The sequence below is a fragment of the Anolis sagrei genome, chromosome X (genome assembly GCF_037176765.1).
Source record: "Anolis sagrei isolate rAnoSag1 chromosome X, rAnoSag1.mat, whole genome shotgun sequence".
NCBI classification, from domain to species: Eukaryota; Metazoa; Chordata; class Lepidosauria; order Squamata; family Dactyloidae; genus Anolis; species Anolis sagrei.
In genome coordinates this window covers 12,895,551-13,183,908 of record NC_090034.1, presented here as the reverse complement: position 1 = coordinate 13,183,908, position 288,358 = coordinate 12,895,551, and the positions used below count along the sequence as shown (strand labels likewise).

Sequence of the window (288,358 nt, the reverse complement as noted above, 5' to 3'; positions counted from 1 at the left end):
ACTAAGCATAGTAATATATGTTACTATGCCCTCTGTACACATGGATTTGGCATCCACAAATCACATCATTAATGTTTTCAAAATATTCCCCTCAAATTCCCATCCTTGATATTGCCATTTTATTTCAAGGATACCATTTTACTATGCATTGTAGTATATACATTCAGCCCTCTGAATCCATGGCTTCTGCATCCAGGGCTTCAATTATCCACAGCTTCAAATGATCCAAAAAGCAAAACCTTGATATTGTCATTTGATATAAGACGTCATTTTACTATGGTTGCATCTACACGAGGCATGGGCAAACTTTGGCCCTCCAGGTGTTTTGGACTTCAACTCTCACAATTCCTAACAGATGTTTCTGAATGTGCATTTGAGTCTGAAAAAGGGAATAAACAATAGAAAAATAGGCAGTGGATGGATGAGGCTAGAAGGCTTAATAGGTAGAGACCTTTGTAGGTCCAAATCCCAGCAGGTAGAAGGTGTATCCACACCAGGCATGAGCAAACTTCAGCCCTCCAGGTGTTTTGGACTCCAACTCCCATAATTCCTAACAGCCAATAAGTCCAATACACCTGGAGGGCCGAAGTTTGCCCATGTCTGATTTACACTGTAGAATGAATACAGTTTAGCACCACGTTGAGTGCCATGGCTCAGTGCTATGGAATCTTGGGAGTTCTAGTTTGGCACGGCACTTGTCAAACTACAATTCCCAGGACTCCATAGCATTGTATATAATGGGACTGGCATCACATTTGGGGATCCATTGCGGATTCTGGAACCAAACCCCAGCAGATACCAACGTGAAGAGCAAATAAATGCAATTGTCATTGTACCCGTGCTCTCAAAAATCCAAGGAGATTGATTAATGCTGAATCAGAGAATTGAGGCCTTGAATAAAAAGGGATTGTTTTTCTCCCCACAATGTTGCAGACATGCTATCGGTTAAATAACAAATGTGCACAGCGGGGGAGTTTTGTTCCTTTGTGACGCTGCCGATCATAGCAACAGACTCGGCGTCGTTGCAATGTAGGAATTGAATGAAGAGCATCACCATGTGTTTGAAAAAGAACATTTTTACTACAAGGTGGAACAGATGGAGCGCGGGTGCGGAAGCTGCTGCCACGAGGATGCCAAGTCGTTGAGAACTGGGACCTCAAAATTTGCTCCACTGACGTGCATCTACACTGTAGAATGAATGCAATTTTGGCACCATTTGAACCACCCTGGCTCAAGGCTATGGGATCCTGGGAGTTGTGGTTTTCACCCTTTGGTGGACTTATGAAACTACAACTCCCAGGACCCAATCGCACTGAGACATAGCAAGTAAAGGCAGTGCCAAAACTGCCTTAGTTCCACAATGTAGATGCACCCAGAAAAGGTTTAAGAACTTGGGAAACTACAACTCCCAGGGCCCCATCATACTGAACTATGGCTCCTGACGTGTTTCCAAATTGCATCTGCTCTACAGTATAGATCAGTGGTTCTCAACCTTCCGAATGCCGTGACCCCTTAATACAGCAGTTCCTCATGTGTTGGTGACCCCCAACCATCACATTATTTCCATTGGTACTTCGTAACTGTAATTTTGCTCCTGTTATGAATCGTAATATCAATATCTGATATGCAGGATGTATTCTCATTCACTGGACCAAATTTGAACCAAATAGCCAATATGCCCAAATTTGAAAACTGGTGGGGTTGGGGAGAATCATTTTGTCATTTGGGAATTGTAGTTGCTGGGATTTATAGTTAACCTATAATCAAAGAGCATTCTGAACTCCACCAACTATAGAACCAAGCCAAATTTGGCACACAAAACTCCCCAAGAGACCAAGAGAAAGAACTGGAAGGGTTTGTTGGGCATTGACCTTGAGTTTGGGAGTTGTAGCACTGTGGACTCAAACAGTGATGGTTCTGGACCAAACTTGGAACGAATGCTCAATATGCCCAAATGTGAACACTGGTGGAGTTTGGGGAAATAGACCTTGACATATGAGAGTTGTAACTGCTAGGATTTATAGTGCACCTATAATCAAATAGCACTCTGAACCCAGCCCAAAATGGATCTGCACCAAACTTGGCACACTACCAATATGGCCGACATTAACTACTGGTGGGCTTGTTCTGTTTTTGAATTCTGGGAGTTGTCATTCACCAACACCAACAAGGATGAAGACAGGCAGAGAGATCTTCAGCCTTCTTCTCTGCCAAAAGGGTTCCTAAGACCATCAGAAATAATGTGTTTCCTGATAGTCTTTGGTGACCCCTCTGAAACCCCCTCACGACCCCCCTAGGGGTCCCGACCCCCAGGTTGAGAAACACTGGTATAGATGCACCTTAAATGATGTTCATGCCCTCCTCTGCAGTCCAACTTTCAAGCCAGCTTTCCTCATTTAGTTCTGCAAACGCTCACAAACGCAAGGAAAATCCCACAATGTAATTACATCAAAAGTTAATCCTTTTTCCTTCAGGCAGAAAGAGCATTTTGATGTGAATCGGCGGGAGTTCATTTCCACCCAACTCTCCTCTGATGCATTCATTATGATTTTTCCCTTTTCTCCCAACAGAAGCAATGCTGAGGTTTACACATTCCTCCTCCTATAATAACATTGAGGAGGGCATTATTATTATTATTATTATTATTATTATTATTATTATCCTGCTTTTATCTCCCTTAAAAAGAGATTCAAAGCGGCTCACAATCATACCAATGCAATACCATTTAACCTAAAAATATACAAAAAATTAAATAGGGAAGACGTCAACTGAGCATGTGCAAAGTTCATATTTCAGAAAAAGGCACCCATGAGCAGCCAGCTTTTAAAGAATGGGCATAGTTTTAGTGTGTTTATGTATATGTATGTGTGTATCTATATACATATGCACATATATACATAACATATACCATATAAGGTAAAGGTAAAGGTTTCCCCTTGACATTAAGTCTAATCGCGTCTGACTCTGGGGGTTGGTGCTCATCTCCATTGCTAAGCCGAAGAGCTGGCGTTGTCCATAGACACCTCCAAGGTCATATGGCCAGCATGACTGCATGGAATGTCATTACCTTCCCCCTGGAGCGATACCTATTGATCTACGCACATTTGCATATTTTTGAACTGCTAAGTTGGCAGAAGCTGGGGCTAACAGTGGGAGCTCACCCTCCTCCCCAGATTTGAATCTCTGACCTTTTGGTCAACAAGTTCAGCAGCTCAACAGTTTAACCTGCTATGCCACTGGGGGCTCCATATACCATATACCAATAGGATAGAGAGAGAAAGAGATAGAGAGATAGAAACAATTGGAACTGAATGAAAAACATCGTTTTTTCATGAATAATATCATTTTTGCTTCCAAGTTTCAACCCAAAATGGTTGGATTTTGTAAGGGGGGGGGCTCTCCATATGCTTCTTTATTTGGTGCTTCGAGACCATTTTTGGATTTAAATATTGGCTGATTTTCTGAATCTGTAGGCCTTTAAGCGTTTCATGGAAAGTTTGAGGTCCACTAAATGGAACCCTTTGGATGGGTTTGAATGGAAACAATTCCTTCTGGTCTACCCAAAAGAAAAGAGAGTTTTGGCAGTGGTTTGAAGAGCATCTTTTCGGCTTCTCCAGAAACAAGAAGGTAAATAATAATAATAATAATAATAATAATAACTGTTATTACTATTATTATTGCTATTGTTGTTACTATTTCTACTATTATTATTGTTACTATTATTAATGTGGAGCCCCCGGTGGCGCAGTGGGTTAAACCCCTGTGCCGGCAGGACTGAAGACCGACAGGTTGCAGGTTCGATTCCGGGTAGAGGTGGATGAGCTCCCTCTATCAGTTCCAGCTCCTCATGTGGGGACATGAGAGAAGCCTCCCACAAGGATGATAAAAACATAGAATCATAGAATCAAAGAGTTGGAAGAGACCTCATGGGCCATCCAGTCCAACCCCCTGCCAAGAAGCAGGAATATTGCATTCAAATCACTCCTGACAGATGGCCATCCAGCCTCTGTTGAAAAGCTTCCAAAGAAGGAGCCTCCACCACACACAGGGGCAGAGAGTTCCACTGCTGAACGGCTCTCACAGTCAGGAAGTTCTTCCTCATGTTCAGATGGAATCTCCTCTCTTGTAGTTTGAAGCCATCAATTCATCCAGGTGTCCCCTGGGCAACGTCCTTGCAGACGGCCAATTCTCTCACACCAGAAGCAACTTACAGTTTCTCAAGTCACTTCTGACATGACAAAAAAAATAATTAATATTACTATGGACCAAGATAAGCTTGCAAATAAATTGACTTCCAAACTGAGCACTCTATAAGTCGTCCCAAAGAAACCATACAGATTACTCTGCACAAGTTTCATGGAAGTCCCATTAAGAATCATGGAGTCCATAGCACTGAGCCATGGAAGTCAAAGTGGTGCCAAACTGCGTTCATTCTACAGTGTAGATGCATCCAGATTCGTAAGTGTAAAGGATTTCATATTTATGGATAATGCAGTCAAATGTTTTGTCCCTTGAATTCAAATTCGATTGAGATAAACAAGAAAATCAATTTGTTTGCAAGCTTATCTCGGTACATAGTAATATTAATAATAGTAATAAGCATCTACAGTGCAGAATGGATTCAGTTTGGCACCTCTTCCATTGCTCAATCTCAGTGTGATAAGGTCCTGAAACTGTAGTTTCCCAAGGTCTTGGACCCTCTCTGTGAGCATCTATAATGTGTAATGAAGGCAATTTGGCACTGCCTCCATCTCCACATCCCTGCGCAATTGGGTCCTGGGAGTTGTAGTTTCCCAAGGCCTTCCCAGCCAAAGAGTACCAAAGAACCATGGCAATTCAAGTTGTGCTGAACTGTATTCATTCCACAGTTAAGATACTTCCAGAAAAGGCTCAAGATTTGGGGAAACTACAACTTCCAGGATTGTAAAGCATGGTGCCACCTGTGACCTGTCATTCTGTCCCATCATTTAACATTCATAGGGTTTCCATTTTCTCTCTCTCCTTTTCCAGGAAAAATACTTTTAAAAAAAGGCAGCTATTAAAATTAGTGAAATGACGACCTGCAAAACCAGGTTAAAAGCTTGCAAAGGCCATTTTTCGAAGGACAGTTTGTGCCAGGAAAGCTTTTGCGAGGTCCAAGGCCAACCCACTTGCAATTAGTGCCATGGCAAACAGAGGCTCATTTTAAATATGAATTTCTGCAAAAGTTTCTCTCTGCATCCCTTTCTGACACATTCAGATGCTTCAAGTTGCATCTACACTGCAGAATGAATGCGATTTTGACCCCGCTGCCAGGATAGGCGAAAAGAGAACTAACAAGAAGGCAATTTAGGACAGAATCGACTCTTGTGTTTTCCTACGAGGCACAAAGTCAATGCGGAGAATTAATTGCCACAAGTTGCAGCATTGATTCTTATTGGGGAGGGTTCCAAAATCAATGTAATCAATTGGATTTTTTTAAAAGGAAAAAGCCTATGCCAATTAGTGCTATGATCGGCCCAAAGTCCAGTTTGGAAGTTGTTTTGATGCATTGTAAACCGGCATTTTATTGGTAGGAAGGGTTTAAATGCATTTTAATGCTATGTCAATGTCTTCTAATGGTTCTAGATGTTTATTTATGCATTTTAACTATGTCGCATCCTGAAATAATAATAATAATATTTTAAAATTTTAAGTGTATTATTATTTTTATTTTATTTACAGTATTTGTATACCGCTTTTCTCACCCCGAGGGGGACTCAAAGCGGTTTATGTGATACCCTGAAATAATTTTATTTATTTGATACTAAGTAGGAATGCCTTAGATGAAGGGCTAGAAGGCATGATCATCAAGTTTGCAGATGACACCAAATTGGGAGGGATAGCCGATACTCCAGAGGACAGGAGCAGGATTCAAAACAATCTTGACAGATTAGAGAGATGGGCCAAAGCTAACAAAATGAAGTTCAACAGTGACAAATGCAAGATACTCCACTTTGGCAGGAAAAACAAAATGCAAGGATACAGAATGCGGGACAATGCCTAGCTCGAGAGCAGTACGTGTGAAAAAGATCTTGGAGTCCTCGTGGACAACAAGTTAAACTTGAGCCAACAATGTGATGTGGCAGCAAAAAAAGCCAATGGGATTTTGGCCTGCATCAATAGGAGCATAGTGTCTAGATCTAGAGAAGTAATGCTACTCTATTCCGCTTTGGTTAGACCACATCTGGAATATTGTGTCCAATTCTGGGCACCACAATTCAAGAGAGATATTGACAAGCTGGAATGTGTCCAGAGGAGGGCGACTAAAATGATCAAGGGTCTGGAGAACAAGCCCTATGAGGAGCGGCTTAAGGAGCTGGGCATGTTTAGCCTGAAGAAGAGAAGGCTGAGAGGAGATATGATAGCCATGTATAAATATGTGAGAGGAAGCCACAGGGAGGAGGGAGCAAGCTTGTTTTCTGCTTCCCTGGAGACTAGGACGCGGAACAATGGCTTCAAACTACAAGAGAGGAGATTCCATCTGAACATGAGGAAGAACTTCCTGACTGTGAGAGCCGTTCAGCAGTGGAACGCTCTGCTCCAGAGGGAGTGTGGTGGAGGCTCCTCCTTTGGAAGCTTTTAAACAGAGGCTGGATGGCCATCTGTCAGGGGTGATTTGAATGCAATATTCCTGCTTCTTGGCAGGGGGTTGGACTGGATGGCCCATGAGGTCTCTTCCAACTCTTTGATTCTATGATTCTATTATTATTTTATTTATGTGTTACCCTGAAATGACAACAACAACTAATATAAGAATTGTAATTCCTGGTTGTTGTTGTTGTTGTTGTTGTTGTTGTTGTTATTTTCATTATTATATATTTTAACTATGTTGTACCCTTAACATGATAATCACAATATAATTTTATTTCAGGTTGTTATTCTTTCTTTATTTACTGTGTTTATATTCCACCCTTCTCACCCCAAAGAGGACTCAGGACGGATCACAGAACATATATACAGCAAACTTTCAATGCTGATTATACAATGACAAGACAGACAACAGATAGAGGTATATTTAAGCTTTGTCTCATCATTTTTTCCTTTCCTGCTCTGCCTTGTGTTGTGTGTGAATGGTTTTAATGCATTTTAATGTTATGTCGATGTCATCCTGAAATAATATAATAATAATATATAATATTTTTAAAATGTAAGTGTATTATTATTATTATTATTTTATCTATGTCTTACCCTGAAATGACAACAACAACTAATATAATAATTTTAATTCCTGGTTGTTGTTGTTGTTATTATTATTATTATTATTGTCATTATTATGTATTTTAACTATGTTGTACCCTTAACATTATAATCATAATATAATTTTATTCCAGTTTGTATTTATGTATGTATGTATTTATTTACAGTACTTATATTCTGCCCTTCTCACCCCAAAGAGGACTCAGGGCAGATCACAGAACACATATACAGCAAACATTCAATGCTGATTATACAATGACAAGACAGACAACAGATAGAGGTATATTTAGGCTTTTTTTTCTCATCATTTGGTATCTTTGGAGGCTGTGCTCGGTTCCGGCCACAGGGAGTGCTGTCACTCCACCTCCTTGCCGAGGAGCTTTCCTTGTTCGTATACTTTCCTCCAAAACACTGTGTCTAAAATACCTCCCCACTTAATGTGGTTTCTATTCATCTACTCACATTGCTGCTTTCAATCCGCTAGGTGGGCGGGGGAGCTGGGCGAAGGCCAGGAGTTCACCCTGACCCGCCTTGCCTCACCCTGGCCTGCTCAGGTAGAGTTCTCACTCTCTGGCTGCCTCTGCTGTCCAGCCAATACAATACAATACATAAGCAGATAAAAGAATCACAATATAAATTGACACAATGATTTTACATAAAACGGCACATAAACACTTGTTAATAAGATTTCAAATTCCAGAAAATGCAGCAGTTCCTGCAGATATAAAATAGGCTGTCAGACCACATCTGAAATACTGTGTCCAATTCTGGGCACCACAATTGAAGAGAGATGTTGAGAAGCTGGAATGTGTCCAGAGGAAGGCGATTAAAATGATCAAGGGTCTGGAGAACAAGCCCTTTGAGGAGTGGCTTAAAGAGTCTTATTCAGGGAAGTCATACCACCCCTCCATTGTATTCTGCCTTGGTCAAATCACATCTGGAATCACACTGTGTCCCATTCTGGGCAATTGAAGGGAGATGTTGACTCTAAGCTGGAATGTGTCCAGAAGAGGGTGACACAAATGATCAAGGGTCTGGAGAACAAGCCCTATGAGTTGTGGCTCAAAGAGCTGGGCATGTTTAGCCTGCAGAAGAGAAGTCTGAGAAGAGACATGATGAGGGCTATGTATATGTGAGGGGAACTCATAGGGAGGAGGGAGGAAGCTTGTTTTCTGCTGCCCTGGAGACTAGGATGCAATTAAACAATGGCTTCACACTACAAGAAAGGAGATTCCACCTGAACATTAGGAAGAACTTCCTAACTGTGAGAGCTGTTCAGCAGTGGAATTCTCTGCCCCGTAATGTGGCGGAGGCCCCTTCTTTGGAGGAATTTAAGCATAGGCTGGATGGCAATCTGTCGGGGGTGCTTTGAATGCAATTTTCCTGCTTCTTGGCAGAATGGGGTTGGACTGGATGGCCCACAAGGTCCCTTCCAACTCTGGGATTCTATGATTCTATGATTCAAGTATCAGTCCAAAGTGCTGGAGTGAAGCATATCACTAAGTCCTCTAATCAAGGTCAAAGGCCTATTTAAAGAGCCAGGTTTTCAGATTTGACCAAAAAACTTGGCTAGCCTAATCTCACTAGGGAGGACATTCCAGAGCCAGGGGGCCACCACCAAGAAGGCCCTCTCTCTTGTATTGACCAGCTGTGCTTGAGACTGAGGTGGGACCGAGAGAAGGACCTCCCTGGCAGATCTCAGAGCCTGTGACAGTTCATAGAAGGAGGTGCAGTCTCGAAGATAGGTTGGACCCGAAGCATATAGGGCTTTATAGGTAATAACATGCAATTTGAATTGGGCCTGGACACGTATTGGTAGCCAGTGGAGCTGCTTTAATAGGGGGTAGTATGCTCCATATAACTAGCACCAGTTAGTAATCTGGCTATCAGTCTTTTCATGATTTGCAGTTTCCGAGCCGTCTTCAAAGGCAGCCCCAAGTAGAGTGCATTGCAGTAGTCCATTCTGGATGTAACTAAGGCATGGACCACCATGGCCAAGTCAGGCTTTTCTAAGTACAGTCACAGCTGGCGCATAAGTTTTAACTGTGCAAAGGCCCTTCCAGCCAATGTCGAAACCTGAGTTTCGAGTGTCAGTGCTGAGTCCAGGAGGACCCCCAGATGGGGGGGTGGGGGTGGGAGTGTAACCCCATCGAGCACAGGTTGCCACCCTATACCACGATCGGCTTCACGACTGACCAGAAGGACCTCTGTCTTGTCTTGATTAAGACTCAGTTTGTTGGCCTCGTCCAGTCCATCACAGCTTCCAGGCATCACTCCAGGATCTGGAGAGCTTCCTTGGAATGTGGTGGAAAGGAGTAGTAGAGTTGTGAGTCATCTGTGTAGAGATGGCACCCAACTTCAGAACTCCAGATGACCTTGCCCAGTGGCTTCATGTAGATGTTGAAAAGCATAGGGGAAAGAATAGAGCCTTGCTGGACCCCACAGGTCAATGGCCAGGAGTCCAAGTAAGTGTCCTCCAGCATCACCATCTGGGTACAATCCTCCAGGAAGGAGCAGAGTCACTGCAGAACAGGGCCCCCAAGACCCATTCTGGAGAGCCAACCCAGAAGGATACCATGACAGATGGTATCAAAAGCTACTGAGATAGCCAAGAGAACCAGCAGGAACACAAAGCCAAAGTTCCCCAGAATCCAAACAAGAATCTGCTCCTGGTTCTGGTCCAAACTTTAGATAAGTTCTCAAAATTGGAAGGCAAGGGGTCAATACCATGGATAGTGTTGAATAGCTGTGAGGCAGAGAACACAGCATTATAAATCTGGTTAAAAATGAGATTGGAGCTTTCCAGGGTGCTGAAATGTCCTATATTTATATAGAGGAACTGTCAGAAAATGAAATTCTGTATAGATCCAGGGCCCTTATGCACTCCTGCTTAGTTGGAGCACTATGGATCTGAGTGTATAGAAATCTAATTAATGCTAATACTAACAATGAAATACTGCCAGGATTTACAGGAGAGAAGGATTAAGAAACAGTGTAGACCAGGCATGGGCAAACTTGGGTCCTGCAGGTGTTTTAGACTTCCACTTTCACAATTCCTAAGCTTAAGCAGCTGAGGGGGAAAAGGAAAGGGCCAGAGGCTGTTAGGAATTGTGGGAGTTGAAGTCCAAAACACCTGGAGGGCCCAAGCTTACTCAGTCAACACTGTTTTAGGAGCTTATTTTGGGATTGTGTGATCTGAGTGTATAGAAAATTAATTAAAAATAATACTGTACAAATAATAATAATAATAATAATAATAATAATAATAATAATAATAATGCACCTTAAGGATGATGATGATGATGATGATGATGATGATGAAAATAATAATGATAATAATCACTGCAAGGATTTGCATATAAGAAATATTAGGAAACAGTTCCAAGTTGTTGTTCAGCACAGAAAATGAATTATTATTATTATTATTATTATTATTATTATTATTACATCCCATTGATGAAAAAGGAGCCCCCGGTGGCGTGGTGGGTTAAAGCCCTGTGCTGGCAGGACTGAAGACCGACAGATCCCAGGTTCGAATCCAGGGAGAGGTGGATGAGCTCCCTCTATCAGCTCTAGCTCCTCATGCAGGGACATGAGAGAAGCCTCCCACAAGGATGATAAAACATCAAAACATCCAGGCGTCCCCTGGGCAACATCCTTGCAGATGGCCAATTCTCTCACACCAGAAGCGACTTGCAGTTTCTCAAGTCGCTCCTGACACGACAAAAAAAAATCCCATTGATGATGAAGAAGAAGAAAATAATAGTGATGATTATAATAATCACTGCAAGGATTTGCATACAAGAAATATTAGGAAACAATCTCCAGTTGTTGTTCAGGAATCTCTTTTAGGATTTTTTTTCCCCATGTCAGGAACAACTTGAGAAACTGCAAGTCACTCCTGGTGTGAGAGAATTGACTGTCTGCAAGGACATTGCTCTGGGACTACCGGATGTTTTGATGCTTTACCATCCTGGTGGGAGGTTTCTCTCATGTCCCCACATGGGGAGCTGGAGCTGACAGAGGGAGCTCATCCATGCTCTCCCCCAATTCAAGCCTCCAACCTATCGATCTTCAGTCCTGTTGGCACAAGGGTTTTAACTCTTTGCGCCACCGGGGGCTCCTTGTGTGATCTGAATGTAATAATAATAATAATAATAATAATAATAATAATTCCCAAGAATTTGCAGAAAAGAAATACTACAAAACCATTCCCAATCTTTTCAAACCTTTGGGATTGTGCGGTATTTACATTGAAAATAGTTGTTCTACTCCAGAAACTTCATTTTTGTGGCAGTCACAAACTAGATTGAATTGGCTGAGACTTTAGGTCTGACATGGGCCAACTTGGGCCCTCTGGGTGTTTTGGACTCCAACTCCCACCATTCCTAACAGCCTCAGGCCCCTTTCTAAGGAAAGGGCTTGAGGCTGTTAGGAATGGTGGGAGTTGGAGTCCAAAACACCCAGAGGGCCCAAGTTGGCCCATGCCTGCTCTAGGAGATATTCATTGAGAAGCTATAGCAAAACTTGTAGAAAGATGTCCTGCAAAAACATGGTTTTTGCAGTTTGATGAACTTTACCCATGTTTTTATGATAGAACCAATTAGGAAATGACATTTATAACCCAGGAACAAAAATTGTGTTTCATGTAATCAGATCGCTCCTAAGAGTTTGCTGAAAAGGAAATATGATTGCCCCCCTTCCCCAAAATAAATAAAAGACCCCCATGTTTGGCGGATGAAGTCTCTGAGAGGCAGACAGAGGAGCACATGGGTCGGTCGGTCTGCTTTGCTCTCAGTGTGCTCTCTCTCTCTCTCTCTCTAATGAGAAATGCGTGGGAGAGAGTCTACAGCAAGCGCATGGGAAGAGGAAGAATGATGATGATGATGAATAAGAGAGCGCCGGCTTCCTTTCCGGGGTCTTTGCAAAGACACCAGAAGCCCCTGATGCCTTCTAGGAACCTGAGCCTAAAGGGAAGCCACCGCCAGCCGCATGCAGCGGATCTGAGCCAGGCCTCCGTGCCTTTTGCAGCCAGCAGAACTATATTCCAGAGATGCATCTGCAATGTAAGGCAAAGACAGCTTGGCATCACTGGAACTGCCCGATGCGATGGAAGGCCCGGGAGTCATAGTTTGACAAGGCTTTGGGCCTTCCCATCCCAGAAGGGCCTCAATACAACTCCCAGGATGCCATAGCAGTTCAAAAAGGAGGAGAAATAGAAAGAGAAATGGAAGAGAGGAGGAAAATAGGAGGAGGAGAAAGAGAGAGAGAGAGGAAGGAAGGAAGGAAGGAAGGAAGGAAGGAAGGAAGGAAGGAAGGAAGGGGAGAATAAGAAAAAAGGAGAGGGAGGAACAAAAAAGACAAGAAGAGGAGAAGAAAAAGAAAAAGGAAGGAAGGCACAGCAGGAGGAGGAGAGAGAGAAAGAGAGAAAGGAGGGAGGAAAAGGGAAGGAAGAGGAGAAAGAGGAGGGAGGGAGGAAAGAAGGGGAGGAGAGAAGGAGAGAAAGAAAAAGGAAGAAGTCAGAGGAGGAGGAGAGAGAGAGAAAGGGAGGAAGGGAGGGAGATGAAGGAGAAGAAAAGGAGGAAAAGAAGATGGAGAGCAAGACAGGAAGGAAAGTAAGAAAAAGAAGCAGAAGAAAAGAATGAGAGAAAGGAAGGAAAGCAGAGGAAAAAGAAAATGAGAAGGGGCAGGAAGGGAGGAAAGCATTGGAGAAGAGGAGATGGAAAAAGAGAAAAAGAAAGGAAAGGAAGGAAACAGAGGTGAAAGAAGAAGAGGGACAGGCAGGCAGGAAGACAGGCATCGGAGAGGAGATGGAAAAAGTGAAAGGAAGGAAAGCAGAGAAGAAGGAAGAGAAAGAGAAAAGAAGTAAGGCAGAGGGGAAGAGGTGGGCAAAGAAAGAAAAAGGAAGGGAAGGAGGGAGAAGGAGGAAATGAGAAAGACGGGGGGGGGGTGGAAGAAGAAGAACAAGAAAGAAAGAGAGGCAGGATGGAAGGAAAAGAAAGAGAAGGGGAAAGAGAGAGGGGGAAGGAAGACAGAGGAGGTGGAGAAGAAGGGGGAGTCAGAGAGAGGGAGGGAGGAAGGAGAAGAGGAGGAGGAAGAGAGAGTGAGAAAGGGATAGAGGGGGAGAAGGAAGAGGAGGAGAGGAGAGGAAGAGGATGAGAAAGAGAAGGCAAGAAAAAGAGGGAAGAGGGGATGAAGGCGAAGTAGAAGAGGAAGAGAAGGATGAAAAGGTGTGAAGGAAGGAAGGAAGGAAAATAAGACAATATGGATATGGTTGCAAGTTTAGTTTCCTTTTTAAATAAAGCAGGACCAAATCAAAAAAATATGTCATATCTATTCGGCTGGATCCTGAGAAGAGGTCCCTCTGATAGATATGAATGAAAAGTGATTTTGCATGCCGGATGCATCCAAACTGTGCAGTTTAGTTGATGGCTCAACTGAATGGAGCCGCAGGAGTAATCTCCGTGAACGCATCTCCTTCTATGAACTGGCACAAACTCTAAGATCTTCTGGGGAGGCCCTCCTTTTGCTCCCACCACCGTCACAAGTACGGTTGATGGGGATGTGAGAGAGGGCCTTCTCGGTGGTGGCCCCCTACCTCTGGACTGACCTTCCAAGGGAAATAAGACAGGCCCCATCCTATTTTTGTAAGAGCTTGAAGACCTGGTGGTTTCAACAAGCCTTTGAGAATGACTAGTTCTAGTCCAGCCCAAACATTGTTGAATATGGCCTTGCACTTCTTACCTATTACCCCGGTCATCCCTCTAATAGGCCCTGGGAATGAGCAGCCACAGACCATACGTGCTATTGCCGTTAGCCTGTTATAGCACTGTACTTAATTCCCGGCCCCCTCATATTTTGAGTTTGCACTAGCCTTGGCCTGGCTTTTTAATTGCTCTGAACAGGCAGGATTATTTTTAATATACATGTCCTTTTGTGATAATTCTATGCTTATGTTGTTTTGTTAATTTTATGTTATGTTGTTTACTCTGTATGTTTCGGCGATGTTACTTGGAAACCACCCTGAGTCCTCCTCAGGGAGATACAGCGGTATATAAATCAAGTTATTATTATTATTATAGTTTCCTAAGGTCATGAGCCTCTTCTGCCAGAGAGTGAGAACTAGAACTCCCAGGACCCCATAGTAGTGAGCCAGGGCAGTCAAATGGTATCAAAGTGCATCAATTCTACAGTGTAGATCAGTGTTTCTCAATCTGGGGGTCAGGATCCCTGAAGGGTGTCATGAGAGGGTGTCAGAGGGGTCACCAAAGAAAACACAGTATTTTCTGTTGGTCATGGGGGTTCTGTGTGGGAAGTTCGGCCCAATTCTGTTGTTGGTAGGGTTCAGAATGCTCTTTGATTGTACATGAACTATAAATCCCAGCAACTACAACTCCCAAATGTCAAGGTCTATTTTCCCCAAACTCAACCAGTGTTCACATTTGGGTATTTGTGCCAAGTTTGGTCAAGATCCATCATTGTTTGAGTCCACAGTACTCTCTGTATATGTAGGTGAACTACAACTCCAAAACTCAAGGTCAATGCCCACAAGATGCTTCCAGTATTTTCTGTTGGTCATGGGAGTTCTGTGTGCCAAGATTGATTCAATTCCATCGTTGATGGAATTCAGAATGCTCTTTGAGTGTAGGTGAATAATACATCCCTCAACTACAACTCCCAATGTCAAGGTCTATTTTCCCCAAACTTCACCAGTGTTCACATTTGGACATATTGAGTATTCGTGCCAAGTTTGGTCCATTGTTAGAGTCAAGGTCAAGTTTGTGTACCAAGTTTGGTTCAATTCCATTGTTGGTTGAGTTCAGAATTCTCTTTGATTGTAGGTTAACTATAAATCCCAGCAACTACAACTCCCAAATTACAGAATCAACCCCACCCCCAACAGTATTCACATTTGGGTGTATCGAGTATATGTGCTAAATTTGGTCCAGTTAATTGAAATATATCCTGCACATCAGATATTTACATTACAATTCATAACAGTAGCAAAATTACAGTTGTGAAGTAGCAACACAAATAATGTTATGGTTGGGGGTCACCACAACATGAGAAACTGTGTTAAGGGGTCGCGGCATTAGGAAGGTTGAGAAACACTGGACTAGATGCTCCCTAAGTAGCTGATTGAGAATTCTCTTCCAGCTTTTCTGGATTGCTTCCGACTGTATCTAACTATCTATCTGTCTATTCTGATGGAGGCCTTCTCCATTCTGGATATGGGGCTATCCAAAAAACAAAACCCCCAATCCTCCACTGTTTTCCTGAATTGAATAAAGAGCTGTTGTAAGTGGACCACCGTCCTTTGGCACTTGCATGACCTAAATCCGCACCATATAAGGCCATGTTTCAATAAGGCATTCCACTACGAACCTTAAAATAGACATATAAAGTAAGTAGTGAGAGGGAAAAACTCCACCGAGTTGACAGCTTCGGGGATATATATATATATATATATATATATATATATATATATGAAAGAAAACCTCTCTGTTTCAAAAACACATTTCTAATGGAATGAAATGCTTTCACAGTCATTATAAATGTCCTCTCCTCCGCCTTAAGGAGAAACTCAGAGTCTGAGCTTAGTCAAATAAACACATTGGAAGTCCTCTTTTTCTTCTTATTGTTTTAAAGATCAGGGCAAAAAACATTAATGCGAGACTCAGGACCTTTTGGCAGATAAATGGCTCACAAAGGCCATAAATCATGTGTCCTTTGGTACTTTAAAGGCCTGTTTATTCAGGTCCCTCTTTGCAGCTGTTCATAGTCAATGTCAACACGGAGTCCATCGACAATGCAGAATTAATCCACTTTGGTGCCACTTTGTGCTATCGGACGACGGGAGTTGCCATTTGCAATCTTGGACAGCTCAAGGCCTTGCAGAACTACAACTCCCACCGTTCTGTAGCATTGGCCCATGGCAGTTAAAATGGTCTCAAAGCTCATTAAATCCAGAATGTAGGTGCAGCTGTATTGTTTAGAATCATAGAATCACAGAGTTGGAAGAGACCTCATGGGCCATCCAGTCCAACCCCCTGCCAAGAAGCAGGAATATTGCATTCAAATCACCCCTGACAGATGGCCATCCAGCCTCTGCTTAAAAGCTTCCAAGGAAGGAATTCCAGGGCAGAGAGTTCCACTGCCGAATGGCTCTCACAGTCAGGAAGTTCTTCCTAATGTTCAGATGGAATCTCCTCTCTTGTAGTTTGAAGCCATTGCTCAACCATTGTCCCAAAATTGCTCTTAATCATGTCCATAGAGTTGCATTGTTGTTTAGTCATTCAATCGCATCCAACTCTTTGTGACCTCAAGGACCAGCCCATGGCCAACAGAGCTTCCTGTTGGCCATGGCTACCCCCAGCTCCCTCAAGGTCAAGCCAGTCACTTCAAGGATACCATCCATCCATCTTGCCCTTGGTCGTCCCCTCTTCCTTTTTCCTTCCATTTTCCCCAGCATCATTGTCTTCTCCAAGTTTTCCTGTCTTCTCATGATGTGGCCAAAGAACTTCATCTTTGCCTCTACTATTCTTCCCTCCAATGAGCAGTCGGGCTTTATTTCCTGGAGTATGGGCTGGTTGGATCTTCTCGCAGCCCAAGGCACTCTCAGAATTTTCCTCCAGCACCACAATTCAAAAGTGTCTCTCTTCCTTCATTCAACCTTCCTTATGGTCCAGCTCTCACATCCATAGGTTATTATGGGGAATACCATTGCTTTAACTATGTGGACCTTTGTTGCCAGTGTGATGTCTCTACTCTTCACTATTTGGTCATTGCTCTCCTCCGAAGAAGTAAACCTCTTCTGATTTCCTGGCTGCAGTCTGTGTCTGTAGTCACCTTCACTCCTACAAATACAAAGTCTGTCACTGCCTCGATATTTTCACCCTCTGTTTGCCAGTTAGAAATCAGTCTGGTTGCCACAATCTTTGGGTTTTTTTATGTTTAACTGCAGCCCAGCTTTTGTACTTTCTTCTTTCACCTTGGTTAGAAGGCTACTCAGCTCCTCCTCCTCGCTCTCAGCCATCAAAGTGGGATCATCTGCATATCTAAGGTTGTTAATGTTTCTTCCAGCAATATTAACTCCAGCCTTGGATTTGCATACAGTTGCATAGAATGAGTATTCCAAGAGGTGGGTTCGAATCCTGCTCAGCCATGGAAACCAGGCATGTAGCCGGGGGGGGGGGGGGGGGGCTTGAGGAGCTTCAGCCCCCCCTCCCCCCCCCAAAAAAAATTCTCATGGTGGTCCGTGAAAAGGCCTTACTGGTACATTATTTAAACTGTTATGTTTATTCATATCATGATCTGATCACCATGCTCAATATATCCCATATGCATGGGGATACGAAAGGTTTGCTAGGGTAGACCCTCTTTCACTCAGACTCAGCCCCCCCCGAACCAAACTCAGCCCCCCCCCCCCCTCCCCCGAATCGAAATCCTAGCTACGGGCCTGGGTCTGACCAAAGTAGAAGAGAGTAGAACGACAACTTTTCTTAATCTGAGCACTAGACTTCTAGAATCGCATTGGCCTTTTTAGCTGCCACATCACACTGTTGACTCATGGTATACATAACCTTGTTTCTGTTTCTTTAAATATGAGAACAAACCAAAGGAACTAGGCTCTTAAACTTTGCCCCAATGGGACTCGGTTCTTGCTCTGATGAAACTGGGATGCCTTGGAAGGTCTGTTTGTGAGTCACTCATTGAGTCCAAAATTGTATACTCCTTTTAGGGTAAGTATTAGGCCTGGGCAACCACGGAAAAAATTGTTTCTAAAATCGATTCGTTTTTTGGGGGTTTTTTGCGTTTTGATATTTAAAAGAATTCCAAAATTTTTCTTTTAAAAAGTTCGATATTTACGAAATTTTGTAAATGTTAAAAAAATTACGAAACATTAACGAAAGAAATACGAAACAATAACAAATCGATTCGTTAATGGCGGACGCGACCGCGCAATACGCTAAAAAACCTCCAAATGGGACAGGGGGAACTTCTGAAGCTTCCCTCTCCCTCTGTTGTTGACTGTTGGTGTGATATTTATAATTTTTTTTCACTGATTAAACAAACAACAACTATAAAACTTGCCCCAGACATGCGGAAATAATAGCGAAACGATTTCAAAATGATAACGAAACAAATACAAAACGAATTCAAAATAATTACAAACGAATTTAAAAATTCGTTTCGTTTTTTAGTTGCTCCTGAATGGTTCGTTATCGCTTCATTATAAAAAAAAAATAACAAATTTTTAACGAATTACAAAATTACGAAAGAAACCGCCCAGCCCTAATAGATAGATAGATAGATAGGTGATAGATAGATAGCGGTTTCCGCTTGACTTTAACTAGTTGTGTCTGACTCTGGGGGGTAGTGTTCACTCCATTTCTAAGCCGAGGAGCCGGCGTTGTCTGTAGACACCTCCAAGGTTATGTGGCCAGCATGACTGCATGGAACACTGTTACCATCCCGCAGAAGTGGTACCTATTGATCTACTCACACTTGCATGTTTTCAAACTGCTAGGTTGGCAGAAGCTGGAGCTATCAGTGGGAGCTCACACCGCTCCTTGGATTCGAACCATCAACCTTTCGGTCAGGAAGTTCAGCAGCTCAGCAGTTTAACCCACTGTGCCACCAGAGGGCATATATATATATATATATATATATCACACGCACACACCACAATATTGTCATCTGCATGTTAATTTAGGAATGCAAGATGCAAATCACACTGACCCCAAAGATGTATTGCTTCTTTCATTGTTGCAAAGAACTGACCCCCTACAAAGAGTAGGTTGAAGGGACAGCAAATACATTGTGAGGGTTCAGCATTTGTTTTGCATAGGGATGACTATTTTTATCCTGCCTGGAATACTTTGTCAAAGCTTCACGCTGCTGCCCCTTCTCAGCACCTGCGATGTAGGCCAACCTCTTGATGAACAGCTACAACTTGCATGGCATTTATCATGTTGCCGCATGAGACTTCGAAAAGGAGTGTCAGGAATCGTGGATTAGTATTTCAAGAAGTAGAGAGAAGAGCAAGTGGAATCATAGAAGAGTTGGAAGGGAATCCCAAAGGCCCCATTCTGCCAGGCAGGAAGACACTTGACAGATGGTCATCCAGCCTCTGTTTATAGACCTCCAGAGAAGGAGACTCCAAAGGACACCCAGACAGAAGCATATTCCACTAGATTGCTGTAAGTTTTTCGGGCTGTATGGCCATGATCCAGAAGCATTCTCTCCTGCCGTTTCGCCTACATCTATGGCATGCATCCTTAGAGATTGTGAGGTCCTCTGAGGATGCCTGCCATAGATGCAGGCAAAACGTCAAGAGAGAATTCTTCTGGATCATGGCCATACAGCCCGAAAAACTTACAGCAACCCGGTAATTCCAACCATGAAAGCCTTTGACAATACATAGAATCATAGAATCATAGAATCATAGAATCACAGAGTTGGAAGAGACCTCATGGGCCATCCGGTCCAACCCCCTGCCAAGAATCAGGAATATTGCATTCAAATCACCCCTGACAGATGGCCATCCAGCCTCTATTTAAAAGCTTCCAAAGAAGGAGCCTCCACCACACTCCGTAGCAGAGAGTTCCACTGCTGAACGGCTCTCACAGTCAGGAAGTTCTTCCTCATGTTCAGATGGAATCTCTACCACTAGAGTTGGTAGAGATCCCCAAAGTTCATCCAGTCCAATGCTGGAATACCCAACCCAAGCCCTACCGACAGATGGCGATCCATCCTTCTCTGTAGGTCTCCAAAGCCACACCACAAGGACAGAAAACATCCCTTGGAAAACTACAAACCCCAGGATTCCATAGCACAGAGCTATGGCTGTTTACGGGGTGTCAAACTGCGTTCATTCTCCAGTGCAGATGCACCAATGACATTTGCATGTGGGTTCTTTTTGTCCACATTTCATGTATTGATTCTATTGGCGTAAATGCACCAATGCCATTGGTTTGTGAGTTTCCTTGCAGTCTCTTCAATCTTAATTCTGGACAATGGAGCAAAAGAGGGAAGCAGATGTGCCAACTTGAAGATATCCATGTGTGCAAAATGAGAATATATATATATATGTACCCTTCCAGCTCAAGGCTGGATGGGAACCATCTGACAGAAGAGGTCGAGTGCAATCAGATAAAACCTTTAAAGGGAAAAGGGGGGAGAGATTAATTGCCCTCTACATCTTTGGCAGGTTCACTTTCATGAGCTTCATCTTGCGTAATGCTCTCCACGCGGAGCAGGAACATTGGGTACCAAGATGTTTCTGAATGTGCATCTGAGCCTGAAAAAGGGAATAAACAAAGGAGCCAATGCAAAAAAATAGGCAATGGGTGGATGAGGCTAGTAGGCTTCATAGCTAGAGACCCTCCTTTGTAGGTCCGAATCCCAACAGGTAGAAGGTGTATCCACACCGGTCATGGGCAAACTTGGGCCCTCCAGGTGTTTTGGACTCCAACTCCCACAATTCCTAACAGCCTACCAGCTGTTAGGAATTGTGGGAGTTGAAGTCCAAAACACCTGGAGGGTCGAAGTTTGCCCATGCCTGATCAACACTATATATTTGATGCAGTTTGATACTCTTTAACTGTCCTAGATCAATGCTATGGGATCCTGAGAGCTGCAGTTTGGCAAGAAAGGCTCAAGTCCTTGCAAAACTACAACTTCCAGGATTCCGTAGCAGTTCATGTAGTGTCAAACTGCATCCATTCTCCGGTGTATACAGCAGATTTTCCATCTATACACAGGGGGTGTATTTCAGAAATTCTTAAGGCAGAATAGGCTTGGACTAGATGGCCTTTGGGGTCTCTTTTAGTCCTATGATGTGACAGAGTCCCAATAGGAGATTCACATTGGCCATTGGACACCCAACATCTTATAGAGCCACAAACACAGGCACTTTTGCCTATAGGAGCCGATGGCTGAAAGTATATGGCAGCGGAGTTCAATAAAGGGTATACCTGTGCTGATGTATTAATCTCTTTTTAATTAAGCAAAGTGGGCATTGTCTTCCCAGCGTGGAATATGAAGTAGCTGAAGTGTATACTGTGGGCCATTTGCAGAGATTGCTCCCTGTTCTCTCTGGATTGGAGTAGGGGAAGAGAACTGGTTGAAATGAATGGCTCAGGGTTCCAAAGAATGTAATTGTCCATTGAAATAAATAGCACATCAGCATAATCATCTGTCCTAACTCAATGCTGTGCCATTATGGGAGTTGTAGTTTCACAAGGTCTTTAGGGTCTTCTCTGCCCCAAGGTGCCAAACTACAACTTCCAGGTTGTCATAGCAGTAAGCCGGAGCAATTAAAGAGAAGGAGAAGAAATAGAGAGAGAAATGGAAGAGAAGAGGAAGTGAGGAGAAGAGGAGGAGAGAAGAAAAAGAGAGAGAGGGAGGAAGGAACGAAGGAGTTGATTGGTTTTTAAATGCATCGTGTTATTGTTATTGTTTTTGCTTATTTTGCTATGAGTTTTTGGATTGTTTTTGTATTATTGCTGTTATTGTTATTGTTGTATTGTGGGCTCGGCCTCATGTAAGCTGCACCAAGTCCCTCGGGAGATGGTAGCAGGGTACAAATAAAGTATCATTATTATTATTATTATTATTATTATTATTATTATTATTATTAAGGGAGGGAGGGGAGGAAGAGAAGGAAGAGAGAAAAGAAAGTAAAGAATGAAGGCAGAGGAGAAGGAAAAAGAGAGGGAGGGAGGGGAGGAGGAGAAGGAAGAGAGAAAGAGAAAGAAAAGAAGGAAGGCAGAGGAGAAGGAAAAAGAAAGAAAAGAAGGAAGAAAGGGGAGGAGAGGAAAGAGAAAGATAAAAGAAGGAGGACAGGGGAGGAAAAAGAGAGGGAGGGGTGGAGAAGGAAGAGAGAGAGAAAGGAAGGAAGGAAAGAAGGAAGGAGAGGAGAGGAGGAGAAGGAAGAGAAAGAAAGAGAGAGAGAAAAGAAGGCAGGCAGAGAAGAAGGGAAAAGAAAGCAAGGAAGGAAGGGGAGAAGAGAGGAGGAGAAGGAAGAGAGAAAGAGAAAGAAAAGGAAGGAAGGAAGGGATGGAGGGGAGGAGAAAAGGGGAGAGGAGGAGGAGAAAGAGAGAGAATGAAAAGAAGGAAGGCAGATGAGAAGGAAAAGGGGAGAGGAAGGAAGGAAGGAAGGAGGGAAGGGGAGAAATGCAGCAAAATGATGATGATGATGATGATGATGATGATGATGATGATCCATCACACAGTCCTAGTTGCTTGGGAAGTGTTCGACTTGTGATTTTGTGATACGAAATCCAGCATTGAGATCTCGTTTGCTGTGACATACTGTGTTTTTGTGTCAATAATAATAACAGAAAGCCTAAAGGCCTTGGGAAACTACAACCCCAAGGATTCCATAGCACTGAGCCAGGGCAATCAAAGTGAAGCTAAACTGCATTCATTCTCCAGTGTAGATGCACCCCAGGATTTGCCAGTGAGATGGATAAAGTAGTGAATGGAAGGTTTTGTATCTTTCTCCCTCGCCTTCTCCCTTCTTTCCTTGGTGCCATTACCGCCTTGTGCCGTTAGGTGTTGCTCTGCGCTGTGCCAAAGCGCTCTGCCACAAAGAGAAGGTCGGAAAGGAGAAAGCGAGAAGGAAGAAAAGAAAAGAGGATGTTCTAGGTCACTCTGCTGTCAGGCCACTTTGTGCTGAACCAGCTCAAAAACACCATGGATGGCTTGGGATGCAAAGGACAGGTGAGGCGGCGTTCCCCAGCAACCCAGGCCCTACCTGTGCCCCACCTTGGCAACGCTGGAGAGGGAGATAAGTGCAGGAGATGGAAAGGTTGCCATGGGCAACCTCTGCTCTCCAAGATTGCAAGAGCTAATTGCACCTCTCCGTCAAAGCAGCCGGGGATTTCCTGGTTATTGACAAAGGGCAGGTGTATGGGCTCCAGGTTGGAGCACCAAAGCCCCAAGGTGTAGCAGCTGGTAATGCTTTGTTCTTTAGCAAGACAGAAAGAAGATGCATCTGCACTGCAGGATGAATGCTGGGTCTCACTGCTATAGAACTGTAATTTGGCGAGAAACAGATCTTGCAAAACTACAGCTCCCGGGATTCCATAGCATTGAGCCATGGCAGTTAAAGTGGTTTCCAACTACATTATAGTTTTGATAGAATTCCTGCCCCTCCACTAATTCTGCAGAGAGTTGTGTTGAGCGTGGCAACCTTCCACCACTGAATGTGACCCTTTCAAAGGCTTGCCTGGATTCATAGGGCATCTACACTATGGAATTAATGCAGTTTGATACTGCTTTAATGGCTCAATGGTATGCAGTCATGGGAGTTGTTATTTTACCAAGTCTTGATTGTTCCCTCCCAAGTGACCGGGCTGTGGCACAGCTAGTTAGAAGCCAGCTGCATTAAATCACTACTGACCGAGAGGTCATGAGTTTGAAGCCAGCCTGGGTCGGAGTGAGCTCCCGGCCATTAATAGTCTAGCTTGCTGTTGACCTATGCAGCCCGAAAGACTGTTGCATCTGTGAAGTAGGAAATTTAGGTACCACTTTATGCGGGGAGGCTTATTTAACTAATTTACGATGCCATAAAACCTTCCAGCAGAGTGCAGAAGAACGAGGAAGTACTCCATCAAAGGATTTGGTGTCACAAGTGGACAGTGAAGTGGCAGCTCCCCCTATGGCCAGAATGAAGCATACCCTCATGAAGCTAGAAAAGCTGGAGTGTTAAATCGCCTGTGTCTGTCTATATATGTTGTATGTCTAAATGGCATTGCGTGTTTGCCATGTATATGTGCATTGTAATCCACCCTGAGTCTTCGGGGTGAGAAGGGTGGAATATAAATACTGCAAATAAATAAATAAAAATGTGTGGTGCCACCTCGCCAAACTACAACTCCCAGGATAATTTTGTATTGAGCAATTCAAATGATTTCAAACCACATTCATATAGCGTACATGTAAAAATTATTGTAGGCATTCTATATCAGACATAAGCACCTATATTTTGGAGAAACCCCCCCCCCCCCAAGAATGGCCCTTGTTTTCTATATCATATGTTTGATCCTTGTTTTCCAGGGGTGCAAATGCCACCCTTTCCTTATTTCTGGCTTAGCTATAGGCATTTGGCTATGGCTATTAGAACAAGCGGAGCTTTCGACACTCCCCTTTTTCCTGGATTACCTGCCAAGCTCGGCTCACACGTTTCCCATTAATAAGTAATGACAACAAGCAAAACTTTATAAACTGTAGTTTAGAGATGCACCACCTCTGAATTATGCATGGCAGATGAAATCAGACTAATGGAGAATGTTTTCAACTTCAGCGTGAGGGATATTTGGGATCGCTTGCATTTTATTACGTGTTGCAGGCCAGTTTCCAAGCTCCCACAAGGGATGTGTTCGCTGCGGCATCATCGGGTTGGAAGGGAGCCCAAAGCTCAGCAAGAACCCACCATGAAGGCATTGCTGAGCAGTGGCTGTGAGGCTGCTGTTTACAAACCCCTGACAAAAGATGGCCCACTAGTCCTCTTTCAAGTCCATAATAAGTACATCGATGGTCCACAAGAACCAGTAAAGGAAACCCATGCCAGACTCAAGAGTGAAGTCCAAGTTTCAAAGAGAGGATGCAGTCCTGAGCAGAGCAGAGTCATCCAGAAGTAGGCACTGAAATCAGAAAGCTAAAAGTGTCAGTGGAACAAAGGTTTGGGAACTGCCCTTGGCCTGCCTACATAAAACCCAGACAGCAAAGCCTAGAGAAGACAATTATGCTGGGGAAAGTGGAAGGCAAAAGGAAGAGGGGCCGACCAAGGGCAAGATGGATGAATGGCATCCTTGAAGTGACTGGACTGACCTTGAAGGAGCTGGGGGTGGTGACGGCCGACAGGGAGCTCTGGCGTGGGCTGGTCCATGAGGTCACGAAGAGTCGGAGACGACTGAACGAATGAACAACAACAAACAGATACAACTGACCTCACAATCTCAGCATCCCATGTTTAAAGCGGAACAGGCTCTTGCCTGACATTTTGCTCCTGGTGCTTTACCTCACTTGAAAAGCTGAATGTCTGCTTTTGCCTCCTCTTGATCGCCAGTTATTTTCAGGGATGGACAAGGTTCTGCCTCACCTGGACTGTCACCATAGGCTGGCTCCATTGGGGGCCCATCAGCCTCATTAAATGATAAAGTTAGTTCAAATAGGGATCCATCATGGAATGATAGTGTTAGCTCCAATGGGGACCCATCACCTTCATAGAATCATAGATTTGGCTCCAGTGGGGACCCCTTATTTATTTATTTATTTATTTGTTTGTTTGTTTACTTCGCTTATATACTGCAATTCTCAGCCCAGGGGCGACTCACTGCGGTGTATCTGCATTGAATCATTGAATTATAAAGTTGGTTCCAATGGGGATTTATTGGGGCAGGGGGTTGAACTAGATGGCCCATGTAGTCTCTTCCAACTCTATTATTCTATGATCCTATGATTCTATCTTCCTAATGGAATCACAATGTTGGCTCCAATGGGGACCCATCATATTCATAGAATCACAGAGTTGCCTGCAATGGGGACCCATCATCGTCACTGAATCAGCATTAGCTCCAATGGGGACCCATCATCCTCATAAAATCACTGAATGATAAGGTTGGTTCCAATGGGAATCTATCATCCTCATGGAATCATAGTGTTAGCCACAATGGGACCCATCATCTTCATAGAATCATATATTTGTCTTCAGTGGGGACTCACGATCCTCATAGAATCGTCAAATGATAAAGTTGTTCCCAATAGGGATCCATCATTCTCATGGAATCATAGCGTTGGCTGCAATGGGGACCCATCATCCTCATGGAATCATTGAATGATAAAATTGGTTGCAATGGGAACCCATCATCCTCACAGAATCATAGTTTTCCCCCATCATCCACTTGAATTCTATCCATCTTCTCTAGACTAGGCTTATCCACCTTCCTCAACCAATCTTCTCAGAGCTTGGTTTCTTTACCATCTTGGAGGACATCTAGACTTGGACAAGTGATACACTTTGACTCCCCGTGAACTGCCATGGCTTGAGACGATGGAAATCCTGGAATTTTAGTGACAAGTGAATCAAGGCATGTTCACCATTCACAAGCTACGTTTCATGGCTTCTCTGCCACGTTGCCAGGGGTGCATGAAGTTACACAATGTAGACCCTAGTGTTGGTGCATCATCCTTCTCTGCCCAGATCCTTGTCAGGATCTATTGGCTGGACAGCTTCTATGTTATTTCAGCCATCACTCCTAGAAGGTCAGCTCCACCGGTTCCTTGCAGGTCTTGGACTCCAGTCTCATCAGCCTCCATGCAGATGGGAAGGAGGACTCATCCTGACATGGGTTACATCACTTTGCCTTCTCTGACTGGGTCTCGTGGAACAGGCTCCCTTCCTTCTCTGCCTAGAGCATGGTGTCACTTGATTGGACAACGTCCTTCAGGGAAAGAGTCCCCCTCTAGTCATTTTCCATCCTGCTCCTGTGATTGTATTGGACATGCTGCTTCCTCATTACGTGAGAAACCTCCAAGCCAAGCCGCAATCAGAAAAGCACATGCAGAGGAGCTTGAGCACAGAAGATCTCCGCCGTCATTGATACCGGATGTGCCACAACTGTCCACTGCAGTTTGCCATCCATTCGTGGTGTCCCTATGAAGGAGAGGCCTTCAAGAGCTTTCATCATCAACAGCCCTGCAATGGCTTCCTTCAGTGGCCCTATTTGCACAAAATGCCACTTCCCCTTTTCCTTCTGCCTTTCTGTTTGACTTCATGTGAGGACAAGACTATGGAGGAGAATCTTCATTGTCCGGTTGTCAGCTGCTCAGGTCTTCCAAAACTTCCTTGCCTTTCACTTTGTTGTTGTGATTTGCTGTCAAGTTGAGTTCAAGAAAGGCTTTCACATCTTGAAAACTCAGGGCAGAGAAGAAGAGAAGAGAGAAAGGAAGAAGATGGAGGAGTGGGGAAGGAGATGGAGAAGAAGACAAGAGGAAGAAAAGATGGAGAAGGAGAAGAAGACAAGAGGAAGAAAAGGGAATGGTGGATGAGAAAAAGGGAAGGGCAAGAGGTGAAGGAAGGAGGAGAAGGAGGATGAAATGAAGGGAGAGAGAGTGGTTGTTTGTAATTACTCCATTAGTGTTTACTTCCATGTATTTAGTCTATTTCCTTCAACGACAGCATTGCCAAACTGTTTTAAATCCCCTCTGGATCCAAAAGCCATGTTTGTTGTCTCAAGAGTCATTCTCAGTCATTCTCAAGAGTCCTCGTGAGGAGCTCTTTCTTCTTCTTCTCCCCTTACAAATAGAGATTGATTTTAATAGCTGGATCAAAAGAAAGCAAATGGGGCTTTTATAACACATTCCATTCACTTAGCAGGGACACACACACAAGCCACCCATGTTTTAATTATATTTCCGCACTCTCCAGGGGGATCTTGACATTGGATCGTTCATTCACTGGAAACTTTGATGTGGCCCAACAGTGAATGGAATTAAGAAACAGAGCTTCCAAAATCAATTTGAATTGAAAAAGGGCAGGATTCAGGATTTGTAGTTTGGTCGGAGGCCCAGCACTCTTTGGCAGAGAAGGCTCAAGACCTTGCGAACCTACAACTCTCAGGATTCCATAACATGGAGCCATAGTAGTTCAAGTGGTGTCGAAGTACATTCATTCTACAACATAAATACATCTTGAGTTTTCACCTGGAGCTATCCAAAGTTCTGAATCTTGTTTCAAAGGAGCTATCCAAAGTCCTGAATCCTGTGTTTCTTTCCAATCTGCTCAGCTTCTTGGATGAGAGCTCTAACATTTGAACTAAAATCCAAAGCAGATTAACATACTCACTTACTAGGCCAAATCTAATTGTAGATGTATCACTATAATGGTGTTGTGTGATCATGCCACAAACTGCGATCATTCCATAAATATAATTTAGAACCACAGAGAGGTTTTGGAAACTACAAAACTTCTAGAGGCCTTAGAAGTTCCTTCTCCAAGCATCTCCATCAAGCTAGAAATCCCAGGATTCAGCAAAATGGGTGCATGCTGCATTAGGTGCCGCCAAATTGCCGTAAAACCATGATATGTAGTCCCTGTTCCAGCGATTGAGAGGAATGAATCAATTGGGGAAGGTGCATTATTGGAAATGATCTTCCTTCTCCCGACAACACATTATGGCATTTAGTAATGTCAGTCCTCCGTGTGGGTTGCTAAGCAACCTTCTCATCCAGGTTCACCTCTTCTCTTCCCAAAGCAACCAACCCAAAATAGACCCTGTGGGAAAGACGGCAGTATCGGAGACCTTTGAGGCCCAGACTGGTGTGGGGCATTTGCTCCTTCAAAGGCCTGGAGAAGTAAGGGAGTTCAAAGTGGTCCCCTTTTGGGAGAATCCCAATGAGCTCCAGAAAGTGATGAGGCCCTCTTTACCTCCTATAGACTATGGAGTGCCATGATGCAACATGACAACACAACCAACATCTTGGTGGAGCATGTCTGTGGCTCTTTTCTGATGGACCAGTGAGGACTTTTGGATCCTGATTGGCCAAAAAAGGAGGTTTGGACTTGCTAACCCATGGGACACATAAGAAACATGGGCAGGGCATCACTAGGAGATGGTCTCCTTTGTCACACATCCCAGGACCTCAATGGATGGATGTATGAACATGCTTCCACCTCTCCTCGCTTTGAAATTCTTTCTTCTCTTTGTCCTCCAAGTTCTTTCAGTTGTCCCATTTTGCTTTTCCTCCTTTGTCCCACACTTTCCGTGGCTGGTCCCTTCCAGGCTTTTCCCTAGAATAGGCTTTATGCTTGGAAAGGTTACTCCCCTTGTTTCCTCCCTCTGCTTTTCTGAATGCCAAAGAGATCTGAAATTGTCAGTGGGAGGAGAGAGGCAATCCCGTCCCCCTCACCTGGCGTGAACCTACCTCCGACGGCTCCGCATTGCTTTCGGATGCCTTCCGACAGAACAGGATTAAAGAGATAAAAGGATTCTGTTTCAAAGCGGCTTCCCGCCATGTTCTCCTTTTCTTCGGCACATATGCACACCGCCGATTGAAACGGAGTCCTTTGACTCTCAAACACGCTGTTTACACGGAGAGCCGGATGACGCAAGGATGACTAATGGGTCTGGACGGGCTTATGAAATCGGCCATCCTTTGTCAGATAAATGGGATGCTTCTTCTTTGTTTTTAATCTTGTTTTAGACAGGATGAGCCCATCTCCAGGAGAGAGAATTCCATGAGGAACAGCTTCTCATTCATAGATTTATGGAGGCATCTAGTCCAACTTCCGGACCATGCAGGAAATCCTTAGGTGAAGCATCTCAGATAGATGGTCAACCATCGCTTGTTTGGAGACCTCCAGTGAAGGAGAATCCATCATTTTGGAGGCAATGTCCATGTATTTCCTCTTAATGCACATGGGATTATTTCTGCAGAATCCACAAGTGAAGCATCTCTGACCAAGCATAACCTGGTTTGACACCTCTAATGAAGGAGAGTCCACCACTTTTGAGCCATTGTCAATCAAATTCTCCATAACTCCATGGGCCTACTTTTGGACAATGCAGAAAATCTGCAGGTGAAGCATCTCTAGTGGACAGGTCCAGCAAAGGAGAGTCTGCCATTTTGGAGCTATTGTCAACTGATTTCTCCGTAATGCCATGGACCCACTTCTGGACAATGCGGGAAAACTTGGAGCATCTCTAATGGATGATCAACCATAACCTGCTTAGAAACCTCTGTTAAAGGAGAATCCACCATTTTGGAACCCTTGTCCACTGGTTTATCTTTAACTTGCATGGGCCTTTTTCTAGATCATGCAGGAAATCCTCAGTTGGGGCTTCTTTGATGGATGGTCAACCACAAGCTGGTTTTACAGCTCCTGTAAAAAAGAAACCACCATTTTAGAGCCATTGTCAACCAACGTCTCCATAACATCATGGACCTATTTCTGGACAATGCAGGAAAACCTCAGTTGGAACATTTCCAATGGATGGTCAACTATCATCAGACAAGTGCTCCATTCTAGAGCCATTGTCCACCAATTTCAATGTAAGGGCCTCCTCTCTCCAACCCATCAAAAAGAAAGGATATGTCTACTTACTTGTGGTCATCCAAGCCAGGCACAGTCTTTGACAGTCATTGCTTTCTCCAAAAAGGGGAAAGAACCTATTTGCCTTATTTTTAGCCGCCGAATTGATCGAGTGAAAGGTTGCTAGCCGTTTGCCCTACTTTGCCTGCAGACTCTTGGCAGGGATGCTTTTTTGGATTCCCCATCTTGAAACACTCCTGCTGACCGGGACAACAGCTGGCTTCATGAATAATGCAGGCCTTGTCTCAAGGTGCAAAAGCAAGTCTTTCGCACCAAGAGCAAGACTGAGATGATTTTAGGGGAAAACAGCAAGGAGCAGAGCTGATGGGAAAGCCTGGGATTTGTGGTACGTTCAAACCTGTCAACTTCAGACTTTTAAACACTTATCAAGGTTTCTTTTTCAATGGAGAGGCACATCCATACATCAAAATCCTTATTTTCTAAGCTTTCTCTTCTTGTGAGCCTTCGTTCTTTCCAATTTATGGAAACCATACGGTGAACCTATCATGGGAGAAGTCGATAGGAAGATCCCTCCTCTAAATATAGGCTCTTCTGCGTGATGAGTTCAAACCATACGTTTGAAATGAGACTCACTGCAAAATACAAAATCCACAAAGGAGAAATGCCTTTATTGGTCAAACAAAATGTACAAAACACATTTTGGTTGACCAATAAAGGCATTTCTCCTTTGTGGATTTTAAGAGTATTAAAAAAATTCTAAAGTCAAAACATTAAATAAAGAACAACACTCAAAAACAGAGATTTCTAAGCAGAGACAAGAAACAATCAGGGCCAGCTAATCACCTTCAACAATCAACAGTGACAAATGCAAGATACTCCACTTTGGCAGGAAAAACGAAATGCAAAGATACAGAATGGGGGACAATGCCTGGCTCGAGAGCAGTACGTGTGAAAAAGATCTTGGAGTCCTCGTGGACAACAAGTTCAACATGAGCCAACAATGTGATGTGGCGGCAAAAAAAGCCAATGGGATTTTGGCCTGCATCAATAGGAGCCTAGTGTCTAGATCTAGGGAAGTCATGCTACCCATACTCTATTCTGCTTTGGTTAGATCACACCTGGAATATTGTGTCCAATTCTGGGCACCACAATTCAAGAGAGATATTGACAAGCTGGAATGTGTCCAGAGGAGGGCAACTAAAATGATCAAGGGCCTGGAGAACAAGCCCTATGAGGAGCGGCTTAAGGAGCTCGGCATGTTAAGCCTTCAGAAGAGAAGGCTGAGAGGAGATATGATAGCCATGTATAAATATATGAGAGGAAGCCACAGGGAGGAGGGAGCAAGCTTGTTTTCTGCTTCCCTGGAGACTACGACACAAAACAATGGCTTCAAACTACAGGAGAGGAGATTCCATCTGAACATGAGGAAGAACTTCCTGACTGTGAGAGCCGTTCAGCAGTGGAACTCTCTGCCCCGGAGTGTGGTGGAAGCTTTTAAACAGAGGCTGGATGGTCATCTATCAGGGGTGATTTGAATGCAATATTCCTGCTTCTTGGCAGGGGGTTGGACTGGATGGCCCATGAGGTCTCTTCCAACTCTTTGAGTCTATGATTCTATGATTCCAACAAAGGATTCCCCCAACCAGAAAGCAACCAGACCTTGAAACTGAAAGGCCATTAGATGTTAATCAAGGTGGACAATTGCAACGTTCACACCTTATCCAAAGAGACAAGAGGCTGGAGGGCGGCTCGAAGCAATCATTCCCTTCTCGGTATGGGGGTTCTGTGTGGGTATTCTGGCCCAATTCCATTGTTGGTGGAGTTCAGAATGTTCTTTGATTGTAGGTGAACTATAAATCCCAGCAAACTACAACTCCCAAATGACAAAATGAATCCCCGCCCCTAACTCCTCCAGGATTCAGATTTGGTCTTATTGGGTATTTGTGCCAAATTTGGTCCAGTGAATGAAAATACATCCTGCATATCAGATATTGACATTACGATTCATAACAGTAGCAAAATTACAGTTACGAAGTAGCAACGGAAATAATTTTAAGGTTGAGAAACACTGCTCTACAACAAGGAACTTCAACCAAGTCGTCTTTGGAGAGGATTTCCACGACGGATCTCTTGCATTACCCCTGATACATTTCATAAACTTCAAAAGAGGAGTTTCCACTGTATCGAGAGCCGGGTGTTGGTTTCTCTCCATTTGATATTCTGCTCCCCATATTATATTAATATTAGGCATTCTTTGAAGTCTATTTGCAGCTGGGGAGAAGGCAGAAAGACACTTTCTCAGGGGAGGCAATTTGCTCAAGCTCTCGTACTAGTTCAAAAAAATATATATCCCTATAAGACAGAGAGGGATTAGACTTATTTTAACACTCTCCTCCGCTATTGAAAATCCCTCTAATGGGGGTATTAGCCCTTCGGATACAGCCATTTGGTCCTTTTAAAACAGATGAACTCTTTAATCAGCAGCAAGGCATTCATGGAATACGGAGGCAAAGGAAGCGTCATTCTCCAAGGTACCCAAAATTTGTGACAGAGAGGGATTTCCATTCCGGCGGAGCGGTGATTCCACAATCCAGGCTTTCGTATCCGCTTTGAAGGAGGTGTTCGTGATCCTAAATCCTGTTCCTCTAGAATATTTTCAACACCTTGAATATATAATCTCTGATCATATTCAGATACAAAGGATGCATCTGAACCAGTGTTTCTGAACCTTCCTAATGCCGCGGCCCCTTAATACAGTTCCTCATGTTGTGGGGACCCCCAACCATAACATTATTTTTGTTTCTACTTCATAACTGTAATTTTGCTACTGTTATGAATCGTAATGGAAATATCTGACATGCCGGATGTATTTTTATTCACTGGACCAAATTTGGCACAAATACCCAATACACCCACTTTGAATACTGGTGGAGTTGGGGGGAATTGATTTTGTCATTTGGGAATTGTAGTTGCTGGGATTTATAGTTCACCTACAACCAAAAGGCTTTCTGAACTCCACCAGTAATGGAATTGAACCAATCTTGGCACAAAGAACTCCCATGAGCAACAGAAAATACTGGGAGGGTTTGGTGGGCCTTGACCTTGTGTTTTGGAGTTGTAGTTCACCCACATCCAGAGAGCACTGTGGACTCAAACAATGATGGATCTGGACCAAACTTGGTATGAATACTCAATATGCCTAAATGTGAACATTGGTAGAGTTTGGGGGAAATAGACGTTGACATTGGGGAGTTCTAGTTGCTGGGATTTATAGGTCACCTACAATCAAAGAACTTTCTGAACCCCACCAATGATAGAATTGGGCTAAACTTCTTACACAGAATCCCCAAAACCAACAGAAAATACTGTCTTTCTGATGGCCTTTGGTGACCCTTCTGGCAACCCCTAGCAACCCCCCACTCGGGGGTCCCAACCCCCAGGTTGAGAAACACTGATCTAGACCAGTCCTGGGCAAACTTCAGCCTTCCAGGTGTTTTAGACTTCAACTCCCACAATTCCTCACAGCCTCAGGCCCCTTCCTTTTCCTCCTCAGCTGCTTAATTGGAAAAGGAAAGGGAAAAGGGAAAGAAAGGGCCTGAGGCTGTGAGGATTTATGGGAATTGAAGTCCAAAATATCTGGTGGGGCTAAGTTTGCCTATGCCTGGTCTAGAGTATTGAATGAATGCTGTTTGATATTGCTGGATTCTTGGGAGTTGCACTTTGGGTAGAGAATGCTCAAGACCTTGTAAAACTACAACCACTGAGCCAAGGCTGTGAATGTGGTATCAAACTGCATTAATTCAACAGTGTGGATGCATCCTTGTTCAACTTCTTGTAATATCATCGGATGGCCAACTCTTCCTTTTGTATGGACTGATGCTCAGAGAGCAACGTGACTTTCTTCCAATGCAACCTGTGCGTTTTTCGATTGCATTTCCGCTTCCCAGGGAGAACTAATTGAAACGGTAGGACTCAAGCGCTGACGGCTGCACTACCAGGAGTAGATTGAACTGTCTCCTTCGAACAGGAGATACGGTTCCCGGCGTTGGGCTACGTCATTTCATAGATGCATCAGATACAATAGAGAGACAGCAATGGAGATGGGACTGATGTGGCACACAATTGATTCGTCAACAGTGCAACCAGCGTCCTTATGAGCACAAAGTGAAGTCTCAACACACTTACACAAGGAGTAATCATTGATCCCATTCCTTGTAGTATAGAGAGATGATTCCATTGGTCCCATTCCTTTTGGTATATAGAGAAGATCCCATAGGCCCCATTCCCATTAGTATAGGGTAAAGGTCCCATTGATCCCATTCCTTTTGGTGTAGGGAGATGGTCCCAATGTTCCTATTCCTTTCAGTATAGGAAGAATTGCGGACCTCCCGGTGGCACAGCAGGTTAAACCTCTGAGCTGCTGAACTTGCTGACCAAAAGGTGGAAATAATCTATCGAACAGATGGCAAGCTGTTTAACCTCAGCAGACTGAAAGCCAAAACCAAGATTACAACAACATCTGTTATAGAACTCCAGTATGCTGATGACAATGTTGTCTGTGCACATTCAGAAGAAGATCTACAAGCAACTTTAAACACTTTCGCAGAAGCATACGAGAAGCTCGGCCTGTCATTGAACATTGAGAAAACCAAAGTGCAGTCGCCAGCCAACCCCTCTCCAATGCCAGAGATACAGCTTAATGGTGTAACATTAGAAACATTAGGTAGTTGACCATTTCCGCTACCTTGGCAGCCACCTCTCCATCAAAGTCAACATCGACACTGAAATACAACACCGCCTGAGCTCTGCGAGTGCAGCATTTTTTCAAATGAAGCGGAGAGTGTTTGAGGACCAGGTTATCCCTAGGGATACCAAGGTGCTTGTTTATAAAGCTATTGTCCTCCTAACCATGCTATATGCCTGCGAAACATGGACTGTCTACAGGTGTCACATGCAACTCCTGAAACGATTCCATCAGCGCTGCCTCTGGAAAATCCTGCAAATCTCCTGGGAAGACAGGTGGACAAATGTCAGTGTGCTGGAAGAAGCAAAGACCACCAGCATTGAAGTGATGGTCCTCCGCCATCAACTCCACTGGACCGGCCACGTTGTCCGGATGCCCGACTACCGTCTCCTAAAGCAGTTGCTCTACTCTGAACTCAAGAATAGAAAAGGAATGTTGGTGGACAGAAAAAGAGATTTAAAGATGGGCTAAAAGCCAACCTTAAAAACTCTGGCATAGACACTGAGAACTGGGAAGCCCTGGCCCTTGAGGGCTCCAGATGGAGGTCAGCTGTGACCAGCAGTGCTGCAGAATTTGAAGATGCACTAATAGAGGGTGAAAGGGAGAAACGTGCCAAGAAGAAGGCGTGTCAAGCCAACCCCAATCGAGACCGCCTTCCACCTGGAAATCAATGCCCTCGCTGCAGGAGAAGATGCAGATCAAGAATAGGGCTCCACAGTCACCTACGGAGCCACCAGAATACTGATCCTGGAAGACTATCCTACTTGGCCAACGAGGGATCACCTAAGTAAATAAGTAAGTAAGTAAGAAACTCCTCCTTCTCTTCCTTCTCCTTTTCCTCCTCTTCCTCCCGCTCCTTCTTTTGCTTCTCCTTCTCCTCCACCACCACCACCTCCTCCTCCTTCTCTTTCTTCTCCTCCTCCTCCTCTTCCTTCTCCTTCTTCTCTTCCTTCTCCTTCTCCTCCTTCTTCTCCTCTTCCTCCTCCTCCTCCTCCTCCTTCTCCTCCTTCTTTTCCTCCTCCTCCTCCACCTCCACCTCCTCCTCCTCTTCCTTCTCCTCCTCCTCTTCCCCTTCTCATCCTGCTTCTCTTCCTTCTCTTTCTCCTTCTCCTTCTCCTCCTCCTTCTCTTCCTTCTCCTCTTTCTCCTCCTCCTCCTCTTCCTTCTCCTTCTCTTCCTCCTCCTTCTTCTCTAGCTTCTCCTCCTCCTCCTCCTTCTTTACTATTAAATATTCATAAAGACAGAGTTGGGGGACAGCCTTGAAATTTGGGTTAAGTGGAAGAGATACGGTCTGATGCCATTATTATTATGACGCGACTAAATGGACACCAATTGTCACTCATTGCTCTTGCAGCAAGCGACTTGCACGGGGACTTGCTGTTGCGCTCTGCTTTTATTAAGTGTCACTTTCTCAATCCATGCAGCAAAGGGGCTTCTCGCCTCCCGTCCTGGCAGGAACCTTCGCCTGGCTTAATAATCACATCAAACCAAGGAGCCCTGCTTTTCATTGCGCCGATTATTATCCAGCATATGCTCCCATTTCCGTGCGATGGAAGATTTATGGAGAGAGGGAGCAAGGGGCAGCCATCCGTGAGCTGCCACCAACAACAGCTCGGGAGGAAGTCACCTGCTTCTTTGAAAGAGACGGTGAATATACAGAAATAGATAGAGTTGAAGATGTCCCACACCTTGTTTTGGTCATTCATCAGAATGGAGAGTACGGTCAAGACATCAGAAGAAGACTCGGGATGCATCTATACTGTAGAATGAATGCAGTTTGACACTAATCTAACTGCCTTGGCTCAAGGCTATAAGGCTATACGATCCTGGGAGTTATAGTTTGGTAAGGCACCAGAACTTTTGGGCAGAGAAGGATCAAGGCCTTGTAAAACTATATGTCCGTCTAGTTTCTGTTTGAAGTCCTCCGAAGATGGAGAGTTCATCACCTTCCATGGCAAATGTCTCCATAGTCAAACAACAGATCCCAGGATTCCACAGCATTGGCAGTTCAGGTGGCGCCGAACTGCATTTTGCCGTGACCCCTAAATATGGCTCCTCATGTTGTGGTGACCCTCAACAATAAAATTATTTTCGTTGCTCCTTTATAACTGTAACTTTGCTACTGTTACGAATCATAATGTAAATATCTGATATGCAGGATGTGTTTTCATTGTTACAGATTCAACATAATTAAAGCATTGTGATTAATCAGAAAAAGCAAGCAGGGAGAGCCAGGCAACAGAGGCTTTGCGCAAAGCCAGGCCTTGAATGGAGCCTCCCTCGCCTGGCTCACACCCCTGCCAGCCCAGAAAGCAGCAAGATCCAGGCGAGGGAGGCAGCCGTTTTTTGAGGGTGTGGGGCCAAAGGAGGTGGCCTCGCAACCCCTCCAAAATGGCCAAATGACCCGCCTGGGAGTCGCGACCCCCAGGTTGAGAATCGCTGATGTAGATGCACCTCACCTGAAACAATGCATCAGGCTATTTGATGTTCCTTTGTGTGTGTAAAAAGGTAAAGGTAAAGTTTGTCCCCTGACATTAAGTCCATTCGTGTCTGACTCTGGGGGTTGGTGCTCATCTCCATTTCTAAGCTGAAAAGCTGGCGTTGTCCGTAGACACCTCCAAGGTCATGTGGCTGACATGACTGCATGGAGTGCCGTTACCTTCCTGCCAGAGCGGTACCTATTGATCTACTCACATTTGCATTTTTTTTGAACTGCTAGATTGGCAGAAGCTTGGGCTGACAGGATTCGAATCTGTGACCTTTCGGTCAACAAGCTGAATGTCTTTGCAAAGGGCATTGAGTCTCTCCAAAAAAGAAACTCCATCACAGGGTAAATCTACACTGCAGGATGAATGCAGTTTGACACCGCTTTAACTGCCATGGCACAATGCTATGGAATCCTGGGAATTGTAGTTTTACAAGGTTTCGAGTCTTCTCTGGATGCATCTACACTGTGGAATGAATGCACTTTGATACTGCTTTAACTGCCTTGGTTCCATGCTATGGAATCCTGAAATTTGTATTTATAAGGTGGCACTGGACAGTGGAAGTTGGAGTCCTTGCACAACTACAGTTCCCAGGGCTGCATAGCATTGTCAAAGTGATGCCAAACTGCATTCATTCCACAGTGTAGATATACCAGTGGCTTCATTTCGGCCCTTGGATGTGCATTCAGCAACAGGCCTGAGAGCTGCAAAGGGGAGAGTAAATCTCCGCTCCTGGGCAGCCAGGCTTTTCCGAAAGAAAACCGTGCGGTCTAATCTAGCTGAAGAAATGCGCTGTAAATCTTTAATGGGTTTCTTAAAAGCCAAACAGAGAGAAAGAGCACGTCTGACACACCACTGCTGGGGTTTATCTGCCTGCAGTTCGACTGGATTCTCTTCCATTGAGCCGGGTTTCCAGTTGGGAAGTCTGGTTTCGCTCAATGCAAGCTGGCACGCCAATGTCTCCGAATGTGTAACCGCATTCCTTGGGAGAGATTTGGGGTCTCGTTCTGCTCTCTGGAGCAGCAGGAAACAAGCCGGATCCGTCTCTTACATGACATCCTTTCAGGCATTTAAAGATTGCTCTCTAGTTGTTTCTTGGTTTTCTCTTTTCAAGCTAAATGTTTCCGGCTCCCTAAGTTATTCCTTGCAAAGTTTCCAGGGCTTTGACCATCTTGCGCTGCAGAATGGATGCACTCAAAGTAGGAAAGGGGCATCACTCCTGGCAATGGAAAGGGGCATCTACATCTTGAACTGGCCTAGCACAATGCTAAGGAACCCCAGGAGTTGTAGTTTGGCACTCATTGCAGAGGAGGCCCCAGGACTTGTCAATCTACAGCTCCCAGAAAGCACCCCTCTTGTGCATAGGGCCTCCGAAACATTACCTCAGGAGCTTCACCTTGAAATGAATCACAAAGTGCAATCTTGTAGCAGCAACGTTTCAAACCAAACGACACCGAACTGTCTTCGAGAAACCCTTCAAACACACTTGCAAGGGCCCCGACATTTGTGCGATCAATAAATCACAATGCATCACATCCAAAGATGTCATAATAAATGAAAAGCATGACTCATGCTCTGAGCCGTCCGTGGCGTGTTTTCCGGTAATTTATAAATGCCCCGCTGTTCTTGACAACATGCATTTCCCCCTCCACGACTTCAGAGTGCTGTGGCTCAATGCTATGAGACCCTGGGAGTTGTAATTTCCCAAGGCCTTAGGCCAATGGTTCTCAACCTGGGGTCCCCAGATGTTTTTAGCCTTCAACTCAAAGAAATCCTAACAGCTGGTAAACTGGCTGGGATTTCTGGGAGATGTAGGCCAAAAATATCTGGGGACTCCAGGTTGAGAACCACTGCCTTAGGCCTTATCAGCCAAGGAGGGCTGCTGCCTCGCCAAAACACAACTCCCAGGATTCTATAGCTTTGTGCTAACACAGTTAAAGTGGAGTCAAGCTACATTCATTCTCCAGTGTTGATGCACATATGTTTAGGACAGTGATCCTCAACCTTCCTAATGCCGTGACCCCCTTAATACAGTTCCTCATATTGTAATGACCCCAATAACATTATTTTCATTGCTACTTCATAACTGTAATTTTGCTACTGTTGTGAATCAGAATATACATATCTGATATGTAGAATGTATTTTCATTAACTGGACCAAATTTGGTACAAATACCCGATACACCCACATTTGAATACTGGTGGGGTTGGGGGGGGGGGGGGTTGATTTTGTCATTTGGGAGTTGTAGTTGCTGGGATTTATAGTTCACCTACACTCAAAGAGCATTCTGAACTCCACCAATGATGGAATTGAACAAAACTTGGCACACAAAATTCCCATGACCAACAGAAAGTACTGGAAGGGTTTGGGGGGCATTGGCCTTGAATTCTGGAGTTGTAGTTCACCTACATCCAGAGAGCACTGTGGACTCTAACAATGGACCAAACTTGGCACGAATACTCGATATACCCAAATGTAAACACTGGTGGAGTTTGGGGAAAATAGACCTTGACATTGGGAGTTGTAGTTGCTGGGATGTATTGTTCACCTACACTCAAAGAGCATTCTGAATTCTATCAATGATGGAATTGAACCCAACTTGGCGCACAGAACTCTCATGACCAACAAAAAATACTGGGTGGGTCTGGTGGGCACTGACCTTGAGTTTTGGAGTTGTAGTTCACCTACATATTCAGAGAGCACTGTGGACTCAAACAATGATGGATCTTGACCAAACTTGGCATGAATACTCAATATGCCCAAATGTGAACAGTGGTGGGGTTTGGGAAAAATAGACCTTGACATTTGGGAGTTGTAGTTGCTGGGATTTATAGTTTGCCTGCAATCAAAGAGCATTCTGAACTCCACCAAGGATAGAATTGGGCCAAACTTCCCACACAGAACCCTCATGACCAAATGAAAATACTGTTTTCTGATGGTCTTTGACGACCCCTCTGACACTCCCTCGTGACCCCTCCAGGTTGAGAAACACTGCCTTAGGCCTTATCAGTCAAGGAGTGCTGCTGCCTCACCAAACAACAACTCTCAGGATTCTATAGCCTTGCGTCATGGCAGTTAAAGTGGGGTCAAATGACATTCATTCTATGGTGCTGATGTACATTTTAGGAATTTCCCCCAAATGAAGACTGTCCCAAACCCTAATCTTGAACCAGGCTTCATTTTGCCTCAGCTATAATCCAGATTTTTCATAATAGCCATTTGATCCTTGCACTGGGATTTTGCAAAGTCAACTCCTCCGTGGATGACTTCTCCCTTTGTTGAAAAGAACAGTCAATTTCGGGAATGGCAAATGTCACCGAACTCTGCATGCGTCCAATTATAATTCTGCATCTCAAGGAGCCTTTGAAAGAGCAAGCTTGGTTTAATTAAAACTGCATTTGAAGGGAGAGAGAAAAAGAACACCCAGCCATATCAAGCTGCCAATCTCGGCTGGAAGAACAAATTGGGAAGCTATTCGAAATGTATTGCTTCTAATGCTGTCTCTTCCTCCCTTCAGCCATCCTGAATCCAATTTCCCTCATTGCTGGCTTATTTGTGCCTCCTCTTCCTCCCTTGTTTTCAGTTCATCTTTCTAAATACAGTCACTTGAAAGTGGCCCTCCATCTATTAGTCTAAATGAACCCAGTCCAGAGATACTCATTAATTTTTAGCATGATTCATGCAAGGACTGTTAGCTAGATTGCACCCTGCTTGAAGGTTTCTTGGCATCTGGAAGGGGAACAAAATCCAGACTGGAGTCTGCGAGAATTAAGTAAATGGGAAGCCATTCCTCTTCCTTAAAAACATTCATCAGAAGCAGAAACATCCTCAGTGTTGCTTTGCAAGAAAGTTCAGATTCCATGGTTTGGGTCCAAAGGAACTGGACTCCATTAGGATATATGCTGTGTTGTTGTTGTTGTTGTTGTTGCTGCTGCTGCTGCTGCTGTTGTGGTTGTTGTGTGCCTTCAAATCATTTTACACTTATGGCAACCCTAAGACAAATCTATCATTTGAGACGGGCTTTTGCACAGAGCGTTAAACCACCAGCTGCAGAAGATCTTATTGATCGAAAAGTCAACGGTTGAGGCCTGGGTTGGGGTGAGCTCCTGCCATCAGCCCAGCTTCTGCTTACAAAGAAGTTTGAAAACAGCAATGTGAGTAGATAAATAGGTACCACTTTGGCGGGGAGAAACATCCTCAGTGATGCTTTGCAAGTAAGTTCAGACTCCGTGGTTTGGGTCCAAAGGAATTGGACTTCATTAGGATGCATACTGTGTTGTTGTTGTTGTTGTTGTTGTGTGCCTTGAAACCATGTTACACTTATGGCAACCCTAAGACAAATCTATCATTTAGACCAGGCTTTCTCATAGAGGGTTAAACCGCCAACTGCAGAAAATCTTGTTGATCGAAAAGTCAATGGTTGAAGCCTAGGTTGGGGTGAGCTCCTGCCATCAGCCCGGCTTCTGCTTACGTAGAAGTTTGAAAACAGCAATGTGAGTAGATAAATAGGTATCACTTTGGCGGGGAGAAATTTCCTCAGTGATGCTTTGCAAGAAAGTTCAGACTCCGTGGTTTGGGTCCAAAGGAATTGGACTTCATTAGGATGCATACTGTGTTGTTGTTGTTGTTGTTGTTGTGTGCCTTGAAACCATTTTGCACTTATGGCAATCCTAAGACAAATCTATCATGTTGTCCTTGGCCTTCCTTTGAGGCTGAGAGAGCATGACTCACCCAATAGATTTCCATGGCTAAGTCGGCATTGGAACCCAGGCCTCCAAAGTCATAGTCCAATGCTCAAATCACATCAGTTTATGATGCTTACCCTAAAAGGAGTACACCATTTCGGACTCAATGAACAACTCACAAACAGTTCTTCCAAGGCATCACAGTTTCATCAGAGCAAGAACCGAGTTTCTTGGCATCTGGAAGGGGAATGAAATCCAGACTGGAGTCAGCGAGAATTAAGAAAGTGGGAAGCCATTCCTCTTCCTTAAAAACATGCATCAGAAGCAGAAACGTCCTCAGTGATGCTTTGCAAGATAGTTCGGACTCCGTGGTTTGGGTCCAAAGGAATTGGACTTCATTAGGATGCATACTGCATTATTGTTGTTGTTGTTGTTGTTGTTGTTGTGTGCCTTGAAACCATTTTACACTTATGACAACCCTAAGACAAATCTATCATTTGAGCTGGGCTTTAGCACAGCAGGTTAAACCGCCAACTGCAGAAAATCTTTCCAACCGAAAGGTCAACAGTTCAAGCCTGGGTTGAGTGAGCTCCCGCTGTCAGCCCAGCTTCTGCTTACCTAGCAGTTGGAAAACAGCAATGTGAGTAGATAAATAGGTACCACTTTGGCGGGGTGAAACATCCTCAGTGATGCTTTGCAAGAAAGTTCAGACTATGCTTTGGGTTCAAAGGGATTGGACTTCATTAGAATGTATATGTACTGCATTGTTGTTTTTGTTGTTGCTGTTGTTGTTGATGATGATGATGTTGCTGCTGCTGCTGTAGCTGCCGCTGCTGCTGTGGTTGTTGTGTGCCTTGGAAATTTTATACTTATGGCAACGCTAAGACAAATGTATAAACTGCCAGCTGCAGAAACTCTTGCCAACTGAAAGGTCAACAGTTCAAGCTTGGGTTGGGTGAGCTCTCGCCATCAGCCCAGCTTCTGCTTACCTAGCAGCAGAGGCGGCCCTAGGTAATTTTCAATGGTAAGCAAACAGTATTTTGCCCCCCCCCCCCCCCAAGTAATCATTGATATATATTTTCTGTTTGTCATGGGAGTTCTGTGTGCCATATTTGCTTCAATTCCATCATTGGTGGAGTTCAGAATGCTCTTTGATTTTAGGTGAACTATACATCCCAGTAACTACAACTCACATATGTCAATGTCTATTTTCCCCCAACAGCGCCTCAAGAGTGCCCCCGGGCAAAATCAACTGTACTGTGAATGCTTACTTTGCGTAATGGGTTGAGCCACCCCTGCCTAGCAGTTGGAAAACTGCAATGTGAGTAGATAAATAGGTACTGCTTTGGTGGGGAGGTAATAAAAAATACCCATGCGGACATGTCGACGATCTGATTGGGAGAACATCTACAGACAACAAAGCTCCCCGGCATGGAAGATGGAGTGACAGCACCTCCCCATGGTCAGAGTCGAGCACAGTCTCCAGATACCAGAGATGGAAAAGAATGGGAAGCCTTTACCTTTGTTTATGTCTTTGTTTATTGCATAACAGCATTGAATGTTTGCCGTATATGTGTACTGTAATCCACCCTGAGTCCTCTAGGGGAGATAGGGTGGAATATAAATAAAGTATGTTGTTGTTGTTGCTATTATTATTATTATTATTATTATTATTATTATTATTATTTTCCATGGCTTATTTGAGGTCAGGAGAGTGTGACTCACCCAATGGGTTGAGGGAGCCCCCGGTGGCGCAATGGGCTAAACCCCTGTACTGGCAGCACTAAGACCGACAGGTCGCAGGTTCGAATCCAGGGAGAGGCAATGAGTTCCCTCTGTCAGCTCCAGCTCCGAATGCGGGAACATGAGAGAAGCCTCTCACAAGGATGATAAAAACATCAAATCATCCGGGACTCCCCTGGGCAACGTCTTTGCAGACGGCCAATTCTCTCACACCAGAAGTGACTTGCAGTTTCACAAGTCGCTCCTGACATGACAAAAAAAACCCCAATGGGTTTACATAGCTGACTTGGCACTGGAACCCAGGTCTCTGGAGTCATGGTCCAATGCTCAAATAACATTGGTTTATGATACTTACCCTAGAAGAAGTACACAATTTTGGACTCAATGAGTGACTCACAAACAGTCCTTCCAAGGCAACCTAGTTTCATCAGAGCGAGAACCGAATTCCATTGGGGCAAAGTTTAAGAGCCTAGTTCCTTTGGCTTGCTCTCATATTTGAAGATACAGAAACAAGGTTATGGATACCATGAGTCAACAGTGTGATAGCAGCTAGAAATGCCAATGCGATTCTAGGAGTCTAGTGCCCAGATTATGGAGCATCATCGTTCTACTTTCTTCTACTTTGGTCAGATCTTCTGATCTGGAATAATAACCCTGTGTCCAGTTCAAGAAGGAGATTGAGAAAATGGAAGAGGTCTAGAAAAGGGCCACTACAATGGTCAACGGTTTGGAAACTATGATTCTTTCTGCAGAGTTGGGCCTGGAAAAAATAAGGCTGAGAGGGAACATGAGAGCCATGTTTAAATATTGGAAAGGACATCCCACTGACGAGGGGGTCAAGCTTGTTTTCTGCTTCTCCAGAGACTGGTACACAATGGAGTAATGGATTCCAATTGCAGAGAAAGAGATTCCTGATTGTTGGAGCTGTTCAAGAGTGGAATATAGAAGTCTGGTGGGGATCTTGGAGGCTTTTAAACGGAGGGTGAATGGCCATCTGTTGGGAGGGCTCAGATTTTGTATCCCTGAGTAGCAGAATGGGGTTTGGCTGGAAGACCTTTGGGGTTCCCCTTCCAATTCTTGTGGAATATAGACTGCCTGAAGACTTTTAAACGGAGGCTGGATGGTCATCTGTTGGGAGGGCTCGTATTTTGTATCCCTGAGTAGCAGAATGGATGACCTTTGGAGTTCCCCTTCCAATTCTTGTGGAATATAGACTTCCTGGAAGTGTGTTAGGGTCTCCTTTCTTCTCTGGAGGATTTGAAACAGAGACTGGATCACTATCTGCTGGGTGGGCTTTGATTGTGTCTTTTTTCCTGGCAGAGGGGGGTTGGACTAGATGGCCTTTGGGGTTCTCTTCCAACTTGAATGCTTCTGGGGTGCTTTGTCTTCCAGTTACCGCTGACTGATCCCAAGGTGTGCTCTTGCTCTCCAACCTTCATTCCACGCTTGCAGTCACCGGCTGGGATCTGTGCCAAAATGTGACAAAATTCAGGAGCTGGCAAAGAGAACTCGGCAGCTCTCATTCGTCTGTCCTCCTTCCTGCAACCCGGACCGCCATTCACTCCTGTGACAGTATCGATTGTCCAGATCTTGAGGCTTCAGGGATGGAAGGATGGACCCCGGCCAACATGCCACTTCCCCTTTGCACCAGGATTTTAAGGGAAACACATTCGGACAGGTTGATTGAAAGGAGCAAAGCCGAGCTAAAGCTGCATTAAAACGATAAGTCACACTGCTTGGTTTGAGTTTGGAGGACATTTCTTTTGTCAAAACAAGGAAGAGAATCCTGAGGTGCATCTACACTGTAGACTTAACATAGTTTGGCCCCACTTGAATTGCATTTTGGCACTGCTTTAGCCACCATGGTTCAATGCTAGGGAATAATAGGATATGTCATTTGCTGAGATAATGGCTGTAGTGTGAATGCATTTGGCACTGCTTTAAAACTCCCACGGTTTAAGGCTATCAAATCCTGGGAGTTGTAGTTTTGCAAGGTCTTTAGCCTTCTCTGCTGCAAACAATATGTCTGAAAACTTGTTTATTAAGGATATTTTTATTGGTCAACTGAGGATGCGTTTACACTGTAGAGTTACATTTACACTGTAGAGTTAATACAGTTTGATGCCACTTTATCTGCCTTAGCTCAAGGCTATAGAATCCTGGGAGTTGTAGTTCTGCAAGGTCTTGGGACTTCTCTGCCTAAGAGCGCAAAACTACTACTCCCAGGATTTGATAGCCTTGCCTGGTTTAGATGCACCCTAAGATCTTCAACTTCTATCAAGTTTCAAGAGAGCAACACAAAACTTTCTGAATTCTCAGCTTAAAGTCTAATCAATTCATCGCAGGCGAAAGATTCACCGAAGCGAGGTCGCATCACTGCCTCCGTGAGGAACCATCTCCGACGTTATCCTTCATGCGCCTGATAAAGTCAAGGGGAAGCCAAGAAAGCTTCTGCCAAAATAAATGAGTTAGTCCTTAAATCTTAGGCTCTTGGCTCAGAATCAGATGGAAGATAAATGGACCTTGCCACCATCGCCACTGTGTTTGGAGAGAAATCCAGGTTTTCCAAGTCCAGTTTTTGGAGAGTTTGCTCCATAGGGAAACAAAGCATGGAGACTCGTAGAATCACCGAATCCTAGAGTTGGAAGAGACCTCTCAGGCCATCCAGTCCAACCCCATTCTGCCAAGAAGCAGGAAAATCGCATTCAGATCATGTTTGGAGGTTTCTATCCAGTTCTCTCGAAACACATCTAAAGGAATGTTCATCCAAAACAGAACCAAATATGTTCAACCCTGGAGGAAGTTGCTCTCCAAAAACACCCCCCCCCCCGGGTTTTATTGGGGTTCAGAGGAGGTTGCAACAAACAGGCAAGGCACACTGATGAGGCCCATTATTTTCTTAAAGACTAATAAACCCCAGAAAACCTTGCTTACTCGCAGAAGATAAAGGCATGAAGCGTTTTTTATGAGAACACAAGAGACAAAAGGCCTGGTCTTTAATGACCGTGAAAAAGAACACATTGAAAAACAGAGCCTTTTCCTCCTAATGTTTTCGGTCACAGGATAATTGGCTTTGAAACCGTCTTTTCATCTGGGTGCATCTCCACCAGAGAATTAACGCAACTCGATACTACTTTAGCTGCTATGGCTCAATGCAACTGAATCATGAAAGTTGTGGTTTTACAAGGTCTTCATCTGGGTGCATCTCTGCCGGAGAATTAATGCAATTCAATACCACTTTAGCTGCTATGGCTCAATGCAACTGAATCATGAAAGTTGTGGTTTTACAAGGTCTTCACCTAGGTGCATCTCCACCGGAGAATTAATGCAATTCGACACCACTTTAGCTACTATGGCTCAATGCAATGGAATCATGAAAGCTGTAGTTTTACAAGGTCTTCTCAGCCAAAAGGTATAAATACCCCACCAAACTACAACTCCCAGGATTTTTACTTTACTTAGAATTATAGTTGGAAGAGACCTTGTGGGCCATCCAGTCCAACCTCTGCCAAGAAACAGGAAAATCACCTTCAAAGCACTCCCGACAGACGGCCATCCAGCTTGGGTGATCCCTCGTAGTGCGAGGATGATGGTTCTCCAAATGTAGTGTCTTAGTGGTGGGTTCGTAGGTGGCTGTGGAGCCCTATTCTTGATCCGCATGTTCTCCTGTAGTGAGGACATCAGTTTCCAGGTGGAAGGCAGTCCCGGTCAGGGTTGGCTTGATGCGCCTTCCTCTTGGCACGTTTCTCCCTTTTGCCCTCCTTTCGTGCCTCTTTGTTTCTGCAGCACTGCTGGTCACAGCTGACCTCCAGTTAGGATAATAATAATCATCATCATCATCACCATCATCATCCTTAGGGACTTCCAGATTCAGACAGACAGAGTTTTGGAGCATAATACTCCTGACCTCAAAATTATGTTAAAAAACAAAGTATGGATCGTTGATTCGCAATCCCAGGTGACAGCACGATTGCAGAGAAACAACTGGAAAAGCTGACACGATATGAGGATTTAAGAATTGATCTGCAAAGACTCTGGCACAAACCAGTAAAGGTGGTCCCAGTGGTGATAAGCACACTGGGTACAGTGCCTAAAGACCTTAAACACAATCGGTGCTGGCAAAATTACCATCTGCCAGCTGCAGAATGCTACCTTACTGGGATCTGCACGCATTATTCGCCGATACATCACACAGTTCTAGACACTTGGGAAGTGTCCGATGTGTGATCCAATTCAACAGCCAGCAGAGTGTCTGCTGTGGACTCATCTTGTTGTGTTTCAAACAATAATAACCTTTATTTATACCCTGCCACCATCTTCCGAAGGGGACTCGGGGTGGCTCACATGAGGCCAAGCCCAAAAATACAATGCAGTAAAATAAAGTACAACACAGCAGAAAAAATACATCAGAACAAAATACATAGGATAAATAGTCACTCTCCAAAGGCACATTGGAAAAGCCAAGTTTTAAGATCTTTCTTAAAGACTGCTAGGGTGGGGACTTGCCTGATCTCACCAGGTAGCGAGTTCCAAAGCCAGGGGGTTACGGCGGAGAAAGCTATTTCCCTTGTTCCCACAAGTTGTGCCTGTGAGAGAGAAAGAGGCAAAAGAAGGGCCTCTCCAGAAGATCAAAGAATGCTCAAGGGCCAAGGCTTCCCAGTTCTTGGTGTCTATGCCACAGTTTTTAAGGTTGACTTAAAAACTTAAAACTCTTTTCCTGTCCACCAACATTACATTTCCCATTCTTGAGTTGGGAGTATAGTAACTGCTTTGGGAGACCGTGAACGGGCATTCGGACAATGTGGCCTGTCCAGAGGAGTTGATGGCGTTGGAGCATTGCTTCAATGCTGGTGGTCTTTGCTTCTTCCAGTACACTGGCAGTTGTCCGCCTGTCTTCCCAAGAGATCAAACTCAACTCCTGGAATGATTTCATCAGCATTGCCTCCAACACGCCCCCCCCCCCCCCACCCAAGGATTCAACAGCTTTAAAGTGATACCAAACTGCATTAATGCTACAGAATGGATGCACCCAAAGATACCCAAACTTGTTGCCCCAAACAATTTAGCTTTCGTACCTATGAGTTTTGCTTGCTTGCTTGCTTGCTGGTTGCTTCTGGATTGAGAGAATCAGCCGTCTACAAAGATGTTGCCCAGGGGACGTCCGGATGTCTTGCAATCCTGCGAGGAGGCTTCTCTCATGTCCATGTGGATGTGGCTCTTAATAAGACATGCCGCATTATCACGGGGTGTCTGCGCCCTACACCACTGGAGAAATTACACTGTCTAGCCGGTATCGCACCACCTGACATCCGCCAAGAAGTGGCAGCCAATAGTGAAAGGACCAAGGCAGAGACATCTCCAGCTCATCCCGTTTGGGTATCAGCCAGCACGTCAACGACTGAAATCCAGACATAGTTTTCTAAGATCTACAGAGACACCCGCTGGAACACCTCAGCAAGCGAGAGTCCAAAAGTGGCAGGCTCAAACCCAGAACCTCAACCAATGGCTGATACCAAATGAGAGACTCCCCCATGGGGACTTGGAAGGCGTTGAACAGACTGTGCTCTGGCGCCACGAGATGGAGAGCCAACCTTCAGAAATGGGGCTACAAAGTGGAATCCTCGACATGCGAGTGCGGAGAGGAGCAAACCACTGACCACCTGCTGCAATGCAACCTGAGCCCTGCCACATGCACAATGGAGGACCTTCTTGCAGCAACACCGGAAGCACTCCAAGTGGCCAGATACTGGTCAAAGGACATTTAATCAACTACTAAACTCACACATTTTGTATTTTCTCTGTTTGTTTGCTTTGTTCTGTTAGAAATGTAATATAATTGACTGGCTGCCCTGACACGAGAAATAAATAAATACCTATGAGTTTTAGTCTTCCTTTCCCAGAGATTCAGCACATTAGGGAATGCTTCTTTCCTTCTTTCCCCAAAGTAATAGTAACAGTAAATATGGAGGGAAAGACTCCTCGCAACCTCATAAAACTCCGTCGGTGTGCATTTCCTGAACAGCACTCTCCATTAGTTTCTGCTCGGCTCTGCAAGCCACCTTGACCTCCCTTTCCAATCAATTTTCAGTTATTAACCGGCAGTGAACGGCAGCCAGGCCTGCCTTTGGTAAATTGAATATCACGGCTTGTCATAAAGCTGTCTCGTTGCAAAGGTCCCAGGTGGGAAAGCATCCATCGTGGCTCCACAGGGAGCTCTCTATTAATATTCGGCCTCCCTTCTTTCCCAGCTGACTTCCTTGGAAAGAACCCAAAGCCAAGGGTCCAATGGATGTACACAATCTGCTCTGGGCCAAATATCCAGTTATTCCAAAACACTCAACCCTGGGAGGAGATTTAAATAGACAAAATATGAAGGAACTGTGTTATTCAAGCACACACTATGCTTATTCGTTGAATTGGGGTTGGGTTTCTACTCAAACAAACCACTCACACCAAGAGATGGGGAGACATAACTAAAGGCCAAGGTTGGAGTTCATCTGCACTGTTGAATTCGTGAAAATTTGGCATTGTTTGAACTGCCTTGGCTCAAAGTTATGGAATCCTGGGAGCTGTAATTTCCCAAGGTCTTGAGTCTTTTCTGGGTGCATCTACACTCTGAAATGAATCCAAGTTGATACCACTTTGACTCCTTTGGCTCAATGCTGTGGAATCCTGGGAGTTGAAGTTTCACAGGGTCTTAAGTCTTCTTTGGGCGCACCTACACTCTCAGATGAATGCAGATTGACACCACTTTGACTGCCTTGGCTCAATGCTATGGAATCTTGGGAGTTGTAGTTTCCCAAGGTCTTGAGTCTTCTCTGGTGCATCTACATTCTCGAATGAATGCAGGTTGACACTATTTTGATTCCCTTGGCTCAATGCTATGGAATCCTGGGAGTTGTAATTTCCCAAGGTCTTGATTCTTCTCTGAGGAGCGCATATACATTATCAAATGAATCCAGGTTGACACCACTTTGACTGTCTTGGCTTACTGCTATGGTATCCTGGAAGTTGTAGTTTCCCAAGGTCTTGAGTCTTCTCTGGTGCATCTACACTCTCAAATGAATCCAGTTTGACACTACTTTGACTGCCTTGGCTCAATGTTATGGAATCTTGGAAGTTGTAGTTTCCCAAGGTCTTGGGTCTTCCCTGGGGGCATCTACTCTGTTGAAAGAAAGCAGGTTGATACCACTTGAACTGTCTTGGCTCAATGCTAAGGTATCCTGGGAGTTGTAGTTTCCCAAGGTCTTGAGTCTTCTTTGGGCACACCTACACTATTGAACAAATGCAGATTGACACTACTTTGACTGCCTTGGTTCAATGCTGTGGAATCCTGGGAGTTGTAGTTTTCCAAGGTCTTGATTCTTCTCTGAGGAACGCATATACATTATCAAATGAATCCAGGTTGACACCACTTTGACTGTCTTGGCTTACTGCTATGGTATCCTGGAAGCTGTAGTTTCCCAAGGTCTTGAGTCTTCTCTGGTGCATCTACACTCTCAAATGAATCCAGTTTGACACTACTTTGACTGCCTTGGCTCAATGTTATGGAATCTTGGAAGTTGTAGTTTCCCAAGGTCTTGGGTCTTCCCTGGGTGCATCTACTCTGTTGAAAGAAAGCAGGTTGATACCACTTGAACTGTCTTGGCTCAATGCTAAGGTATCCTGGGAGTTGTAGTTTCCCAAGGTCTTGAGTCTTCTTTGGGCACACCTACACTATTGAACAAATGCAGATTGACACTACTTTGACTGCCTTGGTTCAATGCTGTGGAATCCTGGGAGTTGTAGTTTTCCAAGGTCTTGAGTCTTCTCTGGCGCATCTACACTCTCAAATGAATCCAGGTTGACAGCACTTTGGCTGCTTTGGCTCAATGCTATGGTATCCTGGAAGCTGTAGTTTCAAAAGGTCTTGGGTCTTCCCTGGGTGCAGCTACTTTGTTGAATGTATGTAGGTTGACACTACTTTGACTACCTTGGCTCAATGCTATAGTATCCTGGGAGCTGTAGTTTACCAAGGACTTGAGTCTTCTCTGGGCATACCTACACTACTGAACGAATGCAGATTGACACTACTTTGACTGCCTTGGTTCAATGCTATGGAATTCTGAGAGTTGTAATTTCTCAAGATCTGCCAAATAGTGCAAACTACAACTTCCAGGATTCCACAGCATCAAGTCATGGCAGTGAAAGTGGCATCGGACTGCATTTATTTGAGAGTGTAGATGCATCCAAAGAAGACTCAAGACCTTGGGAAACTACAACTCCCAGGATTCCATAGGCCACTACCAGTTTTTTTTGAATTAGTACTATTTTTTAAAAAAAATCTCATTATCTTTTAAAATAAGTCAAGTTGATTCTACATCAAGCAAAGCGACCTCCTATTTAGGCAGTTGTATTGCTCATATTCAAAATGCTGCTCCCTTTGAAAACAACTGCATTTTTATTAGCAGGTGATGCTTTATTGCATCAAATAGCCAAGTGTGTCAAATTAGCCCTGACGAAGAGCTTGTAAAAGGGCTTGTAAAGTCTCAGATAATATCTCAAGATCTTGTACATTTGTATTCCCAGTTAAGCCACTTCATTTTCATCTTGGTTCAAAGTGAGATCAAGTGTGGGGTTTCTTTAATGGTGGCACCCAAAAGCTTGGCTGGATAATCCAGAATAGATTTGATTTTAAAAGATTATTGGCATTGGAAACCTGTTTGTTTGTGTACAGCAGAAAATCCCTTCTTGTATGGAGAAAAAAAGGGCCAGGGCCCCTTCTTCACTGTCATATAAAATCCAGGTTATCTGCTTTGAACTGGATTGTATGGCAGTGTAGACTTATATAATCCAGTTCAAAGCAGATAATGTGGATTATATGCTCTGATAATCTAAATTATATGGCAGTGTAGACTCATATATTCCAGTTCAAAACAGATAATGTGGAGTATCTGCTTTGCGTTGCTGTGAGTTTTCCGGAATGTATGGTCATGTTCCAGAAGCATTCTCTCCTGACATTTCTCCCACGTCTATGGCAGGCATCCTCAGAGTTGTGAGGTCTGTTGGAAACTAGGCAAATGGGTTTATATATCTGTGGAATGTCCAGGATGGGGGAAAGAACTCTTGTCTGTTGGAGGCAAGTGTAAATGTTGCAATTGGCCACCTTGATTAGCATTGAATGGCCTTGCAGCTTCAAAGCTTGGCTGATTCCTGCCTGGGGGAATCATTTGTTCAGAGGTGTTAGCTGGCCCTGATTGTTTCCAGTCTGGAATTGCCTCCAACACTTTTGTTGCTCTTTATTTACTGTCCTGATTTTAGAATTTTGTTTAATACTGGTAGCCAAATTTTGTTCATCTTCATGGTTTCTTCCTTTCTGTTGAAACCTCCCAAAAAAGGATTCCCCCCAGGCAGGAAGCAGCCAGGTTTTGGAACTGCAAAGCTAATCAAGCTGGTCAATTGCAACAATAACACTTGCCTCAGGCAGACAAGAGTTCTTTCTCCCACCCTGAACCTTCCACAGATATATAAATCTCACTTGCCTAGTTTCCAACAGACCTCACAACCTCTGAGGATGCCGGCCATAGATGTGGGCAGAATGCCTGAAACATGGCCATACAGCCTGGAAAACACACAGCAACCCATTAGTTGGATTGCTATGGATCATACAGCCTGCAAAATTAACAACAATCCATTGATTTGATTGCTTTGCATCAGAGTAGAGCTGTGCTGCTCAACTTGGGGTCGGGACCCCTGGGGGATGGCGAGGGAGTGTCAGAGGGGTTGCCAAAGACCATCAGGAAACACAGTATTTTCAGTTGCTCATGGGGGTTCTGTGTGAAAAATTTGGCCCAATTCTATCGGTGGGGTTCAGAATGCTCTTTGATTGCAGGTGATGGTGAACTATAAAACCCGGCAACTACAACTCCCAAATGTCAAGGTCTATTTTCCCCAGACTCCACTAGTGTTCACATTTGGGCATATTGAGTATTCATGCCAAGTTTGGTCCAGATCCAATGTTGTTTGAGTCCACAGTGCTCTCTGGATATAGGTGAACTACATCTCCAAAAGTCAAGTTCGATGCCCACCAAAACCTTCCAGTATTTTCTGTTGGTCATGGGAATATTGTGTTCCAAGTTTGGTTCAATTCCATCGTTGGTGGAGTTCAGAATGCTCTTTGATTGTAGGTGAACTATAAATCCCAACAACTACAACTCCCAAATGTGAAGGTCTATTTTCCCCAGACTCCACTAGTGTTCACATTTGGGCAAATTGAGAATTGGTGCCAAGTTTGGTCCAGATCCATCTTGTTGGAATCCACAGTGCTCTCTGGGGGTAGGTGAACTACAACTCCAAAACTCAAGGTCAATGCCCACCAAACCCTTCCAGTATTTTCTGTTGGTCATGGGAGTTCTGTGTGCCAAGTTTGGTTCAATTCCATTGTTGGTGGAGTTCAGAATGCTCTTTTATTGTAGGTGAACTATAAATCCCAGCAACTACAACTCCCAAATGACAAAATCAATCCTAACCCCACCAGTATTCAAATTTGGACGTATTGGGTATTTGTGCCAAATTTGGTCCAGTGAATGAAAATACATCCTGCATATCAGATATTTACATCACGATTCATAACAGGAGCAAGTAATTTACAGCTATAAGGTAGTAACGAAAATAATTGTATGATTGGAGGGTCAGCACAACATGAGGAACTGTATTCAGGGGTCAGGTTGAGAACCACTGCCATACAGCCTGGAAAACTCACAGCAACCCATTGATTGGATTGCTATGGATCAGAGTAGAGAGTAGCCTCTCCCAGGAAAGGAGACCTATTGAATCCAGGCCGGGCACGTTTTGCCAAGCGCCCGGTTCATGATCCGTTTGCTCAGCCAGGCAGCCGACTCCAGGCGGGACTCCCCCGAAAGCACGCCAGGAACTTGACCCAGTCTTTCAAGTGACCTATTTTTAAAGGGCTGGGCTTCATTCCCGGCAAGCCGAGCTCGGAAGCGCCCCCTCCCCAAATGCCAAGGCTGAGAAGGGAGGGCTGAGAGAGCCAGCCCAAGCCATGGAAGACCACCGGCTGCCTCCACGTCCGCCCCTTCTCCTGGTTTTCCTTCAGCACCCGCCGCTGGAACCTCGCCCTCTTGGCGCCTCCTTCTGGGTCCAAAAGGACGCCGCCGGTTCCGAGCAAGGCGAGGGAAAGACCCCGGAGAGACCCATGCCTCGAGGATGCAGACGAGAGCACTAAAAGGTACCCCCTTCTTCCTTGGCTCCATCCCTCCCTGCCCGGTGAGAAAGGGCGAGGCTGCCTTCTCCATCCATCCATCCATCCATCCATCCATCCAAAAGACGCTTCCTTCCTCCCCATGTGTTCTCTCTTCCTCCTTTCCCAAAGCCCCGCTTTGAACCCAGATCCCTGGGGAAGAGAGGAACCCCTTCCCCAAATAGAGACCAAAACCCAACGCGTTCCTCTTTGGAGAGCAGCTGAACTTCTTTCTTCGGAACCTCTCCAAAGGCGACCTTGGCTTTTGCGAGACGAGAGAGAGAGAGAACAAAGGAAAGCGCGGAAAAGGAGGGGGAGAAAAGGGTGGGGATGGGAGTTTGGATGGAGGGAGGAACGAGGGAAGCCTGCCACTCCGTCCCCGAGCCCAGCCCTTGCTTGACCCTTCCAGCGCCTTTTTAATGGGCCCCCCAAAAGAGGGTCCCCCGACCTCCCTTTCCCGTGCGCCCTGGGGACTTTTACGCACAGAGTCCCTCCGGCTCTCTCCTTCTCCATGCCTTTCCTCGGCTGTTTCTCGCCTCGGTTGGGATTCCAGCCGCTTTTTCCCCATCCTCCCCACATCCCCCCCCCCTCCCGCTTTCACTCCGGCTTGGCTCACTCTCCACCCCCCTCTTCCCCCCTCCCTCCCTCCCTTCTAAGTCTGAAGTTTCCACAGTGTGCGCAAAAGCGAAGCGCTCTCCGAGGGTCGGGCGGTGCTGGCTGCTTCCATCGCGTTGGCTGGGATTGAGCTAGAGCTTTTCTCTCTCTTTTTTTTACCCTCCTCACCTTCTGCTCAGGATTTATTTTAGGTGGTGGTGGGGAGAAGGGGGTATTTAACCCCCTCCTTTTAAAAACATCCCCAGGCGATTATTTTGGAGGGGGAGCTTTTTGGAAGAAGAGAAGAGAAAGAGAGAGAGACCCCACTCGCTTTCCTTTGGTGGGGTGTAGCTGGGAAGAATCGCAGCAAAAAGACAGGAGAGGAGGAGGGGAGACAAGATGGGACCCCCACCTGCTTGAAACGACCGCCATTGGGATTGAGACATTGAGAAAACCCTCACGGGATTGTAAAGGGAGGCAGCAGGAACCCTCTTCCTTTTGGAGTCCTCCTTGAAAGTCGGGTTTGGTTTTTTCCCCCTTTCTTTTCGTCGTTGCTTTTTGCTGTCGACATTTTATTTTTGCTGCCTGAGCTCCTGTGGACAGCAAGGCACGGCTATGCGCGTGGGGAGCCCGAGCTTCGTGAAACTCAGGTAAGGAAAAGGAAGGTGCCCACTCCCCCATTGACTCTAACCTAACCACCACCAGCGCCTTATATCTCCCCCCAACTATTGAAGGCAACCTCTCTTCTTTGGTGTGTAAAACACGTTGGAGAATCCACTCAGTTCACGCGTGGGTGAATAGGAGACCCCAGAATGGGGTGAATAGGTCTCTTGGAGGTTTAGAGGCTCTGCTTGACTTTGGAGGAGTATAGCCTCCCCCAAAGCTGCAGAAAGCGGAGGTGAAGAGTGCCATAGGATATATCTAATCCAGTGGCTCCCAACCTTTTTTTGACCAGGGACCCCTTGACCAAGGGCCACTTTGACCAGGGACCATTTGATCAGGAACCACTTTGATCAGGGACCCTTTGACCAAGGACCACTTAAACCAGGGTCTACTTTGACCAGGGACCACTTTGATCAAGGACCACTGACCAGGGACCCCTTGACCAAGAGCCACTTTGACCAGGGACCATTTGATCAGGAATCACTTTGATCAGGGACCCTTTGACCAAGGACCACTTAAACCAGGGTCTACTTTGACCAGGGACCACTTTGACCAAGGACTACTTCACCAAGGACCACTTTAACCAGGGGCCCCTTGACCAAGGACCACTTAGACCAGGGACCACTTTGATCAAGGACTACTTGACCAGGGACCACTATCAAACATTAGTACCGAAATAGTTACAAATCGGTTTTTGGTCAACTTTAGATTCGGTTTGGTTATTTGGGGTGCTGATTCAGAACATTGCATTGGATAGACCACATCAGTTCTAGTTTCTGATACAGAACATATGCCATCCAATGTCACCATCTGCTTTCCCACAGAAAACCATATTTAATCATCTAGAGCCGTGGACCTTATTTTAGGTCTCGCGGCCCACTAGTGGGCCGCTGCCCAAGGGGTTGGGAACCACAGCTCTAATCTATCCAATCCATCTCTCTATCAAGGGGTTTGGGACCCTATTATATACATGGCCTGTTTGGGACTCCCTCCCTCATCCGCATGGCTGTCCAGGTTTTTGGGGGGTGTCTTTTAAAGCTAGGACCTTCCCCCCTCTTTTATTTCCATCACTCCAAATCCGCTGCCTTGCCTTTCTTTCATTCCTCTCTCTTGCACCTCTTTCACTTTTTTCACACACACAAAAAGGCAAGGGAAGGTGCTTCTTTCTCCCTTGACTCGCATGGGAAGGGGGGGGGGGGGCTCCGAAAGGGACCCGCCCCGGCGCCTGTTATTTCCAAGCCAAGGAATAAAGGAACTGACCAGGAAGAGGAAGGGAGAGAAAGCAAGCCAGCCTGGTTTGCAGTGACTGGAGGAGAGCGCAGAACAATGAAGCGCATGGAAGGAAGACCATTCCCCTTTCTGCCTCTTCTTGCTTTCCATCCATTCATCCATCTCTCCCTCTTCCAGGTGAATCCTCACCCCCACCTCCATCCATTTAACCTTTTCCTTCCCCTCTTCCAGCTTCTTGCCTTTAACTCTTTCCCTCCCTCTTTCTGCCTCCCTCTCCTTTTCTTCCTTCTCCTTCTCTCCTTTCCGCCTCCTTTTCTTTAGTCCTCCATCCTTTGTATCCATCTCTTACCTGCAAAGAGTGAGAATGTAGGCTGCAGTCTCCTTGGGGCAGGGACCTCCTGGAAATTGGATCTAGGAGTGGCCAGATCCTAGCCAGGAGTAAATCTACTTTAACCAGTGGCACGAAGGTAACTCAACAGCTGTGAAAATCCCATTAATTCAGTGGGTCTACTCTAAGAAGGTGTGGAAATACATTTAAGCCAATTTGGTTTGTTCTAAAGAGACTTGACCTAGTTTTCCTCTGAGGCTGAGAGAGTGTGACTTGCCCAAAGGCAACCAGTAGGCAAGCAGGAATTCGAACCCTGCTCTCCAGAGTTCTAGTCTAATGCTCAGATCATGACAGCACACTGATGCCACTTGGGCATCTAATAGATTCAGGACAGAGGGGGGAAGTCCTTCTTCCCATATTTCACAATGTTATGAACCATGAAGAATAATAGAATCCTAGAGTTGGAAGAAACCTCATGGACCATCCAGTCCAACCCCATTTTGCCAAGAAGCAGGAAAATCACATTCAAAGGATCCCAACAGATGGCCATCCATCCTCTGTTTAAAAGCCTCCAAAAGAGGAGCCTCCACCACACTCTGGGGCAGAGAGTTCCACTGCTGAACAGCTCTCAGAGTTAGGAAGTTCTTCCTCATGTTCAGGTGGAATCTTCTTTCCTGTCGTTTGAAGCCATTGTTCTGTGTCTTAGTCTTCAAGGCAGCAGAAAAGAAGCTTTTTCCCTCCTTCCTGTGAGTTCCCCTCACATCTTGATCCATGGCCCTCATCGTGTCTCCTCCCAGCCTTCTCTTCTGCAAGCAAAATATGCCCAGCTCTTTAAGCCGCTCCTCATATGGCTTGTTCTCCAGACCCTTGATCATTTGATCCTCCTCTGAACACATTCCAGATTGTCAACATTTCCCTTCAATTGTGGTTTCCAGAATTGGACACAGTGTGATTCCAGGTGTGATCTGACCAAGGCAGAATAGAGGAGTAGCATGACTTCCCTGGATGGAAGGTTAGCCTACGGAACTCACTGCTACATGATTCAGCTGGTTTGCAGCATTGAGATTCCGGAAGGAGAAGGTACTGAGGCATCTACATTGTAGAATGAATGATCCCACTTTCAGTGACATGGCTCAATGGTATAACAGCTTGGGAGTAGTAGTTTTCTAAAATCTTCAATTCCCTGCCAAAGTGTATTAGGTTTCACCAAAGGACATTTACTTTTTTTTACTTCCTCACTTTTTTTGCACTTTCTTTCACTGATCTGACCCTCACTCCACCTTCTGCACTGTATTTATTATCCCTTTTTGCCTTTCCTGTGAATCCAAACCTGTTCTTGTTTTTGAAACGGTCTCGCTCACCTTTTCTAAATACTATTAATCCAGGACAGTGGCCACAAAGTGGACGCTGAAAACATCCTTGATTACCAGGGCAGATTTATATATGCTCGGAATGTCCAACTAAACAAAAGTTGAGGGTTTGTGATGGATGGCAGGCACCCATGTTCCCTTCTTCCTCTTGTCACTGTTTTGCCAAGGCCTTTTACTCCAGGGATTTACAAAGTGCGTAGGACACGCTCTTGGCGCCCCCACCTTCTCTCACAAACACGCAAACATGCACGTGCTCTTGCAGAATTTGGCCTTCCTCTGGAAAGAGACCGAGACCAACTTTTGGAACCCCAAAGATGTCTCTTAAAAACAAGAGGGTGCTTCTTTTCCCTAGTGCTTTGGTGTGTTTACTTGGAACAAAAGGCACAAACGGAGAGACGATGCTGCGTCATGGCTCGAGTGCTAGACTACAGGAGACCTGGGTTCAAATCCTTCTCGGTCTTGGGAAACATCTTGGGCAAATTCCACTCTATTTTGCAGCCCAGATAAAACCTCCTTGGAATAAATCTCACTTCGACAAAAAGGGTTGCTGTATGTCGCTTTGAAGGCGTATAACACTTGAAAGGCAGTTGTTGTTTGAGTGCTGGATTGGGACTTTGAATCCCTGCTCAGCCCTAGTGCCCACTTTGCATAAGTTCTAGAATAATTTCGACCCATGGAAAACCTCCTTGGAATAAATCTATCCAAGAAAACCCCATTGAAAAGGGTTGATTTAAGTTGGACTCAACTTGAAGGCACAGAACTATTCAGAGTGTTCGATTGGGGCTCTGGTGCCATGTCTACGCTGCCATATCACCTAGTTTCTGAATCCAGATCATCTGCTTTGAACTGGATTATATGGCAATGTAGACTCATATAACCCAGTTCAAAGCAGATAATCTGGAACCAGGCAGTGCAGATCCAGCCTGTTAGACCAGATTTAGAATCCTTGCTCAGCCTGAGCTGGGACACATCTTTCTTTCCTTCTTTCCTTCTTTCCTTCTTTCCTTCTTTCCTTCTTTCCTCCCTCCCTCCCTCCTTCCTTCCTTCCTTCCTTCCTTCCTTCCTTCCTTTCTGGTAAAAGGGCCTTGATTTACAGCATGGCCAATGGGAATGTATGCACTTTTTTCCTTCTTCATCCCATTCCAGTTTAACTCTGGGACTCTGGGAGGCCCAGGTTCAAATCCCTGCTCAGTCCTGCTTTTCCACCTTGGACAAGTTCTACTCTTTTTCCAGACCACAGATGATGATATTATTATTATTATTATTATTATTATTATTATCTTTATTATCTTTATTGTCTTTATTTATACCCAGTCTTCCTCCCTGCGAAGACTCAAAGTGGCTAATAATCCACACTAGACAAGTTTAAAAAGTGCAATACAAAAGTTAAAAAAAAATAGTTGGGTTGCTGTGAGTTTTCCAGGCAGTATGTTCCAAAAGCCATGTTCCAAAAGCATTCTCTCCTGATGTTTCGCCCACATCTATGCCAGGCATCCTAAGAGGTTGTGAGTTCTGTTGGAAAGTAGGCAAGTAAGGTTTATATATCTGTGGAATGGAGAAAGAACTCTTGTCTGTTTGAGGCAAGTGTGAAAGTTGCAATTGGCCACCTTGATTAGCATTGAATAGCCTTGCAGCTTCAAAGCCTGGCTAGTTTCTGCCTGGGGGAATCCTTTGTTGGGAGGCGTTAGCTGGCCCTGATTGATTTTTGTCAGGAATTCCCCTGTTTTTTTAGTTATTTGTTTTTAACTAGATGTTATTCTCAACCTCAATGGAATAAATCCTGCCAGGAAAGCACTCCTAATAGGTTTGCTCAACATTGGAGTTGTTTTGAAAGTATATAACAATTGAGATTATTGGATTGGGACTCTGGGAGAGATGGGTTTGAATCCTTCCTTGGTCTTGGAAACCCACTGGGGAAGGTCACGGTCTTCCTTCCTTCCTTCCTTCCTTCCTTCCTTCCTTCCTTCCTTCCTTCCTTCCTTCCTTCCTCTTTCTTTCTTTCTTTCTTTCTTTCCTTCTTTCCTTCCTTCCTTCCTTCCTTCCTTCCTTCCTTCCTTCCTTCCTCCTTTCTTTCTTTCTTTCTTTCTTTCTTTTCTACCTTCCTTCTTTCCTTCTCTCCTTCCTTCCTTCTTTGTAAATGGTTCTTGATTTACAACATGGTCAATGGGTGATTATACTTCTTCCTCCTTTATACCGGGTGTCCCCTGGACAATGTCCTTGCAGATGGCCAATTCTCTCACACCAGAAGTGACTTGCAGTTTCTCAAGTCACTCCTGACACGCAAAAAAAAAAAGTTTAACCTTTCCTTGAAAACAGTGGGAAATGTCTGAATCTCAAATATTATATTTCCAAATTTCCCAACTTTCCCTTTCCTGATTGGGGCCATGCAATTTAGATTCCCAAATTCAGGCTTTGACTCTTTGATCCAGATTGGACTGTCTCTGATCATGACGTTGAACTTTGCATTCTGCTTTTTGAAAATGATGAAACTTAAGAAGTTGTCGTGTTTCATCCTGGGTGGTGGAACAGAATTGTGTGACGACGCACCCATTTATTTTAGCTCTGTTTTCATGGACTATAATCCATTTCTGTGGATTACAGGCCACAAAAGGCTGGTGCTAAAATAAGCCGGTTAGTCTCAAAGCTGCCATAAGATCCCCTCCCTTCCTTTCCCTTCCTTTTCACAGATAAAGAAAGTAACTGATCTTGGAAGTACTAAAGAATTGTTATGGAAATGGAAGTTTGTCTCTGCATTCTCCCAGCATTTTAGCAAAGTTCAGTTTAGAGCAAACCTCTGAAGGAGAGCATGGGAAGGGTTGCAAATGACCTTGCTCAGGTCTTTCTTGATGGAGTTGTTTTGGGTTTCGGACGTCATACCTTTTCAGAAAAGAGTCTTCAATTCCTCAGTTGCTTAGGAGGATCAATTATACTTCCAAGACACTTCTCTCCCTTTTCGAATATACCATAATTCTTGTTGTGGGCCTTCAAGTCATTTCCAACCTGTGGCGACGAAGATTGGAAATGATTTGAAGATCCTCAACAACTGCAAGAAACGGGGTTTTCTTGGCCAGATTTGTCCGGAAGAGGTTTGCCACGGCTTCCCTCTGAGGCTGAGAGTGTGTGACTTGCCCAGGAGCAAGGTTTTGGTGCTGGGCAGGGATCCGAATCCTGGTTTCTGGAGTCTTCCACCATACAAAACTGTCTGCAATCTAGGCATCCTATCTTAGGGATTTCCTGATGGGATTTGGCCAGAGGAGGGTTTTTTCCCCCTGTGGTTTTCATCTGAGGCTGAGAGATTGTGACTCACTCAAGGGTTTTGTGGTCAAGCAGGGGTCTAAACTTTGGTCTCTGGCATATAATCTATCTACCTCATCCTATTGAAAGAGTTTGTTCAGAGGTGTTTTTATGTGTGTTTGCTGGTGAGTGAAGATTTGAACCCTGGGGTCTAGCCCAACATTCAAACCATGCCTGGCTCTTAGGGTTTCAGTTATCACCACCATCATCATCATCAATAATAATAATAACAATAACAATAACAACAACAACAACCTGCCTCTCCTTACAGCTTGAAGCAGGGTACAACAAGGTACCATTGTCATAGGCCAGAAATGGCTTTTAGGCCAGTGATTCTATTGTTGTTTTGAACCTCAGTTCCCATAATCTTTAGCTGTTGAGCAAGCTGGTTGGGGCTTCTGGGAGGTGAAGTCCAAAACACCCAGAGGACCAAAGCTTGGGAACTTTACTTACTTAGGCAACCTCTTGTCTGGGTATGATGGCCTTCCAAGTGTAGTGTCTTAGTGGTGGATACATAGGTGACTGTGGAGCCCTGTTCTTGATCCTCATGTTCTTCCACAGTGAGGACATTAATTTCCAGGTGGAAGGTGGTCCCAGTCAGGGTTGGCTTGATGCACCTTCATTTTGGCACATTTCTCCCTTTTGCATTTATTTTTCTTGGAAGATGCAAGTTTTTTTTTAATGTGTGGAGGTTGGTGCACAGCCAATCAACACACAGTCTTCACACAGTGAGGGTCATGGTAAACATGACCACGGTAGCTTCTCAATCTGTTACAGCCTTCTTCCACTTCACAGTGGTTGTACCATGGTTGGAAACCATTGCTAGTCCTCCAACGAGATGGGCTTATGGATGGGTCAAGGCTGTGAATCTAAGAAGGGGGAGGCATGTCCAACTTCGTAGTGTCCAAAGTCTCCTTGTTCTGTTTTTGGTGAATTAACCAAATTAGGACAGATGCTTTGCAAATGCCACCTTTTACTGCTCTTTATAGTCTGCTGTGATTGTTTCCAAGTGTTGGTTTGGAGAGAGGGACACCTATAGACCACTAGTGATTTTCTGACTATTTAACAGGATGCTATGAACGTGCCTTCTTAAGTTACTTCTTCTTACCATCTGGATAAATCAGTTGTTTGCCTGAACCTTTAATTTCTTGGAGAACTCCTGAAAGTCCACCATGTTTCCTTCTCCCAAAACAATGCCTCAAGTTATCAAACTATTCTGGAAATGGAAATGTTTCTCTCCACAGATTTTGGCGTCTCCCTTTTCTCACCATGTCTTTTCTCCTCCTCCAGGTGTTGGCTGCTATCATGACTGATGGCGAGAGGAGAGAACACTTCCAGCCACTGGCCAGCGACGAGGTCCGGGTCCCCATAGCCTCCAGCTCAGCCCCTGGGCAGGTGCCCCAATCCGGGGTGGAGAATGATGAGGACGCCCTCAGTGCTTGCAAATCCTTCCAGGACAGTTTTGCCTCGTCGGTGGAGTCACCCACCCGGGATCCGACCCAAGATGGAGAAAGCCCTTACCCTGCACTGGCATCCACCGTCTTCTTCTGCCTGGATCAGACAACCCGGCCACGGAGCTGGTGCCTCAAACTGGTCTGTAACCCATATCCTTGGCATCTTAGGAAAAGCTTTGGGTTCTTTCTTCCCATCCTACTGAGTTTGGTCAACTTGGGCTTCTGGTTTTGGAAGATGGGTGAGATTAAGGATTGTCTTCTTGTAAAGTCTCCAAAGATGTTCATGATTGAGGTTCTCCTCGGTTTTGTGGATGGTTTGAGTTGTTCTTCTTCTTTGAATCTACCTTTGGATGATATCTAAGTATTGTCTTGCTTACAAAGCCTCCAAAGATGTTCATGGCTGAAGTTCTCCTAAACTGGATTCATTTTTGTTGATGGTTAGAGTTGTTCTTCTCTGAGCCCACCTTTGAATGAGATACAAATTTTGTCTTGTTTATAAAGTCTCCAAAGCTGTTCATGGTTGAAATTTTCCTAAACTAAATTCACTTTGTGAATGGTTTCAGTCATGGTTCTACTTTGAATCCACCTTTGGATGTGATAGAAGGATTGTCTTGCTTATAAAATTTCCAAAGATGTTGGTGGTTGAGGTTCTTCTTAAAGGAATTCATTTTATGGATGGATGGAGTTGTGATCCTTCTTTGGACCCGTCTTTGGATGAGACATAACCATTGTCTTGCTTACAATGTCTCCAAAGACGTTCATGGCTGATGTTCTCTTAAACCACATTCACTTTGTGGGTGGCTTTGGTTTTGTATTTAGTTGGTTGTTATTCATTCAATCATTCACTCCCCACTGCGGGGGGGGGGGGGGGGTTCAAAGCATCATACAATAATGGTTTCATGTTGCAACAGATGCATCATATTGTTTTGAGGGAATCTAGAGAAGACAGTGTTCTTGGCCAGGCAAAGCATGACTCCGTGAATATGCAACCTCATCTAGGCATTGGATTGAGTGTAACTGTGTTGTAGTGACAGAATACTAGCAGTTTCTGTGGGTTTCTGGCCAAGGTGTGTTTCCTTTCACAATGTTGCCATTGGAAAGGGTGACAAAATGCAAACAGTGAGGCATTGTGTTTGCTTCTTTCTAAGTTGTCCTGGGTTTTCTTCCAAGTTAGGCTAAGAAAGACATAAACATGTGTGGGTTGTATCTCCGCATTCCTAAAACACAATGCTTTTTAGATGGAGATCTCTAGGGGAGAAAAGTTGTATAAGTTACTTTTTCAGCTCTAGGTCCCAGAATCCTTTAACCACCTAGACTCACTGGAGGGCTCTGAATTGGATAATCGGAGGCCAACAGTGTCACTTCTTCAAGCTCACGGGACAAGAAAACTTATATGATGTCATATATCATTGGGGGTATCATTGGGGTTTTTTCTGACTAAGTATAGTTCCCCCTGTGTGTTTCCTTTCCCAGGATTGTACATCTTTTACTAGCTGGAAAAAAGTGGATATGAGTAACTTTTCCTCCATATTGTTTGGATTGCAATTTCCATCATCCCTTGTTAGTGGAGATTGTAGTCCATATGTTATGGGAGAAGGAACAGAGAGTTGTGGAAGAAAGTTGAACATGAGTGGCTTGGACGCTATGTGGCCTGGTAGCCCTCTTCATATGTACCCCAAATAGGACTGCATTCAACTGGAGCATAGCAATATGTATATATCCAAAAATAATGTATGTGTCTAAAGACTTGAGCCCCAACCTCCAAAATGCATGCCCAACTAGTAGAAAACCATAGACTCACCGTTTTGATCTACTCTAATGCCTTTTTCATTGTATAAGCCTACATTGCGACTCCACCATTATTACTAAGATCATTCATACTGGTTTCTAAAGTAGAAAAAAAAAGAAATCACTAAGCATTTGGTCTTTTCTGAAGGCCAGATCCTCAATACTTCAGTTGGTCCCATTGAATTGGGATCTTCACTAATCAGGTGGCCAAAAGGGGTATTATTATTATTATTATTATTATTATTATTATTATTATTATTATTAGAAACACAACAAGATTAATACACAGCAAACAAGATTTCTATGCTGCCTGTTGTATTGGATTAGACATCAGACACTTCCCAAGTATGGGTTGTATCTCCGCATTCCTAAAACACAATGTTTTTTAGATGGAGATCTCTAGGGGAGAAACTTTTTCAGCTCTAGGTCCCTGTGTGATGTATCGGTGAATAATGTGTGCAGACCCAAGTAGGGTGGCCTTTTGCAGCTGGGAGATGGTAATTTGGTCAGCGCTGATTGTATTTAAGTGCAGGCCAGGGTCTTTAGGCACTGCATCCAATGTGCCCATCACCACTGAGACCTCCTTGACTGGCTTGTGCCAGAGTCTTTGCAGTTCTGTCTTTAAATCCTCATATCGTGTCAGCTTTTCCAGTTGTTTCTCTTCAATCCGGCTGTCACCTGGGATTACAACATTGACAATCCATACTTGGTTTTTTAACATGATCGTGAGGACAAACTCTGTCTGAATTCAGAAGTCCCAGAGAAGTTTGATGTGTTCATTATCTGTAACTTTTTCAGGCTTGTGATCCCACTAGTTCTTTCTCACAGGCATATAGTATTTGTGGCACAAGTTCTAATGGATCATCTAAGTAATGGTGTTATGCCTCTGCTTGTAGTCTGTCTGCACGATCTTCTTGCAGCAGCTGAATATGTGATCCATTGTTTTGTCTGCTTCCTTGGAGTCTACACTTGAGATCCGTCGTTGACTTTTCAATTCTGGTGTTGATGGCATTGGTTCTAATTGCTTGTTCTTGGGTTGCAAGAATCAGGCCCTCCATCTCCTTTTTCAAAGCTCCATTTGTGAGCCACATCCATGCTCTCAATTTTTCCCAGGAACTGTCCAGGGAGAGTGGCCTTTTGCCAGTTTTCTCTTCTGCTCTGCATTGTATTTTTACGGTATTCCCTCTTTGTCTTTTGCACTTTAAGCAGTTTACTACTATTGACTTCCCTCAATGTTGGTTCTTGACTGCCTTTCCCATCATCTGCCCGGGCATGTTTCTCTTCTTCTACCATTTGTTTCACTTGCAGAAGCCCTCTCTCTGCCTCCTGATTTTCTGGGCAGGTCAAGTCTGTCAACATCACTATGCGGGTGTAATGACTAGTGGATTGTCATCAGTTTTCTTGTTTTTCCATCTATTATTGTTATTATTACTGTATACACCCCACTTTTTCTCCCTGCAAAGATTTTTGATCTGAAAATGGCTCCCCATCTAGAAAGCTTTGCTCCTTTTTCAGCCAATTTGCAATTTAGGCATTGTGTGTTTGTTCTTTCGAAGCCTCCCAAATGAGTATATGACACAGTGGAGTTTGGGATGTATTCCAGGGCTCCTTTTTTTGCAAGCTTACTCACAAGAAACGCTCTCCAAGCCTCATTCATTTTGCAGAGGAGAAGGCAACCTGCACCAGCAAACGCACCACACAAAATGTCCCCTGACTTCGGAAAGCTCCCTTCTGTCCCTGGCTTCAGAGGCCTCCAAAACCAAGAAAATAGGATGAAAACATGCCTTGGATCTAATCAAAAGGAAGCTGAAAGAGACCCCTTGGTTACAGGAAAGCAAGGCTAAACCTTCTACTCTCCAAAGGAGATGGACTTCAACTCCTATCAAGGGATCTTTAGTCCTAAACATCTGGGTAGTGGGAATCCCCACTGCACTTTGGAGCATATTCATGGATTTATTTATCGTGTCATCAGCAACCATACCATTGTATTACATTTCTAACCGAACAAAACAAACAAACCGATTAAAAAAGCACAAGTTTTGCAAACTTGGTAGTTGATTAAATGTCCTTTGACCAGTATCTGGCCACTTGGATTGCCTCTGGTGTTGCCGCAAGAAGGCCCTCCATTGTGCATGTAGCAGGGCTCAGGTTGCATTGAAGCAGGTGGTCTGTGGTTTGCTCTTCTCTGCACTCGCATGTCGTGGATTCAACTTTGTAGCCCCGTTTCTTGAGGTTGGCTCTGCATCTCGTGGTGCCAGAGCGCAGTCTGTTCAGTGCCTTCCAAGTCGTCCAGTCTTCTGTGTGCCCAGGGGGGAGTCTCTCATCTGGTATCACCCACGAATTGAGGTGCTGGGTTTGAGCCTGCCACTTTTGGACTCTCGCTTGCTGAGGTGTTCTAGCGAGTGTCTCTGTAGATCTAAAAAAAACTAATTTGTGATTTAAGTCGTTGACATGCTGGCTGATACCCAAACAAGGGATGAGCTGGAGATGTCGCTGCCTTGCTCCTTTCACTATTGGCTGCTACTTCATGGAAATTGATGGAGAATCCAAAAGAATGGCTTCTGAGTGAAGAAAGGTTCTCCATCTTTCCTGTAAAATCCATTGCATGGTTTGAAAGTCAGAAACTTTCAAAATCGAATTCTACAATCTGTTGTGGGATAGATTGGTACACTAGAATTTACTTTGTATAGATTCCAGTTGCCTTTTTTTAAAAGGAAGTTTGGACTGCTTTTGCTTTTAAGAGGTTCTGGATTGAAACAATCCAATTTGTGATGGCACTTTTGGGGACTTTTGGGCATGAAAAGTTACACGAAACATGACCATTGGAGGTGTTTAGGGATGGGTTGCTGTGAGTCTTTTGGGCTGCCAGGACTTGAATTGTGCTTCTTTTTTTGACTTGGGTGATGGTTGGAGTTGTTATGTAAGTCTCTATCCATGTGTGTAGGTATTCTGTAAACTATGTGGCCCAATTGTTGATCTGATTTGCGGATGACTAGGACATCTAGAAAAGGCAGTTTTTATTCATTTTCTTTTTCCATGATGAATTGGATGTTTGGGTCGATGCTGTTGAGATGGTCCAGGAACTTGTTTAGTTCTTCTCCATGGCTCCAAATGCTGAAGGTGTCATTCCAAATGAGAATATGAGGACTCCATGTGGTCTTTGGGCCACGTTTTCTTCATAGGATGAGTTTCCCTGATGTTGCACAAGGAGGTATTGAATTCCTCTCTTCGCAAGGGTTTGGGCAATAGTGCTGGGTGGCACATGGGCAAAGCTTGGCCTCTTCTGACCCAAAAATCCCCAAACTGGTCATTTGGATGAACCAAGAAAGCGTGCTTACAGCAACGGCAGAGCAGAGTCATTCTTCTTTCTGATTTATAGACCTCGGCATAAGTTCTTTGTTGAATCTTTATGCTTTGGATCTTGGTCGAAGTTCCCACTGGCTATCCATGTCCTTCGTGTCCATCTTCGATGCCTCCCTGACAGGGTTTGTCTGTAATGAAAGCTTTTGAAGCACTGATGGATAGCGAGAGTGCGTTCACCGTTTATGTAAGAAGGCTTACACAGACGATGCAGGTTGCCTTGTGGTTGGAAAATAATATATGGAGAGAGAGAGAAAGGTTTGCAGAAAGGATTAGCCTCTTGTCGAAAGCATACACAGCTATGCTCTGATGCTTTCCATTCAGAGACATTGGTTTGCAGAGGCCTTGGCACAAAGAGTAGAACATATTTCAATGACTTTCTCAATTGGGGCGAGAAAATGTCCTTCAAGTCATCACAATGCATTTGCCCAAGACTTTTGGAAAGTGTCAAGTTAGAGAGTGCCGTTTTCTTCAAATTTGTGAAGCTCTCTCATTCACTTGGTTATTGAGGACTGGCTTTGAATTCACCCAGTGTATGGGAAGCCATCATAGGGTTTTCTGGGGTTGAGAAGAATGAGTTTTCACAGCCAAGCAAAGCATCAAACCTTGGTCTCCTAGTCCAACACTCACACCACGATGCTTTGCTGGCTCACCCCAGAATAGCTTTAGAACTGGAATGAAACCAGTTACTGACGAATGTTTTCACCTGGTTCTGAAAACTAGAGAGATACTGAAGTATCTCCAGTGCATGAGCCCAAAGCATCCATTTTGTGGTTCACTCTGTCATTTAAAGGACATATCCAAAGGTACTCAATGTCCAAAGTTGTTTGTTTGTTTACTTCATTTATACCCTACCTTTCTCACCCTGCAGGGGACTCAAGGCAGCTTACAAACGCTGGCAAAAATTCAATGATGCATCATAGACATAACTAGAAAATCAATATAACAATAAACATACCCTATCAAAGTATAAAATCATCCAACAATTGAGCAAATGAAACACATAATACATTAAAACAGATTAAAACACACGACATATTAAAATCTAAAGTGCTGAGTCTTGATTTTATACTTATTAGTTAGTCCGTAGTCATTATCCAAACTGTTGAGGTCAAATGCCATATTAGCCTATTCTCTGAATGCCTGCATACAGAGCCAGGTCTTTAGGTTTTTTCCCCCTGAAGACCAGGAGGGATGGGGTCTGCATGATGTCACAAGAGAGGGAGTTCCACAACCAAGAGACCACCACTGAAAAGGCACTGTCTCTTGTCCCCACCAGTTGCTCTTGCAAAGGAGGTGGGACCGAGAGCAGGGCCTCCCCAGCTGATCTTAAAGCTGTAATTGGCTCATAAAGGGAGATACATTCAGACAAGTAAGTTGGACCAGAATCGTTCACCAAAACCAACACTTTGAAATGAGCCTGGTAGCAACTGGCAGCCAGTGCAGCTGACGTAACGGGGGGGGGGGGGGTGTATACTCCCTGGATGCCATTCCAGTGAGAAATCTGGTTGCCACCCATTGGACTATTTGAAGCTTCTGGGCAGTCTTCAAAGGAAGCCCCACGCAGAGCACACTGCAGTAGTCTATTCGAGATGTAACAAGAGCATGGACCACCATGGCCACGTCTGGCTTCCTAAGGTATGAGGGCAACTTGCACACAAGTTTTGTGCAAAACCTGGGGTTCCAGGCTCAGCGATGAATCCAGAGTCACTCCCAAGTTGCAAACTTTCATCTTCCGGGGGAATGTAATCCCGTCCAGCACAGGCTGTAACCTTACGACTGACCAGGAGTACCTCCGTCTTGTCTGGATTCAATTTCAATTTGTTTGCCCTCATCCAGACTGCCACAGCTGCCAAGCACTAGTTCAGGACCTGAACAGCCTCCTTAGCAGTAGGTGGAAAGGAGTAATAGAGTTGAACATCATCTATGTACAGATGGCATCAAACTCCCAAACATTGGTCCTCTAGATTAGGGCTTCATTTTTCACCATCCTTGAAGTCCAAAATATTTGAAGGACCAAAGCTGAAGGAGCCATGGTTTCAATGTTTGGACTCAAACCCAGAGTAGAATAATTGCTGTCTGCAATGTTGGCACTTCATCTGGTAGCAGAAGGTCGTTCTTGACCAGCAGTATTTGGACATCTTGAAAGTAAAACATTGGACAGTCTTGACTTGCAAGTCTTGGACAAGGTATTGTCGACGGTTTTCATGGCCGGAATCATTGGGTTGTTGTAGGTTTTTTCGGGCTGTATGGCCATGGTCTAGAGGCATTCTCTCCTGACGTTTCACCTCCATCTATGGCAAGCATCCTCAGAGGTAGTGAGGTCTGTTGGAACTAGGAAAAAGGGTTTATATATCTGTGGAATGACCAGGGTGAGACAAAGGACACCTAGCTCCAGTAGACAAGAGTCCTTTGTCTCACCCTGGTCATTCCACATATATATAAACCCTTTTTCCTAGTTCCAACAGACCTCACTACCTCTGAGGATGATTGCCATAGATGCAGCGAAACCTAGCTCCAGTAGACACCTAGCTCCAATAGACAAGAGTTCTTTGTCTCACCCTGGTCATTCCACAGATATATAAACCCTTTTTCCTAGTTCCAACAGACCTCACTACCTCTGAGGATGCTTGCCATAGATGCAGCGAAACGTCAGGAGAGAATGCCTCTAGACCATGGCCATACAGCCCGAAAAAACCGACAGCAACCCAGTTCTTGGACATCTTGAAAGTAGATCTTTGTGGCTATTTTCTCCCAAAAGAAGCAGATCTTGGTACAGTTGCATTGTTTCCATCAAGGAAGCCTCAGGTGAGCTTGAGTTTGCAAGATCTGAGCAGAGCTGTAGTTGACCAGAGTTCTTGGAGATCCAAATGGTCCCCAATTTGAAGGCAACGAAGAATGCTTTTCCAATATTTTGGGTTTTCCTCTGGAATGCATAGCTTAAGTGACTGTTAGAGTAACAAAGGATGCTCGGTGTTTGCAACTGTGGGTAGCTCTTCCCTGGTGGAAATTTTACAAAGCCAAGGAAGGCCTCCGGATTGAAGCAATAGCGGAGCGGAACGTGCGGCATCTGCCTGATCCCTGCCAGGGCCTTGCAGCGTTATGTCCTGCCAGCAGAATGAGGTGCATTATTTATTGAAATGATGAGTATCGATCTGTCCTTAGTTAAGCCATAGAACTGTTAGATGTATGTAAAATCAGCTCTTCCGGGCCTCCCTTGGCAACGGGGAGGGGATGCGGGGCGACTGATACAGGAAGCCGCCTGTAATATCCTTTGCGAGGAGGAATCAGACAAAGAGAGGACGCATGCCAGTTTTATGGTCTCGGTGGTTCTGTTGGCTTTGCAAATTGCTTCTGCTTGCATATCCATTTTTTTTAAAGTTTAATAGCATTTGGGAGGGGAAAGATCTGATGCAGTTGCAACAAAAAGGAGCCAAGGATGGTGGAAGGGCCAAGCTGGCCATTAAAGCCGCTGTGCCTTTTAGTCTGACTTTTCAGGTGTGTGTCCCAAAAAGTATTTGGAAAAGGGCATCGGGTTTGGCCCGTGTGCTATCGTGGCTTGAGTGTGGAACTAGAACTGTAAGAGACCTAGGTTCAAATCCCTGTTCAGCCTTGGAAACACACTGGTAAGTCACATTCTCTCAGCCTCAAACGTCACCCAGATCTCCTTTGACAGGATCATTTGGCTTCTTTTCCCACCGGACACCACCTATGCACTAACTGTGGCCACAACAGATGCCAAGTCTGAACTCATGGCTTTCCAATAGGTTGCATTCTCAGGAGCTCAGGTGCATAATACACAAATATAAGAGAAATGCATCCGGAAACCATTGGCATGGCAATTGATATGCACAAACCGACATCTCTCACTCACATCCTGATTACTCTGACTCTCCTCTATCGCTGGCTCCAGCTCTTGACTCTAACTCTCCCCATCTCTAAAGCACCATCTACACGGCCATATAAAATCCAGATTATCTTGTATTGTTGAAGGCTTTCATGGCCAGAATCACTGAGTTGTTGTGAGTTTTCCAGGCTGTATGGCGATGTTCCAGAAGCATTCTCTCCTGACGTTTCGCCTGCATCTATGGCAGGTGTCCTCAAAGGTTGGAGCCCCCGGTGGTGCAATAGTTGTGCAATAGGTTAAACCCTTGTGCCAGCAGGACTGCTGACTTGAAGGTTGGGTTGCTGACCTGAAGGTTGCTGGTTTGAATCCGGGAAGATGCAGATGAGCTCCCTTTGTCAGCTCCAGCTCCCCATGCGAGGATATGAGATAAGCCTCCCACAAGGATGGTAAAAACATCAAACATCCAGGCATCCCCTGGGCAACATCCTTGCAGAAGGCCAATTATCTCACACCAGTTTCTCAAGTCGGTCCCAACATGGAAAACAAATCCTCAAAGGTTGTGTGGTGTGTTGGAAATTAGGCAAGTGAGGTTTATATATCTGTGGAATAATGTCCAGCATGAGAGAAATAACTCTTGTCTGCTTGAAGCAAGTGTGAATGTTACAATTTTCCACCTTAATTAGCATTTAATGGCCTTGCAATTTCAAGATCTGTCTGCTTCCTGCCTGGGGGAATCCTTGTTTGGGAGGTGATTAGCTGGCCCTGATTATTTCTTGTCTGGAATTCCCCTGTTTTTGAGTGTTGTTCTTTATTTAATGTTTTGATTTTAGGGTTATTTTAAATACTGGTAGCCAGATTTTGTTCATGTTCATGCAGGAAGTAGTCAGACCTTGAAACTGCAAGGTCATTACATTCAAATCAAGGTGGGCAATTGAAACATTCACACCTGCCTCAAACAGACAAGAGTTCTTTCTCCCACCCTTGACATTATTCCACGGATATATAAACCTCACTTTCCTAGTTTTCAACATACCTCACAACCTCTGAGGATGCCTGCCATAGATGTAGGTGAAACGTTAGGAGAGAATGCTTCTGAAACATGGCCATACGGGCCGGAAAAGGCACAGTAATTCAGATTATTTTTATTTGAACTTGATTATATGGCAGTGTAGATGTGTATGGATTATCTGCTTTGATAATCTGGATTATTTGCCAGTATAGAAGGGGCCAGACTTTAACTTTTCTCTATCTCTGACTAACTCTCCTCTATCTCTGAATCTAATTCTCCTCTGTCTTTGACTCTGACTTTCCTCTATTTCTGATGCTCTTCCCTCTCTGACTCTAACCTTCCTTTAACTCCATCTCCAAATGCAAGAATATTTCCTACTTTCATCCAGGCCATCACATTATGCTTTCGCTATTCCGACTGGGAGATCTTTGGGTTTTGTCATCCAGAAGAAAGGGACTCCTCTCCAACTTTTGCTCCAGTTCTTCCTCTTTCCCCCAGGCTCCCGAATGTGAGGGAGATGCCTCAACCTCAGCTGGAGATACAATCCTGCTTTGGGGGGAAATTGGCCTGGGTTTCGGCTCCCAGCAGCTGTTCCCACAGCTCCTTCCTCCTTTCTCCTCCTCCTCCTGGTGCTCCTCTCCCCATCCTCTTCCTTGCCAGGCTGGTTTCCATCCCCGAGTAGCGACTGATGGAGGAGCCAAGAGGGCATGGCGTGTGGCTTGGCCTGGAATTTCAGGCGCCACATGCCGCAGATAGCGGAGAGATGCCTTCACGCTTGTGTCGGGCGAGCAGCTTCCAAGCTGGATGCACAGCAAAGCCCCTCTTCCCTTCGAAGGAAACAACATTTGGGAGGAGAGAGGACGTCTACAACACGGGACAAGCAACTCCCTTTTGAAATATCTGCAAAACCTCACTACCTCTGCACTATATCTGCAGACCTCACTACCTCTGAGGATGCTGGCCATAGATGCAGGCGAAATGTCAGGAGAGAATGCCTCTAGAACATGGCCATATAGCCCGAAAAACCTACAACAACCCATCTGCAAAACCTTCTTTCCATACACTTGCTGGGGTGCATCTCCACCGTGGAATGAATGCAGTTTGATACCACTTTAACTGCCATGGCTCATTATGATGGGCTCACGGATGTTACCGTTTTACAAGGGCTGCATCTCCCCTGTATAATGACACTTCTGTAAAAACCCCATAGCTTAGTCCTATGGTATCCTGGGAATTGTAGTTTGACTCTTCTCGTGCCAAAATGTGCTAGTGCTTTGCCAAACGTAGCACTGAGCCATGGCAGTTAAACTGATATCAAACTACACCCGTGCTACAGTGGAGATGCACCCTATGACTCCAAAGGCCAGGGATCAAATCCCCACTCATCCATAGCTACTCCAAGTCACATACTCTCAGCCTCAGAGGAAGGCCGCATTAACTTCTCCCTGTTTTATTATTGTTGTTGTTACTGTTGTTACTATAAATTCTATTAATATATGGTTTATGGCATATGGTGCCCCCATTGGCACAGGGGGTTAAACTGCCGAGCTTCTGAACTTGCTGATTGAAAGGTTGGTGGTCGAATCTGGGGAGTGGGTTGAGCGCCTGCTGTTAGCCCCAGCTTCTGCCAACCTACCAGTTCGAAAACATGCAAATGTGAGTAAATCAATAGGTACTGCTTTGGTGGGAAGGCATTCTATGTAGTCATGCTGGCTGCATGACCTTGGAGATGTCTATGGACAACGCCGGCTCTTCGGCTTAGAAATAGAGATGAGCCCCACCTCGCAGAGTCAGACACAACTAGACTTAATGTCAAGGGGAAACCTTTACATTGATTGTTGTTTTGGGTTGGGTGGAAATTGGTTTGGGATTGATTCTGTGCAAGATGTGCTCTGTTTTGCTCAGATGCTGCCATTTCCGAAGCCTATTTGCAACCCAGGACTTTCTGTGCACAAAATTCACACAGGACGGTTTTGCACAGAAAAGAGCATTCTCTTCCCAGATCCCTGTAAAGAAAGGCGAATATATTTTTTTCAGGGCAGAATGCGGCATTCTCCCTGCAGACAATAGTTTCTTTCTCTCCTCTCTTCCTTTCCTTTGTGCAGAGGAAGACCCTGGCTGTGAAGAGGCTTTGGAAACGGCTGGGTTTGTAAATGAAAGAAATCTGCAAAGATTCTGGGACGGCTTCTCTCAATAATGAAGTTGGCCAAGAATGATATTTGCCTGGATAGATCGGGGGCCTTGCATGGATTTCCAAGCTGCTGTTGGCTTAAAGGGCAAGCAGCTTTGGAAAGAATGCCACCAAAGCATTTCTAGGGCACTTTTTTTACAAGTGGCCAGACAGAAAGATGGATGGCTAGACAGGCAAAAAGGGGGTTTGGGAAAGGGTGGGTTGAAACAAGAGCCGGGGGATTCGAGGAACACCTGTCTTTGGGGATATTGGGTCCGACGGCTTCACGGGGAAAGACATGGTGGAGCAACAAAAGTTCCAAAGCTTTGAAGGATGTGGCCCTGATTAGCAAAGTCAGAGGTCTCAAATGGATGCCATGGGCTTTAGCAGTTCTTTGGGAAGAAGGAAAACAGAAGGAGAGGGGAAGGAGAAGAGAAGAAAAGATGTAGGAGAGGAGAGAAGGAAGAGAAAGAAGAATATGAAGAAGAAGAGGGCAGAGGAGATAGGGAAGAAAGTAATTTGATGGTGCTTTTCCTACATAGCAGAGAGTTGGACTAGATGTGTGTGGTCTCCTCTAACTGTAACGCTGTGGTTGCCAACCTTTTTTTGACCAGGCACTATTTTGACCAGAGATCATTCTCCAACATTCGTACCAAAAGGGTTACCAATCTGTTTTTGGTCAACTTTAGATCAATTTGGTTATTTGGGGTGCTGATTCAGAAAATTGCATTGGATAGACCACATCAGCTCTAGTTTCTGATACAGAAAATAAGCCATCTAGTAGTCGCCATCTGCTCGCCCACAGAAAACCATATTTCATAATCTAGAACTGTTGTGGTCTATCCAATGCAATTTTTTGAATCACCACCCCAAATAACCCCAGGAACAGGCCTAAAAGCAAAGACACAAACGTGTTTTTTTGGTCAGACTGTTATTACCCATAGATTTTGTTAACACTCAGCACTATAAGAGGGTTTCATGAGACCAGTTGCTCTCGTTGCAATAGTGTAGTAACAATGAGGCCGCGGACCATATTTTAGTCCTTGGGGACCACTGATGGTCCAGGGACTACAGATTGAGAACCACTGTTCTAAGGAAAGGAAAAGGGAGAAGAAGAGGAAATGAAGGAAGAAGGTGGAAGTGGAGAAGGATGAGGAAGACAAGAGAAGGGGTAAAGGAGAAGGAAGAAGACCAAGGCTGGTGGGAGATGGGGGAAAGTGGGGGAAGAAAGAAGGTGAAAAAGAGAGAAGAGGAAGAAAGTGGAAGAGAAAGGTGAATAATGGAGGAGGAAGGGGGAAAAGGTGGAGGAAGAAAATGAAGGAGAAAAGGAGGAAGCAGAGGGAGGTGGAGAAGGAGGAGAAAGAGGAGGAAAGAGGGGAGGATGGAGGAAGGAAAAGGAGGAGGAAAAGAAAAGATAGATGAGGTAGAGGAGGAAGATAGAGTAGGGGAAAACATGGAGGAGGAAGAGGATGGAAGCCAGTAGTTCTCAACCTGTGGGTCCCCAGATGTCTGGCCTTCAACTTCCAGAAATCCTAACAGCTGGTAAACTAGCTGGGACTTCTGGGAGTTTTAGGCCAAAACACCTGGGGACCCACAGGTTGAGAACCACTGGTGCAGGTGGAGAAAGAGGAAAGATGGTAGAAGAAAAAGAAAGAAGATGGAGGAAAAGGCAAAAGATGAAGCAGTAGGGGGAAAGATGGAGGTCTGTCAAGATACCATTGATGATAACATGGAAAAATGTTGCGGACCATATTTAGGCTTTCTTTTCTTTCTTTCAGAAAATAAATTTCCAACTTAGGTAGCAATTAGCAAACACTGATCTATTTGTCAGGAAGGAAATGTGTGCGCCTGTGTTCCCTCCTGACTTCTGGCTGGCATATATGGTGGACTTTAAATATTTATGAGCCAGGAAGAAAGAGATGCATCGATACCTCCAGATATCAATTAGGTTTTTTCTATGTGTTTTCAAAGGGGTCTTTTAATACTGCAAGGGGACAGTTGGCCTATGGGAGTTGTAAAATGTTCCGATTTCAGCACTGAGTCTAAATTGTGGGGATCCATGCTCTTGGATTGCAACTCCCAGCATCCTCTTATCCAGCACAGAATCTGGTGAGGAATGGTGGGAACTGGGGTCCAGCAAGTGCCAGCGCAAAGAGTCTCGCACATTACATGGCTTCCAATAAGTCTACTCAAAAGTAAAGCTCCGAGGGGATTTGTTGCCTGGAATGCCAGCAGGCCTCCGAACTCGAGTGTAAACACACTTCAGAGAATGGGGCGGTACGTTTTAATTTGCGAGTTAAGGATCACTTTGTGCAGAAATGACATTTGCCGTACGCTGAAAATGTTCCGTCTTGAAATGAATTGCAAATGAGCAACCAACAGCTGCTGGCATCTCTCAAGCCGGCGAAAGGCTTCGTGTTCAGCAAGAGAAGTTGGGGAGACAAATTTCCATGACTTTGTGTGTGCATCCCTTTGTTATTCCAATGCAATTTCAACTGAATGGTGTCAGGCTTCCACGAAACGCCAATGCAGTATTGCAGAAGTACTCCTATCCAACAGCAGCATGGTTCAATGGCTGGAGCACTGGGAAAGAATCGGAACAATCTGGATTTGCATTCTTGTTCCATCCTTTGCCATTGACCCCCAACATCGAGAGCCTAGCCTTCCTCATAGGATGGCTGTGAAGGTAACATTGGGGAAACCAGCAAGAAAGAAATGGAATGGGTCCTCCATAAGGGTTAGGCATGCAAAACTGCACCAAAATGAATAAAAAAGATTATTTTACTGGAGAGGACACATCTCAAGAAATCGCTAGATCCTTTAATGCAACCTTATGATCAATTTCTGCCATATGATGACCATCAGGAAGGAGATGCTTCAAATGCCATGGGAAGCATTCTCACAGAATCTTCCATTGCAACTGTGTGGTCAACTTCGACAAGAAGATGACCATAGGGAGGGAGGATCTAGGTCCTCCAACACAACTGTATGATCAGCCTCAAACTGAAGTTGGCCATAGAGTCAGTCTGGAAGACCCACTCGCCCATGGAGACCTATTGGTTAACCTTCAGTGAGTCACACACTCTCAACCTCAGAAAACACCATGATAGGTTTGTTTGACGGTCTCCAAACACTGGGTAGGTTTGGGTTTCCCTCTCCACAAGTTGGATAGTATGCTTTATGGTAACCATTCACCGGATTGGTTTGCTTTGTGGTCACTATGTATTGGATGAATTTGCTTTAGGGCCACCATAATCTATTTACAGTCATCATAGGTTGGATAACTTTACTTTGCAGTAACCATAAATTGGATAGGTCTGAGGATGCTTGCCATAGATGCAGGCGAAACGTCAGGAGAAATGCCTCTAGAACATGGCCCTATAGCCCGAAAAAACCCACAAGAACCTGGATAGGTTTGCTTTCTAGTCACCAGACTTGGATAGGTTTGCTTTAAGGCCACTGTACATTGGAAAGGTTTGCTTTATGGTCACCATATCTTGGATGGGTTTGCTTTATGATCACCGTATGTTGGATAGATTTGCTTGACAGCCATCATAAATTGGATAGGTTTGCTTGAAAGCCATCTTAATTTGGATATGTTTGCTTTACATCCATTATACGTTGGATAGGTTTGCTTAATGGCCACCACACATTGGATAGGTTTGTTTTATGGTCACCGTAAGTTGAATAGGTTTGGTTTACAGTCACCTTACCCTATAATAAGGTAAAGGTAACGCTAAAGCTTTCCCCCTGACATTAAGTCCAGTCATGTCTGACTCTGAGGGTTAGTGCTCATCTCCATTTCTAAGCTGAAGAGCCAGCATTGTCCGTAGACACCTCCAAGGTCATGTGGCCAGCATGATTGCATGGAGCGCCGTTACCTTCCTGCCGGATTACATTACATTGAATAGATTTCCTTTATGGTCGTCATAACTTAAATAGTTTTATTGTACGGTCGCTATACATTGGATAGGTATGCTTTATGGTCACCATAATTTTACAGCACACGACAATAATAGGACACTAGCCACTCATAAATCTCGCATTTTGACTGGAAATCTCAGACCTGGGGATGACCCAGGGTCGGTGAACACATTGTGCATAGATTTGGTCAATCCAAGGGGAAAGATTTGTTTGAGGATTTGTCATCTTGAAATGTTTATGGATCTCTCATCATCCACCATAGAAAGTGGGGGCCCTGGCTTGGTTTCTCCCCTAAATCAGATATCCCTGGACCTTTTTCTATGAGTTGAGAAAGGTTGGAAGAGAGGGAGGGAGAGTGATACGGGGCACCCGTCTTGCATTTATAGCTTGCTAAAAAAAGCCCTTGCACACTCTCCGAATGGGGAGATGTGGGACAGATGTCGGTCTGATCAGTTTACCATGGATGGGGATTAAGGGTCAGGTATTCGGAGTATGTATGCATTTGAGGAGGGGGAAAATGTGTCCCTTCCACTCTCCTTGGCTGCTCGTGTCTGGGAATCCCAACACGAAGTGCATCTACTCTGTAGAATTAATGCAGTTTGACTCCACTTTGACTGCCATAACTCAAGGCTATGGAATCCTGGGAGTTGTTGCAGCACTTTGGGCTCAAGATCGTGTCATGCTACAATTCACACAAGCTTTTCATCCAACCTTAACGAGAGATGGATGAGGCTTTCCTCCTTTTGGTTTCAGCTTTTAATTTCCGGGCTGATGTCTGGTCTGAGATTGGTATTGATGCCACGATGACGTTTCTCTCATTGCGTGGCCAAAGGGATGCTTCTCTTCGGGAGGGAAGACTATAACCACAAAGCAAGCTACGCCAGGTGCAAAGTCAACAGACAGAGGTGTTATATAAACCCAAAAAGGGGATGCATCAAAATGAGCCACAGAGGGGGCATCTACACTGCAAACGTAACGCAGTTTCAGCCCACTTTATAACTGCCATACCTCAATGCTGGTGGAAACCTGGGAGTTGGAGTGTCTACAACAGTGTTTCTCAATCTTCCTAATGCCGCGACCCCTTAATACAGCGCCTCATGTTGTGGTGACCCCCAACCATAAAATAATGATCGTTGCTACTTCCTAACGGTAATTGTGTTACTGTTATGAATCATAATGAAGATATCTGAAATGCAAGATGCGTTTTCATTCACTAGCCAAAATTTGGCACAAATACCCAATACCAGAGCTCCATGCAGTCATGTCGGCCTTGGAGGTGTCTATGGACAACACCAGCTCTTCGGCCTAGAAATTGAGCACCAACCCCCAGTCTTGGACATGGCTGGACTTAATGTCCAGGGAAAACTTTTACCTTACCTTACCTTACCCAATATGCCAAATTTCAATACTGGTGGGGTTGAAGGGAGAATTGGTTTTGTCATTTGGGACTTGTAGTTGCTGGGATTTATAGTTCACCTACAATCAAAGAGCATTCTGAACCCCACCAATGATGGAATTGAACAAAACTTGGCACACAGAACTCCCATGACCAAGAGAAAATACTGGAAGTGTGTGGTAGGCATTGACCTTGAGTTTTGGAGTTGTAGTTCATCTGCATCCAGAGAGCACTGTGGACTCAAACAATGATAGATCTGGATCGAACTTGGCACGAATACTCAATATGCCCAAATGTGAACACTGGTGGAATTTGGGGAAAATAGATCTTGACATTTGGGAGTTGTACTAGTTGCTGGGATTTATAGTTCACCTATAATCAAAGAGTGCTCTGAATCACACCACCAATAGAAATGGGCCAAACGTCCCACACAGAACCCCCATATCCAACAGAAAATACTGGAGGGATTTTGGATGAACTGACAGTGATTTAGGGGAGATGTAGTTCCCCTACATCTAGAGAGCACTGTGAACCCAAACGACTATGCCGAAGGGATTCTTAAGACCATTAATGTTTTTTCTAATGGTCTTTGGCAACCCCTCTGACACCCCCTTGCGACCCCCTCAGGGGTCCCGACCCCCAGGTTGAGAAACACTGGTCTACAAGGTCTTTGGGCTTCTGTGCCAAAGAGTGCTGAGTGCCTCACCAAAGTGCAACTCCCAGCACTCCAAATTATGGCAGTTACAGTGGACTGAAACTGTGTTATGTGTCCAGTGTGGATGCACCCCAAGTGCCCGATGGAGCTCTCCTTTGAAACAATCCCTGGGATCTGCTCTCTGAGTCTTTTCAAAGAAGGAAAAGGTTTGTTTCAACCAGAGCAGGTTCTCCTACACGGGGATTATTTATAGAGGCCTGTGGGTGGGATTTGTTGTGTGTTTGCTGGAACGCGCTGGAACTTTCTGCCACAGTAGGTTGCAAAATTTTGGGGGGCGATTTGCAGATGGGTTTTTCCCTTCTGTGCTCGCTGCTGTCGTCTTATTTTTTAAATTGCTGTCTCCGCCACCAAGTCCCCGCTAACCCTTTCCCTTCCCATTTCCTCCTCTGCTTTTAAAGCATCCCTCTTCTTCCCTCCGGCATTCTCCCTTTCTTCTATGGCTGCAAACGGAGCCCTGGACGAATCAAGGATCCTAGTTTCGGGTGCATCAGCACTATAGGATGAATGCTGTTTGATGCCACTTTAATGCTAAGGGGACCTGAGAGTTGTAATGTGGTGCAGCGGGGGAGTCAGACCCCAACCCCAAACTACAAATCCCAGAACTCCATAGGACTGATTCCAGCCTGTATCTGTGTGCTTTATAAGGTGTGTCTAGACGCAGTTCAAACCTCACTTTGATGGCCACGTCTCGGTGCTTGGAGTCCTGGGAGTTGTAGTTTGCTGAGACAACAGCACTATTGGGCAGAGGGGCTAGAGCCCTTGCAACACTAGCAACTTCTTTGTTCCTTATCTACGAAATATACATTTTATGTATGTGTAAACTAGTATCTATGCCTGGTATTGTCTGGATCTTGTAATGCGATGTGTTTGACCACACCCTTGGGATAATAGTCTCCATGGCAACCCTCTTGTGGCTTCTCACAGTTGCCGATGGCTCTTTCCCCATCATTGTTATGTCATCGATCCCATTGTTTGATGGTCTTGCAGGCTTGTCTCTCTCCAGCGGAAATTCCTTTCAGTCCTCCCCAAGATGTGTTTGGCCTGTAACTCCCATTATTCCCATGTTGGATGTGGCTGGGCTCCAATTCCCTCTATCCGTACCCTCCCAAAAATAGTTGTGCAGTTTTAAGTTGAATTTGGAAGTTTACGTAGTGAGTGTGGTTGGACTACAACTTCCATCATCCTCTATCAGCAAAACCACCCCCACCCCCAAATCGGTCCATATTTTAAATTGGATTATGAAGGATTTGTGGGTGGGATTCAAATGGCTCGCTGGTTGTAGTGAGACTACAACTCCCATCATATTCTATCAACAATCCCCCACCCACCCACACGCACGCAAATAGGATCCAGATTTTAAACTGGATTATGACAAATATGCAAATAGGATCCACATGGTTCTCTTGATGTAGTTGGACTACAACTCCCATCATTCTCGATTAGCAACAGATCCCCAAATTGATCCGTATTTTAAATTGGATTATGAAGGATATGTGGGTGGGATTCACATGGCTCTCTGGGTGTAGTTGGATTACAACTACCCCAAATCAGTCCTGATTTTAAATTGGATCATGATAAATATGATCCGTATAGCTCTCTCAATGTGTTTGACTACAACTCCCATCATCCTGTATCTGCAAACACCCCCCCCCCCACACACACACACACACACGCACGCACACACAAATACAGTCCAAATTTTAAATTGGATTATGACAAATATGTGGGTAGAATCCCCGTAGCTCTCTGGATGTGGCAGGACTACAACTCACATCATTCTCGATCAGCAACAGACCCTCCAAATGTGTCCGTATTTTAAATTGGATTATAGGGGTTCTCTTGATTTGATTGAACTACATTGCTCATCATCCTATATCAGTTCCCTTACCAGTATTTTAAATAGTGTAGTGTATGTTTCATCCTGATCCATTGTGGGTGGGCATCACAACATGGCTCTCCTGATGCAACTGGACTCCGACTCCCACCATCCTCTATCGATTCCCCATCCCCACCAGTAGTTTAAGTTGGATCTTGATGCACCAACTTTGGTCCAGATCCATCAATTCATGTGGGAGTCTTTGCAGATCAGACATACATATAAACATGCATACATGTTTTGACTTTTATACATAAAGATATAGTATATGAGGCGGAAGTAGACTCATTGATTCCGCCTTTGGTTTCCAAATTTGCCCCGATTTCAGGACAAGCGCTGCTCAGGCTTGCAAAGCTTGCCCCAGGAAGCTTAATTCTGGGTCACCTCCTTGCCTTTTGGGGCCTCTCCGGTGCCTTATAAATGGATGAGTGGCCATGCCGGGTTGAGCTGAGGATGGAACGTGGAGCGGGACGTAACATGCCTGGCGGGCACATTTTGATCGTAGGGTTTAGTGTGTTCTCCCACAGGAGTCCATGCTTCAGCTGAAAGGAATCACTCCAGAGCAGAATGCTGTTTCATATGTGATACATCCAGCTCTCCACATTTGCTGGGATTTGGGTCGCAGGACTATCTTGAAATGAGAAAGATGGGAATGGAAATGATATAGAATAGTAGAATCATAGAGTTGGAGGAAACCTTGTGGGCCATCCAGTCCAATCCCCTGCCAAGAAGCAGGAAAATTGCCTTCAAAGCACCTTCGACAAATAGCCACCCAATTATTATTATTATTATTATTATTATTATTATTATTATTATTATCCAGTCTCTGTTTAAAAGGCACCTCTTATACAACTTAGCAATCAAGTGGTCATCTCCAGAGTCCAAAACAGTTTCACGTTCAGGTTTATCAACAACAAATCCCAAAGAGTTTTGATCCATTTGAAATCGTTCTACTAATTGCCTTTAGGGAAACCATTTTATTGGGAAGTTTTCGGACAGTAGTTCCTCTCTTGTCTTTATTCTATGGTGAACATTATCAAACACCAGCAAATCTTTATAAGCCAACCCTTTCTCTTTCAAGACAATTTCCCTTCTAAACAGAGCGTTCTATGGAAGCTGACCATAGAATCACATTGGAGAATCTACAAATTACTAGAGAAGGGTCATTTTTAGGACCTTCTACATCACCGGTTCTCAACCAGTGGGTCGCGACCCCCTTGAGGGTCGAACAACTCTTTTACAGGGGTTGCCACAACTTGAGGAACTGTATCAAAGGGTTGTAACATTAGGAAGGTTGAGAACCACTGTTCTACATCATCCAACTTGTGTTATCGCTCAAAGGTGACCATAGGATTACACTTAAGGGCCTAGAGAAAGATTCTCTGTAGGAATCCCTAAGACTTGCAATGCAACTCTGTGGCCAACATCTACAGAAGGTTGACCACAGAATTACACTGGAGGACCTACAAATGATTGTATAGGTCCAACTCAATGATCAGATGGAAATGGGACAGCCAGAGACATCAGAATGGGAGTTGGGGTGGTAAATGAGGTTAACAAAATGGAGTAAGCCATTCTGGGAGTTGGAGGTCCAAACAGCTGGAGGGCCACAGTTTGAGGATTCCTAGTCTAGTTCTTCTGAAAATTGCTGCCTCCTCGCCTCCTGCTTCTATTGCAGTGGTTCTCAACCTGGGGTCCCCAGGTGTTTTTGGCCTTCAATTCCCATAAATCCCAGCTAGTTTACTGGCTGTTAGGATTTCTGGGAGTTGTAGGCCACAAACATCTGGGGACCCCAGGTTGAGAACCACTGCTCTATTGAGTTCCATGAGAGCCATTGATTTTGGCATTTTAAACTCAGGATTGCAGCAAGAGAAGCACGGCTAAAGGAGGAAAGCAAAACCAGGACATTTTCAGAGCAACTGAGAAAGCGGGAAGTCAGGGAGTTATTCAGGACTCTTCCTTCCAAATTGGGATAATTGGAGGGCATATTGTACTCAGTACAACCTATTGAGTACAATACAGGCATCAAGTTATGAATAAGAGAAGTTTTGGTTTGTTCTGAAATTGAATTTGTATGTAAGTCAGAACAGGTCAATTTTATTAGTGCAACTCCAGCCATATATATATATATATATATATATATATATATATATATATGCACTTTGGATAGCATAAGAAAGGGTTAACACCCATGTGGCATTTCCTTTGCTGTCTGTGCCTCTGTTCAGAAGATTTCACTTCATTTTCTGTCCCTGTGAAAATTGGATTTTGGAAAATGTGGCTTGTTGTGGAAACAAGGATTGGGGATGAAGCTTCAGTAGAGACCCCTTTTCCCCATGATAATAACTTGTTCAGGAGTAAATTGCCCTTCCAAGGGGTAGGTTTCTCTCACTTCTCATTGTCTAATCCCCATTCTTAACATTGAGTCGTATGTAAGTCTGATGTCTGTAACTCAGGGACAGCCTGTATAGTATATGATTTTATAGTTCTCGGCCGGTGTCTTTGGTGCCAATTTGGTTCCCTTCGCCAAGGTGGAGTTGCAGATGTCACTTTGCCTTCTTCTCTTGCTTTTTTCATCCAATCTGCTGTATCGCTCTGGAAACAATCAGGCCGGCTTTGGGCCACCGATTAAGCGCACTGCCTTTCCAGATCTCGCCCTCCTCCTCTCCAAATGACAGATTGCGAAATGGCACGCTCGCATTCCCAAAAGCTCCAGGATCATAAAAGGATGCTGCATAATTGTCTTTCTCTCTCTTTCTCTCATAGCAACAGAGGTGAATAGAAGTTGCATTTGCAAGACTGGGTCCATTATCGGCTCCCTTGCAAAAATAAAATGAAATCATAGAATCAAAGAGTTGGAAGAGACCTCATGGGCCATCCAGTCCAACCCCCTGCCAAGAAGCAGGAATATTGCATTCAAATCACCCCTGACAGATGGCCATCCAGCCTCTGTTTAAAAGCTTCCAAAGAAGGAACCTCCACCACACTCCATGGCAGAGAGTTCCACTGCTGAACGGCTCTCACAGTCAGGAAGTTCTTCCTCATGTTCAGATGGAATCTCCTCGCGTCTAGTTTGAAGCCATTGTTCCATGTCCTAGTCTCCAAGGAAGCAGAAAACAAGCTTGCTCCCTCCTCCCTATGGCTTCCTCTCACATATTTATACATGGCTATCATATCTCCTCTCAGCCTTCTCTTCTTCAGGCTAAACATGCCCAGCTCCTTAAGCCGCTCCTCATAGGGCTTGTTCTCCAGACCCTTTATCATTTTAGTTGCTCTCCTCTGGACACATTCCAGCTTGTCAATATCTCTCTTCAATTGTGGTGCCCAGAATTGGACACAATATTCCAGGTGTGATCTAACCAAAGCAGAATAGATGGGTAGCATTACTTCCCTAGATCTAGACACTATGCTCCTATTGATACAGGCCAAAATCGCATTGGCTTTTTTTGCCGTCACATCACATTGTTGATCGCAAAGCACTACTGAGTAGAATCCTTTCACAGCAGGAATTTGGATCCAGAGAAAAGGAATTTAACGAGCTAAGATGCAAAGATTAGTTAATGTTGATCTAAGACTCTGCTGGATCTGGGTTCGCATCTTTACTTAGTCATGGAAGCCCATGGGTTGCATTAAGCAATGTCACACACTCTCAGCCTCAGAGGAAAGCCATGAGGAAGAGTTTCCTTTGGAAAAAAACAACAAACCGATACATCTTACCATTTTCTAGAGTCAGTGTGTTGTCTGGAATCCAATGTTTGAATCTTTGCTTGGCCATGAGGGTGACCATTGGCAAAGTCACACTCTCTCAGCCTCAGAGGAAGGCAAATCCCCTCCGAATCAGCCAACAAACCAATGTATCTCTACAATTTTCTATATCCAATATGATAAAGCAGCTAGAATTTTAATGTTAAAATCTTTACTTGGTTATGGGACCATGGGCAATGTTATCCTCTCTCACCCTCAAAGAAGAGCAGTTGTCCTCCAAATGAAGCCTAGGAAATCCCCAAATAGGATCACTTCACAAGATGAATATGGTTAGAAAACACATAACAAATATTTGCCTAGTAAACAATCTTGGTTTTCAGCCAAAAGGGCCAAATGCTGTTGCAGAAGCTACTGCGTTTGCAATTTTTGACCAGACTTTTTGCAAGTTTGTACCGTTTCTGAGCTGAAAGAAATGGAGAGAAATTTTCTCCCTCTGATATTCCATCATCTCTTTCCCCTTCAGTACAGACTTTGAATTTCTCCTTGCAGCAATGGAAGGAAGCTGAGGACAAAGAGAGCAGGGAAACCAGGGCATTTTCGTTACTTGATAAGTTTTGCCATCTCTGATTTTACTTGTGCCCCAGTTTCCATCTCCAAAACGTTGGCGGATTTGCAGACGAAGCACTTTGGATTCAGGTGGGCTTCAGGCAGACAAAGCAACCTTTGATGGAGGAGAATGTGTTTTTTCTTCCTTAGTGTTTTGTGCCTCTTTGAATCCAAGCTTCAATTCAATTGCTCGCCAGGTTCCTATTTGCTGCATTTCAAAATCATATTAAAATCTTGCCTTGGGTCCAGAGGAAAACTGGATAGAAAAGCCTCATCTCTCTGATGGCTCGAGTCTTGGACTCATTTGATAGAAACCAGATCTCAATGCAGTTGAACCAAAGGAAGTTTCTCCACCCGTTTGGAGCCCATTTCCTCCCCTGTTTAGTCTTGCAGTGTTTAGGTCTGCGAATGGTCATAAATCATGAACGGTTTGCTGACACGTTCATGGCCAGGCCAATGGGAGAGTCCGCCATAAAATATCCCATATAAAAGGTGTCTTTCTTTGCCCGGCTCTTATCTATACACAACCCTGGCTTCTGTTTACTCTGGCTGTCATTTCACTACTGTGTCTCAAAACAGCCTGAAATTCCTCAATAGATTTGAAGGGAGAGATATGTATAGTTTGGCCAAACTTGACTTAAGTATCCAGAGTCCCATAAATAGTCTTGGTTTCTATCCAGTCGACATGGTCCTCTCTCCCTTCTTGTTTTTCTCTCCTTTTATTGTCTCTCAAGCCATTCTTGGGAAATGTCAGGTTGCTTTTGCTTTCTGTCCCCAAAACATTGTGCAAATGAGGACCTAAAGATCTGGGATTGCTTTTGGAGATGAGCGGGGGGAAAAACCCAGCATATTTTTCTCCACTTTGTGGTGTGCATCCATACATTCGAATTAAATAGGTAAAGGTTTCTCCTGACATTCAGCCTAACCATGTCCCACTCTGGGGGGTGGTGCTCATGTCCTTTTCTAAGTCGAAGAGCCGGCGTTGTCCGTAGACACCTCCAAACTCATGTGGCCGGCATGACTGCATGGAGCACCATTACCTTCCTGTCAAAGTGGTACCGATTGATCTACCCACATTTGCATGTTTTCGAACTGCTCAGTTGACAGAAGCTGAGCCTAACAGTGGGAGCTCACCCTGCTCCCTGGATTCGGACTGCCAACCTTTCAGTCATCAAGTTCAGCAGCTCAGCAGTTTAACCTGCTGCGCCGCTAGAGGACCCTAGAATTAAGTCCCCAGTAAATTTTAACTTGTGGATTTTCACCTGTGCTTTATTGGTGGTGAATTTTAACCTGCATTTTAACTGCGTGTATCTTATTATATGTGTTTTCATAGTCTTGTGTTTAATCTCTTAGTTTTAACCATGTTGTTCCCTGCCTTGAGCCACAAGGAGTGGTGGGTAAGAATAATAATAATAATAGTGCATTTTGATTCCCCTTTAATGCTATGGGGTTTTAGGAGCTGTAGTTTTACAAAGGCTACATCTCTACTGAAGAGCGATGCAGCTCAATGTTCCTTTAACCATCGTAACATAGTACTATGGGATCCTGGGAGATGTAGTTTTACAAGTACTTGTTCCTCCTCTTCTCAAATGTGCCAAATGACAACTCCTAGTATTCCGTAATGTTGAGCCATGGCTGGTAAAATGGTATCAAACTGCATTAATTCTGCAGAGTAGATGCCCTCCTTGGAGATCTGGAATTGCCTTTGGAGTGCGGAAATGACGTCCTTTTCTCATCTTCTGGGACGTGTCTGTTGTGTAAAATAATTGCAGTGGTGCAATAAGTTAAACCCTTGAGTCGGCAGGACTGCTGACTGGGGAGTGGAGTAAGCTCCCATCTGTCAGCTCCAGCTTTTCATGTAGAGACATGAGAGACATAAGAGAAGCCTCCTATAGGCAGAGGCGGCCCTAAGTAATTTTCAACGGTAAGCAAACAGTATTTTGCCCCCGCCCCCCAACCAATCACTGATATATATTTTCTGTTCGTCGTGGGAGTTCTGCGTGCCATATTTGGTTCAGTTCCATCATTGGTGGAGTTCAGAATGCTCTTTGATTGTAGGTGAACTATACATCCCAGTAACTACAACTTGCATATGTCAAGGTCTATTTTCCCCCAAGAGCGCCCCTGGGCAAAATCAACTATACTGCAAATGCTTATTTTGCGTAATGGTTGAGCGGCCCCTGCCTATACGATGGTAAAACATCCTGGCATCCCCTGGGCAATGTCCTTGCAGACGGCCAATTCTCTCACATCAGAAGCGACTTGCAGTTTCTCAAGTCACTCCTAACATGAAAAAAGTAGAGTGGCTGTGGTCTCTTCCAACTCTGTGATTCTGGGACTCTGAATCCATTTGAACCCTGTTCTCCTTGACTCCTGCCGTGCTCTTTGGATTCATTTGTCTTGGCAAATATTTCTCTTTTGGATCCTCGCCTGGATCTTTCCTCCTAGATAGTTCCCTTTTGTAAAACCAGCCCGAGATTCCTCCGTCCTTCTTTCCCAGATGTTTTTTGGCAAGGAGACTCCTGCAGATCTGTGCTACCTTTTCCCTGCTTCGAGGCCCTCTGCGTGCCATTGCCTCTCCTTCGTTGTGCCGGACCGTGTGCCTTGCTTTACACTCTGCAGCTGGCCCTCCCTGGAGTCAGGAGTCAAGCAGCTGCCTCCTCCATCCTATTAATATCGCTCTTTTTAGCATATTTTGGGGTGAGTAATGGGCCGGTTTGCCTTGGCCATTGACCTTTGGCTGTACACGAGGTTTCGGGAAGAAGACAGTGTTCCAAAGGCCAGATAAAGGAGAGAAGGGAGAGACGAGCAGAGAATGCAGACCACCATCCAACAAATTGGACCCATTCCCATCTATGTCACCAAAGACGACCCCAGATCTCCAGAGTAGTTTTTGGGGGTCTTCAGGAAGAGATATGAGAGAGAAAAGGGACTATATATCCTGGGACTATATATGCGGGACTATATATTCTGGGTTCCAGAAAAGTCCATATTTATAGGGGTTGCCTTCCTGGACCTACAGTTAACAGTGCTTCTGGAGGAAGGCATACCATAAATCTTACCGAAATAAGCAACTTCCAGCAGAAGTATGTCATAGAATTGCATTAGAGGACCTAGAAAATGCCCAGAGAGGACTCTCTCAAGCATCCTTAGGTCCTCCAGTACAACTACATCATTAGCACTTGGTGGAAACATACCATATAATGGGGGGCCTAGAAAATGTCCAGAGTGGACACCTTTTTAGAATGTTTTTAAATCCTCTATGATTAACTTCTGATGGAAACACATCTAGAATGATGAGCCTAGAAAATTCCTAGGAAGAAGACCTCTCTAACATGCTTACAACTCTGCCACTCTGTGGTCCCATTGGAAGCATGCCATGAAATTGCAATGGTGGATCTAGAAAATGCCCAGAGAGGACACCTCTCTAGCATGTTTAGGTCCTCAAGGTCAACTCCCAATGGAAACATATCCCAGAATGGAAGAGAGAGAAGATCTCTCTAACATATTGAGGTCATTCAGTGAAACCTATGGAAGAAGCATGGCATTAAATGGCAATGGAGGGCCTAGAAAATGCCGAGAGAGGTACTCCAGGTCTTCTCAATGATAAACTTCCAATCAAAACATATCACACCATGGAGGGCATAGAAGATGCCTGTAGAGCAGTGGTTCTCAACCTGTGGGTCCCCAGATGTTTTGGCCATCAACTCCCAGAAATCCTAACAGCTGGTAAACTGCTGGGATTTCTGGGAGTTGTAGGCCAAAACACCTGGGGACCCACAGGTTGAGAACCACTTCTATAGAAAATACCTTTCTACCACTTCTAAGTCATCCAATGTAACAGTGGCTTCAAACTACAAGAAAGGAGATTCCATCTGAACATGAGGAAGAACTTCCTGACTGTGAGAGCCATTCAGCAGTGGAACTCTCTGCCTCAGAGTGTGGTGGAGGCTCCCTCTTTGGAAGCTTTTAAACAGAGGCTGGATAGCCATCTGTCAGGGGTGCTTTGAATGCAATATTCCTGCTTCTTGGCAGGGGGTTGGAGTGGATGGCCCATGAGGTCTCTTCCAACTCTATGATTCTATGACTCTATGACTCTATGGCCAACTTACTGTAGAAATGGCAATGGAGGACCTAGAAGATGCTGAGAGCAAGAGAGGAGAGCTCTCTAGCATTTCTGGGCAAATCTGTGGTCAATTCCTGTTATGGAATTTATATTGTAATAAAATGAAAGGGTACTGCCTGATGAATGTGGCTAACTATAATTAATAACCAGAGTTCCAGATTAGAAACTCACCAGGAGGCGAAGACAAGGACAAAAACATTTTATTGCGTTTGTGCTGGCATGGCTGTACCAGGAGCTCCAACTTTATTTTCTTTCTGTTATCTGTTTGCAGTCATAGGGCAGGCCTCCTGTCCATCATAATTAAGCTTTGGTTCCACCCCTTGTTCAGGGCTCTGGGAGGGAAAGGAGCCATTTTTTGGGCAGACTCACATAAGGAAGCTAAACTATAGGACGTAGACCAGTTTGTCCTGTAGAAAAGCTTCTTTTCTCAAGAACATCCGGGGAAACAGAAACAGAAATTCCGGAGGAAAGGTCCCAAGGCTCTGGCTGAGAGCTCACAGCCTCTCAGACTAACAGCAATCAGAGGGAAAACAGCCCTGAAGTTTCAAAGAATTCTCTGAGGGAGGACAGACAGCATTACAGATCCACAGAACTCCAGCTGAAATATTTTCAAGCCTCGGCTGGTAGGTCTACGCGATACCCAGACGCATTTGGAATCTGTAGTAGGACCCACACCGATGAGGCATAGATAGTAAACAGCCTGGGAGAAGTTAAAAAGGGTTTTTCCTACAGAGAAAGTACAGTTAATTAAAGTTAGGTACCAGTCCATTGAGGACTAGACTAAGAAAGCCTTGAAGTGTTGTTTGAACCACTGAAGATTTGTTGTTTGTGTCATAATAAAGACTTTGTTGTATCATTAAAGACTCTAAAGACCATTACTTCAGAAAAATCCCCGAGAACCTCTCTTTGACGTGTCCCTGGCTTCCCGCTGGGCTTAAAGTATACGTCCTATAGAAAATACAGCTGTTACAGGCCCAGCGCGTGACAGAACAGCGTTCTTGGCCAAGAAGTTTTGCATGTGAGTACCTGTCCCAAAAATACAAGCATAAGAGAATGTGTGCTGTGCAAAATAATTTTATACAACCAGGCTACCATTTTTCCAGTTTGAATCGTCCCTCCCCTGTCTCTGGTTGGTCAGAAAAGAGGTTGACCAGGATCCACACCAGGATCGGTCTAGAGTGGAGGCTACAGAGCCGCCCCATGGGAGGGCACCGCTTGGAAATATAGTTTAATTCAGTTTTATATTAAACAAAGGCAGGGTTATAGATAACAACAAAAGAGGTACATTCCAGGACCCCTGTTTCTGGAAGTAAACAAACAAGAACAAACAGGCAGATAAAGGAGGGTCTTGAGGAAGTCTATTGTCCGAGGTTGAGAATGCATTCCTGGGTAATGGCCTTTGGCTTGAGTCAGGCAGTTTAGACATTTTCTTATATTTAGAATATTTAAGAATAAGGTTCTTATTGCCATGGTATTCCCTGTAGTCACCTACGGATGTGAGAGCTGGACCTTAGGAAAGGCTGAGCAAAGGAAGATCGATGCTTTTGAGCTGTGGTGTTGGAGGAAAGTTCTGAGAGTGCCTTGGACTGCGAGAAGGTCCAACCAATCGATCCTCCAGGAAATAAAGCCCGACTGCTCACTGGAGGGAAGGATACTAGAGACAAAGTTGAAGTCCTTTGGCCACATCATGAGGAGACAGCAAAGCCTGGAGAAGACAATTATGCTGGGGAAAGTAGAAGGAAAAAGGAAGAGGGGCCGACTAAGGGCAAGATGGATGGATGGCATCCTTGAAGTGACTGGAGTGACCTTGAAGGAGCTGGGGGTGGTGACGGCCGACAGGGAGCTCTGGCGTGGGCTGGTCCATGAGGTCACGAAGAGTCGGAGACGACTGAACAAATGAACAACAACAACAAGAATAAGGTAAAATAAAAGTAGCTTATACATTTCAGACTTGGGAAATAGATACATTATATAACAGGATAAAAGTTATACAGGAAGGAATAGATACAAATCTGGTAGCTGCTTGATCCTCGTTTTGTAGTTTTGTCTTTGGATGTCTAAGCATGAATTATGTAAATGTCTTTTCCCAGGCCAGCCAAATAAAGGATGTTGAAATGGCCCCATCCTCCTTTGTTTCTGAGTCACAACCGGGGCTGTTTCCCAGTGCGGCATCATTTGCCTCTTGACCTAAGCCAGGTAGAGGTCAATATTTCCTGTTTCAGAAATGAAATAGAACATATTTAATAGATTTATAGGAATAAAGTGGAATAAAATATAGTTTATGGTTAGGAGGAGAGAAGAGAGAGGCAAGGGTCTAAAGGTGGAGGGGCCTGGGAGACTCCATGCTAAAGGGAGGACACCACTTATCTCATTCTAGCTTGTTGTCAGGGGCGGCTCAACACATTACGCAAAGTAAGCATTGGCAGTATAGTTGATTTTGCCCAGGGGCGCTCTTGAGGTGCTTTTGTGGGAAAATAGAGATTGACATATGCGAGTTGTAGTTATTGGGATGTATAGTTCACCTACAATCAAAGAGCATTCTGAACTCCACCAATGATGGAATTGAACCAAATATGGCACACAGAACTCCCATGACGAACAGAAAATATATATCAGTGATTGGTTGGGGGGAGGGGGGCACCAAAATACTGTTTGCTTACCGTTGAAAATTACCTAGGGCCGCCTCTGCTTGTTGTCCTTGGAAAATTACAAATTCCTAACTATAAATCCCTTTTTATTAGGGGTGGGGGGGGGGTTCCGTGTCAGGAGCAGCTTGAGAAATTGCAAGTTGCTTCTGGTGTGAGAGATTTGGCTGTCTGCAGGGACATTGCCCGGGAACTCTATGACTATTGGTTGAGAGACTATGACACTGTTTCTCAACCTTCCTAATCCTGTGACCCTTTAATCCAGTTCCTCATGTTGTGATGACCCCCAACCATAAAATTATTTTTGTTGCTACTTCATAACTGTAATATTGCTACTGATTTTTTTTCATGTCAGGCGTGACTTGAGAAACTGCAAGTCGCTTCTGGTGTGAGATAATTGGCTGTCTGCAAGGACATTGCCCAGGGGTCGCCTGAATGTTTTGATGCTTTGCCATCCTTGTGGAAGGCTTCTCTCATGTCCCCACATGGGGAGCCAGAGCTGACAGAGGGAGCTCATCTGCACTCTCTCCGGATTTGATCCTGCAGCCTGTTGGTCTTCAATCCTGCCGGCACAAGGGTTTAACCCATTGCACCACTGGAGGCTCCGAAGAGTGGGAGTAGCAGTGTTTGATAACATTCCCAATGGACACATACCAATGGTGAGGAATGGTGGGTCCTGCAATCCTACTGTACGTAGATGACCTCATGATAGTCTTTTCAGGGAGTTTTAAAAAATAATCGACAAATGGCACAATGGCTCAATCCCTGGATTTTATCCCCAAAAGTGGCCAGAGGAACGATCAATTTGGCCCAAGCAGAACCTGCCCGATTCTCCTTTGCTATATCTATGTATATAAAAATGCTCTGTTCGTTTTGAGTGACATCATAACTCAAAATCTGCTGGACAAATTGCTGCCAAATTTGGCCACAAGACACCTACTAACCCAAGAAGTGATCATCACTCAAAAAATGATTTTGTCATTTGGGAGTTGTAGTTGCAGGGATTTATAGTTCACCTACAATCAAAGAGCATCCTGAACTCCACCAAAAATGGAGTTGAACCAAACTTGGCATACAGGACTCCCATGGCCAACAGAAAATACTGGAAGGGTTGGGTGAGTACTGACCTTGAGTTTTGGAGTTGTAGTTCACCTACATCCAGAGAGCACCGTAGACTCAAACAATGAAGGATCTAGGCCAAATTTGGCACAAATACTCCATATGCCCAAATGTGGACACTGGTGGAGTTTGGGGGAAATAGACCTTGACAATTGAAAGCTGTAGTTACTGGGATTTATAGTTCACTTACAATCAAAGAGCATTTTAAACCCCACCAGTGATAGAATTGGGATGTGGATTCAAACAATGATGGATCTGGACCAAACTTGGCATGAGTATTCAATATGCCCAAATATGAACACTGGTGGAGTTTGGGGAAAATAGACCTTGACATTTGGGAGTTGTGGTTGCTGGGATTTATAGTTCACCTGCAATCAAAGAGCATTCCGAACCCCAACAATGATTGAATTGGGCCCACACAGAACCCCCATGACCAACAGAAAATACTGTGTTTTCTGATGGTCTTTGGCGACCCTTCTGACATCCCTTGCAACCCCCTCAGGGGTCCCGACCCCCAGGTTGAGAAATGCTGCCTTAAGGCCATCCAGTCCAACTCCCTTCACCAAGGCAAGAAAACATAATCAAACCCTCCTGACAAAGAGCCATCCAGCCATAGAGATAGATAGATAGATAGATAGATAGATAGATAGATAGATAGATAGATAGGAGCGTTGAATAAAAGTAATGCCTCCACCTTCATTACTTGGGTTTGGATGGGAATATTTTAATAAATCAAACGCAGAAATAATCCTTAGAATGTGCTCTTTAACTACTAGTATTCACTTTTCCACATAATCACCAGACAATTGGATATATTTCTGCCAACGATGAACAAGTTTTCTGAAGCCGCCACAGAAGAAGTCGACATTTTGTTTCCGCAACCCATTGTGCACAGATCTTCCGATAGCTAAGCAAAGCAATAATGTGACCCACACGTTCTTGTGAAATGCCAATTATGCTCGAAATTTCTCTCTTAGTGATATGACGATCGTCCTGAATCAATCTGTCAACCTTTTGCTTGTGTAACTCAGTGGTTGCTGTCACAGGACGTCCAAATCTTTGTTGGTCACGCAAGTCAGATGTTCCCACCTCAACATCTTTAAACTTGTATTGTCGAAGGCTTTCATGGCTGGAATCACTAGGTTCTTGTGGGTTTTTTCGGGCTATAGAGCCATGTTCTAGAGGCATTTCTCCTGACGTTTCGCCTGCATCTATGGCAAGCATTCTCAGAGGTAGTGAGGTCTGTTGGAAATAGGAAAATGGGTTTATATATCTGTGGAATGGCTGGGGTGGGGCAAAGAGCTCTTCTCTGCTGCAGCTAGGTGTGAATGTTTCAACTGATCACCTTCATTAGCATTTGAAGGCCTGCCTGAGCCTGGAAAAATCTCTTGCTGGGAGGTGTTAATCTGTGCCTGGTTGTTTCCTCTCTGTTAGTTTTGCTGTTGTAATTTTAGAGTTTTTTAATACTGGTAGCCAGATTTTGTTCATTTTCATGGTCTCTTCCTTTCTGTTGAAATTGTCCACATGCTTGTGGATTTCAATGGCTTCTCTGTGTAGTCTGACATGGTGGTTGTTGGTGTGGTCCAGCATTTCTGTGTTCTCAAATAATATGCTGTGTCCAGGCTGGTTCATCAGGTGCTCTGCTATGGCTGACTTCTCTGGTTGAAGTAGTCTGCAGTGCCTTTCATGTTCCTTGATGTGTGTCTGGGCGCTGCGTTTGGTGGTCCCTATGTAGACTTGTCCACAGCTGCATGGTATACGGTAGACTCCTGCAGAAGTGAGAGGATCCCTCTTGTCCTTTGCTGAACGTAGCATTTGTTGGATTTTCTTGGTGGGTTTGTAGATTGTTTGTATGTTGTGTTTCCTCATCAGCTTCCCTATGCGGTCAGTGGTTCCCTTGATGTATGGCAGGAACACTTTTCCTCTGGGTGGATCTTCACCTTTACTCTCATGGTTTGTTCTTTAAACTTACTTGCCCAGTGACACACAGTACTCACATCAACACAATCACCATAAACAGCTTGCATTCTCTGACAAATCTCCTTTGGGGTGACACCTTCTGCTCTCAAGAATTCAATGACTGCACATTGCTTAAGTCGCACAGGGCTCCATACTTCGCACTTTAACAAACACAATTGTTCAGTGCTAAATGGAACTGTAGAGGAGAGTCTACTGAACAAGCCAGTACCTGCTACATACCAGTACTGCCATCTGTTGAGGAGTTATGAAGGTGGAGGCATTACTTTTCATTCAACCCTCATATGATTCACACACACACACATGTATATGACAGATAGAGTATCATAGATTTGAAAGGGACTCCTGAAGAAGGACAATGATATGTTGCATGTTCCAGAGTAGGCAAACCAGACACTCTCCACATCAACACTGACAAAGAAACAACAAGAAATACTGTTTACCCACAAGCATCAAGAAATTACATATATTAGAAACCATTACTTTATGTTCAAGATCACCAGACTGGGCCACAGCAACGCCTGGCAGGGGACGGCTAGTTACTTCTATAGATATAACTAATATAGTCTTCAGATGTCAGCGTCGGATTGTTGTTTTCCTCTTGTTTTCTGTGTGATCTTTGACGTCCGTCTTGTAGGTCTTGCATGCGCCGCTCGGGGGAACGAGATATCGGCTGACATTTCAACATTTTCATTCTGTTTTATTTTGTTTCCCTGGCTGACTTGCATCAAAGCTCACCTGGAAAGGTGACGAGGATCCATTGTGGCATTTTTGCGTGTCTTTGTGTATGTTTGGTGGTTTCTGGAAAGGCTTTTTTCTTTGGGCCACCCCCGCAAGGCCTAGGAGAAGCGGAGGAGGAGGAAGCGAGGGAGGGATGGATGGAGAAGAGAAGGCCTCGCTAATGACTCCGGGGAGGTTGCCATGGGAACCCGTTGCTAACGAACCTCTGGGGTTCCCCCCTTTTTTTTCTCTCGTCTCTCCCTGAAATGTGTTTCTTTCGTACCTTGACGCAGCTTTTTGGAAAGTTGCCACCTCGTCGCCATGGGAACCCTGATCGCCGGAATCCGGAGGCGGCATCTACACGGCAGGATTAACACAATTTGGCACCACTTACACTGATGAAGATACCTGAGAGTTGATATTTGTTAGAATGCATCTCCATTGCTGGGTGAATGCAATTTGGCAGCACTTTAACTGCCACCACTTCGTGCTATGTAATCTTGGGAGTTGTAGTTTGGGGAGAACTTGGGTGCATCTACACTGTTGGATCAATATAGTTCAATACCACTTTAACTGTTACGAAATCCTTTGAGTTTGTTGCGACATTAGCTGCATCTTGACTGTGGGATGCGTGCACTTTGATACAACTTTTGCTGTCTCTTCTTGATACAAGGGAATCCTGGGAGTTATAGTTTGGAGAGATTTTTGGTCCATACTGTCGGATTAATATAGTTTGATACCACCCACTATGGAATCCTTTGAGTTTGGTGAGATATTGGAAGCATCTAGATTGCAGGATGAATGCAGTTTGATACCACTTTAAGCGATATGGAGTCCTGGAATTTGTAATTTGGAGAACTATTGGGTACAATGCAGTTTGGTACCACTTTAGCTGCCTTGCCTCAAAGCAATGGGGTCCTGGGAGTTGTAGTTTGGAGAAATGTTGGTTGCATCTCCATTGTAGAAATAATTCAGTTTGGCTCCACTTGACTTGACAATGGCTAATGCTATGGGATCCTGGGAGTTGTAGTTTTCCAGGTCTTTAGCCTCCTCTGGCAAAGAGTTCAGGTGCTTTGCAAAACTACAACTCTCATGACTCCACAGCAGAGAAAGTGGCACCAGACTGTGTCCATTCTGCAGCGGAGATGAATGCAAATCAACACCATTTCTAATAGCAGTGAGTTCCGCAGTTTAACACAATGAAACGTTTCCCATTTCTGCATCCAAATCTCTCTGGCTTCGGTGACAAATAGCATTAAAAGCAGATGAATTGAGCAGTATTTTATTTTAGCAAAGAGTGACGGAGGAGCTTCCACACTGCTCCTCCGGTTGCCGTGGCAACAAAACCCACTTTGCGTTGAAACTTCCCGAGGTTCATCCTTGACTCAGATTGGTATTTCTGGGAGGGAGAACCTGGACCTCTGAAGATGAAAGTGCAGTTTTGAAAATGCAGCAGAGTCTAATTTTTCTTGCATTTGGGAAACGTGGCAAATTAAATACATTTTTGGAGTCTGGAGTTATGATGGAAGGGTTTGATTTGGGATTGGAGTCGTTTCCTTTCTCTGTATTTTTTTTTTTTGCACCTTTTTTTTTTTTGCCATTTTGCGCAGAGAATTCCTTGCATTTTCAATGCAAAAGGGAATGCTTCCCCCTCCAACTTTCCCATTCATTCTGCAAAAAAAGTGGAAAAATCTGGAGGTGAGTGGCCATTTCCCCAATGTGTGGAGAAAACGTATTGTCGAAGGCTTTCATGGCCGGAATCACTGGGTTGTTGTATGTTTTTCGGGCTATATGACCATGTTCTAGAAGCATTCTCTCCTGACATTTTGCCTGCATCTATGGCAAGCATCCTCAGAGGTTGTGAAGTCTGAGGTTGTGAGACCTCACAACCTCTGAGGATGCCGGCCATATATGCAGGCGAAACGTCAGGAGAGAATGCTTCTAGAACAAGGCCACATGGCCCCAAAAACCTACAATAACCCTGTGGAGAAGACCTTCCTTGTTAAAAAACAAAACAAAACAAAGATAAATAATATTTTACCCAGAAGTTGGTTATTCTAAAACAGGTAAATGTGCACTGCTGCCCCTTGTGGTCACACTGAAAACTAATAATAACAATAACAATAAATACAAATAATAATAATAATAATAATAATAATAATAATAATGGGTTGCTGTGTGTTTTCTGGGCTATATGGCCATGTTCCACTCTTTCCTGACGTTTTGCCCATATCTATGTCAAGCATCCTCAAAGGTTGTGAGGACTGTTGGAAACTAGACAAGTGAGGTTTATATATCTGTGGAATGTCCAGGGGACTTCCAGAGAAGAAACCATCAGGACCAGCTAACACCTCCCAACGAAGGAGGTGTTAGCTGGCAACCAGGCTTTGAAGCTGCAAGGCTATTCAGCACTAATCAAAGTGGCCAATTGCAACATTCACATTTGCCTCCAACAGACAAGAGTTCTTTCTCCCACCCTGGACATTATTCCACAGATATACAAACCCCAATAGACCTCACAACCTCTGAGGATGCCTGCCATAGATGTTGTGTAAAACGTCAGGAGAGAATGCTTCTGGAACATGGCCATAAAGCCCGGAAAACTCACAGTAACCCAGTGATTCTGGCCATGAAAGCATTTGATAACACAATAATAATAATAATAATAATAATAATAATAATATGAATGCTAATAATAATAATAATAATAATGATGATGATGCAATCCCAGGTGACAGCAGGATTAAAGAGAAACAACTGGAAAAGCTGACATGATATGAGGATTTAAAGGTCAAATTGCAAAGACTCTGGCACAAGCCAGTCAAGGTGGTCCCAGTGGTGATCGGCACACTGGGTGCAGTGCCTAAAGACCTTGGCCTGCACTTAAACACAATCAGCACTGACAAAATTACCATCTGCCATCTGCAGAAGGCCACCTTACTGGGATCTGCACACATTATTCGCCGATACATCACACAGTCCTAGACACTTGAGAAGTGCCTGACAACTGATCCAATACAACAGCCAGCAGAGTGTTTGCTGTGGACTCATCTTGTTGTGTTTCAAATAATAATAATAATAATAATAATAATAATAATTTGTTTTTCTCTCTAGATTGAGACCCAGAGTTGCTCACATTTTTTTCAAGACCATGCAATTTTTGGATATTATCACACAACAACATTAAAGCACTCCAATCCCACTTTATATTTTCCTATGGCAATGTCCTATGGAACCCTGGGATTTGTAGCATAGAGAGGCCTGGCACTTTTCTGGTTGCAAACTTTAAGGGCCCCTCCCTAAACTACAAATCCCAGGAACCACCAGATAGTAACTCTACACCCAGGACTATTTCCCAGCATTGCACAGTAGTCGGATAATTTGCCTCTTGACGTAGGCCAGGTAGAAGTCAATCTTTCCTGTCTCCGAAATGAAAGAGAACATATTTAAAGGAGGGTATCAGTGCTGTAACAACGTCGTGTGATAATAATGTGCTCTAACAAGGCAGCATTAAAACAGGCATGCCACCAGCCGCGGGCTGCCCACCGCAATCCATTGCATCCAGCCTTGCCTTTTGCAAAGATTTACAAAGATGTGAAGCTGCCAATGCCAAGGGGAGCCTTGCTGCAAGGTCCTTGCACTCATTGCTGGGACACTGCCTTTGCCTGGATCCATCCATCCCCTCTCTCTGCCTCCTCCCAGCCATCCTTGCAAGACCTTGAACTGTCGGCTCGAGTTAATTTGGTGGCGGGTGATTACATAAGCCTGCTGCAAAGAGGTTTCCGCTTCTCTGCCTCAAGCTGTTAGGACCGGTTGCCTGAAACCCAGACGAGAAAACGAGAAGGCGCTGCTGCGCTCATGGAGAACTCCACTTTGCTTTCTTTGGCCACTCCGCCGGAAGGGCAACGTTTCCCTTGGCATGCCGTTGCCCCCTTTGTTTTTTGGGCGGATCTCGGGTTTTCGAGGGTTTTCCTGTCTGCAAGGGATATCACATAAAAAGTCTTTATTGTGCAGCGAAGGGTGGTCCAACCTAAAACTTTAGCTGGTTCTCAAACTCTTGCTCGCAACTGCTGGGTGCCTTCGTATTCAAATACAAGTTGGAGTTAAATTGGAAATGGCAAATATATCAATAATGAGGGACCTTAAGACAAATCTAATACGGAGTTATGCTACAATCCTAGATTTGGAAGAGACCCCAAGGGCCATCCAGTCCAACCGCCTCCTGCCAGGAAAGAAGGCACAATCAAACCACTCCTGATAGATGGCCATCCAGCCATAGATATGAGAGATATGATTGAGAGATATATATGACAGGTATATCCTAAAATTCTAGTTTGAAGAGACCCAAGGACTACCTGGTCCAATCTTCTTCTGCCAGGCAGGAAGACACCATCAAAACCCTCCTAACAGATACATGTCCCGCCACGTCCAGAAATTATATTAGGTATATCCTAGAATCCCAGAGTTGCAAGAGACCCCAAAGGTCATCCAGTCAAACCTCCTTCTACCAGGTAGGACGATACCATTGAAACCCTCCAGATAAATGCCCATCAAGCCATATAAATGCTCTCTCTCTCTCTCTCTCTCTATATATATATATATATACATGGTATATCTTAAAATCATAGAGTTGGAAGAGACCCCAAGGACCATCCAGTCCAACTCCTTCTGCCAGGCAGGAAGATACCATTCAAACCCTCCAGATAAATGCCCATCGAGCCACAGAAACTCTCCGTCTCTCTCCCTCCCCCCCCCCCCTCTCTCTACATATATGATATATCTTAAATCATAGTTGGAAGAGACCTCAAGGACTGTCCAGTCCAACCTTCTTCTGCCAGAAAAGAAGGCACAATCAAACCACTCTTGACAGATGGCCATCCAGCCATAGATATGAGAGATATGATTGAGATCTATATATAATGATTGAGAGAGAGGTGTCATAGTTATATCCTAGAATTCTAGACTTGCAAGAGACCCCAAGGTCCACCTGGGGGTCTCTTGCAGGCAAAAAGACACCATCAAAACCCTCCAGACAGATGTCTGTTGCCAGGCAAAAAGACACCATCAAAACCCTCCAGACAGATGTCTGTTCAGCCACATATATTATATTAGGTAGATCCTAGAAACCTAGAGTTGCAAGAGACCCCAAGGGCCATCCAGTCCAACCTCCTTCTGCCAGGCAGTAAGATACCATTAAAACCCTCTAGATAAATGCCCATCAAGCCATAGAAGCTCTCTCTCTCACCCCCCCCCCCTCTCTCTATATATGGTATATCTTAAAATCGTAGAATTGGAAGAGACCCCAAGGACCGTCCAGTCCAACCTCCTTCTGCCAGAAAAGAAGGTACAATCAATCCAGTCCTGACAGATGGCCATCCAGCCATAGATGTGAGAGATATGAGATAGATAGAGATAGATAGATAATGATTGAGATATATGTCATAGTTATATCCTAGAATTCTAGACTTGCAAGAGACCCCAAGGGCAACCTGGTCCAACCTCCTTCTGCCAGGCAAAAAGGCACCATCAAAACCCTACTGACAGATGGCCATCCCACCTCTGGATGGAGAGTTTGCCACTGCCGTCATCTGGGGCAGTGGCAAACTGGTTTGCCATGGTTTGCCATGGCTAAAAAGTACTCAAATCTTTGCTGTTGTTGTGTGTGCCTTTACATCATTTCCAACATATGGTGACCCTATTACAAGGTTTTCTAGGCTGAGAATATGTGACTTGCCTAGGAAAGCCAACATGTCTGGTTGAGGATTCAAACTCTGATCTCCTCTCTTTGGTCCTTAGGGTGCATTGTCACTTTTCAATGGATGCAGTTTGACATCCCTTTAACTGCCTCGGTGTTATAGAAACATGGGACCTGTAGTTTTACAAGGCCTGTAGCCTTCTCTGGCAAAGAGTGCCTTGCCAAACTACAACTCCAAGGATGCCATAGCATTAGGCCATAATAACTGAAGTGGTGTTGAACTGCATTCATTTGATAATATAGATGTAACTTTAGATGTCCTCAAAGTAGTCGCCAAAGCCTGGTATGTTTCACTTTCCAAACTGGGAGGAATGGCTCCAAACTGAAAAAATATAATCCTGGAGTAATAGATCCTTGAAAACTATTCTTCCCAATCCTGCCAAAAATAATGAAAATGACCAGATATTGCTATTGGAAGTCCCATCATCCACAGCCATGCCAGCATTGTAGTTGACTATTGAAAGTTAGGAGAGCCAGGATCCAAATCCTTCCGAGGGACACCCTTCTTCTGACCTTCATTCCTCCTCGCTGATCTGGAGCAATAAATCATTCGGCACTGTTTATTTAATCTCCTACCATTGGCAAACGCTCCCTTAAGAAGCCATTAATCTCTCGGTTTAACCTGCGGGCCTGGTGGAGCTTGTTTGTTTGCTCGCCCGGCTTTATTGTCATCCTAATTATTATTTATGGGCTGTGGTTCCTCCCCGTCCCATTCCAGCGGATCCCCAAAGTGGAACCTCTCAGAGTTCAAGCTCGCAAAACACTCCAAGTCGATGTGTTGTCAAAGGCTTTCATGGCTGGAATCACCGGGTTGCTGTGAGTTTTCCGGGCTGTATGGCCATGTTCCAGAAGCATAAGGAACATGGCCATTCAGCCCAGCAAACTCACAGCAACACACACCAATTCTTTATTTACACCAAGGAAAATTTAATTGAGTTGTTGTGAGTTTTCCAGGCTGTATGGCCATGTTCCAGAAACGTATGGAACATGGCCATACAGCCCAGAAAACTCACAGCAACACACACCAAGTCCTTATTTACACCAAGGAGAATTTCATTGAGTTGTTGTGAGTTTTCCGGGCTGTATGGCCATATTCCAGAAGCATTCTCTCCTGATGTTTCGCCTGCATCTATGGCAAGCATCCCCAGAAGCTTATGGAACCTGGTCATTCAGCCCAGAAAACTCACAGCAACACATGCCAAGTGCTTATTTACACCAAGGAGAATTTCATTGAGTTGTTGTGAGTTTTCTGGGCTGTATGGCCATATTCCAGAAGCATTCTCTCCTGACGTTTTCCCCACATCTATGGCAGGCATCCTCAGAGGTTGTGAAGTTTGATGGAAACTAGACAAGTGGGGTTTATATACCTGTGGAATAATGTCCAGGGTGGGAGAAAGAATTCTTGTCTGTTTGACGCAAGTGTGAATGTTGCAATTAGCCACCTTGATTAGCACTGAATGGTCTTGCAGCTTCAAAACCTGGCCGCTACCTGCCTGGGGGAATCCTTTGTTGGGAGGTGTTAGCTGGCCCTGATTGTTTCCTGTCTGGAATTCTCCTTTTTTTCTGAATGTTGTTCTTTGTTTACCATCCTGATTTTAGATTTTTAAAAATAACATATCAGCCAAATCTGTGAATAGCGTGCAACTTTAGTATTTAGTGATAGATCTGTACATTTTACTATCTTGTCCTAATCTTGTCCTTCCAAGTTTTCCTTTTCTCCCAATTTCTCAACTCCAGACGGATTAATGACGGAGCCACAGCATCGGAAAACCTTTCACCATCATCCACTTTAACATTATGCAAAGCCTAAGTCCCATCATTAATTCGTCACCATTGTAACTTTAATGGTAATTAATTAGCGGCGGGGCTTGGAAGTCTAATCATAACTCATTATTTCCTAAATATGAATCCCAAGCTGGGCAGGTCTTATCCTCCAGCTCCAAACTGTATTTCCAACTTACAGTGACTCTAAGGCAAAGCTATCAAGGCAAGATCTATTTGGAGGAGGTTGCCTTCACCTTCCTCTGAGGCTGAGAGAATGTGACTTTAGGTCTGCCAATGGGTTTTGTTCTGTCACGCACTGGGCCTGTAATAATTGTCTTTTGAAATAGGACGTGCACCTTGTGCCCAGCGGGAAGCCAGGGCGCCACAAAAGAGGCCCTCAAGGATTTTCCTGAAGAAATGGTCTTTAGATGGCTTGAAAGGTTAAACAAAGTCCTTTATTATTGAACAAATTAAACAGATATTTCTCAAATCTTCAATGAGTAAAACAAATGCTTCAAGGCTTTAAATCAACTGGTGGCTTCCTTAGTCTTCTCCACAAGGGACAGGCAACTGACTTCATTAATTGTTCTTATACTTTGAGAGGAAAACCCTTCTTTAACCTCTCCCAGGCTGTCTGTTATCTAAGCTTTGTTGGTGTGGGATCTACTACTGATTCCAAACTGCGTCTTGGTACCGAGTAAACCTACCAGACAAAGCTTGTAGATTCTCCAGCTGGAGTTCTTTGGGTCTGTAAAGCTGTTTTCCCTCTGGAATTTCTTTAAGACTTTAGGGCTGTTTCCCTCAGATGCTGTAAGGCTGAGAGGCTGAGAGGCTGCAAGCTCCCAACCACAGCTTTGGGAATTTTCCCCTGGAATGTCTTGAGAAATGACGCTTTTCTGCAGGTGAAGCTTGTCCATGTCCTCTAACTTAGCTTTCCTCACTAAGACTAACTAAAAATGGCCCCCTCTTCCCTTCCCATCTCCCTGGGAGATGGGGCAGATCCAAACTTAGCAATGATAGACAGGTGGCTTGCCCTATGACTGCAAACCAAAGGAAGCCACCTTTTTGCAGAATCCCTGAAACTTTGGAATGCATGCAAACACTTAATAGAAAGAAAATAAAGTTGGAGCTCCTGGTATAGACGTACCAGCACAGGTTTCTATGACTGAGCAAAGGGGATTTAAACCCAGGCCTTCCAATACTCAAACCACTACTCTCCAAAAGAGTCGTTCCCATTTCCAAGCTTGTGACTTCACATTGCAGTTGCTTTTGGGATTTCGCCCTTGCCACAGTGGCGTTTTAATGTTCCCTTTGTGTTTTATGTCTGTTGTGGATTGCATTGTTCCTTCCGGCCTCCTACTGTATGCGTTCGGCGGTAATTGATGGGTGGAATTTCATTAAAACGTTGTTTTATTGTCTCGCCGTAAGCCCCGGGGATAAGACGGAGGGGGAAGAAAGCAAACTCCCATCTGGAAACATTCGAAAAGATGGAGGAAAAGAGGCTGGCTGGAGATGGATCCTACAGTTTCCTAGAAAATAGACTCCTTCTTGGTGGAGTTTTTTTCTCTGAAGGGCTTTCAGGCAGAGGCTGGATGGCCATCTGTCAGAAGGGCTTTAATGGTGTCTTCCTACCTGGCAGAAGATGGTTGGGCTGGGTGGCCCATGGGGTGTCTTCCAACTCTAGGATTCTATCACCATCATGATATCATCATCAGAGTTTGGATGGATATCTATTAGAAGGGCTTTGATGGTGTCTTCCTTTATGGCAGAAGGGGGTTGGGTGGAATAGCTCCTGGGGTGTCTTCCACCTATAGGCTTCTATTATTATTATTATTATTAGGATTCTATTATTGTTAATTTTATTATTATCATAGCTTGAATGGCCTTCTGTCTGGAGGGCTTTGATGGTGTCTTCCTGACTGGCAGAAGGGCGTTGGGCTGGATAGCCCCTGGGGTGTCCAGCCCCCTATAGGATTATATTGTTATTATCATCATCATCATAGCTTGAATGGCCATCTGTAGGGAGGGCTTTGATGGTATCTTCCTAACTGGCAGAAAGGATTGGGCTGGATGGCCCCTGGGGTGTCTTCCACCTATAGGATTCTATTATTATTATTATTATTATTATTATTAGAATATTATTGTTGTTACTATTATTTTTTTTATTGTTACTATTATCATAGCTTGAATAGCCATCTGTTGGGAAGGTTTTGATTGTGTCTTCCTGGCTGCAGAAAGGGGTGGGGCTGGATAGCCCCTGGGATGTCTTCCACCTATAGGATGCTATTATTAATATTGCTATTGTTATTATCATCATCATCATAGCTTGAATGGCCATCTGTCGGGAGGGCTTTGGTGGTGTTTTCCTGACTGGCAGAAAGGGGTTGGGCTGGATGGTCCCTGGGATGTCTTCCACCTATAGGATGCTATTATTATTAGAATATTATTGTTATTGTTAATTGTTATTATTATTATCATAGCTTAAATGGCCATCTGTCAGGAGGGCTTTGGTGGTGTCTTCCCGACTGGCAGAAAGTGGTTGGGCTGGATAACCTCTGGTGTGTCTTCAACTTATAGGATTCTATTATTATTATTATTATTATTATTATTATTATCATAGCTTGAATAGCCATCTTGATGGTTTCTTCCTACCTGGAAGAAGATGGTTGAGCTGGATGACCCCTGGGGTGTCTTCCAACTCTAGGATTCTATCATCATCATCAGAGTTTGGATGGCCGTCTATTGGGAGGGCTTTGATGGTGTCATCCTTTATGGCAGAAAGTGGTTGAGCGGGATTGCCCCTGGGATGTCTTCCACCTATTGGATTCCATTAGTAGTAGTAGTAGTAGTAGTAGTAGTAGTAGTTACTTACTTAGGCGATCCCTCGGCCGAGTAGGATAGTCTTCCGAGATCAGAATTCTTGTGAGTCTGTAGGTGGCTGTGGACCCCGATTCTTGATCTGCATCTTCTTCCGCAGTGAGGGCATTGGTTTCCAGGTGGAAGGCGGTCCCAGTCGAGGTTGGCTTGACGCGCCTTCCTCTTGGTACGTTTCTCTCTTTCACCCTCCATTCGTGCCTCTTCAAATTCTGCAGCACTGCTGGTCACAGCTGACCTCCAGCTGGAGCGCTCAAGGGCCAGGACTTCCCAGTTCTCAGTGTCTATGCCAGTAGTAGTAATAGCATTAGGATAGTGGATTGTTGTAGGTTTTTCCGGGCTATATGGCCATGTTCTGGAGGCAATTTTTCTCCTGACGTTTCGCCTGCATCTATGGCAAGCATCCTCAGAGGTGGTGAGGTCTGTTGGAAGTAGGAAAAATGGGTTTATATATCTGTGGAATGACCAGGGTGAGACAAAGGACTTTTGTCTGCTGGGGCTAGGTGTGAATGTTTCAGCTGATCACCTTGATTAGCATTCAGTGGCTTGGAAGTGCCTGGGGGGAATCTTTTGTTGAGAGTGATTTTGTGTGCCTGTTTGTTTCCCCTCTGTTGTTTTGCTGTTGTAATTTTAGAGTTTTTTTAATACTGGTAGCCAGATTTTGTTCATTTTCATGGTTTCTTCCTTTCTGTTGAAATTGTCCACATGCTTGTGGATTTCAATGGCTTCTCTGTGTAGTCTGACATGGTGGTTGTGAGAGTGGTCCAGCACTTCTGTGTTCTCAAATAATATGCTGTGTCCAGGTTGGTTCATCAGGTGCTCTGCTATGGCTGATTTCTCTGGTTGGAGTAGTTTGCAGTGCCTTTCATGTTCTTTGATGTGTGTCTGGGCAATGCTGCGTTTGGTGATCCCTATGTAGACTTGTCCACAGCTGCATGGTACACGGTATTAGGATATTATTATTGTTTATAATTGTTGTTGCTGATAATAATTGATATTATTATCATAGCTTGAATGGCCATCTGTTGGGATAGCTTTGATGGTGTCTTCCTAACTAGCAGAAGGGTTATGGGGTTTGGACTGGATCGTCTTCTAGGATTTTATGATTTGTGCTCTTGCCAGTTGACTCTGGCAGAATCAAACCGCTGCATTCTCCCCAAACTTGTGTATGTTTCGCCAAATTGATAACTTTTGCCACCTTGATGGCTTTCCAAGGTCGCTTGGCCACCTGCGTCCTGCTTTGTATTTCTGAAAATCCTGATATATATTTTTTTCTCCAGCAGACAAACTATCCCTGTCCCCCTTGAACAGCATCCAGCCTTCTCTGCCTCCCGGAATATATGAATCCTTAACCGCAGGCGCGTTTCCCCCCTGGGGACAACGCTTTGCAATGGCTTCACGCCCACGCCGTTTTATTTCATTTCATCTCTTTCGCCTCCTCCAATTTGGACAGAGCCATGTTTGCGGGACCTCGGCGGAGGGACGGCAAATGACAATTTTGCAAGGGCTGCGGCCAATTTTACTTTTAAACGGCTCTTTGTCTTCCCTCCTCCGAGATGTGCCTTCACATCCCCAAAAACATTACTGTAATTTGACAGAGAAAAAGAAGCCGAATCAGAGGTTTGTGTCGTATTACCGGTGAGAAAACGACATTAATGTATTTAAGTGTCATACTATGACTCTGGAGACCTAGGTTTGAATCCTTTCTCAACTATAGAAACACATTGAGTCACTTTGGATGAGTCTCATACTCTCAGCCCCAAAAAATCTGGTTTGCCATAAGTGAGCAATGGCTTGAAAGTATATAATTATGATGATGATACATTTTATTGATTACAAACATTGCAGTGCACCCAAATACCTGGGAGTCACTCTGGACCGTGCTCTGACCTACAAGAAGCACTGCCTGAACATCAAGCAAAAAGTGGGTGCTAGAAACAATATCATACGAAAGCTGACTGGCACAACCTGGGGATCACAACCAGATACAGTGAAGACATCTGCCCTTGCGCTGTGCTACTCTGCTGCTGAGTATGCATGCCCAGTGTGGAACACATCTCACCACACTAAAACAGTGGATGTGGCTCTTAATGAGACATGCCGCATTATCACGGGGTGTCTGCGCCCTACACCACTGGAGAAATTACACCGCTTAGCCGGTATTGCACCACCTGACATCCGCTGGGAAGTAGCAGCCAATAGTGAAAGGACCAAGGCAGAGACATCTCGGGCTCTTCCCTTGTTTGAGTATCAGCCAGCACGCCAACGACTTAAATCTAGACATAGTTTTCTAAGATCTACAGAGACACTCGCTGGAACACCTCAGCAAGCGAGAGTCCAAAAGTGGCAGGCCCAAACCCAGCACCTCAACCAATGGCTGATACCCAATGAGAGACTCCCCCCTGGGCACACAGAAGACTGGGCAACTTGGAAGGCGCTGAACAGACTGCGCTCTGGCACCACGAGATGCAGAGCCAACCTTCAGAAATGGGGCTACAAAGTGGAATCCTCGGCATGCGAGTGTGGAGAAAAGCAAACCACTGACCACCTGCTGCAATGCAACCTGAGCCCTGCCACATGCACCATGGAGGACCTTCTTGCAGCAACACCGGAAGCACTCCAAGTGGCCAGATATTGGTCAAAGGACATTTAACCAACTACCAAACTCACAAGATGTGTATTTTTCTGTCTGTTTGCTTTGTTCTGTTAGAAATGTAATATATAATGGACTGGTTGCTCTGACACGACAAATAAAATAAATATTGATTACCCACCTCTCCTAACTGTATTTCAATGGCAGCAATGTCAATGTTGTGCTTTTATGGAATGAATTTTCACTGTTATAATGTATTTTAAGTGTAAGGAGAGGCAGGTAGGAAATTATTATTATTATTATTATTATTATTATTATTATTATATTTAATTATATTACTAGCTTGGGTTATTGTAAAAATGCATAAGGTTGTGGGTAAACTACAACTCACATCAAGCCAGGGTAACCCCAAAAAACTCAATCAGTACTTACAGTTTCTTATGTTGGGTAAGTTTGCTCTAGATCAGTGGTTCTCAAGTACCGCGACCCCTTAATATGTGGTGGTGACCCCCAACCATAATATTATTTTCATTGCTACTTCATAACTGGAATTTTGCTATGAATCGTTATGTAAATATCTGACATGCAGGATATATATTCATTCACTAGACAAAATTTGGCAGAAATACCTGATTCGTCCAAATTTGTATACTGATGGGGTTGGGGGGATTAAATTTGTCATTTGGGAGTTGTAGTTCACTTATAACCAAAGAGCATTCTGAACTCGACCAATGATGGAATTGAACCAATCTTGGCGCACAGAACTTTGATGAGCAAGAGAAAATACTGGAATAGTTTGGTGGGCATTGGCCTTGAGTTTGGGAGTTGTAGTTCACCTACATCCAGAGAGCACTGTGGACTCAAGCAAGGATGGAACTGGACCAATCTTGGCACACATACTCAATATGCCCAAACGTGAACATTGGTGGAGTTTGGGGAAAATAGACCTTGACATTTGGGAGTTGTAGTTGCTGGGATTTATAGTTCACCTGAACTTCACCAATGATAGAATTAGGACCAACTTTCCACAAAGAACCTCCATGACCAACAGAATAAATAAAAATACTGTGCTTTTTAATGACCTTTGGTGACCCCTCTGAGACCCCTCATGACCCCCCCAGGGGTCCTGACCCCCAGGTTGAGAAACACTGCTCTAGATGCATTGTCACCGGAGTTCAGTGTGCTCTCTGGTTGTAGGGTAAACTACAACTCCCACTATGGCGAGTCAGTCCCCTCAAACCCCTCCAGTAGATTGAGTTAGTCATGGGGGTTTTGTGTGCCAGATTTGGCCCAGGTCCATCATCGGTGGAGGTCACAGTTTCTCTGATTGTGGGTGAACTACAACTTTCAGAAAGGAAGGTCAATCCCGTGCCGCCCCCCCCCCCCACCCCTATTTTGGCACATCGAGTATGTGTGCCAAGTTTGGTCCAGATCCACCAATGTTTGGGTTCACAGTACTCTCTGGATGTAGGTGAACTACAACTCGCCCAAATCAAGGTGAATTTCCCCCAAAGACCTCCAGCATTTATTTTTTTTGGTCATGGGAGTTCTGTGTGCCAAGTCTGGTCCAGGCCCATCATTGGTGGAGTTCATAGTGCTCTTAGATTGCAGGTGAACTATACATCCCAGGACCTACAACTCCTATAAATCATGGTGGATTCTCCCCAAATATCTCTTGTGTTTTCAGTTGCTGATCATTTCCTATGTTGGGTTGTTTAAATTTTGTTAGTATGGTTGTATTGTTGTTGTATTTGGGCATTGAATGTTTGCCTTTTATGTTTGGAGACCTCCCTGAGTCCCTCTGGGGAGATAGAGCGAAATATAAATAAAGTTTTATTATTATATATTATTATATATAAAGGGTTAAGGAAGAGGCAGTGGGCGGGGTCATGCAAATTCCACACCAAAGGAGAGAGTCAGAAACACTGGGATGCCTGTGGTGGAGGAAACACATCAAATCTAGGATGAAATTGTCCCTGTATGAAAGCCTTCACTTGGGTGGTGGACAGTGTGATGTTTGTGGAGAACATTGGCAGGGCTCTTGGACATGTTCATGGTGCTCATTGTAATCTGCAATGTCATTGGAGGGAGGGCCATTAGTATCTCCTGAGTAATGGGAGCTACAGCTGTTTGTGGAGGCAAGAACTTGTCTGTGTAAGTGGACAGCCCAGCACATACACACGTACATATTTTCATGCAGTCATGCCGGTCACATGACCTTGGAGGTGTCTACGGACAACGCTGGCTTTTCGGCTTAGAAATGGAGATGAGCACCACACCCCAGAGTCAGACATGACTGGACTTAATGTCAGGAGACTACCTTTACCTTTACCTTGTGGAAGATAGAATATCATTTATATTATATTATTATTATTATTATTATTATTAGCAGTGTTTCTCAATCTGGGGATCAGGACCCCTGGGGGTTCACGAGAAGGGGTGTCAGAAGGGAGGTCAGTCCCATCAGAAAACATAGTCTTTTCTGTTGGTCATGGGTTTCTGTGTGGGAAGTTTGGTTCAATTCCATTATTGGTGTTCAGAATACTCTTTGATTGTAGGTGAACTATAAATCCCAGCAACTACAACTCCCAAATGTCAAGGTCTATTTTCCCCAAACTCCACTAGTGTTCACATTTGGGCATATTGAATATTCATGCCAAGTTTGCTCCAGGTACATCATTGTTTGAGTCCACAGTGCTCTCTGGATGTAGGTGAACTACAACTCCAAAACTCAAGGCCAATGCCCACCAAACCCTTCCAGTATTTTCTGTTGGCCATGGGAGTTTGCCAAGTATGGTTCAATTCCATTGTTGGTGGAGTTCAGAATGCTTTTTGATTGTAGGTGAACTATAAATCCCAGCAACTACAACTCCCAAATGACAAACATCAATTATCCTCGGACCCAGAGACGGCCCTAGGTAATTTTCAACGGTAAGCAAACAGTATCTCCCCCCCCCCCCCAACCAATCACTGATATATATTTTCTGTTCGTCGTGGGAGTTCTGTGTGCCATATTTGGTTCAATTCCATCATTGGTGGAGTTCAGAATGCTCTTTGATTGTAGGTGAACTATACATCCCAGTAACTACAACTTGCATATATCGAGGTCTATTTTCTCCCAAGAGCACCTCAAGAGCGCCCCTGAGCAAAATCAACTATACTGCAAATGCTTACTTTGTGTAATGGGTTGAGCCGCCCCTGCCCAAACCCCACCAGTATTCAAATTTGGACTTATTGAGTATTTGTGCCAAATTTGGTCCAGTGAATGAAAGCCTGCATTTCAGATATTTACGTTACGATTTATAACAGTAGCAAAATTACAGTTATAGAATAGCAATGAAAATAATGTTATGGTTGAGGGTCACCACAACATGAGGAACTGTATTAAGGGGTCGTGGCATTAGGAAGGTTGAGAAACACTGATCTATAGGGTGTACCCACATGCCAAATGATAGAGAGATTTTGAGGTGTTTCCTGGGTCCTCCAGTACAATGTGATGGTATACTTCGATCAAAGATCCTTTGTTTAGTAGGGTTTTTCTATTATCCATATCCAGGAATCTGGGTTGAGGAATCGTAGCATATTCCCAAGATCTATCTGAGGTCTCCATATTATAGGTCAGCATACAGTTTCATGGGAACCCAATGGAGAACCTAGAAAATGCCTAGAGGGGACCCATGCCAACTTCATTGCCATTCTGATGCCACCAATGGAGGGGCAGAGCTCTCTTACTGGAAAGTAACGGAGCTTTTATTAAAAAGCTCAATCTTTGGGAACGGCAGCCAGATTGCATTGCTTTGCCAAAATGTTCTTCCTTGCATCCCTGGGCTTCCCTATCTTTGTTTTAAAATGGGTTTCTGGAGTGTATTTAACCTATTTGTCGAGCCGACACTCGGAAACGCTCTCATTCAAAGGGAGAACAGGCTGTGGTTTTAATTAAGGTTTCAGTCAGGGACATGGGAACCAGAAAAGGCTTCCCGTTTGGACACGTTTCCTGGCTCCGCAAGGTTTGGCACAGTCATTCACTGGGATATTTGGGAAACACGAGGCTCTGTTGTACTGCAACTCCCATCATCCCTATGCATGGTTATGCTTTGACATTGCTGTAGGTACACATATGTGTCTATATATATATTGTGTGTGTGTCTATGTAAAAAGATTGGAGATTGCTGCAAAGGTGCCCTGGAGAGAAAATTGCCTTGTTTATTGAACCGGGCAGCTTCACAAACATGAAACGCTTTGGAGCACAGCCTTGTAAGACTGTAAGAGAGGATCCGATACTGTTCCAGAATATATATATATATATATATATATATATATATATATATATATATATAATCTCCCAGGTGCTAAGTTGCTAAGCAACCCCTGGGAGAAAGCAAGATGGGACTTTTAATAGAGGGCTAGAGTTTTTTTGGCATTGGTTTATTTTGCAAACTCCAAAGTGCAGGAATATATATTTGTCTCAAAAGGCTTTCCATCTCCGAAGATCTTAGTTGTGTCTTCCTTCATGACAGAATGGGATTGGACTGGATGACCCTTAGGGTCCTTTCCATATCTAGTATAAGACTAAAAAGTAATGGGCTCTCCTTTCTTGGAGGTCTTTCAAAAGAGGTTGGATGGACATCTTTCAGGAGGGCTTTAGTTGTGTCTTCCTTCAATAACAGAATGGGATTGGACTGGATGACCCTTGGGGTCCTTTCCGTATGTAGCATAAGAGTAGAAAGTAATGGGCTCTCCTTTCTTGGAGGTCTTTCCAAAGAGGTTGGATGGCCATCTTTCAGGAGGGCTTTAGTTGTGTCTTCCAGAATGGGCAGATTAGGTTGGTCTAGATTACCATTGGGGGTTCCTTTCAACTCTAGTGTAAGTGCCTTGGAAGGTAGTGAGTTCTCCATCTTTAAACAGTTGGCTCTTCATATTTGAAACTCTTTAAATACAGGCTGGATGGGCATCTTTCAGGAGTGCTTTAGTTTGCGTTCCTGCAGTCAGAAACGGGTAGAAACGAGCCTTTGAGGTCCCTTTCAATTCTGTGATTAAGGAAAACTTCAATGGAAGAGTTTTTCGACCATGGAGTTGATTGTGGATGCGCCACATTTTGAGCTTTGGATGGACATCTTTCAAGAGTATTTTCTAAAATATTCATTAAAGATGTCCATGCAGAGCTCAAAAAATGGCACATCCACAATCAACTCCATGGTCGAAAAGCTCTTCCATGTCTTGCTGCATGGCTGAATGGAGTTGGACTAGATGACCCTTGGGATCCCTTCCAGCTCTAGAATACAATTATAATACAATAGACTGCCTTGGATGATGGTAGACTTTAGTTCTTTGGAAACCTTTCAACAGAAACTGGATGGCCATCTGTTGGGTGTGCTTTAGTTGTGTTTTCTTGCATTATAGAACAAAGTGGGACTACATGACCCTTAGGGTCCCTTGCAACTATTGAATACCATAATAATATAGTAAACTGCCTTGGAGGATGGGAAGTCTTCTTTGGAGACCTTTCAACAGAAACCAGATGGCCATCTGTTGGGAATCCTTTAGTTGTGTCCTTCTGCATTGCAGAATGAGGTTGGACTAGATGACCCTTAGGTATCCCTTCCAGTTGTATAATTTTCGAAGCCATCAGTACTGTTGTTTAGGAGATGGGAAGAGCCCTTCCCCAAGTCAATTTCTTTGAGGTATTGGATTCAGAAATAAATCATTTCAGAGAGACTGGAGCTGCAAAAACCCATTGCGTTTGCAAGGAGAGGTGTTGGAAATGTTGCCACCAGACGGGGAAAGCCCTGGAGAAATGTTTGATGCTGTGAAAATGGGTCTTGACAGCATCGTGAATGAAGAATTCGCAGCATAAACCGATTCCGTTCAGATTGAGCATCCTTTGCCCAGAAATCCAAAGTCCTCCAAAATGACCTTTGTGGTTGAGAGCCTTTGCTGTTTCTGATGATCCAAACTTTGCACACAAGTTTTGTTTCAGCACAACCTTATTATTATTATTATTATTATTATTATTATTATTATTATTTATTTATATACCACCATGAGTCTTTTTAAGAGAAAAAAGTGCTATGTAAATATAATGCTACTACTACTACTAATAAAAGTAATAAAAGTAATAATTTAGATTTATTTATATGCTACTGAGTCTCTTTAAACAAAAAAGTGTTATGTCACATTATTATTATTATTAATATTATTATTATAGATTTATTTGTATACCAGCTTGAGTCTCATTAAGAGAAAAAGTGCTATGTCAATATTATTATTATTATTATTATTATTATTATTATTGAGGATTTAAAAATTGAACTGCAAAGACTCTGGCACAAACCAGTAAATGTGGTCCCAGTGGTGATCAGCACACTGGGTGCAGTGCCTAAAGACCTTGGCCTGTACTTAAATACATCGGCGGTGGCAAAATCACCACCTGCCAGCTGCAGAAGTCCACCTTACTGGGATCTGCACGCATTATTTGCCGATACATCACACAGTCCTAGACACTTGGGAAGGGTCCGACGTGTGATCCAATTCAACAGCCAGCAGAGTGTCTGCTGTGGACTCATCTTCTTGTGTTTCAAATAATAATAATAATTTATCACAAATGGAACTTTGAAAAAGGAGACGGAGGACCTGATTCTTGCAACCCAAGAATAAGCCTTTAGAATAAATGCCATCAAGGCCAGAATTGAAAAGTCGATGACAGATCCCAAGTGTAGACTCTGCAAGTAAGTAGACGAAATGATGGATCACTTACTCAGCTGCTGTGAGAAGATCACGCAGATGACCTACAAACAGAGGCACAACACCGTTGCTCAGATGATCTATTGGAAATTGTGCCACAAATACCATCTGCCTGCGACAAAGAACTGGTGGGATCACAAGCCTGAAAAAGTTGGAAAATGAACACGTCAAACTACTCTGGGACTTCCGAATTCAGACAGACAGAGTTTTGGAGCACAATACTCCTGACCTCACGATCGTGTTAAAAAACATAGTATGGATCCTTGATGTTGCGATCCCAGGTGACAGCAGGATTGAAGAGAAACAACTAGAAAAGCTGACACAATACCAGGATTTAAAGATTGAACTTTAAAGACTCTGGAACAAGCCAGTCAAGAGGGTCCCAGTAGTGATCAGCACATTGGGTGCAGTGCCTAAAAACCTTGGCCTACACTTAAAAACAATTGTCGCTGACAAAATTACAATCTGCCAGCTGCAAAAGGCCACCTTACTGGGATCTGAACGCATTATTCGCCAATACATCATACAGTCCTAGACACTTGAGAAGGATCTAATGTGTGATGAAATACAAAAGCCAGCATAGTAATCTTGTTTGCTGTGTACCTGTTCTGTCACGCACTGGGCCTATAGCAGTTGGCTTTTGAACAGGATGTGCTCTTTGTGCCCAGCGGGAAGCCGGGGTGCCTCGACTGAGAGGCCCTAAGGATTTTCCTATATAGAGTCTTTAGAAGCTTGAAAGGTTTAACAAAGTCCTTTATTATTGCTTAAGTCTTCAACAAACAATCAAATACTTCTTAGATCTTCAACAAATTAAACAAATGCTTCAAGGCTTTGAATCAACTGGCAGGCACCTTACTTAGAGAACTATTTCTTTCTTTTACAAGGAAAACCCTTTTTGACCCCTCCCAGGCAATCTGTTTTCTAGGCTCTGCTGATGTGGGCCCTACTCCCGGCTCCAACTGCTTCTGGTTACCCCAGTAGACTTACCAGCCAAGACCTTGTAGATTTTCCAGCTGGAGTCCTTTTGGATTTTCTCCACGAATGATGTGGATCTGTATCTTTAACCCCAACAAGGGTTGTGCTGTAAAACTGTTTTCCTTAGAAGATTTAGGGCTGTTTTCCCCGGATGTTGCGAGTAACGAAGCTTCTCTACAGGTGGGGAAAGCTCACATCCTGTAACTGGGCTTCCAAAACTGAAAGACTGCCTGAAGTCTTTTCCCTCCCAGAGCCCTGGGGAAAGGGGCGGAACTAAAGAACATAATGATGATTGACGGGTCATTGGCCCTATAATTGCAGAGCAAGGGAAGCCACCTTATTGCAAAATGCATGGAACCTTGGAATACATGCAAACACTCAATAGAAAGAAAATGAAGTAGGAGCTCCTGGTACAGCCGTCCCAGCACAGTACCAATCTTTTTATCTATCAAAGAATAACAATATCGATTTATTTATATACCACTGTGAGTCTCTTTAAGCAAAGAAGTGCTATGTAAATATTGTGTAATAATAAACATGATCGTAATCATCATAATATATATTACAATAATTTAGACGTACCCGTGGGAGAAAAGCGTGAGAAAAATAAATAAATAAATATTATTATATTAAATTATATATAATAATAATTATAATAATAATAATGCAGGAGCCACGGTAGCATAATGGGTTAAACCCTTGTGCTGGCTGAACTGCTGGCCTGAAGGTCAGCGGTTCGAATCCAGGGAGTAGGGTGAGCTCCCATCTGTCAGCTCCAGCTCCCCATTTGGGGGCATGAGAGAAGCCTCCCACAGGATGGTAACACATCCGGGCGTCCCCTGGGCAACATCTCTGCAGACAGCCAATTCTCTCAAACCAGAAGCGACTTGCAGTTTCTCAAGTCACTTCTGACATGAAATAATAATAATTGATAATAATACTGTGAGCCTCTTTAAGAAAAAAAATTGCTATGTAGTAGTAATAATAATAATAATAATCCAGCATTTGCTGTGACATACTGTATTTTGTGTCAGAATAACAACAACAACAATAAACAACCCATTATGGGTGTGTCTTTTCAAGATGGTCCTTTCTGTTACAGTCTTTTAGTAATGACATTTTTAAAATTATGTTATTTTATTTGAAAAAGCTGCTTTAGTAAATGTTTCATTACAAAAGTGGGATCAATTTGCTTTCCAAATTAACGAAGCGCCTCTGGCTACGTGTAGTTTGGTGGTGTGGCTATAGCCCAAATGATACCAGCTGACCCTGATGGATAACACCATTAATGAATGTCCTTAATGAATGGGAACGTGAAGCTGTCTTGACATGCTCTGTCGCTTCGTCTCACCCCAAAGGAGTCATATTATACATCGCTGAATACGATGGAATCCTCAAACCTTTGCAAAACTACAACTCCCAATTCTGCATCGCATTGAGCCTTGGCGGTTAAAGCGGTGTCAAACTGTATTCATTCTATTGTCGAAGGCTTTCATGGCTGGAATCACTAGGTTCTTGTGGGTTTTTTCGGGCTATAGGGCCATGTTCTAGACTAGAGGCATTTCTCCTGACGTTTCGCCTGCATCTATGGCAAGCATCCTCAGAGGTAGCGAGGTCTGTTGGAACTAGGAAAATGGGTTTATATATCTGTGGAATGGCTGGGGTGGGGCAAAGAGCTCTTCTCTGCTAGAGCTAAGTGTGAATGTTTCAACTGACCACCTTCATTAGCATTTGAAGGCTTGCCTGAGCCTGGGAAAATCTTTTGTTGAGAGGTGTTAAGATGTGCCTGGTTGTTTCCTCTCTGCTGTTTTGCTGTTGTAATTTTAGAGCTTTTTAATACTGGTAGCCAGATTTTGTTCATTTTCATGGTCTCTTCCTTTCTGTTGAAATTGTCCAGGCAGGCCTTCAAATGCTAATGAAGGTGGTCAGTTGAAACATTCACACCTAGCTCCAGCAGAGAAGAGCTCCTTGCCCCACCCCAGCCATTCCACAGATATATAAACCCATTGTCCTATTTCCAACAGACCTCACTACTTCTGAGGATGCTTGCCATAGTTGCAGGCGAAACGTCAGGAGAGAATGCCTCTAGAACATGGCCCTATAGCCCGAAAAAACCCACAAGAACCTAGTGATTCCAGCCATGAAAGCCTTCGACAATAGAATGAATACAGTTTGACACCTTTTTAACCGCCGTGGCTCAAAGATGCAGGCGAAACGTCAGGAGAAATGCCTCTAGAACATGTCCCTATAGCCCGAAAAAAACCCACAAGAACCTAATGTATTCATTCTACAGTGAAGATACACTCCTGAGTCTCCTTCTCTGGGAAACCGCTTTCGGTTGGAGAAAACATGGATCCTCCCCATGGGATGCGTTTTCCCACCATGTTCTCCTTTCTTTCCCTTTTTGCAACCGTCCCCAGAGTCTCCCAGATATAGTTCCTCTCTTGGGACACGCAGTTCCAGCTCCGGCTATTTATTTCTTGCCTCAGTGAAATGCCTATATATAGCCAGCCCCAATAAATCCCTCTTTTGGGTGGATAATGAAAACTTTTTTGGCAACGAAGCAGTTCTTGCCCCTTTTTTATTTTCCTTTTCTGTGTATCTATGTTTCTAACTATCTAGTACTTCCATCTATCCGTCTAATAGGCCTATTGATTATCCCTTAACACTGAATAACTGTTAACTATCATCTATCTATCATATCAGTGTCTTTCTTTCTCTAGTACTATCTATCTATCATTCATCTCTCTATTTATGTTTCTATTTAGCTAGGAGGTCTATATATCTGTCTATATCTATCAATTTAGCTAATAGTGTTCAGTCTATCTAGCAATCTATCTAGCATCAATGTCTCTATTTATCTAATACTATCTATCATCCATCTATCTATTTACATTTCTACCTATCTAGCAGTTCTATCTGTCTCTATATCTATCTAAAACAGTACTTCTCAACCTTCTTAATGCCGCGACCCCTTAATACAGTTCCTCATGTTGTGGTGACCCCCAACCATGACATTATTTTTGTTGCTTCTTCATAACTGTCATTTTGCTACTGTTATGAATCGTAATGTAAATATCTGATATGCAGGATGTATTTACATTCACTGGACCAAATTTGGCACAAATACCTGATACGCCCAAATTTGAATACTGGTAGGGTTGGGGGGAAATAGACCTTGTCATTTGGGAGTTGTAGTTGCTGGGATTTATAGTTCACCTACAATCAAAGAGCATTTTGAACTTCACCAACAATGGAATTGAACCAAACTTGGCATACAGAACTCCCATGAACAACAGGAAGTATTGGGAGGGTTTGGTGAGCATTGACCTTGAGTTTGGGTGTTGTTGTTGACGTTGACCTACATCCCAAGAGCTCTGTGGGCTCAAAACAATGATGAATCTGGACCAAACTTGGCATGAATACTCAGTATGCCCAAATGTGAACTCTGGTGGAGTTTGAGGAAAATAGACTTGACATTTGGGAGTTGTAGTTGCTGGGATTTATAGTTCACCTACAATCAAAGAGTATTCTGAACTTCACCAACAATGGAACCAAACTTGGCACACAGAACTCCCCTAACCAACAGAAAGTACTGGGATTGTTTGGTGACCATTGACCTTGAGTTTTGGTTTATATATCTGTGGAATGGCTGGGGTGGGGCAAAGAGCTCTTCTCTGCTAGAGCTAGGTGTGAATTTTTCAACTGACCACCTTCATTAGCATTTGAAGGCCTGCCTGAGCCTGGGAAAATCTCTTGTTGAGAGGTGTTAAGATGTGCCTGGTTGTTTCCTCTCTGCTGTTTTCCTGTTGTAATTTTAGTTCATCTACATCCCGAGAGCGCTGTGGACACAAAACAATGATGGATCGGGACCAAACTTGGCATGAACACTCAGTATGCCCAAATGTGAACTCTGGTGGAGTTTGAGGAAAATAGACTTGACATTTGGGAGTTGTAGTTGCTGGGATTTATAGTTCACCTACAATCAAAGATCCTTCTGAACCCCGCCAACGATAGAATTGGGCCAAACTTCCTACACAGAACCCCCATGACCAATGGAAAATACTGTGTTTTCTGATGGTCTTTGGTGACTTCCCCCCCCCCCCCCGACACCCCCTCACAAGCCCTCCAGGGGTCCTGACCCCAGGCTGAGAAACACTGATCTAGAAGTTTTCAGTCTAACTGGCAAATATTAGACTGTCTGTCTATCTATCTGACATAGTCTGGCTTTAGACTGGGATATGGAAGTGAAACAATCTTGGCTTAGTGGATGATCTACTCAGGGAACTGGACAGGGGGAGTATGTCCCTGTTTAAATTATTTGTTTATTTCATTATCTGCATGTTTATGGCATCAAATTACTGCGTATGCGTAAGGCCACTCTGAGTCCCCTTCGAGTGAGAAGAGAGGAATATAAATGTAGTAAATAAATATCTATCATAATGTCTCCATTTATCTAGTACTATCTATCTCTCCATCTATATATCATCCATCTATCTATTTATGTTTCTATTTATCTAGGACTCTAGTACTTTATGTGTCTATCTGTCTATATCTATCTATTTGGTCTATCTAGCAATTTATCTATCTTGATATCAATGTCTCTATTTATCTAGTATTATCTATCTATCATCCATCTATCTATTTATGTTTCCATCTATTTAGTAGTTCTATCTGTCTATATCTATCTATCATCTATCTACCTAGCAGTTTTTGCTCTATCTAGCAATTATCTATCTATGTGTCGATCATCTATCTATATATATATTTCTGTCTAGTAATTCTATCTATATAGTTATCTATATCTAACTATCTATATCTATCATCTGTCTAATTCTGTTTCTATCTGCCAAGTAGTTCTTTCTGTCTTCTATCTATCTATCTATCTATCTATCTATCTATCTATCTATCCATATTTCATAATTCTTTCTGTCTAGTATCTTAAGTACCTATCAACCCACCTCTATATAGCTTCTATCTATTTATGTTTCTATTTAGTAATTCTATCTATCTATCTATCTATCTATCTATCTATCAATCAATCAGTCAATCAATCATCAATCTGGTTCTATCTAGTGTTTATAATCAGTTATTTTTCTACCAGTTATCTATTTATCTTATATATGGAGCTAGCGATCTATGATCTAATACTTTTTCTATCTATCTATCTATCTATCTATCTATCTATCTATCTAGTAGTTCTATTTTTCTGTTGCTCTGTGTGTCTATGCTTCTCCCTGTCCCGTAGTTCTTCTTTTGCTCTCTGCGCATGCTCTAGAAGAGAATCCGAGAGCAGCCTTGTGTTTTGGGACAGCTCTGTTGTGGAGGAGGATCGTGGAAGGGGTGCGTTTATTGTGTCAAGAGGGCTTTTTTTTTATTGTGGAGGACGTTGCACAGCGGCTCTTCTCGGGTGATGGATGGCTCCTGTCAAAGCAATGCAAACAGGGACCAAGTTTGGAGTGGAGATTTTTATTAAAGCAAAAATAAGGCACCGACCAGCAAAGTCACAGACCAGCTTTCCCTCTTTTTCTCTCTCTCAGTCCATTCCTTCGACAGTGTAAAAAGTGGTTGGCTTCATAGTTTTGAGCAACTCTAATTCTTTGACTAGTTTTTGGACATCTCCAAATAAGAGAAGTGAAGGAAGTCATTCCAGGTGGGTGGACTCCATCAAGAACAAGACCTGAACAGGGCTGTGGATGCTGGGATATCTTGTAGGTCCCTCATTCATTGGATCAATCATCAAGCAGAGGGTGCAACTAGGTAGCCTCTGGAGACCCCTTCAAACACTATCATTCTTTGAATTCTCTAAGTGAGATAAGAGGAGGAACCCATTCCAGGTGAATGGACTCCATCAAGGAAGCCATGGGTGTTGCCTTGAATTTGCAAGACCTTAGAGGGCTGTGGATGATAGGCTGTCCTAGATGTCTCCCATTCATAAGATCAACCATTGAGCAGAGGGTTAGATTAGATGGTCTGGAGAACTCTTCCAACTCTATAGTTCTTGGATTTCTCCAAGTAAGATAAGAGTAGGAGCCCATTCCAGGTGGATGGACTCCATCAAGTGCAAGACCCAAGCAGAACTGTCAAGGATGGGATGTCTTAGAGGTCTCCTATTCATGGGGTCCACTGTTGAACAGAGAGTTGGACTACATGGCCTTTGGGGACCCCTTCAAAAGAGAACCTTTTCTGATGGATGGACTTTATTAAGGAAGCCAGGAATGCTGCCTTGACTTTTCAAGGTTCAAAGAGGGCTATGGATAATGGGATGGCTTGAGATAATCTCATCTATGGGGTCAACCATTTGACTCGATGGGCTCTGGGAACACCTTCCAGCTCTATGATAAGAGGAGAACCCACCCTTGATGCATGGACACCATCATGGAGGCCATCCCAAGTGAAGGGCTATGGATGATGGGATTTCTTGGAGATCTCTCAGTCATGGGATCAACCATCGAGCAGAGGGTTGGATTAGATGGCCTCTGAAGACCCAATTTTGAAGTTCTTTGACTTCTCCAAGTAAGATAAAAGGAGAATCCTTTCTAAGTGCACAGACTCCAAGTGGATGGAATCCATCTAGAGCAGGTCTGTAGATGATGGGATTTCTTGGAGGTCTCCCATTCATGGCGTCCACAATTGAGCAAGGACTAGATGGCCTCTGGGGACTCTTCAAATACTATAATTCTTTGACTTCTCCAAATAAGATAAAAGGAGAACGCTGTCCAGGTGAACGGACTCTACTGAGAGAAGAACTGAGCAGGGCTGTGGGTGATGTAATGGCTTGGAGGTCTCCAATTCATGGGGTCCACCACTGAGCAAATAATTGAACTAGATGCCTTTGGAGACCCCTTCAAACTCTGTAATTCTTTGAAGTATCTAAGTAGGATAAGAGGAGGAACCCCTTCCAGGTAGATGGATTCCATCAAGGAACCCATGGATGCTGCCTCCACTTTTCAGGACCTGAACAGGGTTGTGGACAATGGGATGGCTTGGGATTCTCTCATTCATGGGGTCAACTGTTGAACTATATAGTTTCTGGGGACCCCTTCCAACTCTATAATAAGATAAGAGGAGAACCCCTTGCAGGTGCATGGAAGTGGATGGGCTTCATGAAGAGCAGGCCTGTGGATGATAGGATTTCTTGGAGCTCTCTCAGAGATCAACCATTGAACAGAGGGTTGGATTAGATGGCCTCTGAAGATCCAACTTTGAAGTTCTTTGACTTCTCCAAGTAAGATACAAGTAGAATCTTTTCCAGGTGCATGGCCTCCAAGTGAATGGACTCCATCAAGAGCAGGGCTGCGGGTGATGGGATTTCTTGCCAGTCTCCCATTTATGAGGTCCACCACTGAGCAGTAGATTGGATACATGACCTCTGGAGTTCCCTTCCAATTTTATAGTTCTCTCCAAGTGAGATAAGAGGAGGAACTCATTCCAGGCAAGTGGACTCCCTCAAGGAAGACATGGACACTGCCTTGACGTTGCAAGACCTGCACAGGGCTGGGGATGATGGGATTTCTTGGAGGCCTCCCATTCATGGGGTCCACCATTGAGCAGTGGGGTGGATAAATGGCCTCTGGAGTTCCTTTCCAGATTTATAATTCTTTGACTTCTCCAAGTGAGATAAGAGAGGGAACTCATTCCGGGTGGATAGACTCCCTCAAGGAAGACATGGATGCTGCCTTGACATTGCAAGACCGGTGCAGGGCTGGGGACGATGGGATTTCTTGGATAAATGGCCTCTGGAGACCCCTTCCAACTTTATAGTTCTTTGACTTCTCCAAGTGAGATAAGAGAGGGAACTCATTCCAGTCCAATGGACTCCCTCAAGGAAGACATGGACACTGCCTTGACGTTGCTAGACCTGCACAGGGCTGAGGACGATGGGATTTCTTGGAGGCCTCCCATTCATGGGGTCCACCATTGAGCAGTGGGGTGGATAAATGGCCTCTGGAGTTCCCTTCAAACTTTATAGTTCTTTGACTTCTCCAAGTGAGCTAAGAGGGAGAACTCATTCCAGGCAAATGGACTCCCTCATGGAAGACATGGACGTTGTGCAGGTCTTGCAACGTCATTGACGTTGCAAGACCTGCACAGGGCTGGGGACGATGGGATTTCTTGGAGGCCTCCCATTCATTGGTCTCTCTATGCCTCCCTCTGTCCAGTAAGCCTTGTCTCTGGCTTCCCGTCAACCGACCCTCCAAATCTCTCCCCCGAAGCCCAAATATTACCTTCCTCTGGAGATAAACGTCTTGGAAAAGAAGGACTTATAAGGCAAAATTCGGCTGGGAAACCCTCCTGACTTTAATGCCTAGGAGGCGTCGGGTCTATTTTTACAAAAAAAAAAAAGTCTTATGAAGGGTTTGCGGGGAGGAAGAGTGTATTTATCAAACGGACCTTGTTGATAAAACAGAGCTGGGAGGAATGTATGTGCGGATGACAAGCCTCACTCCATCTTTTTGGAAGCATGTGAGCTATTTGGAGACAAATACCCTATTTATTTTGATTTCTGGAAGGAAGGGAGGCCAGGGAACGAGAGTCCCTTTATAAATATCACAATGGATTAAGATCTAAGCTTTTGCATAATCTCCAAAAGGCACCTGATGCCATCTGATCTTGGAAGCTAAGCAGGGCCAGTGCTGGTTCGGATTTGGATGGGAGACCGACAATGAAAGTCTCACCGTTCCTCCTTTGCACTGAAAGCGATCTTTAATTAGCTTTTGAAGGAGGCACTGATTGCTGATTAACCGAGCCAAGTTTTAATTAACAGATGACATCTGCATACATTTGCATTTGTCACCTGGAGGAATCTCTTTGCATTCAAAGCTGTCAGAGGTGGGGGAGAAAAGCAACTTTCCCTCTTTATTTTCTGCTTTTTTAGATGGAAATCTTTGGCTCTTTAAAAGAAAGCAAGGAATGGGAATTCCATACCATTGGACGTTAAAATGGTGTCAAACCGGATTCATTTGACAGCTTCCCTTGGAGATCCCAAAGACGTTTCTCTCCTTCTTGCCCTGCTGTTTGCATTTAGTGTGTTTTGATGGCGTTGAAGTGTTAGCATGCCAGATCTAGCGCTGTTTGTTTTATGCAGAACTTTTATTGGGTGGCACTTTTATTAATTTTGGATGAGAATGGCCTATGGCCGGAGCATGAATAAACACCTACTCCTCTTTTGGACAGGCTTCCGAATTAGGTGGCCAAGAAAGACTCAACTCAGTTTTTGCTCCGATCTTGCAGCTTAGGACTTCCATTCACCCCTTTCCAGGGCTTTTTGGTGGTCTTTTACTGGGCACAACCCAAAGCAGAGGCTTGAATGGCATCTCCTTCTCTCCAAGAATCATAAATTCTCCAAAGATCATCCAGTCTGACCCCCTTCTGCCATTCAGAAAGACACAATCAAAGCTTTCCCCACAGATGGCCACCCAGCCTCTGTTTAGAAACCTTTAAATGAGACTCCAGCACACTCCCATATATATTTCACTAGACTTAGAAGGGGATCCTGAAAGGCCATCCAGCCTAACCTCATTCTGCCACTCAGGGATGCACAGTCAAAGCCCTCCCGGCAGATGGCCACCCAGCCTCTGTTTAGAAACCTTTAAATGAGACTCCAGCACACTCCCAGGCAGTCTATATTTCACTAGACTTAGAAGGGAACTCCCAAAGGCTATCCAGCCTAACCTCATTCTGCCACTTAGGAATACACAGTCAAAGCCCTCCTGACAGATGGCCACCCAGCCTCTGTTTAGAAACCTCTGAAGGAGACTCCAGCACACACCCAGGCAGTCTATATTTCACTAGACTTGGAAGGGGAACCCCAAAGGCCATCCAGCCTAACCTCATTCTGCCACTCAGGAATACACAGTCAAAGCCCTCCTGACAGATGGCCACCCAGCCTCTGTTTAGAGACCTCTGAAGGAGACTCCAGCACACACCCAGGCAGTCTATATTTCACTAGACTTGGAAGGGGAACCCCAAAGGCCATCCAGCCTGACCTCATTCTGCCACTCAGGGATACACAGTCAAAGCCCTCCCAACAGATGGCCACCCAGCCTCTGTTAAGAGACCTCTAGAGAAGAATGGAGACCCCAACACACTCACAGGCAGTAGATATCTCACTAGAGTTAGAAGGGGAACTCCAAAGGCCATCTATCCTAACCTCATTCTGCCACTCAGGGATACATAGTCAAAGCCATCCTGATAGATGGGGAACCCCAAAGGGCATCCAGTTGGACCCTATTCTGCCACAGAAGCATTCTCTCCTGACGTTTCACCCACATCTATGGCAGACATCCTCAGAAGTTGTGAGGTCTGTTGGAAACTAGGCAAGTGAGGTTTGTATATCTGTGGAATAAGGTCCAGGGTGGGAGAAACAACTCTCATCTGCTTGAGGCAAGTGTGAACGTTGCAAATGGCCACCTTGGTTAGCATTTAATAGCCTTGCAGCTTCAAAGCCTGGCTGGTTGCTGCCTGAGGGATTCTTCGTTGGCTTTGTTAGCTGGCCCTGATTGATTCTTGTCTGGAATTCCCTTGTTTTTTGAGTGTTGCCCTTTATTCCCAGTCCTGATTTTAGAGATTTTTAATACGAGTAGCCAGATTTTGTTTATTTTTATGGTTTCCTCCTTTCTGTTGAAATTGTCCACATGCTTGTGGATTTCAATTGCTTTTCTGTGTAGTCTGACATGGTAATTGTTAAGAGTGATCCAGCATTTCTGTGTTCTCAACACTGCCCAACAAAGGATTCCCCTATTCAGCAACCAGCCAGGCTTTCAAGTGCAAAGGCCATTCAATGCTGACCAAGATGGCCAATTGCAACATTCACACCTGCTTCAAGCAGACAAGAGTTCTTTGTCCCACCCTGGATGTTCCGCAGATATATAAACCCCATTTGCCTAGTTTCCAACAAACCTCACAACCTCTGAGGATGCCTGCCATAGATGTGGGTGAAACATCAGGAGAGAATGCTTCTGGAACATGGCCAAGACAGACCAGAAAACTCATAACTACCAGTGATTCCGGCCATGAAAGCTTTTGACAACGCGAGAGTTAGGGTTGTTGTTCCTCTCTTCCAACTTCGAGATGCGGAGAACTGGACCAAACCAATAATCGAAACCAAAATGGCCCAATGGACTCCGCAAGACCGATCGACCCCAAATGGGATCTGCAAGCTTTCTTCTCAGAGCTGGACATTACAGTCTACCAATGTATTTAGTTTGTACTTTTGGGTGGGTTTGTGCAGAGGGTCTTCTCCCCCGCCGCCTTCGCTTTGGCAAGGGCTTCAATGGCAAGGAAATGCACTTCTTCGCCTCTTCCTCCCTATAGATCTTGCTGAATCTCGACTCCGGGGCTGGATTTAAGACAAACATTGCCTTCTTTGGAGATCTCCCTCGCCAGCCCCCTTCGCAGATATTTTGCCGGAGGCTGACTCATCCAAAGGTTTTTCTGAAGAGCTTAAAACTGCAGACACAACGGAGATTAGAGTTGGGTGTTTTTTTTTTACTTTGTCTTTTTTTTTTTTTTTAGAAGGTGGGTGGGAGAAGGAAATAGGGTTTTCTTGGAATTATTGCCGCAAATGCATCACCGAAACCCATTCCTTCTCCTGAGCGGAATTTGAACCCTTGACCTAGGCGTCTGCACAATCGAATGAATGCAGTTTGACACCACTTTAACACCATATTTATTTATCACTAGCCGTCCCCTGCCACGCGTTGCTGTGGCCTAGTCTGGTGATCTGGAAAATAAAGTAATGAGAAAGTGTTGGTTTCTAATATATGTAATTTCTTTCTGCTTGTGGGTAAACAGTATTTGATTACATTTTCTTGCCCTGGTGAAGGGAGTTGGACTGGATGGCCTTAAGTATTTTCTATTGGTCATAGGGGTACTGTGTGGGAAGTTTGCCCTAATTCTATCATTCATGGGCTTCAGAATGCTCTTTGATTGTAGGTGAACTATGCCGTAGCGCCTGGGGGCTATAACTCTTAGTGAAAGAGACATGGACATGACATCTTTCCCCCAGGGGATTGCTTCTTGCCTTCCTTTAGAGAACTGGAACTCCCAAGGACCAAAACTCTGTAGATAACTCAAAATAGGTTTTATTGTTCACAAAGAGTTATCCCTTTAAGGCAATAAGATGGAAGTTTCAAAGGGGGTAAAGGAAATATACATTACAGTCTCTGGTTGTCTTGGGTCCAAGGAGATTTCGCAGCTGAGAAGCTTTCCCTGTTCCCTCTTTTCTCAATGGCTGTGAAGGTCAGAACAAACACAACCCCCAGTCCAATGGCCTATGTTGAAGGCACAGAGTCTTCCTTTTGATGCCAAAGGACCAGTTTGAAGTCTCCTCAACGTTGTCCAGGGCAATCTGGACATGAAGTATGAGTCCCAAGGGTAAAAACCTTAGAATTGGTGATGAGAGGTAACTTAATTAAGAGCTTTAGAGCCAAGTCTCTTTCTCACATCTATCTGATAGAAAGTTTGATGGTAGAATGGAAAAGGAAAAGCTCTGCCCTCCTCAAGGAAGAGGTGGAGCCAAGCAATTAGGTTGAGGAAGCAATATCACTGGTGCGAACAACATTGATTGACAGCTATAAATAACCAATCAATCAAATTATACATTTACAAACTAGGCAAGTTTGGGCATGTGATACAGTTTAAACCTTTGCACTTTAAAGTTCTACACACAAGAGGCACCACTCGCGCTGTCACATGAACTATAAATCCCAGTAACTACAACTCCCAAATGTCTAGGTCTATTTTCCCCAAGCTCCATCTGTGTTCCTAGTTATGGAATATTTGTGCCAAGTTTGAGTCCACACTGCTCTCTGGATGTAGGTGTACTACAACTCCCAAACTCAAGGTCAATGCCCACCAAACCCTTCTCGTGTTTTCCATTGGTCATGGGAGTCCTGTGTGTCACCTTTGGTTCAATTCCATCATTGGTGGAGTTCAGAATGCTCTTTGATTGTAGGTGAACTATAAATCCCAAGAACGACAACTCCCAAATGACAAAATCCAAAATTTTTGAGTGAAGGACATACATTGGGTTGTTAGGTGTATGCTGCCCAAATTTGGTGTCAATTCGCCCACTGGTTTTTGAGTTCTGTTAATCCCACAAACGAACATTACATTTTTATTTATATAGATATCAGAAGCGAACCAAGAATACAGTTGTAATGTATTTTTAAAACACAAAGTTTAAAAACTTGGCATTCTGTTAAATGTCTTTTGACCAATAGCTGGACACTTGGAGTACCTCGGTGTGGCTGTAAGAAGGACCTCTCCAAGAGTGTGACTTGCCCAAGGTCCCTCATTGGGTTTCCATGGCTGAGCAAAGGGGAATACTCACAACAATAATAATAATTACCATTGGTGTTGAGCTCTGTTTCAGTGTTTGTAGATTTGTAGATTTTACATTGTATTGAAATGCTTTTAATGTCAGCCACTGTGAGTCTCCTTTGTGGAAAGAAAATGCAGGGTGTAAACAAACATAATAATGATGATAATAATAATAGTAATAGTAATAATAGCTGATCAGAGACTCAAACCTAGGTTTCTTGCTTTGAATTGTGCCCGAAAAAGGCATTGAACTTTCCTGCTGCTGCTCTTTTGACCTGGCTAAGTCCCCAAACAGTCTCCAAGGGCCGCCCCACATTGAAAGCGAATGCAACCATTTAAACAGGGATGTCAAATTCATTTTCAGCTAGGGTTCATGAGCCTTACTACGGTTGCCTTCAAAGGTCCGTTGAATCAATGGATGGAGAATCTGTGGATGCAGAGACTTTCCAGGAAGTTCGGACTAAAACCCGTAACGGATTGCCTCCGTTTCCTGGGGCTTTGCTCCTCTGCAAGCCAAAGGAAGCCTTTCTGCTTATTTGAGCAGAGAGGGAATCCCTTCGCTGAGCAAATTTTCGCGAGTCGATGCGCCGCCCAGAGCGATGAGGAAGGAATTGGGTCCATCGCCATGGAAACACCATGGAAACATGCTCCTTTCCTCCTCCTCTTCCAGACGCTTGTCACCATGACAACACTTGGGAGGGGAACCTGGGATGTGGGGGGAAGAAGGGGGATTTTATTAAATCAATATCTTCAATACATACTGTCAAATTTGTTAAGGTAGGAGAATTCCAGGTGTAACCGGGGGGGAAGGGGGTTCAGTCTACATTGCACAGTTAATGCAGTTTGACATCACTTGAACTACTCTATGCTATGCAATCCTGGGATCTGTTGTTCTACAGTCCTCTCAGATGGAGAAGGCTCAAGACCTTGTCAGACTACAACTCCCAGCATCCCATAGCATTGAGCCAGAGCAGTTACAAGTGGTGCCAATCTGCATAGATACACTCTTAGCCTACCTACTTTCCTCCAAGGCTGAGAGAGTGTTACCCATCCAAGGCCAATGTTGTGAACTGCTTTACATTTCAATCTAGAATAATAATAATAATAATAATAATAATAATAATAAGAAGAAGAAGAAGAAGAAGAAGAAGAAGACAAAAATAATAGCCACCCAATGGGTTCTATGGCTGAGTGGGATAGTCTTGATGAGTTGTAGTTTGACAAGGACTTATCTGCCAAATAGTACTGGTGCATCCCCAAACTACAACTCCCAGTAATGAGCCATGGCAGTTCAAAGGGTGCCAAACTGCAAATCATTTTACAGTGTAGATACACCATGAGAAGGCTCAAGACTTTGGGAAACTACAACTCTCAGGATTCCATAGCATTGAGCCATGGCAGTCCAAGTGGCTCAAACTACATTCATTCAACATTGAAGTAGTGTTGAAAAAACTACAATTCCAATAATAATTGTAGTAGTAACCATGATGATGATGATGCCATAGACCACAGTATCCTTCTGGGGTGCCTGGTGAGAATGGGTCCTGGAGGTACTGTACTATAGTCGCTCCGGTCCTTCCTGGAGGGCTGTTGTTGGGAGACACCTGCTCGGCCCGGCAGCCTTTGTCCTGTGGGGTACCGCAGGGTTCAGTAATGCGGTACCCCACATCTATATGAAGCTGTTGGGAGAGAGCATCCAGAGTTTTGGAATGCAGATGACATCCAACTCCATCACTTCTTTCCATCTGCTGTTCAGGTCCTGAACCAGTGCTTGGCAGCTATGATGGTCTGGATGAGAGCAAACAAACTGAAACTGAATCTAGACAAGACAGAGGTACTTCTGGTCAGTCGCAAGGCCAAACAGAGTATAGGGTTACAACCTGTGCTGGATGTTACCCTTCCCCTGAAGACACAGGTTCGCAGCTTGGAAATCCTCCTGGACTCATCGCTGAGCCTGGAACCCCAGGTCTTGGCAGTGGCCAGGGGATGTTTTGCACAGCTAAAACTTGTGTGCCAGTTGTGCCCACACCTTGGTAAGCCAGACTTGGCCATGGTGGTCCAATGACCTTGGGGGGCCGTATCCGGCCCTCGGGCCTTAGTTTGAGGACCCCTGTTTTAAGGTATTGAATAATTGCCATATGTAAGCTGCCTTGAGTCCCCTTGGGGTAGAGAAAGTCGGGGTATAAATAGGGTAAATAAATAAATATTATTATCATATTATTATCATAATACTAAATATTATTATCATATCAAATAATAATAATAATAACTACAAAGACTCTGGAACAACCAGTCAAGGTCATCCCAGTGGTGATCAGCACACTGGGTGCAGTGCCTAAAGACCTTGGCCTGTACTTAAACACAATCGGCGCTGACAAAATTACCATCTGTCATTTGCAAAAGGCCACTTTACTGGGATCTGCACACATTATTCGCCAATACATCACACGGTCCTAGACACTTGGGAAGTGTCCAACATGTGATCCAATACAACAACCAGCATAGTGATCTTGTTTGCTGTGTACTAATCTTGTTGTGTTTCAAATAATAATAATAATAATATAATAATAATAATAATAATAATAAACAATGCAGGAGCCACAGTGGTGCAATGAATGCTGGCTGAACTTCTGACTTGAAGTTCGGAGCTTCAAATCCACGAGACAGGGTGAGCTCCTGTCTGTCATAGAATCATAGAATCATAGAACCAAAGAGTTGGAAGAGACTTCCTGGGCCATCCAGTCCAACCCCCTGCCAAGAAGCAGGAATGTTGCATTCAAATCACCCCTGACAGATGGCCATCCAGCCTCTGTTTAAAAGCTTCCAGAGAAGGAACCTCCACCACACTCTGGGGCAGAGAGTTCCACTGCTGAACGGCTCTCACAGTCAGGAAGTTCTTCCTCATGTTCAGATGGAATCTCCTCTCTTGAAGTTTGAAGCCATTGTTCCATTGCGTCCTAGTCTCCAGGGCAGCAGAAAACAAGCTTGCTCCCTCCTCCCTGTGGCTTCCTCTCACATATTTATACATGGCTATCATATCCCCTCTCAGCCTTCTCTTCTTCAGGCTAAACATGCCCAGCTCCTTAAGCCGCTCCTCATAGGGCTTGTTCTCCAGACCCTTGATCATTTTAGTCGCCCTCCTCTGGACACATTCCAGCTTGTCAATATCTCTCTTGAATTGTGGTGCCCAGAATTGGACACAATATTTCAGGTGTGGTCTAACCAAAACTCCAGCTTCGTATGCAGGGACATGAGGGAAGCCTCCCACAGGATGGTAAAACATCTGGGCATCCCCTGGGCAACGTCTCTGCAGACAGCCAATTCTCTCACACCAGAAACGACTTGCAGTTTTTCTAGTTTCTCTATTTGCTTCTGACACGAAATAATAATAATTACAGTATATTCTGGCATATAAGACTCCTTTTTAACCCAAGAAAATCTTCTCAAAAGTCAGGGGTCGTCTTATACGCAGGTGTAGTCTTCTGCATGGGAGTCGTCTTAAATCTATATTTTAACTGGAAAAGTTGGGGGTTGTCTTATACGCCCAGTTGTCTTATATGCCAGAATATACGGGTAATAATAATACTGTGTCCCCTGGGCAACGTCCCTGCAGACGGGCATTTCAGTTGATTTTAAGCTTAATGTTTGTATTTGTTTAAGGCATTGACAAATTGCCATATGTTGGCTGCCTTGAGTTCCCCTTGGGGTAGGGAAAGGCGGTGTAAATAAATAAATAAGGTAAATAAATGATGATGATGATGATGATGATGATGATGATGATGATGATGATAGGCACCCAGTGGTTTTCTGTGGCTGAGCAGGCCAGTCTTGATGCTGCTTCTTTGGCCAATTCCAAACCGCCGTGACCAATGGGCTCTAACCAACCGTGGCAAAGCAAATACAAAGAAATCATTTGTTCTGTGTCTCCACGCTCATAATTAAATTGAAAGGCGTTTATAGGAAACACCGGTGGGAGTTTCCGTGCACAGCTTCTTCTCTCTACTTCAGAAAAATCCTGGGTCGGTCCCTTGGACTCCGATCAATTTGTTTCCTATCTGGCCATATAAACAATCCCTCGGTCTCTTTGGCCGACAAAGACTTTATTGAAAACTGTTGATGAATGGGGCTCAAATTTTCTATCGTCAGAATTGAGAAACTTCAACAGCTGTGAAATTGTCCAGGACGATGGGCTTATTTATTCTCTTCTCCGCAGTGGATGTTGGATGATGGGAAAGAGGGTTGAAGTGGATCTACACAGTTGAAAGGATGCAGTTTGACCCCAGGATTCAATGTTATGGAATCCTGGGTGTTGTAGTTTGACATGGTCTTTAAGCCTTCTCTGCCAAAGGGTATCTTGCCAAACTACGACTCCCATTGCATGAAGCCATTGATGCTTCTTCAACTGCTATGGCTCAATGCTGTGGAATCCTGGGAGTTATAGTTTGATAAGGTCATTAGGCCTCTTGTTATAGAGACTATCTTTCCAAACTACGAGTCCCAGAATTTCATTGCATTGAGCCATTGACACTACTTTAATTGCCATGGTTCATTGCTGTGGAATCCTGGGAGTTATAGTTTGACAAGGCAATTAGGCCTCTTCTTACAATGAGTGTATTGCCAAACTATGACTCCCAGGATTTCATTGCATTGAGCCATTGACACCACTTTAATTGCCATGGTTCATTGCTGTGGAATCCTGGGAGTTATAGTTTGACAAGGCAATTAGGCCTCTTCATACAAAGAGTGTCTTGCCAAATTATGACTCCCAGGATTTCATTGCATTGAGCCATTGACACCACTTTAATTGCCATGGTTCAATGCTATGGAATCCGGGAGTTATAGTTTGACAAGGTCTTTAATCATTCTCTGGAAAAGAGTGTCTTTCCAAACTACGACCTCCAGGATTTCATTGCACTGAGCCATTGATATCACTTTAACTGCCACGGTTCAATACTAGGGAATCTTGGGAGTTGTAGTTTGTCAAGGACATTCATCCTCTTTTGCCCAAGAGTGTCTGGTGTCTTGCCAAACTGCAAATTCCATGGCATTTGAAGTGCATTCATTCCACAGTGTGGATACAGCCAGAGAAGTCTCAAGACCTTGGAAAACTAGAACTTCAACCATTGCGTTGCATGGAACCGTAGCTTTAGAAGTGGCGTCAAACTGCAATGCAAAAAGGTTTTAAAAGAGGAAATTACATTAGTTTCCCTTTCGGGCATCTCTTTCTCTTTCTTTCGATCGGTGGCTTGGCTACTATGCCAGACATCCGGATATCCTAGACTCCCAGCTGTTCCTCGAAGGCCCCTTTGGGAGATGTAGTCCACCGGTAAAGGAGAAAGAAGGGGAGTGGTAGAAACTGCTATGCTTGGCACATTTCAGTTGTCTCATGTGTCTCCAATGGCAGCCAGGGAAAGGAAACAGCTGATTTTGGGTAAGGCAGGGGGAGAGAACCAAGGTTCTATCAAGAAGGGGAAAGGAAAGAGTGGGTTTTTGGTTGTGGATCAGAGCTTGAATCTCCGTTTGTCCTTGCAAATCCACAAGTTAGTGTTGCAAGTCACTCTCTCTCAGCCTCGGAAGAAAAAAAAGCCCTGTAATGGTGCCTCTGAAAGTTGGGATTAACTTCAAGGAACCCAACAGCGGGACAAAATTAACTTAGATCAACGTTTCACAACCTGGGGGTTGAGACCCCTAAGGGGATGGTGAGGGGTGTCAAAGGGGTTTCCAGAGACCATCGGAAAACACAGTATTTTCTTTTGATCATGGGAGTTCTGTGTGGGAAGTTTGGCCCAATTCTATTGTCGGTGGGGTTCAGAATGATTGTAGGTGAACTATAAATCTCAGCAACTAATACTCCCAAATGTCAAGGTCTATTTTCCCCAAACTCAACCAGTGTTAGCATTTGGGCATATTGAGTATTTGTGCCAAGTTTGGTCCAGATCCATCATTGTTTGCGTCCACAGTGCTCTCTGGATGTAGGTGAACTACAACTCCCAAACTCAAGGTCAATGCCCATCAAACCCTTCCAGTATTTCTGTTGGTTGTGGGAGTTCTATGTGCCAAGTCTGGTCCAATTCCATCATTGGTGGAGTTCAGAATGCTGTTTGATTGTAGGTGAACTATAAATCCCAGCAACTACATCTCCCAAATGTCAAGGTCTATTTTTCCCAAACTCAACCAGTGTTAGCATTTGGGCATATTGAGTATTTGTGCCAAGTTTGGTCCAGATCCATCATTGTTTGAGTCCACAGTGCTCTCTGGATGTAGGTGAACTACAATTCCCAAATTCAAGGTCAATGCCCACCAAACCCTTCCAGTATTTCTGTTGGTCGTGGGAGTTCTATGTGCCAAGTCTGGTCCAATTCCATCATTGGTGGAGTTCAGAATGCTCTTTGATTGTAGGTGAACTATAAATCCCAGCCACTACAACTCCCAAATGTGAAGGTCTATTTTCCCCAAACTCTGCCAGTTTTCACATTTGGACATATTGAGTATTTGTGCCAAGTTTGGTCCAGTGAATGAAAACACAACCTGCATAACCGATATTTACATTACGACCCGCAACAATAGCAAAATTACAGTTATGAAGTAGCAACAAAAATAATATTGTGGTTGGGGGTCACCACAACATGAGGAACCGTAGGGGTTGTGGCAATTGAAACGTTGAGATCTACTGACTTAGAGCCATTGAGATGGAGCTTTTCGAGCAAATGCCTGGGAGGATGGGACTTGTAGTCCAACCCATTTGACCAGGGAAAGCCACAGTGGGGGAACTCTTCTTCTGGATAGGGGCACATGCCACACCCAACCCAATCCATCCAGCTGTCCCTTTGGCGGGTTTCCATTTACACTTTTCTAAAATAAGGATCTAAGACGGATCGGAGCAGCGGAGAGAGGAGATCCCCAACGCCGCTCTCTTGGATTGAATTTGTAGGGTTATTTCTGGCCCCACAAGTGCAAAGCCGGCTCCAAACCCTTTATTTTTAGAGCTGTCCATGGGGTCAAGGCTCCGTGTTGAGCAAGGGATTTCCCAAAGTCAGTGGAGACTTTGAGTGCCATCTTTGTACAAGGGTTATCCGGAGAGTAAGGTTACAAGATATTTTTTAAATGCAAAGAATGAATATATTTTCTGGATGAGGAGGAACAAGCTGAAGATCAATCCTGACAAGACAGAGGTGCTCCTGGTCGATCGCAAACCGGTTCGGGGTATAGGGTGGCAACCTGTGCTGGACGGGGTTACACTCCCCCTGAAACCACACGTCCGCAGTTTGGGAGTCCTCCTGGATTCATCGCTCACGCTTGAGGCTCAGGCATCGGCGGTGTCCAGGAGGGCTTTTGCACAATTGAGACTTGTGCGCCAGCTGCGACTGTACCTCGTGAAGGCTGATCTGGCTGGGGTGGTCCATGCCTTGGTCACCTCTAGATTGGATTACTGCAATGCGCTCTACGTAGGGCTGCCCTTGAAAATGGCTCGGAAATTCCAATTGGTCCAACGGGCAGCGGCCAGGATGTTAACCGGGGCTCATTACAAAGAAAGGTCAACCCTCCTGTTTTAGGAGCTCCACTGGCTGCCGTTTATTTTCCGAGCCCAATTTAAGGTGCAGGTGCTTACCTACAAAGCCCTGAACGGTTTGGGACCACCCTACCTGCGTGACCGCATCTCCATCTACGAACCCACGCATTCACTTCGGTCATCTGGAGAGGCCCTGCTCGTGATCCTGCCTGCGTCGCAAGCGTGCTTGGTGGGGACTCGAGACAGGGCCTTTTCTGTGGTGGCCCCCCAGCTCTGGAACGCCCTCCCAAAAGATCTTAGACAGGCCCCTACACTGGCAGTCTTCAGAAAGAACTTGAAGACCTGGCTGTTCTGATGTGCCTTCTCAGACTAGGAACCTCCAATACCAATGCCTAGAAGCACTTTAGTAGAACTAAGATTACTGCACACTGCACTCTGCACTTACTTATAATCCTACATACCTACCACATCAGCACTTTTAATCTTGTACCCATTACTCTGGCCCGGCCCAGTTTTATAGTGTCTTGATGTATTGTTTATTGTCTGTTGTTTATTCTGCTTAACTGTTTTTAATTTGCTTTAGGTATTGTATTGTTGTATTGTGTTTTGAGGCCTTGGCCGATGTAAGCCGCATCGAGTCCTTCGGGAGATGCTACCAGGGTACAAATAAAGTTATAATAATATTATAATAATATTTTAATAAGACTTACATGGATTGTAGCATAAGTATTACATTATTTTCCACATAATTACCATTCAGTTCAATACATTTTGTCATTCGTGGGATGGGTTTTTGTTGCTTGTGTCATAGAAGTTTCCTTTCGCCTTTTTCATCCAGTTTATCACATTCATTTTCGCCTCATCGTCGTTGGAAAAGTGTTTTCCACCCAGGTGTCCCTTCAATTTAGTGAACAGATGGCTGTGAGATTGGGGCTGTGAGAGGAATGGCTTAAAACATCCCAACCCAATGAAGTCAACAACTCTTGTGTTGCATGAGCAGTGTGTGGAGACCGACTCCCACTTTCAGCATCCCATGACATTAGATTTGGATGGCTCTGTGAAGTTTCTGCATGGTCTAACAGTATATTCCGTACCCATTTTGTCACATGCTGTCTTGACATTACGTCCTCTACATAAACTGGAATGATTTTGCGATGAATCACAGCCACGTTTATGCCCTTAGCATTTAGGTAGCTTATTAGAGTGTGAACTTTGTACTTGGAGGGAAATGGAATGAGGACGCTTATCTTGAACCTTCACCACAACACCAGTGGATGGGCAACTGACAACTGGCACTGCTTGTTCACTTCCATTGGCTTCCCGCTACACGACAGTGATGCCATCTTCACCCAAGAAAATTTGCCATTGCATAAGCAGTGTGCGGGTGCACATTGTCATGAAGGAGACAGACTCCCGCCATCAGCATCCTGCCATCTTTGTTTTGGGTGGCTCTGTGAAATTTCTTCGTGGTCTCAAAATATATTCCGTACCCATTCTGTCACATGCTGTCTTGACATTATGTCCTCTCCATAAAATGAAACGATGTTGTGATGAATCACAGTACCCTAAATGCCCTTAGCATTTAAGGAGAATATTACAGTGTGAACTTTGTACTTGGAGGGAAACGGAATGAGGACGCTTATCTTGAACCTTCATCACAACACCAGTAGATGAGCAACTGATGACTGGCACTGCTTGTTCACTTCCGTTGGCTTCCCGCTACATGACAGTGATACCAACTTCACCCAAGAAAATTTGCCATCGCATAAGCGGTGTGCGGGTGCACATTGTCATGAAGGAGACTGACTCCCGCCGTCAGCATCCCCCCATCTTTGTTTTGGGGGGCTCTGTGACATTTCTTCATGGTCTTACAATATTTTCCATACCCATTCTGTCACATGCTGTCTTGACATTATGTCCTCTCCATAAAATGAAACGATTTCATGATGAATCACAGTAATGTTTATGCTCTTAGTGTTTAGGGAGAATATTACAGTGTGAACTTCGTACTTGGAGGGAAACGGAATGAGGATGCTCATATCTAACCTTCATCGCAATGTCAGTTGATGAGCTACTGATGACTGGCACTGCTCGTTCACTTCCTCTGGCTTCCCGCTATACCACAGTGAGACCAACTTTGAGAAAATTCCCCATGAGAGCTATGTGCCTTGTAACCTTACTTTCCGGACAGCCCTCGTATGTCTGCACAATGTCGAACGAATGTGCTTTGGAACTACAGTAGAGTCTTGCTTATCCAACCTTCACCCATCCAACGTCCTGTATTATCCAACACAGTCTGCCTCCCACCTGGATCCACAGCTGTTTCAATACATTGCGATGTTTTGGTGCTAAATTCATAAATTACTACATAACGTTACCATGTATTGAACTGCTTTTCCTGTCAGTTCGTTGTAAAACATGATGTTTTGGTGCTTAATTTATAAAATCATAATCTAATTTGAGGTTTAATAGGCTTTTCCTTGATCCCGCCTTATTATCCAAAATTTTCACTTATCCAGCGTTCTGCCAGCCCGTTTATGTTGGATAAGCGAGACTCTACTGTATTTTGACTGCCACAACTCAATGATATGGGATCCTGGGAGTTGTAGTTTCTCAAGGTCTTGAGCAAACTACAATTTCCAGATCCCATAGCAGTCAACCAAGCCAGTTAAAGCGGTTTCAAGTTGCATCAATGCATTGTAGCCTTGAGGAGGGGCATGTGGTAAATTAAGTTGCTATTATTATTATTTGAAGCACAACAAGATGAGTCCACAGCAGACAAGATTACTCTGCTGGCTGTTGAATTGGATCACATGTCGGACACTTCCCAAGTGTCTAGGACTGTGTGATGTATTGGCAAATAACGCGTGCAGATCCCAGTAAGGTGGCCTTTTGCAGCTGGCAGATGGTAATTTTGTCAGTGCCAATTGTGTTTAAGTGCAGGCCAAGGTCTTGAGGCACTGCACCCAGTGTGTCGATCACCACTGGGACCACCTTTACTGGCTTGTGCCAGAGTCTTTGCAGTTCGATCTTTAAATCCTCATATCATGTCAGCTTTTCCAGTTGTTTCTCTTCAATCCTGCTGTCGCCTGGGATTATTATTATTATTATTATTATTATTATTATTATTATTTTACCTGCCTCTCCTTATGGCACAACATAGTTAAAATACATCATAATACTAAAAATACATCCCATAAAAGCACATCGTTGACAGCACTTCCCTTGAAATCCAGTTAGGAGAGCTGGGTAACTTGTTGTTGTTATCATCATCATCGTATGCCTTCAAGACATATTTTAAAATAATAATTTCGAAATAATTTTAAAATAAGTAGCATCTCTCCCCTCAGTCAATATCACCCAAGGACTTCCTCGGGAGAAACGAATTAAATAAAAGCAGTGTCAAACAAAGGAAGACTAAACATTTAATTTAATGTTATTTATTTTGGGGGGAGGCCGTCAACAGATTCAACCTTTTCTGGGAGAACATGACGTTCTCCTGTTGACTCAGAGGGGCAGAAAATGGCAAAGTGGGAACCGCTGGCAAAAGGAAGGCGGGGGGAGAAAGGAGACGATGGGCAGCACTGGATCAAAGAAGCATAAAAGGGACTCCGAAGACGTTGCAAAGTTGGAGTCCAAGTTGGGACCCAGGTTCAGGGTTTTTGAAGTTAATTCCCCCTTTACTGGGCTTGGCATTTGTTCATTTTTAGCAATCCAAAAATGCTAATTATTTTGATTTGTTCCCCAAGGTTTTTTGCATGGTAGTCCAAGCAACCGGCTTGTGCTGAAATGGAGAGATCTATTATTTATCGGTTTTCCAATATTTATGGGCAATGAGCCACAGATCTTGGCCAAGGTTCGCAAGACCAGAGCAAGCAGCTAAAAAAGCCAATGGGATTTGGTGCTGCATCGAAAGATCAGGCATGGGCAAACTTTCTAATTTGGGGGCCGCATGGCGGGCCGGAGTGGGGTGAGCGGGTCAGGAGGGAAGGTGTTCTCCCCAAGCCCCCGCCCTGCCCTTTCCTCCCCTTCCTCTTCTCTTTTGGAGGCAGAAAGTGAAGAGAAGGCAGGAAACGTTTGGATCCCAAAAGTATTAGCCTTGGTCAGGATGAGATGGTGGATGGAAGAGAAAAAGTCTATCTGTTAGATCCCACATTGCCTACTTCTGATATAGAATCCTAGAGGTGGAAGAGAACCCCAAGGGTCATCCAATCCAACCCTCCCGCCATGCAGGAAGGCACAATCAAAACACTCCCAATAGACAGCATCTGTGGAAAAGCCTCCAGAGAAGAAGACTCAACCACACTCCCAGGCAGTCTATGCCACTCTCCGACAGCTCTTTCTCCTCAGGAAGTTCTTCCAAATCTTTTCAGTTGAATCTCTTTCTCTGCCACTTGAACCCATTGTTCCCTTGTGCCCTGGTCTCTAGACCAGCAGAAAGTCAGTTTTCCTCTCTTCCTCCTCAATGGGACACCCTTTGAAATCTTGAAACATGGTTCTCATGTTCCCTCTCCAACTCTCTTCTCCCAGCTGAACATCTCCCAGGAGGAAAGGAGAAAGGAAAAAGAGAAGAATGGAAGGAAGGGTGGAAGAGAATGGAGGAAGGGAGAAAAAGGGAGGAAGGAAAGAGAAGGAAGGAAAGACGAAAGGGAAGGGAAGAAAGAGGGGGGGGGAAGGAGGGAGGAAAGATGGAAGAAAGGACAAAAGGGTGGAAGGGAAGGAAGGAGGGAGGGAGAAAGAGAGGTTAGGAAGGAAAGGGGGAAGGAAGGGTAGAAGGGGAGGAAGGAAAGAGAGAAGGAAGGAAAAATGAAATAAAGGAAGGAAGGAAGGAAGGAAGGAAGGAAGGAGGGAGGGAGGGAGGGAGGGAGGGAAGGAAGGAAGGAAGGAAGGAAGGAAGGAAGGAAGGAAGGAAGGAAGGAAGGAAGGAAGGAAGGACAAAAAGGTGGAAGAGAAGGAAGGAGGGAGGGAGAGGTTAGGAAGGCAAGAGAGAAGGGAGAGAGGGAGGAAGAGAAGGATGGATGGATGGATGGATGAATGGATGGATGGATAGATGGATGGATGGAAGGGAGGGTGGAAGGGGAGGGGGGATAGAGGAAAGAGAGAAGGAAGGAAAAACAAAAGGGAAGGAAGGAAGACAAGAAAGAGGGAAGGAAGGAAGGACAAAAGAGTGGAAGGGAAAGAGGGAGGGAGGGAGAGAATAAGAGGAAGCTAAGGAAGGAAGGGAAAGAGGAAGGAAAAAGAGAAGGAAGGATAGGATGGTGAGAGAGAGAAGGGCCTGAGAAAAGAGCCCAAGGGGCCGCATCCAGCCCCCGGTCCTGGGTTTGCCCATAGCTGGTCTCAATCAAGTGCAGTCATGGCTTGTTTTCTGCTGCCCTGGAGTCTAGCACTCAATGGAGCCATGGGTTCAAATGACAGGAAAGAAGACTCCAACTAAACATTAGAAAGAGTTTCTTGGGGTTGTCCAGCAGTGGAACTTTCTGCCTCAAAGTCCAATGGAAGCTCCTTCCTTGGAGGCTTTTGAACCAAGGCTGGATGGCTATCTGTTGGGCGTACTTTGATTGTGCTTTTCCTGCATGGCAGGGGATTGGACTGGATAGCCCATGTGGTCTCTTCCAACTCTATGATTCTATGATTGCATGATACTGTAATCCAAACCCATGAAGTTTCCACATTCTTTCCTTGTGGAGAGAAAAGCAGGGTATTATTATTATTATCATCATCATCATCATCATCATCATCATCATCATCATCATTAATAAAGAGTGCCTAAAGACCTTGGCCTTCACTTAAACACAATTGGCACTGACAAAATTACCATCTGCCAGCTGCAGAAGGCCACCTTACTGGGATCTTCATGCATTATTCGCCGATACATCACACAGTCCTAGACACTTGGGAAGTGTCCGACGTGTGATCCAATACAACAACCAGCATAGTGATCTTGTTTGCTGTGGACTCACCTTGTTGTGTTTCAAATAATAATAGTATTGTCTTGGACTAAGGCTTTGGGTTCAAATCCCTCTGGAAACGCATTGGAACAAGAGCTGGATCTACACTGTTGTATAAATACCATTATATGAGTCTACACTAACCATACGATGCAGTGTAGATCCAGCTTTTGACTTTAGAGAACAGCTCTTTCGAATGACCAAACGTTACCAAATCACAGTCTTTTAAGGACATCTCCATTGAGCCTAGAATTCAAGCAGTTTGGTGCCATTTTGAACTGCCATGGCTCAATGTTATTGGATCCTGGGAGTTGAAGTTTGCACTCTTTGGCAGGGAAGCCGTTGTAAAAATACAGTTCCCAGGATCCCGTAGCATGGAGTCATCCATGAACGTTAAAAGTGGTGCCAAACTGCATTAAATCTGCAGTGCAGATGGGAGCCTTAGAAGCTTCAAGAGTCGAGCACACGTTGGTTGGATGGCCCTTGCATTATTGTGCATTTCTGGAGTGAGACAAATGGGTTTTTCGCTATCTTCCCCAAGCAGGGAGTCAAAGATTATGAAGCGCCTCCTTGGAAGATATGCCTTTCCTTTATTTTACATCGGCTTAAAAGGGAAATAAAATGGGAAACTTCATCCCTTATCTCTTTTCTTTGCCTGTTGCCTAATCCAAAACCGTATCCTCTAATATTTCACAGAAGAAAAGCAAGAGCTATATATGGCTGTTCGACTCCACTTTGACGGCTATGGCTCAAGGCTACAGAATCCTGGGAGTTGTAGTTTTCCAAGACCTTCTTGTCCAAAGAGTGCCAAACCACAATCTCCAGGATCCCATAACATGCGAAAATAGCGGTTGAAGTAGTGTCAAACTGTATTAACTCTGGGTTGTTATAGGTTTTTTCGGGCTATATGGCCATGGTCTAGAGGCATTCTCTCCTGACATTTCGCCTGCATCTATGGAAAGCATCCTCAGAGGTAGTGAGGTCTGTTGGAACTAGGAAAAAGGGTTTATATATCTGTGGACTGACCAGGGTGGGACAAAGGACTCTTGTCTACTGGAGCTAGGTGTGAATGTTTCAAGTAGTTCTCAATGTTCCTAATGCTGTGACCCCTGAATACAGTTCCTCATGTTGTGGTGATCTACAACCATAAAATTATTTTCGTTGCAACTTCATAACTGTGATTTTGCTACTGTTATGAATCGTAATGTAAATATCTGATATGCAGGATGAATTTTCATTCACTGGACGCAATTTCGCACAAATACTTGATTTTATCATTTGGGAGTTGTAGTTGCTGGGATTTATAGTCCACCTACAATCAAAGAGCATTCTGACCTCCACAAATGATGGAATTGAACCAAACTTGGCACACAGAACCAACATAAAATACTGGAAGGGTTTGGTTGGCATTGACCTTAAGTTTTGGAATTGTAGTTCACCTACATCCAGAGAGCACTGTGGACTCAAACAATGTTGGATATGGACCAAACTTGGCACAAATACTCAATATGCCCAAATGTGATCGCTGGTGGCATTTGGGAAAAATGGGCCATCACATTTGGGACTTGTAGTTGCTGAGATTTATAGTTCACCTACAATCAAAGAGCATTCCGAACTCCACCAATGATGGAATTGAACTAGACTTGGCACACAGAACTCTCATGACCAATATAAAATACTGGAAGGGTTTGGTGGGCATTGACCTTGAGTTTTGGAGTTGTAGTTCACTTACATCCAGAGAGCACTGTGGACTCAAACAGTGTTGGATCTGGACCAAACTTAGCACGAATACTCAGTATGCCCAAATGTGTTCGCTGGTGGAGTTTGGGAAAAATAGACCTTCACATTTGGGACTTGTAGTTGCTGAGATTTATAGTTCACCTACAATCAAAGAGCATTCTGAACCACACCAATGACAGAATGGGGCCAAACTTCCTACACAGAACCCGCATGACCAACAGAAAATACTGTGTTTTCTGATGATCTTTGGCGACCATTCTGACACCCCCTCGCAACCCCCCCCCCCCCCCAGGGTCCTGATCCCAAGTTGAAAAATGCTGGTATAGATGCACCAAGCTTTAAGATGGGACTCCAAAGTTTCCTATCATCTTTGCAAATAGCTCTTTGCAAAGTCAATTTAAAGATTTAAAACGAAAGCCTGGGCATTTTTACAAATTCTATTGCCATTGTCTTTTTAAAGGCAAGGATCGATTGTCCGGCTCCAACAATCACTTTGTCCCATTGCAAATTTTGCAGGAGAAGAGATTTAGTCGTTTGCGTTGGGTCCGGCTTTGCTCCCTGGGTCTCTTCTCTTCCAGCTTTGCCTTTCAAGCCATATTCGTTTCTAATCCACCCTAATACTATCCCCTCTGCTTTTAACATGATTAAACCAAGTACGACTCAGGTTTCCCAAAGTGCATTGGATTAAAAATGACATTCGCAAACGCTTGGTCAACAATAAACAATTTTTAAAGAGAGGGGGATATCTATCATTTGCTCTGAGTTTTCTGAGCTGTCTGGTCATATCCCAGAAGCATTCTCTCCTGACATTTCGCCCACATCTATGGCAGGCATCCTCACAGGTTGTGAGGTCTATTGGAAACTAGGAAAGTGGGGTTTATGTATCTGTGGAAAGTCCTGGGTGGGAGAAATAACTCTTGCGTGCTTGAGACAAGTGTGAATGTTACAATTCGCCACTTTGATTAGCATTTAATGGTCTTGTTAGCTTCAAAGCATGGCTGCTTCCTGCCTGGGGGATCCTTTTTTGGGAGGTATGAGCTGGCCCTGATTGATTCATGCCTGGAATTCCCCTGTTTTTTGATGTTGCTCTTTATTTACTATCCTGATTTTAGAGAGGGATCCTCTCACCACTGCAGGAGTCTACCATATCCCATGCAGCTGTGGACAAGTCTCCATAGGGACCCCCAAATGCTGCAGCATTGCCCAAACACGAATTAAGGAAAATGAAAAGCACTGCAGACTAATCCAACATGAGAAGTCGGCCATAGCAGACCACCTGATGAACCATCCTGGACACAGCATATTATTTGACAACAAAGGAATGCTGGACCACTCATAACAACCACCATGTCAGACTACACAGAGAAGCCACTAAAATCCACAGGAAGCATGTGGACAAGTTCAACAGAAAGGAGGAAACCATGAAAACGAACAAAATCTGGCTATCAGTATTTGAAAAAAAAAACCCTCTAAAATCAGGACAGTAAATAAAGAGCAACACTCTGAAAACAGGGGAATTCCAGACACGAAACTATCAGGGTCAGCTAATACCTCCCAACAAAGAATTCCCCCCCAGGCAGGAAGCAGCCAGGCTTTGAAGCTGCAAAGCTATTAAAGCTAATCAAGGTTGCCAACTGCAGAATTCATACTTGCCCCAAGCAGACAAGAGTTCCTTCTTCCACCCTGGGCATTACACAGATATATAAACTTCACTTGCCTAGTTTCCAATACATCTCACACCCTCTGAGGGTGCCTGCCATAGATGTGGGTGAAACGTTAGGAGAGAGTGCTTCTGGAACATGGCCCTACAGCTCAGAAAACTCACAGCAACATAGTGATTCCAGCCTTGAAAGTCTTCGACAACACATTATCTACTCTTTCTTTGAATTTGAGCCAAGGGAGCATCTACACTGTCAAATTAATGTAGTCTGGCAATGCTTTCACTGCTATGGGATCCTGGGAGTTATAGTTTGGCAAAGAGCCCACACTCCTTGGTAGGAAAAGGCAAAGATCCCAGGATTCATAACATTGAGCCATCGAAGTTAAAGTGGTATCAAACTGCATAAATTCGACAGGATGGATCCATTTTGTACCTCTTTTTCTCTCCATCTTTCTTTCTGTCTGTCTTTCTTTCTATCTACGTATCGTTCTCTCTTTCAGGCCGCAGCCTTTTTAATATTCAATGAATGGGGAGATTACACCAATGAGGCCGTTTGCAAGCCATAGTGTTAAATGGCAGCTTGAATGTTTTACGATGTATGCGTTTCATTTTATTTGTGGGAGGAAAGAAAGAGCCGTTGCTTTCGATCTGACATTAAAAGCGCTCCTATTGATCGCCCGCTTGGTCTTTCCCAGTGACGAATGCGTTGGCATTTCTAGTATGTAAAAGTGGAATACTCTTTTCTAATGTCAGTTGGTTTTTTAAAAAATCTGCTTGTGTGCTTTCTAGCAGTTGAATGACAGACAGAAACCCAACCGGTGCCGTTTTTTATCCCATCGCAAGTTGGCAAACTTCACCAATGTAATAGCTGGGTGTCCTCCTCTGAGAACCCAAAAAGGCAACATTAAGGAAGCCCAACTACAATGGTCAGAGCATTGTCCTTGGGAGAATATAGGTCTGATTCCCATTGACCTCAAACATATAATGGTTAGAGAAGTGGTTCTCAACCTTCCTAATGCCATGACCCCTTCAAACAGTTCCTCATGTTGTGGTGACCCTCTACCATAACATTGTTTTCATTGCTACTTCATAACTGTAATTTTGCTTTTGTTATGCATCGTAATGTAAATATCTGATATGTAGGATGTATTTCATTCACTGGACCAAATTTGGCACAAATACCCAATAAACCCAAATATAATTGAATACTAATGGGGTTTGGGGGGGGGGGGTTGATATTGTCATTTGGGAGTTGTAGTTTGCTGGGATTTATAGTTCACCTACAATCAAAGAGCATTCTGAACTCCATCAACAATGGAATTGAATCGGACTTGGCACACAGAACTCCCATGACCAACAGAAAATACTGGAAGGGTTTGGTGGGCATTGACCTTGAGTTTTAGGGTTGTAGTGCACCTACTTCCAGAGAGCACTGTGGACTCAAAACGATAATGGATCTGGACCAAACTTGGCACAAATATTCAATATGCCCAAATTTGAACATTGGTGGAGTTTGGGGAAAATAAACCTTGACATTTGGAGTTGTAGTTTCTGGGATTTATAGTTCACCTACAATCAAAGAGCATTCCAAACCGCACCAACAATAGAATTGGGCCAAACTTCCCATACAGAACCCCAATGACCACCTAAAAATAGTGTTTTCTGATGGTCTTTGGTGACCGCTCTGATACCTCCTTGCCCCCCCCCCCCCCCGGGGTCCCAACTCCCAGGTTGAGAAACGTTGGGTTAGAGCATTGTGCTTGGGAGAATGTAGGTCTGTAGGTCTGTTTCCCGATGGCCTCAAACTGGGCATGTCATATAATAGTTAGAGCATTGGACTGTGGACTTGGGAGGTCTAGGTTGGCTTCACCCTCAAACTGGACATGGCATGCAGTGGTTAAAGCATTGGACAATGGGATGTATCATATAATGTTTAGTGTATTGCACCCTTAACTTGGGCAATCTAGTTTTGAGTCACTGATTTCAAACTGGGCAAGCAATGCAACCATAGGAGCATTGTTTGGATCTGTGTTGCTGTGAGCTTTCCAGGCTACATGGCCATGTCCCAGAAGCATTCTGTCTTGACATTTCACTCACACCTAATGCAAGCGTCCTCAGAGGTTGTGAGATCTGTTGGAAACTAGGCAAATGGGGTTCATATACCTATGGAATAACGTCCAGGATGGGAGAAAGAACTCTTGTCTGCTTGAGGCAGTATGAATGTCACAATCGGCCACCTTGATTAGCATTGAATAGCCTTGCAGCTTCAAAGCCTGCTTCCGGCTTGGAGGAATCCTTTGTTGGAATGGCCCTGATTGTTTCTGGTCTGGAATTCCCCTGTTTTTGAGTGTTGTTCTTTATTTACTGTCCTGATTTTAGAGAGGGATCATCTCATCTTTGCTGTGTCCAGGTTGGTTCATCAAGTGCTCTGCTTGGGTCATTGGATTAATTGGATCACTGACTTGGGTGATCTGGGTCTGAGACTCATTGACATGAACCTGGACACATCAAACAATGTTTAGTGTGCTGCACCATTGACTTGGGAGATCTAGTCTTGAGTCCCATTGACCTCAAACTGTAAACAACAACAACAAACAAACAAAAACTTTATTTATGTCCCGCCCCCATCTCCCAAAAGGGACTTGGGGCAGCTTACAAGGCACTCCATGTATGTCATGCAGTGGTTAAGTGCAGGTCTGTTGACTTGGGAGATCCAGGTTTGAGTCACTGACCTCAAATGGGACATGCCATACATTGGTTAGACTGCTGACTTGGGAGACGTAGCCTTATGTCTCATAGACCTCAAACTGCCATGCTGTTTGACACCCATTTCCCTGCCATGGCTCCATGCTATGGAATTGTGGGAGATGTAGGTTGGTGCTCTTTGACTGAGATGGCTCAAGACCTTGTAAAACCATAACTTTCATAGTCTCATAGCATTGAGCTATGGCAGCAAAATGGGTCTCAAACTGTATTCATTCCACAGCATGTGGATGCACCCCTATTTTGTCAGATGTGGATAAATGAAACTGTGGATATCATGATCATACTATAGTTCCATCCTCCAAATTATTATAAACCCTTGTGTCCAAACAGGCAGACTCTAATACATCCTAATTATCTGTATGGTGGAAATGGAGCATTTCAGCACTTTGTGCAATAGACCCGATTTCACTGGGGTGCTTTTTCAGCACTAAGGACAGCTCCAGAGGAGCCTTGCTTTGTGTAGTTGACGCGTGATCCCACTTGACCTGCCCTGACTCAGCGCTCTGGCATCCTGGGAGATATAGTTTGCCCTAGAGAGCTCAAGAGCTTGCAGAACTAAATTAGATGCCCAGGGAGCTGCGTGTGAGAGACGAGCCGGTGGTGTGCAATTTGGATGCGAAAGCGAACCGGGTGGGAGAAAGACAGAATGTCAGCCTCCGCTGCCGAGGGAGGACATAATGGATATAATTGACTTCAACTCGGAGCCTGTAATTGCAATATCGACTATTTTGGAGGGACGGAGGAGGAGGGGAGGCGTGTGGGGTGGCTGATGGTAACTGTCACCAGAAGGGAGAGGAGAGCCAATTTGCACATTGGCCAGATTTGCACTTGGTTCACTCTGGGCGGACAGGCCAATGTGCCCACATTGCTCCCACTTTGTCCCAAATCCGGTTCTAATACCTAAGTTGGCAAAACCTCACACATTTAATAGTCGGGTGTCTGATACAGGAGGAGAACCTGAAAAGGGAAGCCCAACAGCGATGGTTAGAGCATTGTGCTTGAGAGATTGGGGTTTGATTCCCATTGACTCAAACTGGGCATGTCATATAATGGTTAGAGCATTGGATTATTGACTTGGGAGATCTTGACCTAAGGGAGATCTTGACCTAAGGTCAAACTAACTTTTCATGCTGGTTAGAGCTTTTAACTGTTGACTTGAGAGGTCTAGACCTGAGTTCCATTGACCCCAAACTAGACATTTCATGCAATGGTTAGGGCATTGGACTGTTGACTCGGGAGATCTCAACTTGAGTCCCATTGACCCCAAACTAGACATATCATGCAATGGTTAGAGCATTGGACTTGGCTTGGGAGATGTCAACTTGAGTCCCATTGACCCCAAACTGGACATATCATCCAATGGTTAGAGCATTGGACTTGCCTTGAGAGATCTCAACTTGAGTCCCGTTGATCCTAAACTGGACATATATGCAATGGTTAGAGCATTGGACTGTTGACTCTGGAGATCTCAACTTGAGTCCCATTGACCCCAAACTGGGCATATCATGCAATGGTTAGAGCATTGGACTGTTGACTCTGGAGATCTCAACTTGAGTCCCATTGACCCCAAACTGGACATATCATGCAATGGTTAGAGCATTGGACTGTTGCCTTGAGAGATCCCAGCTTGAGGTCCATTGATCCCAAACTGCAATGGTTAGAACATTGGGCTGTTGACTTGGGAGACCTCAGCTTGTGTGGCATTGATCCCAAACTGACATATCATGCAATGGTTAGAGCATTGGACTGTTGATTTGTGAGATCTCAGCTTGAATCCCATTGACCCCAAACTGAACATATATGCAATGGTTAGAACATTGGACTGTTGACTTGGGAGATCTCAGTTCCATTGATCCCAAACTGCAATGGTTAGAACATTGGACTGTTGGCTTGGGAGATTTCAGCTTGAGTCCCATTGACCCCAAACTGGACATATCTTGCCATGGTTAGAGCATTGCACTGTTGACTGGAGAAATCTACATTTTAGTCCCTTTGACCTCAAACTGAACATGTCATCTAACAATTAGAGAATTGGACCATTGTTCCAGGAGATCTAGATTTGAGTCATATTGGCCTCAAACTAGATGTTATGCAATAGTATCATTTTCTTGAGAGATCTCGGCTTGACTTCCCTTGTCCTCAAACTGGACTTGTCATAGAATGGTTATAGCGTTGGGAGATCTAGGTTTGAGTCCCTTTGACCTCAAACTGGACATGTAATCTAATGATTAGGGCATCATCCCCACTTTGCCCCCAAACCAGTTCAAATGCCTGTGTTTATTCTGCTTTATTCTTCAGTGGAGGATCTGGGACCATTGCAAAGGTGTCAGATTACAATGCGAGAGGTCAGAGTTTGAATCTCTGGATATAGAAAACACACTTGTGCTTTGAGCATTGGACAAAGACTGGAGACCTGGGTTCAAATTCCTGCTCAGGCTTTGAAGATATACACATAGAATTGCATTGTAGTGCTTTGAGCATTGAACTCAGGGTGTGTCAATACTGCAGAATGAAGTATCTAAACAGCCATGGAATCTTGGGATTTGTAGCTTGCACCAGAGGATCTAGAGAGGGCTAATGGTACATTTGCATTGGATAATGAATGCAGTTTGACCACAGTTTATGGCTATGCCTCAAAGCTATAGGATTCTGGGATTTGTAGTTTGGTGAACATTCACAGGCAGAGAAGGCTCAAGGCCCTTTGAAACTACAACTCTCAGGATTTCATACCACTGAGCCAAAGGGATTCAAGAGGTGTCAAACTGCATTAAATATAGTCTAGATGCCCCCTAAGACTTTGAAGACCGAGGTTCGAATTGCCTCTCTTTCTCTGACAGAGAAGGTAAAAGGATTCTCAGGATTCTATAGCACTGAGTCTGGGCAGCCAAAGTGGCATCAAACTGCGTTCATTCTGCGGTGTAGTTGCATCCCTCATTGCACAAAGCAAGTTAGTAGTTTTCAGATCTCCCCGAACGTCTTTGGAGAGACACAGATGGTGACAGGAGACTCCCTTCATGTCTTTCTGTTGCGCAGAAGGAGAGGGACTTCAAAGGGTCTGCTTGCACTGAGCAAGACGACAAGAGAAATTTTGTACTTTCCTTTTACATTTTGTTTTCACCAAAAAAAACAAACAAAACAAACCCCAAATCACTTAGGTAAAAATACCACCACAACACTGCACATTATTTTGTTGCGGAAGAAGAGACAAGCCTTTGTGCCTGAAGTGTGTTTTATTTTCGTTCTTTGTTTTCAATGCAAAACATGACATTTTATCTGCGAGGCATTTTTTGGCATGAAAGGAGCCCGATCCTGGCGAGGCATCCGATGAACTCCAGTATGATGCAAAATATAATGCAATGGAAGAGTAGCATATTTGCTCATGGCCATTCAGTTTGCTTTGGGACCAGGCACCCTCTTTGGAGCCGGTGTTATCTCTTTGTGCCGGGAAGCTGAGCTTCTGAAGCGGCAAGGTGCGTTTCCATAGATTCCGTTTTGTTCGTTTTCCTCAGTGACGTGGTGCCACGGATGGGATCCTTGGTTACTAGGTGACGATCAACGACAGGAAGGACTTAAACAAAACTTACCCAGTGTAGATCTAGAATCATTAAATAATAAGAGAGTTGGGTTGTTGTAGGTTTTTCCGGGCTATAAGAGAGTTGGTAGGGGCCCCAAAGGCCATCCAGTCCAACCCCCTTCTGCCAGGCAGGAAGACACTGTCCATCAAAGGAAGCCTATTTCACCATCAAACAGCTCTGACCATCAGGAAGTTCTAATACTGAGCCCCTAACAAATGCCAATTTACTGTATATATGTATATTGAATTCATACTGAATGCTGACATATGTGTATATTGAGCCCACACTAGATCCATATATGTGTATACGTATCCATATAAATAGAGGGGGGGGGAGAGTGAGGAGGGGGAGAGGGAGAGAGAGAGAGACTATACTAAATGCTGACATATATGTATATTGAGCCCATACTGGATCCATATATATGTTTATTTGTGTGTGTGTGTGTGTGTGTAGAGAGAGACTATACTAAATACCAACATATATGTATATTGAGCCCATATTAAATACACACACACACACACACACACACATATATATATATAGAAAGAGAGAGTCTACACTAAATGCCGATATGTGTATATTGAGCCCATACTAGATCCATATGTATATATGTGTGTGTATGTATATATATATATAGAGAGAGAGAGAGACTATACTAAATGCCAACATATATGTAAATTGAGACCATATAAAGTACACATATAAGTATGTATATATATATAGAAAGAGAGAGTGTATACTAAATCCTGATATGTGTATATTGAGCTCAGACTAGATCCATATATATGTGTGTGTTTGTATATGTGTGTATGTATATATATATAGAGAGAGAGAGACTATACTAAATGCCAACATGTATGTAAATTGACCCCATATTAAATACACATATAAGTATGTATATATATAGAGAGAGAGTCTATACTAAATGCTGATATGTGTATATTAAGCTCACACTAGATCCATATATATGTATGTATGTATATACAGAAAGAGACAGAGACTATGCTAAATGCTGACATATGTATATTGAGTGCATGCTAAATACACATATAAGTGTGTGTGTGTATGTGTATATATATATAGAGAGAGATAAAGTCTATACTAAAGGCCAATATAGTATGTATATATTGAGCCTATACTAGATCCATATATATGTATGTGTATATATGTATGTGTGTGTGTGTGTATAGACAGAGAGAGAGAGAGAGAGAGACCATACTAAATGTCAATATATATGTATATTAAGCCCATACCAAATGCCAATATTATGTATATTGAGACCATGCTAAATGCTGGTAGATATTATATTGTGCCTATAGGTAAAGGTTGTCCCCTGACATTAAGTCCAGTCATGTCCGACTCTGGAGGTTGGTGCTCATCTCCATTTCTAAGCCAAAGAACCGGCATTGTCCATAGACACCTCCAAGGTCATGTGGCCAGCATGACTGCATGGAGTGCCATTAACTTCCTGTTGGAGCAGTACCTATTAATCTACTCACATGTGCATGTTTTCGAACTGCTAGGTTGGCAGAAGCTGGGGTTGACAGCGGAAGCTCATGCCACTCCCCGGGATTCGAACCTGTGACCTTTTGGTTTAATCCACTGCACCACCAGGGGCTCCCTATACCAAATGCACACACCCACACACACACACACAGACACATATACATATCCCTTACTAAATTCTGAAATGTATATATTGATCCCATACTAAATATTGAAATATGTCCATACTAAATGTCAATATGTATATACAGAGAGAGCTCAAACTAAATGCCAATATATAGGGGTAGATAGATAGATAGGTAGGTAGGTAGGTAGGTAGGTAGGTAGATAGATAGATAGATAGATAGATAGATAGATATGCATATGAGTCCATCTTCGATGCTGATGTCCATACGTACTGTATATTGAGCCTATTCTGAATGTGTGTGAAAGAGGGTTTCCTCTGCCTCGTGGGCCAAAGGGCAGTCCCTCCAGTGCCTTTTCTTCCTTGCCGAAAGGTCCCATTCTGCGTCCAGATTATGTAACCCTCTCCCTGGGCCCTCCCTCCTCCTCCTCCTCTTCCCCGTCCATCTGATGTATTTATTTTGCTGGTAGGACGCACCCAGGGCCCGTCGTACCTGGATAATCCATCATTTTAATTGCTTTTCTGAAAGCAGGACTGACAGACCCGTTGGGCCTTGGGCTTACGGTCCCAGGCAGCCGGGATGCACTCCAGAAGAAAAGGCTCTGGTTTTGGCACGTTTTGCGGACAGGCACTGTTTTTGCAAACCGATGCGTGTCTATATGTGTTCACTTTGCCTTCTGGGGACTCTTGTCAATTTCATAGAGTTTCTTTATGGGCACCCCATTGATTTTTGTAGAGTTTTCTAAGGCAAGGATGACACAGAGGTTGTGTTTCTGAGCTTCTTCTCTTTGGACTGCCACTCCAAGCACCCTGGATAGGGGGATGATGGGACTTGCAGTGCAAAAAAGCAACCCCCTTTCCCCATTCTGTGGGAGTTCTAGTTTGCCAGCTCCATGGTTGGCTCTTGAACTGCCCAGGTTCAATGCTGCGGCATCCTGGGAGTTGTAGTTTTCCAAGGCCTTGAGATACAACTCCCTTGATCCCATTGCATTGAGCCAGGGCAGTTCAAATGGTATTGAGTTGCATCAATTCAATAGTATAGATGCACACAGAAAAGGCAAAAGATCTTATAAAACTACAACTCCCAGGATTCCATCACATGGAACCTGGGCAGTCAAAGTGATATCGTTGCTGTTCATTCATTCAGTCGTCTCCGACTCTTCATGACCTCGTGGACCAGCCCATGCCAGAGCTCCCTGTCGGCCGTCACCACCCCCAGCTCCTTCAAGGTCAGTCCAGTCACTTCAAGGATGCCATCCATCCATCTTGCCCTTGGTCGGCCCCTCTTCCTTTTGCCTTCCACTTTCCCCAGCATAATTGTCTTCTCCAGGCTTTCCTGTCTCCTCATGATGTGGCCAAAGTACTTCAACTTTGTCTCTAGTCTCCTTCCCTCCAATGAGCAGCCGGGCTTTATTTCCTGGAGGATGGACTGGTTGGATCTTCTCGCAGTCCAAGGCACTCTCAGCACTTTCCTCCAACACCACAGCTCAAAAGCATCTCTCTTCCTTCGCTCAGCCTTCCCTAAGGTCCAGCTCTCACCTCCATAGGTGACTACAGGGAATACCATGGCTTTGACTAGGTGGATCTTTGTGATATCAGACTGCATTAATTGTACAGTGCAGATGCATTCAAAGCAATCTTTATTGTTGGGTTGTTGTAGGGTTTTTTTGGGCTATATGGCCATGTTCTAGAAGCATTCTCTCCTGACATTTCACCTGCATCTATGGCAAGCATCCTCACAACCTCTGAGGATGCTTGCCATAGATGCAGGCGAAAGGTCAGGAGAGAATGCCTCTAGAACATGGCCATATATATAGCCCAAAAAAACCTACAACAACCCAGTGATTTCAGCCATGAAAGCCTTCGACAATCTTTATTGTTCATTCAGAGATCTTAAAATGCAAGGTGTCCATTGTGAATTTGAAAAAGCTATGCAATTAATTCAAGCACAACAAGCTGAGCATCATTGAGTCCAATTAGAGTCTCCAGATATGAGCCACCCTTGTGTTTCTTTCTGCAATGGGGCACTTTTGCTTCCTCTTTCCACCTTCTGTTTATAAAGGCAAGAGAGACGTAGTTTTCCCATATCACCTGTAAATAGGAGATGGAGGGCTTTGTCCCCCGGATGATTGTGATCGCAGGAGGGAAGCATCGGGAATGCAAGCGCCAGTGGCATGCAAAGACTTTGGATGCCAAATCCTCTCTATTAAAAATAATACCCCCAAAGAAGGCCATTGAAATCTCGACATCCAATCGGCGCTCATTCAAAGCCCAAAATGGCCCCTTGAATCAAAAGCCTGCTTGAAATATCCTATAATTGCATGGGCTCATCAGAGGGACATTCAAGAAGTGCCAAGTTTAGGGTGGAGAACCCAATCCGCCCATATTAGTACTTTCTGCCTTTCCAGAGTCCTTTTTCCAATGTAACTGGTCAAGTCGTCTCTTCAAGGGACATTGAGACATTTCCCCCAGTGGCTCAATTGGGAGATGGCAGCGGGATATAAATAAAGTTTTTTGTTTGTTTGCTTGTTCTTCTCGTTTCCAGTTTGAGGTCAATGGGATTCAAGACTAGATCTCCCAAGTCAATGGTGCAGTACACTAAACATTGTATGACATGTCTAGTTTCATGTCAATGAGTCTCAAACCTCGATCTCCCACATCAATAGGACAATGCTCCAATCATTAGATTGCATGTCCAGTTTGAGGTCAGTGGGACTGAGGTCTAGATCACCCAGGTCAGTGCTCCAATGTTCTAACCATTGCATGACACGTCAAGTTTGAGGTCAATAGGACGCAATCCTAGATCTCCCAAGTCAACGGTGCAACACACTAAACATTGAGTTGTTGTAGGATTTTTTGGGCTATATGGCCATGGTCTAGAGGCATTCTCTCCTGACGTTTTGCCTGCATCTATGGCAAGCATCCTTAGAGGTAGTGAAGTCTGTTGGAACTAGGAAAAAGGGGTTATATATCTGTGGAATGACCAGGGTGGGACAAAGGACTCCTGTCTGCTGGAGCTATATAAAGCCTTTTTCCTAGTTCCAACAGACCTCACTACCTCTGAGGATGCTTGCTATAGATGCAGGCGAAACGTCAGGAGAGAACGCCTCTAGACCATGGCCATATAGCCCGAAAAAACCTACAACAACCCAGTGATTCCGGCCATGAAAGCCTTTGACAATACACTAAACATTGTTTGATGTGTCCAGGTTCATGTCAATGAGTCTCAGACCCAGATCTCCCAACTCAGTGATCCAATCAATCCAATGATCCAAGCAGAGCACTTGATGAACCAACCTGGACACAGCAGAGGTGGGAAGATCCCTCTCTAAAATCAGGACAGTAAATAAAGAGCAACACTAAAAAACCGGGGGAATTCCAGACAGGAAACAATCAGGGCCAGCCAACACCACTAAACAAAAGATTCCCCAAGAAGGAAGCAGACAGGCTTTGAAGCTGCAAGGCCATTCAATGCTAATCAAGGTAGCCATTTGCAACATTCACACTTGCCTGAAGCAGACAAACGTTCTTTCTCCCATCTTGGACATTACTCCTCTCTTGTGCCAACAGGTTGGAGGTTCGAATCCAGGGAGAGCATGGATGAGCTCCCATCTGTCAGCTCCAGCTCCCCATGCAGGGACATGAGAGAAGCCTCCCACAAGGATGGTAAAACATCAAACATTCAGGCATCCCCTGGGCAACGTCCTTACAGACAGCCAATTCTGTCACACTAGAAGTGACTTGAAGTTTCTCAAGACACTCCTGACACTAATAATAATAATAATAATAATAATTTCGAAATTGTTGAGCTATTTTAGAACCCTAATTAGTGGTACATCAATGCAGATGGGTGAGCTGGGCCAATACTAATTAAATGGGTTTCAATGGGGAGAAATATACAGTGCTACACTTTGGTAACACTATAGGTAAAAGTTTCCCCTTGACATTAAGTCTAGTCAAGTCTGACTCTGGGAGGTGGTGCTCATCTCCATTTCTCAGCGGAAGAGACGGCGTTGTCCGTAGACGCCTCCAAGATCATGTGGTCAGCATGACTGCATGGAGTGCCGTTACCTTCCTGCAGAAGCAGTACCTATTGATCTATTCACATTTGGAAGTTTTCAATCTGCTAGGTTAGCAGAAGCTGGGGCTAACAAAGGGAGCTCACCCCGCCCCACAGGTTCGAACCACCAACCTTCCAGTCAACAAGTTCAGAAACTCAGCAGTTTAATCCACTGCACCACTGCAGCTCCTGGTAACACTATATTTGTTATGGTATAGTGTTATGGTACAACTCCTTTGCTGCACCAACTCCACTGGCTGCCGATTTGCTACCGGGCTCAATTCAAAGTGCTGGCATTGGCCTATAAAGCCCTAAATGGTTCTGACCCAAGCTACCTATCCGAACGTATCTCTGCCTATGAACCCACCAGGACTCTAAGATCTTCTGGGGAGGCCCTGCTCTCAATCCCGCCTGCATCACAGGCACGGCTGGCGGGGACGAGGGACAGGGCCTTCTCTGTGGTGGCCCCTCGGCTGTGGAGCGCCCTTCCCATGGACATTAGATCAGCCCCTTCGCTAATGGTGTTTCGAAGAAAACTAAAAACCTGGTTGTTTGAACAGGCGTTCGGATAAATAGTGCAATGAACACGATGAATATAGAAAACGGAATTATGGATGACGAATTGGATCACGATTTTAGTTACGAGACGTTAATGTGTTGTTATTGAGTTGTCATTAGTTTGTATTTTATACTGTTAATGGTTTTAATATTGTATGTTGTTGGACTGACTTTTGCTCTTGTTGTAAACCGCGTTGAGTCGCCTACGGGCTGAGAAACTGCGGTATACAAGCAAAGTAAATAAATAAATAAATTATGTTCTGTTCCTGGTATGGAAGCATTATTTCCTGTTGAATTGTGCACTAGTTGCTTTGAAAGAAATTATTATATTCCAGAAACTTTGTTTTTGTAGCTGTCACAAACTATGTTGAATTAGTTGAGACTCAATGACCTATTCATTGAAAAATTAGAGCAAAATGTGCTGCGGGATGTCCCACAAAAACAAAGTTTTTGCAGTTTAATAAACTTTCTCCATGTTTTTATGATAGGAAATGGCATTTATAACCCAGGAACAAAAATCAAGCCTAGCAGAAGGGTGTTGGACTGGATGGCTCTTGGGGTCCTCCCCAACTCTACGTTGCTGTACAAAGGTCTGGAGAACAAGCCCTATGAGGAGCGGTTTAAGGAGCTGGGCATGTTTAGCCTGAAGAAGAGAAGGCTGAGAGGAGATATGATAGCCATGTATAAATATGTGAGAGGAAGCCACAGGGAGGAGGGAGCAAGCTTGTTTTCTGCTTCCTTGGAGACTAGGACATGAAACAATGGCTTCAAACTACAAGAGAGGAGATTCCATCTGAACATGAGGAAGAACTTCCTGACTGTGAGAGCCGTTCAGCAGTGGAACTCTTTGCCCCGGAGTGTGGTGGAGGCTCCTTCTTTGGAAGCTTTTAAACAGAGGCTGGATGGCCATCTGTCAGGGGTGATTTGAATGCAATATCCTGCTTCTTGGCAGGGGGTTGGACTGGATGTCCCAGGAGGTCTCTTCCAACTCTTTGATTCTATGATTCTATGATTATAAGAGGTGATGTTAAGTCTAATCGTGTCTGACTCTGGGGGTTGGTTGGTGCTCATCTGCATTTCTAAGCTGAAGAGCTGGCATTATCTGTAGACATCTACAAGGTCATACAGCCAGCATGACTGCATAGAACTCCGTTACCTTTCCGCCATAGCGGTACCTATTGATCTACTCACATTTGCATCTTTTTGAACTGCTAGGTTGGCAGAAGCTGGGGCTAACAGCAGGAGTTCACTCCGCTACCCTGGTTTGAACCACCAACCTTTTGGTCAGCAAATTCAGCAGCTCAGTGGTTTAACCCGCTGTGCCACAGGGGGCTGTACACTATATTCACCATAAATGGCAAACCTCTACCCTAATCTTCCATCTAAGGCCTCAGAAGGTCCTTCTACACTGCCATATAATCCAGTATAGCAGAGTAGATAATCCACATTATCTGCTTTGAACTGGATTATCTGAGTCTACACTGCCATATAATCTAGCTCAAATAATAATCTGGGTTTTATGCAGCTGTGTAAAAGGATCCTTAATGGATGCTCAGCCCGTTTCCTGCAGTGATGGATGCCTGATAGGCCTGCTCTATTCCTTCTTCTTTTGCAAAATCAGAGCAGGATTTTCACAAGGGTGTCCTCCAAAACCACTTAGGGGTTCTTGTCTTTTTTTTCCACTCCCGGAGTCCTTGCTTAAGCTGAAGGTCTGTTCTCACTTCCCAGCAAGAGTGGAAGGACGTGATGGTTGCCGCTGAGCCGAAGGACAACGCTGGTTCAGCGAAAGCGGTTGGACTCTCCAGGGGCAAACGAGGGCGGAAGAGGCAGAAGTGGTTGCCGTGAAAAAGAGAGCACGTTGCAGAGATGCCCTCTTTGACCTGGGATTTTGGAGATGTGAGCCAAGTCTAGGTGGATTAGGTGAGCATTTAGTCAGGTTTAGCCACGGCTGGGGACAACAAGCCGAGACAAAACAGGTCCTGGCTGCGGCAAGACGGTGCATTGTTGTGCATTTAATTGCCATTGGGTCGATCATGGCCTGACAAAGGATTGCTCCAAGGGTGTATATATTTGTTGTTGTTGATGACGATGTTGATGTTGTCATTGTTGTTGCTGCTGCTGCTGTGATATTTTGGGTTTCCTTGGCAAGACTGGTTCAAAGGAGACTTGCCATTGCTTCCCTCTAAGGCTGGGAAAGCGCAACCAGCTCATAGTCATGCGCACATGTGACTTACCATGGCAAATTATTACACGCATGCATGCACACATATATCTTGTTTGTGTTGTTCCATGCCTTCAAGAACTTGGGCTTTCTTGCAAGACTTCAGGGCAGGTTTGCCATTGTTTTTCTCTGAGGTTGGTTGCACCAGCCCAAAGTTGAACGCACATGTGACTTACTATGGCAGACAATTACATACATATATATTGTTGTCATTGCTCCGTGCCTTCAAGACCTTCTGGGCTTTCTTGCAAGACTTGTTCAGGGCAGGTTTGCCATTGTTTCTCTCTGAGGTTGAGAGAGTGCAACCAGCCCAAAGTCGAATGCACATGTGACTTACTATGGCAGACAATTACATACATATATATTGTTGTCATTGCTCCGTGCCTTCAAGACCATCTGGGCTTTCTTATGAGAAGTTTGGCATTTCTTCTCTCTGAGGCTGAGAGAGTGCACCCAGTCCATAGTCACCAGAGACTTTTCTATGGCCAAGTAGAGATTCAAACATGGATCCTCTGATCTGCCATTTGGTGGCTGTCCTCAGAAGCTGAGAGAGTGTGACTCACTTAAAGGTGTCTCCATAGGGCAGTGGTTCCCAACCTTTTTTTTTTGACCAGGGACCACTTTGACCAGGGACCACTCTCCAACATTAGTACCAAAAGGGTTACCAATCAGTTTTTGGTCAACTTTAGATTCAATTTGGTTATTTGGCTGCTGATTCAGAAAATTGCATTGGATAGACCGCATCAGCTCTAGTTCCTGATACAGAACATATAGCATCCAGTAGTCACCATCTGCTTGCCCACAGAAAAGCATATTTAATAAGCCTTAGCACTATAAGAGGGTTTTGCAAGACCAGTTGCTCTCATTGCAAATCTATAGTAACGGTAAGGATGCAGACCATATTTTAGTTCTTGTGGACCACTGGTGGTCCATAGATGACAGGTTGGGAACCTCTGCTAAAGGGATTCGAACCTTGGCCTCTGAAGTCATCATCCAATGCTGAAACCACAGTTCTGCATAGTACAATTTGCAGTTTCCTGCACATGTGTGTATTTCATTCCTTTCTATTTCCCAATACTCAAGAAGGCTTTGTTGTAACATTTGCAGAGCTTGGGAAATCTGCCGTCAAAATAACTCCTTCCCTGACTTGCCATGTTTGCTTGGCATCCTACACAATTTGGGGGAATTTTATGATCTGTCTTTTCTCTACCCCTTTTCTGCCTTATTATTATTATTATTATTATTATTATTATTATTATTATAAACACAATAAGATAAGTCCACAGCAAACAAGATCACTCTGCTGGCTGTTGTATCGGATCACACATCGGACACTTCCCAAGTGTCTAGGACTGTGTGATGTATCTGCAAATAATGTGTGCAGATTTCAGTAAGTTGGCCTTTTGCAGCTAGCAGATGGTAATTTTGTCAGCACCAGTTGTGTTTAAGTGCAGGCCAAGGTCTTTAGGCACTGCACCCAGTGTGCCGATCACCACTTATTCTTCTTGTTCTTCTTCTTATTGTTATTATAGTATTATTATATACCTGCCTCTCCTTTGGGCTCAAGGCGGAGTACAACAGGATAAAACAGAATGAGATATCACTGTTGAAATACAGTGAATACAGTGTAGTTGCCTTGAGAGCCCCGGAGAGAAAGCTGGGGTATAAATAAAGTCAACAACGACAATATAACACAAGACTACACCAATACTGTAAAGAGTTGTGGACTTGGCAGCTACAATTAAACTGTGTAAAGAGGCCTAGGGATATTTCCTTGATCTGGTGCAATGAGGCCAGATTTGCAATGGCATCCTCCTCTGGAATCAGGATCCAGATTGCTTTGGAAGCGGTGTTCCTTTTTCCAAGCGACAAGAGGACCGCTTTGGGAAAGGACTGAGCCACTGACGTGACAACAGAGCGCTCCAAAGGCATTTGAAAGAGGGCTTTGGGGTTTGTTTGGGTCTCCCACGTTGATGACGGTGCGTGAATGGCATTAACAATCATTTCAAAAGAAGGAAAAGGAGGCTGTCGTGACATAACCCCGTGGGCTCATTTGCTGTAATAACGGGATCGCTTTCCACGGAAGAGCCTCCGTAATGCCTGCAATTACCGTGATTGTCACTATTTGTCACCGGCACAAACTAGGTCAATGACGGCTTGTTGGGATTTGATTCACCTGCCTGTTTCCACACACATTTATTCCACCCCTGCGCTTGGAATATGACGTTGAATAATAGAACTTGTTACTTTACTCATTACTTTGATCACCCAGCAGGTCATTGGTTGTTACTGGCCCTGTGATTTGGAAAAGGAATTTGTTCAGTTACCTGTTTATACTTCTTGGAGCATGCAAGGAATCAGTGAGTGTGTGTGTGTGTGTCAACTGTAAAATAAGATGCATGAAGCTGATTGGTCGGGCAATGGCTGAGCCTGGGACTTTTGGTTACTGCTACATTTTTTGTTCTGGCTTGAGCTATGCAAGTGCAGAGAGAAGAGAAAGAAACAGAGAGAGACAGAGTTTGGAGTGTGCTCTCGCTTCATGAGCTGCCAAAGAAGTTTATTCACATGCACAAAGAAATACTATTTTAAATTTCTTATAAAAGGACATTATGTGAGTTGATGCAACTGATCACATTGTGCATGTGTTGTTCTGAACTACAAAGAGTAAACTACTTGTTCTTTACTGAAAAATGAAATGCAAAGATACAGAATGGGGGACAATGCCTGGCTCGAGAGCAGTACGTGTGAAAAAGATCTTGGAGTCCTCGTGGACAACAGGTTAAACATGAACCAACAATGTGATGTGGCGGCAAAAAAAAGCCAATGGGATTTTGGCCTGCATCAATAGGAGCATAGTGTCTAGATCTAGGGAAGTCATGCTACCCCTCTATTCTGCTTTGGTTAGACCACACCTGGAATATTGTGTCCAATTCTGGGCACCACAATTCAAGAGAGATATTGACAAGCTGGAATGTGTCCAGAGGAGGGCGACGAAAATGATCAAGGGTCTGGAGAACAAGCCCTATGAGGAGCGGCTTAGGGAACTGGGCATGTTTAGCCTGAAGAAGAGAAGGCTGAGAGGAGATATGATAGCCATGTATAAATATGTGAGAGGAAGCCACAGGGAGGAGGGAGCAAGATTGTTTTCTGCTTCCTTGGAGACTAGGACGCGGAACAATGGCTTCAAACTACAAGAGAGGAGATTCCATCTGAACATGAGGAAGAACTTCCTGACTGTGAGAGCCGTTCAGCAGTGGAACTCTCTGCCCCGGAGTGTGGTGGAGGCTCCTTCTTTGGAAGCTTTTAAACAGAGGCTGGATGGCCATCTGTCAGGGGTGATTTGAATGCAATATTCCTGATTCTTGGCAGGGGGTTGGACTGGATGGCCCATGAGGTCTCTTCCAACTCTTTGATTCTATGATTCTATGATTCTTGTGTGGCATATTTTCTTTCTCTGGCAAGGCAGTGTGTGGGCTGATCAAATGTGAACTACACGTGGTCTATTTGACATTACACCACAATACTGTATAGTTTTGGTTTTCATGGTATATTGTGTAGTCAGTGGTCAAGTGGTATATATTGTATAGAATGGTTTTAATTGGATATTGTATTGTGGTCCAATGGTATCTCATTTAGAATTATTTTGATGGACTTAATTATTTGTTTTTAATGGTCCCATGCCGAATATTGTTTTAGTGTTTGTATGTTTCAGGTTGCATTTTGCATTGTTTTTGATATGGTTTCCCGCTTTTGAGTCTCTTTCAAGAGAGAAAAAGCAGGATATTAATATAATTCTAATAATAACAATAACTATTATAATGTAAGTTGGGAAAAATAAAGGGTAATTGTCAATTTAGTTATTGCACCTTGGAAAAAGTGCCCCAGAAAGTTTACAAAGGTGCAATATCCTTTCACATCTAAGAGAAAAAAAGTGTAATGCGAAGAAGATGAAGAAGAAGGAGTAATAGTAGTAGTAGTAATAGTAATATAATGATATAATATACCTAATGATGAAACTGCAAGTCGCTTCTGGTGTGAGAAAATTGGTCATCTGCAAAGACAATGCCCAGGGGACACCCACATGTGTTACCATCCTGTGGGAGACTTCTCTCATGTCCCTGCATAGGAAGCTGGAGCTGACAGATGGGAGCTCACCTTTCAGTCAACAGTTCTGGTGACCTTTCAGTCAGCAGTTCTGCCGGCACAAGGGTTTAACCTATTGTGCCACTGGAAGCTCCATATATGATGATGATGATGATGATGATGATGATGGTGATGATATTACAAGCTATGGCATAGAGACTCTTCCTGTTTTTCATATTGTGTTCCTGCATAGAGGGGGGTCAGACTAGATGGCCTTTGGGGTCATCATCCACTTCTGTTATTGTTTTTGCAAGGAATTACAGCTGTTGAGTGCATTTCTGCCCTAGATTGGTCTATAGCAGGCATGTGCAAACTTTAGCCCTCCAGGTGTTTTGGACTTCAACTCCCACAATTCCTAACAGCCAGTAGGCTGTTAGGAATTGTGGGAGTTGTAGTCCAAAACACCTGGAGCCCCGAAGTTTGCACATGCCTGCCATAGACCAATCTTGGGCAGAGATGCATGAATTATGGGACTTGTAGTCCAAAACACCTGGAGAGCCAAAATTTGCCCACACCTAGTCTATAGCTTTCATTAGCCATGCTGATTGGAGGAATATGGTATTTGTAGTCCATTCAAAGTGAGCTCTTCCAGGGCCTGTCCTTGGAAACCCTCTGCAGACAATATACAAGGAAACTGAAGTTACGTTTTTCTGGTTTTTTATTATTTCTCCATCTCTTTCTCTTCTTTTAAACATCTTAACAAAGCACAGCGGGGAAACCCTTTTTCCCTCTTTAAAAAAACTTTCTCTTGATGTTTTCTTATCATTAATTTAAGCGAGGAAAGAGAAGAGCGGAGCACAGCGAGGAGAAAGAAGCATTTGCATGCGATTTGCATTTTGGGAGGAAAATGAATCAGGCTGGTTATGGAGGAAGCAGGAGGTACATTGGACTCGGATTCTTCCTCTGCTTTACCTGAGAATAAGAAACATTGGATTCAATGGAATGAGCTCCTAAAATGTATAGGTCCACACTCTTTGCAATAACCCTTGAAGATGCTCCTTTGAGGAACTACAACTCCCAGAATGACCCAATGGCCATGCTGAGAGATGCTGAAATCTCCATGAGTACCTTTTCCAAGCTAGCCAATAGTGCAGAATGTTGGGACCTATAGTCCGACAAAGGGTGTTAAGTACAACTTGCCTCATAGTTGAGTGGAAGCCATTTGACACCACTTAGGCCAGTGTTTCTCAACCTGGGGGTCGGGACCCCTGAGGGGGTCGCGAGGGGGTGTCAGAGGGGTCGCCAAAGACCATAAGAAAACACAGTATTTTTTGATGGGCATGGGGATTCCATGTGGGAAGTTTGAGCCAATTCTATGGTTGGTGGAGTTCAGAATGTTCTTTGATTGTAATGAACTATAAATCCCAGCAACTACAACTCCCAAATGTCAAGATCTCTTTTCCCTGGACTCCACCAGTGCTCACATTTGGGCATATTAAGTATTCATGCCAAGTTTGGTCCAGATCCACCATTGCATGAGTCCACAGTGCTCTCTGGATATAGGTGAACTACAACTCCCAAACTCAAGGTCAATGCCCATCAAACCCTTCCAATGTTTTCCATTGGTCATGGGAGCCAAGTTTGGTTCAAATCCATCGCTGGTGGAATTCGGAATGCTCTTTGATTATAAGTGAACAGCAACTACAACTCCCCAAATTACAAAATCAATCCTCACCCAACCCCACTAGCATTCACATTTGGGTGTATTGGGTATTTGTGCCCAGTTTGGTCCAGTGAATGAAAATGCATCCTGCATATCAGATATTTACATTATGATTTATAACAGTAGTAAAATGACTGTTATGAAGTAGCAATGGAAACAATATTATGGTTGGGGGTCACCACAACATGGGGGACTGTATTAAGGGGTCACAGCATTAGGAAGGTTGAGAACCACTGACTTAGGCTGTTATGGAGTCCTGGGAGTTGTAGTTTACCATGGCCCCAGTATAAGGATTGTAAAACTACAACTCTAAGGATCCCATACCATTGAGCAATTGGGAGACAAAGTGGTCTCAAACAGCATTCATTTCACAGTGTGGACACATTCTCAGGCTTTGCTTTTAAGGTCATAGAAGACAAAGGATGTTGCATCCATGGTTCCTCCCATTGGTGATAAGTGAGTTCAGCTCCGGGTTTGGTGACCCGGCATATCTAGATTCCCAGAAAGCTGAATGAGACATAGGCAAGTCGAAGGCAAAAGCAGAGGCATTTCTTTTCAATGGCCAAAGAGGATGTCCATGGAGAAAGCACTCTGAAGTACCAACATACCACAATTGCAAACACAGAGCATTTTTATTTCATGTGACAGCTATTCAAGAAACCCATGCCAGTTCCTGATTGGCTCAAAAACTGTCCAGCTAGGATCCATGCCCTGGTTGGCTCTTCCATGGTGGCGGGGAATTTAATAAGCAGTCATTATAGCATTTGAAGTGTCAGTCCGTTTATTGATCCATGTCAGACACCTCGCCCTCAAATCACCAACAGAGCAGTCGTACAATCCTAGGCCAGCCAATTAATTCTCGGTAAAAACAAGAGAAGAAGCCAGATAACAGTCCTGAGCCAATACAATTCCCGAACTTCTAAACAATGAAACCGTGTCCATGAATCCAAAATCACAAAGCAATCCAGAGTTCCAACAGTGTTCACAAGTCTCTAGAGCACGAAGTCTAAGGCTTGTTTACAAACGTTGCAGCCAGCAATCAGGCAGCGCGATTGCTGTCTGGCTGAATGCCTCTGCTGGGACTTTTCTATTTTCTGCAAAGGAAGGCACCATTCACTTTTCTTCCTCCTGTTCCACAGAAGCCTCTTCAGTTTGGCCGGTAGTCTCAGTAGTTGTTGCTTCTGGTGGTGGCTAGAGGAGTTGCTATTCCTGGCTGGGATCTTATCTCAATAGCCAAACCCCCCTCCATGCTATCCATGACAATCTGCATCTGGAAAGGAAGGCGGTGTGGCATTGGGTTCATGATACAATAGAGGTAGTCCAAAGTACACAATAGAGCAGAGACCTTTTTTTGAGCAGAGACCACTTGATCAGGGACCACTTTGATCAGGGATCACGTTGACCAGGAACAACTTGAACAGGGACCACGTTGACCAGGGACCACTTTGAACAGAGACCAATTGATCAGAGACTACTTGAACAGAGAGCACTTGAACAGGGACCAGGAACCACTTTGATCAGGGACTGTTTGAACAGGGACCACTTGAACAGGAGCCACTTTGATCAGGGATCAGTTGAACAGGGACCAGTTGAACAGGGACCACGTTGACCAGGGACCACTTGAACAGTGACCACTTGAACAGAAACCACTTGAAAAGGGGCCACGTTGACCAGGGACCACTTGGAAAAGGGACCACTTTAATCAGGGACCACTTGAACAGGGACCAGGAACCACTTTGATCAGAGACGGCTTGAACAGGGGCCACTTTGATCAGGGATCAGTTGAACAGGAACCGGTTGAACAGGGACCACGTTGACCAGGGACCACTTGGAACAGGGACAACTTGAACAGTGACCACTTGAACAGGGACCACTTGGAACAGGGACCATTTTGATCAGGGACTACTTGAACAGGGACCACTTTGATCAGGAATCAGTTGAACTGGAAGCAGTTGAACAAGGACCACGTTGACTAGGGACCACTTGGAGCAGGGACCACTTGATCAGGGGCCACTTTGACCAGGGACCACTTGAACAGGGGCCACTTTGACCAGGGACCACTTTGACCAGGGACTACTTTGACCAGGGAGCACTCTCCAACATTAGTACCAAAAGGGTTACGAATCAGGTTTGGTCAATTTATTGTCAAGGGCATTCATGGCCGGAATCACTGGGTTGTTGTGTGTTTTCCTGGCTGCATGGCTATGTTCCAGAAGCATTCTCTCCTGACATTTTGCCTGCATCTATGGCAAGTATCCTCAGATGTTGTGAGTTTTTGGTCAACTTTAGATTGGGTTTGGTTATTTGGGGTGCTGATTCAGAAAATTGCATTGGATAGACCACATCAGCTCTAGTTTCTGATACAGAACATATGCCATCCAATAGCTGCCCTCTCCTTACCCACAAAAAACCATATCTCATAATCTAGAACTGATGTGGTAGTAGTCATCTTTTGTGGGTAGTTAACCTCTCCCCTCCCGACATCCCTGTTGCCTCAGCACTATAAGAGGGTTTTGCAAGACCAGTCGCTCTCTTTGCTTCATGGTTTCAAGGGAATGGTGAAGTAATGGTGAGTCCAGGGACCATATTTTCATTCTTGCAGACCACTGGTGGTCCATGGACACAGGTTGGGAACCACTGCAATAGAGGCTTGAAGGTGGTGACCATCTCAATGGGTGTTGCAAGGGCGAGGCTGGCTCGAGGCATTGGAGAAGGGTCATTCCCATAAATATCCCCAATTGTATTGGGAGGAAAACAGGAAATGGATCCCGGAGCACTGACACAAATGCATAGTTTTCTCCCCCATGTCTCCCAGTTCATTGTGAGTAGATAGTTTCCTGGATATTCCAAAGGTAGTTCGTGAAATGAGTTACTAGAAGACAAAGGCACTCACTCATTGTATGTCCCAATGGAGCTGCATCTTTCTATTTATCCATTTTATGTTTTATAATTTGGGAGTCTTGATATCATTGATTTCCTCCCCTTTGTGATCAATTCCTCCATGGTTGATGCCCTTAACTCTGTGTTCCCACCTGGTTTGAGCACGTCAGCATGCTGGTGATCCTCCTGAACTGCGTCACTTTGGGGATGTTCCAGCCTTGCCAGGACACCAAGTGCAAGTCGGAGCGGTGCACCATCTTGGAGGTAAGCGAACATCAACACCCTCTTTCTTCCCTTCTCCAAATCCCCATAGTTACATTTGCCTTGGACTTCAAAGCCCGGCATCCCTATCATAGACCAGAATCAGTCTGGCAAGATCCGGAGAACTACACATCCCTCTGAAGGACTTCAAGGACTTGGATACAGCTCCACCTGGGTGCATCTACACTGTAGAATTAATGTGTTCATTTCCCAATGACTGTAGCATCTCTGCAGTACAATGAATGCAGTTTGGTGCCATTTTAACCACCCTGGCTCATTGCCATGGAATCCTGGGAGAGGTAGTTTGGTGTAGTTTGGCCTTGGCAAACCTCAGCTCCCATTTCCCCATAGCATTCAGCCATGGCAGTTCAAGTGGCGCAAACATGCCTTCAACCTCAGTGTCGACACACCTTTAGCATCAGGGATATTTCATTTGACAATGACGGATCATTCTGTGTATTTTTTTTGGCTTTTCCAATTATATGATATGGCAGTGGACAGGATATTAAATATGAGATCTTGATCGGTGGAAATAAAATATAGAATTTGTATTCAATGGAAGGCTTATCCAAGCTTTTGGAAAGGCGGAGAGGACACGATCTAATGCCATTCGGTACCACTTTAACTATCATGGCTAAATGCTAGGGAATGATGGGAGTTGTAGTTTCACAAAGTCTTGAGATTTCTCTGCCAAACAGTACCAAACTACCACTCTCGGGATCCCATAGTCACTCACTCATTGTACGTCCCAATGATCTGTAGTAAAGTAGCGTTGAACTGCATTCATTCCACAGTGTTGATCAGTGGTTGCAAAGCCATGTCTGGCCACTCAAGTTTCTAAAAGGTTCGCCATCACTGATGTAGATGCACCTGTAGATGGTGATGGACTCTGCTTATTTATAATAATATATAATATTTATATTATATATTATTTATATCCTGCCCTTCTCCCCGAGGGAACTCAGAGAGGATTACAGCATATAAACAGACACAGGCAGAAATACACAGACAAAGGCAAAGGCTTCTCCTTTCATTTCCGGCTTTTGAAGGTGGTGTTCATCTCCGGCTCTGGGGGAGGTGCTCTGCAATGTCCGTAGACACCTCCTGGTTGTGCGGCCAGCATGATTGCATGGAGCGTCTTTTTGCCCTTTCCCGACGAGGCTGTACCTATTGATCTACTCACATTTGCGTGTTTTCTAACTGCTAGGTTGGCAGGAACTAGGGCTAACAGTGGGAGCTCACCCCGTCCCATGGATTCGAACTGCCAACCTTGAAGTCAGCAGTCCAGCAGCACAAGGGTTTAACCATTGTGTTGGGAATTGGAGATGTTAGGCTCAAAAAATAACCCTTACTTGGGGTGATTCCACCATAAATATAACAGAGTGCTTGAATCAGACTTCATAACCAGCAAAAACTTACGTGTGGTGAGTCAGGATCCGCTTCCATTCAGTGAGATGGCACAGGATTGCAAAGTCACAACTTTAGGTTCAAAATATTTATTGAAGTATTGTGAACCTCCCTGAGTCCCCTTCGGGATTGAGAAGGGCGGTATACAAATATCACAATTAATTAATTAAAATAAATCCATTCTAGATAGAACAGGGTCTTGGAAGTCATGTTACCCCTCTATTCTGCCTTGGGCAGACCACACCTGGAATCAATTCTGAGCACCGCAATGGCAGGGAGATGTTGTCAAGCTGGAATGTGTCCAGAGGAGGGCGACTAAAATGTTCAAGGATCTGGAGAACAAGCCCTATGAGGAGCGGCTTAAAGAGCTGGGCATGTTTAGCCTTCAGAAGAGAAGGCTGAGAGGAGACATGATGAGGGCCATGTATAAATATGTGAGGGGACGTCACAGGGAGGAGGAGCAAACTTGCTTTCTGCTGTCCTGGAGACTAGGACTCGGAGCAATGGCTTCAAACTACTGGAAAGGAGAGTCCATCTGAACATTAGGAAGAACTTCCTGACTGTGAGAACCATTCATCAGTGGAACTCTCTGTCCCAGAGTGTGGTAGAGGCTCCTTATAGAATCATAGAATCAAAGAGTTGGAAGAGAGCTGATGGGCCATCCAGTCCAACCCCCTGCCAAGAAGCAGGAATATTGCATTCAAATCACCCCTGACAGATGGCCATCCAACCTCTGTTTAAAAGCTTCCAAAGAAGGAGCCTCCACCACACTCCGGGTCAGAGAGTTCCACTGCTGAACGGTTCTCACAGTCAGGAAGCTTCTTTGGAAGTTTTTAAATAGAGGCTGGATGGCCATCTGTTGGGGATGCTTTGAACACAATTGTCCTGCTTCTTGGCAGAATGGGGTTGGACTGGATGGCCCACCAGGTCTCTTCCAACTCTATGATTTGTAGCAGTAGTTGGAGGGCTTTGATTGTGTTTTCCTGGCAGAATGGGGTTGGACAAGATAACCTCTAGGGTTTCCTTCCAACGTTATGATTATTACTAAGCAAAATGATTCCAGACCCATCTTTTGCTGATTCTCCCTTTCTTATCTGTAATGACATTTCGAAGCTTAAGGCCTCCAATTTCTTTATTTTATTTTATTTTTTCGCTCACTTCTGATATAACAGCAATTGCTTAGGCAGCATCTGCCCAAGGGAAGACCTTGGCGGGACCTCGTAGACGGCATCCTATTGGGGTCAAAGCACCCCATGACTTTCCCCCGTAGCCCTGGGCGTCCCCTAGTAGCCATTTCAGCCGCCTCCGAGCCACATTCCGTTCTACTTTTCTGCAAAAATAGAAAAAGAAAGCTTAGCTGACGAGGCTCCAAAGCATTTCCAAATTGCTTTTTCTAAATTGCTTTTTTTGTAAAGGCTTTTAATCCAATTGTGTTTTGTTTAATGGGGTTCTTCAATGGCGGTAATAACTCACTCTGTTTTGACTGCAGGAAAAAGGAAAGCCTGATGTCATGGTGGCCAACGTCATCTTAAGCATAAAGGTGCATCTACTTTGTGGAATTAATGCACTTTGGTGCCACTTTAATTGCCGTGGACAATGCTATGGAATCCTGGGAGCTGTAGTTTAATGAGGCACCAACAGAGAAGGCTCAAGACCTTCCAAAACTACATCTCCCGGGATTCAATAGCATTAAGACACAGCAATTAAAGTGGTGCCAAACCACATTATGGTGTAGATGTACCCTGCAATGGACATGTACAGGATTGGCTTCATCCTATGGGATCTTGAGATTTGTAGTTTGGGAATGGGCTTCAACTTCTCAACTGAGGCATCAAGACCTTGCAAAACTACAATTTCTAGGATTCCATAGCATTATGACACAGCAGTTAAAGTGGTGCCAAACCACATTATGGTGTAGATATACCCTGTAATTGACATGTACAGGATTGGCTTCATCCTATGGGAACCAGTGATTTGTAGTTTGGGGATGGGCTTCGACTTCTCAACCAAGGCATCAAGACCTTTCAAAACTACAACTCCCAGGAATCCATAGCATAAAGACACAGCAGTTAAAGTGGTGCCAAACCACATTATGGTGTAGATGTGCCCTACAATGGACATGTACAGGATTGGCTTCGTCCTATGGGATCCTGAGATTTGTAGTTTGGGGATGGGCTTCGACTTCTTAACCGAGGCATCAAGACCTTATAAAACTGCAACTCCCAGGAATCCATAGCATTAAGACACAGCAGTGAAAGTGGTGCCAAACCACATTATAGTGTAGATGTGCCCTGCAATGGATGTGTACAGGATTGATTGGCTTCATCCTATGGGATCCTGAGATTTGTAGTTTAGGGATGGGCTTTGACTTCTCAACCAAGGCATCAAGACCTTTCAAAACTGCAACTCCTAGGAATCCATAGCATAAAGACACAGCAGTGAAAGTGGTGCAAAACCACATTATAGTGTAGATGTGCCCTACAATGGACATGTACAGGATTGGCTTCGTCCTATGAGATCCTGAGATTGTAGTTTGGGGATGGGCTTCATCTTCTCAACCAAAGCATCAAGACCTTCCAAAACTACAACTCCCAGGAATCCATAGAGTTGTAATTTGGGGGTGGTCTTTGACTTCTTAACCGAGACCTTCCAAAACTACAACTCCCAGAATGCCATACCCTTGAATCATGGCAGATAAAAGTGACGCCAAACTGGATTAATTCAGCAGTGTCGATGCACTCAAAGCTGACTCATATCTCTGGTTTTTCTTTCCTTTCCCAGATGCAATAAGGTTCTTTTTTCCCCTTTTCTGACTATCCAATGCAACTAATTATTATTTTTATTTTTTACCTACTGCAGGCATTTGACCATTTCATCTTTGCCTTCTTTGCGGTGGAGATGGTCATCAAAATGGTGGCTCTGGGGATCTTTGGGCAGAAGTGCTACCTAGGAGACACCTGGAACCGCTTGGACTTCTTCATTGTGATTGCCGGGTCAGTAGACTATGCTCACCTCTCCTTTTGAGTAAGCCTTCCTATCTCTAGAGTGCCCTCCTGTGGTTGTATCTGTACACTGCCACATGAGGTTTGTTTTGGGGGGTCCTGGCTTCGAGAGGATAGTATTTACCAGTCAAAACCCCACCAGTATTTTAATTTGGGTAATGAAGACTTGGTGTGCCAAGTTTGACCCAGATCCATCAAGCCATGCAGGAGCCTTTGTGGAACATACATACAAACACACAGATTAGATAGATAGATAGATAGATAGATAGATAGATAGATAGATAGGTAGGTAGGTAGATAGGTAGATTGGTAGATTGGTAGATTGGTAGATTGGTAGATTGGTAGATTGGTAGATTGGTAGATTGGTAGATTGGTAGAAAGATAGACGACACAGATAGGCATTAAGAGATCATCGGTGCTCCAAGTTATGGGTGTGTCTTTACTGATATTTGGGCTGTTCCAATATCAGCAAGCCTTTGGGTGCAGCTACACTGTGGAATTAATGCAGTTTGATGCTACTTTAACCGCCCTGTCTGAATACTATGGGATGCTGGAGTTGTAGTTTGGTGATGCACCAGCCCCTCTTTGGCAAAGAGAGGGCTGAAGACCTTGCAAGGCTACAACTCCCAGGATTCCATGGCAGTTTAAGTGGAATCAAACTGCATTGATCCTACAATTTAGAGACACCCCAATCTCTGCACCTTCTGTTTCTCTACAGGGTGTTTGTGCCTCAACAAACTACAACTCCCATGACTCCATAGCCTTGAACCGTAGCATCTCAAGAGGTTCTGTAAACCTTCAATGTAGATGCAGCACCCAAAGGTTGAGTGATATTGGAACGGCACCAACTGCTTGCAAACCTGCTGGCTGCTCTCAGCCGTCGCCAATGTCAGTTCTCCACCTGAACGACATCAAGGGGTCCCACCTGATAAAGGGGCTATTTTGGGGAACGCTGGTGGATAAGGAAGTGTGGGAGAAACGTGTGGGGCCCCTTTTGACCCTCTGGGCATCTTAATTCATGGGAGGCTGGGATAGAAACCAGACCCATTGGCGGTAACCAGGGTGACTTTGATACAAACAGAGACTGGGATCAGAGGATTGGAAGTAACAGGCGGGTTCTCCTTTTCTCTGGACCTCGAGAACGTGCCCCAGAACACGGCGCAAACGAACAGCACTGAGAGCATTTAGTCACCGGCTTCCATTAGGACGGCAGCCAGGTGCCTCTTTCGGTCTCTGCCTTGCATTAGATTCCTGGAAAACCCAGCCAATGCACTCACCTGGCATTTGGCTGACCGCCTAAGCACTCTCAATGGGAAATGGGCCTTTGCACTGCAAATTTCCTCGATGGGTGACCCATGGATCGGCCACATACCAAAACGCACATATCAAATGAAGAAGAAGAAGAACAACAACAACAATGTTATGTTTGCTTTTACATATCCATGAATTCAACTATCTATGGGTAAGGATATTTTTAACAACAACAACAACAACAACAACAACAACAACAACAACAACAATGTTATGTTTGCTTTTCCATATTCATGGATTCAACTATCTATGGGTAAGGGTATTATTAACAACAACAAAAACAATGTTATGTTTGCTTTTTCATATCCATGGATTCAAGTATCTATGGGTAAGGACATTATTAAAAACAACAACAACAACAACAACAACAACAACAACAACAAAAACAACAGCAACAACATTATGTTTGCTTTTCCACATTCATGGATTCAACTATCTATGGGTAAGGGTATTATTATTATTATTATTATTATTATTATTATTAACAACAACAACAACAACAACATTATGTTTGCTTTTCCGTATCCATGGATTCAACTATCTATGGGTAAGGGTATTATTATTATTATTATTATTATTATTATTAACAACAACAACAACAACAACAACAACAACATTATGTTTGCTTTTCCGTATTCATGGATTCAACTATCTATGGGTAAGGGTATTATTAAAAACAACAACAACAACAACAACAATGTTGTGTTTGCTTTTCCACATACATGGATTCAACTATCTATGGGTAAGGGTATTATTAACAACAACAACAACAACAACAACAACAACATTATGCTTGCTTTTCCATATCCATGGATTCAACTTTCTATGGGTAAGGGCATTATTAACAACCACAACAACAACAACAATGTTATGTTTGCTTTACCATATCCACGAATTCAACTATCTATGAGTAAGGGCATTATTAACAACAACAACAACAACAACAACAACGTTATGTTTGCTTTTCCATATCCATGGATTCAAGTTTCTATGGGTAAGGGCATTATTAACAACAACAATGTTTTATTTGCTTTTTCATACCCATGGATTCAACTATCTATGGGAAGGGTATTATTAACAACAAAAACAACAACACCAACCACAGTTCACTTTTCCCTCTTGATCAAGACCCAAAGCATCTGTACATTTTAATTTATTGGAGTATTTGCATCATACTTTTGGCTGCGAAAATTGCATTTTTCATCTGGAAAATAGTTTCTCCTTTTCAGAAACTTCTCTTTCCTCCATGGCAAATGCTGTCTTGTTTGTCCCACCAATGGATGCCTTGATACAACCACTCCAGTTTTCCTTCCTTGAAAGTGTTTTTATTTAGGAATATTATTTCTATCCCTTCCTTTTCATCTGACTCTTTCTTTCCTTTTTTCTTAGCATGATGGAGTATTCTTTGGATGGGCACAACGTCAGCTTATCCGCCATCCGGACGGTCCGGGTACTTCGGCCTTTACGAGCCATTAATAGGGTTCCAAGTAAGTATTTCTAGGGTTTGAGATAGCCCTTTTTTCTGAATTTTGTGGGAGTTTGACCCTTTCCTCTTTTCTGAACCCTGCCATTCCTTCAGATTCTTGTAGTGTTTCCAATGACAGTTCTATACTCTGTGGGTCTCCCAAGATTATCAGCATATTATCTGCGAATGTGTTTATTTTATATCTTAGACTTTGTGTGCATAGCCCCTTATTGCCTTCTTTTTTGTCTCATATTCCTAAGTAATATGTCCATTGAGAGGGGAAAACAGTAGCAGAGAAAGCCTTGTCTTGATCCCTACTATATGTTTCCCTTTGTTCTTTAAACTGAAGTGATGAACTTGACCAATCTTTGGTGAAGAATAATTCAAACATTTCAAAAATGAATTCAAAGCAATAGAATAGCTACCATTTGGTCTCCACTTAAGAGCATAACTTCAACATTTTTTAGACTATAATGCTAATCTAAGATCCATATTTTACTATAATGTTCATTGTCCCCCAGCCACTCAGAATCCATATTTTGGACTGCAATGCCCAGTATCCCCAGCTAGAATCCATATTTTGGACAACAATGTCCATTGCCGTCATCCAGGATCCATATTTTACTATAATGTTCATTGTCCCCCAGCCACGCAGAATCCATATTTTGGACTGCAATGCCCTGGATCCATAGCTAGAATCCATATTTTGGACTACAATGCCCATTGCCCTCATCCAGGATCCATTTTAAAACTATAATGCCCATTGTCCCCCAGCCACTCAGAATCTATACTTTGGACTGCAGTGCCCAGTATCCCCATGTAGAACCCATATTTTGGACTACAATGTCAATTTCCCCCATCTAGCAAGACTCTGGATTTGGACTCCAATACCCATTATCCCCCAGCCACCCAGGATCCATATTTTGGACTGCAATTCCATTGTCCCCAACCAGCCAGAATGCACCATTTCAAGACCAGCATGACTACATCTTTAAAAACCAAATCTCAGAGAGTTTTCTACATTATTGTTTGAATTGGGATTTGAATGGTTCGCTTGTTCCTGGCTGCAACTAACATAGCCCTTTTACATACACACACACACACACACACATTTCAAAAATGCAACTAAAATCAACTCACATCCCCTTTGAAATGGGGCTTAGTGTTACGACAGGAAGCAGCTGGTCTTTCCGATATCAAAAGGCAACTGGGGCTCTGGACTGCAGGGCTGATAATGAATCTTAAACAGCATCGGCCGCCCAGGTAATCCTCCCTGATCCCCCAATTCACCAGCAAAGCCTTAACATTCACTTACGCTCCTTCAGCGCCTTCTCGGATAAATTGCATCATGACCCAGTGCAAGCTGAATCATGCCTTGGATGGGAAAGGAGGGGGGCATAGGAGACTTCCATATCCCACCCCCAGAAATGCCCAGTTTAGACCTCCCCTAGATTCAGCCATGGTATCAAAGTACATTCATTCTACAATGTAAGGCTTTGGCTGTGGATCAGGTTCGTTGCTTCGAAAGGTGTCTAATGAATCACTCCGCTGGATTAGTTTGTCCTTTTCTCTCGTCTTCTGCAGGTATGCGCATACTGGTGACCCTCCTGCTAGATACTCTGCCTATGTTAGGCAACGTCCTTCTTTTATGCTTCTTTGTCTTTTTCATCTTTGGGATCGTCGGCGTCCAGCTCTGGGCCGGGCTGCTACGCAACCGGTGTTTCATGGACACCAATTTCCAAATGTAAGTCTCCCCAAACCCATCTTTGTTGAGTTGGTGAAGACAAGAAGAGATTTAGGAGACTTAGTAAATATGAGTCAACACTCTGATGCCGCAGCTCAAAAGACCAACGTGATTCTAGGCTGTATCCATCAGTCTAGTGTCCAGGTTGAGGGAAGTCATAGTCCCACTCTCTTAGAATCATAGAATCAAAGAGTTGGAAGAGACCTCATGGGCCATCCAGTCCAACCCCCTGCCAAGAAGCAGGAATATTGCATTCAAAGCACCCCTGACAGATGGCCATCCAGCCTTTTCTGCCTTGGAATCACCCTTGTTCCAGTTCTACATTCAAGAAAGAGATGGGCGTGATGGAAGGTGTCCAGAGAAGGGCAACCAAAATGGTCAAAGGTGTGGAAATGTTGGATTCTTGTAAAGAGCAGCTTTGGGTTCTGTGAACGTTTAGGTTGGAGAAGAGAAGGTTGAGAGGTGATATGACAGCCATGTTCAAATATTTGAAAGGAGGCCACATTGAGCAGTTTTGGGTTCTGTGAACGTTTAGCTTGGAGAAGAGAAGGTTGAGAGAGGATATGACAGCCATGTTCAAATATTTGAAAGGAGGCCACACACTTTGAGGAGGGGGCAAACCTACAGAATGGGACACAGAAGAATAGATTTAAATAGCTGGAAAAGTGATTCCACCTAAACATTAGGAAGAACGTCCTGATGGCCAGAGCTGTTCAACCATGCGAGATGTTGCCTTGGAATCTTTTGCTCTGGAGGTTGGATGGCCATCTGTCAGGAAGGCTCATATGGTGTCAACCTGCTTGGCAGAAGGGGTTGGTCTGAATGACCTTTGGTGTCTCCCCAAATTCAATGACTCTATAACCCTATATAACATGATTTTTGTTCCTGGGTTATAAATGTCATTTCCGAATTGGTTCTATCATCAAACCCTAGAAAATGTTTATTAAACTGCCCAAACTTTGTTTCTGAAGGACAACCTGCAGCACATTTTGCTCTAGTTTTTCAATGACCTACTCATAGATCATCATTTCTCAACCTGGGGTTCAGGACCAATGGAGGTGTCACTAGGGGGTGTCAGAGGGATTGCCAAAGACCATATTGGTCATGGGGGTTCTGTGTGGGAAGTTTGGCCCAATTCTATCATTGGTAAGGTTCAGAATGCTCTTTGATTGTAGGTGAACTATAAATCCCAACAGATACAACTCCCAAATGTCAATTCTATATTCCTCAAACTCCACCAGTGTTCACATTTGGGCATATTGAGTATTCATGCCAAGTTCGGTCCAGATCCACTGTTGTTTGAGTCCCCCATTGTTGTTTGAGTCTCTGGATGTAGGTGCACTACAACTCCAAAACTCAAGGTCAATGCCTACCAAACCCTTCCAGTATTTTCTGTTGGTCATGGGAGTTCTGTGTGCCAAGATTGGTTCGATTCCATCGTTGGTGGAGTTCAGAATGCTCTTTGATTGTAGGTGAACTATAAATCCCAGCAACTACAACTCCCAAGTGACAAAATCAATCCCCTGCCCAACCCCAGCAGTATTCAAAATTGAGCATATCAAGTATTTGTGCCAAATTTGCTCCAGTGAATGAAAATACATCCTGCATATCAGATATTTACATTATGGAGCCCCTAGTGGTACAATGGGTTAAACCCTTGTGTCGGCAGGATTGAAGACCGACAGGTTGGAGGTTCGAATCTGGGGAGAGTGTGGGTGAGCTCCATCTGTCAGCTCTAGCTCCCCATGCAGAGACATGAGAGAAGCCTCCCACAAGGATGGTAAAACACCAAAACATCCGGGCATCCTCTGGGCAATGTCCTTGCAGACGGCCAATTATCTCACACCAGAAGCGACTTGTAGTTTCTCAAGTCACTCCTGACACGAAAAAAATAACATCATGATTTATAACAGTAGCAAAATTACAGTAATGAAGTAGCAACAAAAATAATTTTATGGTTGGGGGTCACCACAACATGAGGAACTGTATTAATGGGTCACAGGATTAGGAAGGTTGAGAAACACTGTCATAGAGTCTCAACCAATTCAACAGAGCCACAAAAATGACATTTCTGGAATATAACAACTACTTTCAAAGGAAGGGCTGCACAATAAAACAGGAATTAATGCTTTCAAATCAGGAACATATATTTTCTAATTTTGTTACATAGTGTAATAAGAACAAGGAGGACCAGGCAAGGGCCAGGGAAGGGCCGTCTTTTGCTTCTTTGCCCAATATGGTTGAGACCCGTGCAGAAAACCTGTTACCATCCCTCCGGTTGGTGTTATCTCTTCCATTCTCCTGCCGTTGGGTAATGGCTTTTCAGCGCCTCTGGGAGAGACAGGATGGGCTCTGGACACATCTGATAAGACCCTCCAGTGGGTTCCAAGCCCACCTCTCCGATCTCTTGTAGTGCGAGAGACATTTCCCAGACGCGATTCCTCCATTCTCCCTCCTGACTCAACAGCGTCTGGAGATAATAAAGGCCCAAGAGCTTGGATAGGACTCACAAGGTGATACATCCGGAGATAGTCAGTGCTGAAGAGCATGGATAAGGCTCACCAGGTGATAAATAGGCACCCGATGAAGGGCGTCCTTGCAGAAAACCACAGCCATTCTCTGCAAGGCGGCCCAAGTGGGACTACGTCTCTCCAGTCTGCTCCATTGACTCCATATCTGTCAGCTTCTCGGCTGATTGCATTCTTTGGCAGGGCAGCAATTCCTTAATGCATGTCTTGGCCCACTGAGCCCAAAACAGTAGAGGACGACGAACGGGACGTGTTTTAGTCGACCAAAGAGAACTTGCCAGTTACAATCCAGTGGCAACGCTCCTTTGCCCAGTGGGAACCAAGCAGAACTTCATTTAATGCATTTCAAGAGAAGGATATTGTCTGTAGCTACGCCGTTCCCTGAAATCTCAGTGTTTTTAATTGTGTAATGAGGGCAACCAGGTTCATTTGAGGATGTTTAAAGGGATGGGAATTCAGCCTGGGATTAAGTCTTCTTCAGTGAAAGGGATGGAACAATTTTATCACATCTGCATCCACCTGATGTGCCATGGTCCCAGTACGAAATAGGCCCCTATGCACTCCTAATGGATATTTGAACACAAATGGGTACCAGAAGTGCCCCAGGTGCATCAGAAGTACCCAAAGTAAGTGTCCAAAGGGTATCGGAAATGCCCAGTGTGCATCACAATGTTGTACGTCACAAGAGCTCAATGAGCATGTGAGCTCCCCAATGCACATCAGTAGTGACCCATGTACATGAGAAATATCCAATGTGCATCGGAAGTGTCTGATATGTATCAGAAGTAAGTGTCCCATATGCAATAGAACTGTCTGATGCACAAGAGAAGTGCCAGGTGTGCATCAGAAGCATCCAATGCACATGATAAGTGGCCAGTGTGCAACAGAAGTGTCTGATGCACATGAAAAATGTCTAGTGCATGTGAAAAGGCTCTGGTGCATAAGAGAAGTGCCCAATATGCATTAGACATGTCCAGTGTGCATCAAAAGTCCCTAATGACATCACAAGTTCATAATGCATGCGAGAAGTGTCCAACATACATCAGAAGTGCTCAATATACATTAGAAATGTCTAATGCACATGATAAGTGTCTAGTTCCCAATTAACATTTCAAGTGACCAATGCTCAGTGTCCATCCCAAGAGCCCAATGCACATAAGAGGTGTGCAATACACATAGAGGTGCTCAGTGTACTCCCCAAGTGTCCAATGCACACAAAAGGTGTGTGATATGCATAGAGGTGCTCGGTGTACATCCCAAGTGCCCAATGCACACAAAAGGTGTATAATATGCATAGAGGTGCTCGGTGTACATCCCAAATCCCCAATGCACACAAAAGGTGTGTGATATGCATAGAGGTGCTCGGTGTACATCCCAAATCCCCAATGCATACAAAAGGTGTGTGATATGCATAGAGGTGCTCGGTGTACATCCCAAGTGCCCAATTCACACAAAAGGTGTGTGATATGCATAAAGGTACTTTGAAGTACTTTGGCCACATCATGAGGAGACAGCAAAGCCTAGAGAAGACAATTATGCTGGGGAAAGTGGAAGGCAAAAGGAAGAGGGGCCGACCAAAGGCAAGATGGATGGATGGCATCCTTGAAGTGACTTGACTGACCTTGAAGGAGCTGAGGGTGCTGACGGCCGACAGGGAGCTCTGGCGTGGGCTGGTCCATGAGGTCACGAAGAGCCGGAGACGACTGAACGAATGAACAACAACAATGCATAGAGGTGCTCGGTGTACATCCCAAGTGCCCAATGCACACCAAATAGGTATGTGATACACATAGAGGCACTCGGTATACATCCCGAGTGCCAAATTCATACAAGAGGTGCTCAGTGTACATCCCAAGTGCCCAATGCACATGAGAAGTATCTGGTGTATCTCAAAAGTGTCTGATGGCCATGGAAAGCATCTGATGTGTGTGGAAATCATCTGGTCCACATGAGAGGTGTCTGATACACATGAGAAGTGCCCAATTCACACCAGAAGTGTCCAGTGTACATCAGAAATGTCCAGTGGACATCACAAAGGCCCAGTGCACATCGGAAGAACCTTGTGCACATATCTGAAGTGCCCAATGGTCACCTGGAGCTTCACATGCACATCGAAAGCACATTGCTGAGGCTTCAAAGCATATCCTCTCAATTCACTAATTTCAGTAACGCATCCGTAAAGTTAAGAAACATTGGCCATAACATAGATGCTCAGCCAAGATCAACGTGGGGCCTTCCCCGTCTTCTTGCCCACCTCAGGATATTTCAGAAGCTCTTGCTGGTGACTCAATAAAATCAAATAATCCCATGCAAAGGAAAGTCTGGGGGCGGCGGTTTGCGGAAAGGGAGCTCTCCAGCAATTAAAACCGGCGGCTATCTCAGCCGAACAGGAACAGGAGAGCGGATCCCCCAGCAATTAAAAAGAGATTGGCGATAAGCCTCCGTGCCGGAGCCCGCTTGTTTCTACGCCTCCCCGTCGGGCCACCCAAAGAGCCTGGAATGGCCGGTGGCAGAGTCGCTTTTCGTTAATACATCTGTCAATAGAAGGAAGGTTGTTGGTTTTGTTTGTTTTTTAATTAATACCTTTGAAAATATGATTGGGCTTGTCAGGAGTTTGGAAGCTGGAAGATGGAATGGTGTCTGGTCAGTGGCACTCAGAAGACCTTGGACGGATGGCCTTTTGAGGCATCTGAATAACTTGTGACAGTTGGCTAGAGATGCCACCATATTCATATTTCGATATGGATCTCATGTCTCTTTCTTTTCTCCAAGCTAAACCTACCCAGCTGCCTAAGCTATTCCTCAGAGGGAGTTATAGTTTCCAGACCTTTGGTCATTTCAGCCTTCCTTCTCTGAACATCTCCAGTTTGAATTGTGCACAGAACTAGATATACTGTATTATTATTCCAGGTGAGGTCTGACCAAAGCAGAATAGAGTGGGACCTGACTTCTCTCCATCTAGTCCAGGCATGGACAAACTTGGGCCCTCTGGGTGTTTTGGACTTCAAGTCCCACCATTCCTAACAGCCTCAATGTGACGGCGTGAGTGGCGCCACCTGTGTGTAGAACTTTAAAGTGCAAAGGTTTAAACTGTATAACATGCCCAAACTTGCCTAGTTTGTAAATGTATAGTTGGATTGATTGATTGGTTGGTTGGTTATTTATAGCTGTCAATCAATGTTGTTTGCACCAGTTATATTGCTTCCTCAGCTCAATTGCTTGGCTCCACCTCTTCCTGGAGGAGGGCAGAGCTTTTCTTTTTCTATTCTACAGTCAAACTTTCTATCAGATAGACGTGAGAAAGAGACTTGGCTCTAAAACCCTTAATTAAGTTACCTCTCATCATCAATTCTAAGGTTTTGACCCTTGGAACTCATACTTGCATTGCATTGGCCTTTTTAGCTGCTGCGTCACACTGTTGGCTCATGGTCGTCAGGTGGTTTGCTAAGACTCCCTTTCACATGGATTGCTCTTGAGCTATTTTATGTTTGAATATTCATACCCTGCACTTCTTGTCCTCACTCCACCTTCTCCAAACAAAACATACTCCCAAAGCTGGTCTTCATCGGGATTCGTGGTATCCAGGCCTTGGACCATTTGAGTTGCCCTTCTTTGGACATACACATTTGTGGTTCAACACTGATTCCTTCTTTCATGTGCAGCACATACATTTCTTTCATCTCAGTGAATCTCTACTTCTAATCTCCATCGAGAAAATGACAACTGACCAAAGACATCAATGCAGTGGTTCTCAACCTTCCTAATGCCGTGACCCCTTAAAACTGTTCCCTCATGTTGTGTTGACCCCCAACCATAAAATTATTTTCGTTGCTACTTCATAACGATCATTTTGCCACTGTTATGAGTAGTAATGTAAATATCTGATATGTAGGATGTATTTTCATTCAGTGGACCAAATTTGGCACAAATACCCAATACGCCCAAATTTGACTACTGGTGGGATTGGAGGGAATTTGTTTTGTTATTTGGGAGATGTAGTTGCTGGGATTTATAGTTCACCTACAATCAAAGAACGTTCTGAACTCCACCAACTATGGAATTGAACAAAACTTGGCAGAACTCCCATGACCAAACGTTTGGTAAGCATTAACCTTGAGTCTGGGAGCTGTAGTTTACCTACATCCAGAGGGCACTGTGGACTCAAACAATGATGCATCTGGACCAAACTTGGCATGAATACTCAATATGCCCAAATGTGAACACTGCTGGAGGAATATAGACTTGACATTTGGGAGTTGTATCTGCTGGGATTTATAGTTCACCTACAATCATAGAATTGAAAGAGACCTTGTGGGCCATCCAGTCCAACCCCATTCTGCCAAGAAGCAGGACAATTGCGTTCAAAGCACCCCCAACAGATGGCCATCCAGCCTCTGTTTAAAAGTCTCCATAGAAGGAGCTTCCACCAGAGAGTTCCACTGCTGAACAGCTCTCACAGTTAGGAAGTTCTTCCTAATGTTCAGGTGGAATCTCCTTTCCTGTAGTTTGAAGCCATTGCTCCGCATCCTAGTCTCCAGGGCAGCAGAAAATAATAATAATAATAAACTTTATTTATACCCCGCCACCATCTCCCCGATGGGACTCGGAGCGGCTTACATGGGGCCAAGCCCAAACAACAATTACAACGAAGAAAAACCGAAAACGCAAACCGAAAACGTGAACAATAAACAACAACATCATAACAAGTTTGCTCCCTCCTCCCTATGACTTTCCCTAACATATTTATACATGCCTCTCAGCAGGCCCGTAGCCAAGATTTCGTTTCGGGGGGGGGGGCTGAATTTTTTTCAGGGGGGGTTTCGGGGGGGCTGAGTTTCGGGGGGGGGGGGTGAGTCTAGCTAGCAAACTTTTTGTATCATTACCCCAATACCCCCATGCATATGGGATATATTGAGTATGGTGATCAGATCATGATATGAATAAACATAACAGTTTAAATAATGCACCAGGAAGGCCTTTTCGCGAACCACCATGAGAATTTGGGGGGGGGGGGGTGAAGCCCCTCAAGCCCCCCCCCCCCCCCCCCCCCGGCTACATGCCTGCCTCTCAGCCTTCTCTTCTGCAGGCTAAAAATGCCCAGCTCTTCAAGCCGCTCCCCATAGGGCTTGTTCTCCAGAGCCTTGATCAATCAAAGAGCATCCAACAAACTTCCCACACAGAACCCCCAGGACCAACAGGAAATACTGGTTTCTGATGGTCTTTGGCGACCCTCTGACACCCCCCCCCCCCCCCCCGGTTGAGAAACACTGTAGTAACGTTTCTTTGTTTTCCCGAGGTCCTACAACTTGACTTTCCTGCATCCGTACTACCGTCCGGAGGAAGGGGAAGAGAACCCGTTCATCTGCTCGTCCCACCGGGACAACGGCATGCAGAAGTGCTCCAGCATCCCCAACCGCAAGGAGTTCAAGGTGGAATGCACTCTGAGCATGGACTCCTACAGCCCCCAGTCCTACCCCTTGGACCTCAGCAGCCGCAACGGCTGCATAAACTGGAACCAGTATTACAACGTTTGCAGGACGGGCGACTTGAACCCGCACAGCGGAGCTATTAATTTTGATAATATTGGCTATGCTTGGATAGCTATCTTTCAGGTAAGGGCCCCTCGCCTTTTTGTTCTTCTTCACCAGGGAACAACGGAGAAGCAGGTTGGTTGGAGGAATGGGTTTCCTTGGCTTGTATCAAAAGGGGAGGAAGGAAGTGGAACCTCCTTGTTGGAGGAATGGGTTTCCTTTCCTTTGAGAGAAAGGGGGTTGAAGTAACGAATCCTGTCCTTGTTGGAGGAATGGGTTTCCTTCACTTATATAAAAGGAGAAGGAAGAAAGTTTGGAGGAATAGATTTCTTTTGATTGCATAGGGAGAGAGTTGAAGAAACTGGAATATTGTATGGTCGAAGGCTTTCATGGCTGGAATCACTGGGTTGTTGTAGGTTTTTCAGGCTTTATGGCCATGTTCCAGAAGCATTCTCTCCTGATGTTTTGCCTGCATCTACGTCAAGCATCCTCAGAGGTTGGAGCCCCCGGTGGTGCAGTGGGTTAAAGCCCTGTGCCGGCAGGACTGAAGACAGACAGGTCGCAGGTTCGAATCCGGGGAGAGGCGGATGAGCTCCCTCTATCAGCTCCAGCTCTTCATGCGGGGACATGAGAGAAGCCTCCCACAAGGATGATAAAAACATCAAATCATCCAGGTGTCCCCTGGGCAGTGTCCTTGCAGACGGCCAATTCTCTCACACCAGAAGCGACTTGCAGTTTCTCAAGTCGCTTCTGACACGACAAAAAAAATCCTCAGAGGTTGTGAGGTCTGTTGGAAACTAGGCAAGTGAGGTTTATATATGTCCAGGGTGGGAGAAAGAACTCTTGTCCACTTGAAGCAAGCGTGAATGTTGCAATTGGCCACCTTGATTAGCATTGAATGGCCTTGCAGCTTCAAAGCCTGGCTGCTTCCCGCCTGGGAGAATCCTTTGTTGGGAGGTGTTAACTGGCCCTGATTGTTTCATGTCTGGAATTCCTATGTTTTTTTTTAGTGTTGCTCTTTATTTACTGTCCTGGATTTAGAGGGTTTTTTTTAATATTGATAGCCAGATTTTGTTCATTTTCATGGTTTCCTCCTTTCTGTTGAAATTGTCCACATGCTTATGGATTTCAATGGCGTATCTGATATGGTGGTTGTCAGAGTCGTCCAGCATTTCTGTGTTCTCAAATAATATGCTGTGTCCAGGTTGGTTCATCAGGTGCTCTGCTATGGCTGACTTCTCTGGTTGAGTTAGACTGCAGTCCCTTTCATGTTCCCTGTTTCGTGTTTGGCCGTCCCTATGTAAACTTGTCCTCAGCTGTATGATAACTGGTAGATTTCTACAGAGGTGAGAGGATCCCTCTTGTCTTGTTGAAGGCTTTCATGGCTGGAATCACTGAGTTGTTGTAGGTTTTTCGGGCTATATGGCCATGTTCTAGAAGCATTCTCTCCTGACATTTCACCTACATCTATGGCAAGCATCCTCACAACCTCTGAAGATGCTTGCCATAGATGCAGGCAAAATGTCAGGGGAGAATGCTTCTAGAACATGGCCCTATATCCCAAAAAACCTACAACAACCCAGTGATCCCTCTTGTCCTTTGCTGAAACAATCAGGGCCAGGTAATACCTCCCAACAAAGGATTCCCCCAGGCAGGAAGCAGCCAGGCTTTGAAGCTGCAAGGCTACTCAATGCTAATCATGGTGGTCAATTGCAACATTCACACTTGCCTCAAACAGATTCTTTCTCCCACCCTAGACATTATTCCAGAGATATACAAACCTCACTTACCTAATTTCCAACAGACCTCACAACCTCTGAGGATACCTGCCATAGATGTGGGTGAAACGTCAGGAGAGAATGTTTCTGGAACATGGCCATACAGCCTGGAAAACTCACAGTGACCCAGGTTTCCTTTGCTTCCATGAAAGCGGGAATCTTGCTGTTGTTGGAGGAAGGATTCCTTTCATTTGTGAAGGCAGAGGATGACAAAACAGAGCAATAGGAGGCTTTACCATTTGCAAAAAGGCTTTATTTGGCTCTGAAAAGGGATGCTCCGGTGCCTTAAGCTTGAAAGCGCTTTACAATGGAGTAAAATGGCAAACTTAGTGGTTATGTCACTTGGGTGAAACTGCATCTCTCCAGCCTCTTGCAAACGCAAACAATCATTTCCAAACAATTTTGCAAACTCTTTTTAAGGGCTCAAGCTTCACCTTGGTCTTAAATCCGCACCCGGCTCTTCTTTGGAAACCTTTCCAGCTTCTTCTTAGCTTTCTGGGTTTTCCGTCTCTTGATTTGATGTTACACCGAGTCCTTCTTGCACTGCGTATCTTATTTCATTCTCCCCATGCAAATGCCAGGGCTAATTAGCATGATAAATCAAGCCCTCATGAATATGTTATGAAGGCTCGTTTATTACCCCTTCCGACAAGCGCCATTGGTTTCTATCCCAGGCGGAGTGCGTGAGGATATCCGCATAATCCATCTGATCAATATGTCTCTTGGTAAAGTTACTGTTTTGAATTGCTTTTTCTACCATATGGCTGAGGGATGCTGGTGGTTGCAGTTCAGATGAATTCTGGTTTGAGCTGCATCACTTTGGTCTACACTTCAGATTCAAAACATTCCTAGAGTTATCCTTTTTGGGTGTTATCATAACTGTCTTGGCAAGATTTTGTCGCCATTGCTTTCTTTTGAGGCTATTTATTTGTCGTGTCAGAGCAACCAGTCCATTATATTACATTTCTAACAGAGCAAAGCAAACAAACAGAAAAATACACAACTTGTGAGTTTGGTAGCTGGTTAAATGTCCTTTGACCAGTATCTGGCCACTTGAAGTGCTTCTGGTGTTGCCGCAAGAAGGTCCTCCCTGGTGCATGTGGCAGGGTTCAGGTTGCATTGCAGCAGGTGGTCAGTGGTTTGCTCTTCTCCACACTCGCATGTCGAGGATTCCACTTTGTAGCCCCATTTCTGAAGGTTGGCTCTGCATCTCGTGGTGCCAGAGCGCAGTCTGTTCAATGCCTTCCAAGTCGCCCAGTCTTCTGTGTGCCCAGGAGGGAGTCTCTCATTTGGTATCAGTCATTGGTTGAGGTGCTGGGTTTGAGCCTGCCACTTTTGGACTCTCGCTTGCTGAGGTGTTCCAGCGAGTGTCTCTGTAGATCTTAGAAAACTATATCTAGATCTACAGAGACACTCGCTGGAACACCTCAGCAAGCGAGAGTCCAAAAGTTGCAGGCTCAAACCCAGCACCTCAACCAATGGCTGATACCAAATGAGAGGTTGAGATAGTGTGACTTCCTCCCCCCCCCCCCATGACTGAGCAAGGGTTCAAACACTGGGCTCCCCCAATCCTTCAACACAATGTGGTGTCGTTTTTAATTATTTATTTGGAGGAGGTTTACCCTGAGGCTGAGAGAGTGTGACTTCCTAACCTCACCAGCAGAGTTTTGTGGCTGGGCATGGATTTTGAAGCCTGTTCTCCTTGTATTCTAACCCAATACCAAAGCACTAGGCCCTGCAGGCTCCCAATTGTCGTATGGCTCTGACGGATAGACATTTTTCTTAGCCGTTGCCTTCCTCTGAAGCTGAGAGAGTGTGACTTGGCCAAGGCTTTCAGTGACTGAGTAGGGATGTGAATACTAGCCTCCAACACTCAAACATCTACATCATTCTGGGCTTTCCATGTTGGCCCTGTTATAAAAGAAAGAAAGAAAGAAAGAAAGGGAGTTAAGGTAGGAAGAAAATAAGAAGAGAAAGAAGGAAAGGAAGGAAGAAAGGAAGGAAGGAAGGAAGAAAAAAAGAAAAAAGAGGGGAGTTAAGGCAGGAAGAAAATAAGAGAAAGAAGGGAAGGAAGGAAGGAAGAAGAGGAGGAAGGAAAGAAGGAGAGAGGGAAGGAAGGAAGGAAGGAAGGAAGGAAGGAAGGAAGGAAGGAAGGAAGGAAGGAAGGAGAGAAGAAGGGAGGGAAGGAAGGACAGAAGAAGAGGGAGGAAGGAAGGAAGGAAGGAAGGAAGGGGGAGAAGAAAGAAAGAAAGAAAGCAAGCAAGCAAGCAAGCAAGCAAGCAAGCAAGCAAGCAAGCAAGCGGGGAGTTAAGGCAGGAAGGAAATAAGAAGAGAAAAAGCAAGGGAAGGGAAGGGAGGAAGGAAAGAGAGAAGGAAGGAATGACAGAAGAAGAGGAAGGAAGGAAGGAAGGAAGGAAGGAGGAAATTGGGGAGTTAAAGCAGGAAGAAAATAAGAAGAGAAAAAAGGAAAGGAAGGAAGGAAGGAAGGAAGGAAGGAAGGAAGGAAGGAAGGAAGGGGGGAGATAAACAGGAAGGAAATAAGAGAAAGAAGGGAAGGAAGGAGAGAGGGAAGGAAGGAAGGACAGAAGAAGAGAAAGGAAGGAAGGAAGGAGAAAGGGAAGGAAGGAAGGAAGGAAGCAGAGAGGGAAGGAAGGAAGAACAGAAGAGGAAGGAAGGAAGGAAGGAAGAGGGAGGAAGAAAAGAAGGAAGAGAGAAGAAAAGGAAGGAAGAAGAAGAGTAATGAAGGAGGAAAGGAAGGAAGATGGAGGGAGGGAGGACAGCAAGGAACAAAAAGGGGAGGAAGGGGAGGAAGGAAAAACAGAAAAGAAAGAAAGGGAAGAGAAAAAACAAAAAGCAGAGAAAGAAAAGGGAAGAAAGGGAGGGAGGGAAGGAAGAGAGCAAGGAGAGGGAGGAGAAAAAGGAAGGAAGGACAGAAGAGAGAAGGAAAACAAAAAGGAAAGATAGGGAGGGAGGGAAGATAGACAGCCTGAAGAAGAAAAAGAAGAGAAAGAAAGTCAAGAGAAGAGAAGAGAAGAGAAGAGAAGAGAAGAGAAGAGAAGAGAAGAGAAGGAGAAGGAAGGAAGGAAGGAAGGAAGGAAGGAAGGAAGGAGAAGGAAGGAAGGAAGGAAGGAAGGAAGGAAGGAAGGAAGGAAGGAGAGAAGGAGAAGGAAGGAAGGAAGGAAGGAAGGAAGGAAGGAAGGAAGGAAGGAAGGAAGGAAGGAAGGAAGGAGAGATGGTAGAATTTTCTAGAGGGTGCTTGAATGTCGTTTGGAAGATGCTGCAATCCTGGTCACTCTAGCGGATTTTAACTGTCCCCTCAACTCTGACAACTAAATAAATAGTCCTGAACTGACTTTCCTTGCAAACCTTTGCTTTCTTTTGGAGAAAGAAAAGCTGGCCCTCAATTAGAGGCATGATTCTGAAAGGCTTGAAACCCAAGCCTTGTTTGTGGGTTTGTTTGTTTTATTTCCTGGAGAGACGGTGTCTATTGCATTTGCAAAAGGGACTCGGAAACTGTCGCTCGCGGCAGAAATTAGGAACGGACTTTGACTTTCTGGAGCTCATTAGCCAAGCCAACGTGCCCTGAAAAAAGGGCAACTAAAACGTGGGTGAAAAAGGCCCTCCGGGAATCATGACATATTTCTGGCTGATTTGAGTCTGTTCCTCTCTTGTTGGGATGACAACTTCCTAAATCCATGATGGTGCAGGGATGATGGGCGTTGTTGTCCCACCGCAGACCATTCCCCTGACCTGAACTCTTTCTCATCTGCCCCTGGGATGGCAATTGAGTTTGTCAGGCCCCACGGCTGAGCTTCGTCCATCTCCTTAATTGAATCCATGGGCTTTCCTCCCCTCCAGACACTCATTTTTTATTTGCTGCACAACTTTGTCTGGAATCGCTTACTTGGCGCAGCATCAAAGCCTCCCTGTCACCATTTTTGCTTCCACTGATTAAAACCATTGCATGTCAAGATCATAGCCTTGGAAGGGGTCCCCAAAGGTCATCCAGTCCAACCCACTTCAGCAATTCAAGAACATGGAACTCTCCCATTTTTTTATCTAAATATATATTAAAAAGGAGGGCACCGACAATCCTAAGTTTAGTGTCAAATCTCAGAGTGTTATGGCTGAAGGCTATGGGATCCTGAGAGCTGTAGTTCAGTGAGGCAGCCACACTCTTTGGCAGAGAAGGCTCAAGGCCTTGACAAACCTCAACTTATGATTCCATAGTATTAGCCAGAGTCCTTAAAGTGGTTGGTTCCAAACTGCATTAATTCTATAGTGGAGATGCACCTTACAACTAACCGATTGTGGCTCAATCTAAACACCAAGGCTCTCATAAACATACACACACACACACATATGAGACAGACATAAATGCATGTGTGTGTTTGTGTGTGTGTGTATATATGAGAAACAAAGATATATAGATATGTAAGATACACAAGTATAGATATAGACGATAGACAAATATATACCATATATGAGAAAGTCAGATAGATAGATATGAGAAACATATATGTGTGTGTATATAAGTAAATGTGTATGTATGTATATGTGTGTGTGTATGTGTGTATATACATACACCGTATATGAGACATATATGTAGATGAGACAAAGATTTATATAGATATATGAGATAGTTAGATAGACATGAGAAATGTGTGTATATGTATATATATGTATATATATGTATATATATATATATGAGAGAGAGAGATACAGATATATATGAGATATAAATATAAATGATATATATATACATACATACACATACATACGAGAGATAGATCATATGAGAAGTGTGTGCGTGTGTATGTATATATAATGTATATGTCTGTATGTATGTATATGAGAAATATATATATATATATGAGAAAAACATATATGAGATATAAACATAGATAAAACACAGATATCTACATGAGATAGTCAGATAGATATAAGAAAACATATGAGATATAAACGTAGATGAAACACAGTTATCTGTATAATATGAGATAGTCAGATAGATATAAGAAACCTGTGTGTGTATGTGTGCATGTGCTTATATGTATGCGCATATACACACACATACACACACAGGTGTCTTATATCTATCTGAGATAGTCAGATAGATTGTTATGATAAATGTATGTATGTATGTATGTATGTATGAGACAGATCTATATAAGACAGATATATCCACTATAAGTCGCCAAGTGCAATCTGTCCAAAGTCCCCTCTGTATTAGACTAAGCGACTCCCCAAAGGAGCCTGCAACTAGTTCCAACCACAAAACCTTTTACATACAGCGATGGATCTCTTCTTTCCACTTGTTGCCTGCCGTGAATACATTGCTTTCCAAGGCTGCTGGCCCCTGAAAGCAAATGCTCAGAAAATGCGGGGAGGGGATCCCATATGCCTCTGGGTCCCCCCCCCCTCTCCTTTTTCATCCCAAAGGAGCAAGACACCTGTTTGGGCAGCTGCTCTGCCTTTTCCAAGGCACCCTCCACGAGGCATTGGCTTCAGTGGAGTCCAAAGAGTGTCGCTTTCCGTGGCTGGAAAACTCCCTTCGCCACCTATGGCGAGCGCAGAACGCTTCTAGGTGACTTGTGTCACATGCATTGTTGTCTTGACTAAAATATTAGTTTTCTTTTGTGGCAACAGTCCTTAAATTACCCTCCAAGGGATCATATTCTTTGAAAACAGGGGCGTGGATTCAGTCTGGAGCTGATGCCTCCTTACAAGGGCATTGAAATTGTGAAAGGAATGCAATCCCAATGCTATGGGATCCTGGGAGTTGTAGGTTGGTGGGATATTTAAATATCATGGGAGCTGTAGTTGTCCAAAGTATGGGGCCTTCTTCTGGTGCATCTACAGTGCAGGATGAATGCAGCTTAGAATCATAGAATCAAAGAGTTGGAAGAGACCTCATGGGCCATCCAGTCCAACCCCATTCTGCCAAGAAGCAGGAATATTGCATTCAAATCACCCCTGACAGATGGCCATCCAGCCTCTGTTTAAAAGCTTCCAAAGAAGGAGCCTCCACCACACTCTGGGGCAGTGAGTTCCACTGTTGAACAGCTCTCACAGTCAGGAAGTTCTTCCTCGTGTTCAGATGGAATCTCCTCTCTTGTAGTTTGAAGCCATTGTTCCGCGTCCTAGTCTGCAAGGAAGCAGAAAATAAGCTTGCTCCCTCCTCCCTGTGGCTTCCTCTCACATAGTTATACATGGCTATCATATCTCCTCTCAGCCTTCTCTTCTTCAGGCTAAACATGCCCAGCTCCTTAAGCCGCTCCTCATAGGGCTTGTTCTCCAGACCTTTGATCATTTTAGTCGCCCTCCTCTGGACACATTCCAGCTTGTCAATATCTCTCTTGAATTGTGGTGCCCAGAATTGGACACAGTATTCCAGGTGTGGCACTGCTTTACCTGGCTTGGCTCAATGCAACAGGACCAGGGGGCTGAAGACCTTGGGAAACTACAACTCCCAGGATCTCATCACATTGAGCCAGGGCAATGAGAGCAATGTCAAACGGCATTTGTTCTCCAGTGAACCCAGTAGATGGATACACTTTGGCAAGTTGGGTATATTTTGGGCACCTCCAGCAGCCAAAAGTTTTCTCAGTGAGACACTTATTGCATTAATGAGAACGCCATTCGTATTTTTATTTCTTGACCACAGGATAGGCTTAGAGTCCCCTTGCCATTGACAGTGACATTCAGGACGAATGCAAGAATACAAATAGTGGCTGGAGTCCTCTATAAGTAACTACACTTTGGGTGCATCTACACCAGGCATGGGCAAACTTTCTAACTTGAGGGTCGGATGCTAGCACTCCCTGCTAAGAGGACTGGCTGCCAAGTGATGGATGGATGGAAGGAAGGAAGGAAGAGAAGGAGAAGAGAAAGAGAAAAGGAAGGAAGAATGAAAGGCAGGAAGGGAAAGATGGAAGGAGAAAGAGGGAGAAAGAAGGAGGGAAGGAAGAGAAAAGGAAAGAAAAGGGGAAGGAAGAATGAAAGGATGGAAGGGAAAGAAGGACGGGAGGGAGGGATGGAGGGATTGAGGGAGGAAAAAGAGAAGGAAAGAAGAAAGAGAGGAAGAGAAGGATAGATGGAAGGAAGGAAGAGTAGGATAAAAAAAAGAGAGAAGGAAGGAAAGACAAAAGGGAAGGAAGGAATGACGAAAGGGTAGAAGGGAATGGATTGAGGAGAAAGAGAGAAGGAAGGAAAGGAGAAAGGAAAGAGAGAAGGAAGGAAGGAAGGAAGGAAGGAAGGAAGGAAGGAAGGAGAAAGACGGGGAGAGGGAGGAAAAATGAAAGAGTAGAAGGAAATGGAGGGAGCAACAAAGGGGGGGAGGAAAGAGAGAATGAAGGAAAGACAAAAAGGAAGGAAGGAGAAAGAGGGAGAGAGGGAAGGAAGGACGAAAGGGTGGAAGGGAAGAAGAAAGGGGAAGGAAAGGAGGAAGGAAAGAGAGAAGGAAGGAAGGATAGGATGGTGAGAGAGAGGAGGGCCTGAGAAAAAAGCCCAAGGGGCCTCATCCAGCCCCTGGGCCTGGGTTTCTCCATACCTGATCTACACTGTTGGATGAATCCAGTTTGACACCACTTAAATGGCCATGGCTTAATACAACGAGATCCCAGGATATATAGTTTATGAGAACTGTCAGCTCCTCTGTTAAAGAGTGGCCTCTCTGGGCTCCTTCTTTTTGGACTAACATTCCCAGCATGCTGGCTAAGGGATGATGGGACTTGCAGTGAAAAAAACATTAGCCCTTTCTTCATTCTTTGGGAATTCTAGTTTGCCAGATTTTGGGGAAGAGACCTCACAATCAACACCATCTGAATGGTCTGGGCCCAATGCAGTGGATTCCCAGGAGCTGTAGTTCCCAAAGGCCACTATCCTTCTCTGGCCAAGAGTGCATACTACAAATCTCAGGATCCCATAGCCGTGAGCCACAACAGTTCAAGTGGTGTCAAACTGCATTCATTTGACAGTGTAAATGCACTCTTAGAAGCTCATTCTCATTTCGTGTATTAAAGTTGCATCGTTTTCCCTCCCTGCTACTCCTGTTAAATAGCCGAACAAGGAGGGAAATTGGCTTTAATTAAGTGGCAAAATCAAGCGGGGAAGTGGCGTTTTCCATCTCCTTTTTGCTACGGAACGAAGGAAACCAAGGACTTAATTAAGATCCCAGGAAACGAGCCGTTCAAAGGAAAATTAAACATTGCATATCAGTGTCCGTTCTTCCTGGTGAATGGGGAAGCTATGTTTTTAGAGACAACGATTTTCCTCCATTCGGGGGACTCTGGGAGTTGCAGTCCCCAAAGTCCCATTCTCAAACTTTGGAGTTTTCATGGGAAATGCTCTTGTAAGGTGGGAAGAGAAACCGGGACATTTGAACCCAATATTTCCCCCTGACCTTTCTCTCTTTTCTTCTTCCCTTGCAGGTCATAACCCTGGAAGGATGGGTTGACATCATGTATTATGTCATGGATGCGCACTCTTTTTACAATTTTATATATTTTATACTACTTATAATAGTAAGTATGGGACGGGAGAAGCTTTGAAGTTCATTACTAGCTATTTTAATTGGGGGAAATGGAGTTGTTGCAACAAAGGAGTTGCAGTCAGGCTGCATGCCATTTATAGTTTGTCATTGTTGCTGTCATTATGATATTTATTTGTTCCTTGAGGCCCAAAGCAGCTCACAACCTTAAAAACGACTCGATTCAACCAAAGAAGGCATGGTTTGCAAGATCACAACAGGGCAGGTCTTGGTTTTGCAGCTGATGTCTGGGGCATCTTTGGAGAACCCTGAAGTTTAGCTTTGACTGATGACTCAGAGATCTCAAAGATGCCCCTGAGCAAGTCGTGCAAACTCGTAGCTGCAAATTGGATAGTTAGCAACCAGATTGCTAACCATTTCCGAATTTCAATCTAACTGCGAATTGGATAATTACATGCAACCAGATTGCTAACCATTTCAGAATTTCAATCTAACTGCGAATTGGATAGTTAGATGCAACCAGATTGCTAACCATTTCCGAATTGCAATCTAGCTGCGAATTGGATAGTTAGAAGCAACCAGATTGCTAACCATTTCCGAATTGCAATCTAACTGCAAACTGGATAGTTAGATGCAACCAGATTGCTAACCATTTCTGAATTTCAATCTAGCTGCAAATTGGATAGTTAGATTCAACCAGATTGCTAACCGTTTCCAAATTGCCATCTAGCTGTGATTTGGATAGTTAGAAGCAACTAGATTGCTAACCGTTTCCGAATTGCCATCTAGCTGCGAACTGGATAGTTAGATGCAACCAGATTGCTAACCGTTTCCGAATTGCAATCTAACTGCAAATTGGATAGTTAGAAGCAACCAGATTGCTAACCGTTTCCGAATTGCAATCTAACTGCAAATTGGATAGTTAGAAGCAACCAGATTGCTAACCATTTCCGAATTGCAGTCTAGCTGCAAATTGGATACTTAGATGCAACCAGATTGCTAACTGTTTCCGAATTGCAATCTAGCTGCGAATTGGATAGTTAGAAGCAACCAGATTGCTAACCATTTCTGAATTGCAACCAATGCAACAAGGGAGTTGTGCATTCCCCGCAGCAATCTGGCTGAATCCAATCTCACATGTATAGCATTATTATTATTATTATTATTATTATTATTATTATTATTATGCCACACCTACCCTCACTTTGCAAGTCCTGAGCAGGGCTGTGGAATCCTGGGAGTTGTAGCTTTACAAGGTCTGTAGCCTTCTCTATACAGATAGCACCGTTGGCACACCAAACTATCCTTTCCAGGATGCCATTGCATGGAGCCATAAGGAGCGAAGGTAGTGCCGAATCACATTCATTCTGCAGTGTAGATGCACCCAGCGCCAATTTTGATGGATGGTTCATTTTATTTCAATCATTGCTCTGTGTATTTTAATATATGCATTTTGTAGAAATAGGATTTAATATGCATATTTTCTATAATTGTTATGTGTCTTTAGCTGTGTTGTAACCCTCCTCAAGCCATTAGGAGATGAGTAAGAAATAAAGTTGTTGTTGTTGTTGTTGTTGTTGTTGTTGTTGTTGTTGTGACCCTGTGAATGAGAAAATTCCAAAGATGTCCCAGGCTTCATCTACATGGAAGAATGGATGCAGTTTGACTGTACTTGAACTGCCATGGCTTTTAATGCTATGGAATTCTGGGAGTGGTAGTTTTATTAAGTCTTTATTCTTCTCTGTCAATGAATGCTTATAACCTAAGTAAACTTCAGTTTCCATGAGTCCACAGCATTTTTTGTGTGTGTCAGAAGCGACTGAGGAAACTGCAAGTTGCTTCTGGTGTGAGAGAATTGGCCATCTGCAAGTATGCTGCCCAGGGGGTACCAGATGTTTTACCATCCTGTGGGAGGCTTCTCTTATGTCTCCACTTGGGAAGCTGGAGCTGACAGATGGGAGCTCACCCTGCTCCCCAGATTGGAACCGCCGACCTTTCAGTCAACAGTCCTGCTAGCACAAGGGTTTGACCCATTGCACCACTGGGGGCTCCTAGTCCACAGCATTGAATTGTGGCAATTAAAGTGGTATCAAATTGTGTTGATTCTCCAGTGTAGATGCATCCCCAGACATCAGCTGCCTTCTTGCTCAGGTCTTGCAAAGCTGTGGCTTCCCTGATCAAATCCAACCCAGCTTTGGGCTCAACCAGATTGCTCCCAATTGTAAGTAATGTGGGTTTTTCATTCCCTCTCCCCCTTTCCATCTGTGCCCAGGTGGGTTCTTTCTTCATGATCAACTTGTGCCTGGTTGTGATAGCAACACAGTTTTCCGAAACGAAGCAGCGGGAGAACCAGCTCATGCAGGAGCAGCGGGCGCGCTACCTCTCCGACGACAGCACAATCGCCAGCTTCTCCGAGCCAGGAAGCTGCTATGACGAGCTCCTCAAATACCTCTGCCACATTTACCGGAAGGCCAAGCGCCGGACTTTGCGCCTCTACAACAACTGGCAGAGCAAGCGGCGGAAAAAGGTGGATCCTGATAGCAGCGGGGGGCAAGGGCCTCCACGGAAGAAGCGGGTCCCGTCCGTCCATCACCACCACCACCACCATCACCATTACCATCTCAGCAATGGCACTCGTGCCAATCCGGAGGCTGGGGATCTTGAACTCAGTGTGGTGAAGCCCAGCAGCCCATTGCCATCGCTGTCACCGCACTTCAGGAAGCCTCCAGATTCAGAGTCGGTGCGTAGCATCTATCATGCCGACTGTCACGTGGAAGATGCCCGGGTCAAATGCAAGTCTCCCAACATCCGGCTGAGCCATCACGGAGGCAACATGAACTACCCAACCATCCTACCTTCTCCCATCAGCAAGGAGAGCCTGGCTACCATCCCCAAAGGGAGGGCAGCTGGAGGAGGAGCAGGAGGAGGCAACGGCTGTGCCACACCACTGACCATGGTCAACAGCCCGGCCCACTTCAACATGGGTTCCTATGACAAGCTCCACCATTTGATTGGAGAACACGGTAAGGGGTTTGGGCATGTACGTCCAATGGAATAGAATTGGAAAAGAACCTATTTGGCCATGCTGAAAGATACCTTCCAAACATCTCAATTCCAGTCTTCTACTAGATGTGGAAGGGTCCCCAAAAGCCATCTAGTCAGATCCCCTTTTTTCCATGTAGAAAGGCACAACTCATAATAGATCTCCTTCCAACATTCATGGAAAGACTTCTGAAGATAGAGAGTTCACCAATTTCTGCTAGATTTGTGACTCCCAAGGGCCAGCTAGCCTGACCTTTATGGAAGAATCCTCAAAGGTGGAGAGTCCACCATCTTCCAGTCTTCTACTAGATGTGGAAGGGTCCCCAAGAGCCATCTAGTCCAATCCCCTTTTGCCATGCAGGAAGCACAATTCATGAAAGATCTCCTTCCAACATTTGTGGAAAGGTTTCCAAAGATCCACAACTTCTGCTAGATGTAGAAGGGACCCCAAGGGTCATCTAGTCTAATTCCATTTTAACATCCTGAAAGATACCCAAAGATGTGGAGTCCACCACTTTCCAAGACAGTCCTACGTTAGATGTGAAAGGGACCCCAAAGGCCATCTAGTCCAATTCCATTCTACCATTCTGGGGGACACCGCTCCAAAAGAAACCTATCTGATTTTTGTTGAAAGACCTCCAAAGATGGAGAGTCCACCACCTTCCAACTTTAATGTGGAAGGGGGCCCCCAAGGGCCATCTAGACCAAACCCTTTCTTCCATTCTGGGGGACACAGCTCCAAAAGAAACCTGTTTTTTGTTGAAAGACCTCCAAAGATGGAGAGTCCACCACCTTTCAGCCTTAATGTGGGTGGGACCTCAAGGACCATCTAGTCCAGTGGTTCTCAACCTGTGAGTCCTGAGCTGTTTTGGCCTTTAACTCCCAGAAATCCTAACAGCTGGCTGGAATTTCTGGGAGTTGTAGGCCAAAACACCTGGGAACCCACAGGTTGAGAACCACTGGTCTAGTCCAATTCAACTTGTGCTAAAAAATACCACCAAAGTCCTCATTTGAGATCCCCCATAACTACCCAGTTTTGGAATGAGGTCTTGGATAAGGAGGAATGATTACTTATCTCCTTACTTGAGGTCAAAAATGAGAGTACAGACAGTCACAAGATTACGAACAAGATAAGTTCTGTAGGTTTTTTCTTGAGTTTGTATGTAAGTCGGAGCAGGCACATTTTAAGTGTAACTCCAGCCAAAACTATATCTATATTAGCTTTGGGTAGCATAGGGAATGGTTAACACCCTTGTGGTGTTTGTTTTGCAGATTATGCTCCTGTTCAGAAGGCTTTCCTTCACTTTCTGGCTTTTGAAAAATGTGGCTTGTTGTAGAAACAAGGATTGGGGATAAAGCTTCAGTGGAGATACCTTTTCCCCATGATAATAACTCTTCCAGGAATGAATTTCCCTTCCAAGAAATAGATTTCTCTCATTTGTTGTTGTCTCATTCCTGTTCTTAACTATGAGTAGTTTGTAAGTCGGGTGTTTGTAACTTGGACACTGCCTGAAATGACATATGTGTTGCAAGGATGAAGACGGTTCAAGAATATGGAAAATCAAGAAAACAGGTGAAACATAATATGTGCAAGTGAACCACAGTTGCCCCATCCCTCTGACCCATCTCTGTCCCATTTCAGGTCTCTGCCGGACCTCGAGCCGGTTGTCCGGACTCAACGTCCCGTGCCCACTGCCCAGCCCTCAGTCCAACATGTCCAACTGTGAGCTCCAGAACTGCCCTTACTGTGCCCGCATCCTGGAAGATCCCGAGTTCGAGTGCAGTGAGTCAGAGAGCTGTGAATCCGAGGAGGACAACAACGGGGTTTACGAGTTCACGCAGGACGTCCGACGGGGAGACCAACGGGACCAGATCCAGCAGCAGCGGAACAAGAAGAAGAGGAAGAAGAAAGCACCCAAGGAGCAGAACAGAATCTGTCGGATCTGGAAGGCCTTTGGGGAGAAGCTGACACGGATTGTGGAGAGCAAGTACTTCAACCGGGGCATCATGATCGCCATCCTCATCAACACCCTGAGCATGGGCATTGAGTACCACGAACAAGTAGGTACCATGGATCTGCTCCAGATTGTATCCCAGACTATAATGTGGAGCTAGGCTTTAGCATTATTAATAAGAAAAGTAGGATCCAAGTCCTCGGAGAGCTCCTTCTGGGCTGAACTTGGTTTACCTTGGACAGCTCTTTTGGGATAGTCAGTTGGAGACCAAATTCAAGTCCTTCAACAGCTATCCCAGCCCTCTTTGTGCGCTCAGGACCTTGGAGAGCTCTTTTCCTAAACCTAACTGTGGAAACTTTAGTAGTTCCTTTAAAGTACCATGTCTCAACTTGGGGGTCAGGACCCCTGGGGGGGTCGCAAAGGGGTGTCAGAGGGGTCACCAAAGACCATAAAAAACCACAGTATTTTCTGTTGGTTGTGGGGGCTCTGTGTGGGAGGTTTGGCCCAATTCTATCATTGGTAGAGTTCAGAATGCGCTTTGATTGTAGGTGAACTATAAATCCCAGCAACTACAATTCCCAAATTTCAAAGTCTATTTTCTCCAAATTCCACTGGTGCTCACATTTGGGCATATTGAGTATTTGTGCCAAGTTTGGTCCAGATCCATCATTGTTTGAGTCCACAGTGTTCTCTGGATGTAGGTGAACTACAACTCCAAAACTCAAGGTCAATGCCCCCCAAACCCTTCCAATATTTTCTGTTGGTCATGGGAGTTCTATGTGCCAAGTTTGGTTCAATTCCATCCTTGGTGGAGTTCAGAATGCTCTTTGATTGCAGATGAACTATAAATCCCACCAACTACAACTCCCAAATGAAAATATCAAACCCTCCTTTGCATCAAATTTGGTCCAATGAATGAAAATATATCCTGCATATCCGATATTTACATTACGATGCCTAACAGTAGTAAAATTACATTTATGAAGTAGTAACGAAAATATTTTATGGTTGGGGGTCACCACAACATGAGGAACTGTATTAAGGGGTCACAGCCTTAAGAAGGTTGACAACCACTGGTGTAGATGCACTCTATGACCATCAAGCCTTGAGATGGGACTCAAAAGTTTCCTATCGTCTTTGCAAATAGAGGAACTGCATTAAGGGGTCACAGCATTAAGAAGGTTGACAACCACTGGTGTAGACGCACCCTATGATGCACCCTATGAAGTAGTAAAGAAAATATTTTATGGTTGGGGGTCACCACAACATGAGGAACTGTATTAAGGGGTCACGGCCTTAAGAAGGTTGACAACTACTGGTGTAGACGCACCCTGTGGCCATCAATCCTTAAGATGGGACTCAAAAGTTTCCTATCGTCTTTGCAAATAGAGGAACTTCATTAAGGGGTCGCGGCATTAGGAAGGTTGAGAACCACTGCTTTAAAGTCTGGAATAAAAGCCAAAGTGGATGAATCCCTCCTTTGACATGGACACTAATCGTTTTTCCTGCTCCTCTCTTTGCATCAACACTAACATCTCCCTGATTCATCCAAATATCCTTGAAAAACCCAACGTCCCTTTTCCCGCTCATGCCTAGGCCGTCTGGAGTGTGGCTATTGTTTTCTTGGAGACCCCCAAAGGACACAAATGTCCTTTCTCCTCATTCCCTTTCTCCCTTTATGAGGCAGGCTCTGTCCTTCCTGCAAAAGGCATCGGCCGAAAGGGACATTTCCTCAAACCCGACTCGTTCTTAATGAGCTGCATGAAGCCCTGAACTCTTTGTTCTGTTGCCTGACTCCAGAACCGTGGAGTGGGCATTTTCCGGAGCGCCGCTCCACAAAAGTCTATTAATGGCGATGAGTAATGGCATGACAGATGAGAGCCCCTCGACAGGCATAAAGCCTCAGCATCCATTCATTTGGATTAAATCTCTCCAGCGCTTGGAGACCACAGTTGAAGCCCTAGTGATCTTGGACTGAAACCAGTACAAACAAACAATGATTCAACTTTATGTATAACAGCCAAAGTATGTGTACATGTTTGTTTGTTGGTTGGTTTGTACCACGAAGACTCTTTCATGGCATCATGGATCTAAACCAAAGGTGGCACATATCGTCTTCACTATTCAACTTAAATAATTGGGGGGTTTTGGTTCCAAAATCTGTCCCACATTTAAAATGGCAGTAAACTGGCCTCTACGTCCGTATGCAGTTCTCAGATGCAGCCACAAGAGGGGGCAGATAAGAGCCCCTTGTGTTAGTTGTAGTATTATAAGTTTCATGTAAGTTAGTATCGATATCAGGCATGGGCAAACTTGGGCCCTCCAGGTGTTTTGGATTTCAACTCCCACAATTCCTAACAGCCAGTAGGCTGTTAGGAATTGTTCGAGTTGAAGTCCAAAACACCTGGAGGGCTCAAGTTTGCCCATGCCTGATATAGATAGTTGTTCTTCATTCGTTCAGTCGTCTCCGACTCCTCGTGACCTCATGGACCAACCCACGCCAGAGCTCCCCGTCGACCGTCACCACCCCCAGCTCCCTCAAGGTCAGTCCAGCCGCTTCAAGGATGCCATCCATCCATCTTGCCCTTGGTCGGCCCCTCTTCCTTTTACCTTCCACTTTCCCCAGCATAATTGTCTTCTCTAGGCTTTGCTGTCTCCTCATGATGTGGCCAAAGGACTTCAACTTTGTCTCTAGTCTCCTTCCCTCCAATGAGCAGCCGGGCTTTATTTCCTGGAGGATGGACTGGTTGGATCTTCTCGCAGTCCAAGGCACTCTCAGAACTTTTGATATAGATAGTAGTTTTATATAAAACTAAAAATACTACATCTAACACAACTAAATTTAAGACAATCACATTAACATCAAACACACATATTAAGACACACAATTACTGGAACTATTCTGTGAACTTCACATTTATTGTCTGACCATTTTCAGTGTTTTACTCCTTCTTTTCTTCCTCCCTTTGGAGAACACTTTGAATTACACTCCTCTAGTTGGGTTGCTGTGAGTTTTCCAGGCTGTATTATTTATTTATTTATTATTTACAACATTTCTACCCCGCCCTTCTCAACCCCCGAGGGGGGACTCAGAGCGGCTAACACTGGCAACAATTCAATGCCACAATATCACAGTAAACAACAATATAAAACCATAAATACACAATAAATTAAAACAATAGCATTAGTTATACAATAGCCGTTTCCATTATTATTACAATCATGTGGTCCAGTTCAGTGTCCAAAGTGCCGTTATGCCTGCTAGCCAAAGGCCTGGTTCCACAACCACGATTTCAGTTCTTTTCTAAAGGAAAGAAGGGAGGACACCGATCAAATCTCACTGGGGAGCGAGTTCCACAAGTGGGGGGTCACCACCGAGAAGGCCCTGTCCCTCGTCCCCACCAAACGTGTTTTTCGAGGCTGGCGGGACCAAGAGCAGGGCCTCCTCGGTGGATCTTAAACTACAGGCGGAATGTAGAGGGAGATACATTTGGACAAGTACACTGGGCCGGAGCCGTATAGGGCTTTATATGGCCATGTTCCAGAAGCATTCTCCCTTGACGTTTCACCCACCTCTATGGCAGGCATCCTCAGAGGTTGTGAGGTCTGTTGGAAACTAGGCAAGTGGAGTTTGTATACCTGTGGAATAATGTCCTGGGTGGGAGAAAGAACTCTTGTCTGCTTGAGGCAAGTGTGAATGTTGCAATTGGCCACCTTGGTTAGCATTGAATTGCCTTGCAGCTTCAAAGACTGTCTGATTCCTGTGAGAATCCTTTGTTGGGAGGCAGGAAGCAGCCAGGCTTTGAAGATGCAAGGCCATTCAATGCTAATCAAGGTGGCCAATTGCAACATTCACATTTGTCTCAAGCAGAGAAGAGTTCTTTCTTCCACCCAGGACATTATTCCACAGGTATATAAACCCCACTTGCCTAGTTTCCAACAGGCTTCACAAACTCTGAGGATACCTGCCATAGATGTGGGCAAAATGTCAGGAGAGAATGCTTCTGGGACATGATCATACAGCTTGGAAAACTCACATCAACCCACTGATTCTGGCCATGAAAGCCTTTGATGACACTCCTCTGGTTCATGAACCCAATAGCTGGAGTTCACCTCCACTTTTGCTGTCGGAAAAAAAGTAAACAAGTCCCAATCTCACTGAAAGTTGGGATCCATTTCTGCAATGGAGACAAATCCCTGCTCTTTGGATGGAGAGACCAGAAGTAGGGATTCAATCTTAGAATCATAGAATCGTAGAGTTGGAAGGGATCTCGGGTCATCCAGTCCAACTCCATTCTGCCAAGAAGGAGGAAAATTGCCTTGAAAGCACCCGTGACAGATGGCCATCCAACCTCTATTTAAAACCCTCCAAAGAAGGAGCCTCCACCACACTTAGGGGCAGAGAGTTCCACTGCTGAACAGTCAGAAAGTTCTTCCTAATGTTCAGGTGGAATCTCCTTTCCTGTAGTTTGAAGGCATTCTTCCATTGCGTCCTAGTCTCCAGGGCAGCAGAAAGGAAGCTTGCTCCCTCCTCCCTATGACATCTTCCCCTCACATATCTTAGAATCATAAAATCATAGAATCAAAGAGTTGGAAGAGACCTCATGGGCCATCCAGTCCAACCCCCTGCCAAGAAGCAGGAATATTGCATTCAAAGCACCCCTGACAGATGGCCATTCAGCCTCTGTTTAAAAGCTTCCAAAGAAGGAGCCTCCACCACACTCCGGGGCAGAGAGTTCCACGGCTGAACGGCTCTCACAGTCAGGAAGTTCTTCCTAATGTTCAGATGGAATCTCCTCTCTTGTAGTTTGAAGCCATTGTTCCATTGCGTCCTAGTCTCCAGGGAAGCAGAAAACAAGCTTGCTCTTCTTCTTCTTTTGAAATCCACAATTGGAACCCCCTTCTTTTTCCCTCCATAATCCATACATCATTGCTAATAAAGAGGGGAAATGCCTTATATAAAGTAAAAGTCCACATTTTTAGGCTCCAGCCTTTGGAGTAAGTCCTCAATTGCTGTCTTAAAAGGCTTTTTGCCTCAGGGACCGTTTTGCTCTCATGATTCATCCCTTCCCTCTGCTTTCTCTCCATCGACCGGGTCAGGTATAATCCATCCAATGGCTCTCTGTTTCCAAAGGTAAAAGATGGCCTTCCGTCTCCGCATTTTTCAGGTTCTTGGGGTGAGGGGGGCGGACGAGGAATTGCCGCTACTGATCTAATCTTGCCTGGCATTTATGCCCCTTGAAATGAGATGCCGTTTTGCAGTAAGATGCTGAGAAGTACATAGATATCTCTCAGAGACAGCAGGGTGTCCCCAAAAGGACCGGCTATTAAGGCCTGACATTAAGAGGAAGGGAATGCTAACGAATAGAAGAGGAGATGAGGACATCCATTTTGGCGGTGGGATGGAGCCACGGCTTTCTTAGGATGCTTACTTAAGGTGGAGACCTCAGGAAAAGTAAACGTTTTCCTTGACATTAAGTCTAGTCATGTCTGACTCTGGGGGTGGTGCTCATGTCCATTTCTAAGCCAAAGAGCCAGCATTGTCCATAGACACCTCCAAGGTCATGTGGCTGGCATGACTGCATTGAGCGCTATTACCTTCCCACTGGAGTGGTACCTATTGATCTACTCACATTTGCATGTTTTCGAACTGCTAAGATGGCAGAAGCTGGGACTAACAAGGAGCTCACCCTGCTCCCTGGATTCGTACTGCCGACCTTTTGCTCAGCAAGTTCAGCAGCTCAGCAGTTTAACCTGCTGCACTACCGGGGGCTCCTTAGAGACCTCAAGCCTGAACTGAATGGCTATTGCTTTCCTCTAGGGTTGAGAAAGGATCTATACATCTATGCATCCTCTCTTTGAGTTTATTTGGAGGAGGTTTTCCATGTCCGTCCCTTGAGGCTGAGAGAGTGTGACATACCCAAAGTCACCCAACTTTGGTGCTAAACTTTCAGACAAATGATTCAGACACTGGTTCTCCAGAACCTTATTCCAACATTCAAAACCACTACACCACACTGTCGACATTCTAGTGATGCTGTCCTGATTTTTAAAACGCAGGCAACAACAACAACAACACGAGGCTTATCTGGAAAGTAAGGTTACAAGGCATGTAGCTCTTGCAGGGAATTTTCCCCGGTGAAGTTGGCCTTACTGCCACATAGCGGGAAACCAGCGGAAGCAAATGAGCAGTGCCAGTCGTCAGTTGCTCATCCGCTGGTGTTGTTGTGAAGGTCAGAGATGAGTGTCTTCATTCTGTTTCCCTTCTGTTTGTCTCCTTTGTGACAATGTGCATCCACGCACCGCTCATGCAATGGCAAATTTTCTCAGGTGAACTTGTTATCACTGCCGTGTAGCAGGAAGCCAGCAGAAGTGAACGAGCAGTGCCAGTCGTCAGTTGCTCATCCACTAGTGTTGTTGTGAAGGTCAGAGATGAGTGTCCTCATTCCATTTCCCTTCTGTTTGTCTCCTTTATGACAATGTGCATCCACACACCGCTCATGCAATGACAAATCTTCTCAGGTGAACTTGTTATCACTACCATGTAGCAGGAAGCCAACGGAAGTGAACGAGCAGTGCCAGTCGTCAGTTGCTCATCCACTGATGTTGTTGTGAAGGTCAGAGATGAGTGTCCTCATTCCGTTTCCCTTCTGTTTGTCTCCTTCATGACAATGTGCATCCGCACACCACCCATGCAATGGCAAATTTTCTTGGGTCAAATTGGTATCACTGGCATGTAGCAGGAAGCCAACGGAAGTGAATGAGCAGTGCCAGTTGTCAGTAGCTCATCAACTGGAGTTGTGGTGAAGATTCGAGATGAGCGTCCTCATTTCTTTTCCCTCCAAGTGCAAAGTTCACATTGTAATATGGGGGACAATGCATGGCTCGAGAGCAGTACATGTGAAAAGGATCTTGGCGTCCTCGTGGACAACAAGTTAAACATGAGTCAACAATGTAATGTGGCGGCAAAAAAAGCCAATGGGATTTTGGCCTGAGTCAATAGGAGCATAGTGTCTAGATCTAGGGAAGTCATGCTTCCCCTCTATTCCGCTTTGGTTAGACCACACCTGGAATATTGTGTCCAATTCTGGGCACCACAATTCAAGAGAGATATTGACAAGCTGGAATGTGTCCAGAGGAGAGTGACTAAAATGATCAAGGGTCTGGAGAACAAGCCCTATGAGGAGCGGCTTAAGGAGCTGGGCATGTTTAGCCTGAAGAAGAGAAGGCTGAGAGGAGATATGATAGCCATGTATAAATATGTGAGAGGAAGCCACAGGGAGGAGGGAGCAAGCTTGTTTTCTGCTTCCCTGGAGACTAGGACACAATGGATCAATGGCTTCAAACTACAAGAGAGGAGATTCCATCTGAACATGAGGAAGTACTTCCTGACTGTGAGAGCCGTTCAGCAGTGGAACTCTCTGCCCCGGAGTGTGGTGGAGGCTTCTTCTTTGGAAGCTTTTAAACAGAGGCTGGATGGCCATCTGTCAGGGGTGCTTTGAATGCAATATTCCTGCTTCTTGGCAGAATGGGGTTGGACTGGATGGCCCATGAGGTCTCTATGATTCTATGATTCTACCTAAATGCTAAGGGCATAAACACCACTGCAATTCATCGCAAAATCATTTCAATTTATTGAGAGGATGTAATGTCAAGGCAGCATGTGACAAGATGGGTACGGAATATATTGTGATACCATGAAGAAACTTCGCAGAGCTATCCGAATCTAACATCATGGGATGCTGACAGTGGGAGTCTGTCTCCTTCATGACAATGCACATCCACACACCGCTCATGCAACACAAGAGTTGTTGACTTCATTGGGTTGGGATGTTTTAAGACACCCTCTCACAGCCCCGATCACACACCCTGTGATTATCATCTGTTCACTAAATTGAAGGAACACCTGGGTGGAAAACATTTTTCCAATGATGACAAGGTGAAAGTCGAAGTGATGAACTGGATAAAAAAGGCAAAAGGAAACTTCTTTGTCACAGGCACCAAAACCCGTCCCAAGGATGACAAAATGTATTGAACTAAATGGTGATTATATGGGGAAAATAATGTCATACCTATGCTACAATCCATGAAAGTTTTATTAAAATATATTCATTCTTTGCATTTCAATTTTTTTTGTAACCTTACTTTTTGGATAACCCTTGAATTGGCCAGGTTTGATCATTCAAAGTTTTCCATGATTTTCTTCTGAGGCCGAGAGACTCCAACGTGCCCAAAGAGACCGATTCGGTTTCCATGGCCAAGCAAGGATTCAAACCCTGGTCTCTGGAATCATAATCTAGTATGTCCAAGTAGAGTCCATCTTAGAGTTATCTTATCCTAAAGTTTCATCTGAAAGTGTGATCGGAGGCGGCTTGCCTTTGCCTTCCTCTGAGGCTGAGATAATGTGACTCAAAGCTTTCCAAAGGGAAGTGATTCAAACTTCTCTAGCACTCTCCTAGCAAACTTTCTGGTTGTGACCCTGGATATGAAATTGCAGAATCAAAATATATCCTTGTTACATGCCTCCCAACCACACACACACACACACAGTTTTGTTTGTTTTTTTGCAAAATGCAATACTTAAAACAAGTCTGCTTTTCTTAATTAGCATTTGAAAATGAATGCGTCTCCTCCCTCCGATCGATCCAAGCGCTTTCAATCCCTGCGACCGTGAAGTGAAGTGGAATGCTAATCCTACCTGAGCCGCTCATTTTTTTAATCGCCCGGACTCTCTGTGTGTATGGATAGATGGAAGGAACGAGGGAGGGATGTTTGTGTGTCTCTGTTGCTTAAATAAATGGTTTCCATCCACCGATTACTGACTTAGGGATGTGTAAGCCCTGGGAATCTAATAGGGGAGCCAGTAATCCACTGGTTAAACAGATTAGTCCGGGAAGAGAAGGGATTGTGTAACTCTCCCGAGGAAAGCAATAGGCTTAATCCATGCCATGGTCCTCGGCCTGCATCCGCTCCAGCATCACCAATGGGCCTTGGATGATGATTATGATGATGAGAGTTATTCTCTCTAGGCACTTTCCTGGTCCTCCAGCACACTTTTGTCCTATTCTTCTGCCTGGCCTTGAATATAGAGTTGTGCTGGAGGACCTAGCCATGCTAGAGAGGATTTGTAGCTTCTTACAGAATGGGGTTGGACTAGATGGCCTTTGGGGTCCCTTGCAACTCTATGGAGCTAAGATTGCACAATTCAATGGTGGTGAACTCTCTTTCACGGGTTTAAAGGCCATTTTTCAGGAGTTCTTTAGTTGTGCTTTGCTGCCTAGCAGAATGGGACTGGGCTAGATGACCTCTGGGAGCCCTTCCAATGGCATTAGGATTGTGCAATTGGATGATCATGTACTCTACACTCCTTCTTTGGAGGTTGGAAGGCCATCCTTTGGGGGTGTTTTAGTTGTGCCTTGCCTCCTGGCAGAATGGGGCTGGACTAGATGACCTCTGGGAGCCCTTCCAATGGCATTAGGATTGTGCAATTGGATGATCATGTACTTTACGCTCTTTCTTTGGAGGTGGGAAGGCCATATTTCGGGGGTGTTTTAGTTGTAATTTGCTGCCTGGCAGAATGGGTCTGGACTAGATGACCTCTGGTGGGCCCTTCCAATTCTGTGACATTATGACTATACAATTGGATGGTGATGTACACTATACTCCTTTAGTGGTTGGAAGGCCATCTTTTGGGAGTGCTTTAGATGTGCCTTGCTGCCTGGCATAAAGGGGCTGGACTAGATGACCTCTAGGGACCTCTTCCAATTCTATGGCACTATAATTGTACAATTGGATGGTGATGTACACTACAGTCCTTCTTTGGAGATTGGAAGGCCATCTTTCAGGAGTGCTTTAGTTGTGCCTTGCTGGCTGCCAGAATGGGGCTGGACTTAATGATCACCGGGGGTCCCTTCCTATTCTATGGCACTTACAGTTGGAGTACACTAAACTTCTTCTTTGGAGGTTGGAAGGCTATATTTTGGGAGTGTTTTAGTTGTCCTCACTGCCTGGCAGAATGGGGCTGGACTAGATGACCTTTGACCCTTTCCAAATCTACAGCACTGTGATTGTACAATTGGATGCTGAAGTACACTACACTCCTTCTTTAGAGGTTGGAAGGCCATATTTTGGGAGTGTTTTAGTTGTGCCTTGCTGCCTGGAAGAATGGGTCTGGACTAGATGACCTCTGGGGTCCCCTTCCAATTCTATGGCATTATGACTATACAATTGGATGGTGATGTACACTACAGTCCTTCTTTGGAGACTGAAAGGCCATCTTTCAGGAGTGCTTTAGTTGTGCCTTGCTGGCTGGCAGAATGGGGCTGGACTAAATGACCACTGGAGGTCCCCTCCTATTCTATGGCACTTACAATTGGATGGTGTTGTACACTACACTCCTTCTTTGGAGGTTGGAAGGCCATCTTTCGGGAGTGCTTTAGTTATGCAGAATGGAGCTGAACTAGAAGACCACTGGGGATCCCTTCTAAGTCATTGATTCTGTAAGTGTAGCATGGTTCCATGCGATGGAAGGGGATCCCATTTGGGTGACATTTAGGGTTCCCTCTACAGCATTTAACATCCCAACTTGGGTCTTTTCCCTTTCCTCCTTTCCCACAGCCAGAGGAGCTGACCAATGCCTTGGAGATCAGCAACATCGTCTTCACCAGCATGTTTGCCCTGGAGATGGTCCTCAAGCTCCTGGCTTTCGGCCTCTGGGGGTACATTAAGAACCCCTACAACATTTTCGATGGCATCATTGTCGTCATCAGGTACCTTTTGCATGGGTTTGGGGGTCTTAAATTGACAGAGATTGGATTCGCTCCTATCTCTAGTCCAAACTTCAAGGGTATTCAACCCTTCACATAAGATCTAGGAATCATTTGAAGTTTGGATAGAATCTGACATGGCACACCATTAGGCCATTAGGATTATATACCGTACTTCCTCTCAAAGGTCTTCTGGGGCAGGAATATCTAGTGTCAGCAAGGGCAACACAAAGTTAGGGATCCCAGAGAGACAAAGATTGTAAATATATGAATCAGAGAAGGAGGAGCTTGCTCCCATCATGTCTGAGACTGCCTTTGGAGTCTCAAAGCCATCTTTGAAGACCCTTAAATAGAAGTTGGTTGGACATTAGCTGGTTCTTCCTGCATGACTGAATGGGGTTGGACTAGATGGCCTTTGAGATCCCTTCCAACATACTGCCTTAAAGGCTAGTGGGCTCTTTACCAGAGGTTGGATGGGCATCTTTTGAGAGAGCTTTTGTTTTGTCTTCCTGCATGGCCAAATGATGTAGGACTAGATGGCCTCTGGGGGTCCCTTCCCATTCTTGCAGATTATGATTGGTTTTGGAGGATTGTGGACTTTCTATCTTTGGAGTTCCTCAAAATGATGTCAGATGGGCATCTTTTAGGAGAGCTCTCATTGGAGCAGAATGGGATAGGACTTGATGGCCTTTGAAGATCCCTTCCAACTCTAGCAGAATATGAAATTTCTTGGAAAGTGATAGACTATCCTTCTTTGGAGGTCCTTAAAGAGTGGTCAGATGGACATCTTTCAAAAGTGCCTTCCTGCATAGTAGAAAGAGGTTGGACTTGATGGCCCTTGGGTGTCCCTTCCATGTTTAGTATAAGACTGCCTTGGAGAGTGATACTCTCTTTCTTTGGAGTCCTTAAATAGAGGTCAGGTGGACATCTTTCAAGAGTGTCTTCCTGCATAGCTGAATGGGGTTGGACTAGATGACCCTTTGGGTACCTGCAACACCTAGTACAGAACTGCCTTGAAGAGTGATGGACTATCTTTGGAGTTTGGATGGACATCTTACAAGGGTGTCTTCCTGCCCAGCAGAAAGAGGTTGGACTAGATGACCCTTGGAGGTCCCTTGTACAGTTAATATAAAACTACATCAGAGAATGACAGGCTCTCCTTCTCTGAAGATCCTTAAACAGAGTTTGATGACTTTCAACGGTGTCTTCCAGCCCAGCAGAACTGGGCTGGACTAGATGGCCCTTGGGAGTTCATTCCACATTTAGTATAAGACTGCCTTGGGGAATGATACTCTCTTTCTTTGGAGGTCCTTAAATAGAGGCCAGGTGGACATCTTTAAAGAGTGTCTTCCTGCATAGCCAAATGGGGTTGCACTAGATGACCCTTGGGGTACCTGCAACACATAGTATAGTATTACCTTGAAAAGTGATAGACGATCTTTGGAGGTCCTTAAAGAGTGGTCTTCTTCTTTGGAGGTCCTTAAAGAGTGGTCAGATTAACATCTTTCAGAAATGTCCATCTGCATAGTAAAATGGGGTTGGAATAGATGGCCCTTGGGGATCCCTTCCACATTTAGTATAAGACTTCCTTGGAGAGAGACAGGATCTTCTTCTTTGGAGGTTCTTAAAGAATGGTCAGTTGGACATCTTTCAGAAATGTCTTCCTGCATAGTAGAATGGGGTAGGACTAGATGACCCTTGTATATTCCTTTCATATTTAGTCTAAGGGCCCTTCCACACAGCCCTATATCCCAGAATATCAAGGCAGAAAATCCCACATTATCTGAGTTTGGACTCAGATAACCCAGTTCAAAGTAGATATTGTGGGATTTTCTGCCTTGATATTCTGGGATATCACTCTTCAACTGCCTTGAAGAGTGATAGACTCTTTCTTTGGAGATACTTAAACAGGGGTCAGAGGTATATCTTTCAAGAGTGTCTTCCTGCCCAGCAGAATGGGCCTGGACTAGATTGCACTTGGGGGTCCCTTACACATTTAGGATAAGACTGCCTTGGAGAGTGATAGGTTCTCCATCATTGGAGGTCCTTAAACAGAGGTGGACATCTTTCAAGGGTGTCTTCCTGCCTAGCAGAATGGGGTTGGACTGGATGACCCTTGGGGGTCCCTTCCACATTTAGTCTAAGACTGCCTTGAAGAGGTCCTTAAACAGAGGTGGACGTCTTTCAAGGGTGTCTTCCTGCGCATCAGAATGGGGCTAGACTAGATGACCCTCAAGGTCCCTTCCAACTCTCGGATCCTGTGATCCAATGGGTATCCCTCTTCAACCTGACAGCGTCTGGGAAATCATTGGCCAGGCGGACGGCGGCCTCTCGGTGCTGAGGACCTTCCGCCTCCTGCGGGTCCTGAAACTGGTGAGGTTCATGCCGGCCTTGCGGCGCCAGCTGGTGGTCCTGATGAAGACCATGGACAACGTGGCCACCTTCTGCATGCTCCTCATGCTCTTCATCTTCATCTTCAGGTAAGGAGACAACCTCCGTCCTTTTCTCTCCCTTCCTCCCCATTCATTAACGCATCCGCCCACTTCCCTGTTCGTACGCCGCTCTGCATAATTTAGAATTTCCAGAGTTGACAAGAGGCAGACAGGCGGATGAGCGGCAGATGGGTTTCCCTCTCCGCCCGTCGTCTCGTTCTTTCCCCGAATCCTGAGACAAATGGAGGACGCCGAGTGACAGCGCCGACGGAAGACAGCGCTCCATTGTTCTTGGAAAATGACAAACATCCTTGAGGAAACTTGAACCGACACCTACGAATGTCGGCGGAAGAGAACGGAGAATGAACCTCCATTGGTGCAGCCAGAATTTCCACTTTCGTTCCACGTGGAACGGTTATTCTTTAGGAAAAAATACTAATATTCACTACTGCAGCTATGAATCTATAACCTAGGGTGTGTCTACACTGTAGATTCCATGCTGTTTGATACCATTTCAACTGCCGCGGCTCAATGTATTGGAAACATGGGCGTGTAACAAGGTCTTCTACAAATAACACTATGTAACACAATTTTTGTTCCTGGGTTATAAATGTCATTTCCTAATGGGTTAGATCAGTGTTTCTCAACCTGGGGGTCGGGACCCCTGGAGGGGTTGCGAGGGGGTGTCAGAGGGGTCACCAAAGACCTCCAGAAAACACAGTTTTTTCTGTTGGTCATGGGGGTTCTGTGTGGGATGTTTGGCCCAATTCTAACCTTGGTGGGGTTCAGAATGTTCTTTGACTGTAGGTGAACGATAAATCCCAGCAACTACAACTCCGAAATGTCGAGTCTATTTTCCCTAAACTCCACCAGAGTCCACATTTGGACATATTGATTTTTATGCCAAGTTTAATCCAGATTCATCATTGTTTTGAGTCCACTGTGCTCTCAAGATGTAGGTGAACTACAACTCCAAAACTCCAGGTCTATGTTCCCCAAGCCTCTCCAGTATTTTCTGTTGGTCATGGGAGTTCTGTGTGCCAAGTTTGGTTCAGTTCTATCATTGGTGGTGTTCAGAATGCTCTTTGATTGTAGGTGAACTACAACTCCCAAATGATAGAATCAATACCCCCCAAATCCCACCAGTATTCGAATTTGGGTGTATCAGGTCTTTGTGCCAAATTTGGTCCAGTGAATGAAAATACATCCTGCATATCAGATATTTATATTACGATTCATAACAATAGCAAAATTACAGTTGTGAAGTAGTAATGAAAATAATTTTATGGTTGGGGGGTCACCACAACATAAGGAACTGTATTAAGGGGTCGCAGCATTAGGAAGGCTGAGAACCACTGGGTTAGATCATTAAAAAGATGGGAAAGATGGGAAAAGTTTATTACGGCGAAAACTTTGTTTTTGTGGGAGGGACATCCTGCAGCCTGCAGTCTTTCAATGAATATCTTATTGGCAGCCACAAAAACAAAGTTTCCAACGTATAACAACTGCTTTCAAAATAAGCCCCATGCAATTAAACAAGAAATAACACTTTCAAAACAGCAAGAGATTTTTTTTTCAAATTTTATTACATAGTGCAATATGATATCATCTACATATCTAATGTTAGTTTGTCACCACTTGAATTGCCATGGTTTGATGCTAGGAGATGTAATTTTCCAAGGCCTTGAGTCTTCTCTGGCTGCACTGCAGAATGAATAGCAGTTTAGTACCTTTGAACTAAGGAGCCCCCGGTGGTGCAGTGGGTTAAAGCCCTGTGCAGGCAGGACTGAAGACCAACAGGTCGCAGGTTCGAATCCGGGGGGAGGCGGATGAGCTCCCTCTATCAGATCCAGCTCCTCATGTGGGGACATGAGAGAAGCCTCCCACAAGGATGATAACAACATCAAATCATCCGGGCGTCTCCTGGGCAACGTCCTTGCAAGCAGCCAATTCTCTCACACCAGAAGCGACTTGCAGTTTCTCAAGTCGCTCCTGACACGACTAATAATAATAATAACCTTTGAACTGCCAATGCTGGGAGTTGGAGCTTGGGGAGGCATCAGTACTGTTTGGTGAAGTCCTTGTCAAACTACAACTCATCAAGACTATCCACTCAGCCATAAAAGACCACTGAGTGGATATTACTGCTAACACTGCTACTACCACCATTATTGTTATTTATTATTATTATTATTATTATTATTATTATTATTACTACTACTATTAGATACACAACAAGATTAGTACACAGCAAACAAGATCACTATGCTGGCTGTTGTATTTGATCACACATCGAAAACTTCCCAAGTGTCTAGGACTGTGTGATGTATCGACGAATAATGTATGCAGATCTGAGTAGGGTGGCCTTCTGCACCAATTGTTTTTAAGTGCGGGCCAAGGTCTTTAGCCTCTGCACCCAGTGTGCCAATCACCACTGGGACCACCTTGAGTGGCTTGTGCCAGAGTCTTTGCAGTTCGATCTTTAAATCTTCGTATCATGTGAGCTTTTCCAGTTGCTTCTCTTCAATCCTATTGTCGCATGGGATTGCAACATTGACAATCCATACTTTGTTATTTTCCATGATCGTGAGGTCAGGAGTCTTGTGCTCCAAAACTCAGTCAGTCTGAATCCAGAAGTCCCAGAGGAGTCTGACGTGTTCATTTTCTGTAACTTTTTCGGGCTTGTGATCCCACCAGTTCTTTGTCACAGGCAGATGGTATTTGTGGCACAAGTTCCAATGAATCATCTGAGCAACGGTGTTGTGCCTCTGCTTGTAGTCTGTCTGCGTGAATTCAGAAGTCCCAGAGTAGTTTGACATGTTCATTTTCCAGCTTGTGATCTGACTTATTATTACTATTATTATTATTATTATTATTATTATTGCAAGGTTGGGGCCTCACCAAACCAAGACTCTCAGAACTTTATAATATTAAGCCATGGTAGTTCAAGTAGGATGAAACTGTATTCATTCTACATGTAGAGTACCCTTAGGAAGCAAACTACACTTCTTCCACTTGAGTTTTGTACCAGCCTCAAACCTGACATAACTCTGTGAATATTTACTAACAAGATCCTCTGTCTTTTTCTACTTCCCTCCTCTCCAGCATCCTTGGCATGCACCTTTTTGGCTGCAAATTCGGCCTGAAAACAGATACGGGCGACACCATGCCAGATCGGAAGAATTTTGACACCTTGCTGTGGGCCATCGTGACAGTGTTTCAGGTTCGTTCATTGCTGAGGAAAGGGATACTGGGCACGTTTGGTCCTTAGAGTTTGGTCCTACACTGGAGAATAAATGCATTTTGGCACCGTTTTAACTGCCAGGGCTCAATCCTGTGGCATCGTAGGAGTTGCTATTGGGTGACGCACCAGCACTCTTTGCCAGAGAAGGCTGAAGAACTTGTCAAACACCACAACTAACAACTGTTTGTGCCACACACAAAAAAAACCCTCACTGTAACAAATACTTGTTTATGCCAAGAATGGTGCAATAATGCTTGATTGTGCCCCATAAAATACCACAACGAACTCCTACTTGTGCCACAAAATATCTGCCAAAAACACACTGTTGCTAACATCTACTTGTGCCAAAATAGAGTGCAACTAGCATCTACTTATGCCAAAAAACTACCATACATGGCACTCATTCATGCCAAAAAGCACCTCAGCTAATACCTGCTTATGCCCAAAAACACAGCATCAAACACCTGACTGTGCCAAAAAAACACAACTAACACTTGCTTGTGTCAGAAAAACACATGTTTGTGCCAACCACGGCATCCAACGAGCAGCCTTTGAGCCCAAAACTTCCTTGCCAAATCCTTGGAGTACAATGCTGCAGCCGTCTTGCCTAGATAAACAAGCGCCGCTGATTAAATAATAGACTGCCGGGTGGAAACTGACATCCTCTCCGTGTCATTCGTGCCTCTGTCGCCGCCTTTTAATAGAGGTGCCGGAGCAATTTTGCTGGCGAATCTTGTCGGCAAATAAATCCCAGACCCAGCAGGAATGTTTTCCCGGGAGGTTAATGGAGGCGTGTTGCCATGCGGTGCCCGAAATCGTTCTCTCCTATCGAGGGCATCTCCATTTGGAATCCCTGGTTTGGACTCGTTGAGTTTGTTTTTCCCCTCTTCTTAAAGCAAAACCTTCTTTGATTCCCTTTGAAAAATGCTTTGTTTTTCACATCAAAGGAAATTGGTATGGTTTAGGTAATTCTTAAAGCTATCACAGTGAAGGAGCTTCATTGTTGGGTTTAGGAATCTAGGAGGTTGAGGTTTGAATTCTGCATGGACACACTCTCTCAGCCACAGAGGAAGGCCTTTCCACACACAAATCAAACCACTGCACGAGTATGGTGCAGTGGTTTGATTGCTGGAATACAACTCTTAAAGACCCTTGGCAAATCTCCCTGTGGAGAGAAAAAGTGGGGTATAAACAAACATAAATAATGTATTTGATACATTATTTGATACACAACAGGATTGGTACACAGCAAACAAGTTCACTCTGCTGGCTGTTGTATTGGATCACACATTGGACACTTCCCAAGTGTCTAGGACTGATGTATCGGCAAATAATACAGATCCAAACAGGTTGGCCTTTTACAGCTGACAGATGGTGATTTTGTCAGTGATTATTGTTTTTAAGTACAGGCCAAGGTCTTTAGGCACTGCACCCTGTGTGCCATTCGTTACAATTATTATTATTATTATTATTATTATTATTATTATTATTATTCAGACACAAAAACACAGTATGTCACAGCAAATGAGATATATATGTTGGATTTCGTATCACAAAATCACAAGTCGAACACTTCCCAAGCGTCTAAGACTGTTAGCATTTCATAACTGTGCAGTTTCCTGCCATTGTATATTTCTGCCGCTTCTGTGATTGTTCATTTGTATTTTGATTCTTAGTCTTATTCTTATTATTACTCCCACTCATCCATTGAAACCCATGGGATGACCTTGGGCAAGTCACATTATCTCAGCCTCAGAGGGAAGCACCGGGATTGTGGCGCAGCTGGCTAAGTGTCCGCTGCATTAAGATCACTCTGGCCAAAAGGTCATGAGTTCGAAGCCAGCCCGGGTTGGAGTGGGTTTCCAACCAATTGTGTAGCCTGTTGTCGACCTTTGCAACCCAAAAGACAGTTGCATCTGTCAAGTAGGAAAATTAGGTACCACCTTGTGTGGGGAGGCTAAATTAACTAATTTATGAGGCCATAAAAAAGACTCCAGCAAAAAAGCATGCGGGGAATGTGGAAGTACTTCATCAGTGTTGCAGATGGACGATGAAAGCGACAGCTCCCCTGGCGGCCAGAAATGTTAAATAGCCTCTGTGTATGTCTGTGTACATTGTATGTCAAAATTGGCATTGAATGTTTGCCATATATGTGTACACTGTAATCCGCCCTGAGTCCCCTGCGGAGTGAGAAGGGCGGAATATAAATACTGTAAATAAAATAAATAAATAAATTGATAAACCTGCTCTGAATCAAGACTATCCTCAGATAGGGTTGCCATAACGCAATATAGTGTAATGGTTTGGTTGCTGGATTAGGATCATTGGAGACAAGGCTTTAACTCCCCACTCAGCCATTGAGACCCATTTGGGCAAGCCACATTCTCTCAGCCACAGAAGAAAGCCTTGATAAACCTGCTCTGAATCAAGAAGACCCTCAAATAGGGTTGCCATAAGGCAATATAGTGTTATGGTTTGGAGTATTCAAATTCCATACTCAGCGACTGGGTAGTCATGAGCAAGTCGCACTCTCTCACCCTTAGAGTTGGCAAAAGCTACTCTAAATAAACCTTGCCAAAAAAAAGCCAATAACAGGTTCATCTTAAGAGTTGTCATGAGTCAAAATTGGAAATGTTGTCAAGAAAACCTAATAATTGGTTTGCCTTAGTGGTATCACAACTCAGAAATGGGTTGAAGATCGTTTCTGTTTGTGGTTTGCTTCCTCTGTGGCTGATTTGGGATTGGAATACAGGTCTTCTTGAATATTCAACAACACTCAACCTCCACTGGCTCCTTTATCAAGAATGGGGAGTCCATTTCCACTAGGAGATAGAGAGATAGATAGAGCGATAAAGCGATAGATGTGGAGGTATGTAATATTCCTCTTGTGCCATTCTTCCTAGATCCTCACCCAAGAAGACTGGAACGTGGTGCTCTACAATGGGATGGCATCCACTTCCTCCTGGGCCGCCCTCTATTTCGTGGCCTTGATGACCTTTGGAAACTATGTCCTCTTCAACCTTCTGGTTGCCATCTTGGTGGAAGGTTTCCAAGCTGAGGTAAGGGCGTGAACCGAACGTAACATTGACCCAGGTTTCCACTGTGTATCCCAACCTGACTGTACTTTTCATGGTTTTGTCCATCAAGTGTTGCCATTTAGTGGATGCCATGGAAACATGGCTGCCATGCTTCATCGTTTTGGAGAGGAATGGATGATCATAGTCAGATACTCGCCAAAATCTGGTCAACTTGACCTTCACTAGATTCTCCATTTGTCAATCCATGTACCTTCCATAATCAATCTAAGTCTTGGTCCATCTAGGCCAGTATCATCCGCTTTGACATGGCTCTCCAAAACGTCAAGTAGAATTCCTTCTTCATGCCAACTCTCCATAGTTTTTCCTTCTGATAGTCTCCAAATCCACTTAGCGTCCTAAATTAGATGCAACTGGACAGGCATGTAGCCGGGGGGGGGGGGGGCTTGAGGGGCTTCAGTCCCCGTCCCCCCCGAAATTCTCATGGTGGTTCGCGAAAAGGCCTTACTGGTGCATTATTTAAACTGTTATGTTTATTCATATAATGATCTGATCACCATAATCAATATATCCCACATGCATGGGGGTATTGGGGTAATGATACAAAAGGTTTGCTAGGGTAGACCCTCTTTCACTCAGACTCACCCCCCCCCCCCCCCCCCCCGAATCGAAATCCTGGCTACGGGCCTGCAACTGGATATGTTCACATTTTAGTATTGCTATTAAGAATTGAACCATGACAATCAAGCTTTGGTCCAGTGTTACCAGCCTTAACTGGCAGCCATAGCCTTCCAAAATTCCAAGGATTCTTTCTTAACTCCAACTTTCCAGTCTTTCATCTTGATGGTCTGCAAACCAGACTCAAATCAACGTATCTCCCTAAATTGGATGTTATTGGGGGTCTTAAAGCTAAAATAATCCAATCACCCAGAATCACAATCAATTCCCCAAATCAGATGCAATTAGGTACCTTCAAGGTGGCACGATAAAGTTGCTATCATGAATATATGGGCATTGGAGTGACCCCTCCGCCAAAATGTGTCCACTGTGACCTTCAAAAGACCATCTGGATGCTCCATTTGTCAACTCAGGCCAGCTTGGACATCCCACTGTGTCCCCTTCTCGTCTCCGTCTGGACAAAACAATTGTATTGCCGGAGTGTGAAAAAGATGTCTTTTCGAAAACGCGGCGATCTCCATCTCATCTTTTATCGCACTGGGCTTTTATGAAGTCATTATCGCAGGGAAATGATTTTGGATGCCTTGCCTAAACTCAGCCGTCTTGAGTTGAGAATAATGACTTCGAAGGGAGACTTGAATCGCTTTGGGAGGGGACACATTAATTTTTATCAGGAGTGGAGCTGGCGTTTTCCCATTCCAGAATACTCAATTGGCGTCTGCAACAGGGAGCTTCAAGTGCAGAATAAGAAACAGCGCCTCTTTTCAACAAGAGAGCAGGAAATTATGTTTTCTGACGTTATTTTCCAAAGCTCTTGGGATGCATCTACACTGTGGAATTAATGCAGTTTGGCATCATTTTGACTGCTATGGCTCAGTACTATGGAAATGTAGAAGCTGAAGTTTTACAAGGCCTTTAGTTTCACCAAATTGCAACTTTCAAGATTCCATAGAAGTTGATCCATGTTTTTCCGTTGGGTCCCAATTCTTTGCCATTGCTTCTCTCCTCGTTCATTCTCTCTCTCTCTCTCTCTCTCTCTCTCCCTCTCTCTCTCCCTCTCTCTCTCTCTCTCCATATATATGTGTGTGTGTGTGTGTGTGTATCACCTTTCTCCCTGTAGGAAAAACAACAACATCACAATCTAATCACAATTTAAATCAAAACAAATATTATTTCAGACTTGGTGCCTGCCGCCGCCCGCAAAAGCATGTCTTTTTTCCGACAGAAAGCCTCAATTAGAGCCTTTGAAGAGCAATGGTTTTGCTTGAGGAAATTCTCTGCGCTGAACTTGGGCTGATGGAATTAAAAATGGCAGGGACTCGGCGAAGCCTTGCTCCAAGCGGAGGGCTAATTGACTTAAACGGCGGCAGCAACGACAGACGCTCTCCGTCTCCGAAAAGGGAACCTCTCCGCGCCATCCTTAAGTGATGCTTTCCCCTTCATTTCCTCCATTGCTCAGATCCCTCCTTGTCCCCTGCCTTTTGTGTTTCCATAATCGTATCCTTGTTATGATGGGACCCTGGGGTCTGTAGTGTTTGCTGTTGAGGGCCTTTGAGTAATTTCTGACTTACGGTGACCCTCCAGTGAACCTTTCTGGAGCTTTCCTTTGCCAAATGTGTTGAGATCATTCCTTTGAAGCTGAGAGAGTGTGACCTGCCCAAGGTCACCCAGTGAGTTTCCATCACCAAGCACAATCTGCGCCCAACATCCAATGGAAACATATCATAGAACAGTTTATAGGACCTAGAAGTGGCCTAGAGAGGACGTATTTTGTCACGTGCGGGTCAATGAAACCTGCAAATAGAGGCAGACGTACTGTACGAATGTTAAGCATCCGATTTGTTTCATTTTCAGCTTTTTTAAAGCAGTGTTTTATCTGAATGTGTTTCCTTTTACATTTATTTCTGTGTTCCATATGGTTACATAGATCCTTTCTTAATTTATTTCCTAAGTCCCTTTGAGTCCCATTCAGGAGAAAAGTGGTACACAGCTCCAAAAAACTAAATCAATAATAGAGAATGCAGTAATAAAGAATGGGGAATCACTAGATCCCATGGCTTAAAATGGCAAGCTATTTTGACCAATGTCATTGGAAATGCTATGCTAGTGGAGATTTCTAACCAATCTCATGGGCTGCAATAATGATGATGAGGATGACAATAATGATATGTCTCCAGGTTCTAGGGCTACCATAAATTGTAGTCAATGTGAGTTCCTGACATCACAGCATAGACAATGCTGGTCCCCATTGGATGGGAGTGATAGAGATATCTCTCCAGGTTCGAGGGCTACCATAAATTGAAGTCAGTGTGAGTTCCTGACATCACAGCATAGACAATACTGGTCTCCTTTGGATGGAAGTGATAGGGATATCTCTCCAGGTTCAAGGGCTATCATAATTTGAAGTCGATGTTAGTTCCTGACATCACAGCATAGACAATACTGGTCTCCATTGGATGGAAGTGATAGGGATATCTTTCCAGGTTCAAGGGCTATCATAAATTGAAGTCAGTGTGAGTTCCTGACATCACGACATAGACAATACTGGTCTCCATTGGATGGAAGTGATAGGAATATCTCTCTAGGTTCTAGGTCTACCATAAATTGTACTCAATGTGAGTTCCTGACACCACAGCATAGACCATACTGGTCTCCATTCAATGGAAGTGATAGAGATATCTCTCCAAGTTCTAGGGCTACCATAAATTGAAGTCAGTGTGAGTTCCTGACATCAAGCATAGACAATACTGGTCTCCATTGGATGGAAATGATAGGGATATCTCTCCAGGTTCTAGGTCTACCATATTTTGAAGTCAGTGGGATTTCCTGACATCACAGCATAAACAATACTGATCTCCATTGGATGGAGGTGGTAGGGATATCTCTCCAGGTTCTAGGGCTACCATATTTTGAAGTCAATGTTTGTTCCTGGAAAGCAAGACACAAAAGATACTGGTCCACTAAATGCAAGCAATAGGAATATCTGTCCATGTCTCCAGATTGTAGGGCCATCATAAGTTGAAGTCAACATGAGTTCCTGTCATCATGGCATAGACAATACTGATCTCCAGTGAATGTGAACCATAGAGGTATCTCTCCCGGTTGTATGGCTACCATACATTTAAGTCAATGTGAGTTCCTGGCCTCATGACACAGAAGATTCAGATCTCCATTGAATGGAAGGCAGTGCAATCTCCTCACAATAGTGAAGCAATGCAGGCTTCAGGCTTGGAGATGACCGTTTTCTTGTTCTACCAAGCAAGGGTTGAACTGAGCTGGGCTTTCCTCCAGATCTCCCTCATCAGCCATTGCATCTCCATCCAGGGGAACAAGCTGTGCCTTGGAATAAGGGCCGGGAATGATTTGCGACCCAATGTGCCGAAGATATCCTTCTAAAATCTGCTCCTGATGTCGTCTGTGTCCAAGCCAAAGAGGGCCAGAGCGGAGGTCAGATGGGCTTGTGTTTGTTTGGGAAAGCATCCCAGGATTATTATTTTTTCTTCTTGGAACAAAGCAACTCCTCTTTCTCATTGGCCTTCCTTCTTTGGCTGGCGTTGCCCAAAATCACCAGTAATAATGCTAATGGCTCATTCCGCCGGACGGACAGCTGCGGATCGATTGTGTTTCGCTCCTTCTCCATGCATCCCTCCACTCCCTGGCAAGGCAGGTTTTGGCCCAGAGTCCCTCCGTTTTGATGGCCATTCTCCGGAAAAAGCTTGGCTGCCGAGCTGCATGTTGGCAAGCAACGGAGACTGGGGCCTTTGGAACGATACAAAAGGGAAAGTAGCTTCAAAGGGGGAATTGGTTCCCAACTTGGAAGCCCGCTTGAGTTTTTGGTGGACCAATTTCAAGAAGGAGATGGACATTCAAGATACTGACCATTCCTTTTCTGAGGACAGCTGGCCTCTAGTTAGGCAGAGAGCCCAGGCTAGCTGGTTGATATCACTATGTAACATGAGTTTTGTTCCTGGGTTATAAATGGGATTTCCTCATTGGTTCTATTATAAAAACATGGGCAAAGTTTATAAAACTGCAAAAACTTTGTTTTTGTGGGAAGGACATCCTGCAGCACATTTTTGCTCCAGTTTTTCAATGAATATCTCATAAGAGTCTCAACTAATTCAACCTAGTTTGTGGCAGCTACAAAAACAACGTTTCTGGAGTATAACAACTACTTTCAAAGTAAGTGCCACACAATTCAACAGGAAATAAACCTTCAAATCAGAAACAGAACATTTTTCACAATTAAAGAGGAATATTTTTTTCAAATTTTGTAACATAATGTATTTCCTCAATGATATTGTTGTTGTTGTTTTTGTTGTTAGTTTTATTATTATCACATCCCACCTTTATTTTATTTTATTTTAATTATTTTTTTAAATTTAAACCAATTAGGGAAAAGTACCCTAAAATACGAGGGGGTATTTTTTAAGTAAGGTCCGTTTGAACATAAGTACACAATGAAAGTTTATTTCAAAAAAAGTAAATTTATTTTCAGAAAGTACATACGAGGGGTATTTTTTAAGTAAGGTCCGTTTTGTTGTAGACCAGTGTTTCTCAACCTAGTGGTCGGGACCCCTGGGGGGTCGCAAGAGGGTGTCTGAGGGGTCGCCAAAGACCATCAGAAAACACAGTATTTTTTCTTGGTCATCTGGGTTACGTGTGGAAAGTTTGGTCCAATTCTATTGTTGGTGGGGTTCAGAATGCTCTGTGATTGTAGGTGAACTATAAATCCCAGCAACTACAACTCCCAAATGCCAAGGTCTATTTCCCCCGAACTCCACTAGTGTTCACATTTGGGCATATTGAGTATTTGTGCCAAATTTGGTCCTGATCCATCATTGTTTGAGTCCACAGACGTAGATGAACTACAACTCCCAAACTCAAGATCCATGCCCACCAAACCCTGCTAGTGTTGTCTGATGGCCATGGGAGTCCTGTGTGCCAAGATTGGTTCAGTTCCATCATTGGTGGAGATCAGAATGCTCTTTGATTGCAGGTGAACGATAAATCCCAGCAAGTACAACTCTCAAATGATAAAACCAGTCCCTCCCCCCAACCCCACTAGTATTCAAATTTGGGCATATTGGGTCTTTGTGCCAAGTTTGGTCCAATGAATGAAAATACATCCTGCATACTTACATGATGATTCATAACAGCAGCAAAATTACAGTTGTGAAGTAGCAACAAAAATAATATTATGGTTGGGGGTCACCACAACATGAGGAAGTATATCAAGGGGTCGTGGCATTAGGAAGGTTGAGAACCACTGTTGTAGACACTAGTAGTTCGCGCGCATACCGCAACGAGCATGTGCATCGTGTACCAGCATGCCTTGGAAACAACTGTGCTCAGTTTCCGCTCTGTAGCTAACCTGTACGGTTCTGTTCTGTGCTTTAAAAATGTTTAAGACTATCAACTCGCCCTCCGCATGTGAATTTCGCTCAGTGATACGGTTTTTGTCAGCAAGGAACCTGCCTGATGCAGAAATTCATCGATAGATTTGTGAAGTGTACGGTGATACTGTTATGAGTGAAAGCAAAGTGCGTAAGTGGGTACGACAATTCAAAGATGGCTGTGACAACGTCCATGATGAGGACTACTCCGGTCACCCTTCTTTGATTACAGTGAACTCTTGGTTATCGGAGCAGGCGGCAAGTTTTTATGAAGAGGGTATTTTAAAGTTGGTTCAGAGGGATGATAAGTGTTTGAACAAACTTGGCAACTATGTCGAAAAACAGAGAGAAGTATGTACTTTCTGAAAATAAATTTACTTTTTTGAAATAAACTTTCGTTGTGTGCTTATGTTCAAACGGACCTTACTTAAAAAATACCCCTCGTATCTTCAATAAAAGGATTGTTTTCCAAACAACAGTGTGGTGTTTACAGTCAGAGGGCTTTTCCTGTCCTGGAGGGCAACATTCTCCTCATTGAGGACTTGAGACTTGGGCAGTGTGGCCTTGAATTCCAACACATACTAACATACAAACAAAAATAAAGTTAAATTTTAACTTTATATTTTCTACTTTTTCTAGAATAAAACATATTACTACTGCATTCAAAGCACCAGAAAACATTAACTACATACACACTACATTATCTAATCTCAGGGCTTTACCTTCTCTGTCTGAAGATTATATTCTCTCAATTTTGTACAACTATTAAATGAAAAAGAAGCATTGGTACATCCTTTATCCGCATAATAATAATAATAATAATAATAATAATAATAATAATAATGTGTTGTTGAAGGCTTTCATAGCCAGAATCACTGGGTTGCTGTGAGTTTTCCAGGCTGTCTGGCCATTTTCCAGAAGCATTCTCTTCTGACGTTTCGCCCACATCTATGGCAGGCATCCTCAGAGGTTGTGAGGTCTGTTGAAAACTAGGCAAGAGAGGTGTATATATTTGTGGAATGATGTCCAAGGTGGGAGAAAGAACTCTTGTCTGTTGAAGGCAAGTGTGAATGTTGGTATTGGCCACCTTGATTAGCACTGAATAGCCTTGCACTCTTGCAGGAAACCATGAAAATGAACAAAATCTAGCTACCAGTAGTTTTTTAAAAACCCCTAAAATCAGGACAGTAAATAAAGAACAACATTCAGAAAACAGAGGAATTCCAGACAGGAAAAAATCAGGGCCAGCTAACACCTCCCAACAAAGGATTCCCCCGAGAAGGAAGCAGCCAGACTTTGAAGTTGCAAGGCTATTCAATGCTAAGGAGAAAGGAGAAGCCTTTGCCTTTTACTATGTTTGTGTATCTCAGTGTATGTGATTGTAAAGGCTTTGCATGTTTGCCAAGGGGGTGTTGAGGAGGGAAAGGAAAGGGCCTGAGGCTGTTAGGAATTGTGGGAGTTGAAGTCCAAAACACCTGGAAGGCCCAAGTTTGCCCATACCTGGTCTTGAGTCTTCCCTGCCCAAAGGGTGCAAACAACAGCTCCTAGGATTCCATATCCTGAAGCCATGACAGTTCAAGTGGAGTTAATCCTCATTAATTTTGCAGTGTAGATGCACCCATTGGCTCTCCATGAGAAATGATTTGCAGTTTATCAGCATGACGAAGATCTTCAACTCCTCTTTTCCTTCCCTTCCTCAGGGCGATGCCAACCGGTCGGACACGGATGAGGACAAAACCTCCATCAACTTCGAGGAAGAGCTTGAGAAGCTGAAGGAGCTTCGTGCTTCGGGCAAGTAGGCCACTATGCCAAACCATTTCAGAGTCAAGTAGGGATACAATTCTTGAATTTTGCATGGAATCAGTCTTAAGAGCTGCAATTTCTTTGCTCCGCCAGTTTCGTCATTCGGGGTTTATTGTGTGAATATTTTGCAGGCATGGGTTCTTGTTTAGGGATCGCAGAGGCAAAATGAGTTAAACCCTTGTGCTGCTGAACTGCTGACCTGAAGGTTGGCAATTCAGATCTGCAGGACGGGGTGAGCTCCCGCTGTTAGCCCTAGCTCCTGCCAACCTAGCAGTTCGAAAACATGCAAATGTGAGTAGATCAATAGGTACCGCATTGGCGGGAAAAGGCAAAGACGCTCGAAGCAGTTTTGTTAATGTTTATTGCTTATTTTCTGTTTATGAGTTGTATTTATTGTTTGTATTACTGTGGCTATTGTTTTTATTGTTGTATTGTGGGCTTGGCCTCATATAAGCCGCACCGAGTCCCTTGGGGAGATGGTAGCGGGGTACAAATAAAGTATTATTATTATTATTATTATTATTATTATTATTGCTGGCTACACGATCAGGAGGTGATAATGCAGGCTCCTCAGCTTGAAAATGGAGATAAACACTTTCCCCAGAGCCAGAAACGAGCACTGCCTCCAGAAGCCAGAAATGAAAGGAGAAACCTTTGCCTTTGTCTGTGTTTGTGTATCTCAGTGTATGTGATTGTAAAGGCATTGGATGTTGGCCATTGTCTGCTGTAAATGCTGTAATCTGCTCTGAGTCCGTTGTGTTTGATTTTTATTATGTTATTTCACACTGATTACTTTATTTTGTTACTTTATGTATTCTGTTGTGATGTAATTTTTCTGTTGTTTTGTGTCTAATTTTGCTGTATTGTTTTTGGGCTCGGTGTGATATTAGCCACCCTGAGTCCCCTTTGAGGAGATGGAGGCGGGTTATAAATAAAGATTATTATTATTATTATTATTATTATTATTATTATTATATAAGGGTGGCATATAAATCAAGTGTGTTGTTGTTGTTATTATTATTATTATGGTGTTGTTGCACTGCAAATTTATTTATTTATTTATTTAAAAGTTTTGTATACCGGCCTTCTCACCTCTCTTGAGGGACTCAGACCGGTTTCCAACCATAATATCACATACAATCAATAAAACATCATAATACATATTACAGTAAAACATTAAAACAGCAATTACAATCAATAACTATAATGGTCGGTCGTCACACTAAAATCGTTGCTCATCATCCTCCATCCATATCTCAGGGTGTTGGCTCACTCGTCGAATGCCTGTCTCCATAACCAGGTCTTCAACTGTTTCCTAAATGTCAGGATAGACGGGCGGTTCTGATCTCCAGTGGGAGAGAGTTCCAGAGTCGAGGGGCCACCACCGAGAAGGCCCTGTCCCTCGTCCCCACCAGACGCGCTTGCGAGGCCGGTGGGACCGAGAGCAGGGCCTCTCCAGACGATCTTAATAATCTTGATGGTTCATAGGAGAGAATACGTTCGGAGAGGCAAACAGTAATTTCTGTGCATGAAATACAACTTCTGCGCAGAAATAAAGAATTTCCAGAGCATGAAAGGCAAAAAGTAACCTGAATTTTGCATGAAACCAGTCTTGAAGTGCTCCACGGTTTTCCCAATTTGTAAAAATTTTAGTATTTTTAAAAAATATTTTAACAGAATTAGAATGAAAAACTAAACTCTTGAAGTTGTTGTTTTTTTGCAGGCCAGAAATTGCATTTTTTTTTTTTACTGGGGGAATTTGGTGGCCACATGACAGTTTCCCATTCTTGGAGTATTGCATTAGAAGAGGGTATTATTATTATTATTATTATTATTATTATTATTAGGAGGCCCCCATGGTGCAATGGGTTAAACCCTTGTGCCAGCAGGACTGTTGACTGAGAGGTCAGCGGTTCGAATCCTGGGAGAGCAGTTTGAGCTCCCGCTGTCAGCTCTAGCTCCAACTCCCCATGCGGGGCCATGAGAGAAGCCTCCCACAATGATAGTAAAACATCAAAACATCTGGGTGTCCCCTGGGCAACGTCCTTGCAGACGGCCAATTCTCTCACACCAGAAGTGACTTAAAGTTTCTCAAGTCGCTCCTGACATGAGAAAAATATTATTTAATACACAGTTAAAATACATAGATTATTTTTTAAAAAGCAAGAAGTTGCCTTATTTCCTTACTCACTTAATAGAGTTGAGAAAGCCAGATGAATTGACAACCAATCAATAGGGTTAGTCATGTGGCTTAAAGCCAGATGAATTGACAGCCAACCAAAGGCAGAAATGCAGCAGAAAGAGAGTGAAAAATCATATTAATGCAGTTGCATGGAGGGAGAAAATAATGGCCAGCATCCCATATTACGCACCTTGGCATATTTGCAATTCACTAATAGGATTTTTTTTCTAGTGCTTCTGCAGCATAGCAAATTATACATAAAGTTATGTAATGTTCTCTGCTGTAGAGATTAGTCCATTCAACAATAGGAGAGATCGTGTTATCTAAGGGATAAAGTAGGTTTTATGATACTCATATTTCTGATTTATTGGATTTTTTATTTCCTGCTCCTTATTATGCTATCACAGGGCAACATGGAGTAAAATCAGTTTAGCTGAACTTCATGGAGATGTTAGCGAAGAGGGCGATTTAGATCAAATGAGTTGTAAAAGAAGGACTTGGCAAAGTGAATCTGTGGAACTCACTGCCACAAGATGGAGCTGTGTGTCCTGACCTGAATCTCCCAACTTTCTCAAGGCACATGACTACATCTTATGGCAGTGGGTTCCACAGATTAGCTCTACAAAGTCCTTCCTAACATGAGAAGGAGAGTGGATAAAGGTACAAAGGTTGGACCCAGAGGTGTTCTCTATCAAATCCTTAGATCCTCCATCATGACTCCATGGTCAATCTATGCAGGAAAGTCCTAAATATTCATAAAAAGACCTTCTCTCTAGAAATTGCTTTATCCTCCAGAATTGGCAAAAGGGTCTGGAATTTCCTAAAGAGATGGTCTCTCTTGAAATATATAGGTCCTTCAGCCTGACTGATCGATTCCAGATTTAAAGATGTCTAGATTCCTACAAGTCCTCCAGCATGATGCCATGGACAACCTCCATTCGAAGTACTTCGAGCTTCCTAGAGAGAGGTTCTCTCCAGGAATCTTTAGGTTCTCCAGTATGACTATGGAGAACCTCCAGCAGAGGGACCTAGACACTCTAGAACTCACTAGGTCATTCTGCCTGACTCTATGGAGAACCTCTGGTAGATGAACATAGACACTCTAGAACTCAGTAGTTCCTTCTGATCTGACTCTATGTAGAACCTCAGGCAGAGGAACCTAGACACTCCAGAACTCAGTAGGTCATCCTGCCTATGGAGAATCTCCAGTAGAGGAACTGAGGCACTCTAGAACTCACTAGGTCATCCTGCCTCTATGGAGAACCTCTGGAAGAGGAATATAGACACTCTAGAACTCACTAGGTTCTCCAGCATGACTCTATGGAGAACCTCTGGAAGATGAACATGGACATTCTATAACTCACTAGACCCTCCAGCATGACTCTGTGGAGAACCTCTGGTAGAGGAACCTAGACACTCTAGAACTCGCTAGGTCCTCCAGCATGACTCTGTAGAGAACCTCTGGCAGAAGCTGACCCGAGGGTTGCACCGGAGGACTTAGAGATTCCTAAGAGAGAGCATTTTAATCAAATAGACAACAATGGAGGGCAGCATTTGAGGCTCATTTACATAGATGGAGGAGGCACCATTAATTGTGACTGGTCCAGATGACAATATGCCATCTCCAACATCCTGAAAGTAATGACTCTGTATATTATCTTCTGTTGAACAATAAAGTTGCTGACATGTGGGGCACCTCATTGGCCATTATGTGAAGAGGATGGTGGACCTTTGATTAGAACTAATGGCTAGTAACCTGGCTGGGATTTCTGGGAGTTGTAGGCTAAAACACCTGGGGACCCACAGGTTGAGAACCACACTTTTCTAGGGATCTGTAGGTCTCTCTTGACCACAGAGGCATGCTGTACATTCCACGGATGTCTTCCTATTGTCCCTTTATTCTCCTATCCGCCTGTCTTTGCAGAGATGAAGATGTACTCTCTGGCCGTGACGCCCAATGGTCACCTGGAGGGCAAGGGCAGCATGCCGCCACCTATCATCCTGCGCACCGCTGCTACGCCAATGCCCTCCCCAAAGGGCTCACCACACATGGACTCGGTCTACCCCTTTCTGGACTCTCGGAGAGGGAGCAACGCTTCAGTTGACCCCATGAGCTTTGACCAGAAATCCTTGGTATTTGATGACCATTTGCATTTGGGGTGAGGGCAGGGGTGGGAAGATGGAATTGGTTCTGAAATGAGAGAGTTCGGCGCTCTTTTGGACCATTAATACAATAGGGAGAGGGAGAATGTGTTTAGGACTTTTTGTGGATATGCACAACTGTAGCAAATAGTGAGCCCAAGAGTGAACTCCACGCAATATGTGCAACTGCAGATAATTGCAAACTCAATAGTCTTGTGGATTGGTTGGATTGGCCTTGTGGTCATAATGTATTGGCTAGCACTCCATATTGTAATTATGGACTTGGACGTAAATGGAGTTCGTTGGAGGACGCTAATTCTCTAGGCATCACTAGATCATCCAGCGCAACTCTATGCTCAGCTGCTGGCAAAAACATAGAGTAACCTGGGGGACATGGGAAACAGACCTAACTTTTCATACATGGTATATGAAACTATGGTATCAGTCATGTGGATATGTGGATCATATTGTATTGACTGGCACCCTATATTGCATTTATGGACTTGGACACAATTGATGTCCAATGGAATAGCTTTCTCTTTTACCAGAAGCTGGATGGTCATCTGTTGGGAATGTTTTGATTGCGCCTTCCTTTATAGCAGAAAGGAGCTGGTCTGGATGGCCTTTGGGGTCTTTTCTAGCTCTAGGATTCTATGAAAAGGAGTCTCATTGTAGCTGTGAACTCAATGGCAAAAAGAAATGCCATTTTGCTTATTGAATGAAATTATGGAGATGTACCTTTGTGATAGAGACTAGTCAGGGCCTCTGTGTGTGTGTGTGAGAGAGAGAGAGAGTGTGAGTGTGCCAGCCCTCACCTGGCTTCTCCCTCTCCCAGTCCAGCCTCCGCAGCACCCCATGCGCCCACTGGGGCACCAGCAGCAACTGGGGCAGCCGCCGCTCCAGCTGGAACAGCCTGGGACGGGCCCCCAGCCTGAAGAAGAAGAGCCAGTGCGGGGAACGGGAGTCCTTGCTGTCCGGCGAAGGCAAAGGCAGCACTGATGACGAGGCCGAGGACAACAAGCTCAGTGCCGCAGGAAGGACACCGCTCCACTGCCGGGCCGAATCCTTGGATGTCCGGGGTGCCTTGGAGCTTCCAGAGCTGCTCCAGGTGTCCGGCGTCCACCACCCCTTGAGCTTGGCCCCCGTGGCCGTCATTCCCGCTGAGTACCAGGACTGCAATGGGAAAATGCTTCACGTGCCCAATGAGTTCTACCTGCATATGGACGGCCACAAGGATGAACTGCTGGACCTGGAGGATGACCTGGAGGATGTGAGTCTCTCCTGCTCCTTCCGTAATGTTGCCCTGTATTTCAGGTACAGTTAGTTAGAGATAGAAAACAGGTGAAAAATTGGTATAGTTGGTTAGGGATCTAAAACAGGTGAAAAAAGGAGTAGAGTTGAATAGAGATAGAAAACTGGTAGAGTTGGTTAGAGATAGAAAATGGGTGAAAATGAATTTAAAAAATTAGAGATAGAAAATGGGTGAAAATTAGTAAAAATGTGTTAGAGATCAAAATGGGTGAAAATTGGTAAAAATTTGTTAGAGATTGAAAATGGGTGAAAATGAATAAAATTTGTTAGAGATAGAAAATGGGTGAAAATGAATAAAATTTGTTAGAGATAGAAAATGGGTGAAAATGAATAAAATTTGTTAGACATAGAAAATGGGTGAATATTAGTAAAATTTGTTAGAGATAGAAAACAGGTGGAAATGAATAAAATTTGTTAGAGATAGAAAATGGGTGAAAATGAATAAAATTTGTTAGAGATAGAAAATGGGCGAAAATTAGTAAAATTTGTTAGAGATCAAAAATGGGTGAAAATTTGTAAAAATTTGTTAGAGATAGAAAATGGGAGAAAATGAATAACATTTGTTAGAGATAGAAAATGGGTGAAAATTTGTAAAAATTTGTTAGAGATAAAAATGGGTGGAAATGAATAAAATTTGTTAGAGATAGAAAATGGGTGGAAATGAATAAAATTTGGAAGAGATAGAAAATGGGTGCTAATGGGTAGAATCACTTTGGTTCTTCCACACAGCTGAATAGAATCCCACATTTTCTGCTTTGAAGTGGAATAAACGGCAGTGTGGACTCAGATAACCCAGTTCAAAGCAGATAGTGAGGAATTTTATGCCTTGATATTCTGGGTTATATGACTGTCTGGAAGGGCCCTTCGAGATAGCAAACAGGTGGAAAAAGTAAGGTAGAGTCAGTTAGTGATAGAAAACAGATGATAAAACTTAGTAAAGTTAATTAAGAATAGAAAACAGGTGAAAAAATCCTTGTGCTATAGTTTGTAATGGGGTTTCTCGGGCAGTATTCTTATTGGCCATCATTAAATTCCTAAAGAAGCCCCCGGTGGCGCAGTAGGTTAAACCACTGAGCTGCTAAGCTTGTTGACCGAAAGGTCGCAGGTTTGAATCCGGGGAGTGGCGTGAGCTTCCACTGTCAGCCCCAGCTTCTGCCAACCTAGCAGTTCGAAAACATGCAAATGTGAGTAGATCAATAGGTACCGCTCCGGCGGGAAGGTAACGGCGCTCCATGCAGTCATGCTGGCCACATGACCTTGGAGGTGTCTATGGACAACGCTAGCTTTTCGGCTTAGAAATGGAGGTGAGTACCACACCCCAGAGTCAGAAACGACTGGATTTAATGTCAGGGGACTACCTTTACTAAAGCTCAAGAAACCCCATTAGGAAGGACAGCGTAAGGACTTTTTTGCCTGTTTTCTGCCAATATTTGCACAACTGGGTGTTAACTCTGTGCAGAAATGCAAATGGGTATTTGGCACCAAAAACAGTGTGTGTGTGTGTGTTTTGTGCTATGAAATAATGGGAGACTTCTCTGCCAAAGAGCCTCACCAAACTTAACCACTTTGAGTCTCCTTGTGGAGAGAAAACATAGAGTATTAAACAAAACATAAACATAATCATGATGACGATGATGATGGTGGTGATTATTATGATAATGATGATGTCTTGATCCTTCCAGAGTTACTGCTACCGGATCCGTAAGGCCTTGGAGCCTTACAAGCCGGAATGGTGCAAGACTCATGAGGACTGGTCCCTCTATTTGTTTTCACCTCAAAATAGGTAAGAGATGCTAATACAAGTGCAATATCCCTCTTCTTTTTCTTGTTTTGCTGCTATTATTCCCAGTTTTTTGCATGCTGGTCTGTTGTGTTTTCAAGATCTTACAAATAGAAAGCCCCTAGAGATGAGCCCCAATCCCAAACTTTGGGCACCAATAAAACCCAGAGTATTTTGAACCAAATCAATGGGTAGGTGAGGGACTGCTATCCAAATGGAGACTAAAGGAAGATAAATGAAAGTACTATTTCTGTTGTATTCGAGGTTCCGGGCCAACTGCCAGAAGGTCATTGCGCACAAGATGTTTGACCACGTGGTTCTCGTCTTCATCTTCCTCAACTGCATCACCATTGCACTGGAGCGGCCAGACATTGACCCCAACAGCACGGTGAGTTGGTGGTCAGTCCATCCCCAAAGACCTCTGGGTTTTATGTCAGGGTGGAAGGGCAAGTGGATAGTGGACTTCCACCTATATGGTGGCCATTCAGCACCCAAACTCAGTGGTCATCTCCTTGTTCCTTTTCCCGCAGGAGCGGGTCTTCTTGAGCGTCTCCAACTACATTTTCACCGCCATCTTTGTTGCAGAGATGATGATTAAGGTAAATCCAAAAGAGAGGGGCGGGTTGCCGGAATCCCATTCTGTACCCCAATTAGATTGAACCATGAAATCAATGAGATTGAGGTGTGTCAGAGTTGTTAGAAGTCTTACAGATGCAGTCAATCTAATCTGGCTGAGTCAAACAACTGTATCCACACTGCTGAATTAATGCAGTTTGGCACCATATTCCTTGCCCTGGGCTCAATGCCATGGGATTTCTAGACTTTGTAGTCATGTTGACATACTATGAAAATGGGACCCAAGTGTAAACACCAATTTCATTTATAATTAATATCCACCTGATATCCAAAATAGTAGGTAACTTAATACAATATTTGTATTAATTCTGTGTGCATTGACCCATCAGAATGCAAAGGTGTCACTCTCAGCCATTCATAGGGATGATTTGTGGTTTTGCAACATTTTGGATGTCCAGTAAAGAACGCTTGGACTACCATGGTTTGTGAGGAGATCTCACCTGCTTCTTCTCTTTTTCCAGGTCGTGGCCCTGGGCTTCTTTTCAGGCGAACACACCTATCTCCAGAGCAGCTGGAACGTCCTGGATGGGGTCCTGGTCTTTGTGTCCATCGTGGACATCATTGTCTCCATGGCCTCAGCCGGCGGTGCAAAGATTTTAGGGATCCTCCGGGTCCTCCGGTTGCTGCGCACTTTACGGCCTTTGAGGTACTTTTTTGTGGTATCGCTTCTGGGGGTCTTTTAACCCACTCACATTCCACCCTTGGGTCTGGGAAAGAGAAAGGAAGTAAAAAAGTAACCAATTCCCATGGAGATCAAGATGGGAAGCCATCGTGATTTCCCAAAATATTTATTGTCTAACGTTTCTCATTGTTGCGCTGTACAGATTCATGTGATTAGTCACCAAATGTAGGCATTAATCATGTTCAGTCCCATTGAGTAGACCACTTGTTGAATAATGAGTCAATTCACCACAAGCGAGTCCTCAACTCAACTCTAAATCAATTGGCTATTGATACAATGGCCCTGACTGTATTGACAATTGATTCAATGGATCCTATCATATTTGCAATTGGTTTACTGGGCCTGATCGTGTTGATAATTGATTGAGTGAACCTGATCCTATTGGCAGTTGATTGAGTAGACAATTGTATTGACAATTGATCCAGTGAACTTGATTTTATTAATAGTTGAGTCAGTAATTCTATTGACGATTGAGCGACCTTGATTGTATTGACAATTAATAGAGTAGACTTGGTTCTATTGGCAAATTATTGACAATTGATTGAATGGACCTGGTTCTATTGAAAGTTGATCAAAGTGATTCTATTGACGATTGAGTGAAGCTGATTGTATTGACAATTAATTGAGTGGACCTGATTCTATTGACAATTGATTGAGTGGCTCTGATTCTCTTGATGATTGTTTAAGTGGACCTGATTCTGTTGACAGTTGATCCACTAATTCTATTGATGATTGAATGGACCTGATTGTATTGACAATTAATTGAGTAGACCTGGCTTTATTTACAATTGATTGAGTGGACTTGACTCTATTGACAATTGATTCAGTGATTCTATTGACAACTAATTGAGTGGACCTGATTCTACTGAAACTTGATCCACTAATTCTATTGATGATTGAGTGGACCTGATTGTATTGACAATTAATTGAGTAGACCAGGCTCTATTGACAATTGATTGAGTGGACTTGACTCTATTGACAATTGATTCAGTGATTCTATTGACAACTAATTGAGTGGACCTGATTCTATTGAAAATTGATTCACTAATTCTATTGATGATTGAGTGGACCTGATTCTATTGACAATCAACTGAGTAGACCTTGTTCTTTTGACAAGTGATTGAGTGGACCTGGTTCTATTGGCAATTGATTGAGTGGACTTCAGTGTGTTGATGATTGAATGGACCTCATTCTATTGACAAACAATTCAGTGGGCTTAATTCTATTGTCAGCTGATCCAATGATTCTATTGATGATTGAGTGAACCTGGTTCTATTGACGACTGATTCACTGGGCACCCTTGGAAAAAGTTCACTAAATGTGAACCGTCTCTCAGTGGTGGGACATTTTCTGGATGTGGTTTCTCAAATATAGAGCTATCCAAAACCAGGAAAAAGTGTGATTATTCTCTTCAGTCCAGCAGGTAGATCAAATCCAATGTTGATTTTCTTTCCAGAGTTATCAGCAGAGCTCCGGGTTTGAAGCTTGTCGTGGAGACGCTGATTTCCTCCCTTCGCCCCATCGGCAACATTGTGCTCATCTGCTGTGCTTTCTTCATCATCTTTGGCATTTTGGGAGTGCAGGTAACATTTCGTGCTTTTGGTCAGCAAACACCTCATTCAGTTTTCCCCTTTGCCATAAGCAGGGCCACATTATCAAATTAATGCAGTTTGGGACTGCTTGGACTGCCTGGCTCAGTACTAACATTTATTTCTCCATTTCCCAGCTGTTTAAAGGCAAATTCTACTACTGTGAGGGGCCGGACATCCGAAATGTCTCCACCAAAGACGACTGCAAAAGAGCCCACTACAAATGGATCCGGCGCAAGTACAACTTCGACAACTTAGGGCAGGTAAGGGACAACAAAGGGGAGCAAATGCAGTGTAATGGGATGAAGGTTGGACTCAGACACTGGGAGACCTGGGTTCAAATCCTCATTGTGACATAAAAGCCCACCTTCACTGAGTCACACTCTCTCTGCCTCAGTAGATGTTGCACTCCAGGCCTAGAAAAAGTCATGACCACAGCACCACACAAGAGTCCAGAATATAAGCAAACAGTTTGTTGTAAAAACACATAAATAGTATAGGAAAAAATCAAGAATAAAGAAAGAAAATGTATAATTCAAAAAGGTTTAGCAATAGATGATAATCCAACAGGAATCCAAATGTCTCAGACAGATTCAAAGGTAACACAGTCCAGGAATAGCCAAAAATCACAAGAACTGCTAAAGTCCACAAGCAAAAGACATACTTAGTAAAAAATTAACATAAATACAAAAACAGGAACATAGAAACTTCCAGAATATTGAAAGACAAAACAAAGGCTTGACTTGGAACAAAAACCATGAGCTCAGGCCTAGTTTCTCACTTGAATGCTACGTTGCCTGAACTAACCCTTGGGTAAACAACCTGCTATTTAATAGCCACCCATGAAAGCATTCCGTTTCCCATGAATTTTCTCCTCAACTTTCCCACGTAATCACTCTGACCTATGATGCCTATTTTCTGCTCTGATCTGTAAACGAAGACCTTTGTTGATCTCTAGGTGTTTTTTCCTGGGAGTCTTCTGTATCACTTAGTTATTTGCCCAATTCCTTATCTAATGTTGCAGTTTCTGGCTCCTCCGACTGACCTTGAAGCTCTGCACTTTCTGAGTCAGATTTCACACAGAGAGAAGCATCATTCCCCTGACTTGAATCTTCATCATTTCAAGCCCCAGGAAAACCCACAGGCAATCCCACAATCCTCTCTAAATCAATAGTAAACCCATCAGATTCAGGCTGATCTACAACAGTAGAAAACCTCCGCTCAATGAATCTGGCCAAGAAATCATCATCGTCATCATTTACACTCTGCAACATGATTTTTGTTCCTGGGTTATAAATGTCTTTCCTAATTGGTTCCATAAAAAAAATGGGGATAGTCTAATAAACTGCATAAGTTGCAGGAGGGACATCCTGCAACACATTTTGTTATAGTTTTCCAATGAATATCTCATCAAGTCGCAACCAATTCAAAATAGTTCGCAGCAGCCATAAAAACAAAGTTTCTGGAGTAGAACAGCTGCTTTCAAAGTAAGTGCCACAAAATTAAACAAGAAATAACACTTTCAAACAAGGAGCAGAAACATTTTCAAATTTTGTTACATGGTGCTATTATTTAATATGTACTATTGTACATCTATATATATAAAAATGCTCTGTGCATGAGTACCTTGAAAACAAAAGTACCAATGAACGAAATCACACCAAATTTGGCAACAAAACGTCTCACAACACAAGGAGTGACCATCACTCAAAAAATTATGATTTTGTCATTTGGGAGTTGTAGTTGCTGGGATTTATAGTTTACTTACAATCAAAGAGCATTATGAACTCCACCAATGATGGAATTGAGCCAAACTTGGCACACAGAACTCCCATGACAAACAGAAAATACTGGAAGAGTTTGGTTCGCATTGACCTTGAGTTTTGGAGTTGTAGTTCACAAACATCCAGAGAGCACTGTGGACTCAAACAATGAAAGATCTAGACCAAACTTGGCATGAATGCTCCATATGCTGAAATATAAACACAGGTGGAGTTGGGGGGAAATAGACCTTGACATTTGGGAGTTGTAGTTATTAGGATTTATAGTTCACCTGCAATCAAAGAGCATTTTGAACCCCAGTAATAATACAATTGGGCCAGACTTCACACACAGAACCCCCATGACCAACAGAAAATACTGTTGTCTTTAGTAACCCTTCTGACACCCCCTCATGACCCCCCCCCCCCGTCCAGGGGTCCTGACCCCCAGGTTGAGAAACACTGTAATAGAGGATAACATAGGAATCACTAGACCGGACCACAGCAACGCGTGGCAGGGCATGGCTAGTTTTAATATAGTAATAATAATAATAATAATAATAATTATTATTATTATTATTATTGTTATTATTATTATTTTATTTATATTCTGCCCTTCTCCCCAAGAGGACTCACAGTGGATTACAACATATATACAATCACAGGCAAACATTCAGTGCCTTGCTGCAAATGAGAATACAGTGAAACACAAATACCCAGACAAAGGCAAAGGCCTCTCATTTCCGCCTCTGGGGGTGGTGCTCATCTCTGGGTCTGGGGGAGGTGCTCTTTCCCCATTTCCAAGCCGAGGAAACACCTCCTGGTTGTGTGGCTGGCACGATTGCTTGGAGCATCTCTTTGCCTTTTCCCACCGATGCAGTACATAGTTATCTATTCACATTTGCATGTTTTCAAACTGCTAAGTTGGCAAGAGCTAGGGCTAACAGTGGGAGCTCACCCTGTCCTGTGGATTTGAACTGCCAACCTTCAGGTCAGCAGTTCATCAGCACAATGGTTTAACCCATTACATCACCGCAGCCCCATGATATTTAATAATAATGTTTATTTTGTTCTTTGTTATAATGGAGTTTGATGCTTTGAGAGCTAGACTTCGGAGGAAAGGGGGTGGACGAGAGAGAAACTGGGACATTTCAAAAGCTGGATGAAAATTGGGATAGCAGATGATTAATTGGAAAGGGCCCTGCAGGATTGAGTTGGAAGAGTGTTGTGAGGCTATTTTGGAACAAATTGGGAACCTAAATGGGCCAGATAGGACCCTAAGGCCACCATTCCTTTAACTTTGTTGCCTTCATAGAATCATAGAATCAGAGTTGGAAGAGTCCAACCCCCTGCCAAGAAGCAGGAATATTGCATTCAAAGCTGCCCTGACAGATGGCCATCCAGCCTCTGTTTAAAAGCCTCCAAAGAAGGAGCCTTCACCACACTCCGGGGCAGAGAGTTCCACTGCTGAACGGCTCTCACAGTCAGGAAGATCTTCCTCATGTTCAGATGGAATCTCCTCTCTTGTAGTTTGAAGCCATTGTTCCGCGTCCTAGTCTCCAGGGAAGCAGAAAAGAAGCTTGCTCCCTCCTCCCTGTGGCTTCCTCTCACATATTTATACATGGCTATCATATCTCCTCTCAGCCTTCTCTTCTTCAGGCTAAACATGCCCAGCTCCTTAAGCCACTCCTCGTAGGGCTTGTTCTCCAGACCCTTGATCATATTAGTCGTCCTCCTCTGGACACATTCCAGATTGTCAACATCTCTCTTCAATTGTGGTGCCCAGAATTGGACACAATATTCCAGGTGTGATCTAACCAAGGCAGAATAGAGGGGTAGCATGACTTCCCTAGATCTAGACACTAGGCTCCTATTGATGCAGGCCAAAATCCCATTGGCTTTTTTTGCTGCCACATGACATTGTTGGCTCATGTTTAACTTGCTGTCCACGAGGACTCCAAGATCTTTTTCACAGGTACTGCTCTCGAGCCAGGCATCGTCCCCCATTCTGTATCTTTGCATTTCGTTTTTCCTGCCAAAGTGGAGTATCTTGCATTTGTCCCAGTTGAACTTCATTTTGTGAGTTTTGACCCATCTCTCTAATCTGTCAAGATCGTTTTGAATCTTGCTCCTGTCTCTAGAGTATTGGCTATCCCTCCCAATTTGGTGTCGTCTGCAAACTTGATGATCCTGCCTTCTAGCCCTTCATCTAAGTCATTAATAAAGATCCTGAACAGGACCGGGCCCAGGACGGGACCCTGCGGCACTCCACTCGTCACTTCTTTCCAGGATGAAGAGGAAGCATTCATCCCCATCTCTGGCTCTCATTTGTCTTCCCATTCCTATCAACCCTCGCTTTTCTTTCCTCCACTGTTTCTATGTTAGGCCATTGGGGAATCTCAAAGGCTACGCCACGAATGCATATTAGGCAGCAATGGAGAGGGACCATTCCTGTTCTTGAGCCGGTTAGAGATATTGGAAGCGATGGCGGAGGCAGAGGTCAGCTCCTCGGAGAGGTCCTGCTTGGAGAGGTGGGGACGTGGCGTTAATTGATGGGGCAGCTTCGGCCCAGGAGCTGTGACCTCTCGCTGCCGGAAAGATTCAGGAATGCCGCCTGGGATTCAAAAGCAGCCACAGTGCCCACGTGCACCGTGCCAAAAAAGGACGGATTCCTCATTGGAGTTTTAATTTGAGCCAAGACACAAAGGAAGGGGCGTTGTTCCAAACGAAGCAGCTCTTTTGCAATATGGACATTAACTCATTTCAATTTCTGGCTGAATATTAAATCATTGGGTTGTTTTTCGGGCTATGTGGCCATGTTCTAGAGCAGTGTTTCTCAACCTGGGGGTCAGGACCCCTGGAGGGGTCGCGAGGGGTTGTCAGAAGGGTCGCCAAAGACCATCAAAAAACACGGTATTTTCTGTTGGTCATGGGTGTTCTGTGTGGGAAGTTTAGCCCAATTCTATCATTGGTGGGGTTTAGAATGCTTTTTGATTGTAGGTGAACTATAAATCCCAGCAAATTACAACTCCCAAATATCAAGGCCTATTTTCCCCAAACTCCACCAGTGTTCACATTTAGCATACTTAGTATTTGTGCCAAGTTTGGTCCAGATATAGTGCTCTCTGTAGGTGAACTACAACTCCCAAACTCAAGGTCAAATGCCCACCAAACTCTTCCAGTGTTTTCTGTTGGTCGTGGGCATTCTGTGTGCCAAGTTTGGTTCAATTCCATCGTTGGTGGAGTTCAGAATACTATTTGATTGTAGGTGAACCATGAATCCCAACAACTACAACTCCAAATTATGTTTCATAACAGGAGCAAAATTACAGTTATGAAGTAGCAAAAAAATAATAATGTTATGGTTAGGGGTCACCACAACATGAGGAACTGTATTAAGAGGTCATGGCATTAGGAGGGTTGAGAAACACTGTTCTAGAGGCATTCTCTCCTGATGTTTCACCTGCATCTTTGGCAAGCATCCTCAGAGATAGTGAAATTAAATTATTTTCAATTGCAGGATCCACAATCCACTAAGTTGGCATAATATGGTAGTTTGAGAGTTGGACTATGATTCTGGAGTCCAGAGTTCGAATCCCTTCTTGTCCTTCTCCTCCTCCTTCTTTTCCCTTTCCTTCTCCTCCTCCTCTGCATCAAAAGGAGTCTAGTCTCTAGATTGAGGGAAGTCATGGTGCCTCTCCATTCTGCTTCGGTTAGACCTCACCTGGAATACTGTGTCCAATTGTGGGCTCCACTGTTCAAAAGAGATATTGACAAGTGGAAGGTGTCCAGAAGACAAATGATCAAAGGTCTGGAGACCATGCTCTATGAGGAGCATCTTAAAGAACTGGCCTGTGTAGCCTGCAGAAGAGAAGGTTGAGAGGAGACATGATAGCCATATATAAATATGTGAAAGGATGCCATAAGGAAGAGGGAGCAGGCTTGTTTTCTCCTGCCATGGACGCTAGGACTAGGAGCAATGAGTTCAAAGGACAGGAAAGGAGACTCCACCTGAACATTCGGAAGAACTTTCTAATTGTACAAGTTGTTCAACAGTGGAACTCTCTGCCTCACAGTGTGGTGGAAGCTTCTTCCTTGGAAACTTTTAAACAAAGGCTGGATGTATTGTCGAAGGCTTTCATGGCTGGAATCACTGGGTTGTTGTAGGGTTTTTTGGGTTATATGGACATGTTCTAGAGGCATTTCTCCTGACGTTTCGCCCGCATCTATGGCAAGCATCCTCAGAGGTAGCGAGGCTGGATGACCATACAACCTCATACTATTGCTTAGCCTCAACGTTCTTGTCATTGGATTATACGTGTGTCCATCCCCCCTTAGTGGGAAAGCTCGATTTCACAATCCCCCTTTTAATGAGCCCCCCTCCACAAATAACCTGCTTCTCCTTTTATCTCACCTGTGTTTTTAATTAGTTTTTAATCATTTTCTCGCACGTGTAGCCGCCCATTGTCACGGTGACTGTGTTTATTGTAATCTTATATCGTTAATGTATTCATATGTTTTATGTAATTATGATGTTGTTGTTTGTTGCATGTGTTTTTGGTTTGCTATAATTTGTTGATTGGGCTTGGCCTCATGTAAGCAGTCCTGAGTCCCCGTTGGGGAGGTGGTGGCAGGGTATAAATAAAGATGATGATGATGATGATGATTATTATTATTATTATTATTATTATCTGTCAGGGATACGTTAAGTGCTTTTTCTGCATGGCAGGGGGTTGGACTAGATGGCCCATGTCGTCTCTTCCAACTCTATGATTCTATAATTCTATTCTTCCTCCGCCTTCTCCTCCTTCTCCATCTCCTTCTTCTTCTCCTCCCCTTCTCTCTTTCTTCTCCATCTCATTCTTCACCAACTCCTCTTTCTGCTCCTGCTTCTCCTTCTTCTCCTTCTCTTCTCTTTCTTCTCCATCTCCTTCTTCACCAACTCCTCCTCTTTCTGCTCCTGCTTCTCCTTCTTCTCCTTCTCCTCTCTTTCTTCTCCATCTCCTTCTTCACCAGCTCCTCCTCTTTCTGCTCCTGCCTCTCCTCCTTCTTCTCCTTCTCCTCTCTTTCTTCTCCCTTTCTTCACCAACTCCTCTTTCTTCTTCTGCTTCTCCTCCTCCTCCTTCTCCATCTCCTTCTTCACTAACTCCTTTCTGCTCCTGCTTCTCCTTCTTCTTCTCCTTCTCCTCTCTTCCTTCTCCATCTCCTTCTTCACCAACTCCTCCTCTTTCTGCTTCTGCTTCTCCTTCTCCATCTTCTCCATCTTCTTCACCAACTCCTCCTCTGTCTGCTTCTGCTTCTCCTCCTCCTCTTTCTCCATCTTCTCCATCTCCTCCTTCACCAACTCCTCCTCTTTCTGCTTCTGCTTCTCCTCCTCCTTCCCCATCTTCTCCATCTCCTTCTTCTTTCTGCTTCTGCTTCTCCTCCTCCTCCTTCTCCATCTCCTTCTTCTTCTCCATCTACTTCTCCTAATATTATTCTTCCTTTTTCTCCTTCTTCTTTTCCTCCTCCTCCTCCTTCTCCATCTCCTTCCTTCTTGGACACTCATTGGGCGACCTTAACCAAATCGCATTCTCTCAGCCTTGGCAGGTGCATCTACGTTGTAGAATGAATGTAGCCTAACCCTACTTGAACTTCTGTGGCTCAATATTATGGAGTTTGGTGAGGCTCCGGCACTCTGTGGCAGAGAGGGCTCAAGATCTTGTAAAGCTACAACTCCCAGGACTCATGCAGGTTCAACTGGTGCCACACTGCACTCTTTCCACTGTGTGGATGCACCCAGAGAAAGGTGATAGCAAACCTTCCTTGAACAAACCTTGCCAAATAATGGGGTTCTGGAAGGAAACCCTAGCCTTGCGTCCACCTAGCAGCCTCCAGATGTTCTGAATGACAACTTCCATCTGTTTGTTTCCACCTTTCACGCATTTTCCTAATGGGTCTCTCTGCTTCCCCAGGCCCTGATGTCCTTGTTTGTCCTCTCCTCCAAAGACGGATGGGTCAACATCATGTACGACGGATTGGACGCTGTGGGCGTGGATCAGCAGGTAGAAGCAAAGACTCCAACTCTTTCATTAGGGAGGCATTGGAGTGCCCGTTTGCCAGTTCCCCGTGGCTGCTGGTTCCCACTGCTTTCCTGGGTTGCTTTGAGGGCCTTTAAGTGTGTTTTTTCCACCCACTTTTGACTTGGGGAGTCACAAATATGGGGGCCATATGCAGCGCAAACTGTCCCCATCCATGGATTTGGGCAGGTTACATGCAACCACCTGATTCTTATCCTATGGTGTCTCTTCTCTTCCCCTTCCTATCTCCCTTCCTTCCTTTTTACTATTCGTGGGACCAAATTACCTACTTTCCTTCCTTTCTTCTTTCTTTTCCCCTTGAAAAACACTTTTTATGAAATGCTTTTTTCTTCTTCTTTCTGTCTTTCTTTTCATTTTTCCTTCCTTTCTTTCTTTTTACTGTTTCTTTCCCTTTCCCTCCTCCGTACTTTTACTTTCGTTTTCACTTTGCCTTTTCCTTCCTGCTTTCTCTCCCTCCTTGTACTTTCTCTCTTCCTTTCCCTTCTCCTTTCTTCCATTCCTCTCACATTTTTTTTCTTCCTTTCCCTTTGCTTTGCTTCACTTCCCTTCACTTCTCCTTCTCTTCCTCTTTTTTCCTCCTGGCTTCCACCCCTTCCTTTCCTCCTTTCACTTTCTCTCTCTCTTTTGCCTTCTCTCTGACTCACTTCTTCTTCCTTTCCTTTCCTCACTCTTTTCTTCTTTTCTTTTCTTCTCTTTCTCTCTCCCTGGCTTCTTCTTCCCTCCTTCCCTTTTCCTTTCTCTCTTCCTTCCTTCCTCTTCCTCTTTCACTCTTTCTCCCTCTCTTCTTCCATCCTGCATTCCTCCCTTCTTCCTTCTTTCTATTTTTTCTTCCCTCCTTCCTTTTGCTTTATCTCCCTCTTTTTCTTTCTCCCCCTCTCCTTCCTTCCTTTCTTTTCTTCCTTCCTCCCTTCATGCTTCCTTCTCTTCTTTCCCTTTCCCTTCCCTTACTCCCCTTCCCTTCCCCTCCTTTCCTCCCTTTATTCTTTCTCTTTCTCCCTCTTTCCTTCTTTATTTTCTTATTTCCTTCCTTCCATCGTGCCTTTTTTCTTCCTTCTCTTCTCTTCCCTCCCCACTCTTTCTTTTTCTTTCTCCCTCCCCCTTCCACTTCCCTTTCTCCCCTTCCTTTATTCTTCTCTCTCTCCCCCCCCCCTTCCTTCCTTCCTTTCTTCCTTCCTTCATTTGTGGCTTCTTCCTTCCCTTCCTTCTCTCCCCTCTCCTCCCCTCCCCTGCTCTCCCCTTTCTTCTCTTTCTCTCTTTCAATCCCTATTTCTCTTTCCCTACCTCTTCCCCTTCCCCACTTCCTCTCTCTCCCTCTCCTTCCTTCCTTCCTTCATTTGTGGCTTCTTCCTTCCCTTCATTTTCTCCTCTCCCCTCCCCTCCTCTGCTCTCCCTCCCCTCCCCTCTCTTTCTCTCTTTCAATTCCTATTTCTCTTTCCCTGCCTCTTCCCCTTCCCCCCCTTCCTCTCTCTCCCTCTCCTTCCTTCCTTCATTTGTGGCTTCTTCCTTCCCTTCCCTTCTGTTTCTCCTCTCCCCTTCCCTCCCCTGCTCTCCCTTCCCTTCCTTCTCTTTCTCTCTTTCAATTCCTATTTCTCTTTCCCTACCTCTTCCTCTTCCCCTTCCCCCCTTCCTCTCTCTCCCTCTCCTTCCTTCCTTCATTTGTGGCTTCTTCCTTCCCTTCCTTCTCTCCCCTCCCCTCCCCTCCCCTGCTCTCCCTTCCCTTCCTTCTCTTTCTCTCTTTCAATTCCTATTTCTCTTTCCCTACCTCTTCCTCTTCCCCTTCCCCCCTTCCTCTCTCTCCCTCTCCTTCCTTCCTTCATTTGTGGCTTCTTCCTTCCCTTCCTTCTCTCCCCTCCCCTCCCCTCCCCTGCTCTCCCTTCCCTTCCTTCTCTTTCTCTCTTTCAATTCCTATTTCTCTTTCCCTACTTCTTCCCTTTCCCCTCTCCCTCTCTCTCCCTCTCCTTCCTTCCTTCCTTCCTTCCTTCATTTGTGGTTTCTTCCTTCCCTTCCTTCTCTCCCCTCCCCTCCCCTCCCCTGCTCTCCCTTCCCTTCCTTCTCTTTCTCTCTTTCAATTCCTATTTCTCTTTCCCTACATCTTCCTCTTCCCCTCTTCCTCTCTCTCCCTCTCCTTCCGTCCTTCCTTCCTTCCCTTCTGCAGCCCAGCCAGAACCACAACCCATGGATGCTGCTCTACTTCATCTCCTTCCTGCTGATCGTCAGCTTCTTCGTGCTGAACATGTTTGTGGGGGTGGTGGTGGAGAACTTCCACAAGTGCCGGCAGCACCAGGAGGCGGAGGAGGCCCGGCGCCGGGAGGAGAAGCGCCTGCGGAGGCTGGAGAAGAAGCGCCGGAGTAAGGCGATAGACCTGTCCGGTCGGTAGACAGCGGTACACAGCACCCTCCCTCTCAGCCTTGCCTGCGGGCACAGCCAGACTGGGCCCTTGCCGTTTCCGCCTTCCGAGGCTTCCTTTTTTGGCTTGCTTCGGTTTGACCATCAGGAGAGCAGAAGACCTCTTTTCATTTCCTTTTTTTCTTCCATCTTTGAGCGGTGCTTTAAGGGTCAGAGAGGAACCCCAACTTCCCTCCCCATCAATTCTCGATAGGCGTTCATTCATAGTAGGCCCTCCATATTGGGCATTGGGCTTTCCCAAAAGTTGAAAAGTCATGAATTAAAAATATGCTATTTTTCATACTTCTCTAGGAAGTTGTAGACCTTCCAGTGCAACTCTGTGGTCGGCTTTCACAGGACATTGCCCAAAGAATCACATTGGGAGACCCAGATATGCTTCGTAGGTCTTCCAGTAGACCAGTGGTTCTCAACCTGGGGTTCCCAGATGTTTCTGGCCTACAACTCCCAGAAATCCCAGCCAGTTTACCAGCTGTTAGGATTTCTGGGAGTTGAAGGCCAAAAACATCTGGGGACCCCAGGTTGAGAACCACTGCAGTAGACCATAGAGCCACAATGGGAGACCTCCCTATGCACCCAGGAAATGTCTAGAGTCTAGAGATCCTCCAACAAAACCCTGTGGTGAATTTCTGTAGAATATTGGCCATAGAATCACCCTGGAGGACCTAAAAATGCCTGGAGAAGTATTCCCCTTAAGAATCTCTAAGTTCTCCAATGCGACTCTATGGTCAACTTGGTAGAACATTGACTATAGGAGACTTCCAGTGAAGGACCTACAAATGCCTCAAGAAGTATTCTCCATAAGAATCTCTAGGTTCTCCATTGTGACTCTATGGTCAACTTGGTAGGACATTGACTGTAGGGGACTTCCAGTGAAGGACCCACTAATGCCTGGAGAAGTATTCTCCTTAAGAATCTCTAGGTTCTCCAATGTGACTCTATGGTCAACTTGGTAGGACATTGACTATAGGGAACTTCCAGTGGAGGACCTACAAATGCCTGGAGAAGTATTCTCCTTAAGAATCTCTAGGTTCTCCAATGCATCTTTATAGTCAACTTGGTAGAACATTGACTATAGGGGACTTCCAGTGGAGGACCTACAAATGCCTGGAGAAGTATTCTCCATAAGAATCTCTAGGTTCTCCAATGCGACTCTGTGGTCAACTTGGTAGGACATTGACTGTAAGAGACTTCCAGTGGAGGACCTACAAATGCCTAGATGACCAATTCTGAGAGAGAACATAGCGACTAGATCCTCGAATAATCAAATCTGAAAGCTAAACCCACCAATATGGAGGTCTGACTATATTTGCATATATTATTTATTCATTATGAATGGCCAAAAATGGACATCCCTAAACCTTTAATGGTCTCCCCAAATGCTAGATTGTTTATTATCGGAATATTATTTATTCCTCATCTGGTCCTCTGGGACTTAAAGCATCACTAACATTTTTAAAGGCGCGATAATGGGCCGATTATTATTATTATTATTATTATTATTATGACATTTTTTGGTAGGGACAATTGGAGGGGCCATTGTTTTCTTTAAAGTCTTGGCGCATGGGTCCGCCGCATGCTATTAAGATGCATGAGGGCAAATAGGGGTGGGAAACAGCACCCCATAGTGGCCGGGGTCCATTGGAAGAGATGCAGTTTCGGCTACTACGGAGGCAACTTCCATTAAAATAAAATAACAGACCCATCTGGCTTTCAGGCAAACTAGGAGATGTGAGAACCAAGCAAGATTACACACACACACACACCACACACACACACATATATATATATTCTGGCTGTAACCATGCACCAAACCAAAATATATAAACAATAGGGATCTGGAAGGTGAACAAAGGCTGAAGAAAGGTGGTGTTCGTGATATTTAGCCAATGCATTTAAATGAAGAAGAAATGCTGAGTATTTTGACAGTGTGGTGAGAAAGGGAATTATTACTATTATTATTATTATTATTATTATTATTATATCAATTTTGAGCCCCTGGTGGCACACACACACACACACACATATATATAAACCTCTGAGCTGCTGAACTTGCTTCCTGAAAGGTAGCAGGTTCGAATCCAGGGAGCGGGGTGAGCTCCCGCTGTTAGCCCCAGCTTCTACCAACCTACCAGTTCGAAAAGATGAAAATATGAGTAGATCAATAGGTACCACTTCAGCAGGAAAGTAAGGGCACTCCATGCAGTCATGCCGGCCACATGACCTTGGAGGTGTCTATGGACGACGCCGACTCTTCGGCTTAGAAATGGATATGAGCACCAAGCCCCAGAGTCGGACATGACTAGACTTAATGCCACGGGAAAACCTTTACCTTTAACCTATATCCCATTTTCCTCTTCTAAAGGAAACCCAAAGTATGTCACATGATACAATTATCATACTTGGATACCCTAGCTCCCTTTTATGGAATCTTGGGATTTATAGTTTAGGGAGGTGTTTAGGATGCTCTGGCTGAGAGCTCTAGTTCATTGAAGTGGACTAGACAAAAGGGCATTTCATGGAGGATGTAGAGATCTATAGTGGGAAATTCCATTGTGGGAAATGTGAAGTCTTTCAGCAAACTACAAATCCCAGGGTGCCATTGGAGTAGTGCTAGAATTGTGCTGCAAATGGCAATTGCGTTTGGAGAGGGGACTGTGTTTCCCAAATCCCTGAGGAAGCATTGCAAGCATCGGTTGTGGCGCATGTCAGCGGAGCAGCGATTCCGCTTGGGTTTTCCTCTCAAACTTTATCCAAAACCTGGAACGGATTGATTTCTCCACTGGCATGGCTGTTTGGGAAGGAGGCATATAGGGCAGGCTGTTTGGCCCTTGGATAAATAGGGGTTCAATGAGATGGAAACCCACTGGGGGACCTCAGGCAAGTTGCACACTCTCAGCCCCACAAAACACCATAATAGGGTCACCATAAATGGGAATAACTCCAAGATCCAGAACAACAAGCCAAACTGTTCCTTTTCCTTCAAAATGTTTCCCCGACTTGCAGCTGAAGCTGACCGTAAGTGCTTTCCTCAGCCTTTTCCCTTGTGCAAATCCGTGAGAAGCCTGTTTTGCTCCCAGGGGAACGACACTCTGAAAGCAGCTGGAAGAGAAGTTCAGGAGGGCAATGCTTTCCCCAGAGAGGTCTCCCCAACAAAAGGGCATTTCGATTTCCATCAGATAGAGCTCCATCCTCGGTCCCATCCTCCCCATTGCAGCCCTAAGATCATTCTCAGATCCCCAGCCTTCTTCCGTCTTGGAAATAGAATGATTTCTTCTCCTTCCACTCCGTCTTTCACTCTCCAAGAGGCCAAAGGCCATAGATGGTCAATCCATCCCTTTATTTCCCCAGGGGGAGACCAAAGGCAGGCAGTAACATCCCATGTTTGGTCAGGTTCTTCCCAATGGAATTCTTCCTCTCAGCTGAAGATATCTTGAGTATTTATAATGGGAAGCTCTGTTTTGCTGTAGGTTGGCAGATAGCTGGGGCTGCAAAGATTACAGTTAGGGTCCTTCCGCACTACATTATTGTAGTGCTATGAATTCACTCTATCCATTCATCTGTCCAGCCATCTATTCATCCATCCTTCCATTATCCATCCATCAGTTCATCCATTAGCCATCCATTCATCAATGTATTCCTCTACCCATCTATCTGTTAACCATCAATCCATCCATCTGTACATCCATTCATCCATCCATATATCCATTACCAGTCAATTCATCCATTTATACATCAATTCATCCATCTATCCATCCATTCATCCAATATCCATCTATTCATCCATCCACATTCCGTCCATCCATCTATCCATCCATTCATCCATTATCCATCTATTCATCCATCTATCTTTTACCAATCAATTCATCCATCTATTCATCCATTATCCATCTATTCATCCATCCATCTATCCATCCATTCATCCATGCATCTATCCATTATCATCAATCCATTCATCTATCCATCTATTCATCCATTATCCATCTATTCATCCATCCATCTGGCCATTAACATCAATCCATTCATCTGTCCATCTATTCATCCATTATCCATCTATTCATCCATCTATCTGTCCATTTATCAATTATCCATCTATTCATCCATTATCCATCTATTCATCCATCTATCCATTACCATCAATCCAGTCATCTATCCATCTATTCATCCATCCATCTATCCATTCATTAATTCATCCATCCATCTATCTATTATTCATCAATCTATTCATCCATCAATATATCCATTCATTAATTCATCCATCCATCCATCTATTATTCATCAATCTATTCATCTATCCATCTGACATCCATCTATTCATCCATCCACATTCCATCCATCCATCTATCCATCCATTCTTCTTTTACCTATCTATTTATCTATTCATCTATCCATATTCCATCTATCCATCCATTATGAGTTCATTGTATCCTATGGAAATTTATGAGGTTGTTGGGGGTACTAGAACTCCCTCTGGCTGCTAAGTCTAGAGTGTAAATCCCATCATTCTTTAGGATGGTGGTTAAAGTGGAATCACAGCACTATAATTGTGCAGTACGGAAGATTCCCTTGAATCAGGAGGGTTTTGCAACCAAATACACACTGGGAAGTCCATCCATTACTTCTCTGGGTTGCTTTTTCAGCAATGGAGTAGTGGCTTGAGACTTGACCTTCTGGAAAACCAGGGTTCTAGCTTTAGAAACTCACTTTGCATGACCTTGGGCGAGGGACACTCTCTCAGCCTCAGAGAAAGGCAAAGGCAAGCCCCTCCTGGACAAATCTTTCCAAGACCTAGACCTAAACCAGAAAGCCCTCCAAACAGGAAACAAAAGTGGTCAGACCTTGGTTGCCCACTACTCTACTCCCTGGTTGGTTTTTGCATTTATAACCTTGCCATCCCACCGGATAGGGATGCCAAATCCCACTTCAGAAATGACCATCTTCTCCATCAGAAAGGCTGTGGGTGGAATGGTTTGTCAAGGGAGAAGAAATGGCTGTCAGACTCAGAAAGATAGGAAGGGTGCCCGTTGTGCTCCGTTTTCCTTGTAGGAGAGCTGTGGTTTGTCTGTGTGCTTTTGTTTGTATGCGGGTGCATATGTCTCCATGGCACAAACCATGTCTATGGTTTGCCCCCAAAAATCAGCTCCAGCTTCTCATATGGGGACATGAGAGAAGCCTCCCACAAGGATGATAAAAACATCAAATCGCCAATTCTCTCACACCAGAAGCGACTTGCAGTTTCTCACGTCACTCCTGACTCCCCAAAAATGAGCCCTGCAATATTTGGCATTTTGGTGAGGAAGGGAGAGGATGGAGATAGGAATTACGATGATGGAAAAGGGTTGAAAGAGTCGGTCAACATTTTTGGAAACATGATTCCAACTCTAAAGAATGAGAATTGGAAAGATGAACTAAGACTGAACCACTTGGGGTTGCTTTCTTCTTGGTTAGAGATCTTCACCCAAGAGGAGCCATGTTTGCTCACCTTTCCTACCCATAAAAAAAGCCATGGAAGCCAATGGCACCAATGGGTTGCTGTGAGTTTTCTGGGCTGTATGGCCATGTTCCAGAAGCATTCTCTCTTGACGTTTCACCCACATCTATGGCAGACATCCTCAGAGGTTGTGAGGGCTATTAGAAACGAGGCAAGTGGGGTTTATATATCTGTGGAATGATGTCCAGGGTGGGAGAAAGAACTCTTGTCTGCTTGATACAAGTGTGAATGTTTTTCCCCCACCCTGGACATTCCAGATATATAAACCCCATTAGTATTGAATGGCCTTGCAGCTTCAAAGCCTGTTTGCTTCCTGCATGGAGGCATCCTTTGTTAGGAGGTGTTAGCTGGCCATGATTGTTTCATGTCTGGAATTCCCCAGGACCAGCAAACACTTCTCAACAAAGAATTCCCCCAATCAAGAAGCAGCCAGGCTTTGATGCTGAAAGGCTATTCATGGCTAATCAAGGTGGCCAGTTGCAACATTCACACTTGCCTCAAGCAGACAAGAGTTCTTTCTTCCACCCTGGACATAATTCCACAGATATATAAACCCCACTTGCAGAGTTTCCAACAGACCTCACAACCTCTGAGGATGCCTGCCATAGATGTGGGTGAAGCGTCAGGAGAGAATGCTTCTGGAACAAGGCCATACAGCCCAGAAAACTCACAGTGGTGCTGATGTGAATTGCTGCAATGCACCACAGCCCACGATGCAAGATGTCTCCCAATGCACAACTAAAGTGGTTCTGGGAGCAGTTGTCCCCCAAATGAACTTCTCCAAGCTTTGGTGGAATGTACTTTGCTCTTGGTTGCATATATGTTCATGTCCTCTCTGTGCAATCCATGCAACACAACATATGGGATGAGTAGTTTAGGTGCAAAGTAGTATCCATTCATGTGCAAAAGCAGTGACCGTAGTGGTCAAGTGTCCACCACGTGTGGAGTCCTACATGTTTCAGATTGTGGCGTGCAAAGGGAAAGAGGGGGTCATCTAGCATATGCGCACACAGCCCATAGTCCTGATGTGTCTTATCCGTGCCTTTGTCAAACCGCACACGCATTGACTTCAATGGCCTTGTGCCATGTTTCCATGCAAGAGTGGAATTAAATTCGGTTTTCCCCGAACTCCGCAAACAACCTCCACCCTGTGCATTGTCCTCCTTTCCTGGTGCATGAGTCGCATCTCTTCTAATGGACGTTGTGGGGAAATAGCATGATTTGTGTGTTGCATGTGACTTTCAAAACCGTTGTGGTGCCGGTGTTTGTGTCCGTAAGGTGTCCTCCTCCTCAGTATCTCCAAATCCTTTCTGAAGGCATCTGGAGAGGTTCCCTCATCCTGCTTTCGTCTCCATGCTTAGTATGTCAGATGCTTCCAAATCCCAGTCCATACCAATAGCCTGGAGGACAGAAATAGAGACAGGATAGATAGATGGATAGATAGATAGATAGATAGATAGATAGATAGATAGATAGATGATTGATAGATAGATAGATAGATAGATAGATAGATAGAGAAAGAGAAATGAGAGAGAAAGAGATAGCGCAAAATGATTGGATAGATGGGTGCGTGGTTGGAGATGATCTTGGAGAAGATTGAGAAAGAATGGCTAGTGATAGAACAGGATAGAGAGAGAGAGAGATGGCAGAGAAAGAGACAGAATGGATAGAGATAGGACAGACTAGAGAGAGAAATACATCAGAAAAACTAGATGGATGGGTTTATGGATGGATAGATGATTGAGAAAGAGACAGAGTACATAGAAATTGATAGATGATGATGTAGATAGATAGATAGATAGATAGATAGATAGATAGGGATAGAGAGATAGATGTTGTTTATATGTTTATACCTTGCTTTTTCTCTCTACAAAAGAGTAGTACTCTACTACTATTTAGTAGTAGCTGCTACTACTACTAAATAATAAATAGATGATAGGCAAGAGAGAGAGAGAGAAACAGATAGTAGATAGATAATAGGAGTGTGTGGACGAAACAGGATAGATAGAGAGATGTTGATAGACAAGGAAACAAAATGGATAGAGGTAGATAGAACAATCTAGACAGAAGAAAGAGAAAGAGTAGACGAAGCAGATGATAGTTGAGAGAAGACGATAGAGTAGATAGGGGAGAGAGAAGATAGATGGAGCACATGATTGGAGAGAGAAGGGAGAGAGATCAATAGAGATATAGAAGAGGATAGATAGATAGAGCAGATGATAGAAGAGAGAGGAGAAGATAGATTAGATAGATAGATAGATAGATAGATGGATGATAGATGATAGATAGATAGATAAATAGATAGATAGATAGAGCAGATGATGGGAGAGAGAAGAGAAACATATCAATAAATCAATAGAAGAGAGTAGATAGCTAGATAGATAGATAGAGCAGATGGTAGAGAGTAGAAGATAGATAGATAGATAGATAGATAGATAGATAGATAGACAGACAGACAGACAGACAGATAGATCCGATGACAGAAGAGAAAGAGAAAGATAGGATGGATGGGTGGATGGATGGATGGAGCAGATGATAGAAAAGAGAGAGAAGTCAGACAGACAGATAGATAGAGCCGATGATTTGGGAGAGAGATTAGAGATATATAAATAGATCAATAGAAGAGAGTAGATAGATAGTTAGATAGATAGAAGAGAAGAGAGAGAGAAGATAGATCATTAGAGAGAGAGAGAGAGCAGATGATAGGAGATAGAGGAAGATAGACAGATAGATAGAGACAACGATAGAAGAGAGAGAAAAAAGAATAAGATGGATGGATAGAGCAATTGATAGAGAGTAGAAGATGATAGAGAGAGAGAGAGAGATAGGGCAGGTGGATATGAAAGAAATCAACAGACAGATCAGTAGAATTAGCTCAAAGATTGTGTGTCAACTCTGAGCAGATTTCCAGGGCTCTGATTCCAAAGGGCAGAAAAGAGCAGCGTTTGCTGTTTGTTTTCTCTCTCTGGAGGGCAGGCCTAAGAGGAACATGGAATGACCCGGTCAGAAGGCATTGTCAAAATGTGCTTTTGCAGGCATCCATGGAGGAGGGGAGAGAGAAGAGAATCCCTATTGAGGTCCCAGCTGCTGTGTTTTCCTTCTGATCCGACAGTGATGGTTTCTGCCTGTACATTCTGATCCGTTTGCCTTTGGCCTCAGCTGAAGGGCTTGCCAAGAAAACTTTGGCTGGAAAGAAATATTTCAAAGGCCAAGGCTAAGGAATGGAGAATGAAGACCCATCTGTATTTTTCTTGTGCTTAGCCATAGAAACCTAGTGGGTGACCTTGGGTGAGTCACACTCTCTCAGCTTAAGGAAATGCCATGATAGGGTCACCCCATTGGAGTTACCCCAGTGGCTCCATATATCACCCACATTTCTTCCTATCTTCCCTCCATATACAGTTTCGTACCTTTCTGAACCAGTTGCCAGAAAGGGACCTGCTAGATGACCGCAAGGGACCCCCTTTGCAGCATGCATTGCCCCTTGAGTTTTGGGAGAGGCTCTTAACGACTGTGTCTTCACCCCCCTTTCTTCCCAGAAGCTCAGAGACGGCCATACTATGCCGACTACTCACCCGTCCGGAGGTACATCCACACGCTTTGCACCAGCCACTACCTGGACCTCTTCATCACCTTCATCATCGGCGTCAACGTCATCACCATGTCCATGGAGCACTTCAACCAACCCAAGGTACAGCCCTGGGTTCGATTCCCTCTTTATTAAATATGCAGTACTCTTGTCGGAGTTGCTGTGAGTTTTCCGAGCTGTGTGGCCATGTTCCTGAAGCATTCTCTCCTGACGTTTCACCTGCATTTATGGCAGGCATCCTCAGAGGTTGTGTACTCTTGATGAACCCACCTGGGCATAGTATATTCCCTGAGAAGACAGAAATGCTGGACCACTCTAACAACTAACATTTCAGACTACACAGAGAAGCCGTTGAAACCCACAAGCATGTGGACAATTTCAACAGAAAGGAGGAAACCATGAAAATGAACAACATCTGGCTTCCAGTATTTAAAAAAAAAACTCTAAAATCAGGACAGTAAATAAAGAACATCCCTCAGAAAACAGGGGAATTCCAGACAGAAAACGGTCAGGGCCAGCTAACACCTCCCAACAAAGGATTCCTCCAAACAGGAAGCAGCCAGACTTTGAAGCTGCAAGGCTATTCAATGCTAATCGAGGTGGCCGATTGCAATATTCACATTTGCCTCAAGTAGACAAGAATCATAGAATCATTGAGTTGGAAGAGACCTCATGGGCCATCCAGTTCAACCCCCTGCCAAGAAGCAGGAATACTGCATTCAAAGCACTCCTGACAGATGGCCATCCAGCCTCTGTTTAAAAGCCTCCAAAGAAGGGGCCTCCACCAGACTCCAGGGCAGAGAGTTCCACTGCTGAACAGTTCTTTCTCCCACCCTGGACATCATTCCACAGATATATAAACCCCAATTGCCTAGTTTCCAACAGACCGCACAGCCTCTGAGAATGCCTGCCATAGATGTGGGCGAAACATCAGGAGAGAATGCTTCTGGAACATGGCCATGCAACCCTGAAAACTTACAGCAAACCAGTGATTCTGGTCATGAAAGCCTTCGACCACACTTGAGATATCCTTTGTTTCTTTCCTTGCAGTCGCTGGACGAAGCCTTAAAGTACTGCAACTACGTCTTCACCATCGTGTTTGTGATCGAAGCCGTGCTGAAACTGGTCGCGTTTGGGTTTCGGAGATTTTTCAAAGACAGGTGGGATGTGCAAAGACTTCAAAGATTTCTGCTCCATTCACAAAAATTGAGCTTTTGGGGCCATGAGATCCCTCTGGATCCCTCTGCCTTTCGTTCTGCAAACCGGCTCTTGGCTTCTTCCCCTTCTTTAGGTGGAACCAGCTGGACCTGGCCATCGTCCTCTTGTCCATCATGGGCATCACCTTGGAGGAGATTGAGATGAATGCAGCACTGCCCATCAACCCCACCATCATCCGCATCATGCGTGTGCTGCGCATCGCCAGGGGTGAGCCAGGGCAGGACTGGACAGAGGAAGGAAAGAAGGAAGGAAGAAAGAAGGAAGGAAGGAAGGAAAGAGAAGGGCATAGGAGGAAGTAAAGAGAGGAAGGAGGGAGAGAGAAGGAAATAATTGAGAGAGGTGAAGAGAAAGAAGAGAGGGAGGGAAGATTGAGAAGGGTGTAGGAGGGAGGGAGGGAAGAGAGTGAGAAAAAAGAGAGAGAGGAGGAGGAAAAGAAGGAAAGAAGGAAGGAGAGAGAGAGAAGAGTATAGGAAGGGGAAGGACAGAAGGAAGGAAAGGAAAGAAAGGAGTAGGGAAAGAAAAAAGAAAGGAGAGAGTAGATTGTAAGGGAGGGAAGAAAGGAAAGAGAAAAGTAAAGGATGAGAGGAAAGGAGAAAGAAGATGAGGGAGGAAGGATGGATGGATGGATGGAAGGAAGGAAGGAAGGAAGGAAGGAAGGAAGGAAGAAGAAAGAAGGGCATAGGTGGGAGGTAAAAGAGAAAGAAAGAATAAGATAGAAGAGGCAAAGAAGGGAGGGAGGAAAGAAGGAAGGAAAGAAGGGCATAGGAGAGAGGGAAGGAGAGAAAGGAAAGAAAAGGAAGAGGAAAAGAAGAGAGAAAGAAAAGGTGAAAGAGAGAAAGGTAATGAGAGGAGAGTAAAAAGAAGAGAGGACTGAAAGAAGGAGGGAGGAAAGAGAAGGGCATTGGTGGGAAGGAAAAGAGAGAAAAAGAAAGAATGAGAGAGAAGGAGGTAAAGGAGGGAGGGAGGGAAGAAAGAAGGAAGGAAAGAGAGAGCATAGGAGGGAGTGAAGGGCGGAAGGAGAGAAAGCAAAGGAAAGAAATAAAAGGGAAATGAGGGAGGAATGAGAAAAGGAAAGAATGAGAAAGGAGGAGAGAAAGAAGAAAAGGAAAGAAGGAATGAAAGAGAGAAGGAAGGAGAGGAAGAAAAGGAAAGAATGAGAGAAAGAAGAAAAGGAAAAAGGGAATGAAAGAGAGAAGGAAGGAAGGAAGGAAGGAAGGAAGGAAGGAGAGGAAGAAAAGGAAAGAATGAGAGAAAGAAGAAAAGGAAAGAAGGAATGAAAGAGAGAAGGAAGGAAGGAAGGAAGGAGAGGAAGGAAGGAAGGAAGGAAGGAAGGAAGGAGAGGAAGGAGAGGAAGGAGAGGAAGAAAAGGAAAGAATGAGAGAAAGAAGAAAAGGAAAGAAGGAATGAAAGAGAGAAGGAAGGAAGGAAGGAAGGAGAGGAAGAAAAGGAAAGAATGAGAGAAAGAAGAAAAGGAAAGAAGGAATGAAAGAGAGAAGGAAGGAAGGAAGGAGAGGAAGAAAAGGAAAGAATGAGAGAAAGAAGAAAAAGAAAGAAGGAATGAAAGAGAGAAGGAAGGAAGGAGAGGAAGAAAAGGAAAGAATGAGAGAAAGAAGAAAATGAAAGAAGGAATGAAAGAGAGAAGGAAGGAAGGAAGGAGAGGAAGAAAAGGAAAGAATGAGAGAAAGAAGAAAAGGAAAGAAGGAATGAAAGAGAGAAGGAAGGAAGGAAGAAGAGGAAGAAAAGGAAAGAATGAGAGGAGGAAGGAAGGAAAGAGAGAAAGGAGGGAGGGAGAACAGAAAGAAAGGGAGTCAAACAAGGGAGGGGTTTAAGGAAACAGAGATCTAACGAGGGTCAATGAAGAAATGGCAGAAGGAAGGAGATGGGAGAGCAAAGGACAAGGCAAGGGAAGAGGGTGTGCAAAACATGATTGGCAGGTGGTTTCTGGCCCAAAGGACAACTGCCCATTGCCAGAATAAAGGGGCCCCATTCCTGGCAATCAGGGCTGCATCCTTTGGCCCACAAGCCACTTTTGCAGGCTTCAAGTTGTGCGGGGAGGTCCCTTGCATGGAAAGGAAGCTGCTCCCTGGTTTAGAGGGATCTGTGGTGGTCTGATGGGGGCTTGCCTTTGCTTTGCAGTGCTGAAGCTGCTCAAAATGGCCACCGGGATGCGGGCCCTGCTGGACACCGTGGTCCAAGCCCTCCCTCAGGTAAGTCGGGGCCTCAGGTGAGCTGTTATTTTCAATGGAACGAAGAACACCTGCCTCTCGTAGGGAAAATCTCAAGTGGAGAAGCAATACCAAGAATACACTAGTGCACAGGCATGGGCAAACTTCGGTCCTCCGTGTGTTTTGGACTTCAACTCTCACAATTCCTAACAGCTTCAGGCCCTTTCCTTTTAACCCTCAGCCACTTAAGAAAAGGAAAGGGCTTGAGGCTGGAATTATGGGAGTTGAAGTCCAGAACACCCAGAGGGTCAACATTTGCCTATGCCTACACTAGACCAAGGTTTTCCAAACTGTGTGTCAGGAGGAGGAGGAAGAGGCCCTCAAAGGGCATCCAGTCCAACCCCCTTCAGCCAGGCAGGAAGACACAGTCAAAACCCTCCCAACAGACAGTCATTTGCCCTCAATTCAAACACCTCCAGAACCCACTGGAAGAGACCCCCAAAGGACATCTAGTCTCACCCCTTCAGCCAGGCAGGAAGGCACAGTCAAAGCCCTCCCAACAGACAGTCATTTGGCCTCAATTCAAACACCTCCAGACCCCACTGGAAGAGACCCCCAAAGGACATCAAGATGAATGCAGCACTGCCCATTCCACCATTATCCACATCATGCGTGTGCTACGCATCGCCAGGGGTAGTCTCACCTCTTCAGCCAGGAAGAAAGGCACAGTCAAAGCCCTCCCAAAAGACAGTCATCCACCCTCAGTTCAAACACCTCCAGAGAAGGAGATTCCACTGGAAGATACCCCCAAAGGACATCTAGTCTCACCCCTTCAGCCAGGCAGGAAGGCACAGTCAAAGCCCTCCCAACAAATAGTCATCCAGTCTCAGTTCAAACACCTCCAGAGAAGGAGACCCCACTGGAAGCGACCCCCAAATGACATCTAGACTCACCTCTTCAGCCAGGCAGGAAGGCACAGTCAAAGCCCTCCCAACAGACAGTCATCCAGCCTCAGTTCTAACACCTCCAGAGAAGGAGACCCCACTGGAAGAGACCCCCCAAAGGATATCTAGTCTCACCCCTTCAGCCAGGCAGGAAGGCACAGTCAAAACCCTCCCAACAGACAGTCATCCAGCCTCAGTTCAAACACCTCCAGAGAAGGAGACCCCACTGGAAGAGACCCCCAAAGGACATCTAGTCTCACCCCTTCAGCCAGGCAGGAAGGCACAGTCAAAGCCCTCCCAACAGACTGTCATCTAGCCTCAGTTCAAACTCCTCCAGAGAAGGAGACCCCACTAGAAGAGACCCTTAAAGGACATCTAGACTAACCTCTTCAGCCAGACAGAAAGACATAGTCAAAGCACCTCTGGATGACCATCCAGCCTCCATTTAAAAATCTTCAGAGAAGGAAGTTCCACTGGGCTCCCAGACAGTCTATACTTGACTACAGTTAGAAGGGAACTCCAAAGGGCATCTAGTCCAACCTCCTTCAGACAGGCAATAAAAGCATGATCAAAGCCCCCTGGATGCCATCTGTTCAAAAACCTCCTGAGAGGTTTAATCCTTACAGAAGTACAGAAATTTCAAAACTTCATTTATATATAACTTATATATAATGCATATATTATATGTATTATATATTGCTTGGAACTCTTAATAAGGGACTGGCTTATTTTCCAGTTTGCTAGTGAAACTGTTTACCGTGTCATGAAAGGATGCATGCCTCAAAAACATGTCCCCAACATGGAAAGTTTGGAAAGCTCTGCAAGACACAAATGTACATCCGTTTTGCAATTCTTGCACCACAGATCCAGCCAAGTTGAATTTACTAACTTAACCAAATTGATTATTGCAATGTTTATTATTATTATTATTATTATTATTATTATTATTGCTCCAAAAGTCCATGAATGTTCATGGACCGTCAGTCCTTTTCCAAGAGGGTGAACTCATCTGTAGGAGATGAAGGTGAAAACCATGAAAAGCCAACACAGCTTGCTATGCAAATCTGGGAGTGCATTGACTTTGCATAATTTATGCAGGATTTTCTCCGGAGGACTTTTCCATTGCTTGCTGTATTTGCCCAAGCGTTGAATGTACACAGCAGCATCCGAGGTGGATTTCTAGCGTAACTTGGCCCATCTCAGTTGGGAAGAAAATCCTCTTGCCGATGTTAACGATTCAGTGCGCAAAGCCATGCGCCGCAATGTTTCCTCCTCCTCCCTCATTTCCCAAAGGCTGTCCATTTGCAGCTTTATTCAGTCACTCAAGGGCAGCAAGCAAGAGATGAGAAGTCTCTGTGATAGAGTAATGCCTGCATTGAGATGTATAGGTCACCTCCAGGGCTTGGAATTGAGCCTGGAAACAGACCAGCAACCTGGATGTGGGTGAACTATAACTCCCAAACCTGTTGCAGTAAGGGAGTTTGGGGACCCCTTGGCAATCGACTCCTCCATCCAATGGCTCTTATTGTACACTCGCGATGCCTGGTTTAGGGATTCTGTAATGCTGCTTATTAGACATTGTGTTTGTTTGGTTTTGCATTTTCATAATTGCCCCCATGTGGCTCTTTGGTAGTAGCATACACATAGGCTCCCTTCATCAGTAGGGTTCACAATGCTCTGTGATTGTAGGTGAACTACAACTTCCATCATCAAGTAAATCCCTCCCCCCTCCACACCAAACCTAACAAGTATGTTAAGATGGCCATGATGGGTATTTGTGCCAAGTTTGGTCTAGATCACTCGTCACAATGCTGTTTGGTTGTGAGTGAACTACAGATCCCAAACTCATGGGTTCTTTTCTCCCTCAAACTCTGCCAGCATTCAAAATTTGTCCTGTTGGGTCTGTGTGCCAGGTTTGGTCCAGATTCATTGTCGGTTGGGTTCTTGATGTGGGTGAACTATAACTCCCAACCTCATGGGTGAATTCCCTGCAAATCCAGTCAGTACTAAGTTGGTCCTGTGTGACAGGTTTGGTCCAGATCCATCATCGGTTCAGCTCACAGTGCTCTCTGGATGTGGGTGAACTATAACTCCCGACATAATGGGTCAACCCCCCACCCCTAAAAAAACCTTTGTCAGTATTCAAATTTGAGCCATGTTGAGTGTGCCAGGTTTGGTTCAGATTCATTGTCGATTGGGTTCTTGATGCAGGTGAACTATAACTCCCAACCTTGTGGGTTAATACCTCCCAAACCCAGTCAGTACTAAAGTGGTCCTGTTGGGTCTGTGTGCCAGGTTTGGTCCAGATCCATCATTGGTTCAGCTCACAGTGCTCTCTGGATGTGGGTGAACTATAACTCCCAACCTCATGGGTCAACACCCCCCCCCCCCCAAAGAAAAGCCCCAACCAGTATTCAACATTAACCATGTTGGGTCTGTGTGCCAGGTTTGGTTCAGATTCATTGTTGGTTTGATTCTTGATGTGGGTGAACTATAACTCCTGGCCTTGTGGGTCAATCCCTCCCAAACCCAGTCAGTACTTTAAGTTGGTTGTGTTGGTTCTGTGTGCCAGGTTTGGTCCAGATCCATTGTTGGTTGGGCTCACTGTGCCCTCTGGATGTGGTGAACTATAACTCCCGAACTTGTGGGTCAGTCCCCCCCTCCCCCCCACACACACAAACCCTGCCAGTATTTGAAATTAGCCATGTCAGGTCTGTGTACCAGATTTGGTCCAGATCTATTGTTGGTTGGGCTCACAGTGCTCTCTGGATGCAGTGAACTATAACTCCTGACCTCGTGAGTCAGTCCCGTCCCCCACACACACACACACACAAACCCTTCCAGTATTTGAAATTAGCCATGTTGGGTATGTGTGCCAGGTTTGGTCCAGATCCATCGTCAGTTGGGTTCACAGTGCTCTCTGGATGTGAACTATAACTCCCAAAATAAAGGACAGTTCCCCGCATACCCCACCAGCATTCAAAGTTGACCATATTGGGACTGTGTGCCAAGTTTGGTCCAGATCCAATATCAGTTAGTTCAGACCACTCTCTGGATATGCTGAACTATAACTCCCAAAATTAAGGTCAATTCCCTCCAAAACCTGCCAATTGTTTCTGTTGCTCATGGGGATGTGTGTGTCAAGCTTGGTTGAGATCCGTTGTGGGTGGGAGTCACAGGGCTCTCCGGAATTGGGAGCTGTCTCAGAAATTGCTCACAAACATACATACACACAAACATATTTTCACTTCTATTATATAGCTAGATCAAGACTTGCTTCTGAAATGTAGACAACTCTCTATTGGCATGAATCCATGTGACCTAATTCTCCACCTTCCTTTTGTTTTTATTAGGTAGGGAACCTTGGCTTGCTGTTCATGCTGCTCTTCTTCATCTACGCCGCGCTGGGAGTGGAGCTGTTTGGGAAGCTAGGTGAGCCCTCCTCCTCCTTCTCCTCCGTCTCTCTCTTTTTCTCCTTCTTTCATTTCCTTTCTTCCGGCCGCAGTGACAGATGCCTTTGCTAATCCCCCGTCTTGGCAGGAAGGACATCTCAAGATGGGAAGAGAGCTCAGGCCTTGGAAAGGTTCCCTTTGGAAAGACTAAAGAGCCCTGAATCGGCCAGCTGGCGTGGCCTTCAAGGGATGCTGGGAACAGCAATCCAAAATGGGAACGGACGACCATTTGAGAAGCGTGCCTTTGAGGCTGAAAAGCGGGTGTCAAGAGATCATGGGACTGAGAAGGACCTAGCAATGAGACATTTCCATGGATTCATACGATTATAGACCTAGATGGGGATCCCAAAGGTCATCTAGTCCTTTTGGAAAGGCATTACCTTTTAAAGATTGTAACCTTTTGGAGAAAAATGGCATTCACATCCATTTGAAAATCATAACCTTTTGGAAAAGTATGATCTTCCAGGGAAAAGCCAAAAAACTCATTTGAGTAAAATCTGTGGCGGAATGAAAATCACGCTTAGTTCACGTCTTTACCAATCCACACACTGTCTTGCTAGAGAAAAGATATGCCACGCAGATGATCAGTAAAGAATAAGGTGTTTACTCTTTGTTAATGTTGCATCCCAGACCAAGAAACAAGACCATAAGATTAAATCCACCACACTGGACTGTAGGAAAAACAATCCTTGTTTATTGATGAAAAATTGGTTACAAAAGAAAGGTAAATGCAAAGTCAAAAAGCCACAATAGAAACACAGCAGTCAGTAGAATCTCTTAACCTGAGCAAAATTCCAAAAGCCACAATACAAGAACCAGGAACCTGTTAGCCTCTCACTAACCATGAACTTGAAAACTAGAAGCCTCTGGGATTACCGGCCATGGAACACAGGAATTCTGCCAAGGCACAGCCACAGTCCCAAATGTTGCTTGATCTAAAGAGACACCCAGCAGGAGGCCCCTTAAACCAAAGAAGATATTCTTTGAAACGCCCCCTGACTTTAAAGCCTGGGCCTGTCTCTCCTGTAAACGATTTGACCTTCGTAGAAATTGTGAAACATTTCTGTCTCTAACTATCTGTTCTCTTCGGTCCTCATTAAAAAAACCCAGGTGGAGAGATATCACGGCTAGCTTCCAAAACATTTTCCTCCAGCTGTTCAGTTTCATTTTCTTCGCCGCTGACCTCAGCATCAACAACAGATTCCACACTGTCAGGGAGAGCTTGCTCAGTTGGAAAAACTATCAGAGAATCCGGTTCACACAGATCAGGATCAGGCTGAACCCCAACAGTTAAGCAGAGCAACATTGTGTGAGTGCATTGACTCACACAATGTCCTTTGAGAGAGATTCAAATGTTCCTTGGGTATCCATGTGAAGGATCTTCTTCCAGCAGCTCAGAAGCAGAAAATATACTAACTTGTCTTAGCAAGCTTCTGCACAGAAAACCTAAACATGTAACTGTTGCCAAAACTCCCAGGCTCAGCTAGCATCCCAGGCGTAGCGCAACCAATCAGCTTCATGCTTTGCATTTTGCAGTTAACACATTTATCAACTGATTTTTACATGCTCCAACAAAAATCTTCTCTTCAGTGGTTTATATCCACTTGTATTTTTGCAAGGCAATTTGATTTTCCGTTGTTAGACTGACAACCTAGTTTAGTTTGTATGTATTTTACTTTATAGTAATTGCTTGGACTTAGCCCCATGTTAGCCACTCCGAGTCTCTTCAGGATTACGGTGTGGGATACAAATAAACAAGATTACTCTGCTGGCTGTTGTATTGGATCACACGTCGGACACTTCCCAAGTGACTAGGACTGAGTGATGTATCAGCGAATAATGTGTGCAGATCCCAGTAGGTGGCCTTCTGCAGCTGGCAGATGGTAATTTTGTCAGCGCCGATTGTGTTTAAGTGCAGGCCAAGGTCTTTAGGCACTACACCCAGTGTGCCGATCACCACTGGGACCACCTTTACTGGTTTGTGCCAGAGTCTTTGCAGTTCGATCTTTAAATCCTCATATTGTGTCAGCTTTTCCAGTTGTTTCTCTGCAATCCTGCTGTCACCTGGGATTGCGACATCGACGATCCATACTTTGTTTTTTAACAGAATTGTGAGATCAGGAGTATTATGCTCCAAAACTCTGTCTGTCTGAATCCGGAAGGCCCAGAGGAGTTTGGCATGTTCGTTGTTATTATTATTATTATTATTATTATTATTATTATTATTATTATTTGGAACACAGCAAGATGAGTCCACAGCAAACAAGATCACTCTGCTGGCTGTTGTATTGGATCACACATAAGACACTTCCCAAGCGTCTAGGACTGTGTGGTGTATCGGTGAATAATGCGTGCAGATCCCAGTAAGGTGGCCTTTTGCAGCTGGCAGATAGTAATTTTGTCAGCGCCAATTGTGTTTAAGTGCAGGCCAAGGTCTTTAGGCACTGCACCCAGTGTGCCGATCACCACTGGGACCACCTTTACTGGCTTGTGCTAGAGTCTTTGCAGTTCGATCAATAATAATCATGAATTGTTGTTGTTGTTGTTGTCATCTCTGATCTGTTAGGAACAGAGATTATGTCAATGCACAAAATATAGCAGTTCTTCAAAAGTGTTCTTTTCAATGCCCAAAAACATCTACTCTCCCATAAAACATCTTGTTTCTATATCATGCTATCAAGAGACAAAAATACAGTAGACTTCATTAAAAGTAACCTGCCTGGTTTACTCACAATCTTCATGTAATCAGCATACAGGTACATAACTTGTCAATCCAGTTACAGATAGGATTTGAAGTACAGTAGAGTCTTGCTTAGCCGACATAAACGGGTCAGCAGAACGTCAGATAAATGAAAATGTCAGATAATACGGAGTCTCCTGCTGTTACCCGTCTAACACGGCACTTGTTGTTCATTCGTTCAGTCGTCTCCGACTCTTCGTGACCTCATGGACCAGTCCACGCCAGAGCTCCCGTCACCACCCCCAGCTCCTTCAAGGTCAGTCCAGTCACAAGGATGCCATCCATCCATCTTGCCCTTGGTCGGCCCCTCTTCCTTTTACCTTCCACCTTCCCCAGCATAATTGTCTTCTCCAGGCTTTGCTGTCTCCTCATGATGTGGCCAAAGGACTTCAACTTTGTCTCTAGTATCTTTCCCTCCAGTGAGCAGTCAGGCTTTATTTCCTGGAGGATGGACTGGTTGGATCTTCTCGCAGTCCAAGGCACTCTCAGAACTTTCCTCCAACACCACAGCTCAAAAGCATCTCCCTTCCTTCGCTCAGCCTTCCCTAAGGTCCAGCTCTCACATCCGTAGGTGACTACAGGGAAGACCATGGCTTTGACTAGGCAATGGATCTTTGCTGCCAGTCTGATGTCTCTACTCTTTACTATTTTATCGAGACTGGACATTGCTCTCCTCCCAAGAAAGAAGCGTCTTCTTGTAAGAATACTAAAAAGTGAGTCTCAAAGGGTTAAGACAGGTTTCCCTCTCTTCCTGTTCTCTCAGTCCCATTCTTCACTAGGAGTTGTTTGCAAGTCGGATGTTTGTAAGTTGGGAATGTCAGTTTTGAATTGAGGCTTGATCTCATTTCAATTTCCATTCCCCGCCCCCTTTTTTTCTCACAAATCCCCAGACTGCAGTGAGGACAACCCTTGCGAAGGCCTCAGCCGCCACGCCACGTTCAACAATTTTGGGATGGCTTTCCTGACCCTCTTCCGGGTCTCGACCGGAGACAACTGGAACGGCATCATGAAGGTGAGGGAACGTTTCCCCAAATACAGTATTGGAAATTCCGTAACCTCTTGGAAATAAGTGCACCATAACTGTATTGAAAAGGTAAACATGATGTCACATCCATTTGGCAAGTGTGAATCTCCACGAACATGTCAAGAAAAGCATGACCCTGTTAGAAGTCAACCCTTTGAACACCTGTGTGATGCATAAGCATTCATGTAATGGCACACAGGTAACTCAGCTGTTAAACTGAAGAACCGTGTCTTTAAACTGCCAAGGAGAAAGACATGCCACTACAAAAATAGATTGGGTTAGCAGATGGTTGTTTCTTTGAAGATAGAATTTGCAGATGTAATTGTAACTGCAAATGCCAAAAAGATAGATAGATAGATAGATAGATAGATAGATAGATAGGATCATAGAATCATAGAATCATAGAATCATAGAATCATAGAATCATAGAATCATAGAATCATTGAGTTGGAAGAGACCTCATGGGCCATCCAGTCCAACCCCATTCTGCCAAGAAGCAGGAATGTTGCATTCAAATCACCCCTGACAGATGGCCATCCAGCCCCTGTTTAAAAGCTTCCAAAGAAGGAGCCTCCACCACACTCTGGGGCAGAGAGTTCCACTGCTGAACGGCTCTCACAGTCAGGAAGTTCTTCCTCGTGTTCAGATGGAATCTCCTCTCTTGTAGTTTGAAGCCATTGTTAAGATAGATAGATAGAAAGATAGATAGATAGATAGATAGATAGATAGATAGATAGATAGATAGATAGGGTTGCATTGAGGGAACTCTCCATAGTCCTGAATCTATGTAACGATCCCAAAGGGGTTGGAGCAGGCATGGGAAAAACTTGGGCCCTCCAGGTGTTTTGGACTTCAACTCCCACAATTCCTAACAGCCTCAGGCCCCTGGGAGTTGAAGTTGAAAACACCCAGAGGGTCGACATTTGCCTTTGCCAGCTCTAGACGAAGGCTTTCCAAACTTTGTGTCAGGAGGAGGAGGAGGAAGAGGCCCTCAAAGAGCATCCTGTCCCACCCCCTTCAGCCAGGCAGGAAGACACAGTCAAAGCCCTCCCAACAGACAGTCACACAACCTCAGTTCAAACACCTCCAGAGAAGGAGACTCCACTGGAAGAGACCCCCAAAGGACATCTAGTCTCACCCCTTAAGCCAGGCAGGAAGACACAGTTAAAGCCCTCCCAACAGACAGTCACACAACCTCAGTTCAAACACCTCCAGAGAAGGAGACTCCACAGGAAAAGACCCCCAAAGGACATCTAGTTTCACCCCTTCAGCCAGGTAGGAAGACACAGTCAAAGCCCTCCCAACAGACAGTCACACAACCTCAGTTCAAACACCTCCAGAGAAGGAGACTCCACTGGAAGAGACCCCCAAAAGACATCTAGTCTCACTCCTTCAGTCAGGTAGGAAGACACAGTTAAAGCCCTCCCAACAGACAGTCACCCAACCTCAGTTCAAACACCTCCAGAGAAGGAGACTCCACTGGAAGAGACCCCCAAAGGACATCTAATCTCATCCCTTCAGCCAGGCAGGAAGACACAGTCGAAGCCCTCCCAACAGACAAGTGAGACAGCCTTAATTCAAACACCTCCAGAGAAGGAGACTCCACTGGAAGAGACCCCCAAAGGACATCTAGTCTCACCCCTTCAGCCAGGCAGGAAGACACAGTCGAAGCCCTGCCAACAGACAAGTCAGACAGCCTTAGTTCAAACACCTCCAGAGAGAAAGACTCCACTGGAAAAGACCCCCAAAGGACATCTAGTCTCATCCCTTCAGCCAGGCATGAAGACACAGTCAAAGCCCTCCCGACAGATAGTCATCCAACCTCTGTTCAAACACCTCCAGAGAAGGATACTCCACTGGAAGAGACCCCCAAGTTTGCCCATGCCTGTGTTAGACCTACAAGACCATTTAGGAAGCTCTCCATAGCATTGAATCTATGTTGTAAAGGTCCTAATATAGTCATCCAAGGTGCTGATTCTACAAGCATTATTTAGGGAGCTCACAAGGTGTTTTTAATTGTTATTATATTTAATCCTTCATTGTTATTTTTTGTAATATTTATTTCAAAACGTATGAAAGATAATACAATGGTCTTTTCCCATCATCTATAGTGCTATCACCCATATCCTATTTAACCAATTGATTGATTCTCGAGCATTTTCCCAGGTTCTGAAGTCCACTTTAGTTCCAATGGGTCCATTTGGGGCCCATATCAGATAGTGTTGACCACTAAATAATGACCTAGGAAACAGGAGAACGAAGTAGAGGAGATGTCCGAGAAGGTCCGCCCTGACGCTTTCCTTCCCCTTGATTTTCGTGGCAGGACACGCTCCGCGAATGCCACCGGGACGATAAGCATTGCCTCAGCTACCTGCCCTTCATCTCCCCGGTCTACTTTGTCACCTTCGTCCTGATCGCCCAGTTTGTGCTGGTCAATGTGGTGGTGGCCGTCCTGATGAAGCACCTGGAGGAGAGCAACAAGGAGGCCAAGGAGGATGCCGAGATGGACGCTGAGATCGAGCTGGAGATGTCCCGGGGGGCCGTTACCCCCATCCGAGGCCCCGAAAGCGGACCAGCCACACCCAGGATTGGCTCCCCATTCCTGGCAAAACACCCGGCCCTGGTAAAAGCATATGGCTGGCCTTTCCGGAGGCCATGGAGAGGGAGGGCACTTGGGGTGGAGGGAAAGGAGATCCACCAGTGGTCTCTTCCAACTCTACGGGTTTAACTGTATAATCCTTGTTGAGACAGTGTGGAGAAAATGATCCACTGCTGCATTGTGGTGGATTCAATCCAATCAGTGAGTAGATTGAAGTAGAACTGTTTGAGAAACTGCTGGTTGAGAAACGGACCCAAATGTCATTGATCCACTGGGTGCAAGAAGTCAAGCTCAAGAAAAGTGCATTTGAGCACAGGTTCTCTTTGAAGCCTTTGCCAGTGGTGGTTGGCATTGATTCAATGGGTGCAAAACTTTAGAGAAGCACATATGAGCACAAGTTCCTTCTTTCCTTCCGTCTTTGCTTCCTCACTCCCTCCCTTGCTTTCTTTGAAGCCTTTGTCAGTGGTGATTGCCATTGATTCAGTGGATGTATGTCTTTGATTCAAAGGGTGCAAGACTTCAGAGAAGCACATTTGACCACAGGTTCTCCCCTTCCTTCCTTCCTTCCTTCCTTCCTTCCTTCCTTCCTTCCTTCCTTCCTCCCTCCCTCCCTTCCTCTCTCTCTTTCCTTCCTTCCTTTCTTTCTTTCTTTCTTTCTTTCTTTCTTTCTTTCTTTCAAGCCTTTGTCAATGGTGATTGCCATTGATTCATTGTGTGTAAGTTATTGATTCATTGGGTGCAAGATTCATTTGAGCACAGGATCTCTCCTTTCTTCTTTCCTTTCTCTCTTCCTTCCTTCCTTCCTTCCTCCCTTCCTCTCTCTCTTTCCTTTCTTTCTTTCTTTCTTTCTTTCAAGCCTTTGTCAATGGTGATTGCCATTGATTCATTGTGTGTAAATTATTGATTCATTGGGTGCAAGATTCATTTGAGCACAGGTTCTCTCCTTTCTTCTTTCCTTTCTCTCTTCCTTCCTACCTTCCTTCCTTCCTCACTTCCTTCTTTCCTTTCTTCCTTCCTCTCTTGCTTTCTTTGAAACTTTTGTCAATACTGGTTGCCATTGATTCAATAGATGCAATGTCATTGATCAATGGGTGAAGACTTCTGGAAAATGCAAACTTCAGAGAACCACATTTGAGCAGGAGTTCTCTCCTTCTTCCCCCCCCCCCCTTCCCTTCCTTCCTTCCTTCCTTCCTTCCTTACTTACTTACTTCCTTTGAAGCCTTTGTCAATGGCGGTTAAGGATTTCAAGCTCCCTTATGTGTGTCCTCACCAGTCTTCAGTCTGTCTCTCTTACCATTACGACACACCACTTGCTTTGTGGCCAACCTGACCTTGCTGCCACCCATGATCCCCAAAGTGAGTCAGTTCCCAGGAAATTGTACTATATACGGTAACTCCCACAATCCTCTTGACTTAAGGAGTTCTGGCCAGTGTAGTCCAAGCTCTATAAGAACATGGTTGGATGTGCCTTGATTCTACTCCCAACTGTACACACACACACACACACATATACAATGTATTCTGATGCCTTGTTGTCTCACGATTTCTCGTCCCCGAAGGCATCTCTCCGCTTTGAGAGCATCTCTCTAGCCATCCCTGACCTAGACCTGCTGGAGGGCAGGGAGGACTCCTTTGCCTCCTTCCGCTCTTCTCCTCGCCGCCATCTCCTGATACCTTCCCACAATGCCCTGGGAGGAGAGGCCGAGGTGACTGTATGGAAATCCCCGCTCTTTCTCCCATCATGCTTTGGTGCTGTGGTCGTGCCGTTGTCCTGGTGTCGCCGTCGTGGTCCATGTCTTGCTGTAGCTTGTGGCCTCTCGTCTTTCTTGACTATTCCTTTGGCTTTCCTTCCATGGTGGCTGCAGTTACAGAGTTTATGGATCAATTGTTGTGGAGTGCCCACATTAACTACATACACTCTACATGGTGTAATGTAAGGGCTTTACATTCTCTAGATGGGCTAGAGATTTGTGTCATGAATACTTTTTGAACCTTGAAACATTCTTCAATCCATTTTCAGTGGGACAGAGTTTCAGGCACTTTGAGAGAAAGAAGTAGACACACAAGCTCTAGTACTGGGTTTTATAACAGCTATAATGGTTACACAGACCACATATACTGAGCATTCACTCACATACATTCACATTCATACTCACCATCCCATCTCCCTCAAGAGAAGAGAGGCAGCTGGACAGAATGTTGCCTCCCTCACAGATCTGCCACACAATTGAAAAGGCAAAGGGTCTCCTTATATCACAATTTTTGGTTATCCATTACTTGGTTGTTTAGATAATCACCGTCATTCAGCTCAGACTTGCTGGTGCCTCATTGATCCTGGAATAGATAGATTGTTTATCTTTCTTCTTAAAGTAACATTGTGTCTGACTATGTAAACAGGTGTGGTTGACACCAAAAATTTTCTGATCGGTTTCTGGATTTCTCATTAGAACTTTTCATGCCAAAGTTATTGAATTCTTCACCTCCTCCATAATGTCATTTTCAGGTTCCATTTTATTTACTTTTTGGATGATGTCTTCATTCTTGCTAGACCTTAATAGGTCCTAGCCAGACCCCAATCAGACAATTTCATTCAATCCATTCATCACATTTGTATGCTTGACTTGGTGAACTGAAGTTCTAATCAAACCATGTTATCACCTTATAAATGCCAAGCCGGTCATGGAAACTAACCTACCAACAGAGAAACCATACTGAAGGTGGCCAGAACATCCTCCACTTGCCCTCAACCCAACCCTGCCTCTGTCTCTCTCCTGCAGGACATTGCCCCCGGTCTCGGAGAGCCCCAGAACCTTCTCACCGTCCGCAAGATCTCAGTGGCCAGGATGCACTCCTTGCCCAACGACAGCTACATGTTCCGCCCAGTGATGCCTGCCAAAGCCCCCTTCCCGCTCCATGAAGCCGAGCTGGAGGCCTTCTCCTACAAGTCACCACGAGGTAAAACATAGCTTTGTAGGAGACAAAGTCCTAAAGCCTCCTGGTTGGTCTCAACCAGGGCAAATACATTGTCCTGGAGCTTGTTTCTATTACCAATTAGAATAAACTCATTGAATCCATGCATCCATCATTGAATTGTTGGGATTGTCCATAGAATTCAGACCATTGGGTCACTTGTTCAAATGGAGGGTGAATGTATAGCTTTGTTGTCGTTCACTGCCATCAAGTTGACCTCGACTTACGAAGACATCACAAATGAGAAACCTCCAAGTCCCCTTGTCCTCAAATTAAGTCTTCATTCTAATGCTTAGCCTAATCACTGATAAATCCCATTAATGTAATGCAAGGTGTTGGTGGTAAGATGGCTGGAACCCAAAATGAGAAACACATCCAAATACGGACCATTAAATCAACGAAACGTGGATATGTTTCTCATTATGGGTCCCATCCGACCTCCCACCAACACCTTGTATTGGGTTCCTCCAAGAGCTCCATCATTGCTTGATGCTTCCAATAGCAATAATGTCCCTTCAAATCATAGAAAGGGAAGAAACCACATGGGCCATCCAGTCCAACTCCTTGCCAGGCAGGAAAAGCACCATCAAAGTACCATCAAAGTGGAAAGAACTCCACCAGACTCCAAGAGAAAGAGTTCCACTGTTGAACAACTCCTAAGAAGTTCTTCCTCATGTTCAGGTGGAACCTCATTTTCTATCAGTTGACCCAGTGGCTCCATTGAGGTCTAGTTTCCAGGGCAGCGGAAAACAAGCCTGTTCTTCCTTTATTATGACAGCCTTTCAGATATTTAAACATGGCTCTCATGGCTTCTTTGAACCTTCTCTTCAGGAGGCTAAACAGACCCAGCTCTTTAAGTCAGTCCTCACTGGGATTATGCATGGCCTCCAGACCTTTGATAATTTTAGTTGCCCTCTGGACACCTTCCATTTTCAATATCTCCCATGAATTGTGGTGCCCAGAATTGGACACAGGGTTATTCCAGGTGAGGTCTGACCAGAGCAAATAGAGGGGCCCCATGACTTCCCTTGATCAAGACACTATACTTCTTTTGAAGCAGCCCAAAATCTCATTGGCTTTTTGAGCTGCAGCATCGCACACTTGGCTCATGTTCACCTCATGGTTCACCTCCAAGGTCTCTTTCCCATGTAACTCTGTTGTCAAGCCAGGCCTCCCCCATCATGTATCTTCTCCTTCTTCCAGGCTCCATCACTTCGATTCACTCCCAACCAGTGGGGACCTGCTCCTCATCGTTGAGGGTCCCCCGGGACACTTTCCACCCAATGACTCCACCTCCGCACCATGAAGGGGTCCCCTGGAAGCTTCGCCCTCCGCAGCCACCACCATTATCTCCCAGCGTCCACAGGCTCCTATGCAGACAGGTGTGACTCCTTGACATTTAACAGTTCTCCTGCAACGAGTAGAAGTCGGCTGTGCTTCCCCAGCACCCAACCTAAGGAACATCCCCTTGTCATCTTCTCTAAAGATGTCAATAGACAGATGAGTTAGCTGTTCTTTTTGACCCTAAGACCAACCTTTCATGGGGTTGTCTTCGCAAGACACAACATTTGCTGTTGGGCACCCTGGTGGTGCAGCAGATTAAACCACTGAGCTGCTGAACTTGCTGATCAAAAGGTTGGCGGTTCAAATCCAGGTAGTGGAGTGAGTTTTAGGATAGTGATTAGTGCCTATTTGTCTGTGTATTTTGGGCTTTTTAAACTTTTATTGTTGATATGGTCAGTGGACTAATCGATAAACAGATTGATTGATTGATCTATCTGTCTCAGTGGTTTCAACCATTTTTTGACCAGGGACCACTTTGACCAGGGGCCAGTCTCCAACATTAGTACCAAAAGGGTTAGAAATCAAGTTTTTGGTCAACTTTAGATTTGGTTAAGTTATTTGCCTATTCAGAAAACTGCATTGGATAGACCACATCAGCTCTAGTTTCTGATACAAAACATATGCCATCCAGTAGTCTCCATCTGCTGGCCCTCAGAAAACCGTATTTAATAAGCCATGGCACTATAAGAGAGTTCCATGAGACCAGTCACTCTTGCTGCAACAGTGTAGTAACAGTGAGGCCGTGGGCCATATTTTAGATCTTGCAGACCACTGGTGGTCCACAGACCACAGGTCGGGAACCACTGGTCTATCTACTCCATGGAGACTGTAGGTTAGCTAAAAGTACTGTGTAGAATGCACAACTGTGATGCAAATTATAGGATGCACAACTACAGGGAATAATATAGAATGTAAAACCATAGTGAAGATTCCAGCCCTTTTCTATCCTCTAGTAATCCATTTTAAGGACATGACACTTCTTTATTGGCTTCTCCCTTTGCCTTGCAGGAGGCGATCCAGAGGGATTCCTTGGAGAGCCAGGGGACGGATTCAAAGGAGAGCACACAAATGGATCCTGGTGAACCCCGCCGGCTGAAAAAGCCATCCCAAAGCTCATTGGGGCCCCCTCTGCTCCATCCGTCACCCTCGTTGTCCCTTCCGGGGAGCCCTCCTTTCCCGCACACTTCCCCGCGTCGGTCGGCGAGCCTCCGCACCCGCAAACACGCCTTCGGTCAGCACAACCTCCCCAGTGATGACGGGCGCAACCCCAATGGCTCCCTCTTTGAGTCCTCGGACCTGGCCGACGAAGAGGTCAGCCACATCAACAGCTCGGCGGAGGGGTGGCGGGACAGAGTGGACGGCGGGGACCGATCCGAGTCCCCGCCTCCATCCCCTGCCCTCATTAAGAATGGTAGCACGCCCAGCTTGACCACAGCTGGAGGAGCCAAAGAGAAAGACCTGAAGAAGTTCTACAGCGTGGACACCCGGGGCTTCTTGGCCAAGCCGACGTGGAGCGATGATCACCACCGGCGCCACTCCATCGAGATCTGCCCCTCCATTGCCGACGGGGACCGCAGCTTCTCGGAGCTGTCATCGTCAGAGGAGCGGAAACCCGTCCACTCCGAATCAGAATACATCCACGGGGCGCGCCGCAAGAAGAAGATGAGCCCCCCTTGCATTTCGATAGAGCCTCCCATGGAGGAAGAGAAGAACACTTCGGCCCGCACCAAAGCTTCCGAGAACAGCCTCTTGAGGAGGAGGACCCCCTCATGTGAGTCCACCGCGTACAGGGACCCTTTGGAGGCCTGCGAGAGCCAAACAGGGGACCCGAATGTCAAGGCCGAGCGCCGTGGGGGGCAAGCATGCCGCGGGGAGCTTTTGGCGGTCCCCAACTTCTCCTTCGAGGTGTCTGATGGCCCTGTTTCAAGCGGCCTTTCCGAAGGAGGCTCGGCGGAGGGCCCCTCGTCAGATTCGTCTCCCGACGACGGCATCTCACTCGAACTGCAGAAAGCGGACCACTTAAAGATAGAAGTGGGACCGCGGGGGTCAGGCCATGAGGGCCGGAGCCCCCTCCGGAGACATGGACTCGTCGTGGCGACAGACGGAGAAGTGGACGAACCGGTATAGCTCCTGGCGTTGAGTCAGGGGTGACGTTTCAAAGGGCTTTTCTTGCCACCGCAAGTGGCTTTGAAGTGGGAGGAAAAGGTTGGAGAATGTCACAACTCCGTGATGGGACGTTTCGTTCCCCCTCCAAAAAAAAAAACCACAAATATTACTTGCCTCTCTTTTTCTCTCTCTAACTTTTCAGCGCTGTGAAGGTTTTGTTGTGGATGTTTTCCAATAAAATCAAAGAGCAAGCTGGCTTTTTATATAAAAACAAACAAAAACAAAGCAAGGTTCAGGGTCAAGAAAGGCGGCTTTGCGCTCCCCTTTCTGAGCATCAAAACACACGCAGAGTAACTTTTCCGATTTTTCCTTCTCTCTTACTCTCCCTTCCCCGGCGTGGCCTCGATCACATTGATTTGGGTTTTGAGCCTTTATCTTATTTTTTAAAGATAATAGAATAATAATAGAATTTGCAAAAAAAAAAAAAAGAAGACTTTTTCGAACTTTTCGAAACGGCACCTTTTGGTTAGGATTTATTGCACGGAAGGTTGTTTTTGCAAGAAAGTGCCCCCGGGAGATGCGAGTTGTATATTGTCTGTATATCAGCAGTTCATTATCAATAGAAAATAATGTATTCGATTTTTTTCTATAAAGGGTAAAACTGAAAAAAAAAAGGAAGGCAGACACGCAGGCACAATGGTCCCGCACACGCAACATACATCCCCATTCACACCAATACTTTCCCTCCATTATCATGCACTTGTTTTATAGAGAACAGTAGACCCGATCCAAATCCAGTTATTTGCATTATCCCTTCGAAGCCCATGGAAAAACTCAGGTTGCAACCGACTTCATCCTATGACTTCCGAAAGAACAGACAGGCCACTGGAGTGGAAACCCTCTTGCAGTACTGGGTTGTTATAGATTTTTCGGGCCATATGGCCATGTTCTAGAAGCATTCTCTCCTGACATTTCGCCTGCATCTGTGGCAGGCATCCTCAGAGGTTATGAGGTCGGTTGGAAACTAGGCAATTGAGGTTTATATATCTGTGGAATAATGTCCAGGGTGGAAGAAAAAACTCTTGTCTACTTGAGGCAAATGTGAATATTGCAATTGGCCACCTTGATTAGCACTGAATAGCCTTGCACCTCCAAAGTCTGGCTGCTTCCTGTTTGGGGGAATCCTTTGTTGGGAGGTGTTAGCTGGCCCTGACTGTTTCCTGCCTGGAATTCCCGTTTTCTGAATGATGTTCTGAATGGGGTTGCAGCTTCAAAGCCTGGCTGCTTCCTGTCTGGGGGAATACTTTGCTGGGATGTGTTAGCTGGCCCTTATAGTCTCCAATTTTTGACATTCCACAGATATATAAACCCCACTTGCCTAGTTTCCAACAGACCTCTCAACCTCTGAGGATGCCTGCTATAGATGTGGGTGAAACATCAGGAGAGAATGCTTCTGGAACACGGCCATATAGCCCAAAAAAACCTACAACAACCCAGTGATTCCGGTCATGAAACCCTTTGACAATACCTTTTGCAATAGACCCGATCCAGCTAAAGTGGCCCAGTTATCTCCCATTGAAGCACAGTAAATTGCCCCATATGATTGATGGGGGTTTAGGGATATTTTCCCTTCTTTTTGGAATACAGTTGGGGAACTTTCTGGATGATTTGGGTCCAAAAATGGGCCAAACATCACTTGGAGTGTTAAGAGACATACATATATGTGTCTGTGTATTATATATACCCTGATTATATATTTCCCTGAGAATAAGACAGGGTCTTGTAGTAATTTTTGCTCCAAAGGATGTGTTAGGGCTTATTTTCAGAGGATGCCTTTTCCCTCATATTGATATATTTTATGTAATTCTAACTGGGCTTATTTTTGAAGTATATTTTGAGCATCCTCACTGATCTTGAAAAATCATACTAGGGCTTATTTTCAGTGTAGGTCTTATTTTCTGGGAAACAGGGTATACTAGCTTGGATACTCAGCACTGCCTGGATTTTACAAAATGCATAAAGTTGTGGGTGAACTACAACCCCCTGAAACTCCATTAATACTTCATTGATCATGTTAGGAAAGTTTGCTCTAGATACATCATAGTGGAGTTCCGTGTGTTCTCTGGCTGCAGGGTAAACTACAACTCCCACTATGGTTAGTTGGTCCCTCCAAACCCCTACAGTAGGTTCAGTTAGTCATGGTGGGTCTGTGTTCTAAGTCTCCATCATTGGTGGGATACACAGTTTCTCTGGTTGTAGGTGAACTACAACTCCCAAAAATCAAGGTCAATCTCTCCCAAGCCCCTCCAGTATTCAAATTTGGGCACATTGGGTATGTGTGCCAAGTGTGGTCCAAATCCATCATTGTTTGGGTTCACAGAGCTCTCTGGATGTATGTGAACTACAACTCCCCCAAATCAAGGTAAATTTCCTGCAAAATCCTCTAGTATTTTTTTTTTACTCATAAGTGTTCTATGTGCCAAGTTAGGTCCAGGTCCATCATTGGTGGGGTTCAGAGTGCTCTTTGATTGCAGGTGAACTATAAATCCCAGTACCTACAATTGCTATAAATCAAGGTCAATTCCCCCCCCCCCCCCCCCGGTTTGTTCTTCAGACATAGTTGAAAAGAGTAGGAAAGGGTTAAGGGAGAGGTAGTGGGCAGGATCGTGCAAATTCACACCAATGGAGAGAGTAAGAAACACTGGGATGTCTGTGGTGGAGGACACACAGAAAATCTAAAATGATATTGTCCCCATATGAAAGCCTTCACTTGGGTGGTGGGCAGGATGGTGTTCGTGGAGGACATTGTCAGGGGTTGGTGGCTCCTCATAGATGGGGGATTTAGCTGTTTGTGGAAGTGGGAGCCTGTCTGTGGAAGTGGGCACCCCAATCACACACACACACACACACACACACATTTTCACTTTTATTATGGAGATAGATAGATAGATAGATAGATAGATAGATAGATAGCTTTGGGGCCAAAAATGGACCCAAAACTACCAAGTACAAAAGTTCTTCCACACAAAACTCCATGTGATTTGGGTTCATTTTTGCCTATGTGTGTATATATACATATGTGAGCATATGTGTACATACATATATGTGTACATACACACATACTCAGACATATACATCAATAGTCAAACCAGTGACATCACAAAGGGCCACTGCATTGTTATTGTCATCAACAGCCTTTATGGTGCAGCACACACACACATATTTTCACACACACACACACACCTCTATATATATATATATATATATAGGTAGGTGTGTGTATGTGTGTAAAAATATGTGTGTGTGTGCTGCACCATAAAGGCTGTTTATGGTGCAGCACACACACACATATTTTTACACACACACACACATATATACACACATATATGTCTCCGGAGCCCCCAGTGGTGCAATGAGTTAAATCTTTGTGCTGGCAGGACTACTGACCAAAAGGTCAGCGGTTCAAATCCAGGGAGTGGAGTGAGCTCCCATCTGTCAGCTCCAGCTTCCCATATGGGGACATGAGAGAAGCCTCCCACAGGATGGTAGATAACACATCCAGGCGTCCCCTGGGCAACATCCTTTCAGACGACCAATTCTCTCACACCAGAAGCGACTTGCAGTATCTCAAGTCGCTCCTGACACTATACATGTATGTGTGTCTCCAAAGTCTTGATGTGAATATAATGGATACAATTTCAGCCGGAGATACTACTAACTTTAGCTGGATTTGGGGCCTCCTCTGTCAAATGAATGCAGTTTGACCCTGTTTGAAGTGCCACAACTCAATGCTATGAGATGGTGGGAGTCGTAGTTTGGTACTTTTTGAACTACAACTCCCAGCATCCCATAGCATTGAGCCATAGCAGTTGAAAGTGGTGCCAAACTGCTTTAATTCCACTGTGTAGACGCACTCGATAACACACCTATCCCAGAATTTGTTGACCTCAGTGGAGAATGAACCATGATGTTGTCTACTGTTCTCTTTTCTTTTCTTCATCCCCAATATATACCTCTTTTTCCTCTCCCGTTTGCATCCTTCAAGCTTCCTTCACCTCAGTGGACCTTTCCAATGTCTTTTTCGGCATCTCATTCTCCGCCTCGTTTCCATTTCGCTCGACAGTGAAACAACAAAAACCAAAATTACTACTGAATTGTAGCCAGTGCAATAACAGAAATAATGTGATTCTTATGGGTACCAAACCTGTCCTTTTGCTGATAATTTTTTTTTAAATGTATAATCCAATGAGGTTGGTTGGCTGGTTGATTTTCACTTTCTTCAAAAAGACAACCTTCCCCTTCTCTGTTTTCTTACGGAATTCAGGTTAAATGTCGCAATAATCTGAACTGTTCAAAGTGCACAACGAGGGAGGAAGGGAGGGAGGAAGGAAGGAAGGCGAGGGAGGTTTGTTTTGTTTCCCGATGTCTAGGGGAAAATACAAAAAAAAACCCCACAAATAAATAGTAAATTATTTAACAATGACTTGTTTTGTTCGCTGTTCTCGAGAGAGTCTTCCAAACCATGCAAAACTCACGTCGCATCATGTCTAGAAAGCAGGTGAAGTGTGCAAAGACATCCCTGCTGCATAATTCACATTGTGGTAGTTGATTTGATCTACCAATATACTGACCTCTTGTGGTTGCATCTGAGTGCTGCATATACATACATAGAGACTAATAGCTAATCCTTTCTATCTATATACTGCCCTCTTGTGGTTGCATCTGAATGCTGCATACATATATAGAGACTAATAGCTAATCCTTTCTATCTATATACTGCCCTCTTGTGGTTACATCTGAGCAC

General features: G+C 44.4%; 1 protein-coding gene across 5 annotated transcripts; it reads left to right on the top strand.

The window, feature by feature from the left end:
• Positions 1-54,791: 54,791 nt before the first annotated feature.
• LOC132782099 (voltage-dependent T-type calcium channel subunit alpha-1H) lies at positions 54,792-283,805 on the top strand. Of its 5 annotated transcripts, none has more exons than XM_067473303.1 (36): positions 54,792-55,168; positions 63,950-64,263; positions 173,631-173,742; positions 178,006-178,139; positions 180,849-180,946; positions 182,509-182,668; positions 190,493-190,808; positions 200,938-201,030; positions 203,269-204,019; positions 205,681-206,099; positions 216,611-216,762; positions 219,054-219,239; positions 222,297-222,414; positions 225,339-225,494; positions 233,245-233,335; positions 237,454-237,662; positions 238,507-238,941; positions 240,665-240,765; positions 241,027-241,150; positions 241,293-241,361; positions 241,860-242,044; positions 243,537-243,663; positions 243,807-243,932; positions 251,384-251,473; positions 253,665-253,878; positions 262,943-263,094; positions 264,043-264,152; positions 264,284-264,417; positions 266,347-266,417; positions 270,673-270,751; positions 274,402-274,523; positions 276,859-277,158; positions 278,694-278,840; positions 279,912-280,089; positions 281,308-281,486; positions 282,457-283,805. In XM_067473303.1, exons 2-36 carry the CDS (start codon positions 63,965-63,967, stop codon positions 283,573-283,575), a joined length of 7,356 nt encoding a protein of 2,451 aa, XP_067329404.1. In that variant the 5' UTR covers positions 54,792-55,168; positions 63,950-63,964; the 3' UTR covers positions 283,576-283,805. The 5 variants fall into 5 exon arrangements, with proteins under 5 accessions (XP_067329404.1, XP_067329406.1, XP_067329405.1 ...); XM_067473305.1 differs by lacking the exon at positions 54,792-55,168 and adding an exon at positions 55,870-56,424 and having other exon boundaries at positions 253,665-253,857; positions 262,946-263,094; XM_067473304.1 differs by lacking the exon at positions 54,792-55,168 and adding an exon at positions 55,870-56,424 and having other exon boundaries at positions 253,665-253,857.
• Positions 283,806-288,358: the final 4,553 nt, after the last annotated feature.

What these genes read in the sequence shown, in the direction of transcription:
- LOC132782099 (XM_067473303.1), top strand. Translation starts at nt 63,965, where the DNA reads ATGACTGATGGCGAGAGGAGAGAACACTTCCAGCCACTGGCCAGCGAC. An exon ending in TGGAGGATGACCTGGAGGAT is followed by an intron (nt 238,942 to 240,664) that starts GTGAGTCTCTCC and finishes TGATCCTTCCAG; the next exon opens with AGTTACTGCTACCGGATCCG. An exon ending in CTCCTACAAGTCACCACGAG is followed by an intron (nt 280,090 to 281,307) that starts GTAAAACATAGC and finishes TCCTTCTTCCAG; the next exon opens with GCTCCATCACTTCGATTCAC.